The sequence below is a fragment of the Hyperolius riggenbachi genome, chromosome 1 (genome assembly GCF_040937935.1).
Source record: "Hyperolius riggenbachi isolate aHypRig1 chromosome 1, aHypRig1.pri, whole genome shotgun sequence".
NCBI lineage: Eukaryota > Metazoa > Chordata > Amphibia > Anura > Hyperoliidae > Hyperolius > Hyperolius riggenbachi.
The window spans coordinates 350106096-350349888 of NC_090646.1; the positions used below are offsets into that span (position 1 = coordinate 350106096).

The window sequence follows — 243793 nt, forward strand, 5'->3', positions numbered from 1 at the left end:
CTGCTGCTGGGTTAGCGTTTCCGGTCCCTGTTTATGGAACCTCTTATCTTTATTACATTTCTGACTGCATGGCGGCAAAAAGCATGCTATCCGCACGCTTCTTGTCCTCATGCAAGGCCTGGGTTGTTGTGTCTGAAAGCGTGGCCTTTTCCTCCTGCGCCTCCTCCTGTTCCATCACGTGTGCTGCTGCTGGGTTAGCGTTGCCGGTCCCTGTTTATGGAACCTCTTATCTTTATTACATTTATGACTGCATGGCGGCAAAATGCATGCTATCCGCACGCTTCTTGTCCTCATGCAAGGCCTGGGTTGTTGTGTCTGAAAACGTGGCCTTCTCCTCCTGCGCCTCCTCCTGTTCCATCACGTGCGCTGCTGCTGGGTTAGCGTTTCCGGTCCCTGTTTATGGAACCTCTTATCTTTATTACATTTATGACTCCATGGCGGCAACAAGCATGCTATCCGCACGCTTCTTGTCTTAATGCAAGGCCTGGGTTGTTGTGTCTCAAAGCGTGGCCTTCTGCTCCTGCGCCTCCTCCTGTTCCATCACGTGTGCTGCTGCTGGGTTAGCGTTTCCGGTCCCTGTTTATGGAACCTCTTATCTTTATTACATTTATGACTGCATGGTGGCAAAAAGCATGCTATCCGCACGCTTCTTGTCCTCATGCAAGGCATGGGTTGTTGTGTCTCAAAGCGTGGCCTTCTCCTCCTGCGCCTCCTCCTGTTCCATCACTTGTGCTGCTGCTGGGTTAGCGTTTCCGGTCCCTGTTTATGGAACCTCTTATCTTTATTACATTTATGACTGCATGGCGGCAAAAAGCATGCTATCCGCACGCTTCTTGTCCTCATGCAAGGCCTGGGTTGTTGTGTCTCAAAGCGTGGCCTTCTCCTCCTGCGCCTCCTCCTGTTCCATCACTTGTGCTGCTGCTGGGTTAGCGTTTCTGGTTCCTGTTTATGGAACCTCTTATCTTTATTACATTTATGACTGCATGGCGGCAAAAAGCATGCTATCCGCACGCTTCTTGACCTCATGCAAGGCCTGGGTTGTTGTGTCTGAAAGTGTGGCCTTCTCCTCCTGCGCCTCCTCCTGTTCCATCATGTGTGCTGCTGCTGGGTTAGCGTTGCCAGTCCCTGTTTATGGAACCTCTTATCTTTATTACATTTATGACTGCATGGCGGCAAAAAGCATGCTATCCGCACGCTTCTTGTCCTCATGCAAGGCCTGGGTTGTTGTGTCTCAAAGCGTGGCCTTCTCCTCCTGCGCCTCCTCCTGTTCCATCACGTGTGCTGCTGCTGGGTTAGCGTTTCCGGTCCCTGTTTATGGAACCTCTTATCTTTATTACATTTATGACTGCATGGCGGCAAAAAGCATGCTATCCGCACGCTTCTTGTCCTCATGCAAGGCCTGGGTTGTTGTGTCTGAAAGCGTGGCCTTTTCCTCCTGCGCCTCCTCCTGTTTCATCACTTGTGCTGCTGCTGGGTTAGCGTTTCCGGTCCCTGTTTATGGAACCTCTTATCTTTATTACATTTATGACTGCATGGCGGCAAAAAGCATGCTATCCGCACGCTTCTTGTCCTCATGCAAGGCCTGGGTTGTTGTGTCTCAAAGCGTGGCCTTCTCCTCCTGCGCCTCCTCCTGTTCCATCACGTGTGCTGCTGCTGGGTTAGCGTTTCCGGTCCCTGTTTATGGAACCTCTTATCTTTATTACATTTATGACTGCATGGCGGCAAAAAGCATGCTATCCGCACGCTTCTTGACCTCATGCAAGGCCTGGGTTGTTGTGTCTGAAAGTGTGGCCTTCTCCTCCTGCGCCTCCTCCTGTTCCATCATGTGTGCTGCTGCTGGGTTAGCGTTGCCGGTCCCTGTTTATGGAACCTCTTATCTTTATTACATTTATGACTGCATGGCGGCAAAAAGCATGCTATCCGCACGCTTCTTGTCCTCATGCAAGGCCTGGGTTGTTGTGTCTCAAAGCGTGGCCTTCTCCTCCTGCGCCTCCTCCTGTTCCATCACGTGTGCTGCTGCTGGGTTAGCGTTTCCGGTCCCTGTTTATGGAACCTCTTATCTTTATTACATTTATGACTGCATGGCGGCAAAAAGCATGCTATCCGCACGCTTCTTGACCTCATGCAAGGCCTGGGTTGTTGTGTCTGAAAGTGTGGCCTTCTCCTCCTGCGCCTCCTCCTGTTCCATCATGTGTGCTGCTGCTGGGTTAGCGTTGCCAGTCCCTGTTTATGGAACCTCTTATCTTTATTACATTTATGACTGCATGGCGGCAAAAAGCATGCTATCCGCACGCTTCTTGTCCTCATGCAAGGCCTGGGTTGTTGTGTCTCAAAGCGTGGCCTTCTCCTCCTGCGCCTCCTCCTGTTCCATCACGTGTGCTGCTGCTGGGTTAGCGTTTCCGGTCCCTGTTTATGGAACCTCTTATCTTTATTACATTTATGACTGCATGGCGGCAAAAAGCATGCTATCCGCACGCTTCTTGTCCTCATGCAAGGCCTGGGTTGTTGTGTCTGAAAGCGTGGCCTTTTCCTCCTGCGCCTCCTCCTGTTTCATCACTTGTGCTGCTGCTGGGTTAGCGTTTCCGGTCCCTGTTTATGGAACCTCTTATCTTTATTACATTTATGACTGCATGGCGGCAAAAAGCATGCTATCCGCACGCTTCTTGTCCTCATGCAAGGCCTGGGTTGTTGTGTCTCAAAGCGTGGCCTTCTCCTCCTGCGCCTCCTCCTGTTCCATCACGTGTGCTGCTGCTGGGTTAGCGTTTCCGGTCCCTGTTTATGGAACCTCTTATCTTTATTACATTTATGACTGCATGGCGGCAAAAAGCATGCTATCCGCACGCTTCTTGACCTCATGCAAGGCCTGGGTTGTTGTGTCTGAAAGTGTGGCCTTCTCCTCCTGCGCCTCCTCCTGTTCCATCATGTGTGCTGCTGCTGGGTTAGCGTTGCCGGTCCCTGTTTATGGAACCTCTTATCTTTATTACATTTATGACTGCATGGCGGCAAAAAGCATGCTATCCGCACGCTTCTTGTCCTCATGCAAGGCCTGGGTTGTTGTGTCTCAAAGCGTGGCCTTCTCCTCCTGCGCCTCCTCCTGTTCCATCACGTGTGCTGCTGCTGGGTTAGCGTTTCCGGTCCCTGTTTATGGAACCTCTTATCTTTATTACATTTCTGACTGCATGGCGGCAAAAAGCATGCTATCCGCACGCTTCTTGTCCTCATGCAAGGCCTGGGTTGTTGTGTCTGAAAGCGTGGCCTTTTCCTCCTGCGCCTCCTCCTGTTTCATCACTTGTGCTGCTGCTGGGTTAGCGTTTCCGGTCCCTGTTTATGGAACCTCTTATCTTTATTACATTTATGACTGCATGGCGGCAAAAAGCATGCTATCCGCACGCTTCTTGTCCTCATGCAAGGCCTGGGTTGTTGTGTCTCAAAGCGTGGCCTTCTCCTCCTGCGCCTCCTCCTGTTCCATCACGTGTGCTGCTGCTGGGTTAGCGTTGCCGGTCCCTGTTTATGGAACCTCTTATCTTTATTACATTTATGACTGCATGGCGGCAAAAAGCATGCTATCCGCACGCTTCTTGTCCTCATGCAAGGCCTGGGTTGTTGTGTCTCAAAGCGTGGTCTTCTCCTCCTGCGCCTCCTCCTGTTCCATCACGTGTGCTGCTGCTGGGTTCAGTGCTGGGCGTAATGGAAAAAGCTACGCTTACGGATCATTACGCGTAATTTTACGCTATTACGCATTACGGAATTACGCTTACGGCGTAGACATTGAATTACGGTACATGTCTGTAATTACGCATAGCCCTTACGCAATTACGCGTAAGAATACCGTAATTCAGGTTGTTACGTTATAGGCTTACGCGTAAAATCCTACTAGCAATTAATGCGTAAGGTCATGCTGCCAAGCGGAAAAGTTGACGCATGGATCAATGCTAGGTAGCCGCCGATTTTAAGTGTTAATAGCAAAGCCCCCTTAATTGCTAAGAGCCTCAAATTTGGAGAATACATTAAGGAGATCAGAAGGAATAAGAGGATAATTTTTTTTTTCAAAAAGACCTTATAGTTTTTGAGAAAATCGATGTTAAAGTTTCAAAGGAAAAATATATACATTTAAAAACCCGCCGACTTTAACGGTTTATAGCAAAGCCTGCTTAAAATTTAGGAACACCAAATTCACAGGATATATTAAGGGGATCAGTGGGAATAAGAGGAAAAAATTTTTTTTCAAAAAGACCTTATAGTTTTTGAGAAAATCGATTTTTAAGTTTCAAGGGCAAAAATGTCTTTTAAATGCGGAAAATGTCAGTTTTTTTTGCACAGGTAACAATAGTGTTTTATTTTCATAGATTCCCCCAAGTGGGAAGAGTTTTACTTACTTCGTTCTGAGTGTGGGAAATATTAAAAAAAAACGACGTGGGGTCCCCCCTCCCAGACCTCTTTAACCCCTTGTCCCCCATGCAGACTGGGATAGCCAGAATGCGGAGCACCGGCCGCGTGGGGCTCCGCACCCTGACTATACCAGCCCGCATGGTCCATGGATTGGGGGGTCTCGGAAGGGGAGGGGCAGCCAAGCTTTCCCCTCCCCCTCCGAGCCCTTGTCCAATCCAAGGACAAGGGGCTCTTCTCCACCTCCGATGGGCGGTGGAGGTGGAGGCCGCGATTTCCTGGGGGGGGGGTTCATGGTGGCATCTGGGAGTCCCCTTTAAAAAGGGGTCCCCCAGATGCCCACCCCCCCTCCCAGGAGAAATGAGTATAGAGGTACTTGTACCCCTTACCCATTTCCTTTAAGAGTTAAAAGTAAATAAACACACAAACACTTAGAAAAAGTATTTTAATTGAACAAAAAACATAACCATGAAAAAAGTCCTTTAATATTCTTAATTAACCATTAATACTTACCTGTCCCTTTAAATAAATCATCCCTCGAAATAGCCTCGGAAATGTTCTATCAGTTACAATGTAACAAAGTTATTACAATGTAACAACTTTGTTACATTGTAACTACGCCGCACCCGACGTCACTCGCCGCCGCCGCATACGCGTCTGCGCTGCACGGACCCGACAGAGCTCTGAGCTATATAGCTCAGAGCTCTCGAAAGCATCTTTGTATTTGGGCTCCAAGGAGCCCCATTGGTCCTTAGCAGACCAATGGGGTTCCTTCAAATCAGAAGGAACCCCATTGGTCTGCTAAGGACCAATGGGGCTCCTTGGAGCCCAAATACAAAGATGCTTTCGAGAGCTCTGAGCTATATAGCTCAGAGCTCTGTCGGGTTTAGGACGCTAAGTCCCCGCCGGCTCCGCTGCCCTCCCCGCCTCTCGCACATGTCACCTATATACATGCTGGCACCCATGGGTGCCAGTATGTATATGGGTGACAGGTGTGGACGGCGGGAGCCGGCGGGGACTTAGAGTGTATGCGGCGGTCGGCGGGTGAGCGGCGAGTGACGTCGGGTGCGGTGGTGTTACAAAGTAACAAAGTTGTTACATTGTAACAACTTTGTTACATTGTAACTGATTAGTATATTTCTGAGGATATTGCGTGGAAACTGGCTTTTAAAGGGACAGGTGAGTATTAATGGTTAATTAAGAATATTAAAGGACTTTTTTTCGTGGTTATGTTTTTTGTTCAATTAAAATACTTTTTCTAAGTGTTTGTGTGTTTATTTACTTTTAACTCTTAAAGGAGATGGGTAAGGGGTACAAGTACCTCTATACTCATTTCTCCTGGGAGGGGGGGTGGGCATCTGGGGGACCCCTTTTTAAAGGGGACTCCCAGATGCCACCATGAAACCCCCCCCCCCCCCAGGAAATCGCGGCCTCCACCTCCACCGCCCATCGGAGGTGGAGAAGAGCCCCTTGTCCTTGGATTGGACAAGGGCTCGGAGGGGGAGGGGAAAGCTTGGCTGCCTCTCCCCTTCCAAGACCCCCCAATCCATGGACCATGCGGGCTGGTATAGTCAGGGGGCGGAGCCCCACGCGGCCGGTGTTCCGCATTCTGGCTATCCCAGTCTGCATGGGGACAAGGGGTTAAAGAGGTCTGGGAGGGGGGACCCCACGTGGTTTTTTTTTTATATTTCCCACACTCAGAACGAAGTAAGTAAAACTTCTTCTTACTTGGGGGAATCTATGAAAATAAAACACTATTGTTACCTGTGCAAAAAAAACTGACATTTTCCGCATTTAAAAGACATTTTTGCCCTTGAAACTTAAAAATCGATTTTCTCAAAAACTATAAGGTCTTTTTGAAAAAAAAAAATGTTCCTCTTATTCCCACTGATCCCCTTAATATACCCTGTGAATTTGGTGTTCCTAAATTTTAAGCAGGCTTTGCTATTAACCGTTAAAGTCGGCGGGTTTTTAAATGTATATATTTTTCCTTTGAAACTTTAACATCGATTTTCTCAAAAACTATAAGGTCTTTTTGAAAAAAAAAATTTTCCCTCTTATTCCTTCTGATCTCCTTAATATATTCTCCAAATTTGAGGCTCTTAGCACTTAAGGGGGCTTTGCTATTAACCCTTAAAGTCGGCGGCTTTTTTATATTATACGGGAGCGTAATATTACGCGATTACGGCAGACTGTGTAATTTCAATGGGAGTTTACTGTCTTACGCGTAATTCGTTACGCGTAATAACGTAACCTACGGTCTACGCGTAATTAATTACGCGTAATACTGTAACCTTACACGTAACGCTTACGGTGCATTTGTAGTGAATTACGATGCGTAATTACGCTAATGCGTAATTTCGGCCAAGCACTGGCTGGGTTAGCGTTGCCGGTCCCTGTTTATGGAACCTCTTATCTTTATTACATTTATGACTGCATGGCGGCAAAATGCATGCTATCCGCACGCTTCTTGTCCTCATGCAAGGCCTGTGTTGTTGTGTCTGAAAACGTGGCCTTCTCCTCCTGCGCCTCCTCCTGTTCTATCACTTGTGCTGCTGCTGGGTTAGCGTTTCCGGTCCCTGTTTATGGAACCTCTTATCTTTATTACATTTATGACTGCATGGCGGCAAAATGCATGCTACCTGTGCAAAGAAAACAGACATTTCCCGCATTTTAAAGACAGTTTTCCCTTTGAAACTTTAAAATCGATTTTCTCAAAAACTATAAGCTCTTTTTGCTAAAAAATTTTCCCCTCTTGTACCCACTCCCAAGGTGCACATACCCTGTAAATTTGGGGTATGTAGCATGTAAGGAGGCTTTACAAAGCACGAAAGTTCGGGTCCCCATTGACTTCCATTATGTTCGGAGTTCGGCGCGAACACCCGAACATCGCGGCCATGTTCGGCGAACGTCCGCGAACCCGAACATCCAGGTGTTCGCCCAACACTACCCCTCACTGAGCCGCCCCTAAATTTCTGGTGCCCTAGGCCATGGCCTATTTGGCCTTGCCAGAAATCCAGCCCTGGACATAACTGGATAGCCTTCTCCTCCCACTCTGGCACTATGTGCGTTTTATGATTTTACAGGGAAAAAGAAGTATGCGCAGTGATTGATTTAATTGGTATTGATAGAGGTGGAGTAAACTTCCTGGACTGCGATCCCCTGAATTTGTGAGTCTGTTATTCCATTGGAGCGCAGTATTTCTCTTGAAGATTTAATAAATATACACTGAATGTTTTTGTTTTTTTTATCAAAGACATGTAGCACAATAAATTTGAACAAAAATGTATACAGAAATGTTACTTTATTTGACAAATTTTATCACAGAAAGTTAAAAAAAATCATTTTTTTGACAAAATTCATGTCTTTTTTAATGAATATAATAAAAACTAAAAATCACAGCAGCAATCAAATAGCACCAAAAGAAAGCTTTATTAGTGACAAGAAAAGGAGGGAAAATTCATTTAGATAGTAGGTTGTATGACCGAGCAATAAACCTGCAGTTAAAGCTGCAGTGGTCTTAATGGAAAAAAAGGCTCTGGCCCTTAAGGGGTAGAAAGACTGTGGTCCTCAAGTGGTTAAAGAGCATTTTAGTCTGGGGGAAATGTACTTCTTATAATATTGTGTTTGCATGTATTTTACATTTAAGTCTGTATTGGAGCATTTTATCATGTAAATATTCTTCCCAACCAATGATAGTGCCCTAATTGTGCAACCTAGCTTCCATTGTAAACAATGCATTTTCACTTCCACTTTAGAATTCGTAAGAAATGGATGACTGTTAAATACAGGGCAAAGATGGATTACGATGTAATGGGGCCCTAGGCAAGGTAGAAGATTTGGGGCCCCCTTGTGGTCCTTTTGGTTAGCTGAAGTGAAGAGAGGTCAAAGAAGGTGGCAGATGGGCCTCTAAACATTCATTAGGCCCCAAGCATCTGCCTGGTTTGGCTAGTGGATGATCTGCTCTGATGCAGAGTATAAAAGGACTTATCTGAAATCCCAAACTAGCCCAGGCTACTGGGTCTTTTGCCTGATAAACTAAAGCTTCCCACAAATGCTATACTGAACTCACCTTGGCCACTTTTCAGGGCTGTCTTGGCCAATAATTTAGAGTGTATAGGTTTGTCCCACAAGGTCAATTAAATATTCAGCACCACAGGTCTTTAAAGTAAGTCTGAAGCTAAAATAAAAAAAAAAACATACTCTACTAAGGAAAGGGAAGGCTCTTGGTCCTATAGAGCATGCCTTCCTTAGTTACGCGAGATACTTACATAGCAACACGTGTAACTTCAACTTTGTAAATTAACAGTAGCGGCCACTAGTGAAGTATCCCGGTAACGATACTTCACAGGACCACCTGCAGTTAAAGTTGTGTACGTTGCTATGTAAGTAATGCACGTAACTAAGGAAGGCATGCTCCTTGCATGGCAGCGAGCTATGCAAAGCTGCCATGTAAAGTGTGCATAGCGCCTGCTCTTCTGTTTAACGAGCGCTCCGTCACATTCAGCTGTGCTGCTTTATCAAGCCCTTAGAGTTTTATTACCTTGTTGTATGGTTTTACATATGTTCCACTATTTTCTTTTTAGCCAGACATTCCTATCTTATTGTCCAGAGCAATGCTGGGATGGCGAACATTGTATAAAATGAATGTTACCTTTCCTGTAAATTATCTACTTACGAATAAGGTTGCATAATGCCACCCATTTACTTTACTCAAAGATTATTTTATTTTTCCCTTTTTGTCCGTTAAAGTTTTCTTTTTATTTCTCGCACTGTTTATTACCCCAAATGTTTGTAATGGACAGTGTACTCACCCTCCTCACAGACAGAGGCCGTTGAAGTAGGTCAGCTGCCCAAGTGTTTAGTCACAGCTATAGAGGATAATGGCAAGACCACAGAACTAGTTTTTCTAAGGTGAATTGCAGCATTGGACAGAATTTTAATGGAAACCTGGGAGCTGGACATAATGGCAAGCACACACAACTCTATTGCTAATGGTGGGCAGGTCTATTGCAGCAGTGGACTGGACTAATACTGAAAGAAAGGTGCAGGACATGATGGTAAGTCTACTGAACTCTATTGCTAATGGGGATAGGTCTATTGCAGCATCGGACAGAAACTTAGGGGCTGCAGATAACGGCAAGCCAACAGAACTCCGTTACCAAGGGGAAGGTGAATTACGGCATTTGACTAGACTCTTATGCAAACTTGGGCGCTGGGCATACCAGCAAACCCACACAACTCTATTGCTATGGATGGGGAGGACAAGTGAATTGTGACATTTGACAGGACTCTTATGGAAACTTGAGTACTGGGCACAACGGCAAACCCACACCACTCTATTGCTATTGGGAAGGGGGGTGAATTGCAGCATTGGACAGGACTCTTTTATGGCAACATGGGCACTGGAAATAGCAGCAAGTCCACTAAACTCTATTGCTAATTTAGGACAGGTCTACTGTGGCATTGGATAGGACTCCTAGAGAAACAAGGACAGTGGACATATGTAATAATCGGTGTAACACAGAGAGGGTCTGATTATCGGTGAACTGCAGTATCACCGAAAATACAGAATATACCCGATTGTCGATTATCTGCAGTATCACCGATAATCAGATATATCTACTAACCTCTGGACACCTGAGATAACGAGTGAGTGTTAAAGAGACTCCGTAACAAAAATTGCATCCTGTTTTTTATCATCCTACAAGTTCCAAAAGCTATTCTAATGTGTTCTGGCTTACTGCAGCACTTTGTACTATCACAGTCTCTGTAATAAATCAATGTATCTTTCCCCTGTCAGACTTGTCGGCCTGTGTCTGGAAGGCTGCCAAGTTCTTCAGTGTTGTGGTTCTGCTATGAACTCCCCCTTCCAGGCCCCTCTATGCACACTGCCTGTGTGCTATTTAGATTATTTTACAAGCTGGATAAATCGTCCTCTGAGCTGGCTGGGCTTTCACATACTGAGGAGTTACAGACAAGGGCAAAGCTGTTTGCAGGAAGAAAAGAGCAGCCTGAAACTTCAGTGCATGAGAGATGCAGGAGGAAAGAAACACACAAATGATCTCTTGAGATTCAAAAGGAAGGTTGTATACAGCCTGCTTGTGTATGGATGTAATTTCTATGTGTGGACATACTGTACATCAACCTACTTCCTGTTTTGGTGGCCATTTTGTTTGTTTATAAACAAACTTTTTAAAACTGTTTTTAACCACTTTTAATGCGGCGAGGAGCGGCGAAATTGTGACAGAGGGTAATAGGAGATGTCCCCTAACGCACTGGTATGTTTACTTTTGTGCAATTTTAACAATACAGATTCTCTTTAAGTGCAACAGCAATACTTTGAGTACTGCACAGAAGTATGTTCCTTCCAAAGGTCTAGACTCTCCAGGGGGAGGAGCTAGACTAAGAGTAGGAAGGACAGAGTGTGAGTGACACCAGAGATGGTGTCACTAACAGGTCTGGGAACTGCCTCTAACAGTAGGGACAGTTCTCGAGGTCGGGCAAGCCAGGTCGTTAACACACAGACAGATAAGGTGCAAATTCAGGAGACTGATACGGAATCCAATGGACAGGCAGGGTTTGGCAACGGAGTATCAGAATAACGAGGTACAGAATCAGGAGGCAGGTACAGAGTCCAGGAATGAGCAGAGTTTGGTAACAGGATATCAGAAATAACAAGGTACAGAATCAGAGTTCAGAGGGATAGTCAGGCAGGCAGAAGGTCATAACAAATAATACAGTTCAATATTCCTGACGCTAAGGTGTGAGTTCCTTGATCGTCAACAGCTTTGGAAACTATGCTAGAACACAGATACAGACAAGGTCTGAGTGCTACCACGTAGTGATTGCAACGCCAGACACCAGAGAAATGACCAGCACCCAGTATATATACCACAGCGCTCTCCAGCGCCACCCCTAAGTGCTGGACCAATGGGGAATGGTGAAAATGTCAGCTGACCAGCTTGGTCAGCTGACTCTTCTCTGGCTGTCATATAAGCTCTGCCTCTTAGCGCTCGCGCGCGCGTCCTTCTGAACCTGTGTGGACTAGCAGTCCCAGCCACACCAGACATGTTTTGCAAAGTATCAGCTGATTCGGGCGCGGGAGCCGCCGCACCGCTTTCCAAGCAAGCGGCGGACTCCCCGCGTCCAACCACCATGTCAGGGGTATCGCTATGCGTACAAACCGCCGTGTCCAACGCGGACTCCATCGCTCTGCCTATGCGGTATGCGGCGGTTTCTTCGCGTTGTGCCACCATGTTGGACGCGGAAACAGCCACCTCACCCTGAACACTTGCGGCGGCTTTTCCGCGTTTCTTCACAGTACCCCCCCCCCCCCCTGAGGAGTGGACTCCGGACAGCTCCTACCAGGCTTCTCAGGATGCAACGTGTGGAACTCCCTTTTCAATTTATCCGCATGCATGCGACATTCAGGTACCCATGATCTCTCCTCAATACCATACCCCTTCCAATGAACCAGATACTGTACTGAGTTCTGAACTATACGTGAGTCTAAAATTTTCTCTACTTCGTACTCAGGTTGATCATCTATCATCACGGGAGGAGGAGGAGTGGGACCCACATGAACTGCTGGTTTAAGCAAGGACACGTGAAAGGATCTTACACCCCGCATGCTGGCAGGGAGATCAATGGCATAAGTAACATTGTTGATCTTTCTAGTTACTGGAAATGGACCCACAAATCTGGGACCCAACTTGGCTGAGGGCTGTTTCAAAGTCAAGTGACGTGTCGATACCCAGACTAAGTCTCCTGGTTGAAACCTCCACTCTAAGGAACGTCTTTTGTCAGCTTGACTTTTCTGACTTCTCCAAATTATTTCTCACGATCCACCACATGTCTTTAAATGACCTTTGCCAGGCCTCCAGAGCTGGAAATGGAGTGGAGGCGACTGGCAATGGGGAGAATTTGGGCAACTTCCCGGTCACTATCTGAAATGGACAAAATCCCGAGGAAGAACTTTTCAAATTATTGTGCGCGAAGGGTAAAAACTTGACCCAATCATTCTGTGCTTCTGCAACGTAACACCTCAAAAACTGCTCCAATGATTGATTGACCCTTTCGGTCTGACCATTGGTCTGTGGGTGGTAGCCTGACGAAAATGACAGTTCCATGCCCATTTGTTGACAAAATGCCCTCCAAAATCTCGAAACAAATTGGACTCCCCGATCTGACACTATGTTTTCCGGGATGCCATTTAATCGGAAAACATGGCTGATGAACAAATTGGCCAACTCCTGGGCCGAGGGGAGTCCTTTCAAGGGCACAAAATGGGCCATTTTACTAAAGCGGTCGACTACCACCCAAATGACCGACATGCCCTCAGACCTGGGAAGCTCACCCACGAAATCCATGGACAAGTGGGTCCACGGTTCACTCGGGGTGGGCAAGGGCTGCAACGTTCCCACAGGTGCCAGCCGGGAGGGCTTACTTTTCGCACACACGCCACATTCCCTAACATACTCCTTACAGTCTGTTGCCAGAGACGGCCACCAAGCACACCTGGCAACCAGATCCTGTGTTCTGGAGGCCCCAGGGTGTCCCGCGCTCTTGTGTGAGTGGAACATTTGCAATATCTGAAGACGGAATGGTAGTGGTATAAACATAACCCCCTCGGGCTTCCCCTCCGGGACGTCCTGCTGGAAAGGGCTTAAAGTCACTATCCAGTCTTCCCAAGTCTCAGTTGCTGCCAGTACCAGTTTCTGTGGGACAATGGTCTCTGGGGTGGAGGGCTGTGCTGTCTCCGGTTCAAAGCATCTGGACAGGGCATCTGCCTTAATGTTTTTGCTACCCGGAGTATACGTAATTACAAATCTGAACCTCGAGAAGAACAATGACCATCGAGCCTGACGGGGGCTTAATCTCTTGTATTCTAAACTTTTGTGATCAGTGTAAACTGTAATCGTGTGTTCTGCTCCTTCCAACCAATGACGCCATTCTTCAAAGGCCAATTTGATGGCCAGGAGCTCCCTGTTGCCTATATTGTAGTTCCTCTCTGCTGGAGAGAACCTACGAGAAAAATAGGCACATGGGTGCAATCTACCCTGCAACCCTGACCGCTGGGACAGCACAGCCCCTACCCCGACCTTCCGAGGTGTCCACCTCAACAATAAAGGGATAGGAGGTGTCAACGTGTCTTAAGATGGGTGCAGAGCAAAACAAGTCTTTCAAGGTGGAGAATGCATGCAGAGCTTCTGGAGACCAGTGGGTAGTATCTGCCCCTTTTTTAGTGAGACTGGTGAGGGGTGCAATGACAGTGGAGTACCCCTTTATGAACCTTCTATAGTAATTGGCAAAGCCTAAAAATCTCTGAAGATATTTTAACCCCACTGGTTGAGGCCATTCCAACACGGCCGAGACTTTGGCAGGATCCATAGACAGGCCTAAGGTGGAAATTATGTACCCTAAAAAGGCGACAGACGTTACCTCGAAGATGCACTTCTCCAATTTAGCGTAAAGCATGTTCTGCCTTAGTTTGTCCAATACAAATCTGACGTGTGTCCTGTGCTCAGAGAGGTTGTTTGAAAAAATAAGTATATCATCTAGGTATACTAACACGAATTTGCCCAACACCTCCCTGAATACCTCATTAATTAGTTCTTGGAAGACGGCCGGGGCATTACACAGCCCGAAGGGCATCACCAGGTACTCGTAATGCCCGTCGGGCGTGTTAAAGGCCGTCTTCCATTCATCGCCCTTTCTAATCCGCACCAGGTTGTATGCACCCCGTAAATCCAACTTTGAAAAGATCTTAGCGTCGGTAACCTGTGTAAACAAGTCATCTATCAGGGGCAAAGGGTAGCGACTCTTCACTGTGATTTTATTCAGGCCCCGGTAATCAATACATGGCCGCAGGCCTCCGTCTTTTTTCTTAACAAAAAAAAAAAACCTGCGCCAGCGGGCGACCGGGAAGGACGAATGAATCCCTTGGCTAAGTTTTCACAAATGTACTCCTGCATGGCCACTTTCTCTGGCCCAGATAAATTGTAGAGGTGACCCCTCGGGGGCATACAACCAGATTGGAGATCGATGGGGCAATCAAACGGGCGATGTGGAGGTCATTTTTCAGCAGCCTTGGGACAGAACACATCAGAATATTCTGCACATTGTACTGGTACCCCCTCCAAATGAATCTTGGCCTGGCCCAGTGTCACCCTCCCCAAACACTGCTGAAAACAATGATTTGACCAGCTAGTTAGCTGACCAGTAGCCCAATTGATCTGTGGGGAGTGAAGGTGCAACCATGGCATGCCAAGGATGACTGTGGAGGTGGTCATGTGTAACACAAAAACTGCAGTCTCTCTGTATGCAACACCCCTATAGTGACCTCTACCTCGGGTGTCTGAGACAGCGGATGATCACCTTGCAGGGGGGAGTCATCTACTGCCGTAACCTGAATGGGTGGTTTCACCGGGGTGAGCGGAATACCCAATCTCTTAGCAAATTCGAAATCCATAAAATTATCTGCAGAGCCTGAATCAACAAAAGCCTCAGAAACCTCAGTTCTATCTTCCCATGTAACTGTACAAGGAAGAAGTAATCGTTTATCTTTTAGGGGTAAAAGTCTCGTGCCTAGGGTGTTACCCCCTACAACTCCTAGGCGGTAGCGTTTCCCGACTTGTTAGGGCAATTACGTACTCTATGACCCCCCTCTGCGCAGTAAAGGCACAGCTGCTCAGACATCCTACGTCTTCGCTCCACTTGAGATAGTTTTGACCGACCAATTTGCATTGGTTCCGGTGGAGGCGAGACGGGAGGAGGTGGAGTTACTGGAGGCACAGCGTGGGACACCATTCTTACACGGTTACTACCTCGGGTCTGTTCCTGGTAACGCAGCCTGCGGTCGACTCGAATGACCGATGAAATGGCCTCATCGACTGTTTTAGGTTCAGACAGACCTAACATGAGATCTGAGACCTCATCTGACAACCCTGATAAGAAACAATCTAAGAGGGCATAGGTGTCCCACCTGGCTGAAACTGACCATCTCCTAAATTCGGCTGCGTAATCCTCGACCGGACCCTTGCCTTGACGCAAAAGCTTGAGCTTCCGCTCAGAAGTTGCAGCTTTAAAAAATTCATCCACTGATGTGAGGGCTAAGTCTCCGGTGGTCAAACTGTACGCCCACGTCTGAGAATCGCCTGATAACAAAGTCTTAATGAATGTGACCGGGGCCACAGTTCCCGAAGTTCGGGGTTTCAACTCAAAGTAAGATAACACTCTACTTCTAAAATTTCGGAAGTCTGATCTGTGACCAGAAAATTTCTCAGGTACAGGCAAACGCATGTCAGAGCTAGGAGGTGATCGCACCTCATCCACTGCTGTCTGGAGGGTTTGTAAAGAACCAGACAAGGCTTCAATCATAGTCTTGTGACTACCCAGCACTTGATTGATGTTGTCCACCGAAGTGGCAAGTGCGCCCAGACGGTCAGAGTGTGCGTCCATTTGTATTTTGGTCTGGCGTTCTGTAATAATCGGTGTAACAAAGAGAGGGTCTGATTATCGGTGAACTGCAGTATCACCAAAAATACAGAATATACCCGATTGTCGATGATCTGCAGTATCACCGATAATCAGATATATCTACTAACCTCTGGACACCTGAGATAACGAGTGAGTGTTAAGTGCAACAGCAATACTTTGAGTACTGCACAGAAGTAGAGTGACACCCGTGGGAGAGGGTGTCACTAACAGGTCTGTGAACTGCCTCTAACAGTAAGGCCAGTTCTCGAGGTCGGCAAGCCAGGTCGTTAACACACAGACAGATAAGGTACAGATTCAGGAGGCAGATACGGAATCCAATAAACAGACAGGGTTTGGCAACGGAGTATCAGAATAGCACAGTACAGAATCAGGAGGCAGACAGGCAGAAGGTCATAACAAATAATACAGTTCAATATTCCTAATGCTAAGGTGTGAGTTCCTTGATCGTCAACACCTTTGGAAACTATGCTAGAACACAGATACAGACAAGGTCTGAGTGCTACCACGTAGTGATCGCAACGGCAGACAACCAGAGAATGACCAGCACCCAGTATATATAGCAAAGCGCTCTCCAGCGCCTCCCCTAAGTGCTGGACCAATGGCAGGTGGGGAAAATATCAGCTGACCCGCCTCTTCAGCTGACCCTTTTCTGGCTGTCATATAAGCTCTGCCTCTCAGCGTGCGTGCGTCCTTCTGAACCTGTGTGGACTAGCAGTCCCAGCCACACCAGACATGTCTTGCAATGTGACCACTGATTCAGGCGCGGGGACCGCCGCCCCGCTCTCTAAGCGAGCGGCGGTTTCCCTGCGTCCAGCCGCAATGCCATCTGCTTTGCCATGCGTACAATCCGCCACATCCAACGCGGACTCCACCGCTCTGCCCATGCGGCATGCGGCAGTTTCTTCGCGTTGTGCCGCCATGTTAGACGCGGAAACAGCCGCCTCACTCTGAGCCCTTGCGGCGGCTTTTCCGCGTTTCCTCACAGGAACATACTTCTGTGCAGTACTCAAAGTATTGCTGTTGCACTTAACACTCACTCGTTATCTCAGGTGTCCAGAGGTTAGTAGATATATCTGATTATCGGTGATACTGCAGATCATCGACAATCGGGTATATTCTGTATTTTTGGTGATACTGCAGTTCACCGATAATCAGACCCTCTCTTTGTTACACCGATTATTACAGAACGCCAGACCAAAATACAAATGGACGCACACTCTGACCGTCTGGGCGCACTTGCCACTTCGGTGGACAACATCAATCAAGTGCTGGGTAGTCACAAGACTATGATTGAAGCCTTGTCTGGTTCTTTACAAACCCTCCAGACAGCAGTGGATGAGGTGCGATCCCCTCCTAGCTCTGACATGCGTTTGCCTGTACCTGAGAAATTTTCTGGTCACAGAGACAGACTTCCGAAATTTTAGAAGTAGAGTGTTATCTTACTTTGAGTTGAAACCCCGATCTTCAGGAACTGTGGCCCAAAGGGTTATCAGGCAATTCTCAGACGTGGGCGTACAGTTTGCCCACCGGGGATTTGGCCCTCTCTTCAGTGGATGAATTTTTTAAAGCCATGGCAGTAATTTACGACGACCCAGACCTTGCCGCGACCTCTGAGCGGAAGCTCAAGCCCTTGCGTCAAGGCAAGGGTCCGGTCGAAGATTACACAGCCGAATTTAGGAGATGGTCAGTTTCAGCCAGGTGGGACACCTATGCCCTATTAGATTGCTTCTTATCAGGGTTGTCGGATGAGGTTTCAGATCTCATGTTAAGTCTGCTTGAACCTAAGACAGTTGATGAGGCCATTTCATCGGCCATTCGAGTCGATCGCAGACTGCGCTATCAAAAACAGACCCGGGGTAGTAGTCATGTAAGAATGGTGTCCTACGCTGCACCTCCAGTAACTCCACCTCCTCCTGTCTTGCCTCCACCCGAACCAATACAAATTGGTCGGTCGAAGCTATCCCAAGTGGAGCGAAGACGCAGGATGTCTGAGCGGCTGTATCTTTACTGCGCAGAGGGGGGTCATAGAGTACTGTACGTAATTGTACTAACAAGTCGGGAAACGCTATCGCCTAGGAGTTGTAGGGGGTAGCACCCTAGGCACGCAGCTTTTACCCCTAGAAGATAAACGGTTACTTCTTCCCTGTACAGTCACATGGGAAGATAAAACTGAGGTTACTGAGGCTTTTGTTGATTCAGGCTCTGCAGCTAATTTTATGGATTTTGAATTTGCAAAGAAATTGGGTATTCCGTTCACCCCAGTAAAACCACCCATTCAGGTTACGGCAGTAGATGATTCCTCCCTGCAAAGTAATCATCCGCTGTCCCAGACACCAGAGGTGGAAGTCACTATAGGGGTGTTACATAAAGAGAGACTACAGTTTTTTGTGTTACACATGACCACCTCCACAGTCATCCTTGGCATGCCATTGCTGCACTTACACTCTCCACAGATTAATTGGGCCACCGGTCAGATAACTAGCTGGTCAACCCACTGTTTTCAGCAGTGTTTAGGGAGAGTGACACTGGGCGAGACCAGGATCCAGTTGGAGGGGGTACCAGTACAATATTCTGAGTATTCTGATGTGTTCTGTCCCAAGTCTGCAGACAAGTTACCTCCACATCGCCCCATTGATCTCCGATCAGGTTGTATGCCCCCTAGGGGCCATCTTTACAATTTGTCTGGTCCAGAGAAAGTAGCCATGCAGGAATACATTCGTGAAAATTTAGCCAAGGGGTTCATTCGCCCTTCCCGGTCACCTGCTGGAGCAGGTTTCTTTTTTGTTAAGAAAAAAGATGGAGGCCTGCGGCCTTGCATTGATTTCCGGGGCCTGAATAAAATCACAGTAAAGAATCACTACCCGTTGCCCTTGATAGATGACTTGTTTACACAGATAACCGACGCTAAGATCTTTTCAAAATTGGATTTACGGTGTGCATACAACCTGGAGCGGATCAGTAAGGGCGATGAATGGAAGACGGCCTTTAACACGCCCGACGGGCATTACGAGTACCTGGTGATGCCCTTCGGGCTGTGTAACGCCCCGGCCGTCTTTCAGGAACTGATTAATGAGGTATTCAGGGAGGTATTGGGCAGGTTCGTGTTGATTTACCTAGATGATATACTTATTTTTTCCAACAACCTCTCTGAGCACAGGACACATGTCAAGTTTGTATTGGATAAACTAAGACAACACATGCTTTACGCTAAATTGGAGAAATGCATCTTCGAGGTAACATCTGTCACCTTTTTAGGGTACATAATTTCCACCTCGGGCCTGTCTATGGATCCTGCCAAGGTCTCTGCTGTGTTGGAATGGCCTCAACCAGTGGGGTTAAAATCTCTTGTAACGATTGTGGAATTCTCTCCGTGATCAGCGCACAAGACGTGCGCTGACACTGCGGAAATCCTCCACAAGCGTATAATTTACGGGAACCCAGCAAAAGGTGCAATGCACCTTTAGAGGGAAAATTCCTGTCGACAGGGGGAGCTGTGGAGTGCAGAGGAACAGCTCCTCTGCCCTACCACACACGCCAGACAGGAATTGCACGAAGGGACGGAACGCAATTGCAAGAGAGGTGATTGAGAATGAACACAGAGACAGATTGTATGTGTGTGCACCAAACTAGTCGCCAACCCGCGACGGTGCACACACCACAGCAGATATGAAGTAGGAACGCGATCGTGAGAGGTACGATCGCCAGAAGTGACACAAGGTTACAGCAAGGCAGAGCACGAGAGTAGCAAAGGCACAGCAAATCATACAATGAAGAGATACGGAAAATAACAAACGCTAGCTAAACGCGAACACCGCACTCATTCGCAACAGTGCACGCGTTTATGCGTGGTCTCCACGTGATAAGCACAATAGAGATAAACACGCCGAACTAACCACCGACAGACAAACATGAAACAGAGAACGCGAGCGCTTGCTTAACGGTTACCTCACCGAGCCTCCAGCAAGCGTTCGTAGCAGACAAGACAGATACACGAAAGCAGGAATAAACAAGAGATAGGATCCACAGCACTAGCGCAAGGCGAGTGCGATCCAGGCAGACAGAACAGAAGGATCCACAGCACTAGCGCAAGATGCTAGTGCGATCCAGGCAGACAGAACAGAAGGATCCACAGCACTAGTGCAAGATGCTAGTGCGATCCAAGTACAGAGTAGCAGTCCAGAAGGATCCACAGCACTAGCGCAAGTGGCTAGTGTGATCCAGGAAGACAGAACAGAAGGATCCACAGCGCTAGCGCAAGATGCTAGTGCGATCCAAGTACAGAGTAGCAGAACAGAAGGATCCACAGCACTAGCGCAAGATGCTAGTGCGATCCAAGTACAGAGTAGCAGAACAGAAGGATCCACAGCACTAGCGCAAGATGCTAGTGCAATCCAAGGAAACAGATCAGAAGGGGCTACCAGTAACAACCGCTGTTCCGGTTAGCACCCAGACACACAGAACGATTTCCTGTCGACCACCGCTGGGACAGGACAATTGCAACAGACAAACAAAACAGATAAGCAATCCTAACTGCACTAGGGAAACCTGCCTAGTGCAGTCCCAGGAATTACTCTAGGCTAATCTTCAACAAAGAGCAAGGCTGACACTCCACGCGAGTGTTACACAGGATCTAACTCTTATGACCAGCCAAGGTCTGTGATATCACATGGTATATATAGAGCAGGCCTACAAGGGATGTGGCTAGGCAATTTGCATGACAAACGTATGCAAATTCTTCAGCAGCAGCAAGCTGAAAAACTGACAAAAGGTCTTTCTTCCAGAGACCTGCAGAATGCAGACCTGAACAATGGTCAAAAAGCTGCCTGCCTGCACAGGCAGCTGAGCAGATCATTACATCTCTTCAGAGATTTTTAGGCTTTGCCAATTACTATAGAAGGTTCATAAAGGGGTACTCCACTGTCATTGCACCCCTCACCAGTCTCAGGAAGAAAGGGGCAGATACTACCCACTGGTCTCCAGAAGCTCTGCATGCATTCTCCACTCTGAAAGAATTGTTTTGCTCTGCACCCATCCTGAGACATGTTGACACCTCCTATCCCTTTATTGTTGAGGTGGACGCCTCAGAGGTCGGGGTAGGGGCTGTGCTGTCCCAGCGGTCAGGGTTGCAGGGTAGATTGCACCCATGTGCTTATTTTTCTCGTAGGTTCTCTCCGGCAGAGAGAAACTACGATATAGGCAACAGAGAGCTCCTGGCCATCAAATTGGCCTTTGAAGAATGGCGTCATTGGTTGGAAGGAGCAGAACATACGATTACAGTTTACACTGACCACAAAAATTTAGAATATATCAAGGGAGCCAAGAGATTAAGCCCCCGGCAGGCTCGATTGTCATTGTTTTTCTCGAGATTCAGATTTATAATTACGTACACCCCAGGGAGCAAAAACATTAAGGCAGATGCCCTGTCTAGATGCTTTGAGCCAGAGACAGCACAGCCCTCCCTCCCAGAGACCATTGTCCCACAGAGACTGGTATTAGCTACAACTGAGACTTGGGAAGATTGGACAGAGACTTTAGGTCCTTTTCAGCAGGACATCCCGGAGGGGAAGCCCAAAGGGGTTATGTTTATTCCACTGCCATTTTGCCTTCAGATTTTGCAGATGTTCCATTCACACAGGAATGCGGGACACCCTGGGGCCTCCAAAACACAGGACCTTGTAGCCAGATGCGCTTGGTGGCCGTCTCTGGCAGCCGATTGTAAAGAGTTTGTTAGGGAGTGTGCGGTGTGTGCGAGGAGTAAGCCCTCCCGACTGGCACCTGTGGGAAGATTGCAGTCCTTGCCCACCCCGAGTGAACCATGGACCCACTTATCCATGGATTTTGTGGGTGAGCTCCCCAGGTCTGAGGGCATGTCGGTCATTTGGGTGGTAGTCGACCGCTTTAGTAAAATGGCCCATTTTGTGCCCTTGAAAGATCTCCCCTCGGCCCAGGAATTAGCCGATTTGTTCATCATCCACGTTTTCCGATTGCATGGCATTCCAGAAAACATCGTGTCAGATAGGGGAGTCCAATTTGTTTCCAGATTTTGGAGGGCATTCTGTCACCAAATGGGCATGGAACTGTCATTTTCGATCGGGCTACCACCCACAGACCAATGGCCAGACGGAAAGAGTCAACCGATCATTGGAACAGTTTTTGAGGTGTTACGTTGCAGAAGCGCAAAATGATTGGGTCAAGTTTTTACCCTTCGCAGAATTTGCGCACAATAATTTGAAAAGTTCCTCTTCTGGATTTTGTCCATTCCAGGTAGTGACCGGGAAGTTGCCTAAATTCTCCCCATTGCCAGTGGCCTCCACTCCGTTTCCAGCTCTGGAGGCCTGGCAAAGGTAATTTAAAGATATATGGTGGATTGTGAAAAATAATTTGGAGAAGGCGTTTCAAAGTCAAAAAGGTCAAGCTGACAAGAGACGTTCCTTAGAGTGGAGGTTTTTGCCAGGAGATTTAGTCTGGGTGTCCACATGTCACTTGACCTTGAAACAGCCCTCGGCTAAGTTGGGGCCCAGGTATGTGGGTCCATTCCCAGTGACCAGAAAGATCAACGATGTCACTTATGCCATTGACCTCCCTGCCAGTATGCGCGGCGTAAGATCCTTTCACGTGTCCCTGCTTAAGCCAGCAGTTCATGTAGTTCCCACTCCTCCTCCTCCTGTGATGATAGATGACCAACCTGAGTACGAAGTAGAGAAGATTTTAGACTCTCGCATAGTTCAGAACTCAGTACAATATCTGGTTCATTGGAAAGGGTATGGTGTTGAGGAGAGATCATGGGTACCTGAATGTCGTATGCATGCTGACAAATTAAGAAGGGAGTTCCACGCGTTGCATCCTGAGAAGCCTGGTAGGAGCTGTCCGGAGTCCACTCCTCAGGGGGGGGGATACCGTGAGGAAACGTGGAAAAGCCGCCGCAAGGGCTCAGAGCGGCATGGCGGCACAATGCGAAGAAACCGCCGCATGCCGCATGGGCAGAGCGGTGGAGTCCGCGTTGGATGCGGGGGATTGTACGCATGGCAAAGCAGATGGCATTGCGGCTGGACGCGGGGAAACCGCCGCTCGCTTAGAGAGCGGGGCGGCGGTCCCCGCACCTGAATCAGTGGTCACATTGCAAGACATGTCTGGTGTGGCTGGGACTGCTAGTCCACACAGGTTCAGAAGAGGCAGAGCTTATATGACAGCCAGAAAAGGGTCAACCAGGCGGATCAGCTGACATTTTCACCACCTGCCATTGGTCCAGCACTTAGGAGAGGCGCTGGAGAGCGCTTTGCTATATATACTGGGTGCTGGTCATTCTCTGGTTGTCTGCCATTGCGATCACTATGTGGTAGCACTCAGACCTTGTCTGTATCTGTGTTCTAGCATAGTTTCCAAAGGTGTTGACGATCAAGGAACTCACACCTTAGCATTAGGAATATTGAACTGTATTATTTGTTATGACCTTCTGCCTGTCTGACCATTCCTCTGAACTCTGATACTGTACCTCGCTATTTCTGTTACCCTGTTTCCAATCTCTGCTCGTTCCTGGACTCTGTATTGGCCTCCTGATTCTGTACTGTGTTATTCTGATACTCCGTTGCCAAACCCTGTTTGTTTATTGGATTCCGTATCTGCCTCCTGAATCTGTACCTTATCTGTCTGTGTGTTAACGACCTGGCTTGCCGACCCCGAGAACTGGCCTTACTGTTAGAGGCAGTTCACAGACCTGTTAGTGACACCCTCTCCCACGGGTGTCACTCTCGCTCTGTCCTTCCTCCCCTCAGCCTAGCTCCTCCCCCCTGGAGAGTCTAGGCCAGAGGAAGGAACATACTTCTGGAGAAGTACTCAAAGTATACTGTTGCATCTAAACACTCACTTGTTCTATCAGGTGTCCAGAGGTTAGTAGATATATCTGATTATCGGTGATACTGCAGTTCACCAATAATCGGGTATATTCTGTATTCTCGGTGATACTGCAGTTCACCGATAATCAGACCCTCTCTGTGTTACACCGATCGTTACAGTTCCTTCCAAAGGTCTAGACTCTCCAGGGGGAGGGGCTAGACTAAGAGTAGGAAGGACAGAGTGTGAGTGACACCAGAGATGGTGTCACTAACAGGTCTGGGAACTGCCTCTAACAGTAGGGACAGTTCTCGAGGTCGGGCAAGCCAGGTCGTTAACACACAGACAGATAAGGTACAAATTCAGGAAACTGATACGGAATCCAATGGACAGGCAGGGTTTGGCAACGGAGTATCAGAATAACGAGGTACAGAATCAGGAGGCAAGTACAGAGTCCAGGAACGAGCAGAGTTTGGTAACAGGATATCAGAAATATCAAGGTACAGAATCAGAGTTCAGAGGGATAGTCAGGCAGGCAGAAGGTCATAACAAATAATACAGTTCAATATTCCTGACGCTAAGGTGTGAGTTCCTTGATCGTCAACACCTTTGGAAACTATGCTAGAACACAGATACAGTCACGTATTTTGTAGTATATACAGGCGCTGATCCAAACTTTATCTCATGTGTATGTTCCACCAGCTGCTCAGGATAAACCACATCCACAATCGGTTCCAAGAAAAATGCATACAAATCCACGGCGCTTGGTACTCAAATCGGCATCTGCAGTAACCCCACAGTGCTCAAAAGCATACTTCCACAGTGACCATCACCAGAAATAAATTGAGAGAGGTCACTTCTCCATCCAAGAATCACATAAACATTTATTAGAAGCTGAATCTACATCACATATACATTGACTTACTTCCAGGGTCCTTTTGACAGGGACCCTTAGTAGTTAAAAGCTTATAGTGTAACCCAGTACACATTTAAAATCCAAAAAACGATCTCATATAAGTTGCATAAGAGCAGGGTTCCCTGATGACGGTGCAAGGCCGAAACAGGTAGGAACTGGAGGCAGGGCAACTTATATGAGATCGTTTTTTGGATTTTAAATGTGTATTGGGTTACACTATAAGCTTTTAAAGAGGAGCTGTTAGGTATAAGGTCTCAGAGAAAATAAACACATATATCAGTAGCTAAAGATTGGCTGTACTTACATTACATATGCATTTCACTGTCCACGTTTGGATTTCACAGAATTTGTATATAGTATATGCAGAGATAGATGCTCCTGACAGCTCATGGCAGGCTCCATGTTTTTCTGTCAAATGTGTCGTCATGTCCTGCCTGCTTCCTGATCACAGATAAGCTCCTACTTGAACAACACAGTGTGCAGTGAATATTAACGAGCCATGTGGCTAGGAACAATAGCTGACTCCTGCAGAGTACTCTGCCCCGAGATTTATCAGTGCTACACGCTGGACTGATTACAAGCTTCTGTAACGTCTCATTAGCAGCCGAGGGGAGGGCCCCAGAATGCTTTGCAGTTTAGTATGCGGCTTGCGTCCTTATGGGTCTATAACAGACTTGCTGATAAGCACACATCAAAGGTAACTGAGATTTTTATCTTCACTAATGGCTTTTGGGCTTCCTTCTAAACTGTTTAACACAGGAGAATAGAGGTTTAAATTAGCTTCTGCAGCCTGACAGTTACTCTTTAACTACTAAGGGTCCCTGTCAAAAGGACCCTGGAAGTAAGTCATTGTATATGTGATGTAGATTCAGCTTCTAATAAATGTTTATGTGATTCTTGGATGGAGAAGTGACCTTTCTCAATTTATTTCTGGTGATGGTCACTGTGGAAATATGCTTTTGAGCACTGTGGGGTTACTGCAGATGCCAATTTGAGTACCAAGCGCTGTGGTTTTGAATGCACAGAACACAGATACAGACAAGGTCTGAGTGCTACCACGTAGTGATTGCAACGCCAGACACCAGAGAAATGACCAGCACCCAGTATATATACCACAGCGCTCTCCAGCACCACCCCTAAGTGCTGAACCAATGGGGAATGGTGAAAATGTCAGCTGACCAGCTTGGTCAGCTGACTCTTCTCTGGCTGTCATATAAGCTCTGCCTCTCAGTGTGCGCGCGCGTCCTTCTGAACCTGTGTGGACTAGCAGTCCCAGCCACACCAGACATGTTTTGCAAAGTATCAGCTGATTCGGGCGTGGGAGCCGCCGCACCGCCTTCCAAGCAAGCGGCGGACTCCCCGCGTCCAACCACCATGTCAGGGGTATCGCTATGCGTACAAACCGCCGCGTCCAACGCGGACTCCTTCGCTCTGCCTATGCGGCATGTGGCGGTTTCTTCGCGTTGTGCCGCCATGTTGGACGCGGAAACAGCCACCTCACCCTGAACACTTGCGGCGGCTTTTCCGCGTTTATTCACAACATAATGCCAAGCCCACTGCACTCTATTGCTAATGGGGGACAGATCTATTGTGCCATTGGACAGGACTCATAGGGAAACGAGCAAGCTAGACATAATGGTAAGCCCCCTGAACTAACAATAGAGTTAGCTATTAAGTTTCCCTTAGAGTCCAGTTGAATGCTGCAATTCTCCTGTCCTGCATTAGCAATAGAGTTCTGTGCTCTAATGTGCAACACCTATGTTTCCATAAGATTCATGTCCAATGCCACAATAGACCAGTCCCCCCTTTTAATGCTTCCAGGTGAACCCATTGTAGCTGGATCCAGCCCTGCCCCCATTAGCAATAGAGGTGTGTGAGCTTGCCGTTATCTTCAGCTCCTAAGTTTTCCTAAGAATGCTGTCAAATGCCACAATTCACTCGCAAACAACCCCACCACTGTTTCCCATTAGCAATACAGATGTGTGGGCGTGCCGCTATGTTCAGCTGCTGCAATTCACCTGCCCCCATTAGCAATAGAGTTGTGTGGGCGTGTGGGGAAAAAATGGTTTTCACAGAGATTTAAAAAAATGCATTGCCGATAATAACATTGTGGGCACCCATATTTCCAAATGGATGTCTTTTTGAAGTAATTGACATTGAAAAGCAAAGAGGCACCCTTTTTAGGTAGCGTGTGCACCCAATGTACCTGCTTCAGACCACCTGTTCCCAGGTGGAAAACAAGATGGGTGGGCCTACCGGACATAGATCGGTATTATAGGGCAATTGCATTATCCCATATAGTAGATTGGTGCCATGGTAGCGAGGGGAAACATTGGGTAGAATTAGAATCGCAGATTATGGACTTAGATGTTAAAGCCCTGCCTTGGATCCCTGTGTGTTTTAGGAGGCCTCTAGGTTTTATTCCCTTATTGGTGAAAAATGTATTACAAAGCTGGGATGGCCTATTGACCGTTCAGGCTTCTCCACCCCTCTTATCATCTATACCAAGTCCTCTAACCCCAATTTTGATCATCTGGGATTTCTTCCCGCAGTTAGAGCCAGGACCTTTATGGGTCTTGATAGAAGGGACTGGCCGACATTGCAGACACTTTTGGTAAATGGGACTATCCCTGCCATTGGGGATGTGCTCCCTAAAAATAGCAGCAGCCCGAATTTGTTGGGGCAGTTTCAATATCAACAATTATGTAGCTATATTAAAATGCTTTTACCACTGGTCCAGATAAGGAGAAGCTGCACGGTGGCTTGGGAATCTATGCGCCAGTGAACACCGTCCAGAACATGTGTTATCAAAAATTTATAAAATTCTTCTGGATATCTCTCCCAGCCAGTTTAATCATATTCGAGCACAATGGGAAGGAGACTTGAGGAAACAGTTCTCATCTAGGGATTGGAAAAAGGCTCTGGCCCTGACGCATGGATTCTCTAGGTCATGTAAAGTGCAGGAAAGAAATTATAAACTTCTGACCCGATGGTTCCGTACCCCAGCTCAGATGTCCCGATGTCGGGAGGGGACATCAGATGTTTGCTGGAGATGTGGGAAAAAAACAGGGGATTATATACATATGTGGTGGAGTTGTGATAGTATATCTCACCTTTGGAGATTAGCATTTGGGTGTTAGAAAAAATGAATCCAGGTGAAATGCATTACTCCCCGGACATCGCGCTGCTTTCTATGTATCCTGGGACAATAAAACAAACAAAGGGGTCTATCCTGGGGCACTTAATGAGTTCAGTTAGGTATCTGATAGCCAAAAATTGGAAAATGGATGCCAAATTGGGTGCTATAGATCTAGTGGAAGCCCTCAATGATACAATGAGGATGGAGGAACTGGTTCTGTCGACACAGAGTCAAATGGCCAAGTTCCACAGCCAATGGGCAATATGGTTGGAATTTAGAGTGGGCCTTGGAACAGCAACCACTACTGGTGAATAGGTACAGATGTGGGGGGCCCTTTTCAGGAGTTAAAATATTTACTTGAGACAGCAATATTAATACGCATTTCCTTTTCCTTTTTCCTTCCTTTCCGTCCTTTTTTTTTTCCTTTCTTTTCTCTCCTCTATATGGGTCGGCAGTGGACCACTCCTCTATGTTAATATGTTCTTTAGGAGCGGGGGGATGGCTGGGTCAGTGGGGGTGGAGGAACCTTTGACTGTCCTGCTCATTTTCTATTTACTTGGTAATGGCATGGGGGAATGGGGGAGAGGATGTATTGTTGTACTTACAGTTTTAGTATACATGTGTATTGGTGACAGTCTTTTTGTTGTACTAGCATATTGTATTAATAAAAATTTTGATTACAAAAAAAAAAAGAAAACAAGATGTCCCTTGCTTCTTGACTTTTATGTTCTAATTTGTATGATGGTTATAAAGGTGCCTGCTAATGATACAATATTGATTGTACAATATTACCACTTCTATATAATATGAGGAGCTACCTAAAGTAGCTATTCAAAGTATATTTCCCAGTTTACTCTACCATCACATATACAGTGGCTTGCAAAAGTATTCGGCCCCCTTGAAGTTTTCCACATTTTGTCACATTACTGCCACAAACCTGAATCAATTTTATTGGAATTCCACGTTAAAGACCAATATAAAGTGGTGTACACGTGAGAAGTGGAACGAAAATCATACATCATTCCAAACATTTTTTATAAATCAATAACTGCAAAGTGGGGTTTGCGTAATTATTCAGCCCCATTTGGTCTGAGTGCAGTCAGTTGCCCATAGACATTGCCTGATGAGTGCTAATGACTAAATATAGTGCACCTGTGTGTAATCTAATGTCAGTACAAATACAGCTGCTCTGTGACAACCTCAGAGGTTGTCTAAGAGAATATTGGGAGCAACAACACCATGAAGTCCAAAGAACACACCAGACAGGTCAGGGATAAAGTTATTGAGAAATTTAAAGCAGGCTTAGGCTGCAAAAAGATTTCCAAAGCCTTGAACATCCCACGGAGCACTGTTCAAGCGATCATTCAGAAATGGAAGGAGTATGGCACAACTGTAAACCTACCAAGACAAGGCCGTGTACCTAAACTCACTTGCCGGACAAGGAGAGCGCTGATCAGAAATGCAGTCAAGAGGCCATTGGTGGCTCTGGACGAACTGCAGAGATCTACAGCTCAGGTGGGGGAATCTGTCCATAGGACAACTATTAGTCGTGCACTGCACGAAATTGGCCTTTATGCAAGAGTGGCAAGAAGAAAGCCATTGTTAACAGAAAAGCATAAGAAGTCCAGTTTGCAGTTTGCCACAAGCCATGTGGGGGACCCAGCAAACATGTGGAAAAAGGTGCTCTGGTCAGATGAGACCAAAACTGAACTTTTTAGCCAAAATGCAAAACGCTATATGTGGCGGAAAACTAACACTGCACATCACTCTGAACACACCATCCCCACTGTCAAATATGGTGGTGGCAGCATCATGCTCTGGGGGTGCTTCTCTTCAGCAGGGAGAGGGAAGCTGGTCAGAGTTGATGGGAAGGTGGATGGAGCCAAATACATGGCAATCTTGGAAGAAAACCTCTTGGAGTCTGCAAAAGACTTGAGACTGGGGCAGAGGTTCCCCTTCCAGCAGGACAACGACCCTAAACATAAAGCCAGGGCAACAATGGAATGGTTTAAAACAAAACATATCCATGTGTTAGAATAGCCCAGTTAAAGTCCAGATCTAAATCCAATCGAAAATCGGTGGCAAGATCTGAAAACTGCTGTTCACAAACGCTGTCCATCTAATCTGACTGAACTGGAGCTGTTTTGCAAAGAAGAATGGGCAAGGATTTCAGTCTCTAGATGTGCAAAGCTGGTAGAGACATACCCTAAAAGACTGGCAGCTGTAATTGCAGCAAAAGGTGGTTCTACAAAGTATTGACTCAGGGGGACTGAATAATTACGCACACCCCACTTTGCAGGTATTTATTTGTAAAAAATGTTTGGAATCATGTATGAGAATGTTGGAGAAATATTTGTATTCGGTCTAACGGAATAATCAAATGAAATTATCTACCGGTAATTGAAAAAAAAAAAAATAAGAAAAAAATGGTACCATGTACGGGTACCATAATTCACACCAGTTATGTCAGATGGGCATGAGAAGGAAGAGTGATTTCTGTGTCAGCTAAAGCCACGACTCCCTGGTGGCTCATGGCCCTATGGCTTGAGTCTGACTGGGAGTGGGGGAGGCAGCAGTGAGCAGGCAGCTGGAGGTTTCCAGAGAAGATATGAATTTATGCTGAATATTTCATTTTTACTTAGTAAAACTGGCAGTTTTTTTCCCTTTCTCATAAAAAAAACACACAAAACACCTTTTCATGCACACGTTTTCACAATTTATTAATATTCATATATTTTAAAAAAACTCAGTCTGAACTTGAGCTTAAAGGAAACCTGTAGGTAAAAAGTGCACAATTTGGGTACTTAACTCGGGACAGGGAAATCTCTGGATCCTCCAGAAGTTTCCCAGTCGTCCTCCACTGGCCTGTCCAGCACTGTCCCCATACACAAAACATAGACAAAGGCTTGTCGACGTCTCGTGCATGGGCAGTAGAGTTGGGCCGAACGGTTCGCCGGCGAACGTGGTTCGCGCGAACTTAGGTGGTTCGCGTGCGGGTACCGCACGCGAACGTTTTGCGGAAGAAGTTCGGTTCGCCCCATAATGCACCTGAGGGTCAACTTTGACCCTCTACATCACAGTCAGCAGGCCCAGTGTAGCCAATTAGGCTACACTAGCCCCTGGAGCCCCACCCCCCTTATATAAGGCAGGCAGCGGCGGCCATTACGGCCACTCGTGTGCCTGCATTAGTGAGAGTAGGGCGAGCTGCTGCAGTCTCTCATATAGGGAAAGATTAGTTAGGCTTAACTTCTTCCTGGCTGCATACCTGTTCTGTTCAGTGAGCCCTCAGCCCACTGCATACCTGTACTGTGATCCTGCCACTGCATACCTGTTCAGTGATCCTGCCACTGCATACCTGTTCTGTGAACCCACCCACCACCACTGCATACCTGTTCAGTGATCCTGCCACTGCATACCTGTTCTGTGAACCCACCCACCACTGCATACCTGTTCAGTGATCCTGCTGCCACTGCATACCTGTTCTGTGAACCCACCCACCACTGCATACCTGTTCAGTGATCCTGCCACTGCATACTTGTTCTGTGAACCCACCCACCACCACTGCATACCTGTTCAGTGATCCTGCCACTGCATACCTGTTCTGTGAACCCACCACTGCATACCTGTTCTGTGAACCCACCCACCACTGCATACCTGTTCAGTGATCCTGCTGCCACTGCATACCTGTTCTGTGAACCCACCCACCACTGCATACCTGTTCAGTGATCCTGCTGCCACTGCATATCTGTTCTGTGAACCCACCACTGCATACCTGTTCTGTGAACCCACCACTGCATACCTGTTCAGTGAACCCGCCACTGCATACCTGTTCTGTTCAGTGGAGTTTGGTGTGTCAGTGTGAAGCAGTACCTTAATTACACTACCTGATTGATGTATACACATGCAAGATGTTTTAAAGCACTTTAGGCCTGTCATTTAGCATTCAATGTGATTTCTGCCCTTAAAACGCTGCTTTTCGTCAAATCCAGATTTTTCCCGGGAACTTTTGGCGTGTATCCCACTCCGCCATGCCCCCCTCCAGGTGTTAGACCCCTTGAAACATCTTTTCCATCACTTTTGTGGCCAGCATAATTATTTTTTTTTTCAAAGTTCGCATCCCCATTGAAGTCTATTGCGGTTCGCGAACTTTAACGCGAACCGAACCTTCCGCGGAAGTTCGCGAACCCGGTTCGCGAACCTAAAATCGGAGGTTCGGCCCAACTCTAATGGGCAGTAGCGCTGACCCAATTGGGCTTCAGGAGAACAAGGCAATTATGAGTGGGTTCCTGTTACTGCACAGGTGTAGTGAGGTTGTCCTGAATGTCTCGTTGGAGGAAGACTGGTGAACCCTCTGGAGGAACCAAAGACTTCTCCCTCCCAAGGTATCAGTTTTTTCCCCTGCAAACCTTACAGGTTCGCTTTAAAGCAATGGCAGGGGTGTAGCTTCGGGTGAGCAAGGAACAGACCGAATCATAAGCCAAAATAGGGTGGCCTGGTGTGTGGGCCTCTTTGTTCTGTAATTGCAGACAGTCAATAACAAACTCTGCATGCATTTGTATTTTTAATTGTACCCACAGTATAAGCAAGGGCAATTTTATACCTGCCTATCTGACATTGAAAGATAATATATTGTATTAGAGTTCCGCAGACTTAAATACTGTCATATTCAGTATGCTTTCTAATCTTTGAGTCAAACTGTATCCTTTAGCCAAATCCTTTTTATATGCAGATATTGCCAGAATTCATATTGTTCTCAAATTGACTAGCCAGAATTCATATTGTTCTCAAATGGACAAAAAGTTTAACGCAGAGTAATTTAATTAAGAGTTAAATTATTCCACAAGATTTTCTATGTACACAAAATGTCACACCAACACAATAAGTTTGGTAATTTTCACTTTGGACCATGTGCATTGAACCCTGGAGAGTTTTAAGGCTTTCCACATGATGAGCATTTCATAGGGTACAAATCGATGGACTATAAGCATGTCACGGTAGTAACAAGGATCAAATGAATCCACTTGATTTGGCATTTGGATCCCATACGTTCGTATTCCATCATGGTTCTCTGGGCTGAGCCCAGCCAACGCAAGACACATCCCAAGGTAGACATCATCAATAGGAAAAAGAGGGATGTACTCAGATTCTCTATAGATAACATAGGCTGTGAAGCCAGACATGAGGATACCTACTCCACCACAGTACGGTGCAAAATATTCACCAGGAAAAAGTTCTACTGGGACATAGTACTTACCCTCTTCATGAATGGGAGGCATCCACGTGTTCAGAGCTCCGACAAAAAGGTGAGTTTTTCAATCCATTCTTTACTGTGCCACGTAAATATTTTACCACTTAAGGACCAGGGGTGTTTTGCAGGATCTGTGCTGCGTGGGCTCTCCAGCCAGCAGCACAGATCAGGATTTTTCCAGGGCGATCAGACTTACCCCCTTTTTTCCCCACTAGGGGGATGTCCTGCTGGGGGGGTCTGATCGCCGCCGGCTTGCTGCGCTTTGCGGGGGGGGGCTCTTCAAAGCCCCCCTCCGCAGCATTTTCCGAGCTCCCTCCTTCGCGTCCCTCCCTCTCCCTCCATGGGCTGCGCAGGACGGATATCCGTCCTGCGCATTGAAGGATAGGCTTCAGCCTATCATATGCCGGCGATCCCCGGCCAATCAAAGGAGCGCCGTATGATGTAAACAGCGAGGATTTCTTCCCCGCGTGTTTACATTTTGCCGGCGAGCCGCGATCGGCGGCTCTCCAGCTGTTCACGGAGACACCCTCCATGAACTGACATGTTTCCATGGGAAACCACTTAAGACCTGCCGATGCCTATGGGCGTTAGCTGGTCCTTAAGTAACGTTGACAGTGTTAACAAAGACATCATCATCACCATTCATAATAAACTGTGCCTCGGGACATCTAAGAACCTTCCACTTCAGGAAAAGGACCTGCTTTAAAGTTAGATTATACAAAGTATTTTGAAAGTCCCACTGCACAATGTCTGCATATGTTTGACTCTCTGCAGCGATCAGCTGTTGCATGCGTTTTGCTTCTTCTTCCGTCCTTGAGACTACACTAAGAAAAATTATTTTAACGTTGGCACCTCTGTAGCTTTTCTCTTTTCCCCATGTCTTCAGAATAGCCTCCCGACGTTCGTAATTTTCTGGGGTTGTTTTGATAGCTAGCAGCAAGAAAACGTTCCTGGAATTATTAGCACCGCCGCATTTCAGTGGAGAGTCATGCAAAAATGGAAAACGTCTACAGTGGCGGTAAGTCAAAAAATCTTTCATGTCCTTTGGTTGTTTTTCAAAATCTGGAAACTTGTGGGCAGTGGCATTTGCTACACACTTTATAAGCCGATTTTCATTTAAGTCTGGAGCAAGTTCACGGATAACCACTTCTTCTGGTGGACTGGATTCAGTTGGAATCTGTATGTTGTCTGGTAAGAAGAAACCACGAAATACGACCATGGTCACGATGAACATAAATGTCTGTAGGAAACAATTGCGTTTAAGGATCACTCTGTGGGAAAGTTTGTGCTGAAAGAGAAAGATAAAAATCATCAGTGTTAAAAGTGGCTGGTTTGATTTTAAAGGGACCCTGAATTCAAAAAATAAATGGAATCTGGACTTACTTTGGGCTTCCTCCAGCCCCCCATAGCCCGTGAGCTCCCTCTGAGTCCTCTGGGTCTTCTCTATGGTCCTGCTGGCAGCCCCGTTAACCCGGCTGAAGTCACGCATGCAAGGCCTGTCTGCGCACCTTGCACGTCATCAGTCTTTCGAGAACCTCACATGCACAGGATGCTTATGGCGATCGGCGGGATGATGTTCGGTGCAGTGCAGATGGGCTGCATATGCATGATTTCAGAAGTTGCCAGGTTAATGGGGCCGCCCGTGGGACCATAGAGGGTAGTCACACCGAGGGACCTCATGTGCTACAGGGGGCTGGAGGAAGCCCCAGGTAAGTCCAGATTCAGTTTATTTTTTTGTGTTCAGGGTTTCTTTAAAAAAAAGTTTCCAGTCACACATATCAGCAATACACAAGTCTCTCTGTGATTAAATATTATAATCCTGATAGTGTATAAAAAGTCATGGCTTTATTCAAGATGTGAAATGAAAATTTTGTAATGGAAATTTTTTGTTTAAAATAATTCGCTTTTGCCCTCTATGCTGGAGACCCTATCCCAACTTGGGTTGAACTTGAAAATGATATACTGCAACCCATGACCTGATGTGGTCTTCTGTGGTCTAGAAGCTGGAGAGTTGGACCCCTTAGAAACTCTAGGACCAACAGTATATCGTACGCCTGATATATGGAGGAGAATTAGATTCAAATGTAACCTCCAATCATGCCTCTCCCCCTTAATTATACTATTTGGGAACCCAGACTTCCAAGCTGGCCTAAACCACTTAGCATTTGTGCAGTGGAAAAATCTAAGTTTACTCACAGTACAGAATTACCTCCACAATAGCAAGCTACTATATCTCTCTTAACTCCGGGATCTGGGCCCTCACGAATCCTCAGAATTCTTCCGCACCTACCAAATTCCCCACATTTTTTTTACTCCATATCCCAACCTCCTGCCCAGGTGGCCTCTTCTGAATTTGAGAGAATATGTCTAATTGATCCCTTGAGAAAAGGGGTTTTATCCCTGCTGTTCTCTATATTTAATCAGCCTACACGAAACCTTCGACACAGGAGACCTGGGTTCGAATCTCGGCTCTGCCCGCTCAGTAAGCCAGCACCTATTCAGTAGGAGACCTTGGGCAACTCTCCCTAACACTGCTACTGCCTATAGAGCGTGTCCTAGTGGCTGCAGCTCTGGCACTTTGAGTCCGCCAGGAGAAAAGCATATATAAATGTTCTTAATATAAATGTTCTGTGTTTGTCTGTGTTTGACATAAGTATCAGACTGGGAAGACCTAACTCTTTAAATCATATTGACCTTCTCGACTCTCCCCCCCCCCCCCCCTTCCAGATACCCTAGCCATTGACACACTACAAGCTAGTTTTCTTGCTCTTTCAAAATGTATGGATTTGTGCACAGACACCCATGGCTGGTGTTCTTGAAACGCCACCACATATTTTTTGTTCAAAGCATTCTAGGTTAACCTGGTTGAGGGAGTCTAGTTGACTTCCTTTCCATAGATTAGTAGACTTGGAGTGGTCTTAGGCCTATTTGGGCGAGGCTTCAAAAATTCTGGGTCCCTGTTCAGTATATTGTTATGTATCTTTTGACTTATGACTATCCAATTTTTCTAGCATTGCATAGATGTTTTACATTTACTGACATTGTCTATTTTGATATCATATTTCTATATCATGTCATATGGCTGAGTGGCTGGATAGTGTAATAGTTAAGGGCTCTGCCTCTGACACAGGAGACCAGGGTTCGAATCTCGGCTCTGCCTGTTCAGTAAGCCAGCACCTATTCAGTTGGAGACCTTGGGCAAGTCTCCGCCAACACTGCTACTGCCTATAGAGCGTGTCCTAGTGGCTGCAGCTCTGGCGCTTTGAGTCCGCCAGGAGAAAAGAGCAATATAAATGTGTGTTTGTTTGTTTGTTTGTTATTTCTTTGTACTTTTCAATGCTAACCTCAATAAAAGCCTTTGAAACTAAAATGTTTAGCTTTTGAAAAATGAAAAAGGAAAATACTAGCTGCTTCAGATTATGGATACTCATCTCTTCCATAACAGCTGCCTGCTCACTCCCAGTCAGCCCAAGCCACTTCCAGTGCTGTGAGATAGGCATAAAGTGTAATGCTGGGCACACACGGTACGATTTTCCATGCAATAGATGGATCCGATTGATAAAAATCCCTCATGTCTGATCTTACTCCTTATCGATTCTGCGCTCAATTTCTCATAGAAGTAAATGGAAAACTATAAGAAAAACGAGCAAAGATAAAAAAATCGAGCGGAAAAAACTATTGGGTTGGAAAATCTTACTGTGTGTACCCTTCATAAGGGCTATGGCCCACTGCAGCGCTTTTAGCAGCACTTTAGGATTGCCGGTGATTTCAAAAACGCTAGGCTAATGAAAGTCAATGGAGGTGAGCCCACAGGAGTGACTGTGATTAGGGAAATTGCAGTTAATACGAATGCTGAAAAATCACTTTGCAATCACTGTGCAAAAACTATTTTGCAGTGATTTCACTACCCGAGCTAACTACCCCCTAATTTGTAAATTGTTTCTAAAAGTGTCAGAAATCTCTGTACAAAATGCTGACACAGTGGTGAGTAAATGGTGATTTACAAATGCACGTGGGTGCCTAGCTTAGGAGCAACACCTCTCTGATGGCACATTGTCCATCAGTAGGAATGGCTTGAGTCTGACTGGGAGTGTGGGAGTTAGCAGTTGGCCGGCACCTGGAAGTTTTCAGAGGAGATATGATTTATGCAGCAAGAGTAAATTAGTACAGAGGCGCCGGTAGGATAAAAATACACTAAAATGTTTAAAACTTCGGGAAGCGGTGGTGGACCAGCATATCCCAAAAAAGCAGACAATGGTACTGTCGATTCTGGTCAACAATAATTTAATCACATACTCCTAGTACAGGTTGCAACGCGTTTCGCGGGCAAATTCCCGCTTCATCAGGCAATAAATCACTGGAGCAAACAACTGAAAATGACAGAGATACAAAGCAGTAATCAGAACAACGTGTGTGGCAATAAATCCTTGTCAAGCACATGGTATTTTCAAATTAATCTTAAACTTATGTATAGACAGTGTCCTAATTATGATACACATGGTACAAATAAGGAATATCATGTTGTAATCAAATGGTACTTATTCTATAACAATATTAGTTTTATGTGGTCTCGTAGTGTTAAATCAGCGCAATTGGGTATTTTGGTGTGTGGGCAATGATAGGGGATGGTGTGTGGGCGATGATAAGGGATGGTGCTAATGCCATGTTAACCATGAGAACAGGTAGCCCCCCAGGTGAAACTCTGTAAGATTTGGAAGGAGTGGGGAAGGGGAAATAAAAGGGAAAGAGAGGTAGGGGTTAATGTGGCGAGGAATTGTTGTGGGTGTGCTGGATTTATGTTCAATGTGATGACTGAAGGGGGAGGCCCAGAGGTAGGGAGGGCGGCTGACACAAATTTGTATACAGGTGTGCGGGAGTAGGTATATGTTGTAGACAGTACCAGGTGCAGAGACGGGTGTGCGGGGCTATATACATACTGCAGTGGGAGCATGTGAGATAGATGTAAAAAGGTCACTTACCAGCACGGGGTCCAAACGGAGCTTGGCACCTCTGTATTGGTCCGTGGGAAGTGATGATTTATGCAGCATATTTCTTTGTTTGGCAAAACCGCCTGTTTTTCCCGTATCTTTGTAAAAAAATAAAAAAAAATAAAAAAAAAAACTTTTTTTCATGCACAATTAATTTAAACTATTATATGCATATATACAAATCTGAGTGTGAACATTTCTATCGAGTGTCGTTTATATACGGTGCTTGGCTCTCGGTTCTCTGCCATATATAAACGGCTCTCAGTAAATGCGTCTGCATGCCTTCCCTCTTCCCCCCTCGCCAGTAATATCTCACGGGACCAGGCACAATACTGCAGCCAGGTCCTGTTGACAGGCTTACACAGCACACCGCATCCTCTACAGCTTCCAGATGTCACACCATGTGATATGTCTGTCAGGTGTCAGTACACACGTGGACGTAAGGTGTGAGCAGGATGATGATGATGTACTACACGTTGTTAGTGCCTATTTGGAGGTTTCTGAGTGAAGCAGTTGATGATGATGACATGTCCATGAATGTCACGTGGGTGCCCGCAAGAGGACATGAAGAGCAGAGGGACAGTTCAGATGGGGAGACAGAATGGAGGAGGAGGAGGAGACGAGTTCTTGAAACTAGCAGGGGGAGCTCATCACAAGGAGCTAGTGGCACTGTCAGACAGCATGTATCAGCATCTGGGGTCAGCCAGCCAACACACGCTTCAACGCCTGCTGTTGCCACCACCGACATTCCAAAGATCACTGGTGTGGCATTTTTGTTTGTTTGTGTGCTTTGATACCAGCAATGCCATCTCATCTGCAACCTCTGCCAAAAGAAAGCTTTTACCATATAAGCTGGTGGAGTCTGAGGGCTTCAAGAAACTTGTTGTGATTGGAGCACCTCAGTGGAAGGTACTGGGCAGAAACTTATTTTTCAAAAAGGCAATCCCCAATCTGTACCGTCAAGTGGAAAAACAAGTCGTGGCATCTCTGGCACACAGTGTTGGGGGCAAGGGTCCATATGACCACTGATACTTGGTCTGCAAAACACAGTGAGGGCAGGTATATCATGTACACAGCACATTGGGTCAACCTGTTGACGACTGCCAAGCATGGAATATGTGGCTGTGTGGCGGAGTTGGTGACACCACCACGACTTGCGGGCAGCCCTACTGCCACCTCCTCTTCTCCTCCTACTCCTCCTCAATCCTCTTCGCTATCTGCCTCGGCTGAGTCCTCTTCTGCTGCTGCAGCTTTCTCGCAAACCACTGCACCCCCCAGGTCCCCAGGGCCTATTCCACCTCCCAGGTACGACGGTGTCACGCCGTCCTAGCCATGACTTGCCTGCAAGCTGAGAGTCACACTGGACCAGCACTCCTGGCCACTCTGAACAGACAGGTGGATCTTTGGCTGACCCCGCACCAACTGGAGATCGGCAAAGTTGTGTTTGGCAACGGAAGCAATCTGTTGGCGGCGTTGAGATTAGGCAAGTTAACACATGTGCCCTGCATGGCACATGTGTTGAATCTCATTATACAATGATTTGTTTGTAAGTACCCAGGCTTACAGGAGGTCCTCCAGCAGTCCAGGAAGGTATGTGGCCATTTCAGGCGTTCCTACACTGCCATAGAGCAATTTGCAGAGATTCAGCGGGAAAAGAACCTGCCAGGTTGTTTGCTTGGCACTATACATACACATGTCTATCTCATCATGTCACCTCGGTTATGATTAGCTCAACTAACATTGATTTTTTGGTATTGATGGTTTATTGGTGATTACCCTATATATTTATCATAAAGGTGTGACTGCTGATTATCATGTGTGACCCTCCTATTTTTGTGTGTTTTTTAAAAATTGTTTTTAATTGACATTTGACGTTTAAGAAAGATAGCATCTTTTGTATTTTGATTATATGAGTGGTGCGGTTTTCTGGAACTACTTTTTTTCTTTGGAAATGCGGACATACTTCCACATTCCATGTGACAGAGGTTCCTCTCTGTAAGGGCCTGTCTGAGGCTGCTTCCAATTTCTCAGGAAGTAGTGTGAGGCGCTGTTACAGAGAAGACCGGACCTCCGTTGAGTAGAACGCAGAAGAGGTATGTCCGCATTCACTGTTCCGTGCACGCTTGCTGCTGCTGATTAATGCTGACAGGGAGAGTGCTGAAGGGAGAACCCAAGGTGAGGGATGGGAGTGGGACCCCCTCCATGCCGCTCTGTGTGGCCATTACTCTCCCCTCATGCGCTGCGACCCTGGGCCTGGGGCACCTAACTGGCTACCTATACCTGGCTATACTGGGGACACACATGCCTGGCTATACTGAGGGCACCTATACCTGGCTATACTGGGGGCATCCATACCTGGCTATACTGGGGGCACCCATGCCTGGCTATACTGTGGGCACCCATACTTGTCTATACTGTGGGAACCTATACCTGGCTGTATTGAGGGCACCTATACCTCGCTATACTGGGGCACCTACACCTGGCTATACTGAGGGCACCTATACTTGGCTATACTGGGGCACCTATACCTGGCTATACTGAGGGCACCTATACCTGGCTATAGTGGGGACAGACACCTATACCTGGCTATACTGGGGGCACCTATACCTGGCTATCTGTACTGGGGCACCTATACCTGGGGTGGGAGGGCCAGGTATAGGTGCCCAATGGGGGGCCCAGTGATTTCTAGTTATGCTCCTGCCTTAACTTTTTACTGACCACCGCACACCAATTGGTGTGAGCGTGTCGGCAGCCCCAGGACCGTCTAACGCCAATTGGCGTCAAGTCCTGGGGCGGGGATTTGCAAGAGATTGCGCATGCCGATGCACGTGAATCTCTGCTTGAATGACAGAGCTCCACTCCGTCATCAGTTTCCTAGTGGCAATCGCTGCCATCTATTTACTGTGTACAGCGCTGCGATCTACGGCATCGCTGTACTGGGGACTGCCGTGTGACACTGTTATTTCCCTGCAGTGAAGTGATCCACTGTCATAGGCTTAAGCCTTGGTTGGCGGGGGGAGGGAGGGAGGGATACAAAAAATAGCTTTATTTATTATTAAAAAAAGAAATAAAGATTTGTAGAAAAAAAAATAAAAATTCTTGGGAGCGATTGTAGCCCACCAACAGAAAGCTCTGTTGGTGGGAAGAAGGGGGGGAACCACTTGTGTGCTGAGTTGAGCGGCCCTGCAGCAAGGCCTTAAAGCTGCAGTGGCCTAATTATTAAAAAATGGCCAGGTCACTAGGGGGTTTAACACTGCGGTCCTTAAGTGGTTAAGGCGTTAAAAGTCTACAAAGCTTGTTTATTTTTATATGGGAATAACCCGCCACATAATTAGCAAGGAAATTGACTAATTATTATAAGCCCCCTCGTGATTTTTGATTATAAAATAAGTTGGGCAAGCTGGATGTCTTCTTTCTAAGGTTGTTAAGTTATTTGAGGCCTATAACTCTAAACTCCTTGGCTGGACTCCTGACGTTGATGAGAGAACCTTGGAGGCCTGTCTCGTTGGTCTTAATTTGCCCACCTTAAATCTGAAGCAGTTGGAATCTTTGAATGCCCCATTACTGAGTTGGAGATACAGTCAGCTATCAAATCTTTAAAACTTTTCACAGCTCCTGGCCCAGATGGCTTCTTTTTCCAGTATTTCAAAAAGTTTACTGACTTCTTGGTTTCTCCTCTTACTTCCCTGTACAATTTGGTCCAACAGGGTGATTATCCTTTGGAAATGTTGTCAGCTAATCTCACTTTAATTCCTAAACCTGGTGCTGACCATTCCTCCTCTGAGGGGTTCCATCCTATATCTGTGCTCAATAATGATGTTAAGCTGTTTGCCAAAATCTTGGCCTCCATGCTGTCTCTGTTGGTCGAGGGTCTGTTTAAGGAAAATCAAACTGTGTTTATTACCAGGGATATGATCATGTCAGATTAGCAGTTAGCCTTTTACAAGATGCAGAATTGCACAAATCTGGCTTTCTTATGTTAGGCCTAGACATCAGCAAAGCCTTTGATTCTGTAAATTGGAATTACTTATTATTTTCCATGAAGAGTTTTAGTATAAGTGGTCCATTTGCTTTAGTGGTAGCTGCTCTAAATACAGACCCTACCACTACTATTAGGATTCTTGGAGAGGTTTCTGAACGTATTTTGCTTAAACAGGGCACTGAGACAGGGGTGCCCATTGTCGCTTCTGCTTTGAGCCTCTAGCTGCTGCTATTCGGGAGCATCCAGACTTTCATGGCCATGGCAATGATCACCATAAATTATTACTTTATGCTGATGAAGCCTTGTTATTTTTGACCAGATTGGTCATTACTTTGCCCAATTTATTCAGGCTGCTATCCGAGTTTGCAAGCCTCTCTGGTCTCTCTGTCAATTCTTCAAAATCGACTGCTATGTCTGTGAACCAACCCCCCCTCCCCTTATAGAAAATTATTTTGAGTTAGTCTTGCAAAAACAGAAATTTAAATATTTAGTGATCTTTTTGACTTCACTGTATCAGCAACTGTAGGAGGCTAACTTTCCCCCTCTGTTTCACTAAAATACTTCCATTCTTAAAAGTCGGGTCTCATTTAAAACTTCCTGGTTAGGCTGAGTAATAGCATGTAAAATGATACTATTGCCTAAACTGTTGTATGCGTTTAGATTGCTGCCAGTTTCGCTTACTACGTCTACTTCTTACTTCATGAGAGCTTGGAAGCAGGACCTCCAGACGCAGATTAGCTCTACACAATGGACCTCATGTTGAGCTAATGTGGTTACGGTCACTAGTTTAAACATGTTGAAAGATACTGCAGTAAAATTAATAATGAGGTGGTATTGCACACCAGTTCGCCATCATAGTTTTTTCCCAGATAGCTCCCCCAATTGTTTTAAGGGTTCTGGGGCCCTTTGTATGTTATTTCATGTTTTTTTGGGACCGCCCTGTCGCTGTGAGATTTTGGGATAAATGGCACCAATTATTCTGGTTGATGTTTTTACCATCCAGCTCACATTATCTTGGTTGCAAGGTCTACTATATGTTCATACTCCCTCTGTGCCTAAGGTGTTTTTGAGAATGTTGAGATGTTGGATATCATCATGTTGACAGATAAACAGAAAACAAGTTTAGCGGTCACTAATAAAATACACAGTTATTAATACAGTCTAGGCAGAGCAATCCCCCGCTAGTTGTTTCTGATCAAATCTAATCGGAGAGAGATCTGTTGGTTACCATAAACCGCATGCCGATTCCTAATTGATTTCAGCATGAAATCCTTTGAGAATTGGCCTCATGACGCTGCCTTGTCACCCTCGGCCACGACCCCCCAAATGTTAGATGTCCCCCTCGGTGCCCATGCATTTATACTTTATCTGACACACCGTGACCGAGTGTCTGTCACTGTGTCTGCACTGTACTTTCTCATTGGTTCCCTACGTGGTTTCTGGCATTATAGCACATGGGAAGCATGTGTGATGTCACACACGTGCCCAACGTGCAAAACGCCAATGAGGAAATACTGGGCAGACACAGCGATGGACAATTGGGGGGGTTATACATGACAGGTAATGTACAAATGCACAGGCACCGGGAAGGGGGAACATGTAACATTTTGGGGACACGACCGTGGGTTCCATTGCATTTGTCATTAACGCATGTCGTCACCACCGAGCACTGATCAAGCACTTGGCCCGAGATTTTCCAACATATCTGATCGGTGCAATCAAAGAGTTTTTCTTCTGATTTTTTTTCCAATTTGATAGTAATTATTGAATCGGATGGTCGATCGACCACCAAGTCGACAGATGTATGGCCACTTGAAGACACTGTTGGCTAGGAGGTCAGCCTCTTCTTCGAGAACAGAACTGATTAACAAATTACATTCAATATATATTATGGAAAAGATAACCTTGATTATTGAGCATACAATCTTGTTTGAAAAAATATGGGACCCCTGGTCTGCGTGAGCAGCACTCCGCCTTCCTTTAAAAACTTTCCACTTGGCTTATGGTACCGGCAGAGCTACTTTCTTTCGGCATCATTCTAATTGTATTGTTAGTTTATGTTGTTATCCACCATTGTACACATGTTAGTTTTCTTTTGTGATCTGTATTCACTTTGCAGATTTTTTGGGTAAAATTACTGTAAAAATCTTAATAAAAAGAAAGTTTTAAAAAGGTAGAGAAACACTATCTGTCCTGAAAAGAACAATACCAAGATTGTCTACATCGGGCAAACTATAACTGAACTATGAGCTGTGAAAGTGTCACACTCCCAAAAGCAAAAAAATGGTTAGGTACTGAGAGATGCTTTCACTGCCAGTAGCAAAGTGGTTAAAGCAATGACAGGCGTGTGGCTTCGGGTGGGCAAGGAGCAGACAGAACCAGAAGCTATAGTAGGATGGCCTGGTGTGTGGAACTCTTTGTTCTGTAATTCCAGACAGCCAATCACAAACTCTGCATACATTTGTATATTTGTTAATTGTACCCACAACGTTATCAAGGGCAATTTTATACCTGGCTACCGACATAGAAAGATAGTATGTTATACTTTTTACAGACAAAAATACTGCTATCTTTACTTCTTTATCTTTGACCCAGAGTGTATCACTCAGCCAAATCGTAAGCAGATATTGCTGTAACAACCCAGAATTCATACTATTCTCAAATTGTGAAAAGTCTTTGTTAAGAACACTTTTACACCTGTCCTGAACGATGAGATGGATGAAGATTGTGAAGATGTGAAGTCTGTATGGGTAAATATTCATGGTGGAAATAAAGGTTGCCAGTTGCTTATTGGGGTATGCTACAGGCCACCACATATTTATGAAGCTGCAGAACTGCAATTACTACAGCAGATTGAAAAAGCTGCAAGTATATATGAGGTCATAGTTATGACTGACTTCCACTTACCAGACATTGACTGGAGTATTGAGGCTACCCATTCTGGTAAAAGCAGCAGATTTCTGGCATCACTACAGGACAGTTACCTGACTCAAATGGTAACGGAACCAACTAGGGGGAATGCGGTACTGGATTTGATCCTTTCAAATAGACCAGATAATGTATCAAATGTGCAGGTTCAAGAACATTTGAGAAATAGTGATCACAACATGATAACGTTTGATCTGGGGACTGATAGGCCACAGGGCAGCGGGACCACTAAAACTAGGAATTTTAGGAAAGCAAAGTTCAATCAACTCAGGCAGACACTGAGGAACTGGGATAATGTACTACAAGGGGAGGACACTGAAGGGAAATGGCAAGCTTTTAAACTTATTCTCAATCAATATTGTAGTATGTATATCCCATATGGAAACAAAACGTCTATAAATAAAAAAAAAAGGCCTCTATGGATGAATAGAAAGGTTAGAGATAAAATGAAGTCTAAAACGAATGCCTATAAGGTCCTAAAACAGGAGGGGACCGAGGCTGCACTAAGCAATTATAAGGAGTGCAATAAAAATTGTAAAAAAGAAATTAGGCTGGCAAAGATCGAAGCTGAAAATCAAATCGCTAGGGATATCAAATCTAACCCAAAAAAGTTTTACAAGTACATCAACTCTAAAAAAAGAAAGGTTGAATGTGGAGGACCAAGGTAAGGCAGAGTTATTAAATGCTTTCTTTGCTTCTGTCTTCACAAGGGAAACATCACTGTTGCAAATTACAGATACAGAAGATGTGGAATTGGAGAAGAAAATGACAGTACCTGGTGTCACAGACCGCAAGGCTGGTCTGCGGGCGGGTCAATCGATCAGAGTCAGAAATCCTCTCACACTGTCATGTTGCCCATCATGAAGCGTAAACCTGACTTCGCAGTTTGATGAACTGACTAATGGAGGGAGCGTTCGGACGCCAAAGGATTCACCACAAACATACAATTCAAAGATCTGCTACCAAGCGGGTTACACAGCCCGCTACTGTAATTATGCTAATACTTTGCGAACGCTCTGTTAACCCTTTGCAGTATGCAGGAATCTGAACATCTGAACCGGATTCACGCATACGGGTTATAAATGTACACTTCTATTAAACACAGGGTAGCGGTTTCAGGAGAATGGGCACGATTGTGTATGTTCAGCAACAGGTCATAACCGCTAAACGATTTTTAAAACGTTTAATAGCAAAAATGCATTACATACAGTTATATACACCAATTAACATATACACACTAAGCTTAAAAATAAACAGGATAAAATTAGAAAGTTCTTACTTAGCTGAGCAGTCCTTTTGGAGAATGAGGAAACAGAGTCCGGTTTAAAAGTAGGCATTAATGTTAAGAGTCCTTGAACACAGCATGCGTCGGTTCTCCTTGAACGCATGCATGGACTTTCCTGGTCGATGGAATTTGGAGGACTGGGCCGGTTTGGTCCCGCCCCACTTTTATAGGACCTGAGTTTTGGGCTGTCACTACCTGGAAAGTAGGTGCGTTTAAGGCGGGGTTACCTCCTAATCAGCAGGTTGCCGCCCCCAGACTCAGAGCAAGAAAATGTAGCATTTATTAATTATCTGTGTGACTCCGCCCCAGATTGACGCATTACAAATGCAAGGCTATATTCATAAGCGGCCTGCGACCCTGTATCAAATGAGGCTACATATGCCTATTCTATCGCATTCGCTCTACGCAGGCTGAATAAAGCAGTTTCCCTACTGATTCCTGACAGTTATAAGATTGTAATTCAGGTGAATGATAGAACTGCTTTATGGGTATCAGAAAATGTATTTTTGTCTTTCTGTGACAAGCCTATTTTGAAACATAAATACCTTAAAATTTCCTTTGTTTGAGTCTACGAGTTTGGAGGGAATCTTTTATCTTACTGGTTGGATCTAGTTTCTGGGACATGAGCTGTGCAGCAAATGGCTCTGCCAGGGAGGTCGTGCTACGTGTGAAATTCCTTGCTGACCTCACAGGACATGGGGGAAGTTACTGTACTCTGCTTTTAAGAGAAGGGATGGAAAAGAAAGACAATTGTTTTAATCTACACAGGACTGACAGTAATGGTGCTGGACCATACGAAAATCGTTGATGATTACGCACGACTTTCCGTAATGTTCACCACATCTCCCCCTACCAGTCGGTCGCACAGAGGGGGTCTCCCAGACCTGCTCTACGCACCGCTTAGCTACTGAACGGGTTCTCGACTTCGTATCTGACTGTACTTTAGTCAACTCACCAGAGGCATAAGGCCTCATGGTCCGGTGTGTCCCAGTGTCCACTTTGGGGATGGCAAGGTACACACCCACAGGTTTACCTCTAAACGTCTGGCTGGGTTTGCCTAGCCCTTCCTGTAAGGGAGAGAGTCGTTGGCTGACATTCAGGTCACTTTCTGACTCTCGGGTGTCAGCCTGCGAATCTGGAAGCAGCGTGGCATACCCCCGCTTTAACTGACTACACCTTGGCAACACATTTTGGTCATCACAGCCTAGGTGAACATTAGAACACATTTCAAAAAATGAATTAGCCTTCACCTGGGTGGCGAGGCTTGCCCCTACTCCAGGAGGGATAGAGTGTGAATCTCTGGGCAGTTTTGCACTGGGTTGCTTCTGCAAGGGGAAGACATGCAAGGGTGAGACAGGAAGAAAGCCTGTCTTCACCAGCGGTTTACTAACAGGCAATGGTGAAGCACTCTGGTTGTCATAGCAGGAGGGGAGGTCTAGGCCCCCTGCTGCCTGCTCTGACACCTGGCCTGCTTCCGCTGCCCTGCAAGGATATGACCCAGGCAAAACAAGACTGTTAGCTCTTAGGTTAGAGGCAATCACACTTAAACATAAATCATTTTTAGCAGTAGGAGATTCAGCATGAAAACTATTGGCAACATCTGGTACAGCATTAACATCACAGTGACGTTCATTTTTCACATCAGGTACACAGGTATCTAGAACAATGACAGGTTTAGAATCAGACAAACAGTGATTAGACAGCTGACCGTTAGAAACAGGTACCTCTTCCTTGCCTCCTTCCCTAGGAGAGCTAGGTACCATTACCCCAACAGCCTCCCTCTGTCTCTCCCCAAGCTTGTACAGTACCTGGGTGGGTCCGGACGGGAGATCCGGGGTGTTAATCATAGGTTCATAAAAAGATTGTAGGGTTCCCAGATCGGTGCCCAACAGCACAGGCACTGGGATGTCATCTGTCACCCCCACAACTCTTGTCTGGCGCCCTCTTCCCCAATCGAGAACAACACGAGCTTTGGCGATGCGTGCGTGTATGCCACCAACTCCCACAAGTGTAACACGCTCATTAGGCAGGAAATTCCCCCTGGCAACAAGATGAGAGCGAACCAAGGTAAACTCTGTGCCTGTGTCGCGGAAACCGACAACGATCTGGTCGTTTACTTCCACGACTTGATGATTTCCGGAAAGTCAAGGATTTGCCGCTCCCATGACGAGGTAGGCGTGTGCAGTAGAGGATGCGCTAGCCGATTCTGCGCTAGGGTCTGGAGACGGCGTCCTCACCTCGGGGCAGGCGGACTTGAGGTGTCCTCGCTGTCCACAGTGGTAACACTTCGGAACATATGTGGCATCAGGCGAATGAGTAGCAGGTGCAGCTTCTGGCCTCTGTGGTTGTGGGACCCGATTCCCACAGTTAGCAGGGGGAGGAGAGCTAGGTTGCGCAGGTCTCCCCCCTTTCCAGCTCTGGGCTGGAGGTTTGAGGTTGTCTGGTACACGGGTGGCCACAAAAGTGTCTGCAAGTTCTGCGGCAGTCTTGGCGGATCCAGGCTTCCGCTCCAGGACAAACTTCTGGACATCTGGAGTGCAGCAGTTCAGCAACTGCTCCTGTATGATGAGGTCCTCCAGACCTTGGTGAGAGTCTTTGTTGAGGCCTCGTGACCACTGCCTGAGCACAGTGAGCAGGCGACCCTCCAGGTCTGCATAAGTGTCTGTGGGGCCTTTCTGCAGGGCCCTAAACTTTTTGCGATATACCTCTGGGGTCAGCTGGTACTTAGCGATAATTGCAGCTTTTATCGCATTATAGTCATTGTCCTTGTCATCGGGTAAGTCCACAAACACCTCAAGCGCTTTGTCCCGCAAGTTGGGTGTCATTAAATCTCGCCCACTGCTCCTGGGGCAGATGATGCTGACGACAAGTCTTTTCAAAGGATTGCAAGTAAGTGTCTGGGTCGGTTCCCTTCTCCATTTCAGGGAACTTAAATTTTGGAGTCCCAAACGGGCCTGCTGTGGGCTGGGGTTCCGGAGCACTTTGCGAGGGATTTTGGCCTTGCGCTCGCAGATTGGCCATTTCAAGGTCATGTCTGCGTGCAGCTGCTCTCTCCTCTCTTTCCGCTTCTTTCTCTGCAAGCCACCGGCGCTCTGAGGCTTCCCGTTCTGCCTGCTCCCGGCGTTCTGCCCGGTCAGCGTTTTCTCGGACAATCTGCAGGTACAACTCAGGGTTTGTATCCAACAGCCTTTGCAATCCAGGTTGCATTCCAGCATCAGGAACACAGGAACGGTTGGCATGGGCGGGCTCCTGCCGGCCACCACGCTCCTCAGCATTTAAAGCGATCGGTTCAGACGCGGTTCCGTTTTCCTCTGGGTCTGGAAGTGGGTTACTTTGCTCCAACCGCTCACTTCCCTCTGCCCCAGTTACAGCACCGTCTGAACCAGGAGTATGCTCTCCCAGCATCTGCTCCGGCTGGGTATTCAGTCGCAATAAGTCCTCGACCAATTGCTCTTTCTTTTTTCTATAAATCACAACGCCTTTTTCCTCACACAAGTTTACCAGATCTGGCACTGACATTTTCTTGAACCTTGCTGCAGCCATTTTTGCCAAATAAAAGATAGGATAGCAAAAGAGATTGGGGGGAGGGGGGGGGGGGAGGAACTCTGTGCTACCCATTTAGTCTATATAAATGGTTATCGACCACAGATTTTGATCTGTTCTGGCAGGTTAATCAAATAACATTGCCGTTGATGTTCTGAACATACACAAATCCCAATAAGCTGCCAACCAATGTCACAGACCGCAAGGCGGGTCAATCGATCAGAGTCAGAAATCCTCTCACACTGTCATGTTGCCCATCACGAAGCGTAAACCTGACTTCACAGTTTGATGAACTGACTAATGGAGGGAGCGTTCGGACGCCAAAGGATTCACCACAAACATACAATTCAAAGATCTGCCACCAAGCGGGTTACACAGCCCGCTACTGTAATTATGCTAATACTTTGAGAACGCTCTCTGATGAAGCAAGGTTAACCCTTGCGAAAGCTGTCAGACAACTTTCCTCCCCCCACTGCTGTAACTATTGTGTCAACCCGGTCACAATAAAGGGTATTTTATGCAGCGGTGCATATCTTTTTCTTCTTTTGACCTGAATTAACATATACACACAAAGCTTAAAAATAAACAGGATACAATTAGAAAGTTCTTACTTAGCTACAGCTGAGCAGTCCTTTTGGAGAATGAAGAAACAGAGTCTGGTTTAAAAGTAGGCATTAATGTTAAGAGTCCTTGAACACAGCATGTGTCGGTTCTCCTTGAACGCATACATGGACTTTCCTGGTCGATGGAATTTGGAGAACTGGGTGGGTTTGGTCCCACTCCACTTTTATAGGACCTGAGTTTTGGGCTGTCACTACCTGGAAAGTAGGTGTGTTTAAGGCAGGGTTACCTCCTAATCAGCAGGTTGCCGCCCCCAAACTCAGAGCAAGAAAATGTAGCATTTATTAATTCTCTGTGTGACTCCGCCCCAGATTGGTGCATCGCAAATCCGAGGCTATATTTATAAGCGGCCTGCGACCGTGTATCAAATGAGGCTACACATGCCAATTCTATCGCATTCGATCTACGCAGGCTGAATAAAGCAGTTCCCCTACTGATTCCTGACCGTTAGAAAATTGTAATTCAGGTGAATGATAGAACTGCTTTATGGGTATCAGAAAATGTATTTTTTGTCTTTCTGTGACAAGCCTATTTTTAAATATAAATACAGTAAAGTTTCCTTTGTTTGAGTCTACGAGTTTGGAGGGATTCTTTTATCTTACTGGTTGGATCTAGTTTCTGGGACATGAGCTGTGCAGCAAATGGCTCTCCCTGGGAGGTCGGGCTACGTGTGAAATTCCTTGCTGACCTCACAGGACATGGGGGAAGTTACTGTACTCTGCTTTTAAGAGAAGGGAGGGAAAAGAAAGACATTTGTTTTAATCTACACAGGACTGACAGTAATGGTGCTGGACCATACGAAAATTACGAACGACTATAAGTGCCTGATAGCTCTTTCGCTGGTTTAGACCAGCTTCATCAGAGGCAGAATGTACCTGCCTCTGAAGAAGCTGGTCTAAACCAGCGAAACAGCTGTCAGGCACTTTTTACCCCTACTGCTATGTACCTGCTATTTCCCCCACCGGAATAAAGGAATTTTAGAGAAGTGGTGCCCCGTCTGTCCTTCTACTCTACTGGACAGATACAGAAGAGTCTCAATCTTTCAATTGTAATATTAAATACTTAACGCAGGAAGAAGTGAAGGCAAGACTACATCAATAAAAAATAGACAAGGCACCTGGCCCGGATGGCATGCATCCTCGGGTCCTAAGGGAATTAAGTTCAGTTATAGATAAACCCCTTATCTCATCTTTTGTGACTCTCTTTCAACTGGCATAGTCCCAGTAGATTGGAGTACAGCCCATGTTTTCCGATTATTTAAGAAGGGCAAAAAATCAGATCTGGGAAATGATAGACCTGTAAGCTTAACATCAGTTGTATGCAAACTATTTGAGGGGTTACTAAGAGATACTATACATGACTTCATAGTAGAAAATAATCTTATTTATCAGCATCCGCATGGGTTTACTAAAGACAGGTCCTGTTTGACTAACATGTTCAGCTTTTATGAGGTAGTGAACGCTAATGTGAATATTGGGAATGCTGTAGATGTGATATACTTGGACTTTGCAAAGGCCTTCGACACTGTTCCCCACAAAAGTCTGGTGCAAAAGTTGAGGATGCAAGGACTGGGGAAGAATTTGTGTGCATGGATAGGGAACTGGCTAATGGACAGAAAGCAAAGAGTTGTGGTCAATGGATCATACTCAAAATGGGTGACTGTTAGCAGTGTGGTCCCACGGGGGTCTGTACTGGGTCCAGTGCTCTTCAATTTATTTATTAATCACCTAGTAGATGCAGTAGAAAGCAATGTTGCTATTTTTGCAGATGCAAAATTGTGCAGAATCATCAACTCTCAGGAAGATAGTGACATATTGCAGCAGGATCTGGATAGGATGAGTATATGGGAACATAAATGGCAGATGAAATTCAATGTTGAAAAATGTAAAGTCATGCATTTTGGTAGTTTAGCACCATACAAAAGAAATGGAATACAGTTGGGGACATCAAACTTGGAGAAGGACTTATGAGTACTCATCGACAACAAGTTAAATAATCATATTCAATGCCAAGCCGCTGCAGCTAAAGCTAATAACATTTTAGGATGCATTAAAATGGAAATAAAAACTTTAGACGCTAGCATAATATTGCCCCTGTTTAACTCTCTAGTAAGGCCACATCTGGAATATGGAATTCAGTTCTGGGCACCACATTACAGGGAAGATATTGCAGTTTTAGAGGAGGTGCAGAGACAAGCAACAAAATTGATACGAAGGATGGAAGGTCTCACTTACCAAGAAAGGTTAGATAAACTGGGCTTATTTAGTCTAGAGAAAAGACGCCTCAGAGGGGATCTAATTAACATGTATAAATACATCAGAGGGCAATATAAAAGCTTGGTGGATGATCTTTTTGTCCCTAGGCCTTCTCAAAGGACTAGAGGACATGATCTGCGCATGGAGGAAAAATGTTTTAGCCATATATTTAGGAAAGGGTTCTTTACAGTAAGAGTGATTAAGATGTGGAATGCATTGCCACAGGAAGTAGTTATGGCAAATTCTATACCTGCATTTAAAGGGGGCTTAGATGCTTTCCTTGCGTTGAAAGACATCCAGGCTACAATTACTACTGTAGGTAATGCCCAATGATGTTGATCCAGGGATTTTATCTGATTGGTATCTGGAGCCAGGAAGGATTTTTTTCCCTTTTGGGGCTATTTGGACCATGCCTTGTGGGGGTTTTTCACCTTCTTCTGGATCAACAGGGATATGTGAGGGAGCAGGTTGGTGTTGTACTTTGTTCTCTGGTTGAACTTGATGGACGTACAGTATGTCTTTTTTCAACCCAAATAACTATGTAACTATGTAAGTTTAACGCAGAGTAATGTAATTAAGAGTTAAAGTGCACCAGAGAAAAAAAAAAGTTTTATACATACCTGGGGGTTTCCTCCAGCCCCATGCACATGGATCACTCCCATGCTGCCATCCTCCGTTGCCTGCAGCTCCCGTACCTGGTCCCGTAACTTCCTTCAGTCGCGGCCAGTCTGCCGCAAAAGTGCACCCTCTACATATCTCTCTGGCGGCCGCTGGAGCGATACGTAGAGAGCACACTTCCTATTGTTTTACACTTTTTTTTGTCTCTGGTTTCCTTTAAAGCGAAACCGTAACCAAGAATTGTACTTCATCCCAATCAGTAGCTGATACCCCCTTTCCCATGAGAAATCTCTTCCTTTTCACAAACAGATCATCAGGGGGTACTGTATGGCTGATATTGTGGTGAAACCCCTCCCACAGTGTGATGTTAGGACTAAACACTGACTAAATCATTTATACATAATTATTGAAAAAATGAAGCATTTTTTTCTTACATTATTTTCACTGGAGTTTCTCTTTAAATTATTTCATTACATACTGTAACGATTGTGGAACTTTCTCCGTGATCAGCGCACAACGCGTGCGCTGACACGGCGGAAATCCTCCACAAGCGTATATTTGCAGGCACCCAGCAAAAGGTGCTACGCACCTGTAGAGGGAAATTCCTGTCGGCAGATGGCGCTGGGGAGTGCAGAGGAACCAATCCTCTGTACCTCCACAAGTGCCAGACAGGAATTGTACGAAGCGCAGAACGCAATCGCAAGAGAGGCGATTGCGAATGAGATTAAGCAAAGGGACAGGTTGTATGTGTGTACGCCAATCCAGTCGCCACCCCGCGACCGCGCACACACAACAGCAGATACGAAATAGGAACGCGATCGCGAGAGGTGCGATCGCCAGACGTGACACAAGGCAGATCAGAATAGAATACGAGGGTAGCAAAGGCACAGCAAATAATACAATAAGGAGATACGGAAAATAACAAACGCTAGCTAACCGCGAACACTGAACTCATTCGCAACAATGCACGCGGTTATGCGCGATCTCCACGTGATAAGCACAATAGAGACAAGCACGCCTAACTAACCATTAACAGACAGACATGAAACAGAGGACGCGAGCGCTTGCTTAACGGTTACCTCACCGAGCCACCAGCAAGCGTAGCGGACAAGACAGACACACGAAAACAGGGACAAACGAGAGATAGGATCCACAGCACTAGCGAAAAGTAGCTAGCGCGATCCCAGAAGACAGAACAGAAGGATCCCCAGCGCTAGCGAAAAGTAGCTAGCGCGATCCCAGAAGACAGAACAGAAGGATCCCCAGCGCTAGCGAAAATTAGCTAGCGCGATCCCAGGAGACAGAACAGAAGAGATAGCTGGTAGCAACCGCTGCACCAGCTATACTCCAAGAACAGAGATCAGAACCATTTCCTGTCGACCACCGTTGGGACAGGACAATGGCAACAGGCAAGACAAGACAGAACAGGCAATACAGATAATACAACCTGACTGGGCTAGAAGGGGAGCCTAAAGCAACCCCCAGGAATTAACTATACTAGATAGCAATGGCTGACACTCCAGCAGTGTCCATCAGGAACAGACCATGGAAAGGAAATGACCAGCAAAGCCTTCTGGGAAACATAAAGCTCTTATAGTGCCAGTCATCAAAGAAGGCAGGTAGGGGATTTGCATAACGAATGTATGCAAATTCCCCAGCAAGAGAACAGACCAGAAACTTGCAATGGAAAGACAGGTCTAGCCCACAGACTAGAGGAATGGACAAACAGCTGTCTGCCTGTGCAGCCAGCTGAGCGGATCATCACAGTACCCCCCCCCCCCCCTAGGGATGGATTCCAGACATCCCTCAAAACTGGTATCATCACAAAACTCTAACTGAAGACTCATGAAGGTCGGGACAGCCCGACAAGGCCCAATTCCAGAGTCAGTCAATCCGAAACCGACCTCATCGGAAGCAGAAGCCACCGAAACATGCCCATCAGCACTACAAGTCTCAGCGTAACACCCATCAGGACTGTGGACACCAGAGAAGAAGCCATCGACACCCTCCAGACAATACCCACCACCTTCCAAGGAGCGTCCAAGAATACCAAACCTGCCGCAATACCTGTTCGAAGTGTCCCTTACAACACCAAAGCCATTGCTGATCGTATTCAGGGCACCAAGCAAAACCTTTCCCGGAATCTCCCAGAACGCCTTGAAGCTCCGCAGAGATCCCAAGAAGCCAGAACGCTCACCAGGCTCACATGGAGAACCACCAAGAACCCCTATGGAACCTATGATCATTCCAGACTCAAAATTAGCAGGACACCCATCAAGATCAGGACTTTCAGGGACCACTTCTGGGCATGCAAGCAGGCAGGCTATATCAGAACATGTCTCCACTGAGGAAGCATCTGAGTACGCTGGTAACCGAGGCACACTTGGGCTTTCTGGGTCACAGTGCACATCGGGGTACACTAGTACAGGAGAAACCTCAGGACATGTCGGGGAACTGCCAACCTCAGAGTCCGACACGACAAGACCAAAACCAGTACCGGGCAGAAAATCATCACGAGTAAAGGTCACAGGTACTGGTCTTATAAAAGAAGACTCGGACTCAAATTCAGAATTTTCTGTAACTGCAATATCATCATTGACTACACATGAATGAAGCTCCACAAGAGCTGCAAAAGTAGTCAGCAAGGCAGCAATGCCTACTGAAGTGGGCAACACCTCAGAAGGACCTGGGGGGCAGGAGACATCTCCTACAAGTTCTGCACCCTTTGGGAGGAACTCGGAGACCTTCAGATCATCAAACAAGACCTCAGGAACATCATTTTTCAAGTTTTCTAAGAAGGATTCTGTACTATCCATGTTACAGGGCAAAACTGGAACTTTATTTTGAGAACAGGGCAGATGTCCCAGGGAAGGTTCCACCATAAACTGAGACTGAATTTCTTCATCATGAGTGGAACGTACAGGAATATTCACTGGACCACACACTGACTCCCTAACTTTAATTTCGCTGCACCCAGAATTCTGCGTAGTAGTCAAACTAGCTTGCAACTCCAAAACTGCAGAAAGACAGGTAAAAATAGCAGCAATACCTAGATGAGCCTCTAGGGGCAGGGCAGGAGATATTGTACAAGGCAATATTGACTCATCCAGAGTACAGGGTGGAGAGTCAGAACTTTCTTCAAAGCAAGAAAGGGACTCCCAAATGTCAGTGTGATTGGACATCGTTTTGTTATTCATGGTACAGGGCAGGCTCAGAGAAAGCGTCTCTGAATAAGGCAAAGAAGGTTCAGCATCAGATTCGCAAAACCGAAGCGCTGTCTCACTCTTAGATTCGGCTAACAATGTCGAATCCGAGGAATCAGAACGCAAAACCTGCGAATCAAAATTCACTTTAGGTTGTGAAACTGATGCTTCCATAGCGCAAACCTCCGCGATCTGCTGAGCAGACTGCAAGGCATCTAGGACCGAAACACTGGAGCAACTGTCTCCAGGCAACGGGCCCTTACAGGTGAGAACAGGGTGAGACAGGGAATCATTTGCAGAAGAAATAGCGACATCAACAGGATAAACTTTATTAGGCATATTAATTTTACTTTTGACGCTGCACAGTCGAGAAACTTTCCCCATAGCAGGGTCACAGATGGAAGATCTCAAAGATCTGTTTCTAAATGACAAAGGATCCCACACATCCTTGAGGAAACCGGCAGACTCATGCCGATCACAATCTGCAGGAACATCCGAGAAACAGGCATCAGATCGCACAGATTCAAACTGCACACTGTCAGGAGAGAATCCTTCAGGATTCGCACAGGAATCAACCACAGCGGCATACTCATTCATTTCAGATTGCACAAAGTCAAGACTCTCATGCTTTACCCCAGAAAGGCAGGAACAATCATCCGACAACGATGTCTCTTTATTGGAATCAATTGGTTGGTGTGTGTGCAACTCATCCAAAATCGTTTGCCATACATAGATCACCAGATCCACATCATCCTTGTCACATTCATCGGAATCAATCAGAAGGTACATAGAATCAAGACAAGCATTCAAGACATCTTCGCTTTTTGCGATGTAAAAATCGCAAAAGGCTTTCCAATCAAAATCGAATTCCTCCAGCAAGGCCCCAACATCCCAGGAAGCAAATGGGGGTTCAAACAGGCCAGTATCCAGATAATCTCCATAGGGGTGGAGTTCAGGAACAAGAACAGATTTTTTAACTGCTTTAATGTAGTGTGCGATCCTACCTATAGCAGGATCCACATAAGCTTTGGATTGGGGCAAAAAACCTGGAAACTGATCAGCAGATGCATTATAAACATCATTATCATACTGCATGGTTTTGCCCATTTCAGACTTGACAGAAATAACCTCTCTATCTGTGGTTGCCATGGGCAATGGATCTTTCCGCTGGGAAGCCTTCCTAGATCTTTTACGTTTAGACTTAGAGGCTTTGGATGGCTGCTTTATGGATGAAAGAGTAGATGGAACAGCTGATTGAGCTGCTGACAACAACTCATTAAGGGGGTATGGTAATTGAGGTAATCTCAGCCAATTGTGAATTAAAAAGGCCAAGAATTCCAGGGGTCTTTGACTCAGGGTGGTATGATCTAACACATCATAAGCCCACATTGACATTTCGCCCCCCAACAGAATGTAGACCATTTGGGGGGCCCAGGTAGACACTGGGGTGCATTGGAATTCAGGGTTCGCTAACAGTTTCGTACACTCAGACAAAAATTTGTCTGCTGATTCAGGTTCAAGTTTTTTAAATCTCTTAAAGGTACAAGAGCCATATTCGACAAAATCGTACAAATCGGAAATTCCGTCTACACTGGGGTTTTGGGTTTGGCTGGTCATTCTGTAACGATTGTGGAACTTTCTCCGTGATCAGCGCACAACGCGTGCGCTGACACGGCGGAAATCCTCCACAAGCGTATATTTGCAGGCACCAAGCAAAAGGTGCTACGCACCTGTAGAGGGAAATTCCTGTCAGCAGATGGCGCTGGGGAGTGCAGAGGAACCAATCCTCTGTACTTCCACAAGTGCCAGACAGGAATTGTACGAAGCGCAGAACGCAATCGCAAGAGAGGCGATTGCGAATGAGATCGCAAGAGAGGCGATTGCAAAGGGACAGGTTGTATGTGTGTGTGCCAATCCAGTCGCCACCCCGCGACCGCGCACACACAACAGCAGATACGAATAGGAACGCGATCGCGAGAGGTGCGATCACCAGACGTGACACAAGGCAGATCAGAATAGAATACGAGGGTAGCAAAGGCACAGCAAATAATACAATAAGGAGATACGGAAAATAACAAACGCTAGCTAACCGCGAACACTGAACTCATTCGCAACAGTGCACGCGGTTATGCGCGATCTCCACGTGATAAGCACAATAGAGACAAGCACGCCTAACTAACCATTAACAGACAAACATGAAACAGAGGACGCGAGCACTTGCTTAACGGTTACCTCACCGAGCCTCCAGCAAGCGTAGCGGACAAGACAGACACACGAAAACAGGGACAAACGAGAGATAGGATCCACAGCACTAGCGAAAAGTAGCTAGCGCGATCCCAGAAGACAGAACAGAAGGATCCCCAGCGCTAGCGAAAAGTAGCTAGCGCGATCCCAGAAGACAGAACAGAAGGATCCCCAGCGCTAGCGAAAATTAGCTAGCGCGATCCCAGGAGACAGAACAGAAGAGATAGCTGGTAGCAACCGCTGCACCAGCTATACTCCAAGAACAGAGATCAGAACCATTTCCTGTCGACCACCGTTGGGACAGGACAATGGCAACAGGCAAGACAAGACAGAACAGGCAATACAGATAATACAACCTGACTGGGCTAGAAGGGGAGCCTAAAGCAACCCCCAGGAATTAACTATACTAGATAGCAATGGCTGACACTCCAGCAGTGTCCATCAGGAACAGACCATGGAAAGGAAATGACCAGCAAAGCCTTCTGGGAAACATAAAGCTCTTATAGTGCCAGTCATCAAAGAAGGCATGTAGGGAATTTGCATAACGAATGTATGCAAATTCCCCAGCAAGAGAACAGACCAGAAACTTGCAATGGAAAGACAGGTCTCTGTTCCAGGGACCTGCAGACCACAGACTAGAGGAATGGACAAACAGCTGTCTGCCTGTGCAGCCAGCTGAGCGGATCATCACACATACACAAAATGTTACACCAACACAATATTTTTGTTCATTTATGTTTTGTATTTTTATGAATTTTCCCTTTGGACCATGTGCACTGAAGCCTGGAGAGTTTTCTGATTCCCTATAGATAACATAGAGCATGAAGCCAGACATGAGGATACCTCCTCTACCATGCTATGGGGCAAAATATTCACCAGGGGAGAGTTCTGCTGGGACATAGTACTTATTCTTTTCACGAGTTGAAGGCTCCAACAAAAAGGTGAGTTTTCAATCCATTCTTTGCTGGGCCACGTGAATATTTCATAACTTTGACAGTGTTAACTAAGACCAATGCACTACAAGCTATGCCTTAGGATACCTACAAATCTTGCACCTAAGGAAAAGGATCTGCTTCAAACTTAGATTGTAGAAGTATCTTGAAAGTCCCACTGCTCGATGTCTCTATACTGTATGTTTCACTTTCTGCAGTGATCAGCTGTAGCATGCGTTTTACTTCTTCTTCCATCCTTGAGACTCCACTAAGAAAAATTCTTTTAACTTTGGCACTGCTGTAGCTTTTCTCTTCTCCCCATGTCTTTCGTATAGCCTCCCGAGGTTCGTCATTTTTCTGGGGCTGTTTTGATAGCTAGCACATAGAAAATTTCCCTGAAACTATTTGGACCGCTGCATTTCATCGGAGAGTCATGCAACAATATAAAACTTCTATCTACAGTGGTGGTAATTCAAAAAATCTTTCATGTTCTGTGGTTGTTTTTTGGGAATGTGTGGTCAGTGGCATTTGCTACACACTTTATAGGCCACTCCTTAGTTACCGTAAGTCTGGAACAACTTCACAAATAGCGACTTCTGGTGGATTGGATTCAGTTGGAACCTGCATGTTATCTGATAAGAAGAAGGCACAAAATATGAACATGATCACGATGAATATAGATGTCACCAGGCAAAATTTCTTTTAAGGATTGCTCTGCGAGAAAGTATATGCTGCAAGAAAAAGAGAAAAATCATTTACGTTGGAGGTGACAGGATGATAGAAAAAAAAACACATCAGTGCTAAACAAGTCAATCTGTGATTAAATATTATACGCCCAATATATAGGAAATAAAAATATTGAACTGGAAATTATTTGTTTCAAATATTTAGCTTTTTTTGGGGGGGGAGGGGAAAAAAGGGGGGGTGGCACAGCTGGTGCACTAAGGAAATTACTGCTCTTTATTCTCACTCCGCAAGACCAAGCTGCTGGTAACGGCAATTCTTTTGGGTAACATGCACCTACACAGGTCAATCTCCCCCCACTGGTTTTTCTTCTTATTGTTATTATTGATTTACAAAGCATTAACACATTCCGTGGTGCTGTGCAAAGTAAGCAACAATCATAGGGTAAACAGACAATGGTGTACAACAAATATAGACACTGGTACAAAATACAGAATTGGTCATTACAGGAACAAATTTAACATGATGAATAAAATGTATAACAAATTGCAAGACATAAAATGAATAGTAATGTTCTTTTCAGGACATTAATTCTAGATTTATGTTCTATAATTCTTTCCTTAACAGGTTATCTATTGTTTGTCAAACCTATTATATATTGCTTTTGGACATTATATCATATTCCAAGTTGATTTATTCCCTTTTTCCTTTGCTGTTGTCATTCGGTTCAAAGGTGTGTCTGGTTGGAACAGATGACTTATATATTTTCTCTTAGCCTTGTTGTGTTTGAGGTTTGTACCTAACCATGGACCTTCATCTCTCATTCTATGCTAAACTGTAGGAGTATCTTTCACTGTTATCTTTTAGGCTCGATCCTCTCTCTTGTTTGGTCCTAATTCTTTCTAATCTAGGTATTGGGGTTATATCTTATCACTTTAGGGTTGACAGTACCCTCTCTACATCTGAATGATTGGGCAGATATCCACTGATCGTATTCCCTTTACAGATAGTGATTGGATATGGCCCATTTTTTGAACCTGTGATATATCCATTACTTATCTGCCTATTGCACTTTTCTGGTTTCTCCTTTTCTTTGGGCACAATTACTAATCTGTGTTTTTTGGAGTGTATTTTAATTACTCTGTTTGTTTGTTTTTAGATGTACTTATGCTTTGTTAAAGGCCTGATGAAGGGTTAATCTGACCCAAAACAGACTAGTGTCGTTGCCTGAAAACTTTACAAGCAAAGCACTATGGGCCTGATTCACAAAGCTTTTCTGTTAAATTATCTCACCTTATTTATTAATTCACAATTTATTTCTTCTTAAATACTTAGCTCATGATTTACCTCTCCTTATCTAACTTAACTCATGGTTTAGCTCTCCTTATCTAACTTAAATCATGGTTTAGCGCTCCTTATTTGACATAACTCATGGTTTATCTCTCTTTATTTGACATAACTCATGGTTTAGCTCTCCTTATCTAGTTATCTCATTAATTATCTCTCCTTATTTCTTTATCTCATGCATTAGCACTCCTTGCAGTTAGGTTGAAAAATAAGTAACCTTTGTGATTGAACCCCATTGTCTCTCCTGCTGGTATTGTCAAAATTGTGTGATCTTCTGTAATTCATGGATATTGCTTCCTTGGGAGACTCTACCCTGTTTTGACAAGGAAAGTTTTATCCAGATTTTTTGCAGTTTTTTAAAACAATAAATTGTGATACTGAATTTTCAACTGAACTGTATGTTATGTGGTTTCTCAAGGTGATTGATCCTCCTAAACACATATGTGAATACATTTTAGTGTGGTGGCCTGCTCGTGTGAGGATACCTATTACCAATTAGTTAGTAAAGGACTTGCTCCCAAACTATTATAAACACAACTTGAGGGGAACCAAGAGAAGATCCCCCTTTACCTTGGCACTGAAACCTCAGTGCTGGCGGCACTCTCCCGAAATGGCGTCCTTATGCTCCAAGGCCATGATTGCCTCACAGATTCGAGTCGACTCCCGAACCAGAAGCTCCAAGTCTTCCTTCTGGTAGAAAGCCACAGCTGATGCATTTCTGGAGTGGACTCCTAAAGACCTGCTAAAGATGAACACTTTTAAGATGCTCCTGCATTGTGAACTGGAGGCCGTAGCTAGCAAGCTTGCAGCGCAGTTTAAAAAATATACCAGAGATCTCTCTGCCCAGACCAGGGAGTTGGAGGACAGGGACACAGTAATCAAAGCCCATGGAAAAGACCTCAAGGAGGTGAAAGCAGAGCTGGTTGATGCTAAACTCCTCCTGAAGGACTCCAAAAACCCTTTGCATCATAGCAACCTCCATATTTGTGGGCTGCCAGATCTCACGTCTACAGCCAAAACCTTATTCCAGGAGCTGGTTCCTGCTCTCCCTCTCAAATCAGGATCTGCTGGGCCCTGGTGCCCAGGAATACAGATGGCCTTTCCCAGGATATTATAATCAAATGTACTTTTTACAGAAGAAAGGAGACCATCATGCAAGCAGCACGAGAAAAATAACCCCTGAGCTTTCAGGGAAATCAATAGCAGATCTTTGGTGATTTAGCTCCAATCACTATCACCAAGAGACGAGCTACGAAGCCCTATACATTAGCTTTGTTTTCCCCCCACATAAAGTATAAATGGTGCTTTCCTTTTAAGTTGCTCTTTTCCCTTTCTGGCAAACAGTATGCTGTTTCTACCCCAGAGGAAGCTCAGGAGCTCTTCAAGCTATTTCACCTGCTGTTCCCATCTGTAGGCATCCAGACCACTGCCAAGGAGCAATCTCAATGGCCCCTAACTCTTCAGTATTCCTGGTGGAAAATCCCCTCAGCACGGAATTTTCCTACAGCAAGCACCAGCGCCAAGGAAGGGGCTCCACCATAATTACTTTCTTGGCTACAAGTTTTGCTTTTCCAGCATCCCAGGCCTTCTTTCTTAGCCCTATTGGTTTGCCGGTTTGAATTGGAGCTATGGGCAGCAGGAATACTCCTTAATGTGGACTTGAACTCTTGCACAGGACAAGAGGAAAACATAGAGAAATGCACCCGGTATGTATTTAGAGAGTTTAGCCTTTCTAATTACCCGTCATCTGTGTCTAATCACAAGTTGTAGTTTGATCTCTTTCCTGTGTCAGCTAACTATCACGGCAGATAAGCTCATTTGAAAGCACAGGATGTTAACAAGATTTCTGCTTCCATGAAATCAGGAAGTAGAAACAGTGCATATTTATTGTAGGATTTGTATCATTTGTAACAAAGAAATGTTTATCTTTCAAGGTTATTATGCTTTTGCGCATCTTTTAGAGCAGAGAGGAAGTTCTGTGTTCTGGTTCACTTTAATTTGCACCAGACCTACGATTCTTAACTACAGTGAACAGTAAGGTACTGCATTATGTTTGTTGTTGATCCTAGTTCAAGCCGCGGTTTTAGCTCAACACCTATTACTTTTGTTCCTCAAGCTGGCATTATTTAGTTACTATGTAAGTTAGTGATTGAGCCCATTATACCGTGTTGCTTTTACCCCTGGCTCAGTGAATACCCTTCCCTCTTCTTGCAAGTATTCACATTGCGGGCTTAGGCCTAGGTCTGCTGACAACAGTTGTTCATTTCCTACTTTCTCCCGCTGCCACTTAACTGACCAGCGTCCTAACGCAGTATAAGCACACTCCTGCTAGACTTACTGCTTGACTGCATGGATGCTTTGACACAAGAATTACTCAGCAGAGGACTTCTTTTTGTTTAATAATCTGCCTAGCCGTAGCCTATGGATCTTCCAAATGCCATATAGAACGTCTTAATCATTGATAATATACATTTTTTAATAAATGCTCATACATTTTCTCAGATAAATGTCATGCTTATCTGCTATAAGTAGTAATCTGGATGAGCCACAATTCCAGGTCTGTTCCCTCGATAATGGAGCAACTATACTGCATGTTATAAGAACACTATATATATTTATTGACATCTGCTATTTATAGTTTATGTATAATCTACATTCGAGTGATAAATATTTTCAGTGCTCATACAGTGCCATGTAAATGCACATTTCCGCTCTTTAAGATCCTTAGATCCCGATTTACTTGAAAGAAGTCATTATTAGACTTTCCATGCATCTCTAAACACAGTATAGTAGCGGTTACAAGTGTATGGCTATTGCTCCCTTACACACATAGAAACCACAAGCTAAGTTACTGAGTCCCCTGTTACCATATAATTATTCCAATTTCAATATTCTGAAGGCCCTCCCAGGACCCCTCTGTACCCATCCTGTCTAGGCAGTTTCATGGCATAGCAATACAGTTCCTCTATAACCTTAAACTATTACCCCCTTAGACTTAGCGTTCCCTTCATTTGACCTACACAGGTTTTCACGAGATAGCACTTTTAGTCTTATGCCTGCATTGGCAGTTACAGTAATTACCCAAGCCGCAAACAGGCAAAATTGCACTGTTATTGCTCTTTCAATATATGCATTACCTGCACCTTCACCAACAACAAATTCACATAGCTACAGGGCTTCCCATGATGCGTACATCAAAAAAGGGCGTCGGGAAAAAAGGGCGCGTGGTGTAAACGATAAACAGTATTATCGTTTATTGAAATATTTTGTAGAATTTCGTTTAGAAATAGTGTTTTAAGAATTTATAAATCACTAAATAATGTGTGTGAGATCGGCAATTCTTAAAACGTTAATCTTCCGTATTTGTAAACTGAAACTTATATTTACGTTTGTTAAAACCCTCCCTGTACCTATCCCTAAACTCTAGACCCCCTGTTGGTGCCTAAACCTAAACCCCCCCTGTTGGTGCCTAAACCTAAGATCCCCCAGTTGGTGCCTAAACCTAAGACCCCCCTGTTGGTGCCTAAACCTAAGACCCCCCTGTTGGTGCCTAAACCTAAGACCCCCCAGTTGGTGCCTAAACCTAAGACCCCCCTGTTGGTGCCTAAACCTAAGACCCCCCTGTTGGTGCCTAAACCTGAGACCCCCCTGTTGGTGCCTAAACCTGAGACCCCCCTGTTGGTGCCTAAACCTAAGACCCCCCTGTTGGTGCCTAAACCTAAGACCCTTCTGTTGGTGCCTAAACCTAAGACCCCCCAGTTGGTGCCTAAACCTAAGACCCCCCTGTTGGTGCCTAAACCTAAGACCCCCCTGTTGGTGCCTAAACCTAAGACCCCCCTGTTGGTGCCTAAACCTAAGAACCCCTATGGATAATAATGTTTTACAGACATTAATAAAGAAAAAATGTAAATAAAAAAATGTAATTAATTTTTTGGGGCGAATAATAATGTTTTAGAAATGTTTTAGAAATAGTGATTTAGTATCTTTATAAACGTTATTCGTCACGGGCTCATTTTGTAAAGTTAAATCATAACAAACATAGTTATAAATCCTTAAAAATCTCCGGGCGCCAATTGTTAAAACGTTAATAATCTCCGGCGCCTTTTTTTCCATGTTCGGCGCCCGGTAAACGATATTTATAATAGGAGTGAATGGGGCGCCCTTTTTGTCCACTTGTCTCATGCGCCCAAATCTCCTGCTTCCTCCCATGATTGCCACTTGAATGACTATTTCATTTATTAATGCAGTTCTGACTTTGTGGCTTGGCACCCCAGGAATATTCAAATGTTTTAACTTTATATAATTGTTTTCCACTATTACCATGATGTCACTTTGCTCGAGGGGTATGACATGGCTGCCCTTTTTCCTCTTTGGAGCACATACATATTTTGAATCATCCCCTGGTACAGTTACAATTACCTTCCATTAGTTACAAGCTTAATTGCTCCCTTACAGTTGGTGTATAAGTGTTTATGAGCTTATCCAGGTTACCATTCAAATGATTACATTATTTATTAAGGCTGATTTGATGTCGAGGCTGGGTATATTAGGAGCAATATATTTGCACTTAGTTTTAAGTGTGAATGCATTTTGTTATTTTCTGTGGGCAATAAGGCATTTTGACATCTCTACTTTTGGCCCCATCTATGCTCTGCATTTATTGCCTTAATAACATTTATCAATTTAATGTCACTATCTCTTATTTGGAGGTGAAACTCTAACCGTGCATGACCCTACATTTCTTTCCAAGTTTCTCTTTGCCTCCTATTTGATTACTTCATTGCAATGTCCACTGCCCCCTGTTGGGAATGCATTAAGTACCTTGAATCCTGATGCTGTAAGGTCTTAAACTGCGCTAGTGTTGGCTTACCCTCTATATACCTATGCCTACAAAGCCTTTTGTCTGGCAACTTACTATCCCCTTTTATTATGGCACTCTCCCTTAATCCCTAAGGGGAATCCCCTGCAGTATTGTATGTCTATGCCAGCCAGGCAGTCGGTAGCTACATTCCCCCCATTCTTCCTGGAGACTACCTTTGAAATGGTCTCCAGGCCATAAGAGGTTTTCTTGATCCTCTTTACTCTAGTGTCTTTATTTGTCCTGTCACTCAAGTTGAATGCTTTTGGTACTCTTTCTTTGGATGCTTTTCTTTTTCTTCTTCTCTGGGGTTCTTGTCTCACAGTCTGGGGTATTTTACCTAATCCTTTCCCTCTACCCTCCATGGGTGCAAATACTCTTAAGATATTTTTGCAGAATGTCCATTGATTTGGTTCCCCCATAAAAGATCTGAAGCGTTTTACTATTACAAGGCCTGCCAGGCAGATGTGGTCTGTTTACAGGAAACTAGACTTCTCGTGTGACATGCCCTAAGAATCTTGTCCGTCACTTCCCAACAGAGTATTTTGTCTGTGCCCAGACTAAAGTGAAAGGGATTATAATAACATTTAAAAAGAATCTTCCTTTTGTGGGCCCTAAACAAATAGCTGACCCTACTGGAAGGTACAGTATCTCATTGTAAGAAGTACATTGTATGATAGAGTTTTCACCTTTACATCCTAATGAGCATCAATCAGGACTCTTCTTGCATCTACTAACGTAACATAGCTCCAGTCAGGTGATTTTACACTCCAATGTAACCTTAATTCCAAAATTAGATAGGCAAAAAGGTGTGAGTTATAACACAGATTCGGAGGTGATTGATGTTCAAGGGGCAAAAGTTCAAGTATTACTAAGTAAGAATGGTATGGTTTTATTGATGTCTGGTGAGAGCTTTATACCGTTATCAGGGATTATTTATTTAATTTTTACGCCCATAACAATTTTAGCTGTATAGATCACATTTTTACATAACAGGATAGCCTTCATCTCATCCCAGTAGCTAAGATCCATAGCACCTCTTGGTGTGATAACTTGCCGTTATCTGCACACTGCTCCTTTTTCCACAAAGTAGGGGATCTCTTTGCTAACCTTTTGTCTGGACTTTACGATAATTCATCCAGAGCCTCTTATACTGACATTAGAGATTTATTAGGTCAAATCATCTTACCCCGGCTAGACCATGCCACAGCAACCTCCCTAATTTCCCCCATTACAAGTGCTTAAGTCCAGGCTGCCCTTAAAATTCTGAAAGTCCATAAGGCACCAGGCCCATATGGGTTCACAGCTCAATATTACAGGAAGATGTCTGACTTGGTGACACCAAGCTTGGCCTTGTGCTTTAACCTCCCTGGCGGTATGATGATTTCCAGATTTTAGGGTCTTTTCCGAACGTTTCAGACCCTACAACCAGGAAAAAATCATGCCGCCAGAAAGCCAGCAGCAGCCCCTGCACTTACTCACCTCCCTGGAATCCAGCGCTGCAATCTTCCCTCCGTCCTCCGAGTGGCACTGTAACTCTGTAGTGAGATCAATGACAGCGATCTCACCAGAGTAATTCAGAGCCTCTGTGGAGAGGAAGAAGAATGGCTGCCTGCGTTTGGATCCCCTGGTAGATGAGTAAAATTGCAGCTGTGCGCCATTGCTCTGCAATGAGCCCCTGGCAGCTAGCCCAAGCATAGCTCGGGGTTACCGCCAGGAAAATTAATGAATTACGAGAAGGGAACCCCCCCTTCCCCCAGGAATATGCTTAAAGCTACTATTATTACTATGTTGCCTAAAGAGAAGCAAGACCGTCGCACATCAGTTTTGGTCCATCTTGATTAATGTGGATTTTAAACTGTCAGGAAAGATATTTGCTACTTGTTTAAATGGAGTACTCACAACCTTCATACACAAGGATCAGGTGGGGTTTGTTCCAGGGAGGCAAACAGAGGATGGCACCAGGAGAGCAGTGCTTCTGACACATTTGTTACACTTACACCGAATCCCAAGGGGAGCTCTGGCGCTCCACATCTTCCAAATTTTTGATACCCGCTTTAGGGACTACCTCACATTGGCTTTTGGTAAATATGAATTAGATCTACATTTCTTTTATTTACTTGACATATGAGGGCCGATGAGAGTATCAAGTGTGTAGAACAGGCTGTTTTTAACACAGTTATTGTTTGCAGACAACAAACTCCTTTCTTTAAGACAACTCCATATCTATTCGAAACGCTTTTAAGGCCTTTGAAAACTTTTCTAAATAATCAGGGCTAAGCATAAATTCTGCCAAATCAAAAGCATTGGGAATCTCACTGAATCTTGAGGACACACAGCTCTTGAAAGATTCCTGCCCTTTCCATTGGTTTAAAATCCTCCCCTACCTGGAGATTACATTACAATTATGCTTCCCTTTTTCAGTGAATTATCCTTCCCACCTGAAATCACTTTCTTCCATCAATAATAAATAGTTCTCTGCCCCTCTGTCCTGGATGGGTAAGATTAACTCTATTAAGATGTCAAAATAACCTACTGTAAACTCCTGTATTACTTCCAAACTATTCCAGTTAATGTGCCTATCCACTATCTCTGCACTTTCCAGAACAGAATTATGTCAATTATATGGGGCCGTAAACATCCTAGGGTTAAAAAAAGACCATGTTTGCTCATAAATATGACGGAGGCCTGGGAGGTCCAACAAATTTGTTGATACTATAAAGCAGCAACAATATCACAATTGACTTGACTTTTTCAAACAAAAGATGCTCCACTATGGGTTTTTCTAGAAATCCCTGAAAACTCATCCCTTGTTCCGAGTACTTTTCTTTGGCTACCTCAAAAGCTTAGACCAGTCACAATTAGTCCCTCCTAACAACACAGTCTTCAGTTTTCACATTCAATGTGTTATTCTGCCAAGCTGCTATCTGCTATCCTTCCCCTCCTACCAATCGTAAAATACCCGCTCTTCGCCCCTGGGCATCATAATTCAGAAGCCTTTATATGGATAATGGGTAATGCACCTACTGAGTTCCAGAGGCATTTTCACCTGGTGGGATCTACGAGATAAGTACCAAGCTTCTCAAAGTGAATTCCTTCACTATTTGCAAATAAGACACTGGATCCCAACTCTGATTAGGAATAAGGACATTTCTCTGAATGATACCTATTACAAGGACATCTGCCTTCCCCAACAATCTTAGCCTGGCCTCCATCATCATATACCTTTTTTTTCTTTCGTTGCTTTCTTTTTTTTTTTTTTTTACTCGCCTGGACAACTCATGCCCACATACCTAAATTTCAAAATTGGGAGACTGACCTGCCAGGTCCCAGAAGTAGGAATGGCTGGATATCTGGACTAGGGTTCCCAGATGTTCCAAAATCTGTATACCATACCGATGGCCTATAAGTTCCAAAATCAGTGGTACTTATTTCCAGCCAGACTAGCCAAAGTATTTCCCACTGCCAGCCACTACTGCTTCAGGAGCTGCAGGGTTAAAGGGCGATATGTTGTGCATCTGGTGGACCTATCCTCATCTCACTAGATTTTGGTGTCAGGTTTATAGGTTAGTGTCCTCTCTCTTTTGTGTAGCACTCACTAAAGAATGAGTCCTGCAGAATTATTGGAACAATTGCACTCCAATACAAAAGATATGAATACTGCAAAATCGCTGTTGCAAATTGCAATCACTCTGCAAATGCAAGCACTAAAAAAAATTGCTTTTAAAGGCGCTAGAAATCGCTCTGGAAATTGCTGTACAAAACAATAGCACAATACTGAGCGATTTACAAACACAAGTGGGTGTCCAGCAAAAGAGTGATTTCTTTGGGAATGGCTGGAGTCTGACTAGGAGTGTGGGAGTCAGCAGTGAGCAGGCAACTGGAGGTTTTCAGAGGAGATCTGATTTTATGCAGCATATTACTTTATTTGGCAAAATGTGCAGTTTTCCTCTATTTTTGTAAAAAAAAAAAAAAAAACCTTTTACATGCCCAATTAATTTAAACAATTATATGCATATATAAAAAAACTCAGTCTGAACTTGGGCTTAAAGCAATTACAGGTGTGTGGCTTCAGGCGAGCAAGGTACAGACAGAATCATAAGCCAAAGTATAAGCCACCTCATAAGCCAAAGGTATAAGCTGCCCGCCTGGTGTGCGGGCCTCTTTGTTCTGTAATTCCAGACAGCCAATTACAAACACTACATACATTTGTATATTTGTTAATTGTACCCACAATGTTAAGCTACAGTATGTACCCACAGCCAGATGGATCGGGGATCTCTGCCGCCAAATGTTTGTTCCCCGATCCATCTGGCCAAATCTGCAAGTATCATTGGTAACCGCAGAGATGATCGCTTACACAATCATGACAAATTACCCCGAAAGTCAATAGGGATCAGAAAGATCTTCTGCGATATGATCCAACATGGTGGTCATTTAAAAACTAACAATCACTGTGGGTGGTCTGCATTGTGAAACATTGTTTAGCAAATTTTCATTCCGGGATATCGCCAAAAAAAGAAAGTGAAAAAATAGTCACAAAATCGCATTGTGGGCATGGACCTTTTACAAGGGTAGTTTTATACCTGGCTACCTGATATTGAAAGATAATATATTATACAACAGTTTCACAGACTCAGATACTTTCACATATGCTTTCTGATCTTTGACCCAGACTGTATCATTTAACCTTTCATATGCAGATATTGCTGTAATTAATTTAAGAGTTCAATTATTTCACAACATTTCTTACATATCCAAAATACACAATATTTTTGTTCATTTAGGTTTGGTAGTTTTAGGGATTTTCACTTTAGACCATGTGCACTGAAGCCTGGTGAGTTTTAAGGCTTTCCACATGATGAGCATTTCATAGGGTACAAATCGATGGACTATAAGCATGTCACGGTAGTAACAAGGATCAAATGAGTCCACTTGATTCGGCATTTGGATCCCATAAGTTCGTACTCCATCATGGTTCGCTGGGCTGAGCCTTGCCAACTGAAGACACATCCCAAGGTAGGCATCATCTATAGGAAAAAGAGGGATATACTCAGATTCTCTATAGATAACATAGGCCGTTAATCCAGACATGAGGATACCTCCTCCACCACAGTATGGTGCAAAATATTCACCAGGAAAAAGTTCTGCTGGGACATAGTACTTATTCTTTTCACGAACAGGAGGCATCCACGTGTTCAGAGCTCCAACAAAAAGGTGATTTTTCAATCCATTCTTTACTGCGCCATGTAAATATTTAATAACATTGGCAGTGTTAACAAAGACATCATCATCACCATTAAAAACAAACTGTGCCTCAGGACACCTAAGAACCTTCCACTTAAAGAAAAGGACCTGCTTCAAAGTTAGATTGTAGAAAGTATCTTGAAAGTCCCACTGCACAATGTCTCCATATGTATGACTCTCTGCAGCGATCAACTGTAGCATGCGTTTTGCGTCTTGTTGTGTCCTTGAGACTCCACTAAGAAAAAGTCTTTTGACTTTGGCACCTCCGTAACTTTTCTCCTCTCCCCATGTCTTCCGTATAGCCTCCCGACGTTCATAATTTCCTGGGGCTGTTTTGATAGCTAGCAGCAAGAAAACGTCCCTGGAATTATTAGCACCACCGCATTTCATAGGAGAGTCATGCAACAATGGAAAACTTCTACAGTGGCGATAAGTCAAAAAATCTTTCATGTCCTGTGGTTGGTTTTCAAAATCTGGAAACTTGTGGGCAGTGGCATTTGCTACACACTTTATAGGCCGATCCTCAGTTAAGTCTGGAGCAAGTTCATTAATAACCACTTCTTCTAGTGGACTGGATTCTTCTGGTGGACTGGATTCTTCTGGTTGACTGAATTCAGTTGGAATCTCTATGATGTCTGATAAGAAGGCGGCACGAAACACGACCACGGTCACAATGAATATAAATGTCAGCAGTAAAAAATTGCTTTTAAAGATCGCTCTGCGGGAAAGTGTATGCTGTAAAAAAAAGAAAAAGCATTAGCATTATTAGTATTAGAAGTGACTGCTTTGATACATAAAAAAAGTTAAAAATATCAGTGTTGCACAAGTTATTTAGTGATTAAGCGTTATTAAAATTGTTTCTTTTTAATACCCAGAAACTAGTTTTGTTTTGTTTTTTTCTTCAAAAAAGTCAGTACTTTTTTGGTGCATATACTAATATACAGACTGCTCACTAACACACCCATGAGACATTTTGTTGGTAGAAACCTTTGGAATACCTGTACATGTCTCAGGAGATGACGCCAAGTTTTGGAATCTGATAGGATGTTTTCAAAATTCCATCTGATGCAAAAGTCTGAGTATATAGCTTCTTCCTCTTAACAAAGGGGCAAACTGGACAATTGCCCAGCGCCCCAGAGGAAAAGTAAACAGTGTTGCCAACAGCCCGTAAATTTGTATACAAATTAAGCTGCCCGTGAATTCCGTAAGGAATTCAGCAGCGTCCGTAAAAGGGCGGCCAATCGGCCGCCCGCTCTGTTGCAGGACAGCAGCGCAGTGGAGGAAGAGCTGTGGGCAGCGGTGGAGAAGGGGGGCAATCTCCCCCCCCTTCTCTCACCTTACTGCTCTCCCTCCCTCGCTGACTGTCCCCCTCCGACGAGTGACTGGCAGTGGCGCTTGGCAGCGGGCGGGACTTACCTTCCGTCTCGCTCCTGCGCCGGAAGTTCTGCTGCTCTGGTCTGGACCAGACCAGAGTAGCGGCAGATCATCCCGCGCCGGCGACGAGAGAAGACGCAGGTAAGTTCCGCTCGCTGCCGCCTGCCGCTGCCAGTCACTCGTCTACTGGGCACATATACATCTGGCTACATCTACTGGGCACATATAACCCTGGCTACATCTACTGGGGACATATACATCTGGCTACATCTACTGGGGACATATACATCTGGCTACATCTACTGGGGACATATACATCTGGCTACATCTACTGGGGACATATACATCTGGCTACATCTACTGGGCACATATATATCTGGCTACATCTACTGGGCACATATATACCTCTGGCTACATCTACTGGGCACATATACATCTGGCTACATCTACTGGGCACATATAACCCTGGCTATATCTACTGGGCACATATAACCCTGGCTGCCTACATCTACTGGGCACATATAACCCTGGCTACATCTACTAGGGACATATAACCCTGGCTACCCATGCCCAGTAGATGTAGCCAGGGTTATATGTGCCCAGTAGATGTAGCCAGAGGTATTCTGGCTACATCTACTGGGCACATATAACCCTGGCTACATCTACTGGGCACATATAATCCTGGCTACATCTACTGGGCACATATACCTCTGGCTACATCTACTGGGCACATATACATCTGGCTACATCTACTGGGCACATATAACCCTGGCTACATCTACTGGGGACATATAACCCTGGCTACATCTACTGGGGACATATACATTTGGCTACATCTACTGGGGACATATACATCTGGCTACATCTACTGGGCACATATACATCTGGCTACATCTACTGGGCACATATAACCCTGGCTACATCTACTGGGCACATATAACCCTGGCTACATCTACTGGGCACATATAATCCTGGCTACATCTACTGGGCACATATACCTCTGGCTACATCTACTGGGCACATATAACCCTGAATACATCTACTGGGCACATATACCCCCCGGCTACATCTACTGGGCACATATAACCCTGCCTACATATACTGGGGACATATACCTCTGGCTACATATACTGGGCACATATATCTGCTGGCTACATATACTGAGGACACTGGCTGTTTGCCATTATGTGCATTTACTGGTGAAAAGCTGTCTCTTATGTGCATTTACTGGTGAAAAGCTGTCTCTTATGTGCATTTACTGGTGAAAAGCTGTCTCTTATTATGTGCATTTACTGGTGAAAAGCTGTCTCTTATTATGTGCATTTACTGGTGAAATGCTGTCTCTTATTATGTGCATTTACTGGTGCAAAGCTGTATCTTATTATGTGCATTTACTGGTGCAAAGCTGTCTCTTATTATGTGCATTTACTGGTGAAAAGCTGTCTCTTATGTTCATTTACTGGGGAAAAGCTAGCTCTCATTACGTGCATTTACTGGTGAAAAGCTGTCTCTCATTACGTGCATTTACTGGTGAAAAGCTGTCTCTCATTACGTGCATTTACTGGTGAAAAGCTGTCTCTCATTACGTGCATTCACTGGTGAAAAGCTGTCTGTCATTATGTGCATTTACTGGTGAAAGGCAGTCTCTTATGTGCATTTACTGGTGAAAAGCTGTCTGTCATTACGTGCATTTACTGGTGAAAAGCTGTCTCTTATTATGTGCATTTACTGGTGAAATGCTGTCTCTTATTATGTGCATTTACTGGTAAAAGGCAGTCTCTTATGTGCATTTACTGGTGAAAAGCTGTCTGTCATTACGTGCATTTACTGGTGAAAAGCTGTCTCTTATTATGTGCATTTACTGGTGAAATGCTGTCTCTTATTATGTGCATTTACTGGTGCAAAGCTGTATCTTATTATGTGCATTTACTGGTGCAAAGCTGTCTCTTATTATGTGCATTTACTGGTGAAAAGCTGTCTCTTATGTTCATTTACTGGGGAAAAGCTAGCTCTCATTACGTGCATTTACTGGTGAAAAGCTGTCTCTCATTACGTGCATTTACTGGTGAAAAGCTGTCTCTCATTACGTGTATTTACTGGTGAAAAGCTGTCTCTCATTACGTGCATTCACTGGTGAAAAGCTGTCTGTCATTATGTGCATTTACTGGTGAAAGGCAGTCTCTTATGTGCATTTACTGGTGAAAAGCTGTCTGTCATTACGTGCATTTACTGGTGAAAGGCGGTCTCTTATGTGCATTTACTGGTGAAAAGCTGTCTGTCATTACGTGCATTTACTGGTGAAAGGCTGTCTGTTATGTGCATTTACTGGTAAAACGCTGTCTCTCATTATGTGCATTTACTTGCCATGCCCACTTTAGTCGCCGCAAATTTCCTCGAACATGTTGCCCCCTACTCATTTCACTGCCTCCTCATATGTGCCAGTCTAGAACCGGCCCTGTACCCCTGCCTACATATACTGGGCACATATACCCCTGGCTACCTGTTCTGGGGACATCTCTCCCCCTGGCTACCTGTTCTGGGGACATCTATACCCCTGGCCACCTATTCTTGGGACACCTATAGACCCGGGGCTACCTATTTTTGGGGAACCACTGCTGTCAGATTAAATGTATTTTGGAAGAACCTCTGCCAGATTACGTGGATTTTTGGTGAAATGCTGTAAGATTACATGTATTTTGGGGGAAGGGGGGAAACACTATGGCAGAGCTCAAACTTCCCTGGCAGACCTTTCACAGCAATATTAAAATCATGTATATTTGGCCCCACCATGACCACGCCCACATTCTGTTGTGTGGCCACGCCCATTTTTCGGCGGGTGTTTTGTCAGTAAAAAAATCTTTTGTCAGTAAATGTTTAGGTATTTGTCAGTAAAAAATAACGTGAAAGGTTGGCAACACTGAAAGGAAACCAGAGACGAGACAAAGTAAAAGTTTTATACATACCTGGGGCTTCCTCCAGCCCCATACGCACGGATCATTCCCACGCCGCCGTCCTCAGTCTTCTCCCTCTTCGTTACCGGGTCCCGTAACTTCGGCCAGTCAGAGCATGCTCAGTGCACTCCTCCGTCTCTTTTCATCTCTCCCCCCACAGGCGCAGAACGCTCCCAGCTGCCGGGGAGAGATGGAGGAGTGCACTGTGCATACTCAGACTGGCTGCGACTGGGTGAAGTTACGAGATCTGGTACCGAAGAGGAAGAAGACTGAGGATGGTGGCGTGGGAGCGATCCATGCGGTTGGGCCTGGAGGAAGCCCCAGGTATGTATAAAACGTGTACTTTGTCTAGTCTTTGGTACACTTTAAGTTAATGGTGGTCCCCCCCAGCCCTGATGTACTAAGAAACATGTGCAACAGCGTTTTCACAAGTGCACGCTCCTTTTCTTCAGTGTCTGTTCATCTTCATCCCTATGGAATCTCTGTTCCTGTTACCTGCTGGCATGCTATGTAAGTACATACATGCATGTGAGGAACAGAGAAGAGGGCATTGCTTCTTCTCTCAACAAAAATGTGGAATGTCACTTCAACAAATCTTTTCATTTCAGCTGAAATTTTGACATCTTAATAGAACCCTTTGAGGCAGTGAACCAGAGTTTATCTATTCCTTTCTGTGCTGCTGCTTATTCTTTCCAGTTTCTGTCATGGTCATGTTTTATCTTTTTGGCTTGTTCACACTTTAACGTGTGGAGAAGCATGTTGCCAAGCATGCTGTTATGCAATACAATCTAGGTTCCATCAACCACTAGACGGCCGCGTCACGCCGATGGGTGTGGACACGGAGCCAGCCCAGGACCGCCTAACGCCAATCGGCGTAAAGTCCTTGGGCTGTGGTTTGCAGGAGATCGCGCATCACTGCTTGGATCTTCAGTGTCCCACCGGCGATCGCACTGATTGGTTGGCGGGGGGAGAGGGCTACATAAAAAAAAAATACATTTTTATTATAAAAATAAAGAAACATTGGGGGTGCGATCAGACCCCACCAACAAAAAGCTCTGTTGGTGGGAAGCATCACTTGTGTGCTAACATGTACGGCCCTGCAGCGAGCCCTTAAAGCTGCAGTGGCCTATTTAGTGAAAAATAGCCTGGTCTTTAGGGGGGTTTAACACTGCAGTCCTCAAGAGGTTAAGATGAAAGTACTATTTTGCATTACATCTTTCAGAAATACAGCAGGCAGGATTTTTTTCCTCAACAGTCCATTTTAGCTCCTTGATTGGAATCCCCACAATTAAGATAAGAGCAAATCTTATCTCTTGCATTTTATGTGTGTTGCTGAAGAATAAGAACCGCTCAGAAGTTCCCTTGCTTTGGATAAAGTGCAAAGTAGTTAGAACCTCTTATGTAGTTTTATTGCTACCCAGTGTCCCCAAGCTGTGAAAAATCCTACCACCCCAGGAAGTGGGGAAATCCAACAGCAGGTGTATAAAGGCAAACCACAGAGCTCCTCAATGATTCTTACCTTTCCCCCAAGATAATCTCCAGAGATGAATAACAGGTAAGTGTATACATTATTATCATCCCCATAGCAATTACTAACCCTATTTCACCCATCGCAAGCTTTGTCACCAGCCCCATAAGAAGGACAGGTATATTAAATGTGACCACATTATCTCCCAAAGTATGTGTAGCCACCTTAAAGAGACTCCGTAACAAAAATTGCATTACGTTTTTTATCATCCTACAAGTTCAAAAAGCTATTCTAATGTGTTCTGGCTTACTGCAGCACTTATTACTATCACTGTCTCTGTAATAAATCAACTTATCTCTCTCTTGTCAGACTTGTCAGCCTGTGTCTGGAAGGCTGCCAAGTTCTTCAGTGTTGTGGTTCTGCTATGAACTCCCCCTTCCAGGCCCCTGTATGCACACTGCCTGTGTGTTATTTAGGATTAGAGCAGCTTCTCTCTTCTCTCTTATCTTTTACAAGCTGGATAAATCGTCCTCTGAGCTGGCTGGGCTTTCACATACTGAAGAATTACAGACAAGGGCAAAGCTGTTTGCAGGAAGAAACAAGCAGCCTGAAAGTTCAGTGCATGAGAACAGGGGGAAAGAAACACACAAATAATCTCTTGAGATTCAAAAGGAAGGCTGTATACAGCCTGCTTGTGTATGAATGTATTTTCTATGTGTGGACATACTGTACATCAACCTACTTCCTGTTTTGGTGGCCATTTTGTTTGTTTATAAACAAACTTTTTAAAACTGTTTTTAACCACTTTTAATGCGGTGGGGAGCGGCGAAATTGTGTCCGAGGGTAATAGGAGATGTCCCCTAACGCACTGGTATGTTTACTTTTGTGCGATTTTAACAATACAGATTCTCTTTAAGCTCCCCTACTTCCATAACATATGCTTCCCCCCTCACCCCCCCCCCCCAACACACCCCAAATAGCAAGGGCAGCCACTGTAAACTTCGTTCCCCACAGTGGAGCTGTGTAAATTACTCAATTCAGTACCACAGCATTAAGCTGCACTAAAGAGGAACAGATATGGCTCTGGAGCAGGTCATTTTCATTGCTCAGCTGCACTACATTGGATGGTGACCACTGAATGAGGAATGAGGGGGAGGTCCCTAAAGGGAAAGATGCTTTCTGCACTCCTATGGTCTGTTGTTCAATGCAATCTGCATAAAATCTTTCTAGTAATGGTATTGTCAGCTGCTATATTTTGCATTGCCATTATACTTAGATATCTCTGTACAATGGATCATTATTTAACTTCTGATTTCTGGACTACTGGTTCACATCTACTGTTTTTAATTTGGCACTCAAATATATTGCCATCTAGCTGCTTTCCTGTTTATCTGGTATCAGTCAGCCTCCTTTAAGAATCTGAGTGTAGGCTGACCTGAAGTCACTCCACAGGCAGCCATGCTAATCAGAAGGCTATCAGCCTTTAGTATATAACTGAGTTGTTTGGTCGATTAGACCTCGGTTGATTATGCATCAACCCTTTAAAGTACATTGTTTCCTCTACGTACAAAGGTTTCGACCAGAAAGGAACATAACCAACTGACACGAGACTCTACTTATCTGTCACATGGTTTAAATGCAACAATGTTTTTGCTGGTTTTTACTATTAGCCTGCATTCCTCAGCCATAGTCAAATTTTCTAAATATACTTCCTCCTGCTATCAGCAATATGCTAAACATTTCACCTCTCTCTTATCCACTCCACAGATTGCTTTTCACAAGATAGGGCTGGTTCAGACGGACGCTTGCGGAGCGTTTACCGCAAGCATTCGGAACGTCGTGGTAAACGTTCCCATTCAAGTGAATGGGAGCGTTTACACCGAGCTTTTGCGCGCTTTTACCCGAACGCGGCGTTCGGGTCCCGATTTTCGTTAGCGTTCGAGCTGCCCCTGGAAGCGACATGTTGCTTCCAGGGAGCGGCCAACCACGACAGCTAATGTTCCCCTAGGGGAAAAAAAACCGCGACCGCATCGGAACGCGACCGAAGGCTACTGAAAGCCTGACCGCGCAGCCGCCGCAACGCCCCCCAGACGCGACGCCACGCAGACGTCCGTCTGAACCAGCCCTTATTCTTATTGGTACAACCTAATTTTCTCACGCTGTCTCTAAACATAAATCTAAATCTCACCGTTTCCTTCAGTCTCCTTGCCGCCTCCTCCTCCTCTTTGCTGCAGTGGATATTTCACAAAACCCTGGACCCTCTCCACCTCCTCACTCCTCACTTGCCTACTAATGACACTAACAACTTAATCAACTTTTTTGGTTTTCAATACCACTTATACGCAGACAATACACAGCTGTACCTCTCGGCCCCACACCTTAGCTCCCTCCTCACACGTGTTCCTGACTACTTGTCTGCTATATCCTATTTCATGACCTCTTGCTTCTTAAAACTTAATATGAGCAAAACAGAACTAATCACTTTTCCACTGTCTCTGTCCACCCCTCTGCCTGTTATAACAATAAATATTAATAACACCCCTATAACTTCAGTTCCCAAAGCACAGTGCATAGGGGTAATATTTGACTTCTCTCTCTCTTTTATTCCTCACATTCACTCCCTAACCAGCTCCTGTCATCTCCAACTCATAAATATATCCTGCATCCAACTTTTTCTCACTCAGGACCTAACTAAAATGTGAGTACACGCTCTTATAATATCTCAGCTGGATTATTGTAGCATACTACTTTGTGGACTATCACGGACTGGCATTGCTCCAATCTGTACTGAACTTGGCTGCTCGACTCATCTTCATCTTTATTCTCACTCTTCCTCTGCTGCTCCTTTCTGTCAAGTTCTTCATTTGCTACCAATTAACCAGTTCAAACTCTTAACTCTAACCTACAAAGCTCTCCATAAACTCTCTCCCTTTCGTACTTCTCTCACTAGTTTCCAGATACCAACCCAACCGCATTATCAGATCTACACATGACCTTCTTGTGTCCCCCTCTAGAATCACCTCCTTGCATTCACATATACAAGATTTCTCACATGCTTCACTCATCCTCTGGAATCTTCTGTCACAGCACATCCGTCACTCTGCAACCTGCATAACATCTTTTAATGTGCCCTCACAACTCACTTTTTTTTCATACGCTTTACCTTAAGCTATTTCCCCTTTGACCTCTGGCCAAGTTGTACTCCTACTAGATAACCTAAAACACACTCGAGGTATGAATATAGTATACTACCCTACCTCTAGTCCCCACCTATTGATTTAAATTGTAAGCTCACGAGGGCAGGGCTCCCTTACCCTTTTGTGTCTTGGATTTTGTTAGATGTTTATTTATATTAATTTTGGCACTGATATTATCAATTCTGTATTTTGTACCAACTCTGTATTTTGTATATTGGTGTACACAATTGTTTGTATTATTTTGTACCCCATGCTTGTTTGTTTCTTACTGTGTACAGCGCCACGTAATATATTGGTGCTTTACAAATCAATAATAATAATACTATAATTATAACCATGCCTCCCAATTTCCCGTGGCTGTGATAGCTATTCCCCTGGTAGTTATGCCACAATAGAACAAGGTAGAGTTGGAATTCTTGTGTAGTTTTTTCTGGGAACTTTGAACCCACATTACCTAAAATAAGTCTAGTCTAAAATGTTTCATTTGAAGCTGCTGGTTTGAATTTTCTTTCTTTTTTTCTTTCTTACTTTTTTTTTTTTGGGGGGGGGGGGGGGATCTATGGTAGTGTATACGTAGAAGAATGAGGAACCCCTGTACATAAAACAACACAACTGAACATATCTACAGTGCTAAGATAACTTCAGACTTCCATGCCTCTACGTAATCCAAGCTCTACTGCAGATTTGAGCATCATCCCAAGTGGCCGGGGTCTCAGCACTCATGACTAAGGTGGCCTTCCCACCTTGCCCCAAGGACCGTGGCGCCCCAGCACCTGTTGCAGTGCAGGAGGAAGATGTACTTCGACTCCTCCACAAGCTCAACCCCAGGAAAGCCTCAGGCCCAGATGGCAGATTATCGATCTGCCTGAGAACCTGGGTGGACCAGTTAGCTCCCATCCTAACCTCCATTTACAATGGGTCCCTAATAGAAGGCAATGCCCCCTATGTTTTAGGAGGTCCACAATCATCCCAGTACCCAAAAAAATGTGAATCACAGATCTCAACAATTTTAGACTAGTAGCCCTAACACCAACCATCGTGAAGATTTTTGAGTGACTGGTTCTTGCCTTCCTTTCACCAAACACCCTCCTCAACCCACACCAATTCACATGTAGGGCAAATAAGTCCACAAAGGATGCCATTAACATTAGTCTAGCGTACATCACGGAACGCGTCAACAGACCTGACTCCTACTCCAGAATACTGTTTTTGGACTTTAGCTTTACCTTCAATACCATCTGCCTGGACATCTTGCTTGGCAATCTTGTGCAACTCAGAGTCAACCCCACCCTCTGCAGGTGAATCAGGGACTTCCTGTTGAACAGAACACAATGGGCCTGATTCACAAAGCGGTGCTAACTTTTAGCACGGGCGTTTTCGCGCGAATTTTTGCATTGCGCGCAAAAATTCACGTTTTAAGTTTGGTAACTACTCCTCTGGAAAGAGAACCACCAACATGGGCCCACTGCATGGGTGATTGTCCCTGCTCCTGTTCTCCCTGTATACCAACAACTGTACTTCAACCGCTGACTCCGTCAAAGTTATGAAATTTGCAGACAACACAACAATCAGCCTCATCAGCGGCAACAGAGAGCAGGCTAACCGCAGTGCGATTGAGAGGATCTGCAACTGGTACAAAGTCAATAATCTCATCCTCAATGCTGTGAAGACTGTCGAACTAATCGTAGACTTCAGAATACACACATCCACCCAGTCCTCATTGCGGAGACCAAAGTCTCCAGGGTACTGTGCGTTCGGTTTCTTGGCACAACCATAATCAAGGACTTAAGTTGGAGGCAGAACACTACTATAATCCAGAAGAAGGCACAGCAGAGACTATTCTTTTTGTGCCAACTGAAAAAAATGTGAAAACCCAAATGAGCCGCTCATCTGCTTTTATACCTCCACAGTGGAATCCATCCTGGGCTCCTCCCTTATCATCTGGTATTCAGAAGCAACCATTAGCAACAGGTACAAACCCCAAAGAGTAATTAGCATTGTGGAAAACATCATAGGAGCACCCCTGCCATCTTTAGACCTCCTCCACATGGTGATACTGAGGAGGAGGGCCTCCAGATTTCACTTTGTACCCCCTTCCAGGCAGATGCTTTTTCAAGCTCCTTCCATCAGACTGCCATTTCAGAGTCATCCCCTCCAGAACCACTATGCACAGGATCACCTTCTTCCCCCGTGCAGTCCTCCTATTGAACTCCAGTCCCCCCCTGCCAATTTGTCCTGACTACGGCACGCTAGTCTTGAACAGCATTATTTCCATGATGCCTCAATCTTCCACGAATGCTGTCAATACTATGCCTGTCCTAAGTACTACTGCCATTGCCAATTGTTACACACTCAATTCCACATATGTCATTCGGCGTACTTGGCAAATAAATTATTTCTGATCCTTCTGCCATCAGTAGTGCCTGAATCAACATGTGGCTAATCTAGTCAGACCTTAGTCAGAAACATCTGATCTGCATGCTTCAGGGTCTACGGCTTAAAGTACCCCTGAACTGAGAGGGGGTTTGATTAATAAAAGTGCTGTTGTGTGCAGAGCTGGGACAAGATCCTCCAGCACCCAAGGCTGAGACACCAAAGTGTGCCCCTCCATCCTGTCCACCCCAGCCGTCACACATTGATTGCTATTAGACTAAAAGGCATCCCAAGACCCCTAAACCCCCAAACACCTTAATCTCTGGTTATCTGGCTTGAAGTCACTGCCATGTATCCCTTCTCTTATTTCTCTCTGCTTCAAACACAATACGGGAATGATAGCTGAGTGAGTTCTCTGTCCCCTCCTACACTGCACCTGGAGGCTGGAGCCTCTCTCGCCTCTTCCTCAGCCCAGCCGTGGTTGTGTGAATGGTGCTGCAACATATGTCACAGCATCATTCACTTAGTTCAGTGCCCCCAGGGGTCCCCATTCTAGACAGATGAAATCTTCGACTGACTAGAATGTTGAATATGAATGGGTAGTAAATGGCTGTTATATTCCTCGATTACACCCCCTTGTGTCATTGTACTTTAAAGACCTGTAAAAAAAAAAAAAAAAAAGCACCACCCGCACAACTCAACAACTCATCTACTCCTGGATCTGATCGCTGCCTTTTGCACCTTGTCAGCTCTCCCGTTCTGCCGCCGTGTCCTCTAGTATCTGCCTTCATCTTCACTGCTATGATGCTGACCTGAAAATACTTCATTATACTGCTGAAGAGACAATCTGGTTTAAATTTGCAGGCTGTACTGTTGTTATCAGAGAGCTGTGTAGTCCCCATAAATCAGAATTAAATGGCCACTATGCCTTTCCAGATCAAAAAATTAAGTAGTCATGCATCCATTGAAACAAGAATGAAATGGCTATATAACCTAATATAAAAAAGCAGTTTTGTGCCTCCAGATAAAAGAATCAAGTAGTCATGTGCCTCCAGACAAATACATTGAGTAGAAATCGGCCTCCACATACAAGAATTCAGGTATATATGGAGTTTCGTCACCCCGTCACTTTGATGCAGGGTGAGCCGAATGATTGCTCACCCTGCTGCCGCTCAAATTCCGGGCAACGTTTGAGGGAGGGAGAAATATATTGGGGTCTGGCTATCACCGGCACCTGAATTACACTTTTGCGCGGCGCTTTCAGATGGCAGTTTTAGGTAACCCCGTAAATCCCCCTCCCCCATATAGCAATTTTAGGAAGCCATGCATGTTCCTCCCAGATTTTTATTATATTATATTATGACATTAGGCAACCAAGTTTAGGTAGCCAGATGTGCCCTCCAGTTACCAGTATTTGGATGAGCCCCCATAAGGTATTTAGTAGTCAGATGTGCCCCTCGATTAATGGTATTGATTATTCCTGTGAAACCCCCCTCCCATTAGCAGTTTTAGGTAGTTAGCTAGTTAGCTTTTATCTGGACAAATATCAATCAGAATGTCACCACTGCTCAATGCAGTCCATCCTAAATGTGCATAACTGACACTGAAAGCTAGATGGACATTATCACATATATTGTAAAATTGTCAAATAAGGGGCTATTACTGTCTATCTTTGCAATAAGGAGTTTTAGAGAATGTTTATAGGATGTTTGTAAGATCTAACCAAATCTCCGTCTTCAGAGTGAAGGTAATATGTGAATGTCCCACTAGTCATACATTAGAGAGCTTCTGAGCAAACATTGAAGAGGTATTATTTACATTTGTGTAAAAGTTTGAGTACCCACCTCAGGGTAAGGCTTTCTCTTCATGCCTGTTTGTTGATTCCAGCTGCTCTTGTCAAAATGTGCACGCATTGTGCGCTTTTGGAATTTCGGATTTATCATCTAATGTATTTCAATGGCATTACATTTCTGCTGAATTTTTCAATTTTGTTTTGCCCTGTGTGATTTCTCTACGCTTTAAGATTGTGTTGCAGTGTTTATTTTTGATGTGCGAATCACATTCAATGCAAACCAATGAGAATGTACAGAAAAAAAAAATCACATTTAATTTTGAAGTTAGTTAGATACATGTCATGTAAATTAACATGCAGAAAAAAAATGTAAACTGAAAATTCATGAGAGCATGCACAAAAATTGCAAAATAGCAGAGGAAAAATCACATAATTTGTGCATGCAAAAAAATGCAGTAAATTACATGTAGAATTTGTGAATTCTGCCTTACTTCATCCTCCACATCATCCCACAGATGGGATGATGTGAAGGTGAGCAAAAGGTGAGCAAATTCTTGTTTAAAGTGGTATGAAACTCAGCATTTTCTCTTTGTTCTAAAAGATGACTTACAGGCTTAAAGCTACCACCACAAAAAAAAAAAAAAAAAAAAAAAGCAGCAGAACAGCGTTCAAACAGTTAAACACAGTTTTTTTTCTTCAGTGGAAAGCTTGTAGCCGAATCCCAAAGAAGTGTTAACATTATGTTTTATTTAGATTCCTACAATTAGTAAACATTAACCGCAGTACTAAAAGTGAGCTGCACACATAGTAGAAGCAGAGAGAGCTGAGAAGTGATCACTAGACAGATTTTAGTATATAAAGACTGCAGCTATGCAATAAAATTCAATGGCAGCATTCAGAGCAGACAAAATAACAATTTGCACAAATGCAAATATGATAACTGTATGGGTAATATAAAGTAGGAAAACACATTTTTATGTTATGTCAGAGTTTTATCCCACTTTAAGAAGGTGTTGAAAATAAGGAGGCAATAGTTCCTGTTCAAGAGCAAAACCACATTCCAGTGCTGAAGGCCAGAATCAGAAGATCCTCCCGAGACAATATGGATTGACTTAACAGACCACAATTAGTGGCCGTAATATAAAGTATTGTGAAAAATCAACTCTCAAAAAAGATTGGGGAGATGGTTTATCTAAAAAGTGAGTTCCAAGCAAGAACTAGACTTGAAGGCCACCTTTTTTTCCTGTGTCAAGTATGTGTTTTTACATCATGTGATGGTAATATGTAAGGCATTTCTCTTCTGGTGTCAGAGGGAAATAACAGGGAAGGGGTCCCATGCAAAGAGAGAGGAAGGGGGGAAAAATGATAGAAAAACTTTTACCTGCCATCATGTTGCGAACATTCTAAGTAGTTAACCAAGAATTACAAAATAAACTCTACTGTTGCATTTTTATTCTCAGATAATGGCCTTTCAGCCGAGCCTTGTATTCCTATTACCCCTACTAGTTGCAATTTAGCTGTGCTCATTTAAAGAGAGAGGAAAATCCTGTTCCGCACACCACAATTTGTCAAAGCAACTTGCATATAATGTTATCTCAGATCACTGTTAACACTGCAGGAAGCATCCCTGGCTATAGAGCAGAGGTATACAGTGGTATATAATCTGTAGAAGAAGGCGTTGCCTAGAGCTTCACATCCAAGATACTACAGGCTGACACTGTACAGACCCATTGCTAGCTTCTGTTGCTATTTGGGGGGGATGGAGCGACATGGCGTTACCTAGTAGGCGGAGTGGAGAGAACAATTCCCTTGGTCATCTCTCTTGGTAGAGGTGGGTGAGTTCCTGTCACCAGCATAGATGCTGCTTGCTCATCACCGCTATTCAGCGGGCAGCAGGAGGGAGGAATAGATAGATGGAGTGAGGGAGGGAGGGAGAAAAAGAGGCACTTTGGGCGGCTAATGAGCCGTCTGCCTCTCCTTAATGGGCAGCCAGATTGGAGGGAGGGGAAGCTACCTGATGGGAACATCTGGCTACCTTTATGAAAGAGGGCTACCTAATAATGGGGCATATCTGGATATCTACATGGGGGGACTTACTAAAATTAAGGCACATGACACCTAGAGCTGGCCAACCTATACTGTGAAACCTATAGCTGGCTAACCAATACTGTGAAACCTATAGCTGGCTAACCTATTCTGGGGCACCTATACCTGGCTACCTATACTGTGGCACCTTTAGTTGGCTAACCTATACTGTGGCACCTATAGCTAGCTAACCTATACTGTGGCACCTATAACTGGCTAACCTATACTGTGACACCTATTTTTTTTTTTAAACAAAACAAGGCTTTATTTAATGTTTGTAAGGAGAGAATAAGTGTTACAATAAAATTGTTTGAGCAGATGGAAAACACACATATAAAGATGCATATGAGTTACAAGTTACATGCATTTGCGAGTATTCAAGAAGTGTACAAAATTGCCACATGGCGCATAGGTATATTTAAGGTTTTAGCTTAAAATACGGTGAATGCTAATATAGGTAGGTGCATGCCGTGTGGGCTGGGTGGACGACTATGTGGACATACAAGGTGCACATGTTTATATTGGCTAGGCTGTGGGGATTCATTAGGGCTTATTTGTTGTTTTGTCAATGACATAAATTATGGGTTTAGACATATCTACATCTTTGTACAGTATTTATGGAGGTGAAGCTATTTGTGTGTTTAGTTCTTCCATTTGTCCCATATAAGTTGGAATTTTGGGGCTTTGCCCCTATGGGTGTAGATGAGTTTTTTATAAGGTAGGAAGCTATTTACTCTGTTTATCCAGTTGGCGACCAGAGGGGGCGCGGGCGCAAGCCATCTGCACGCCACCTCCTGTCTAGCCATGAACAACGCTTCAGACATGAGGGTCTTTAAGGAAGAGTCTAGGCCCTCGTCTTGTATGACTCCCAATAAGCATAGTAGGGGATCTAACGGGACTGGACAACCCATCTTGTCATGTAGGAATTTGGTGACCTGGGACCAATAGGCTGTTAGGCGTGGGCACTCCCATATTAAATGCATAAAAGATGGGGAGGCAGATTGGCATTTAGGGCAGGTATTGGAAGAGGAAGAGTTAAACTTGAGCATCCTACCTGGAGTAAGGTATGATTGGTGTAGTATATAAATTTGAGTGATACGGTCTCTTAAACAGGGTGAGGATCTATTTATTGCCAGTAGCGCATCGTCCCAGTCATCGTCTGTTATTTCAATGCCAATTGCCTACCATTTTTGCCTAGAGGGGGTCGTACGTTCCAGGGCGTTATTGTTTATTAGTTCTTTGTAAATATTTCCTATAAGATGAGGGCAGGGCCCTTTGGAGATGATGTCCATTAGGGGCAGAGTGTAACTTGTAATGGGGAGGTGAGGGAATTGACGCGAGAAGGCATGCCGCACCTGTGTGTATCTGAAGTGTTGCCTATGGGGAATGTTGTATTTGCTTGCCATTGATTGAAAGGTGGTCAACTGACCATTAGTTAGGATTTGACCTAGGAATATAATTCCAACGTCGCTCCAAAATTTGGGATCAGGTATAGTATAAAATTCCGGTAGAGAGGGGTTATTCCACAATGGGGTGTAATGGTCATGGCCCTCTAGCTTATATTCTCTACGTACACATTTCCATATTCCAACAGCTTGGCTCAGTATAGTGTTACTCCGTCTTTCACTGGGTATGTGGGAGGAGAGGGTATCCAATACCAGGCTTCCCCTACGTGGGTCTATGTCATAGCTTAGTGTCTCTGCGTTAATTGGGTGTGGAACTACAAACCAGGCTGCAATATGCTGTAATTGAGATGCTATATAATATTTATGAAAGGATGGGAGAGATATACCGCCCAGGTCATTTGGGTTCTAGAGAGCAGCGTAATTTGGGTCTGCCTTTATTCCAAATGAAAGCAAGTATAGTCGCCCTAAGTCTTTTAAAAAATCTTTGAGGTATGTAAATGGGCGAGTGGTGCAGCATATATAGAATTTTTGGGAGCAACACCATCTTAATCAGGTTCGTGCGCCCAATCACAGAGAGGGGGAGTTTGGTCCAGGATTTGCATCTAGCCTGCACAAGTGGAATTAATCCATATATTTCGTTTGTCAAGTAATGTTGCGGATCTTTATTAATTTGTACCCCTAGGTATTTAAATGTTTGTACCGTTTGTAAAGGAGTAAGGGATAGGGGAGAGGAGTTATCCTGAGAATCTAGCTTGAGTATTACAGATTTGGACTTGTTAACACATAGGCCGGAGTAATAGCTGGATTCATCTATAATGTTCAGGGCCAGGGAGAGTGAGGGGCCGCTGTCCGCTAGGTACAAAATTGTGTCGTCAGCATACATGCTGATTTTTTCCTCCGTGTGTTGAGTTTTAAATCCTATTATGTTTGGGTGCATCCGTATTCTGTGAGCTAGGGGCTCTGCCACTAACACGTATAACAGGGGGGACAGGGGGCACCCCTGCCTCGTTCCGCGTTCAAGCGAGAATGCTTCTGAGATCCATGAGTTAGTGCATACGCGAGCGGTGGGGTTGGTATATAGTATCTTGACCCAGTTACAAAAGTTATCCCCAAAGCCAAACCTGGCAAGGACCGCCGACAGAAAAGACCACTCCACGGAGTCAAAGGCCTTAGCCATATCCAAGGAGGCAAGGACTCTCTGACTCGCGTTCGTGTGTTTACACTGTATATTAGAGAATAACCGTCTGATATTTATGGCGGTGTTTTTGCCTGGCATGAAACCTGTTTGGTCATCATGTATCAGTGATAAAATAACTGAGTTTAGCCGTGTTGCTAAAATTTTTGCTAGTATTTTGACGTCGGTGGTAAGTAAAGAGATTGGGCGATAAGAGTCGCATAGGAGGGGGTCCTTGCCAGGTTTGGGGAGCACGATTATAAGAGCCTCACGCATTGATTGCGGGAGTTCCTGCGTTTCAAATGCCTGCTGGAAGACCTCCAGTAGGGAGGGTGCCAGCTCATACGTGTATTTTTTGTACATTTCAGTGGGTAGGCCATCTAAGCCGGGGGCCTTTTTGTTTGGGAAGCTTCCTATGGCACAGTCTATTTCTTCAAGTGAGATGGGCAATTCTAGTTGTAGGCGCTGAATGTCTGACAGACGGGGGAGAGATAATTCAGAGAGATAAATTTCTGAGTCCGTTTGCGAGGCCTCTGTTTTGCTAGTGTATAGGTTGGAGTAGTAAGAATGGAATACGGCATTGATTTCTTGCGGTTTCGTAACTACCTGCCCTTGTGAGTTTAATATTTTCGTTATGGCTGGGGGGGGGGGGGTGTACGGTTTTGCTAGGTGAGCTAGTAAGGTGCCCGCTCTCTCTCCCTGCTCATACTGAAGCTGTTTATTAAAAAATAGTTTACTAAGGGTGATTTCATCGTGGAATTCTTGGTACTCATTTTGCGTTTTCTTCCAGGTCTGTTCTGAATCTGTATTTTGGCTATTTAACCACTTAAGCCCGAAGGGTGGAATTTTTTTTACATCCGAGCAACTTTCACCCCCCATTCATTTGCCAATAACTTTATCACTACTCATCACAATGAATTGATCTATATCTTGTTTTTTTCGCCACCAATTAGGCTTTCTGTGGGTGGTATATTTTGCTAAGAGCCACTTTACTGTAAATGCATTTTAACAGGAAGAATAAGAAAAAAATGGAAAAAATTCATTATTTCTCAGTTTTCAGCAATTATAGTTTTAAAATAATACATGCCTCCATAATTAAAACTCACGTATTGTATTTGCCCATATGCCCCGGGTATTTCACCGTTAAAATTATGTCCCTATCACAATGTATGGCGACAATATTTTATTTGGAAATAAAGGTGCATTTTTTCCGTTTTGCGTCCATCACTGTTTAGAAGCCCATAATTTATTAAATCATATTGATATACTCCTTTGACATGAATATTTAAAAAGTTCAGACCCTTAGGTAACTATTTATGTTTTTTTTTTTTTTTTATTATTGTAATTTTTTTTTTTTTTTATGTAAACTTGTATGTGGGTATTTTTTGGTGTGGGAGGTAATCAGGGTTTTTTTTTAATATATTTATATGTTTATTTGTAATTTTTTTTCTTTTTAGGTGCAATTTGCTATTTGGCCACAAGATGGCCAGAATCAAAAAGTCCTGGGAGCGATCGATCTCGCTCCCAGGCAGAAGAAAGGAGCCCAGAGCTCAGAAAAGCCGCAGCGTCTGAAGAGACGCTGTCCTGTCGGCTTTTCTCCGGGGGGGTCCGATCAGCGAAAGGGATTTATAATCCCTTTCACTGATCGGTGGGCTAACGGGCAGCAGCGGGGGCGCGCACGGGGGGGCCCGCGGGAGCGCGCGCGACCCGCGGGAGTGCGCGCAGCCCAACTGGACGAGAAATCTCGTCCAGTTGGGCTTAAGTGGTTAAATAGTTTATCTCGGCTATTTTGATCCTATCTGCAAGAGTTTTCTCCCTCATTTTAGTGTCCCCTTTGTGTTTGGCTACTGCTTGTATCAGGGCTCCACGGAAGTAGGCCTTGAAGGCATCCCAGACCAGTATCCTGTACTCCTCCTCTCTGTGATTGAAGAAAAATTCCTCTATACACCCAGGGAGCGTATCATTGGTTTTCATGAGCTCCAACCAAAAAGGGTTAAACTTCCAGAATTTGAAAGGGGGCCCAAGACCCCAGTTCATGGTTAATAGTATTGGGGAGTGATCTGATAGAAGTCTTGGGAGGATTGTATTGTCATCTATCCAGGTGAGAAGAGAGGGGGATATAAAAATGTAGTCTATGCGTGACAGTGTGTTATGTGTACTGGAGGCACACGTGAATGCCTGTGTGGTTGGGTATACATGCCTCCACGCGTCAATCAGTTGGAGATCTGACATCAGGTTTGAGAAAGTGGTGGGTTTGTTGGACTGCGGGGGGTGCCTGTCAAGAGATGGATTGCATACATTGTTGAAGTCGCCTAGCCAGACTGCCGGGGTGTTGGGGAAGCGCATCATAAAATTGATGCCCTCTTTCAGTGGAGCAGAGGAGTATGGGGGCGGTATATAATATATGAGTATTAGGAGAGGGTAGCCTGCGATTTCACAGTGGATAAATATGTACCTCCCCATAGTGTCTGCAATGACCAGTAGGGGATTAAATTGTACAGCTTTATTCACTAGTAAAGAAATTCCACGTGAGTACTGTGAGTAGGGGGCGTGATACATCCAACCTATCCAATTTCTTCGAAGAGCCAACAGTTTAGTTCCCGTCAGATGTGTCTCTGTTAAGGCGACTATATCAGGTTTGTACCCCTTTAAAAAGTTCAGAACTGTGGAGCGTTTCACTTTGTCATTTAAGCCTCTGACGTTCCAGCAGAGAAATTTAAGTTCAGCCGCCATGCATGTAACGAGCACTGCATATTATCTACATTAATGAAGCCTTTAACTTGAACTAGATAACACCCAAATCCCAACCCACCCGGTTCTGCTGCAGAACTGTGCAGAACTTTTACCCTTAACAAAACCAACATTTTGTAATAGACAGATGTTTACACGTAAGTGCAACTTACATCCGTACGGGGGAACCAGAGGTGTAACAGGTATCTAATACCAGGCAGATATTGCTGATATAGCTTTTATACGTGAGGAGAACTTAGAGCTTTGGTTATATGCTCAGACATATTGTGTGTAAGTACAGGGAAAGCACTTAAAAGGAGCTGACTGAGTCCCGAGGTCGGCGCCCAACTTCAGTGCGCCCCCGGGCAGCTAGACATGCTCAAACCCATACAGGTGCAAATTAATTGGTTATTTTGAGGCCTAGAGTACAGAGTACTATCAGGCGTATAGTTGTGCAGGTGCTTATGGCTAGCAAAAGATGAAATTGCAAATCTAAAGAGCATGCCCAGCTGTCCCAGCAGCACACCTCCAATTCCGGGTACCAAGTGCCATTGTCAGCGATCACCCCCTGTGGAGGGAAGGAGTGTTAATCAAAACAAGTATACATGCACAGGGTGTATGGCTTGGTCAAACTGGAGCAGCAGAAAGATTGTATAGGCCATGCGGCTGGGCGCAGCCTAAAAGGCCTGCGTGTGAAGAAGGCACATAACAGTTAATGTTCCATGGGAGCAAATTAAATACGATTAGTCCTTATTTGCTGGGTTGGATAGACTGAGTGGGGTCGTAGCTTGTGGTGTCTATTCCGCAAGTTGTTGTAGGGTCACAGGGAAGGTTCTTGTACACTGAGATAGTTTGTGCCAGTGGGTTTAGATCAGGGGTGGAAAGAGAGTGCGGCGGCATGTCCCACATATGTACATATCACTGTAGATTGTAGGAAAGGAACATGGCACAATAGAGTGTCAATCAGAGCTTTAGTTTGCGGGTAGGGGGTGGCCTTTGTAAGGCTAGTACAGTGCAACAAACACGTACCTGAAGCTCTGAAAGTGTATTTGAGAGTCAGAAAGTACAGTACCTTTAGCGTGGTGTATCCGTGTGGTTACGGAAAAGTGCAGCACATCAGGAATCATCACGGCTTGGGGAGTTGCGTCTGCTGGAGGAAGAGGGGTTTTCATCCAGCCATTTAGAGGCATCTGCAGGGGTGCTGAAGAAATGGATACGACCGTTGGAGGTGATCCGCAGTTTCGCAGGGTAAATCATGGCGTATTCAATTGCTGCGTCATGAAGACATTTCTTAACCCCTATGAAATGGGCCCTCTGTTTCTGGACTTCAAGCGAGTAGTCCGGGTAGAAGGAAAGTCGTGTACCTTGAAAGGAGATGTCGCCTTTAGCCCGGGCGGCTTGCAGTAGAGCATCGCGGTCTCGGTAGTTGAGGAACTTGAGAATAAAGGTGCGGGGTGAGGCCCCCGGAGGAGGTGTTTTGGCTGAGATGCGGTGCGCACATTCCACCACGAAAACGGTGGAGAAGGTTTCGCGCCCAAATATATCTGAGAGAAGGCCCTCGATAAATTCAACCGGGCGATTGCCCTCCGCTTTTTCCGGGAGGCCCACAATACGGATGTTTGACCGCCGATTGCGGTTTTCAAGGTCATCCTGGCGTTCCTTTATGGCTTTAACCTCCCTGGCGTTCTATTAAAATCGCCAGGGAGGCTGCGGGAGGGTTTTTTTTAAATTAAAAAAAAACTATTTCATGCAGCCAACTGAAAGTTGGCTGCATGAAAGCCCACTAGAGGGCGCTCCGGATCCGCACTTTCGATCGCCTCCGGCAATCAAAAGTAACAAGGAAGGCCGCAATGAGCGGCCTTCCTTGTTTCGCTTTCCTCGTCGCCATGGCGACGAGCGGAGTGACGTCATGGACGTCAGCCGACGTCCTGACGTCTGCCGCCTCCGATCCAGCACTTAGCGCTGGCCGGAACTGTTTGTTCCGGCTGCGCTGGGCTCGGGCGGCTGGGGGGACCCTCTTTCGCCGCTGCTCGCGGCGGATCGCCGCAGAGCGGCGACGATCAGGCAGCACACGCGGCTGGCAAAGTGCCGGCTGCGTGTGCTGCTTTTTATTTGATAGAAATCGGCCCAGCGGGGCCTGAGGAATCCTCCTGCGCAGGTTACCCCGAGCTGAGCTCGGGATAACCGGCAAGGGGGTTAATGTCCGCTTTAGCGGTAGCGATGGCCGGCTGCAAGGGCCTAGTGTCGTCTTCTAGTGTGCTAATGCGTGTCTCGGTCGCAGTGACCCTGGAGCGGAGATTTTGCATATCCTGCCGAAGTAGGGAGACGTCGGTTTTTACCTCCTCTATCTTTGAGGTTATGAGGGTCAGGCTGCCCTGGCAGCTAGTGATGGCCTCCATGATCTGGGCGAGAGTAGGAGACTGTACCTCTTCCTCCTGTGTCTCAGCGCCATTTTGTTCTTGCGCGTCCATGCGAAACTTCTGTAGTTTTGCCACAGCCTCTGATTGCCTTTTGGTCATGCTGCAGGTTTTAGCAAATTCTCAAGAGAGGCCACCAGCTCGGGGTGTAGTTTGGAGTAGTTATGCGGTTATATAAGTGCTTTTTGTCAGATAATGCTTATGTCTGAGCGGGAGCTCCTCCAACACACGTCTTCACTCCATGCGTCTCCGGCCACGCCCCCCATACTGTGACACCTATAGCTTGCTACCTATACTGTGGCACCTTTAGCTGGCTAACCTATACTGGGGCACCTATAGCTGGCTAACCTATACTGTGGCACCTATAACTGGCTAACCTATACTGTGACACCTATAGCTTGCTACCTATACTGTGGCACCTTTAGCTGGCTAACCTATACTGGGGCACCTATAGCTGGCTAACCTATACTGGGGCACCTATACCTGGCTACCTATACTGTGGCACCTTTAGCTGGCTAACCTATTCTGGGGCACCTATAGCTGGCTAACCTATACTGTGGCACCTATAACTGGCTAACCTATACTTTGACACCTATAGCTTGCTACCTATACTGTGGCACCTATAGCTGGTTAACCTATACTGTGATACTTATCGCTTGCTACCTATACTGTGGCATCTATACCTGGCTATCTATATTGGGCACATATAGCTGGCTAACCTATACTGGGGACAAATTGGATAGTAATCTGGTGCACAGGTCCTTAATTAATTAATTCACCCAATTAAGGGGAAGGCAGGTCACCAAACAATATTAGCAACAACAAAAAACGAGTGACCGCCACTCAAAGAATTATAAAAGTACAAAACTTTATTGGTCAATAACTCTTCCAAACCCCCAGCTGTTCCCCACAATTCAAACCTCCCCCCCCCATAAAAAACTGCATAGGTTATTCTTCTAGGAGCGCTCCCAACCTCACATCCATCATCAGTTACACCACACACACACAATCCAGATCGGCCGATCTTAAGACTGACATTCCGTGGAAACTGAGATTTTACAAAGGGTTGCCCACTTCCATTGGACTGAAACCATCAACTCATCTGGTACCTGGATCTTCAACAATTCACCCAAAACCCCCAGGTAAACTTTCGTAAGCATAACAAGGTCCTTCTCTCTACGTCGCCTTCATGGCCGGATTCCGCCTTACTGACAGCCTGCGGCTGTAAGATCAATTAGCAGCCAAGCCCAGTCAGCATGTAACAGTAACAGTCATTCAAAGCGGGGAGTCCTCTTCACCGCGGCCACCAAACGTCTAACAAAAGCTTTTACCTTGTTGCTTCAAAGTGAGGGAGTATTCATGGATGTGTTGCGGCGTCCCGCAGCACCAGGTACCTGGTTTGTGCAGCCCAGCGGACGGACATTAATCCTGCGGCATCCATGAGGTAAAGGAGCGTCCCATCAACCTCTTGCAGTTAGCCACGCCCACATACGCGTTACGCCCACATCACGTGGGCTTCTTCAGTGTGATGCTGCTGTGGATGAAAGGCAGTGGGCGTGCTCTCTCTTTTGAGCCGTAACTTTGAACCAAGCCTCGTTCTGACACACGGGACCGATACCACCACTTATGGTTCACACTGGCCCCAATTAAGAAGAGTATTACAGAAGCACTGGCATGTCCTGAGTTTGGATCCTGATATACTCAGGGCAGTGGGTCCATACCCACTTCTGACTCCCCGAAGGGCACCAAATTTAAAGGATACATTGGTTAGGGCCGAAGTGTACTCTAAAAGCACTAAGAAAAATGATGGACGGGGTTTCTTAGGTCCAATACCAAATGGAATGTTTCCCTGTGGCTCGTGTATACACTGTAAGCTAGTTGAGAGAACAAAAACTTTTAAGAATGCCAAAGAAACTAGAGAATATGAGATACGAAGTTTTATCAATTGTAAATCAGAGGGAGTAATTTACATGATTATGTGCCCATGTGGGCTTAAATACATAGGAAAAACTAAGAGAAAACTGAAAGAACGCATAGGGGAGCATGTTACCAACATCAAAGAAGCAGATGAAAAAAGTCCTCTGGGTGCACATTTTGCCTTGTTTCATGATAGAAATCCAGATTGTTTGCGGTTTAAGGGGATCTTAAAACCCAAAAGGAATAAACGAGGGGGTGATCACGAAAAATTACTATACCAGATCGAGAACAGGTGGATTTACAATTTGGGAACATTAATCCCAAATGGATTGAATTCAGATTTAAATCTAGTCCATTTTCTACCTGCATATAAGAAATAAATGAGTGGTAGGTGAGAAACTGAATGTGGATTGCTGTGAGATCTGGAGTGAAGTGTTCCCCTTTAAGGCAACATCAAAAGTCGTTTAGAATGTATGTCGGTTGCATGTAAGAATTTGTGGAAATTATTATGCAAAACGACATTATGGGACTATGGGGTCCTATGATTAAGGATCCCTAACTGCAAGAGGTTGATGGGACGCTCCTTTACCTCATGGATGCCGCAGGATTAATGTCCGTCCGCTGGGCTGCACAAACCAGGTACCTGGTGCTGCGGGACGCCGCAACACATCCATGAATACTCCCTCACTTTGAAGCAACAAGGTAAAAGCTTTTGTTAGACGTTTGGTGGCCGCGGTGAAGAGGACTCCCCGCTTTGAATGACTGTTACTGTTACATGCTGACTGGGCTTGGCTGCTAATTGATCTTACAGCCGCAGGCTGTCAGTAAGGCGGAATCCGGCCATGAAGGCGACGTAGAGAGAAGGACCTTGTTATGCTTACGAAAGTTTACCTGGGGGTTTTGGGTGAATTGTTGAAGATCCAGGTACCAGATGAGTTGATGGTTTCAGTCCAATGGAAGTGGGCAACCCTTTGTAAAATCTCAGTTTCCACGGAATGTCAGTCTTAAGATCGGCCGATCTGGATTGTGTGTGTGTGGTGTAACTGATGATGGATGTGAGGTTGGGAGCGCTCCTAGAAGAATAACCTATGCAGTTTTTTATGGGGGGGGGAGGTTTGAATTGTGGGGAACAGCTGGGGGTTTGGAAGAGTTATTGACCAATAAAGTTTTGTACTTTTATAATTCTTTGAGTGGCGGTCACTCGTTTTTTGTTGTTGCTATACTGGGGACACCTATGTCTGGCTAACTTCTACTGGGGCACCTATAGCTGTCTAACCTACACTAGGGACACCTATAGCTGGCTTACCTATACTTGTGCACCTATATCTGGAAACCTATACTGGGGCACCTATAGCTGTCTAACCTACACTAGGGGCACCTATAGCTGGCTTACCTATACTTGGGCACCTATATCTGGAAACCTATACTGGGGCACCTATAGCTGGCTAATCTATACTGGGGCACCTATAGCTGGCACGAGGGGGGAGGAAGCACTAAAGGAAGTGCTGAAGGAAGATCAGTGCTAAAGGAAGCACTGATCTGGCAGCCAGAGACTGACCTAAATTATTCTATTAGTTTAAAAAGTTCAGGGTTACTTATGTATAGCAGGACATCGTTGGATGCCTTTAAGGAACGCAGCCTGTTCAATCTGTCTAAGTAGGGGGTCCAAAGCAAGATTAAAAAGTAAGGGTCAGCAGGGCAACTTTGTCTTGTATCTCTCATCAATTGACTACGAAAGTAACTGACTGAGATAGTTGGTCATTAATGATTAAAAATGTGGTGGATCTTTTATATATCTTTTGAATGAGTCCCATAAAGATCTCTGCCATCTCTCTTCTGAACATGATAGCCGGGCCACTTTTCCGCATCTAGGCTCAGTAAGCCTCCATTAGAGTTTTTGGCTTTCGTGCTATCTGCTATGGCTTATACAAATTATGACATTATTGTACTTACCGTAAATTGTTTCAGAGCAATAACTTAACCCTGCTATTTTAAAAATTTACCACAAGAGGGCTGTATAGGGCTGTATATTTTCATCTCTCCCCAACCAAAACTGCAACGTGATACACACTGAAAAAAACATTTAGTCCACAGTACTATAAGCAGGGGCGTAGCAATAGGGGGTGCAGAGGTAGCAACCGCATCGGGGCCCTTGGGCCAGAGGGGCCCCGAAGGGCCCTCCCTCAACTACAGTATTCGCTCTCTATTGGTCCAGTGCACTTAATAATCACTTCTATAGATACTTTGAATAGTGGTAATCATTAACAAACTGTTCCTCATCCCCTTCTTGCACCTCTGACACTGTAGTTGCCATTGGCAGGTTTTGGTGCAACATATCAATTGTTATGTATAGAGTGCTTGGGGGGCCCCATTGTAAAATTTGCATCGGGGCCCACATCTCCTTAGCTATGCCACTGACTATAAGTAAAAGGGTGGAACATTTGCATACATTTTAGCATAGTGAAGTAATTCACAGTTACTTTGACGAAAGTCCATATCTAGTAATCTGCTAATTAAAGTGAACCTTAAGTGTAAAAAATAAATTGAGTTTTACTCACCTGGGGCTTACCTCAGCCCCCTGCAGCTGATCGGTGCCCACGACGAGTCGCTCTGATGCTCCGGTCCCGCTGGCGGCCACTTCCGGTTTCGCCGTCAGGACCCGTCAGGCTGGGGAACGCGGCTGATACTACGCGTTCCCAGTCAAAATAGCACCCCTATGCGGCCGCATAGGGGTGCTATTTTGGCTGGGAATGCGTAGAAACGGCCGCCTTCCCAGCCTGACGGGTCCTGACGGCAAAACTGGAAGTGGCCGCCAGCGGGACCGGAGCATCAGAGCGACTCGTCGTGGGCACCGATCAGCTGCAGGGGGCTGAGGTAAGCCCCAGGTGAGTAAAACTCAATTTATTTTTTACACTTAAGTGCCTCTTTAAAGCGCATGAAATAACGTCAGCATTTTGTTCTGCAATCCCTGTTCCAGAAGCAGGAGCAGCTGCAGGAAATATTATACTTTTAGCTTATTTGGACAAAACTAATTAGAGTGAGGCACTCAAAGAATTCCGGATTTCGCCTGAAGAATTTCCTATATATTTTGATATTTCTGCCCTTCACCCCTACTTATTTTTGTTGATGGGGTATAAAGCAAATACAAGTAGGCTAGGTTCACCGTGAACTGCAATGGAGACTGGAAATATACCGTATTTTAATACAAAGGGCCTGATTCACAAAGCGGTGCAAACTGTTTAGCATGGGTGTGCTAAACAGTTAGCATGTGAAGTGCATTTCGCGGACTTTTGCGCACGCAAAGTGCCGCGATTCACGCAATCGCGGACTTTTGCACGCGCAATTTGCGGCAAATTGCGCGCGTAAAAGTCCGCGATCGCGTGAATCGCGGCACTTTGCGCGCTCAAAAGTCTGTGAAATGCACTTCACGTGCTAACTGTTTAGCACACCCATGCTAAACAGTTTGCACCGCTTTGTAAATCAGGCCCAAAGCCTGCATGCAGCAAGTTAGAAAAAACATGATCAGATACAATGCAATATTGTGAACAGCTCCATAGACTTGTATGGGCAGTGAGCTGACATGCATAATTATTCTGAAACACAACTGAGTGAGTTTCTAGAGCAGTTTCTAGACTTCCGTAGCTTCCAGAGCGAGGTAGCCGGAGAGACCCCCCTGGTGGTGCCTAACCCTAAGAGCCCCCTGGTGGTGCCTAACCCTAAGACCCCCCCCCTGGTGGTGCCTAACCTTAAAACCCCCCTGGTGGTGCCTAATCCTAAGACCCCCCCTGGTGGTGCCTAACCCTAAGACCCCCCTGGTGGTGCCTAACCCTAAGACCCCCCTGGTGGTGCCTAACCCTAAGACCCCCCCTGGTGGTGCCTAACCCTAAGACTCCCCCTGGTGGTGCCTAACCCTAAGACCCCCCCTGGTGGTGCCTAACCCTAAGACCCCCTGGTGGTGCCCAAACCCTAAGACCCCGTAGTGGTGCCTAAAGCCCCATACACACGCTCAACAGCAGTATTTTATGCAGACAGAACAATTATCAAACAACTTTTGATGTGGAACAAGTTGAAACAACCCCAAAAAAGTTGCTTGCTATTGTTCACAGAACTGGTAAGACTGATAAGACGTCAATCCAACTGTTGGATTGACGTCTTATCAGAAGTTGTTTGATCATTGTTCTGTCTGCATAAAAGACTGCTGTTGAGTGTGTGTATGGGGCTTTACCCTAAAAAATCCACCTACTTCTCTGCAAATAACATGAATATAAATCATATTTCTAATTGTATGAAAAGCCCTACAATAACATACGCATTAAAAATCTTAAAAGAATGCTAATATATTAAAAAAAAAAATAAAAACGCTATACTGTATATTTCTGATAGAATAAATAGTGTAACAATAATGTACGCATTAAAAAAAACCTTAAAATAACGGTAAACAAGGTTAATTCAAAAAGCTATATATTTGTAAAATAAAAGATAAGCTTCAAAACAATAATTTACGCATTGTACTCCTAAAAATGAATTTTTAAACGCTAAAATAAGTTAAAACAATAGTCAAAATGAATTTCTAAACTGTATTTGTTACAAAACGTATTTTGTAAACGAAAAATTCTGATTACATGGTCCCGGCAACCGCTTTTTAAGAGACATCTGTGAGAAAACGCGGAAAAGCCGCTGCGTGTGCTGACAGCAAGGCGGCTAATTCCGCGTCCAGCACGGCGATTTGCACGCAGAAGCATGTGTCTGGTACTGTGAGAGAACGTGGAAAAGCCGCCGCGTGTACTGATAGCAAGGCAGCTGGTTCCGCGTCCAGTGCGGCGGTTTGTACGCAGCAGCATGCGTCTAGTGTGGCTGGGTCTGTTAGTTCACACAGATTCAGGAATACAGCTGAGAGGCAGAACTTTTATGACGGCCAAGGGGGGATCAGCTGACCAGGCTGGTCAGCTGACCTCAGAGCAAGTGGCTATTGGTCTATCACTTAGGGGTGGCGCCAGAGAGCGCTACTCTATATATAGTTACTGCTGGACAGTCACAAGTTGTCTGCCGTTGCGAACACTTACGTGGAAGCACTCAGACCGTAGTCAGATCCAACCGTGTGTTTGAACCAGGAGGACCTGGGAATTCACACTGAGCCAGATTACTACTGTGTTATTATTTGTGTTATACTTCAGACTAGTTCCAGGGTGTTGAGACCACAGACCTCACACCCAAGATTAGGGAACTTGTGTATCATTCTGTTATACTTCAGACTAGTTCCAGGGTGTAGAGACCATGGACCTCACTCCCAAGATTAGGGAACTTGTGTATCATTCTGTTATACATCAGACTAGTTCCAGGGTGTAGAGACCACGGACCTCACACCCAAGATTAGGGAACTTGTGTATCATTCTGTTATACATCAGATTAGTTCCAGGGTGTAGAGACCACGGACCTCACACCCAAGACTAGGCATTGTTTGATATCAGTTATGACATATTGCTTTCCTGACTACCTCTCCGCTCGCTGATTCGGTACCACGCATATCTGATCTTCCGTTGCCAACCCTGTCTGCCTTGGATACCGAATCAGTCTTCTGTCTTTGTACTTTGTCTGTCTGTGTGTTGCCGACCTGGCTTGCCCGACCTCGAGAGCTATCTCTCTCCCTTAGGAGATAGTCTCCAGATCACCTAGTGACATCCACCTTCAGGTGTCACTCACTCACTGGTCCTTCCTACCTTCAGCCTGAGACTCCACCCCTTGGAAGATCTCAGGCTGCTGGAAGGTTCTCGTGCTTCTCTAAACAGCAGTGTTGCCCACACTGCCAAGGATCTCAGGCTGCTGGAAGGTTCTCGTGCTTCTCTAAAGAGCAGTGTTGCCCACACTGCCAAGGATCACCTTTACCCCCACCTCATCAGGTGGATTACTCAAAGTAAATACTGTTGCACCAAACACTCACGATATATACAGGTGTCCAGAGGTTAGTACTATATCTGTATTCTTGGTGATACTGCAGATCACCAATAATCAGATTCTCTCTGTGTGCTGACACCGATCGTTACAACACCCTAATTTCTTCTTTGACATCCAAATTCTGATTAAATGGTCCCGGCAACCGCTATTTAACCACTTGAGGACCCACCCTTTACCCCCCCTTAAGGACCAGCGCTGGTTTGATTGATCTGTGCTGGGTGGGCTCTGCAGCCCCCAGCACAGATCAGGGTGCAGGCAGGGAGATCAGATTGCCCCCCTTTTTTCCCCCCTATGGGGATGATGTGCTGGGGGGGTCTGATCTCTGCTGCCTGCGAGTGGCTGGTGGGGGGGGCACCTCAAAGCCCCCCTCCGCGGCGAAATGCTCTCCCTCCCTCTCCTACCTGGCCCCCTTTGGTAAGCCGGGCTGCACAGGACGCTATCCGTCCTGTGCAGCCAGTGACAGGCTGTCTCCTGTCACATGGCGGCGATCCCCGGCCGCTGATTGGCCGGGGATCGCCGATCTGCCTTACGGCGCTGCTGCGCAGCAGCGCCGTACAAATGTAAACAAAGCGGATTATTTCCGCTTGTGTTTACATCTAGCCTGCGAGCCGCCATTGGCGGCCCGCAGGCTATTCACGGAGCCCCCCGCCGTGATTTGACAGGAAGCAGCCGCTCGTACGAGCGGCTGCTTCCTGATTAATTAGGCTGCAGCTGGCGACGCAGTACTGCGTCGCTGGTCCTGCAGCTGCCACTTTGCCGACGCACGTTATGAGTGTGCGGTCGGCAAGTGGTTAACGGGCGCTCTAATTTCTTCTTTGATCCCGCGGCGACTAGCCTAGTGAGAACGGACAGTGTTCATTCTCATAGGCTTTCATTGGACACGTTTTCCCATCCAATCCAGGAAAATGTGCCAGATCTGGATTCTGCGTACGATCTGTGTTTTTAACAAGTGGAAGCGGGTCCTATTTTTAACATAGGATCCACTTCCTGCATTTTCAATGAGCTTTACAACAACAACAACAAATAACATTTGTAAAGCGCTTTTCTCCCATGGGACTCAAAGCGCATAAGCATGGCTCCGACCATCGTGGTACAGAGGAAGAATTTTATAAGTCTGGAAATGCCAGGCTAAACAGGTGGCTTTTCAGTCTGGATTTGAATAGCTCCAGGCATGGTGCTGTCTTTATTGGGTGTGGCAGGGAGTTCCAAAGAGTAGGGGCAGCATGACAGAAGGCTCTATCTCCAGATTTTTTGAGGTGCACTCTGGGAGTGACCAAGTTTATAGAACTTGCTGATCTGAGGTTGTGAGAGGTGTGGTGCAGCTTCAGCAGGTCCTTCATGTATCCAGGGCCCAGATTGTGCAGGGATTTGAATGTCAGCAGTCCAATCTTGAAGAGTATTCTCCATTCTACTGGTAGCCAGTGCAGTGAGCGAAGGATCGGTGTAATGTGACAGTGGCGAGGCTGGTTTGTTAGCAATCTGGCAGCAGCATTCTGCACTAATTGCAGGCGACGCAGATCCTTTTTGGAGAGGCCAGCATAAAGGGCATTGCAGTAGTCCAGCCGTGATGTGATGAAGGCGTGGACTAGGGTTGGAAGATCCTCTGCGGGAATCAGATGTTTAATCTTTGCAATGTTCTTCAGATGAAAGAAGGAAGATTTAACTACAGATGAAATTTGGTTTCTGAAACTCAATTCCCCATTGATTAGTACGCCAAGGCTGCGCGCAAGGTTGGAGCTGTTTATGTCTGAATTCCCAATCCTGATTGGTGTTGCTTTAGGATAGAGCTGTTTTGATGGCGAGTGCTGGCTTTGGACAAACAGGGTCTCAGTTTTGTCAGCATTCAGTTTCAACCAGTTATCATTCATCCATGCCTGTAGCTCAGCTAAGCAAGAGTTTATTTTTGGGGTAGGGTCTGTTCCACCAGGTTTGAAGGACAGGTATAGCTGTGTGTCATCGGCGTAGCAGTGGTACGTCAGGCCATGACGTAGGATAAGTGTACTGAGTGGCAACATGTAGATTGCAAACAGCAGAGGGGATAGGATTGATCCTTGTGGCACTCCGAATTGTAGAGGTGCAGGTTTGGACATTATAGGACCTAGGGATACTCTCTGTGTTCTGTCAGTCAGGAATGATCTGAACCACTGGATGACTGATCCACTGATGCCACAGTACTCCTGCAGTCTGTTAAGCAGGATTTCATGGTCAATTGTATCAAAAGCCGCTGAGAGATCCAACAGGATTAGGATGGAGCATTCTCCTCTGTCCCTTGCCATGAGCAGATCGTTGCAGACTTGGATGAGGGCTGTTTCACAGCTGTGGTGTTTCTTAAAGCCAGATTGTAGAGGGTCCAGGATGTTGTTTACTGACAGCCTGGTTTCAAGTTGCAGATAGACAGCCTTTTCAATAACTTTACCTAAGAAGGGGAGGTTGGAGACAGGTCTGTAGCTGCTCATAGCATCTGGATCCATGGAAGGTTTTTTAAGAAGGGGCTTGATGATTCCTTCTTTTAGAGAGGTAGGAAACCTTCCTGCTTGCAGAGAGCAATTTACTATTTTGTGAAATGCTGGACCAAGCAGGTCAGGGCATTTCAGCATATGTTTAGTTGGTCCAGGGTAATGGTCGCAGGTTGTCTGGTCGGAGGCGACGGAGGATGTCTGAGATCTCTTCCTCACTATTACTTTTGAAGTCAGTCCAGGGTGTTAGGTTGTTTTTGCCACTATTTCCAGGAGTTGAATAAGTCTTAGGTGCTGTGGACTGAATAAGAGACCGAATAGAGGATACTTTGTCAGCAAAGTAGCAAGCAAATTTCTCGCATAGCTCCTTTGAGGGGGTTATAGTAGGTTTTAGACAGGATGGGTTACATAGTCTATCAACTGTCCGAAATAGTTGGGCTGGCCTGTTGGCGGCCTTTGCAATCTCCTGTGATAGGTAGGAGGATTTTTTCTTGGTGATCGCATTTTAGTAGCTTTCCAGGTGAGAGACAAGGGTGTGTTTATCTTTTGAATTCTGAGATTTTCGCCACTTCCTTTCTAGTCTGCGCACTTCTTTCTTTAGGTCCTTTAGTGAGCTGTCAGACCACCGTGCATGGTGAAGTGGTGTAGACCGTTTAATGCAAACTGGAGCAAGGGCGTCATAGGCAGATGACACTGCATGGTTGTACATCAGGACCATGGAGTCTGGGTCTGCGCAATGATTGATTAATGCGTCGAAGTTGAGGGTATTCTGAACGTGCTGGGGTGAGACATCTTTCAGAGAACGGTATTTTATGAGTTCTTTCCCTCTGTGTTTTATCGCTGGTGCTGTCAGAGAGAAGTAGATGGTGTGGTGGTCTGACCATACCACTGGGTTTATATCCATGTGTGATATTAAAAGTCCGGAATGAAATATAAGATCCAGGGTGTGCCCTTTCTTGTGGGTGGGGAGGTTGACAGCCTGAGAGAAACCCAGTTCACTCATTATGAGAAGTAGTTCACTTCCTAGGCGGGAGTCGTGATCATTCACCCATGCATTAAAGTCTCCCAGGATGATCCATCTAGGGTGTTCCACTGTTAGGCAGGATAAGAGTTCAGATATTTCCTTAAGAAAGGCTGGACCATTTTTTAGGGGGCGGTATATGAGCAATATGTTGATGTTTACTTCTGCTGACAGTTGGGCTGCAAGACATTCAAAGGTTTCAGTGGGGCCTATGGGCAGGGGCCTTATGTTCAAAGAGGATCTGAAGCATATGGCAACCCCCCCCCACCCTTGCGGACTTGTCTCTCACAGTGCAAGACTGGATAATTGGTCGGCACGGTTGCTTCAAGAGTTGGGCCTGCATGTTTCCCAAGCCAGGTCTCTGTCAAAAAGGTCAAATCAGAAAGCTCTATTAGGCCATGTATAGTTGCAGTCTTATTATTTATCGATCTGGCATTGTAGAGTGTAGCTGTGATTGAACTTTCCTGGGGACAACTATGTTTTTTATACTTGGAACCACTACCTCTCCTCCCCCTTCTGCTTTTCTTGAGTATCCCAAAGGATTTTAAGAGGAGAGCTAGTGAGGTGTTAATTTGTAATTGTTTCTTGGGAGGGCAGGCAGAGAAAAGATCCTTTGATGAGTATTTGTATGTTGACATTAGAGACAATAGACTTGTTTAGATAGCTTTTACTTCTGGAGTCCTGCTGAGATCAAAGGGGATCTAGATTTATTTTAAGTAAAGTTCCTTGTTTTAGAGTTAGATGATAAATGATAACATAAATGTGGAAAACAGTTACTTGGTGCATATGCCTTGGATAATGTATAAAGGATTACTCACAGGGTGGAGTGAGGGAAATCACAGGCAATCAAGTCTTCAGAGAGCTTTAAAAACATATCGTACAGATATGTTTTTAAAGTAAGTGTGAACCAACCCTACTAACAATATAAGAACAGAGGAGCAGCTTATAGGGCTAAAATCAGTAATGCATATGGGATATTTTTCAGGACCCATTTTAAGAAATTTTAGGTACATTTATCATAGCTCTCAACTGTCCTGCTTTTGGAGGGGCAGTCCCTCTTTGGGAATCCCTCTGTGCCTCTTTCTTACTCATGTACTCATGTGTAAATATATGTATTTTTCTAAGTTAAGGAAAGGTGGGAGGAAAGGCTGCGCATCCCTAAACACATGTTGCAATTGAATGGTTAATCGCACAGGCATACACCGCCTCTGCCAGACTGAAAAATGCATGCCCTGCATCCAAGACAAGTGCTAACATTTATTAAACTATTAACTTTGTAACTATGTAACTGTCAGGTTAGCTGCTCCCAGCCCCTCCTCCTGAGTTTCCTGTTTGCATGATAAGCATGATAAGTATTAGCAGATTTGCATATGATTTGCATCTGAATTGAATGCGAAGTGTGCAGAAAATCTATTTAGGTGCTACACACTGAGCTGCTGGTCATTTCAGATGCAGCCTTAGTGGTATGCGCTGGCGTTCTCCTCGCTGTTCTACCAAATGTAAGTTACACATTTTTTTGCATAGCTGCTCCCAAGGTTTTAAAGTTAGGTTAGGTCACTTGCCCGGAGGTCTGCCTCACCGTGGCGCAAGTGTCTAGTATAATATACTTTGCATGCAAACCATATTGGAAGCTAAAGTTCCTCCTAGTTTAATAAATTTGAGCACTTGTCTTGGATGCAGGGCATGCATTTTTCAGTCTGGCAGAGGCGGTGTATGCCTGTGCGATTAACCATTCAATTGCAACATGTGTTTAGGGATGCGCAGCCTTTCCCCCCACCTTTCCTTAACTTTGTAACTATGTAACTGTCAGGTTAGCTGCTCCCAGCCCCTCCTCCTGAGTTTCCTGTTTGCATGATAAGTAGTAGCAGATTTGCATATGATTTGCATCTGAATTGAATGCGAAGTGTGCAGAAAATCTATTTAGGTGCTACACACTGAGCTGGTGGTCATTTCAGATGCAGCCTTAGTGGTATGCGCTGGCGTTCTCCTCGCTGTTCTACCATATGTATTTTTCTATTGAAAATTTTGTATAGACTGTAAACTTTATTCCCATCAATTAAATGGATATATTTCTTATATTTAACCACTTGAGGACCCACCCTTTACCCCCCCTTAAGGACCAGCGCTGTTTGTTATGGGGATGATGTGCAGGGGGGGTCTGATCGTTCCTGCGTGCAGGCTAGTTGCGGGGGAGGGGGGGGGCACCTCAAAGACCCCCTCCACGGCGACATTCACCCCCCTCCCTCTCCTACCTCTCCCCCCGGTGATCCGGGCTGCACAGGACGCTATCCGTCCTGTGCAGCTAGTGACAGGACGTCCCCTGTCACATGGCGGCGATCCCCGGCCGCTGATTGGCCGGGGATCGCCGATCTGCCTTATGGCGCTGCTGCGCAGCAGCGCCGTACAATGTAAACAAAGCGGATTATTTCCGCTTGTATTTACATTTAGCCTGCGATCCGCCATCGGCGGCCCGCAGGCTATTCACGGAGCCCCCCGCCGTGAATTGACAGGAAGCAGCCGCTCGCGTGAGCGGCTGCTTCCTGATTAATCAGCCTGCAGCTGGCGACGCAGTACTGCGTCGCTGGTCCTGCAGCTGCCACTTTGCCGACGCACGGTATAAGCGTGCGGTCGGCAAGTGGTTAAATGTTAAAATGAAGAAAAACTAATGATGATAGAAAGGACCATTGTGGTCTGAATTACAAAACTAAATCTTTTGGTTCTGTATTCTTTGTGATATGCATAGTGAGGGGGTGTGGTGGGGGTGCGGCTAGAGGTGTGGCAGGGGGTGTGTCTTAATGTGTCCCTCTTTCTTATCTCAAAAAGTTGGGAGGTATGCATTTATGTGTAACCACAAAACAAAATTGTGTTTAAGTTTTATCACAGCGATGCGCTATAATGGTTGTTAACAGGACTGACATAATCAGAACGATCACAGCAGTCCAACCCCTGAGTCACCCCAAGTGACTTCATAATCAGTACCCTGTCACACAGAACAGCAGCCCTGGGCCATCTTGTGATTGATAAATAGGTTCTAGCAAATCAGCATTTCTAAATACAACAGAGCTTGACAACTGCAAGCATTTTTTTGCCTCTTAAGGGAAACATGGTACATCTTTGCCAGCCATTTAAAAAGTGGCCACAACTTGAGCAGTGTCCAATAACGCGTGCATTACTATGATGGAACGCAATGCACCTTGAAGTTTACGCAACAATGTGAATGAGCCGATTGTGGATTCATTGCAGTGCATTGCTGTGTGGTTCAACATTTTGTTATACCGCACACTGCATAATCTGGGTCCCGGATACATGAAAAAAGCAGCTGTGTAACAATTCCTGCAATCTCAGATCCACAGGTTCTAATAATCTAGTGATACCCACAGTCCACTTGAAAACTTTTGGTCACAGAGCCTTCTGTCATGCCTCTTCTACATTATGGAACTCCTAACCTCAGCAGCAGTGGCATAGCAATACAAGCTGCAAAGGTCTCAACAGCAACAGGGACCTTGGTCCAGAGGGGCCCCGTGTGGCCCTCCTTCAACTGCAGTATTAGCTTTTTATGGGTCCTGTGCTTGTAATGATCACTTCCATAGATGCTTTAAATGATAATCATTTGGAACAAGCTGTTCCCAATCGTCTTCTTGTTCTTCTGACACTGTGGTTGACCATTTATTTATGTAGATTAGGAGATCAAAAAACATATCCTCAATGGTGCGTCACTACACCAATTCTTCACCAATATAAATACAAGGATAGATGCATGAAAAATAATTTGAAGCGACCAACATTTTTTTTTAAAGATGAGCTTAAATATTTAATATATCAAAACGTGCAGAAAAATGTATTCACAAATCTTCGAGATTCTTCTTTAGAATCAACATCCTATAAAAAGGTGCACATAATCACAAGAGCAAAAGATGGAACAGCATCTGGACAATCACTAAACCAGGAGTCACTACCTGCACTGTATAAAGAACAACAAATGGAACAGCATCTGGGTGGATCTGGACGGACCAGGGGAAGATGTCCATCTTCCCCCATCCGCCCTGGTCTTTCCTACCTGTGTGCGGCGTTTGTCTATGTTGGTGTGGTGATTCCTGGTTTATTGTCCAGATGCTTTTTCCATCTTTTGCTCTCTATACGTGGCATATGTACACAGTTGTTTGCGAAGGCCTAAAGAAGGGTCTACCCAAAACAAGTCGACGTTGTCGCCTTATTAATCAATTGATCTGGTCATGTGATTACTTGCACACAGGTGATTCCACAGCGCTTGGTGATGAAACTTTAGGCACATAACAGATGCACTCCACCTCCAGAGATCCCTCTGGATGGCTGGCAGACCTGTAGGTGCAGGCTCAGTGCACAAAGGAATTAAAGAGGGATACTCTCAGTGGACTGAATCAAAGAGTTCACTTTATTGTAGATAAAAGCAACAGCCAGTGCTAAGCAAGTTACACTTACATCTAGAATGCCCTATGCCAGTTAGAACCCTCTCCGGTTAAAGAGAACCTGCACTGAAAATAAAAAGTCAAAATAAACATACACAGGTCATACTTACCTCCCATGTAGTCTACTCATCAATCTCCTCCTCTCCTGCATCCTGTTCATCCACTGTGATCGATGAAATTCTCTGTCCTCCATTTTGAAAATGGTCATTACCCCATAACAGCTTCCTGGTCAGCACACTGTTAAACTGTTATATCACCCACTTGAGCCATAGGGAAACATGGACATTATCTTGCACATTCAGTTGTAACTGACAGCAGCTGATTTATAACCGACAGCAACTGGTATATTTCAGTTCTGAAAAAATCTTGTCAGAACTGTAAGGGATCACTGTAAGAAGAAAATGGTGAGCTTCTGAAAGGAACTGACGGTGAGGTAAGTATGTAATAGTCATTTGCAGCTACATCATGTGTTTATTTTAAATAATTTGACTCAGTTCAGGTTCCCTTTAAAGCGCTTCCCACCCTTGTGGTACTCAATATAGAACTTCCGATCTCTGCACGGCTCTGCCCGCTCTCATCTCAACGGGAATGGGAAGCGCTTTAACCAGAGAGGGTCCTAACTGGCATAAGGCCCTCTAGATGTAAGTGTAATTTGTTGTTGTTATTGTTAAGACACATTGGGCTTGATTCACTATGCGGTGCTAACCTACTTAGCACGTCTAAAGTCTTTAGACGTGCTAACCAGGGTGCTAAGTAGGTTAGCACCGGATTTCTCAATCAGATCGCGCGCTAAGTACCGCGCGCAAATCTTTGCGCGTGCAAAGTCCTATGCGCGCACTAAGACCCATAGGCTTTAATGGGCACTTCGTGCGGAGCGCCCTGCGCTCTGTGCAGTGCGCGCGTAAAGCTTTACGCGCATAAAGTTTTGCGCGCAAAAAGCTTGTTTAGACTCGCTAAGGGGGTTTTCACAGGCGTGCTAACAGTTAGCACCGCTTTGTGAATCAAGCCCATTATGTGAATGTAGCCTTAGGTTATATAAATTTTGTTAGCGCCAACCACATCTTACCTTCTTTTTGTGACTGCACCAAATTGTCCTAATGCAAATCCTGGGAATAAATATGTTCTGTTTGTATTCCACTTTGTGGACTGTGAACCAAATCCGGGTTGAACATTTGTTGTTTGTATTCTACTTTATGATTTGTTAACCAGGAGCTATCCATACACTATAGACAATCGGTTCTCATGAAGGAACAGAGGTAATTTGTCTAGCCGGCAGATAGCACACATTTCTCTATGTAATGCAAACAAACTACGTATGGAACAGTTTTTGAGTATGTAAATATCAAATCCGTGTTTGTTAATGTCATTACTAAATAGATGAAAATTGTGTTTCATGTTTTAGATTCAGAGTCTAGTCTTTTTGTTAAACTGTATATAAACATATATTAAAAATATTTGAAATAAACCCATTGCTGTCAATTTCAGTACATTAAGATATAACCAGAAGTGATTGACTTGTTTGAACATATAGTTTATCGTTAAATCAGTGAAAATGACGGTTCCTCCCTCCACACTTTTACAGGACTGTGAGAACACTGATCTTATCAGATAAAGGAAGTGTACTTTGTGAATACTTTACAAAAATGTGTCAACAGAACATATAAAGAAAAGAGGAAGAGAAAATCTTTGGGAGGGTGTTACTCATCTTGTTTCAACAGACCTTTAAAACCCTAATACCCTACTGCATGCTTCTTTCAAAAGGCATACTTCCTAAGGAGATAGAGCAGGGATGAAGCAAAAAAAAAGAGGGTTTCAAACTCTGAAGGTAGCCATATACAGTGGTGTGAAAAACTATTTGCCCCCTTCCTGATTTCTTGCTCTTTTGCATGTTTGTCACACTTAAATGTTTCTGCTCATCAAAAACCGTTAACTATTAGTCAAAGATAACATAATTGAACACAAAATGCAGTTTTAAATTATAGTTTTTATTATTTAGTGAGAAAAAAAACCTCCAAATCTACATGGCCCTGTGTGAAAAAGTGATTGCCCCCCTTGTTAAAAAATAACTTAACTGTGGTTTATCACACCTGAGTTCAATTTCTGTAGTCACCCCCAGGCCTGATTACTGCCACACCTGTTTCAATCAAGAAATCACTTAAATAGGAGCTATCTGACACAGAGAAGTAGACCAAAAGCACCTCAAAAGCTAGACATCATGCCAAGATCCAAAGAAATTCAGGAACAAATGAGAACAAAGTACTGGAATTGAGATCTATCAGTCTGGTAAAGGTTATAAAGCCATTTCTAAAGCTTTGGGACTCCAGCGAACCACAGTGAGAGCCATTATCCACAAATGGCAAAAATATGGAACAGTGATGAACCTTCCCAGGAGTGGCTGGCCGACCAAAATGACCCCAAGAGTGCAGAGAAAACTCATCCGAGAGGCCACAAAAGACCCCAGGACAACATCTAAAGAACTGCAGGCCTCACTTGCCTCAATTAAGGTCATTGTTCACGACTCCACCATAAGAAAGAGACTGGGCAAAAACGGTCTGCATGGCAGATATCCAAGGTGCAAACCACTTTTAAGCAAAAAGAACATTAAGGCTCGTCTCAATTTTGCTAAAAAAACATCTCAATGATTGGCAAGACGTTTGGGAAAATACCTTGTGGACCGACGAGACAAAAGTTGAACTTTTTGGAAGGTGCGTGTCCCGTTACATCTGGCGTAGAAGTAACACAGCATTTCAGCAAAAGAACATCGTACCAACAGTAAAATATGGTGGTGGTAGTGTGATGGTCTGGGGTTGTTTTGCTGCTTCAGGACCTGGAAGGCTTGCTGTGATAGATGGAACCATGAATTCTACTGTCTACCAAAAAATCCTGAAGGAGAATGTCCGGCCATCTGTTCGTCAACTCAAGCTGAAGCGATCTTGGGTGCTGCAGCAGGACAATGACCCAAAACACACCAGCAAATCCACCTCTGAATGGCTGAAGAAAAACAAAATGAAGACTTTGGAGTGGCCTAGTCAAAGTCCTCACCTGAATCCTATTGAGATGTTGTGGCATGACCTTAAAAAGGCGGTTCATGCTAGAAAACCCTCAAATAAAGCTGAATTACAACAATTCTGCAAAGATGAGTGGGCCAAAATTCCTCCAGAGCGCTGTAAAAGACTCGTTGCAAGTTATCGCAAACGCTTTATTGACGTTATTGCTGCTAAGGGTGGCCCAACCAGTTATTAGGTTCAGGGGGCAATTTCTTTTTCACACAGGGCCATGTAGGTTTTGAGTTATTTTTCTCACTAAATAATAAAAACCATCATTTAAAACTGCATTTTGTGTTCAATTATGTTATCTTTGACTAATAGTTAACGGTTTTTGATGAGCAGAAACATTTAAGTGTGACAAACATGCAAAAGAATAAGAAATCAGGAAGGGGGCAAATAGTTTTTCACACCACTGTATCTAGCGATTTTGTGGCTCGATCGACCATCCAATTCAATAATTTTATTGAATCAGATAAATATTAGTGCTGCAACATGTCCGCCCAATTGATAATTCAATCAGGCTGAAATTGGTCGAATGCATCGATAAATCTTGCTGGAAAATCTCGGTCGAAAGTGTTTGATTGGGTGCATCGTGGTATCGGAATTCAATATTGTGAAAAGCAACTTACATGATGGACCCCCGGCCACTGTCTCCTCTCTCTACAGGTGCCCATCCATTGCTGTATGGGCACCTTTAGAGGGGAATTGTACACAAATTGGGAGGAAGTGCCGCAAAGGTTGTATGCAATTGATTTTGGTTGGATAATGAAATTGTCTTACCTCAGACTGAAGATATAGAAATGGATTGGAGCGCCTATGAGAGGAATTGCACACTGCATACACCCAGTTTTAAACATTAGGTAGTGTGTATGCGCTACGTATGTCCTCCCCTGTGTGAAATTATGACATCCTTTTTACATGACTGTGTGACAATGTATATGCATTTTCCAAATTATAGACTCTATAAGGATAGAACGTAATACTGCTGCTGCTTCACAATCAGTGATGCTCGGATACCCCCAATCACGGATTCGAGTAAATCCGGCCACGTCAGTATCAGGCCGTAATAGTGATCCAGATTTGAAACAGGATTCTGAATTCGATTCAGATTTTAGCCATGACTGCATGCAGAATCAGTGATCACAGATTAGACTTTAACGTTAATAACAAAGCCCCCATACATGCTACAATCACCAAAATTGCATGAATTATAAAGGTGAGATGTGGCTACAACTTAAAAAAAAATTCAAAAAGAACTTTTCGTATTTGAGAAAATCGATTTTAAAAATTCAAAGAAAAAAAGTATTTGTGGTTAAAAACCTGCCAAAACCTGCCGACTTTAGCAGTTAATAGTAAAGCCCCCTTACATGCTAGAAACATCAAATGTGCCAGATATGTTAAGAAGAACAGTGGGAACAAGAGGAATTTTTTTTTCAAAAAGACCTTATAGTTTTTGAGAAAATCGATTTTAAAGTTTCAAAGGAAAAAAGAATAGATTTAAATGTGGTAAATGACAGTTTATGTAGCAAACCTAACGGTAGTGTAATTTGACGTATATCACAAGAAAGAGCAATCCTGGAAACCCCTCCGGAGCCGCACGCTTTGTCCAGGGATTGCTATACAGCTGCAATATGGCTGTATAAAAATCCCCGGCATCTTTTCCTATTTTTTAAAACTTCATTTTTTTTTATGTTCAGAGGGTGGAAAATTAAAAAAAAAATGATGTGGGGTCCCCCCTCCCAAGGATCTTTAACCCCTTGTCCCTCATGCAGGCTGGGATAGCCAGAATGCAGAGCCCTGGCCGAGTTGGGCTTCACACCCTGACTATACCTGCCCGCATGGTCCATGGTATGGGGGGGTTCTGGGGGAGAGGGGCGGCCAAGCCTCCCCCCCCCCCCCCGGAGCCCTTGTCCAATCCAGTGTCCCAGGAGGAGGTGGGGACTGTTATAATTTAAGTAGGCCTCAGTTACTTGGCCTGAGTTTTAGTAAAAGGCTTGTCCGCAGTGTATGCCTTTAAAATAGATAGAGGCTTGATGAGCAGACCTGCCCTTTAAGGGGATTTTCTCTGAAGAGAGAAAATCTGCAGTTCTGTCAGCAGAACTAGAACATACCAAGAAGCTGTTCTGAACAAGGCCGCAGGTCTCCCTGACCTGGGCCTGGAACAATAAACATCAGTCATGTTTTGTAAATATTCACATTCCTGCATGTATGTCAAATGTCTCATTGATTATTAATCGAGTAGGCGGGTATGATGACGCCACGAGTGGGTCCACCAATAGACTGATATAGGGGGTGGCGAAGATGATGTCAGATTTAACTCTTTCCTAGTCGGTATTAAATCTGGAGCGAGCGATGGAGAGGGCACTTCTGCTTCTTCCTTCCTCACTAGCTCGCAATACTGACTGGAACCCAATTATTTCTCTAAGCATGTTCTTCCTTTATGTAAGCTGATATAATGTATGCTATGTACATAGGTAGTTTAGTGTAACGTAGGTAGGAAGAAGGTACCTGATAGACTCCGGCAGGGAGTCTAATCAAGAGCTTGTAATGCAACATGAAGATTTGCATAGCTAGGATATGATGACTGTATCTATCTGTCTTTCTGTGACTTGAATAAATAACGGAAACATTGGAGAAGCCTGAGAAAGTCTATTTCCTGTTTGCTGTGTGGAGAGTCAAGTGATCTCACAGTCTGTGAGACGATGGTGTCGAAGCAAGGTGATAAGAACAGTTTATAACAGTGGTGCCGAAATCCTTCCCTGCCTAACAATACAGGCAGACGGGGCCGAAGGAAAATGGTTTCAAGATATTCCACAGCAAAACAAGCGGAATAGACGGACACGGACTGTAAACCTTATCAAGCTGAGACTGATAAGCTGGTGTGAGTAGTGTGTGGGAGCCGAGCACACACGGGCTGCAATTCGAGAGAACCAGCGGCGACACTCGTGGATGTTAAACTTAGACTGAAAGTGCACATCAGTCCTAGCCTAAACCGGATCGCAGGTGTGTGGAAGCTCCGAGGCCGGCTGGCAGCTGCTGCTGGAGATTGATCCGCTGAGCCAGTGTGGGTACACAGAGCTGACGCTCAGTAGTTCCAGAGATCCACTCAGTGTCGTGGAAAGTTGCCAAAAGCTGGTCGAATTCGCAGGCTTACAAAGTCTTCTGCTCAGGCAAGTATGTTTTACGTTGTTGTGTTGCATTATCTTTATTGTAGGAGAGGAGGATAATGTGTTAATGTGTACATTCTGTGTTAATTGCAGCATGGTGGCTGCGGGCTTCTCTTCTCTCTCGCGCGTGGTGGGAGGGGGGAGGCTGCTTTCAGAGTTTAGGTGCTTGTTTTTTTTTCTTCGGATTCAAGCATGTATATTTACGTAGTGGTTATCTCTGCATTTGTCTCAGGCATGTTTTTGCTGGAAAGAAGTCGATTGGGTTTTTTTTTCTCTTCTCTTCTCTCCCCGTCTCTACAGAGGCTGGGAAAAAAGGGGGGGGTCCCCCGCAGCAGGAGATAAGCCAGCGGTGCTTCTGTTAGTACTGGATGGGAGGGAGAGGTGATAGAGAGGAGTGTAGTGAGAGGTGCAAGCTTATCTAGTTCCAGTCAGCGCCGCTAAAAGTTATATAGGTTTAATGTTGTAGTCATGTCAGACTGATAAATGTGCGTCTCAGAAGTACTAGCTGTTAATATGGTTTAGAGTTACGCTGCACGCTTGAATAGTTCTGTGTTATGCTGCAGATGATTTGTGAGGGGAGAGAGGTCTACGTCCCTGGGTGATGCTACGATGTAAAATATTTAGCATTGCAGCTGTGACGCGGTTTGTCTCACTTTTGGCAAGCATCCCAGAGAGTATAGGTAGCGGAAGGCTGACTCTCGGTAAAATGTATAGATGCTGTGTGTAACTATGCATAACAAATGTATGTTCTGTGTGAGTTTTGTTTTCTCTCCTAGGTCTATAGGAACGAGAGGCTGCTATGGGAGCAGCCATCTTGGCTGGCAGTCCAGGACTCAAAATGGCGGCAGTGGAGAGAGCCCGCCCCCGTGAGTCATGGCCCCCACACGTCATGGCAGGGGGGAGGAGGGGCTGGGGGATCCACGTCACGTCAGGCTGTGCTCGCGGCTCCGGGCAGAGCAGCTGAAAGGGAAGGGGGTAGAAATACAGAGACATTCTCCTGTGTGTCTCGGTTCTCAAAGTATTTCCCCAGAGATTTTCCCTGGGTCCATGGAAAGGAATGCCAGAATAGGAAGTGTTTCCCAGCTCGGTGCAGGGACACACGGAGCAGTACAGATCGGAAATGGGTCTGTACTGTGTTGCTTATGGGATTATTCCTGTAAGTGAGGCACCTTAATGGGTGGTGCAGCATGAGTTCCCAATAGAAGGAAAGGGGGACAGCGCATCAGGGGGGGTGCCGGAGTTGGAAGAAAAGGGAGTTGACCAATCCGGGTTTCCGGTTTTTGTCGTGGACAGGGCCAGAGCTGGACTGAGAGGTCTATGCTGGGCTGGGGCTGGTTTTTTTTTGTGCGTTTTTTTTTTTCGTCCACTGATTGGTCAAATATGTTTTTTCCAGCTCTTATCAATTGTAGCACAAAGAACAAGGACTGACAGCAGTTCATGGGGCAATTATACAGATGATAGAATTGCCGTTTACAGTGTGATAGTGTATCGGTACGGTGTTTGCCATGTGACTACCTACCAAGTGGGCATTCAGGGATCTGCATACAGGCATGTGACGCTGGTATGCTTAGCCCTGCACCCTGTGTAGTTTAAGTGCAAAGTGCTCCTTCCGACAGGGAGGCAGCAATTTTTTTGGTAGTTTAGGTGGTGGCACGGCAAACATTGATCAGAGGGTACAACACACAGAACTTCTAGCAGAGCTGGTATCGCAATGAAGTTCTAGATAAGTAAATGCAAAAATGAGTAAGTGCATTGCAGGCTCACCTGCAAAGCAGCAACAGGTGTGGCATCCGTAATCTGTGCATGCGACGGCCGCGCATGGACAGATAGGGGGGGATGTGGAGTGAGCTGCAATGGGGTGAGAGCTTCCAAAGGGGAAGCGAGCTTCCAAAGGTGAAGTCCGCGGGAGCATATGTTAAACAGGTAAGTACTGAGGATAGTACTGAGGTAGGGGGGTGAAGTTTAACTCCAATCTACCAATAAGAGTAAACAGAGTTCATGAGAACCATAAAGCAACGAGATCAATTACGATATATATTGATCAATTTAAAGTGTAAAGAGTACAAGCCGCAGGGCGAATCCCAAATCATTAATAAGAATTGATTTGTTTGTATTTCGATTTCAGGTGTTTGGCAATATGGATTTGAGACAGATGCCGGGCTGGCAGCAAAGCTGGAGATGTCAGTCGGATACGCGAAAGGTTCCAGATGCCAATCTAAGCTTGGAGAACAGCGAGATTCCTGAGATTGGAAAGAGACTAAAACACGAGATTCCTGAGATTGGAAAGAGACTAAAACACGAGATTCCTGAAATTGGAAAGAGACTAAAAACCGAGGTTCCTGAGATCGGAAAACGTCTAAAAAAACTGTCTGAGCAAAGCATAGTGCAAATTGCTAATGTTTTTCTTTCCCAAGGTGGTGCTTTTATAATGAGGAGTACCGTGCTGATGGTGATCCTAGGTTGCCATTTCGTCCTAGGAGAACGAAGAGAGGACATTCTCATGTATAATAAGGGGTTAATGAGAATGCAAGGCCCAAGCATGTTAATGTTGGGTGACAAAGGTACTGATCCTTTCACACCTCCCTCTGATTGGCACAGATGGACCAAGCAGGGATGGAGGGAAAGAGCACTTGTGCCAGGAGAAAACAAATTTCATGGCACAATGTGGGTGAAAGGTCTGAAGGGTCAGGTGTGCGGGCAGTGGGAATTTAATGGCAGTGTAAATCTGCTATTGAATGCCACACTCCCAGAATCGATGCACCGATCCAAAGGTTTGTTAAAAGGTACATTGCAGTACAATGGGTACATGCAAGAGGTGGAGTGTGTGATTCAGGGGTACCTTGTCTTGGTTATGCAGAGTGAGATGGTTCCAGATTGGAGAGGAACGAGCAGGAGGCGTCAATTCTCATACCAGAGAGACGCAGGGGACCACATCACACTCTGGAGCTACCAACAGAGAGTGCCTCTGAAACAACTATACACACGTAAAGGCTGGAAAGCCAAGGGTGGGTGGTTCTCGAAACAAGAAGTAAAAATCGAGATCAAGCCACATTTCCAGGTGACAAAGAGGGTGGGGAGAGAAGTCCCGGGGGAGGGAAAGCCCACACAGGGAACCCCATTCACACCACACGGGTCACAACAGGGGACGATATTGCACAGTCCATATGCAGCAGCTTATCCTCATGATAGTTGGGTAAGTGATGAGGTACTCTTAATCGAAAGATTGCAGAGAGTACAGTCTTCCCGACCTCAGGTACATATTGTGCCTCAGGACGTAAGGGGGGAAGAGGTCCAATCAGGACAGCTGGGGACATATTTTGTCAGCGAGAGATTGGACAAGGGGAGGTATATTAATTTTTCTGGAGAAGGATCTTTTGCATGGCAGCTTCGAGATGTTTGGGTGAACAAATGGAAACGGTGCAACATTACTTTAGGCACCGCTACTTCCTTAGTTCCCACCTCAACCCGTGTCTTACACCAGGACCTGAGAGGTCAACCTTTTTTGGTGCTAGACAGGGAGGTGAAACAAGTAGAGTTGTCCTCATGCGGGCAGTTCTTGCAGAAGTACCTGCGTTGGCCGGGGCAAGTCAAATTTAGGGAAGAAGCCTGCAGGCTCAATAACGCAGAATGCGAGGCTACCATTCAAAAGATCCACCCTGAAGCCCAACCGATAGTTCCGGTGGCTGAAGGAAAGGTTTGGTTTTTTAACATAAGGTCTAATGATACATTCAAGGTATATTCTCATAATTGTTCCGATAAGGGGGATTTTCCAAGGGGAACATATTGTGTGAGTGGAGATCCCATATGGATCCTGTCATCCAGGTTTGATGACGTTGTTTCTCAAATTGTTAAGAAAACTCTAAAGGTCAAAGTTTCACGGGTAGTTCCCGTCCTGAAAGAGAACACGACATGGGACAAAGGGGAACAGGGTTTGATCCAAGACGACCACATTTTGTTACAAAGGTTAAACAAACAGTACACTAAGTTAGAGGTAAGATTTCACCATGATACAGGTGATCTTAACGAGGTAGAACACAAAAATAAGCAGGTGAGTTCCAGTCTGCCCTGGTGGACAAAGGTTCCGGTGATGTTCCAGGGACACTCGGACGGGGCATCTGCAGTTCCAAAGTTCTTTCTACACCCACTGGTCGTCTGGATGGGCATGACAACTTTAGGCATCATTATCCAGGTGAGGTTGCGGGTTAAAATTACGTAAAATAAATTAACCTGGTCCAGAGATTGGTGCCTCATAAACAATCTACTGAACCAATAGTTTAAATTAAGGGATATACAGGGTTATGGGTATAGGTTTAGTAGTACCTGTGATGGAGCTGATTGTATAAAGGCGCTCTTTTAGAAGGCACCTGGCCCTGCTCCATCGAGTAACAAACAAACGAGTTTCACTTTTCTGTGGTCATGCAAGTTTGTGAGTGATACGCAAGTGACGCAAATGCTGAGCATGTGGTATTGAGGGACTTAGAAGTAGGGCCTCCCCAGAGAGCCTGGTTACAGGAAGACCAAGAGGTCTTGCTCTCTCTCTTCCAGGGGTAACCGCCTAGAGCAGAGACGTTGTGTGAGCACGAACATCGAAAAGTGAAACATACAAGAAAGAAACCAGGTACTGGGAGGTTCAGACGCTGGGATCTGCGGGTCAAGCCGTTTTAGGGGGGATTGTTATAATTTAAGTAGGCCTCAGTTACTTGGCCTGAGTTTTAGTAAAAGGCTTGTCCGCAGTGTATGCCTTTAAAATAGATAGAGGCTTGATGAGCAGACCTGCCCTTTACGGGGATTTTCTCTGAAGAGAGAAAATCTGCAGTTCTGTCAGCAGAACTAGAACATACCAAGAAGCTGTTCTGAACAAGGCCGCAGGTCTCCCTGACCTGGGCCTGGAACAATAAACATCAGTCATGTTTTGTAAATATTCACATTCCTGCATGTATGTCAAATGTCTCATTGATTATTAATCGAGTAGGCGGGTATGATGACGCCACGAGTGGGTCCACCAATAGACTGATATAGGGGGTGGCGAAGATGATGTCAGATTTAACTCTTTCCTAGTCGGTATTAAATCTGGAGCGAGCGATGGAGAGGGCACTTCTGCTTCTTCCTTCCTCACTAGCTCGCAATACTGACTGGAACCCAATTATTTCTCTAAGCATGTTCTTCCTTTATGTAAGCTGATCTAATGTATGCTATGTACATAGGTAGTTTAGTGTAACGTAGGTAGGAAGAAGGTACCTGATAGACTCCGGCAGGGAGTCTAATCAAGAGCTTGTAATGCAACATGAAGATTTGCATAGCTAGGATATGATGACTGTATCTATCTGTCTTTCTGTGACTTGAATAAATAACGGAAACATTGGAGAAGCCTGAGAAAGTCTATTTCCTGTTTGCTGTGTGGAGAGTCAAGTGATCTCACAGTCTGTGAGACGATGGTGTCGAAGCAAGGTGATAAGAACAGTTTATAACAGTGACGATGACTCCCTGCGTGGGTTCATGGTGGCATCTGAAAGACCCCTTTAAGAAGGGGACACCAGATGCCCACCCACCTTCCAGGATAAAAGAGTATAGGGGTACAAAGTACCCATTTCCACAAAGAGTTAAATGAAATAAAAACACAACCACGAGAAAAGTCATTTAACCACCCTGGCGTTCTATTAAGATCGCCAGGGTGGCTGCGGGAGGTTTTCTTTTTAATTAAAAAAAAACGATTTCATGCAGCCAACTGAAAGTTGGCTGCATGAAAGCCCACTAGAGGGTGCTCCCGACGCATTCTTCTGATTGCCTCCGGCAATCAGAAGTAACAAGGAAGGCTGCAATGAGCAGCCTTCCTTGTTTGGCTTTCCTCGTCGCCATGGCGACGAGCGGAGTGACGTCATGGACGTCAGCCGACGTCCTGACGTCAGCCGCCTCCGATCCAGCCATTAGCGCTGGCCGGAACTATTTGTTCCGGCTGCGCAGGGCTCCGGCGGCTGGGGGGACCCTCTGTACCTTTAAAAAAATGTTCCCATGCCAATATCCTCACAAAGGTCCCACGCCAATATCCTCTACTCTTGCGTTCTTCATTAAGTTGATTGAAGATCTCCACCAGCCGCCGCCACACACGCCGCACCTGCTGAACTGTTCTCAGCTATACTAAGTATAGCTGAGTGCCAAAGCATCTTTAAAATTCTCTCCAAGGCTCCCCATTGGTTCCTTAACAGACCATTGGGGATCAGTAGGATCCCCAGGAGGATCAGGAGGACTGGGGAAAAAAAAGGAAATATTTTCCTCTTGTTCTCACTGTTCTTCTTAACATATCTGGCAAATTTGGTGTTTCTAGCATGTAAGGGAGCTTTGCTATTAACCTCTAAAGTCGACGGGTTTTCAGGTAATAATCACAGCCGTGATCACTGCTAAATCTGTGATCACGAGCCAGATTTGGACCATGATCACGGGTGCATTCGGAACTGAATCCGTGATCGAGAGGCGATCACAAATTTGGAATCCGACCTCGTGATCAGGAAAAACAGCTCGTGATCAAGGGTCGTGATGAGCAACACTATATTAACGCTGAAGATATTTATCTCATGCTGACAATTTGCAACGCTGAAAGTATCTCATCTCCGCAAAGTGATGTGTAAAGGTAATAATAGTGAAAGGTTTAGTAAAAAACACTTGGAAGTTTATTAAGGGATAAATAAACATTTTTATGCATGCCCATTGGCTGATAGGAGTTCATTAGTAGTATTGTGGTCAAAAACTGTATATCTGACTGAGGTAATAAAACTATAAGAGGACGTAGTGTTATACAAGGGTTGTATATTGCAATGTGTATGCATGAATTTCTGTGTTTTTTCATCAGAGGAAATGTAATCCAACACATCTTGGTAATGACAAAGGGAAAAAGGGAACTGTTTTTGCGTGTTGCTTGTATGTCATTGTCACTAAAGATCTGGCATGCCAGATCTATAGGCGACATTGTTGGACAAATGCTAGATGCACGGTCCTGAACAACCACCTCGGCCGAGAGTCATCTAGCACTGGGAGAAAATGTTGGGTTTTTTTGTAGCAGCTTGTCTACCTAGCAGTAGAACTCCAACTTAAAGTATGGGCAGATTAGGTGCCCACAAAGTGAGCTCTATGAAAACTAAACATAAGATTAAGTTATAGAATTGAATGTTACAAATGTGATTCATGAACATCTGATGCTACTATTGAAGCAATTTCTTGTGTGCGTACTGTTTGTTGGGGTGCTGGCCATTAGCTAATGGTAGTACATAAGCAAGAAGGTCAAGGTTATGCATCAGGAAGGGGTTATCATTAGAGGTGAAGTTAGAGTTAGGCCTTAGAAATTAGTTAACATCAGTAGAGGGGGTTATGATTAGATGTCCGGTAGAAGTTAAGAATGGGGGAGGATGTTATGATTATGAATCCAAGAAGAAGCTAAGGGGGAGGTTCAGGCGCGGAGCTAGGGGGGGTCGGGGTAGGACAAGTGCCCCGGGGCGCCTGGTCCCCGAGGGCGCCCTCAGCCTGGCTGAGCTGCGGGTTTTGTTTTTTTTTTTGCGGCGGAGGGGAAGGGGGCCAGCGCAGAGAAGAGGGAGAGCTGTGCGGATGGTGTTAAAGGGGGGCCATCTCCCCCCTCCTTCCCTCACCTTAGGTGCTCTCCCTCCCTCGCTCTCCCCTCCAATGTCCGGGTGGTTATGATTAGATGTCCGGTAGAAGTTAAGAATGGGGGAGGATGTTATGATTATGAATCCAAGAAGAAGCTAAGGGGGAGGTTCAGGCGCGGAGCTAGGAGGGGTCGGGGTAGGACAAGTGCCCCGGGGCGCCTGGTCCCCGAGGGCGCCCTCAGCCTGGCTGAGCTGCGGGTTTTGGTTTTTTTTTTGCGGCGGAGGGGAAGGGGGCCAGCGCAGAGAAGAGGGAGAGCTGTGCGGATGGTGGGGAAGGGGGGCCATCTCCCCCCTCCTTCCCTCACCTTAGGTGCTCTCCCTCCCTCGCTCTTCCCTCCAATGTCCGGGTGGCTGGCCTGGCAGCGGCGGGCGGAACTCACCTCCGTCTCGCTCCAACACCGGCCGGAAGTTCGGGTGCGCAGCCGCTGCTCTGGTCTGGACCAGACCAGAGTAGCGGCAGATCCAGCCGGCGCTGCGAGAGACGGAGGTAAGTTCCGCCCGCCGCTGCCAGCCACCCGGACATTGGAGGGGAGAGCGAGGAAGGGAGAGCAGCTCTTCCTCTTCTCTGCGCTGCTCCCCTCCTGCTGGGGAGGGGGACACCTGACCTGGCTACCTACTCTGGGCACATATACCCCTGGCTACCTACTCTGGGCACATATACCCCTGCCTACATATATTGGGCACATATACCCCTGCCTACATATACTGGGCATATAACCCTGGCTACCTACTCTGGGCACATATACCCCTGGCTACCTACTCTGGGCACATATACCCCTGGCTACCTACTCTGGGCACATATACCCCTGCCTACATATACTGGGCATATACCCCTGGCTACCTACTCTGGGCACATATACCCCTGGCTACCTACTCTGGGCACATATACCCCTGCCTACATATACTGGGCATATACCCCTGGCTACCTACTCTGGGCACATATACCCCTGGCTACCTACTCTGGGCACATATACCCCTGCCTACATATACTGGGCATATACCCCTGGCTACCTACTCTGGGCACATATACCCCTGGCTACCTACTCTGGGCACATATACCCCTGCCTACATATACTGGGCATATACCCCTGGCTACCTACTCTGGGCACATATACCCCTGGCTACCTACTCTGGGCACATATACCCCTGGCTACCTACTCTGGGCACATATACCCCTGGCTACCTACTCTGGGCACATATACCCCTGGCTACCTACTCTGGGCACATATACCCCTGGCTACCTACTCTGGGCACATATACCCCTGCCTACATATATTGGGCACATATACCCCTAACTAAATATACTGGGCATATACCCCTGGCTACCTACTCTGGGCACATATACCCCTGGCTACCTACTCTGGGCACATATACCCCTGGCTACCTACTCTGGGCACATATACCCCTGCCTACATATATTGGGCACATATACTCCTAACTAAATATACTGGGCATATACCCCTGGCTACCTACTCTGGGCACATATACCCCTGGCTACCTACTCTGGGCACATATACCCCTGGCTACCTACTCTGGGCACATATACCCCTGGCTACCTACTCTGGGCACATATACCCCTGGCTACCTACTCTGGGCACATATACCCCTGGCTACCTACTCTGGGCACATATACCCCTGCCTACATATATTGGGCACATATACCCCTAACTAAATATACTGGGCATATACCCCTGGCTACCTACTCTGGGCACATATACCCCTGGCTACCTACTCTGGGCACATATACCCCTGGCTACCTACTCTGGGCACATATACCCCTGGCTACCTACTCTGGGCACATATACCCCTGGCTACCTACTCTGGGCACATATACCCCTAGCTACCTACTCTGGGCACATATACCCCTGCCTACATATATTGGGCACATATACCCATAACTACATATACTGGGCATATATACCCCTGGCTACCTACTCTGGGCACATATACCCCTGGCTACCTACTCTGGGCACATATACCCCTGCCTACATATACTGGGCACATATACTCCTAACTACATATACTGGGCATATACCCCTTGCTACCTACTCTGGGCACATATACCCCTGGCTACCTACTCTGGGCACATATACCCCTGCCTACATATACTGGGCACATATACCCCTAACTACATATACTGGGTACATATACCCCTGGCTACATATACTGGGCATTTATACCCCTGGCTACATATACTGGGCACATATACCTCTGGCTACATATACTGGGGACACATACCCCTGCCTACATATACTGGGCACATATACCCCTGGCTACCTGTTCTGTGGACATCTCTACCCCTGGCTACCTGTTCTGGGGACATCTATACTGCTGGCCACCTATTCTGGGGACACCTATAGACCTGGGGCTACCTATTTTTGGGCAAGCACTGCTGTCAGATTGAGTGTATTTTGGGGAACTGCTGCCAGGTGAGAGGTGTCTACCATATTAAGGGGACATTCTGCCTATTTATGTGAAATGCTGTCTATTTATGTGCCTCATGACTGCTGAATTTGTCTTGTTGGGGGCCTCATGGTTACTGAATTTGTCTTGTTGGGGGCCTCATGATTTGTTGGGGGCCTCAAGATCGCTGAATTTGTCTTGTTAGGGGCCTCATGATTGCTGAATTTGTCTTGTTAGGGGCCTCATGATTGCTGAATTTGTCTTGTTGGGGGCCTCAGGATTGCTAAATTTGTCTTGTTGGGGGCCTCATGTTTGCTCATGATTGCGGAATTTGTCTTGATGGGGGGGGGCTCATGATTGCTGAATTTGTCTTGGAACATGCTGGAAGGTACATACTGAGGGAGGGTGGGTGAGCGTGAGCCTGCTAACCTCCATGTACGTTTGAAGGGGCGTGACCAAATGTGGAGTACCCATAACCACGCCCACATTTGGTCACGACCCTTCACCTTAGGGGGCGCATTAATAGTCTTTGTCCCCGGGCGCTGAAAACCCTAGCTATGCCTCTGGGGAGGTTACAGTTAGGCCATAGAAAGGGGTTAACGTTGGGGAGGAAGATATTTTTAAATATTAGAAATCAGTTTCTATTGAGGGTGAGGAAAGAGTTAGAGCAACAGGAATTGGTAACGTTAGGGGAATGTTTATATATTTGCATATATGGGGTTGTAATTAGCAACAGATGCAAAACTGAAAAAATATTATACACAAAGAAACAGACTCCCCACATAATGTATAAACAGATTAATATCTGCAAACAATGTTTTTGTACCACAAACTCTGTTCTTTGATGGCTCTTGATCTTGATACCTTCATCAGGACCATTGTGGCATATTTACAAGGACGGTGTGGCAATTACTTTGTGTTATAATCACTTACCAGCTTTGAGGAGGCATGATGGCCCCGCCTTGTTTTTAGTTGTTTTTTTTTTTTGTTTCAATTGTTTTTATTAAATTGTAGAATAGAAATGAGTATATACATACATTGATGCATATATCTGTGGATATGTATACATAAGCTTATTTTATGCACCATAGCAAATTTGAAAAAGAAAATAAAAATAAAATAAAATAACAAGGAACATGAACAAGGTTAAAACAAAATTTAAATTTGAACAGAATGCTATAATTATAACATATACTGTACATTCACAATCACTTGGTGTAGGAAAACATCCTAGTAGTGCAAACTGCCTCACTTAAAGGCAAGGTCTATTGTAGGCTTGGGTTGGATTCAGCAGCACTAAGGCAACAGTTATCGGCGCCCTCAATGGAAGCCATGGGCTGAGCTTATAATGATTAAACTAAAGCAGGGTCCACCGAGCAAGGGGGTGGGCTATCTGAAATTTGAGTAGGCCGTGGGGACCAATGATGCTAGGTCTCAAATATTGGGAGGAGGTCAAGAAGTGATACTCCTTCCCTGTGGTTAGTCCAGGCAAGTGCCTGTGTCTAGCATAGGAGGTAGGGAGAGGGGTAGGAGAGGAAAAGAAGAGAAAGACCGATAAGGAAAGAAAGGAAAGAGAGAAAAGGGGAAAAACAGAAGAGAAAGAGAGCGGGAAGAACAGAGTGAGAGAGAAAGGTCTACCCTGGCACCGCCTGAGATCAAGAGTGTTTTTAGTTGTTTTTAACCACTTGAGGACCGCCCCCAGCCGATGGGCGGCGGCAAAGACCGGTCCCAAACGACCGCAATACGCCCATCGGCGGGGGGCGGCATCAGCGGCGGCTGTACGGCGATCGCGTCATCAATGACGCGATCGCCGCCGGCAATAGGCTCCGCCCACCCTACTCGGAAACCCGCCGGCCAATCAGCAGCGCCGGCGGGTTTCAAACCTCCGCGATCCGGCCAATCAGAGTGTATAATACACTTTGTTATGGTAACAAAGTGTATTATACTGGCTGCCTCCTCCGCTGATGGTCACTCGTCGTGCGACCATCAGAGAGGACGGCAGCCATTAGCTAAGTGCTAAAAAATCACACTTTGCCCCACACAGACCCCCCGATCGCCCACCCCAGCCCTCAGAACCCCCCCTGACCACCCCAGCACACCAGTATCTGCACCCCACCACCCACCTAAAAACCCATCAATCACTCCCTGTCACTATCTAGGGACGCTATCCTCTAGGTTAGGTCCCTAACTGCCCCCTAGGGTCCCCTGATCACCCCCCCTACCCTCAGATCCCCCCCAGACCCCCCTCCCAGACCACCCCCCTGTATGCTGTATACAGCTATATAGCTGCCTTACCCACTGATCACCTGTCTATCACCCATCTATCACCTGTCTATCACCCCTTGTCACCACCACCCATCAGCGCAGACCCTAAACTGTCCCTTGGGGGCACCTGATCACCCACCCAGACCCTCAGATTGCCCTCAGCCCCCCCCCCTGCTGATAACCTCCCCAGTGCATTGTTTACATCTATTCTCCCCTGTAATCCCTCACTGATCTCCTATCGTCACCCCCTGTGTCTGCCACCCACCAGATCAGGACCCAGTCTGCCCCGTGCGGACACCTAGTCAACCCCCCACACCCTCTGATCGCCCTCAGACCCCCCCCCCCTCCCCCCCCCCCCAATCACCTTCCCAGTGCATTGTATTTGATTGTGCTGTAATTGCATTTGATTGTGCTGACATTCAATTTCATTGTGCTGACATTCAATTTGATTGTGCTGTAATTGTATTTGATTGTCCCGTGATTGTCCCGTGATTGTCCCGTGATTGGCCTGTGATTGGCTTTGATTGTCCCGTGATTGCCTTTGATTGTCCCGTGAATTGAGTGCCCTGTGATTGGCCTGCGATTGCCTTTGATTGTCCTGTGATTGTTTCTGATTGCCTCTGATTCCCCACTCACCACCACCCCCCTGTCACTATCCTAGTGATCTAAAAACAGTGATCAGTGAAAACTGTCACTTTTTTAGTATCACTAGTGTTAGCAGTTAGGCCAGTTAGCTAGGCCCCTTTGTAAGTGTCAGTTAGTGCTCAGCCCACTGCACCACAGTCACTAATTAGCGTCATCACTGTCGCTAATCAACATTGGTACTATATAGTATCTGTAAGTGATCATTACTGATCGCAGTCAGATCTATTAGGGTCACTAGGATCCACAAAAAAAACGCAGTGTTTGCCCGATCAGGCCTGATCGTTCGCCTGCACTTGCGTTCAGCCCGCCCCACCGCAGTGACAGAATTTTTTTTCTGATCACTGCAAAAAACACTGTACAATAGCTGTGGCACTGTAAACCTCAGTTTTGATTTATTTTTTTATCAAAACTCAGTGACCACAGCTTTCTACCTCTCAAATACTCCCTTTTGCTAGGTAGGTGCTCTTTTTTTCTGGGTAGTCTCAGAGGAATACCCCCTAAATTTAGCAGCCCACCATGGCAAGAAAGGGGTATTCCGATGATGAGGTTCTCAGGTACATGGCCCAGTCGGATGAGGACGATTGGGACGCCTCATTTGATGAATCTTCCGGGTCAGAGTTTGAACCTGAATTGAGCAGTGGCTCACTGACCGATAGTGATGATGAGGTTGAGGTCCCGGCTAAAGCCAGGCGTACCACACCCCATGTTGTTGGACCGCAGGTGGCGCAGGATCAGCCTCAAGGGCAGCAGAGTGGTGTTCGTGCTGGTCTGAGATTTCATGGTGGGGCAGGCACCAGCAGCACAACATCTCCTGGACCTAGCACCAGTACTTCCGTAGACCCTGGTGAAGTGGCGAGCACCAGCATGGAAGTTGAAACTGGTTCGGTGGCACGTGCAGTAAGATCCCAGTCGCAGCCACCAAGAAGACGGGCCCGTACTACCCCTAATTTACCAGAGGTGCTGGCAAACCCAAATTGGCAATCCCCTGATTCCGCCGCACCCGTACTTCCCCCTTTCACCGCCCAGTCTGGAGTCCAGGTGGAGACAGATAATCTAGGATCGGCCCTAGACTTTTTCTATCTGTTCTTCACCCAGGATCTCTTGGACTTAATTGTGGCAGAGACCAACCGTAAGGCCACACAATATATAACCGCCAATCCGGAAAAGTTCCTTGCCCAGCCTTTTCGGTGGAAACCAGTCCAAGTTTCCGAAATGAAAATTTTTTTGGGCCTTCTCCTTCACACGGGACTAGTAAAGCAGAATGTGTTGCGGTCTTATTGGTCTACGGACCCAGCACATCATGTTCCCCTGTACTCTGCTGCCATGTCCAGGACACGATTTGAGAACATCCTGCGCTTCCTGCACTTCAATGACAACGAAACCTGTCATCGAAGTGACCACCCTGATTTTGACCGGCTCCACAAAATTCGACCCCTCATAGACCACCTGTCATCCAGATTTGCAGATGCTTATACCCCTGACCAGGACATCTGCGTAGACGAGTCCCTCATACGCTTTACCGGGCGCCTTCGCATCAAACAGTACATCCCAAACAAGCGCGCCCGGTATGGGGTGAAACTGTATAAGCTCTGTGAAAGGGCCACAGGCTATACATCTTATTTTAGGGTCTATGAGGGAAAAGACTCCAAATTGGAGCCGGTCGGATGCCCTGACTACCTGGGGAGCAGTGGAAAGGTTGTGTGGGACTTGGTGTCACCCTTGTTCCAGAAGGGGTACCATCTTTTTGTGGACAATTATTACACAAGTGTGGCCCTCTTTCAGCACTTAAAAATAGAAAAAATCCGATGCTGTGGCACCGTGCGGCCTAGTCGCCGGGGCTTCCCCCAACGGCTCATTACCACCAGACTTAAGCGGGGGCAGAGGGCCGCCTTGTGTGCTGACGACCTGCTCGCGGTGAAATGGAAGGACAAGAGGGAGGTTTACTTCCTGTCCACCATTCACGCAGACACGACAGTTGAAATTCAACGGCGAACTGAGGTCATTGAAAAACCCCTTGTCGTCCACGAGTATAATACTAACATGGGAGGGGTGGACTTCAATGACCAGAGGTTAGCGCCCTATTTAGTTTCCCGAAAAACAAGACGCTGGTATAAAAAAGTGTCTCTTTACCTCATTCAATTGGCAATTTACAACAGCTTTGTTCTCTACAGTAAGGCTGGGAGAACTGGATCGTTTATTCAATTTAATAAACAGATCATGATGGAACTCCTGTATCCAGGAGGTGCCGTGGCCCAACCCCAAGATGCAACTAGCCGGCTGCATGGAAGGCATTACGCCTATCCAATTCCGACTACCCCAGGTCAACGAATCCGAAGAAAACGCTGTCGTGTCTGCAGCAGGGCTGGAATAAGGCGTGACACCACCGTTTATTGTCCCACCTGTCCTGACCAGCCTGGCCTATGCCTAGGGGAGTGTTTTGAGAGGTACCACGAGCAGGTACACTATTAGAGAGTAGGGAACTCCACACACAGCGGTAGGCACACAAGGGTCTCTCAGTGCTATTTCACACTGCTGCGATGCGTTGGGGCAAAATGCCTAGCAAAAGTCACACTTTGCGGTCCCCCCCTACGCCGGAAGTGCTTGACTTAACGCTAGTGCATGCCTACGTTACTGCGTGGCTTCTGTGGCAATATCGATCGGCCCGGAAGTCATGTTAGTCTATGGCGACGCAGTCCATTACTAGGCCGAATGCTACTCTTGTGGTATTGTCTGAAGGTCTGTTTTGGACGATACGGTGCGGCGGGCTCGACCCACCGGATATGTCAATATGCAGTGTGAAACCAAACATCGGGTTTCCAGGGACCCTAATACACAGGGCTGCCAGAAACCTCTCCTTTCACTTGGGACAAATTGCGTAATGTATTTCGCCACAACTCTGTGCGATTTGCACTTCGCACATTGTTCCATGGGGGAGGAGAGGTTTGTCCTCGGGAGGTAAGTTAAAAAAAACAAAAAAAAACAAAAAACAGGTAAGCAAAGAAGTTAATGTTTGGTTTGCAATGTTAAGTTTTTAAGTAAAAAAGTTCAAAGGTTATTAATGTTAATGAAGTAATTGCTTTGCTGCTTGCTTGTTTTTTGGGTTTTTTTGTATTTTTTTTTCTCTTTTTCCATCCAATAACCTTCCAGGTGGACCGAGCGAACGACTAACCAGCTGCAGTACTGATGGTGCATCCTGACAGAACATTGCGCGTCTGTCAGCTTACACACAAGTCGGTGCATGCAGCGCTGCAGGACGAGATTTCTCCTCCGCAGTCAAAAAGATACGTTTGCCGAGGCATATGGGCCGAGGAGTGGTGTTGGGGATTCATATGCTTTGGCAAACACTTTGTATCAAAAAAGAACTCTGGCAATGATTTGTTCATCCACATCGGTCGGTGTGAATGGATAAATCAGGTTTGCCAGGGCATACGAGCTGGTGGGTTTGGATTTTTGGGGCGGCAGCTCCTATGTCCTGGCAGACGCCTTCCCCTCCTTTTTGTATTGTTTTGTCTTTTTTTCTTCTCTCTTTTTTTCTATCCAGACTGACCAATCAGCTGCAGCACTGATGGTGCATCCTGACAGAACATTGCGCGTCTGTCAGCTTACACACAAGTCGGTGCATGCAGCGCTGCAGGACGAGATTTCTCCTCCGCAGTCAAAAAGATACGTTTGCCGAGGCATATGGGCCGAGGAGTGGTGTTGGGGATTCATATGCTTTGGCAAACACTTTGTATCAAAAAAGAACTCTGGCAATGATTTGTTCATCCACATCGATCGGTGTGAATGGATAAATCAGGTTTGCCAGGGCATACGAGCTGGTGGGTTTGGATTTTTGGGGCGGCAGCTCCTATGTCCTGGCAGACGCCTTCCTCCTCTCTTTTTTTTTTTTTTTTTCAAATTTTTTGGCAGATATTTTTTCATCCACATTGATTGATTGTTTGACGTTCATTTTTCCTTTCAGCCCACAGTGCATTACCCTTATGCCCAATATAAGGAGTATAGCAGAAACTCCTAATACTGGCCATACATGTAATGATTGCAGAGACCCTAAAATGCCAGGACAGACCCCACGAATGATGCCATTTTGGAAAGAGGACACCCCAAAGTATTCCGTGAGGTGCATGGTGAGTTCATAGAATGTTTTATTTTTTGTCACAAGTTAGCAGAAATTGTGGTTTTTTGTTTTTTTTCACAAAATGTCATTTTCCGCTAACTTGTGACAAAAAATAAAATTTTCTATGAACTCACCATGGCCCTCATGGAATACCTTAGCGTGTATTCTTTCCAAAATGGGGTCATTTGTGGGGTTTGTTAACTGTCCTGGCAAGTGGGCGGGGTGCTAAATTTTGAGCACCCCTGTAAAGCCTAAAGGTACTCATTGGACTCTGGGCCCCTTAGCGCAGTTAGGGTGCAAAAAAGTGCCACACATGTGGTATCGCCGTACTCGGGAGAAGTAGTATAATGTGGTTTGGGGTGTATTTTTACACATACCCATGCTGGGTGGGAGAAATACCTCTGTAAATGACAATCTTTTGATTTTTTTACACACAATTGTCCATTTACAGAGCTATTTCTCCCACCCAGCATGGGTATGTGTAAAAATACACCCCAAAACACATTGTACTACTTTTCCCGAGTACGGCGATACCACATGTGTGGCACTTTTTTGCACCCTAACTGCGCTAAAGGGCCCAAAGTCCAATGAGTATCTTTAGGATTTCACAGGTCATTTTGCGGAATTTGATTTCCAGACTACTCCTTACGGTTTAGGGCCCCTAAAATGCCAGGGCAGTATAGGAACCCCACAAATGACCCCATTTTAGAAAGAAGACACCCCAAGGTATTCCGTTAGGAGTATGGTGAGTTCATAGAAGATTTTATTTTTTGTCAAAAGTTAGCGGAAAATTGATTTTTATTGTTTTTTTCACAAAGTGTCATTTTCCACTAACTTGTGACAAAAAATAAAATCTTCTATGAACTCACCATACTCCTAACGGAATACCTTGGGGTGTCTTCTTTCTAAAATGGGGTCATTTGTGGGGTTCCTATACTGCCCTGGCATTTTAGGGGCCCTAAACCGTGAGGAGTAGTCTGGAAATCAAATTCCGCAAAATGACCTGTGAAATCCTAAAGGTACTCATTGGACTTTGGGCCCTTTAGCGCAGTTAGGGTGCAAAAAAGTGCCACACATGTGGTATTGCCGAACTCGGGAGAAGTAGTATAATGTGTTTTGGGGTGTATTTTTACACATACCCATGCTGGGTGGGAGAAATACCTCTGTAAATGACAATCTTTTGATTTTTTTACACACAATTGTCCATTTACAGAGTTATTTCTCCCACCCAGCATGGGTATGTGTAAAAATACACCCCAAAACACATTGTACTACTTCTCCCGAGTACGGCGATACCACATGTGTGGCACTTTTTTGCACCCTAACTGCGCTAAAGGGCCCAAAGTCCAATGAGTATCTTTAGGATTTCACAGGTCATTTTGCGGAATTTGATTTCCAGACTACTCCTTACGGTTTAGGGCCCCTAAAATGCCAGGGCAGTATAGGAACCCCACAAATGACCCCATTTTAGAAAGAAGACACCCCAAGGTATTCCGTTAGGAGTATGGTAAGTTCACAGAAGATTTTATTTTTTGTCAAAAGTTAGCGGAAAATTGATTTTTATTGTTTTTTTCATAAAGTGTCATTTTCCACTAACTTGTGACAAAAAATAAAATCTTCTATGAACTCACCATACTCCTAACGGAATACCTTGGGGTGTCTTCTTTCTAAAATGGGGTCATTTGTGGGGTTCCTATACTGCCCTGGCATTTTAGGGGCCCTAAACCGTGAGGAGTAGTCTGGAAATCAAATTCCGCAAAATGACCTGTGAAATCCTAAAGGTACTCATTGGACTTTGGGCCCTTTAGCGCAGTTAGGGTGCAAAAAAGTGCCACACATGTGGTATTGCCGAACTCGGGAGAAGTAGTATAATGTGTTTTGGGGTGTATTTTTACACATACCCATGCTGGGTGGGAGAAATACCTCTGTAAATGACAATCTTTTGATTTTTTTACACACAATTGTCCATTTACAGAGTTATTTCTCCCACCCAGCATGGGTATGTGTAAAAATACACCCCAAAACACATTGTACTACTTCTCCCGAGTACGGCGATACCACATGTGTGGCACTTTTTTGCACCCTAACTGCGCTAAAGGGCCCAAAGTCCAATGAGTATCTTTAGGATTTCACAGGTCATTTTGCGGAATTTGATTTCCAGACTACTCCTTACGGTTTAGGGCCCCTAAAATGCCAGGGCAGTATAGGAACCCCACAAATGACCCCATTTTAGAAAGAAGACACCCCAAGGTATTCCGTTAGGAGTATGGTAAGTTCATAGAAGATTTTATTTTTTGTCAAAAGTTAGCGGAAAATTGATTTTTATTGTTTTTTTCCACAAAGTGTCATTTTCCACTAACTTGTGCCAAAAAATAAAATCTTCTATGAACTCACCATACTCCTAACGGAATACCTTGGGGTGTCTTCTTTCTAAAATGGGGTCATTTGTGGGGTTCCTATACTGCCCTGGCATTTTAGGGGCCCTAAACCGTGAGGAGTAGTCTGGAAATCAAATTCCGCAAAATGACCTGTGAAATCCTAAAGGTACTCATTGGACTTTGGGCCCTTTAGCGCAGTTAGGGTGCAAAAAAGTGCCACACATGTGGTATTGCCGTACTCGGGAGAAGTAGTATAATGTGTTTTGGGTTGTATTTTTACACATACCCATGCTGGGTGGGAGAAATACCTCTGTAAATGACAATCTTTAGATTTTTTTACACACAATTGTCCATTTACAGAGTTATTTCTCCCACCCAGCATGGGTATGTGTAAAAATACACCCCAAAACACATTGTACTACTTCTCCCGAGTACGGCGATACCACATGTGTGGCACTTTTTTGCACCCTAACTGCGCTAAAGGGCCCAAAGTCCAATGAGTATCTTTAGGATTTCACAGGTCATTTTGCGGAATTTGATTTCCAGACTACTCCTCACGGTTTAGGGCCCCTAAAATGCCAGGGCAGTATAGGAACCCCACAAATGACCCCATTTTAGAAAGAAGACACCCCAAGGTATTCCGTTAGGAGTATGGTAAGTTCATAGAAGATTTTATTTTTTGGCACAAGTTAGTGGAAAATGACACTTTGTGAAAAAAACAATAAAAATCAATTTTCCGCTAACTTTTGACAAAAAATAAAATCTTCTATGAACTCACCATACTCCTAACGGAATACCTTGGGGTGTCTTCTTTCTAAAATGGGGTCATTTGTGGGGTTCCTATACTGCCCTGGCATTTTAGGGGCCCTAAACCGTGAGGAGTAGTCTGGAAATCAAATTCCGCAAAATGACCTGTGAAATCCTAAAGGTACTCATTGGACTTTGGGCCCTTTAGCGCAGTTAGGGTGCAAAAAAGTGCCACACATGTGGTATCGCCGTACTCGGGAGAAGTAGTATAATGTGTTTTGGGGTGTATTTTTACACATACCTATGCTGGGTGGGAGAAATAACTCTGTAAATGGACAATTGTGTGTAAAAAAAGTGAAAACATTGTCATTTACAGAGATATTTCTCCCACCCAGCATGGGTATGTGTAAAAATACACCCCAAAACACATTATAGTACTTCTACTGAGTATGGCAATACCACATGTGTGGCACTTTTTTGCAGCCTAACTGCGCTAAGGGGTCCAAAGTCCAATGAGCACCTTTAGGCTTTACAGGGGTGCTTACAATTTAGCACCCCCCAAAATGTCAGGACAGTAAACACACCCCACAAATGACCCCATTTTGGAAAGTAGACACTTCAAGGTATTCAGAGAGGAGCATAGTGAGTCCGTGGCAGATTTCATTTTTTTTTGTCGCAAGTTAGCAGAAATGGAAACTTTTTTTTTTTTTTTTTTTTGTCACAAAGTGTCATTTTCCGCTTACTTGTGACAAAAAATAATATCTTCTATGAACTCACTATGCCTCTCAGTGAATACTTTGGGATGTCTTCTTTCCAAAATGGGGTCATTTGGGGGGTATTTATACTATCCTGGAATTCTAGCCCCTCATGAAACATGACAGGGGGTCAGAAAAGTCATAGATGCTTGAAAATGGGAAAATTCACTTTTTGCACCATAGTTTGTAAACGCTATAACTTTTACCCAAACCAATAAATATACACTGAATGTTTTTTTTTTTATCAAAAACATGTTTGTCCACATTTTTCGCGCTGCATGTATACAGAAATTTTACTTTATTTGAAAAATGTCAGCACAGAAAGTTAAAAAAATCATTTTTTTGCCAAAATTCATGTCTTTTTTGCTGAATATAATAAAAAGTAAAAATCGCAGGAGCAATCAAATCGCACCAAAAGAAAGCTTTATTAGTGACAAGAAAAGGAGCCAAAATTCATTTAGGTGGTAGGTTGTATGAGCGAGCAATAAACCGTGAAAGCTGCAGTGGTCTGAATGGAAAAAAAGTGGCCGGTCCTTAAGGGGCGAAAAGACTGTGGTCCTGAAGTGGTTAATCTGTTCTTCCAATAAAGATTATGTTTGTATAGTGAATTGGGCCAATGTTGCGATTTTTGCAGATATTAATCTGTTTATACATTATATGGAGAGTATGTTTCTTTGTGTATAATATACGTTGTATTTGAGTTGTGTGACTCACTTCCCCCACTAGGGGTCCCCAGTACAATACATTATTGGGGGACCCCTATTTTATACAATACAATACAATACAATAACATTTGTAAAGCGCTTTTCTCCCATAGGACTCACTCTTTTTCTGTTTGTTTCAAGCAAAATATTGTCACCATACATTGTACTAGGGCAGGAGTCCCCATACTTTTTTGGTCAAGGGCCGGGTCAACATACTTCAGACTGCTGGGGGGCCGGAGCATACATGAAATGATGTAGAAAAACATAACACAGCCATGGGCGTCCGCAGAAAATTTTCCAGGGGTTGCAAAAAGGAGGGGGGGGGAGTGAAAGATTGGGGGTATGTTGTGCAGTGCGCGTAGCACGGCGCACCGAAAAATGGGTGTGGTCATGGACCAGAATGTGGGTGTGGTCACAGGTGGAGACAAATTTACATGAACTTATTAATGGTGGGACATTAGACTAGGACGGTAGTGGCGAACCTTTTGGAGGCCGAGTGCCCAAACTGCAACCCAAAAGTCACTTATCTATCGCAAAGTGCCAACACGGCAATTTAAACTAAATACAAACATTTTAACTCATACATGAACATTATGGAAAATCCAAGTTGGAAATGAACTGTGAAGATAAACAATTTCATCCATCCTACTCTTGAAAAATGTATTCCTCTTTTTAGAACCTCCCAGTTGTAATTTTCTGTTTTAAAAAGCTAGAAAAGTAGGTTTAATGCTATTGTCTCATATGATGATGATTCAGCTTTTCCCATAGTCTCGCAGTTAGCAATCATGTGACCCCTAACAAGACAAATTCAGCAATCATGAGGCCCCCATCAAGACAAATTCAGCAATCATGAGGCCCCTAACAAGACAAATTCAGCAATCATGAGGCCCCCAACAAGACAAATTAAGCAATCATGAGGTCCCCAACAAAACAAATTAAGCAATCATGAGACCCCCAACAAATCATGAGGCCCCCAACAAGACAAATTCAGCAATCATGAGGCCCCCAACAAGACAAATTCAGCAATCATGAGGCTCACAACAAGACAAATTCAGTAACCACAAGGCCCCCAACAAGACAAATTCAGCAGTCCTTGAGGTACATAAATAGACAGCATTTCACATAAAAAGGCGGAATGCCCCCTTAATCTGGTAGACACCTCTCACCTTGCTTCTGAATTCTCCTCTACTGGCTGCTATGCTTGGCTGGCCTGGCAATGCTGTTTTTGGCTGGCTTGGGGTTGATGTGTGGGCCGAAAGGCCTGGCAGTGGTGTTGTGGCCTGGCTGGTGGTGATGCTGGGCTGGCCTGGCTGGCGGTGATGCTGGGCTGGCCTGGCTGGCGGTGATGCTCGGCTGGCCTGGCTGTAGGTGATGCTCGGCTGGCTGGCCTGGATAGTTTAGGTAGTGACAGGTGCCACCTAGTTTAGGTAGCGCCAGGAGCCCTCCAGTTTAGGTAGTGACAAGGCCCCCCCAGTTTAGGTAGTGACAGGGCCCCCAAGTTTAAGTGGTGACAGGTGCCTCCTGGTTTAGCAAGTGACAGGAGCCCCCGAGTTCAGGTAGTGACAGGGACCCCACAGTTTAGGTAGTGACAGGAGCCCCCAGTTCAGGTAGTGACAGAAGCCCCCCAGTTCAGGTAGTGACAGGGACCCCACAGTTTAGGTAGTGACAGAAGCTCCCCAGTTCAGGTAGTGACAGGGACCCCCCAGTTCAGGTAGTGGCAGGAGGCCCCCAGTTCAGGTAGTGACAGGAGCCCACCAGTTCAGGTAGTGACAGGGACCCCCCAGTTCAGGTAGTGATAGGAGCCCACCAGTTCAGGTAGTGACAGGGACCCCCTCAGTTCAGGTAGTGGCAGGGACCCCTGCCCCAGTTCAGGTAGTGACAGGGACCCCCCCCCCAGTTCAGGTAGTGACAGGGACCCCCTGCCCCAGTTCAGGTAGTGACAGGGACCCCCCAGTTCAGGTAGTGACAGGGACCCCCCAGTTTAGGTAGGCCAGTACGGACAGTGGTGGGGAAGGGGGGACGTCTCCCCCCCTTCCCTCACCTTGGGACTCACCCTTCCTCGGTCCCCCCTCCATAATGAAGCGGCTGGCAGCGGGCGGCAGTGGAGCGGAACACTTCCTCTATTCCCTGCGCAAGAGGAAGATTTGTGCGTCGCTGATCTGAAGTCACTGACTAGACCAGACCAGCTGTGCACATAATCTTCCTTGCGTGCAGGAAATAAAGGAGGTGTTGCGCTCTGCTGCCACCCGCCACTGCATTATGGAGGGGGAAGTGAGTAAGGAGGAGCCCCAAGGTGAGGGAAGGGGGGGTGACGTTCCCCCTTCTCCACCGCGGTGCCTGCTGCTCCCCCGTCACTGCGCTGATGAGTCGAGTGGGGGTTACCGAGGGTGAAGTGGTTAGAGTAGGTTCACAATTGTTTTAAAAATGTATCCGTGGCTCCGTTTTTTGGCCCAGATCAAAAACGGAGCCACGGATACCAATGTTAAAAATAGCGGCCGTCTTTACTCCATTTAAATACGGATCCGTGTGTGTTCCGGAGGATCCATGCTGAAAGACTGAACAGACAGTCCAGATTTGCAGGTTTTTCACGGACCCCAGATACACGGAGAGGTAGTGAAAACCTATGCAAAAACAGACCTCCCACTACACAGGCAGCTTTGGACACAGAAATGGATCCATTTCCTGTGTCCCAGCACTGTCTGTGGGTGGTGAGCGGGCCACCATGCTGGAGGGAGTAGCAGCCAGGAAGGGGGGCATTTGCACAGCGGTGGGGCGGACGCTATTTTTAACATTTTTTTAAAACACAAACAGATCTGAAATGTATGCTGCAAGGATCCGTTTGTGTTCCGGTTTTAGAAAACCAGAGCCTGGACCACGGATTGCATTCTGCAACCGCATCTAGTGTGGCCCTACCCTTAAAGGAAACCTTAACTCTGTAAAATAAACAAAGTTTCACTTTCCTGGGGCTTCCCGGAGCCCCCTGCAGCAGTCCTGTGCCCAGAGACCTAGCTAGGGCTTTCAGCGCCCGGGGACAAAGACTATTAATGCGCCCCCTAAGGTGAAGGGTCGTGACCAAATGTGGGCGTGGTTATGGGTACTCCACATTTGGTCACGCCCCTTCAAACGTACATGGAGGTTAGCAGGCTCACGCTCACCCACCCTCCCTCAGTATGTACCTTCCAGCATGTTCCAAGACAAATTCAGCAATCATGAGCCCCCCCCCCCCCATCAAGACAAATTCCGCAATCATGAGCAAACATGAGGCCCCCAACAAGACAAATTTAGCAATCCTGAGGCCCCCAACAAGACAAATTCAGCAATCATGAGGCCCCTAACAAGACAAATTCAGCAATCATGAGGCCCCTAACAAGACAAATTCAGCGATCTTGAGGCCCCCAACAAATCATGAGGCCCCCAACAAGACAAATTCAGTAACCATGAGGCCCCCAACAAGACAAATTCAGCAGTCATGAGGCACATAAATAGACAGCATTTCACATAAATAGGCAGAATGTCCCCTTAATATGGTAGACACCTCTCACCTGGCAGCAGTTCCCCAAAATACACTCAATCTGACAGCAGTGCTTGCCCAAAAATAGGTAGCCCCAGGTCTATAGGTGTCCCCAGAATAGGTGGCCAGCAGTATAGATGTCCCCAGAACAGGTAGCCAGGGGTAGAGATGTCCACAGAACAGGTAGCCAGGGGTATATGTGCCCAGTATATGTAGGCAGGGGTATGTGTCCCCAGTATATGTAGCCAGAGGTATATGTGCCCAGTATATGTAGCCAGGGGTATAAATGCCCAGTATATGTAGCCAGGGGTATATGTACCCAGTATATGTAGTTAGGGGTATATGTGCCCAGTATATGTAGGCAGGGGTATATGTGCCCAGAGTAGGTAGCCAGGGGTATATGTGCCCAGAGTAGGTAGCCAGGGGTATATGCCCAGTATATGTAGTTAGGAGTATATGTGCCCAGTATATGTAGGCAGGGGTATATGTGCCCAGAGTAGGTAGCCAGGGGTATATGTGCCCAGAGTAGGTAGCCAGGGGTATATATGCCCATTATATGTAGTTATGGGTATATGTGCCCAATATATGTAGGCAGGGGTATATGTGCCCAGAGTAGGTAGCCAGGGGTATATGTGCCCAGAGTAGGTAGCCAGGGGTATATGTGCCCAGAGTAGGTAGCCAGGGGTATATGTGCCCAGAGTAGGTAGCCAGGGGTATATGTGCCCAGAGTAGGTAGCCAGGGGTATATGTGCCCAGAGTAGGTAGCCAGGGGTATATGCCCAGTATATTTAGTTAGGGGTATATGTGCCCAATATATGTAGGCAGGGGTATATGTGCCCAGAGTAGGTAGCCAGGGGTATATGTGCCCAGAGTAGGTAGCCAGGGGTATATGCCCAGTATATTTAGTTAGGGGTATATGTGCCCAATATATGTAGGCAGGGGTATATGTGCCCAGAGTAGGTAGCCAGGGGTATATGTGCCCAGAGTAGGTAGCCAGGGGTATATGTGCCCAGAGTAGGTAGCCAGGGGTATATGCCCAGTATATTTAGTTAGGGGTATATGTGCCCAATATATGTAGGCAGGGGTATATGTGCCCAGAGTAGGTAGCCAGGGGTATATGTGCCCAGAGTAGGTAGCCAGGGGTATATGTGCCCAGAGTAGGTAGCCAGGGGTATATGTGCCCAGAGTAGGTAGCCAGGGGTATATGTGCCCAGAGTAGGTAGCCAGGGGTATATGTGCCCAGAGTAGGTAGCCAGGGGTATATGCCCAGTATATGTAGGCAGGGGTGTATGTGCCCAGAGTAGGTAGCCAGGGGTATATGTGCCCAGAGTAGGTAGCCAGGGGTATATGCCCAGTATATGTAGGCAGGGGTATATGTGCCCAGAGTAGGTAGCCAGGGGTATATGTGCCCAGAGTAGGTAGCCAGGGGTATATGCCCAGTATATGTAGGCAGGGGTATATGTGCCCAGAGTAGGTAGCCAGGGGTATATGTGCCCAGAGTAGGTAGCCAGGGGTATATGTGCCCAGAGTAGGTAGCCAGGGGTATATGTGCCCAGAGTAGGTAGCCAGGGGTATATGTGCCCAGAGTAGGTAGCCAGGGGTATATGTGCCCAGAGTAGGTAGCCAGGGGTATATGCCCAGTATATGTAGGCAGGGGTGTATGTGCCCAGAGTAGGTAGCCAGGGGTATATGTGCCCAGAGTAGGTAGCCAGGGGTATATGCCCAGTATATGTAGGCAGGGGTATATGTGCCCAGAGTAGGTAGCCAGGGGTATATGTGCCCAGAGTAGGTAGCCAGGGGTATATGCCCAGTATATGTAGGCAGGGGTATATGTGCCCAGAGTAGGTAGCCAGGGGTATATGTGCCCAGAGTAGGTAGCCAGGGATATATGCCCAGTATATGTAGGCAGGGGTATATGTGCCCAGAGTAGGTAGCCAGGGGTATGTGCCCAGAGTAGGTAGCCAGGGGTATATGTGCCCAGAGTAGGTAGCCAGGGGTATATGTGCCCAGAGTAGGTAGCCAGGGGTATATGCCCAGTATATGTAGGCAGGGGTATATGTGCCCAGAGTAGGTAGCCAGGGGTATATGTGCCCAGAGTAGGTAGCCAGGGGTATATGCCCAGTATATGTAGGCAGGGGTATATGTGCCCAGAGTAGGTAGCCAGGGGTATATGTGCCCAGAGTAGGTAGCCAGGGGTATATGTGCCCAGAGTAGGTAGCCAGGGGTATATGCCCAGTATATGTAGGCAGGGGTATATGTGCCCAATATATGTAGGCAGGGGTATATGTGCCCAGAGTAGGTAGCCAGGGGTATATGTGCCCAGAGTAGGTAGCCAGGTCAGGTGACCCCCTCCCCAGCAGGAGGGGAGCAGCGCAGAGAAGAGGAAGAGCTGCTCTCCCTTCCTCGCTCTCCCCTCCAATGTCCGGGTGGCTGGCAGCGGCAGGCGGAACTTACCTCCGTCTCTCGCAGCGCCGGCTGGATCTGCCGCTACTCTGGTCTCGTCCAGACCAGAGCAGCGGCTGCGCACCCGAACTTCCGGCCGGTGTTGGAGCGAGACGGAGGTGAGTTCCGCCCGCCGCTGCCAGGCCAGCCACCCGGACATTGGAGGGGAGAGCGAGGGAGGGAGAGCACCTAAGGTGAGGGAAGGAGGGGGGAGATGGCCCCCCTTCCCCACCGTCCGCACAGCTCTCCCTCTTCTCTGCGCTGGCCCCCTTCCCCTCCACCGCAAAAAAAAAAAAAAAAACCCGCAGCTCAGCCAGGCTGAGGGCGCCCTCGGGGACCAGGCGCCCCGGGGCACTTGTCCTACCCCGACCCCCCCTAGCTCCGCGCCTGCCTGTGCCAGGGAGAACAAAACTAACCGTGGCGAGGACCGGAGCACACTCGTAAACCAGCGATGGCACAGGATGGCTGCAGAGGGCTTGGGGAAGCCACAGGTAAGTAAAACTTTGTTTATTTTACAGGGTTAAGGTTCCCTTTAAGCAATGCATATTGCCTGGCTGTCCTGTGATGCTCACCTGTTGCATGGTCTGCATGGCCCTGTAAGGAAGGGGGGGGGGGAGACCTGGGGCATTACGTGGCTCCACAGATTTTCAGTAGAAAGTCTGTGTACAGTGTGTGGAAGCATTCTATCAGATAGCTCCGTCTCTTATCAGATTTATGATCTGACAGGGATTTATCTGTTGACCAGTGTATGGACATCTTAACTCCAGTTGCAGGAATGGGCTTTGAAATATAGTTTTCAGAATTCATATATCTTTATCCTGAAATTGATTGCTGCATGACTGCCCTCTGCTGTGTGACGCAGCTTAGACTGGAAAAAAAACTAAAGCAAGTCGAGGGTTTCATAGCGCGTAGTAACATGCAACTATTATAAAATTTAGCTTTTAATTGCAAACCACAATGATAGACTAATATGATGAACAAGTTAAAAGTCCATGCATCACGGGATATAAATGAACACAGCATACGCTTTATGATACTTGCATGTTACTACGAGCCCTTAAACCCTCAACTTGCCTTTATTTTTTCCAATGTATCCTGATTGCTCAAAGGTGAGGGTATTTTATTACTCCTAATTTATTCTAGCAGATTTCCGCTTCCATAGCCTTTGAATGAATCCGGTCCCAGCAGGGCACTATTATCAACTTTTATTGGAACAATATTCTGCTGCTCCTTATCTCTGGTGCCTGTAGTTAAATTCTTTATTTATGATCTGATCTATTTACCTTGTCCAGGAAGTATATATGCCAGGTTTAATGTAATACCAAGTATCTTGCAGCTTTAGAACTTATTCAAATCAGAAGAAAAAGATGTGTGCACTTCCCCATATACAGAGATAATAATACTGTCAGCAAAGAACCACTATGAAGGAAACAGCAATATTCACCATTGCGCTGTATCTGTACACATGTTGCTGGACGTGTGCCTCTGCATGACAGCACCAGAAGAAGCAAATCCATAACAGATGAATCGATAAAGAAAATATGCGCGCACCCTCCATCCTGTGGTGATCCAATTTATTGCAACCAGTAATAACAGATTCTTCAAATCAAGATATACCGTATATATGCGCATATAAGCTGTCTCGCATATAAGCCGACCCCCCCAACATTTACCACAGAATCCAGGAAAAAATTATTGACACGCATATTAGCCGAGGGCAGGAAATACAGCGGCTCCTGACAACACGAGGGTGGTTGATGTATTTCATATGGGGGTTATTGCAAAGTTCACCTATGTATGGAACAGATGCCAGCAAGCTACACAACAGTGTTGTCATTTGTTCTGTGCCTTATTATACTAGTCCCTCCCCCCCACCTGGTGCCCTGTTTTTTTTGCGCATGGCAGGCGCGATCAGATGCCCGGGAGAGAGTAGAGAAGGAGATATGGATGGCCATAATAACAGCTCTGCTCCTCCGTGCACATAATCTCACGCTTCCTGTGCAGAGACAGCAGGAAGCGCGAGATTATGGAGGACCAGAGCTGTGATTATGGCCTTCCATCTCTCCTGCTCTGCCATCTGATCAGTTGGCCCGCTTCCAGGATCAGCTAGGAAGCATGCTAAAGCCTGCTCATTATGACTATTGCACTCCGATCGTCTCTGCAGGTTAGTCTGCACACTCCCCACCACAGACACAGGCAGGTGACTCGCATAGAAGCCGAGGGGGTGACTTTTCACCACATTTTTTGTACTGAAAAATTCGGCTTCTATGCAAGTATATACAGTACTCACAACGTCATAAGTATGTGATGTACAAGCTGCTGGTGAAGGGGTGGGAGGTGAAGGACTGAGGTGGGCCTAGCGACGGCACTTTCGCGTCCTGCTGGACGCTTGTACACGCTGCGTTCCACTGAATGGCCACTGCTCTGACATCCAGGTTATGACGGGAAGTGGTCCTGTCCCTTCTGGGTGATGCCGGCGGCCGTGATTGGAGCCTTCCCAAAAGTGCCTACGCACAACCCGCCTAGCTGCTAAGACGGGATGGCATGGTGACCAAAAAGGATGCGGCCAGAAGGTCGCATCTACCCTGTGTATGCAATGCGGCCAGTAAGCCGCATTGCATGCAAATACCCCTAGGTTGTGCTTGGCTAAAGATAAAGCCAGGCTAATAATAGGTCGACATGTCACCCTCCAAACAGGGCATGGGAAGGGACATCAGAAAATTAAAGCTGCTCTTCCCCCCTTCACAGGGAGACACGTGACTGTCGGAGCGCACACTGAGACGCGTCCTCCGCCTGCCGCACTGCACGCATGTGAGTCAGCGGCAGGGATGGCAACAACTGTGAGTCAGCGGCAGGGCCAGTGGCGGCGGCCTGCTCACTCCTTACAGTACCCCTACCCCTAGGAGTGGACTCTGAACATTCCAATCCAACTTCATTAACTTGTTCTCCATCCTTTTTAAAGGGTGAAGGAGCAGTAAATTCCTGATAAGTCTGAGATACACTTTGTTCAATGAGTTTCGTACAACTTAACACAAACTTTTGCAAACTCTCATTCTTGCATTGAGCAGACCAACTAGACAGGTGACCAGTCTGCCAATCAATCACTGGGTTATGCCTTCTCAACCATGGCAACCCAAGAACTATAGGAAAAGAAGACAATTTTAAACAATAAAATGTCATGGTTTCCATAGGCAATTCCCCAACTTGTAGGGTAACTTCAGTTGTCAACTGATCCATTTAAGTGCAGAAGTTGCAACTTCTTTATCTTTATAGGGCACGTGACTGCAAAGTGCCCTGTACCCCCACAATACAAACACAAACCCCCAAGCCTTCTCCTGGTTTTCTCCACCACAGTTAACCTAGCACCACCAAACTGCATGGGTTCAGGATCATCAAACATAGGAGACTCTGCAACAGATTCCAGAGGATCATCAAACATAGGAGATTCTGAAGTAGATTCCAGAGGATCATCAGGGATCTGAGGAGCTGGCATATGAAACTTCCCTTTATGGCGTTGTCTGACACGCCTGTCAACACTGATTGCCAAAGTAATAGCATCTTCAAGAGAAGCAGGTACTGGATGACTGTCTAGAATATCATTAACGATATCTGAAAGTCCAAACAAACATTCATCCATGAGAGCACAGTCCTTCCATTTAGTCAAAACAGCCCAACGCCTAAATTCTGTGGCATACTCCTCTACCGTTCGGCGACCTTGTCGCAAGTTCCTTAACTTTTGAACTGCAGTAGAAGTGACATCAGGATCAGAGTACAAGACAGACATTGCTTTAAACAAGTTATCCACTGAAGTTAAGTCTTCGTGCTCAGAGGGGAGGCCATAAGCCCATGACTGTGGATCTTCTTGTAACAAGGATATAACAAATGACACTTTTTGAGATTCTGAACCAGAGGATTGAGAACGCACTTTGAAATATGTTAGGCAGTTATTCATGAAATTGCTGAATTGAGATCTGGCGCCAGAGAATTTTTCTGGAATAGGCATTTTGGGATCCTTAGTTTTCAGAGGAGTGAAAGGTAGTACAGAACGTCCACCAGGATGAACAGGAAGTCCAGCATGAGATTTGGCATTGGCCAATTGAGTCAGTTGAATTTGTTGTGCAGATACCTGTTCCAAGAGCAGATTCACAGTTCCTATGAGGAGCAGTATTTGTTGTCTTAGATCCTCCATAGTAGAGACCCCCCGTTAGCCTCCTTTGGTTTAGGGGATATCTGGCCCGTGATACTGTCAGGCTTGTCTGGCTACTTAGTATAGTTCAGACTGTATGCTCATATGACTGACCTATAAACCAGCCCTAACACCTGCGTACACTCCTGCCTAACAACAAACTACACAACCCTGCAGGTAGATGTAGCATACAACTTGGCACATAGAATTCACCAAACACAGCAAGGTAATGCAGACACTATACTTGAATAGTCACCTGAGGCCTATGGGCTGAGGCAATCCAAACAAAAGTGTAATCACAATACAGATGCGTAGTCAAAACAGGCCGGGATCAGGCCAGGCAGCGTTCATGCAAGGTCCTTTAACAATCTGAGGTTGGCAACAGGAAATCCAGTAAGATGCAAGGTCAGGTACAAGCCGGGTCAATATAACAGGTGATCAGACGTAGTCAAGTACAATGTGGACAGACAGAAATCTGCAGCAAGACAGGGCACTTGGTGTGAGCGCAATCTCAACTACAAGCCCAGCATAGGCTATCACGGGCACAGACAGAAGCGCTCACCAGATTCAAATACAAGGCATCCACCAATCGAAGTTCGGCGTGTCAGCTAATCAGCTGACATGCAGGATATACGCCCGATGAAGGCTGCAAGGCCGAAAGCTTGCTTATTTTTATTCATTTTTAGTTAGCCAATAAATGGTATCACCCTAATTTATAACTTCTTGCAGGGAGACACGTGACTACTGTCAGAGCCCGCACTGAGACGCATCCTCCGCCTGCCGCCCTGCACGCATGTGAGTCAGTGGCAGGGCCGGCGGCGGCGGCCTGCTGACTCCTTAAAATAATAATCACAATATCATCACTACACTTCAACGGTCAAGCATGCATGCTAGCTCTATTTTGTCATTGAGGCCTAAGGGTCCCATGGCCTCTGTCTGTAATATCAATTGTGTTTCTCTTCTCAATAACATTTTTTCCCTATCTCCTCCCCTTCTGCGGATCTCCACTCTTTCCAAAGCAGCAAACCTCAAACCTCCAATTTTTCCCCCATGCTCTTCCTTCATATGTGTCAGGAGACGAGTGTAGCCCTTTCCAGACTTAATCAAACCCACATGTTCACCTATTCTGGTTTTTACAGACCGGGTACTTTGTCCTATGTAGAACCGTTTACAGAGGCAGAAGAGAATATACATTACAAAGTCCGTTTGGCATGTAATGAAACTTTTCACTTGGAGGAGTTCTTTACCGACATGTACACATTTCTGTGTCAACATGTGGGAACAGTATTTACAACGTCCACATCGAAAATTACCTTTTGGTGTGGTTGGACCCTTAGGCCTCAAGGACAAAATAGAGCTAGCATGCATGCTTGACCCTTTAAGTGTAGTGATGGTATTGTGATTATTATTGTGTCTTTATTATCAATGTCCCACCCTGGCAATGGTTACTACATGTGCTATATGTACATGGGTTTTTTGAGTGGGGGCCCTATACTCGGCTTTCAATTTTTTCACTCTTGTTTATTCATTGCCCCGGGCTCTGGAATAGGATCAGCTATTTTGGTATGTCACTATAAGCTCCCATTTTTTATGCCACTATTTGTCACTGTCACCCCTATCCTGCTGCTTATGATGGGGGGAAGAGCCTCTTTAATTTTCTGATGTCCCTTCCCATTGCCCTGTTTGGAGGGTGACATGTCGACCTATTATTAGCCTGGCTTTATCTTTAGCCACACACACCCTAGAGGTATTCGCATGCAGTGTGGCTTACTGGCCGCATTGCATACACAGGGTAGATGGGACCTTCTGGCCGCATCCTTTTTGGTCACCATGCCGTCCTGTCTTAGTAGCTAGGCGGGTTGTGCGTAGGCACTTTTGGGAAGGCTCCAATCACGGCCGCCGGCGTCACCCGGAAGGGACGGTACTACTTCCCGTCTTAATCCGGATGTCAGCTCGGCGACTATTCAGTGGAACGCAGCGTGACCAAACATCCAGCAGGACACGAAACGGCCATCGCTAGGCCCACCTCAGTCCCTCACCTCCCACCTCTTCACCAGCGGCTTGTACATCACATACTTATGACATTGTGAGTATATCTTGATTTGAAGAATCTGTTATTACTGGTTGCAATAAATTGGATCACCACAGGACGGAGGGTGCACGCATCTTTTCTTTATCGATTCAGCTTTAGAACTTATGCCAGATTTGTCATGGAACACAAAGCACAATTTGCATCACACAGATGACTACAATGTGTTCAGATGCCTTTATGGGTTCATTGGTAATGTTAAGTGAGTCACCAGAGCTTCTTGTTCAAGCACAAAAGCAAATAATTGATTCTCGTAAAGATTTGGAAGAATGTGGGAGGTGGGGAAATAGTATGCTAAAGTAAACATGCAAACACTAGCAAAACCTTCTCCACAATTTGGGTTAAAGGGTGATGAAGACTGCTGAGGAGTAAATTACTAATATACTTATCCATGCCTCATAGGAACAGAACAGGCACGTACGTGTTTTGTGGCCACCGGTGAGCTGGGCGCAGGGTGAGTTAAATGACGGCTCTCCCTGCTGCCATTAACCTCCCCGGTGGCATTAAATACTATTCCCCCTGAGTTGTAGCAACTCGGAGGGAGATATAATTCGGGGTCTGGCAATCACCGGATCCCCAAATTACTCTTGTGCATTGCTGCTATGAAGCCACCCAGCTTCGGTGCTCACCGATCTGTTACCTGCTTCAGAACAGGCAGGCTGATTTAAAGGACAACTAAATTAAGAAAAATATGGGGGCAGACATATTTAATTTCTGTTAAACAATACCAGTTGCCTGGCAGCCCTGCTGATCTATTTGGCTTCAGTAGTGTCTGCATAACACCAGAAATAAACTTGCAGCTAATCTTCAGATGTGATAATATCAGAAACACCTGATCGCAAGCAAAGGGACATCAGCACCCATGGATTAACCTGGAGTGCCCAGACTCAGCTGTTTTCTTCAGAAAGTGGAACCCAAAAGCAATATATCTTTTGGAGTCCTTTTTGAACAACACACGGGAGCCATTGCATTTACAGGTCTCTCATTGACTTAAAGCCAGAGGAAGATAGGCCTGAAGCCTACAAGTATTCATTATCAGATTGGGTGTGCAACTCGGGTGATAATAGAAATGTTGTGCTGGACTTGTATGCCTGCTCTCAGATCCGATCACACACCTGACTATCACTTGGTATTTGATCTGGGGAGGAGGGAGGGGAGATGGAGGTGACAATTGTAGAAATCTTTATATCATGGGGACCCTTTAGGCCCATAAGGCTATTTTGTTATGTGAAGCTGCCTGCCTGTTTCTACCAATGTTGTTTGTATTATATGATTGCTTTGCTCTGGGAAAGCCAGGTTACAATTCTCAGTAGCTAAGGATGTGCTGTACTATAGATTTGGCATGGTTTAAGGAAACTAGAACCTGGAGTCTCCGGCCCGTTAAACAACACAGCAATAACAACATGGGAGATCTTTGGAAAATGCTCTTTAACCTTAAAGTGAACCAGAAACAAAGCACCCTCATGTATTTTACCATATATATCAGTGGGGACATTAGAGAAAACACCTACCCTGCTCTCTGTTTCATTCTTCACCGCTCAGCCTGCTTGTTATCAGCCCTGATAACATCCCCGGCTGAGCATTCAGTCTGGCTTTGCTCAGGAATCATTGTAACTGAGTCTGTCTTCTCTGATGTCTTTTCAAGCCCAAGCCTGCACCCTTCTGCCTCTGCTATAATGACTCAGCTATAATGATTCGTGAGCAAAGCCAGACTGAATGCTCAGTCTGGGATTTTATCAGGGCTGCTCACAAGCAGGCTGAGCAAAGAAGAATGAAACAGGTAGCAGAGTAGGTGTTTTCTCTAATGTTCCCACTGATATACAGTATATGGTAAAATACATGAGGGTGCTTTGTCTCTGGTTCACTTTAAGGAGTCTTAACACTTAACCTGTACACAATTAGAAAGGGTTTCCTTGTGACTGCAGCCAATGACTCGGGGGGCCACCCTGTCGCTACTTTAGACTTATGGCTCATGGTTTTAAGTTTGACACTGTTGGTACAACCACTTTATCCACATTATAGTTGTCATTATTTTAGACTCTTTTATAATTAACATTATTCTATGCAGAGACATGGGGGGGGGGGGGGGCAACCACTGTTCGCCCCCATATGTGCTCTAACCCAGGTTTCTAGATGGAGTTTAATTTGCTAATAGCCGAGTCTGTACGGAGATTATTGCTGCCTCCCGACAGGTATAAGAGTTAGTGGCATATTTCTAATACCCACCCGTATACTACATAAACACCACGGGAGCCACCTTCTCCCAAGATGTGTTTCACAGACCTATACTTTATATCTGCCAGGATTTGACAGAACACTGAATCACCCAGACTTCATGGTATTCCCTACTCAGGAAAGAACTAGGTCCAGCAACTCCTATTGTAAAATCCTCACATGAAAGACCACATTTCTGTTAATGCTGGTAGGTACATCATCCTGATTGGTTCTGTCTTGAACTCCCCATCTGATCAGAAAACCTCCCCAATACTGATCTAGAATGGACTGGTGATTTTAATTCGATTACTAATGATAATTTAGACAAGTCAACACAGGGGGATCCTATAATTTATGGGGTCTTTTACAATAACCACACTGTTTAGCCGTCTCTACCAGGGGCGTAACTAGAAATCACTGGGCCCCCCTGCGAATATTTGGATGGGGCCCCCCCCCATAGGTGCCAAATAATCGTAATGGGGCAGCGTTTCACTGTAAATTAATTGTAAAGTGGGCAGCACCAGTCACCAGAAAATAGTAACGTGAGCAGCAGTCACCAGAAAATTGTAACGTGGGCAGCATTCACCAGACAATCGTAATGTGAGCAGCGTTCACCAGAATATCGTAATGTGGGACAGAAAATCGTAATGTGGGCAGAGTTCACCAGAAAATTGTAACATGGACAGCATTCACCAGACAATCGTAACGTGGGCAGTGTTCACCAGAAAATCGTAATGTGGGCCAGAAAATCGCAATGTGGGCAGCAGTCACCAGAAAATCGCCATGTGGGCAGCAGTCACCAGAAAATTGCAATGTGGGCATCAGTCACCAGAATATCGTAATGTGGGCAGCAGTCACCAGAAAATCCTAATGTGGGCAGCAGTCAGTCACCAGAATGTCGTAATGTGGGCAGCAGACACCAGAAAATCCTAATGTGGGCAGCAGTCACCAGAAAATCGCAATGTGGGCAGCAGTCACCAGAAAATCGCAATGTGGGCAGCAGTCACCAGAAAATCGCAATGTGGGCAGCAGTCACCAGAAAATCCTAATGTGGGCAGCATACACCAGAAAATCGTAATGTGGGCAGCAGACACCAGAAAATCGCAATGTGGGCAGCAGACACCTGAAAATCGCAATGTGGGCAGCAGACACCTGAAAATCGTAATGTGGGCAGCAGACACCTGAAAATCGTAATGAGGGCAGCAGACACCTGAAAATTGCAATGTGGGCAGCAGTGACCAGAAAATCGCGATGTGGGCAGCAGTGACCAGAAAATCGTAATGTGGGCAGCAGACACCTGAAAATCGTAATGTGGGCAGCAGACACCAGAAAATCGCAATGTGGGCAGCAGACACCAGAAAATCGTAATGTGGGCAGCAGACACCTGAAAATCGTAATGTGGGCAGCAGACACCTGAAAATCGTAATGTGGGCAGCAGACACCTGAAAATCGTAATGTGGGCAGCAGACACCTGAAAATCGTAATGTGGGCAGCAGTGATCAGAAAATCGCAATGTGGGCAGCAGACACCTGAAAATCGTAATGTGGGCAGCAGACACCAGAAAATCATAATGTGGGCAGCAGACACCAGAAAATCATAATGTGGGCAGCAGACACCAGAAAATCGCAATGTGGGCAGCAGGCACCAGAAAATCGTAATGTGGGCAGCAGTGACCAGAAAATCGCAATGTGGGCAGCAGTGACCAGAAAATCGTAATGTGGGCAGCAGACACCAGAAAATCATAATGTGGGCAGCAGACACCTGAAAATCACAATGTGGGCAGCAGTGACCAGAAAATCACAATGTGGGCAGCAGTGACCAGAAAATCGCAATGTGGGCAGCAGACACCAGAAAATCGTAATGTGGGCAGCAGACACCTGAAAATCGTAATGTGGGCAGCAGACACCTGAAAATCGTAATGTGGGCAGCAGACACCTGAAAATCGTAATGTGGGCAGCAGACACCTGAAAATCGTAATGTGGGCAGCAGACACCTGAAAATCGTAATGTGGGCAGCAGTGATCAGAAAATCGCAATGTGGGCAGCAGACACCTGAAAATCGTAATGTGGGCAGCAGACACCAGAAAATCATAATGTGGGCAGCAGACACCAGAAAATCATAATGTGGGCAGCAGACACCAGAAAATCGCAATGTGGGCAGCAGGCACCAGAAAATCGCAATGTGGGCAGCAGTGACCAGAAAATCGCAATGTGGGCAGCAGTGACCAGAAAATCGTAATGTGGGCAGCAGACACCAGAAAATCATAATGTGGGCAGCAGACACCTGAAAATCACAATGTGGGCAGCAGACACCTGAAAATCGCAATGTGTGCAGCAGTCACATGAAAATCACAATGTGGGCAGCAGTGACCAGAAAATCACAATGTAGGCAGCAGACACTAGAAAAAAAAATGCACCTGTGAAAAAAACCAATTCACTTACCTGACAGAAGTCTTCTCCTCTCCCGGCATCTGGCTCGCAGCTCCCCGAGTCCTCCTGCAGCACATCTCCCGCGCTGACAGGCAGAGTGCAGGGCTACGGCAAGATGGCTGCCGAAGCCCTGTACTAGAGACACAAATAGTCTCCAGTGTAGGGCTTCTTCGGCGGCCATCTTGCCGTAGCCCTGCTCTGCCTGCCGGAGACTATGCAGGCTGCTGGAGCGGAGCTACGGGGAATGAACTGGCGCAGCGTCTATTAGACGCTGCGGCCAGTTGAGCACCTTGCTGGGGGGTCCAGAGCAGCGCTCCCCCCACGCACAGTGAGCGGGCCCCAGAGCAGCCCCGGGCGGCAGGGCCCCCCTGCGGCTGAGAGAGTCGCATCCCCGGTAGGTACGCCGGTGGTGACAGCCTTTCCTCCTCCGGGCCCCTGACTTGCTAGGGGCCCCCCTGCAACTGCAGGGGCTGCAGGGTCTATTCCTACGCCCCTGGTCTCTACCTACGCCCACATTTCATTTGAGACTTAAATTAACTAGTAACCCTTCCCATTTACCTCCTCTTGCCCATTTTACCATTCAGGTATTATTATTGAGAGATACAGAGGCCAGATTTGACAAAATTTGGAGTCCTTGGGAAATTTTATATGGAACGTAGAGTCTCTCCAGCGCCTTACTGTTATTATAATTGCCATTCCTATGGGGCCATTTTTTCTGATAATCTCTTGATCTTTCCCTATGTACTTAGAAATGGGATCCGACCTGACCCTACCTCTTTATGTTCTTTAATCTTTAGTTAAGGTTATTTTATTTTTTGTTTATTCTTGTTGAGCTTTGGGTTTGTTTGTTTGTTTGTGTTTGTATTATTGGTTAAAATGTTTTAAGCTAATCATATGCCTTTTTCCACTTCAGCATTGACACTGGATTCTGTGTTTGATCTCAACTGTATCTTTTTTTTTTTAATAAATATATATTTGTGGATTAATGCAGGATCATGACTCTTCAGCACATTATAGACTTTTCTGTGGCCTTTTTTGAAATATTTGCACTTTTTTACTCTGCCTTTTGTGTCTTCTACTGGTTCATTTTTGTAGACCGCCTTTCCTATTTATGCGATTGTATCATTCTGCCAACTGTTGCATGCATTAGTTTGACTACTGTTCATCTTTCTGTCTGTACTGATTTGGAAAAATATGTTAATAAAAAGTGTTACAAAAAATGTTATTATTGAGGACAAAGAAAAATGTACATATTTGTAACGATTGGTGTCAGTAACACAGATTTTTCTGATTATTGGTGATCTGCAGTATCACCAACAATACAGATGCTATACTTGATTATGTGGTGATCTGAGGATCACCAATAATACTAGTATAGCTAGACACAGGACACCCAATGTGGTATTGTGTTTGGTGCAACAGTAATCAGAGAAGTTATCTCCCGAGAAGTGGGAGACACAGACACTACTGCAGCCAAGGATTCCCTGAGGAGCAGGGACCACTGACTGGGCTGCAAATTAGATAACAGATGGATGAGAAATAATGATTGGACTGCAACCAAGGATTCCCTGAGGAGCAGGGAATCAGATTGTACTGCAGCCAGTGGACGCCTGAGGAGCAGGGACCACTGACTGGGCTGCAAATGAGATAACAGATGGATGAGAAATAATGATTGGACTGCAACCAAGGATTCCCTGAGGAGCAGGGAATCAGATTGTACTGCAGCCAAAGATTCCCTGAGGGGCAGGGAATCAGACTGTACTGCAGCCAGTGGACCCCTGAGGGGTAGGGACCAATGACTGTGCTGCAAGATGGTCTCCTGAGGAACAAGGGACCATAAGCCTGTGCTTGCAGCTAATGAACACCTAAAGAGCTAGTGTCACAGACAGTACACTAAGGCTGATCACCTAAAGGTTAGGTGACAGCCAGAAAGGTCAGACAAGCCAGGTCAGCAACATACGGACAGATAAAGTACAGAGACGGAAGACTGATTCAGTATCCGGGTACAGGCAAGGTCGGCAACAGTTTATCAGGTGAGCGGAAGTAGAGAATCAGTAAGCAGGCGAGTGGTCAGGAAAGCCAGAGATCATAACAGGTAAACAGAAATATATAAAAGTCCTAATCTAGGTGTGAAGTCCTTGGTTTCAACACCTGGGAACTGGTCTAACACATAAACAGGAGCAATGTAGCAATATCCTAGTCTTAGGTGTGAAGTCCTTGGTTTCAACACCTGGGAACTAGTCTAACACATAAACAGGAGCAATGTAGCAATATCCTAGTCTTAGGTGTGAAGTCCTTGGTTTCAACACCTGGGAACTAGTCTACAGAATGGTACAGAAGTCTCACAATACAATAGAGTAATAAGGCTATCAACGGAATCTGACTAAGTGTGAATTCCCAGCTCCGTCTGGTTCTAACACACTGTAAGATCTGACTATGGTCTGAGTGCTCACACGTAAGCTTTCGCAACAGCAGACAACTTGCAACTGACAAGCAAGTCCTATATATACCCAGAGCGCTCCACAGCGCTGTCTCAGTCACTCAGCCAATCCGGAGCATAGCTGGAGTCAGCTGATCGGCTCGATCAGCTGACTCCCCTTCTACTAGCATAAAGGTCCTGTCATCTGGCGCGCGCGCGTAGCTCTCAATCTGTGTGCACTAGAAGGACCAGGCGAACCAGCAGCATGTTGCTGCGCGGCAGAAGCCGCCGGCTGGAATGCGGAGATAGCCGCCATGCCACTTGCCCGTACGGCGGGATCTCCGCTATTACAATATTTTAGGAAAAAAAATACCTAAAACGAAAAAAAATATACTATCCAAAGAAATTCTAGCTTGTCTTAATATGGACAGATGATAACATGTCAACACTGTTTTGGGGCCATGAACAAGAATAGGGCCTCAGCTGGGCATTATTTTAAACCTCAGCTTAGGAGGAAACCATATACTGTCCATATAAATTCTAGTTGATAAAACGTCAAAACCATAGGATGAAAACAATCTCTAAATATTAGGTTGTTAAAGTAATTCACTTTGTGTCTGCATCATCCCATCCTGGGTCTTTCATTTCTCGTGGGTCTGTCAAAAAACGTTACCGTTAAATTTGTTAAAAAGTATACTACTCTTTCTGACCATCCCATTTTTGTCTTTGTCACTTGATTTTCTCAGGGACACCAAAAGGATGAGTCTAGTAAGCACAAGAAATGTTGGGGAGAAGAGAGGACCTAGATCTCACATGTGGAGGTGCAACCTCCCAGTAGTTTCTGCACCAGTAACAAGAAGGAGGATAAGGTAGATGTTAAGGTGTGCTACCCACTATAGGTGAAGGCACAGGTCAGCACAACATAAGGCCGGGAAAAGCAGAAGATGTTTGCACAGCTGCAACATCCTGAAGAAGGGACTAGGCTGTCCGAACACAATAGGGCTTCAGCTGTCAGGGCATCTGAGCATCTCACCTCAGCTTATGAGGAAAGCATGTTGTTTTGCAAGATTGGTCTGCAGAACAATATAGTGGTGTAGGAACCTTAAACAACTGGGCACTACTTACAAAATTAACTCACTTTGCCTAGAGGAAAAATTCAGCTTGCTTCTTACGCTCCATCACCTGCGTTTAAAGCTTTAGTTTCTTCCTCTACCTCCTATCACAAAGGAGAGCATTGGCTTACCAAAACAGAGGTTCCTCCTTATTGAGCTTACGGTGTACTTGGATTTGGTAATTATGAAGATCTGGACATGATTGTAATTATTGATGGTCATATTTAGGAGAACTCATGGAGAAGCATGTGATCAGCTTGATCAGGTGATAGATACGCAATTTGCTAGTCATGATCATATGCTAAAGCATGATGTGATTACAGCAAATCAGAGCTTTGCAAATCTACCAGCTTATCAAACAAATCACATGCTTCTGCATGAGTTCTCCTAGACATGACAATCGCTAGTGGTAATGTTTTATGATGATAATGTGCATGGCCAAACATTGGTTGTCAGAAGTCAATAGAGCAAGAGGGCAGTAGTAGTAAGTGTAGTGGTGGTAGGGGAAGTTGAAAATACCAACCAATTAAAAAGGACCAGAAAAAAAACATTAAAAGTTGCAACCTCCTTGTGTTTGCTGTGTCACTGAGTCCATTGAAGAGAAGAAAAAATAACTTAGATGGTGAGCTGCATGGAGGCATGGACCAGCACAGTGTCAGGCAGGATGGGGAAAATCATGCTAGGTGAAGGAATAGGGTTCCTCAAAAACTGGACCACTATATAGGTATTTTTTAAAATGTCAGCACTTGAAACATGAGTAGGGACATTAAACTCCATTTTTTACCACAGATATGGTATCATCCCTTTCTACTTCCCATAGCACAACATAGCCATTAGCCAACATTAGTTGAAGCCACAGACTAGCAGAAAATCAAGTAAGGGATAGATGAAGCCACAGTCATATGCAAGACCTGTGCTCTGTGCATGAAAAAAGGCAATAAAGTTAACAGACTGGGTACTACACTGGGTTTAACCATGTGAAATTCCACTATCCAACTAAGTAAAGAACTCACATGACCCACAGGCAGAAACCAGAACAGCAGGCTCCTCCAGCTTCCATCCCACCACTGCTTCCTTATCATCCACCTCTCTGTTGCTTTCACTCTAGTGCTCTCTAATACATCTACTCAGAGGAAGGCAAATTCTGGCTGGGCATGATGACTTTTGTTGCTCCTGCTCAGCCTCAGCAGATGACCAGCTTCAGCAGATGACTTCTGCTACAGCTCTCCAACTTCAACAGATGATTTCTGCTGAACCTACTACTTCTGCCTAAATTCACTGGATGACTTCTGGTCAGTCTTACCCAATTTTCATGCCCAGCATCATCAGATGCCTTCTGCTACTCTCACAGATTTTTACCAAATTTATAATATGACTTATAGTACTCCTGGTTAGCCCTGTCCGATGACTTCAACTACTCTTACCCAGCCTAACACGATGGCTTCTGCTGTTCCTGGCCAACCTGGGCAGATGGTCTCCATTGTTTGTGCTCACCTTCATCAGATGACTTCTTGACTCTTGCATACAAATCATTTGGCTTGCATGTTGCTTCACATTCATCCTTTGCCTCCTGAGCCTATTCCCCTACAGATCACTGCAATTCCTCCTGCTCTCCTACCAACCTCTGCTTATGACTCCCATCTCTCCCACCTAGTCTCAGCAATAGTTGTTCATACATGGCATTCTACAGTCCTTTCACCTATATCTGTTTTGGCCCTTTCAAAGTTCTTGCCATCCAGGGTGCCCTGTCTGAAGAGTTGCCAGAACTACAAGTTCTGCCCCAGATTCTTTTTGTTTGCTTGAAAGCTCTTTGAGGTGTCCACGAAACCTGTGGTTCTTGCTTCCTTAATGACCTCAATATTTCCTGGCCTCTAAGGGATTTTTCTCTTTCTTTTCCATAGAGTTGCTATGCTCTGGTAAGAACCCCAGTGTCATTGCTATTTCCTTTAAGTTGCCTGAGGATGACTGCGAGTATTCCTGAGGTAAAGGGACTATCTGCCTTTTTGGGGTTGTGACAATTTCATGTGAAATGCAGTCACTGATACTCATGTCTTCAAATTCTCATCTACAGCTACAGTGGATGGCTCAGGGAATCCAGGCTGTGGGATTTCCTGCTTGGGTTGAAGCTGCCCTGGCACAGGGTTCTCCCTTACTGGTCTTCTAATGCAAATGCTAATGATCAACAAGATGACGTAGGTTATAGAGACATAGACACAAGCATGTGAAACGCCCGATGAAAGATCGTTCCATGATCTGTCAATGAAGATATCCTTGCAATGTGATGTGAACGAAAGTGGAAGACTGCAAACAAAGTGCACAATCGGATCATTAAATGTTGCAGGAACTAGGAGAAGTGCCGTAGACTTTGCGGACACATTGTTTAATGATCATTCATAGTGTCGTACACACTGTGTAACGATCTGCTCAGCTGCCTGCACGGGCAGACAGCTGTTTGTCCATTCCTTAAGTCTGAGGGCTGCAGGTCTCTGGAAAAGAGACCTGCCTGTGCTTTGCAAGTTTCAGACCTGCTCTGCTGCTGAGCAATTTGCATACACTTGTCATGCAAACGGCCTAGCTGCCTCCTTTAAAGGCTTGCAGTATAAATACCATGTGATCCCAGAATCCTTTGCTGCTCATAGAGGTTTTTTCCTGCTGGACTCACCTGGAGTGTCAGCCACTGCCAGTGGCGTAGCTACAAACCTCTGGGCCCCGATGCGGAATCTGGATGTGCCCCCCCCCCCCCCACGGCAACAACAGCCCCCCCTCCCCCGGCAACACCCGACGCACACACATATCCGAATCCCTATAGCCAGCTATAGGTCCCCCCAGTATAGGTAGCCAGGCATAGGTACGCCAGTATAGTTGCCCCCAGTATAGGTTAGCCAGGTAGGTGCCTCCAGCATAGGTAGCCAGTATAGTTGCCCCCAGTATAGGTTAGATAGGCAGGCGCCGCCAGTACAGGTTAGCTAGGGGGGTGCCTCTAATATAGGTAGCCAGAATAGTTGCCCCCAGCATAGGTTAGATAGGTAGGTGCCCCCAGTATAGGTTAGTTAGGTAGGTGCCTCCAATATAGGTAGCCAGTATAGTTGCCACCTGTATAGGCTAGCTAGGTGCCCCGAATACAGGTTAGACAATTAAGTGCCCCCAGGTTAGATAGGTAGGTTCCCCCCAGTATAGGTTAGATTAGGTAGCTGCCCCCCAGTATAGGTTAGATGAGGTAGGTGCCCCCCAGGATAGGTTAGGTTAGGGAGCTGCCCCCCAAGATAGGTTAGAGTAGGTAGCTGCCCCCCAGGATAGGTTAGGTAGGTAGCTGGCCCCCCAGGGTAGGTTAGGTAGGTAGCTGGCCCCCCAGGATAGGTTAGGTAGGTAGCTGGCCCCCCAGGATAGGTTAGGTAGGTAGCTGGCCCCCCAGGATAGGTTAGGTAGGTAGCTGGCCCCCCAGGATAGGTTAGGTAGGTAGCTGGCCCCCCAGGATAGGTTAGGTAGGTAGCTGGCCCCCCAGGATAGGTTAGGTAGCTAGCTGCCCCCCAGGATAGGTTAGGTAGGTAGCTGGCCCCCCAGGGTAGGTTAGAGTAGGTAGCTGCCCCCCAGGATAGGTTAGGTAGGTAGCTGGCCCCCCAGGATAGGTTAGGTAGGTAGCTGGCCCCCCAGGATAGGTTAGGTAGGTAGCTGGCCCCCCAGGATAGGTTAGGTAGGTAGCTGGCCCCCCAGGATAGGTTAGTGTCACAGGAGCCCTCAGTGGCCGACCGCACTTAGCCTTCTAAACGGTGCCAGCGCACAGATCGTGCGAACTCTGGTCGCAGTCAATGCGCAGGAACCGTTAAGAATTAGCCGCAGACAACTCCGAAGGGAGCCTGTGAGACACGGGTAATTACAACGTCACCTACTGGTTCAGAGTAAACTGCCACCACCGCGGTTACTATGGGACCGTGGGGCCCACTAACTGACTGACTAATCCTGTGAATAAAACGGTTAAACACACGTTATTCTGTCTAGCCAACAACAAACAAACAGTAGCGTATCTTCAGAGACCCGGGATCATTTCTGTGTGTGCTGATAAGCAGGGTAGCGAAACAGTGAATGACTTGGAGGAAGTCTTTTATTCACAGCAATATAAATAATTAATATATACAGACAATTATTAAAAATCACAATTATTAAGACAGTAATAGCCAGTATGAAAAATAAAAGAAGGGAGAAAAATACTTATGGTTTGTGGAAATATGTCCTTTTGTGGGAAAATCGTCAAGTTCAAGCAAAACGGTTTCAAGTACTTAGAGTTCTTTGTTGCAGAGTAAAGTTCAGCAAGATTTAGAATCCAAACAAAATGGAGGATGTCCTTTGTTTTAGCTCTGGCAATATGGCCACCACTTGTTCCTCATAGTGGCCAGCTCCGTCTGGTTCTAACACACTGTAAGATCTGACTATGGTCTGAGTGCTCACACGTAAGCTTTCGCAACAGCAGACAACTTGCAACTGACAAGCAAGTCCTATATATACCCAGAGCGCTCCACAGCGCTGTCTCAGTCACTCAGCCAATCCGGAGCATAGCTGGAGTCAGCTGATCGGCTCGATCAGCTGACTCCCCTTCTACTAGCATAAAGGTCCTGTCATCTGGCGCGCGCGCGTAGCTCTCAATCTGTGTGCACTAGAAGGTCCAGGCGAACCAGCAGCATGTTGCTGCGCGGCAGAAGCCGCCGGCTGGAATGTGGAGATAGCCGCCATGCCACTTGCCCGTACGGCGGGATCTCCGCTATTACAATATTTTAGGAAAAAAAATACCTAAAACGAAAAAAAATATACTATCCAAAGAAATTCTAGCTTGTCTTAATATGGACAGATGATAACATGTCAACACTGTTTTGGGGCCATGAACAAGAATAGGGCCTCAGCTGGGCATTATTTTAAACCTCAGCTTAGGAGGAAACCATATACTGTCCATATAAATTCTAGTTGATAAAACGTCAAAACCATAGGATGAAAACAATCTCTAAATATTAGGTTGTTAAAGTAATTCACTTTGTGTCTGCATCATCCCATCCTGGGTCTTTCATTTCTCGTGGGTCTGTCAAAAAACGTTACCGTTAAATTTGTTAAAAAGTATACTACTCTTTCTGACCATCCCATTTTTGTCTTTGTCACTTGATTTTCTCAGGGACACCAAAAGGATGAGTCTAGTAAGCACAAGAAATGTTGGGGAGAAGAGAGGACCTAGATCTCACATGTGGAGGTGCAACCTCCCAGTAGTTTCTGCACCAGTAACAAGAAGGAGGATAAGGTAGATGTTAAGGTGTGCTACCCACTATAGGTGAAGGCACAGGTCAGCACAACATAAGGCCGGGAAAAGCAGAAGATGTTTGCACAGCTGCAACATCCTGAAGAAGGGACTAGGCTGTCCGAACACAATAGGGCTTCAGCTGTCAGGGCATCTGAGCATCTCACCTCAGCTTATGAGGAAAGCATGTTGTTTTGCAAGATTGGTCTGCAGAACAATATAGTGGTGTAGGAACCTTAAACAACTGGGCACTACTTACAAAATTAACTCACTTTGCCTAGAGGAAAAATTCAGCTTGCTTCTTACGCTCCATCACCTGCGTTTAAAGCTTTAGTTTCTTCCTCTACCTCCTATCACAAAGGAGAGCATTGGCTTACCAAAACAGAGGTTCCTCCTTATTGAGCTTACGGTGTACTTGGATTTGGTAATTATGAAGATCTGGACATGATTGTAATTATTGATGGTCATATTTAGGAGAACTCATGGAGAAGCATGTGATCAGCTTGATCAGGTGATAGATACGCAATTTGCTAGTCATGATCATATGCTAAAGCATGATGTGATTACAGCAAATCAGAGCTTTGCAAATCTACCAGCTTATCAAACAAATCACATGCTTCTGCATGAGTTCTCCTAGACATGACAATCGCTAGTGGTAATGTTTTATGATGATAATGTGCATGGCCAAACATTGGTTGTCAGAAGTCAATAGAGCAAGAGGGCAGTAGTAGTAAGTGTAGTGGTGGTAGGGGAAGTTGAAAATACCAACCAATTAAAAAGGACCAGAAAAAAAACATTAAAAGTTGCAACCTCCTTGTGTTTGCTGTGTCACTGAGTCCATTGAAGAGAAGAAAAAATAACTTAGATGGTGAGCTGCATGGAGGCATGGACCAGCACAGTGTCAGGCAGGATGGGGAAAATCATGCTAGGTGAAGGAATAGGGTTCCTCAAAAACTGGACCACTATATAGGTATTTTTTAAAATGTCAGCACTTGAAACATGAGTAGGGACATTAAACTCCATTTTTTACCACAGATATGGTATCATCCCTTTCTACTTCCCATAGCACAACATAGCCATTAGCCAACATTAGTTGAAGCCACAGACTAGCAGAAAATCAAGTAAGGGATAGATGAAGCCACAGTCATATGCAAGACCTGTGCTCTGTGCATGAAAAAAGGCAATAAAGTTAACAGACTGGGTACTACACTGGGTTTAACCATGTGAAATTCCACTATCCAACTAAGTAAAGAACTCACATGACCCACAGGCAGAAACCAGAACAGCAGGCTCCTCCAGCTTCCATCCCACCACTGCTTCCTTATCATCCACCTCTCTGTTGCTTTCACTCTAGTGCTCTCTAATACATCTACTCAGAGGAAGGCAAATTCTGGCTGGGCATGATGACTTTTGTTGCTCCTGCTCAGCCTCAGCAGATGACCAGCTTCAGCAGATGACTTCTGCTACAGCTCTCCAACTTCAACAGATGATTTCTGCTGAACCTACTACTTCTGCCTAAATTCACTGGATGACTTCTGGTCAGTCTTACCCAATTTTCATGCCCAGCATCATCAGATGCCTTCTGCTACTCTCACAGATTTTTACCAAATTTATAATATGACTTATAGTACTCCTGGTTAGCCCTGTCCGATGACTTCAACTACTCTTACCCAGCCTAACACGATGGCTTCTGCTGTTCCTGGCCAACCTGGGCAGATGGTCTCCATTGTTTGTGCTCACCTTCATCAGATGACTTCTTGACTCTTGCATACAAATCATTTGGCTTGCATGTTGCTTCACATTCATCCTTTGCCTCCTGAGCCTATTCCCCTACAGATCACTGCAATTCCTCCTGCTCTCCTACCAACCTCTGCTTATGACTCCCATCTCTCCCACCTAGTCTCAGCAATAGTTGTTCATACATGGCATTCTACAGTCCTTTCACCTATATCTGTTTTGGCCCTTTCAAAGTTCTTGCCATCCAGGGTGCCCTGTCTGAAGAGTTGCCAGAACTACAAGTTCTGCCCCAGATTCTTTTTGTTTGCTTGAAAGCTCTTTGAGGTGTCCACGAAACCTGTGGTTCTTGCTTCCTTAATGACCTCAATATTTCCTGGCCTCTAAGGGATTTTTCTCTTTCTTTTCCATAGAGTTGCTATGCTCTGGTAAGAACCCCAGTGTCATTGCTATTTCCTTTAAGTTGCCTGAGGATGACTGCGAGTATTCCTGAGGTAAAGGGACTATCTGCCTTTTTGGGGTTGTGACAATTTCATGTGAAATGCAGTCACTGATACTCATGTCTTCAAATTCTCATCTACAGCTACAGTGGATGGCTCAGGGAATCCAGGCTGTGGGATTTCCTGCTTGGGTTGAAGCTGCCCTGGCACAGGGTTCTCCCTTACTGGTCTTCTAATGCAAATGCTAATGATCAACAAGATGACGTAGGTTATAGAGACATAGACACAAGCATGTGAAACGCCCGATGAAAGATCGTTCCATGATCTGTCAATGAAGATATCCTTGCAATGTGATGTGAACGAAAGTGGAAGACTGCAAACAAAGTGCACAATCGGATCATTAAATGTTGCAGGAACTAGGAGAAGTGCCGTAGACTTTGCGGACACATTGTTTAATGATCATTCATAGTTTCGTACACACTATGTAACGATCTGCTCAGCTGCCTGCACGGGCAGACAGCTGTTTGTCCATTCCTTAAGTCTGAGGGCTGCAGGTCTCTGGAAAAGAGACCTGCCTGTGCTTTGCAAGTTTCAGACCTGCTCTGCTGCTGAGCAATTTGCATACACTTGTCATGCAAACGGCCTAGCTGCCTCCTTTGAAGGCTTGCAGTATAAATACCATGTGATCCCAGAATCCTTTGCTGCTCATAGAGGTTTGTTCCTGCTGGACTCACCTGGAGTGTCAGCCACTGCCAGTGGCGTAGCTACAAACCTCTGGGCCCCGATGCGGAATCTGGATGTGCCCCCCCCCCCCCACGGCAACAACAGCCCCCCCTCCCCCGGCAACACCCGACGCACACACATATCCGAATCCCTATAGCCAGCTATAGGTCCCCCCAGTATAGGTAGCCAGGCATAGGTACGCCAGTATAGTTGCCCCCAGTATAGGTTAGCCAGGTAGGTGCCTCCAGCATAGGTAGCCAGTATAGTTGCCCCCAGTATAGGTTAGATAGGCAGGCGCCGCCAGTACAGGTTAGCTAGGTGGGTGCCTCTAATATAGGTAGCCAGAATAGTTGCCCCCAGCATAGGTTAGATAGGTAGGTGCCCCCAGTATAGGTTAGTTAGGTAGGCGCCTCCAATATAGGTAGCCAGTATAGTTGCCACCTGTATAGGCTAGCTAGGTGCCCCGAATACAGGTTAGACAATTAAGTGCCCCCAGGTTAGATAGGTAGGTTCCCCCCAGTATAGGTTAGATTAGGTAGCTGCCCCCCAGTATAGGTTAGATGAGGTAGGTGCCCCCCAGGATAGGTTAGGTTAGGTAGCTGCCCCCCACGATAGGTTAGAGTAGGTAGCTGCCCCCCAGGATAGGTTAGGTAGGTAGCTGGCCCCCCAGGGTAGGTTAGGTAGGTAGCTGGCCCCCCAGGGTAGGTTAGGTAGGTAGCTGGCCCCCCAGGATAGGTTAGGTAGGTAGCTGGCCCCCCAGGATAGGTTAGGTAGGTAGCTGGCCCCCCAGGATAGGTTAGGTAGGTAGCTGGCCCCCCAGGATAGGTTAGGTAGGTAGCTGGCCCCCCAGGATAGGTTAGGTAGCTAGCTGCCCCCCAGGATAGGTTAGGTAGGTAGCTGGCCCCCCAGGGTAGGTTAGAGTAGGTAGCTGCCCCCCAGGATAGGTTAGGTAGGTAGCTGGCCCCCCAGGATAGGTTAGGTAGGTAGCTGGCCCCCCAGGATAGGTTAGGTAGGTAGCTGGCCCCCCAGGATAGGTTAGGTAGGTAGCTGGCCCCCCAGGATAGGTTAGTGTCACAGGAGCCCTCAGTGGCCGACCGCACTTAGCCTTCTAAACGGTGCCAGCGCACAGATCGTGCGAACTCTGGTCGCAGTCAATGCGCAGGAACCGTTAAGAATTAGCCGCAGACAACTCCGAAGGGAGCCTGTGAGACACGGGTAATTACAACGTCACCTACTGGTTCAGAGTAAACTGCCACCACCGCGGTTACTATGGGACCGTGGGGCCCACTAACTGACTGACTAATCCTGTGAATAAAACGGTTAAACACACGTTATTCTGTCTAGCCAACAACAAACAAACAGTAGCGTATCTTCAGAGACCCGGGATCATTTCTGTGTGTGCTGATAAGCAGGGTAGCGAAACAGTGAATGACTTGGAGGAAGTCTTTTATTCACAGCAATATAAATAATTAATATATACAGACAATTATTAAAAATCACAATTATTAAGACAGTAATAGCCAGTATGAAAAATAAAAGAAGGGAGAAAAATACTTATGGTTTGTGGAAATATGTCCTTTTGTGGGAAAATCGTCAAGTTCAAGCAAAACGGTTTCAAGTTCTTAGAGTTCTTTGTTGCAGAGTAAAGTTCAGCAAGATTTAGAATCCAAACAAAATGGAGGATGTCCTTTGTTTTAGCTCTGGCAATATGGCCACCACTTGTTCCTCATAGTGGCCGTGTGTCCTGAAGATGGTAAAGGGAGGAACTTCTTCCCAGGCAGCTCATTCACTTTTAATGGAGCTGAGCTCAGAGGCGGGCTTCCAGAGTCGGCCCCCCAGGCCGGACTATGGTAATCACATCTGGGCAGGGGCTTTAGCAAACTCATAATCCTGACAGGTTCCCTAGGCAGACCTGCGCGGCCGGCACACAGATAATAATTACATATTCTCGATCCCCAGAACCTACCGATTAATATGATATCAAACTTGGGCATGTTTGCATGCCCGGTTAAAAAACGGTGGAATTCCCAGCGTTCTGGTTAGGCTAGGGGCCCAAATTTAATATCAAAACACTCACAAGATCCGGACCAGCAGAATGATATAACTTCCACATTTCTCCGATGTATGGTACTTCTAAAACATGCATAAAGATCATAACTCTATGTTTCCCTATCCTGGCTGAATGGTTCCGCTAAGTCTGCCCCCTGCTGGGATTAGCTTCCTTGGCTCTGAAAAGACTCCTGGTTTGTTAATTAACATCTGAGTGTTACCCCTCTGGCTTCATTAGCAAGTCACAGGGCACAGGCTTCATGAAAAGAACTAGGCTAACTATTTCTCTGAAGACAGCAGAGACCCCCCAGGCTGGACTGCCTGGTGTCCACAGACATGAGATTCTGATTGGGGCAGCGCAACGACAACCGAGGCAGGAAGTCGGTTGCGGCTGCGTTTTCTGCGCACTGACGGCTCGCCCGTCACACCTCCCCTTTCTGATGCTGTGTAGGGGGTTGTCACCAAGACATCCTCCGTAGCAGCCATTGGCGCTGTTGGGTCTAGTTCCCCCTGACACCGGGACAGCCCATCAGCGTGTTGGTGTCGGCTGCCGGGACGGCGGGGAAACCCATTGGCGCCTGCGGCTCGGTTCACCTGGACAGGTCGCTGTCCGCTACCCTCAGGGTTAACCCGACATGGACCGTTCTGGACAGGGCGTTTGCGCCACTGCAGTCGGACGTGGTGTCTGCCGGGACTGCTGACAACGGGCAGTGGGTTGGTTAGGTCAACAGCCAGCCCACACAGGGTTCCCCTGCTAAGTGGCTGTGGACCTAAGGGAACCCCGCGGGAATCCCTGGACCTTCCCCGCTCCTGACAGACGGCACATGCCCTGCAGTAGTTTGCTACATCCCTGTTCATTCGGGGCCAATAAAACTGGTTCCGAATACCGGCAAGTGTCTTGCGGACACCCGAGTGCCCTGTCAGAGGATTACCATGTGCAGATTTCAGCACATGTCCCCTGAACGCACTCGGGACCACAAGCCATTTGGTATTCGCATGGGATCCACCTGTAGGGGGCTGCACAGACTCACTGTACAGTCTCCCACCTTCCCAGTACACCTTGAAAGCAGCCCCGTCTGCGAGGGGCTCAGCGGCTCGCTGCCTGAGCACCTCCAGGCTTGGGTCACTTTGTAGTGCGGCTGAGAATACGGCGCTGTCAGTTTCAGCCAACTGGCTCATGTCACAGGAGGCCAGCGGCTGAAAGGTCTCATCCCTGTGGTCAGAGGAGGGGGAGGAGGCCGGAACCCCCTCCACCTGTTCTGAGCCCGGGTTCTGAGCAGTGCAGCTGCGCGGTACTGCTAGCACAGGTACACTGTCAGAATGGCACAGACGGACATTACTCAAATCATCATTGCATGCAGTAATGACATTGACAGGTATAGACATTTTCTCATTACAGACAGGTTGTACAGTAAACTCAGGTACAGTTACAGCATCATCACAACAGACAGTCTGTACATCAAACTCAGGTGCCTTTGAAGCAGGCACTATTGAACCTGGTACCCTTGAACTGGGCACATTCAACCCGCCTCCCCCTGGTGCTCCCCCAAGTGTATAAAGTACCTGGTGGTGGGTGGAGAGTCCGTCTCCTTCCGTGAGCGACAAGGCGGTCGTGGCAGGTTCATAGTAGGACACAAGCTTGCCCAAATCAGTCCCCAGCAACACAGGGACTGGGAGATCCTTCATAACCCCAACAACCCTTTCTTGGATTCCTCCCACTCCCCAATCCAGCTTCACTGTCGCGTGGGCTATGTGAAAAAGGGTGCCCTCTACTCCAGTAAGGGCAAGGGATCGGCTGGAGCTGATGCTCTCCTTTGGCACAAGTTGTGAGTGAACTAACGTGATGTCAGCTCCGGTGTCTCGAAATCCGGTGACAACTTTGCCGTTCACTCTAACAAGTTGCTGCTGGTCGGTTCGGTCGCGGATTTCCTGTCCGCGTGCAAACAGGACAAAATCTGATGATCCAGGCTGTGGTTCGCTGGCGGGCTGCCTCTGCTGTGGGTGAGGTGCAGGTGATGCAGATGATCCAGGTGCTGGTGGTGTCTGTCTCCGCTCCGGACAGTCAAATTTCATGTGTCCGGGCTGGCGGCAGTAGTGACAGGTGACCTCTCCAGGCGCTGCAGGCCTGGGTGCAGCAGCTGCGCTGGGTGGCCTCTGTGGCGGACGGCTCACAGGGGCAAGAGGGTCTGCCGAGGTATTGGGCTGACCTCCTCTCCAGCTGGATGGGACAGTTCTGCGGGTATCAGCCACCCGGGTAGTTGCAAAAGTCTCAGCAAGGTCTGCAGCGACAGTGGCTGAAGCCGGCCTGCGTTCTAACACAAACTGTCGTACATCAGCAGGGCAAATGTTCAGAAATTGTTCGAGGACTATCAAGTCCTCCAGGACGCCATAAGACCCTTTGGTGAGGCCTAGCGTCCACTGGCGGAGTGTGGTGAGCAAGCTGCTGACCACATCTCGGTACGAATCAGAAGACTTTTTCTGCCAGGCCCTGAACTTTTTCCGATAGGCTTCTGGCGTCAGCTGGTACTTAGTAATGATAGCGTCTTTTATAGCAGCATAATCATTATCCTTTTCCGCAGGCAATTCTGCGAAAGCATCAAGCGCTTTGTAGCGCAGCAAAGGTGTCAGATGTCTGGCCCACTGGTCTTGGGACAGACGATACTGACGGCATGCTTTTTCGAAAGATCGCAAAAACAAGTCAATGTCTGTGTCTTTCTCGATATTAGCAAATTTAAATTTTGCACTTACGGGTGCTGCAGCTCCTTCAGCAGGGAGGCTGGGCGGTGAACTCCGGCTGGCCTGTTGAACTTTTGCCATGTTTAGCTCATGCTGTCGTTGGAGCTCCCGTTCCGTAGCAGCCGCTTGCCGCTCCCGTTCCTCCCGCATTTGGCGCTCTGTCCGCGCTTCTGCAGATTGGCGCTCCTCACGCATGTACTGCAGGTACTTGTCCAGGTCAGTGTCCATCAGCTTTTGTAATGCCTGCTGCATTAGCGGATCAGTACAAACGGACAGTCCAGTACTGGCCAGTTCCGGGCGAGTACTGTCAGAAACTCTGGGATTGGGGTCCACACTGACATTCTCCGGCGTAACTGGTGATGCAGGGCCCTCAGGATGCACAACCTCTGTACGGTCAGGAGTCTCAGTCTCTGGTTCCCCTCGATTGTCAGATGGGCTGGTATCCACTTCAGCGGACACTCCCGGCTCCCGCAGTTGCTGGGTATCCCATTGAAACAATTCCGTTACCAGGTCCTGTTGTTTCTTGCGGCCGACATCAATGCCTCTCTCTTGGCAAAGATTTTGCAGGTCCGCCAGGCCCATTTTCTTGTAGTTCCCGGACATTTCCATGCCAAATAAAATAAAACTTTTGGGGAGGGGTACTGGCTACACAGTCTCTCTGTATATATAAAAAATATATTGCCTTCCAGCTACACCAACGAATTAGTTCGTTTCTCGATAGCGCTAGCGCTATCGCAGATACTTTCAGCACAACACAGGTCCCAACCGCTGCCTAACACTGTCACAGGAGCCCTCAGTGGCCGACCGCACTTAGCCTTCTAAACGGTGCCAGCGCACAGATCGTGTCAACTCTGGTCGCAGTCAATGCGCAGGAACCGTTAAGAATTAGCCGCAGACAACTCCGAAGGGAGCCTGTGAGACACGGGTAATTACAACGTCACCTACTGGTTCAGAGTAAACTGCCACCACCGCGGTTACTATGGGACCGTGGGGCCCACTAACTGACTGACTAATCCTGCGAATAAAACGGTTAAACACACGTTATTCTGTCTAGCCAACAACAAACAAACAGTAGCGTATCTTCAGAGACCCGGGATCATTTCTGTGTGTGCTGATAAGCAGGGTAGCGAAACAGTGAATGACTTGGAGGAAGTCTTTTATTCACAGCAATATAAATAATTAATATATACAGACAATTATTAAAAATCACAATTATTAAGACAGTAATAGCCAGTATGAAAAATAAAAGAAGGGAGAAAAATACTTATGGTTTGTGGAAATATGTCCTTTTGTGGGAAAATCGTCAAGTTCAAGCAAAACGGTTTCAAGTTCTTAGAGTTCTTTGTTGCAGAGTAAAGTTCAGCAAGATTTAGAATCCAAACAAAATGGAGGATGTCCTTTGTTTTAGCTCTGGCAATATGGCCACCACTTGTTCCTCATAGTGGCCGTGTGTCCTGAAGATGGTAGAGGGAGGAACTTCTTCCCAGGCAGCTCATTCACTTTTAATGGAGCTGAGCTCAGAGGCGGGCTTCCAGAGTCGGCCCCCCAGGCCGGACTATGGTAATCACATCTGGGCAGGGGCTTTAGCAAACTCATAATCCTGACAGGTTCCCTAGGCAGACCTGCGCGGCCGGCACACAGATAATAATTACATATTCTCGATCCCCAGAACCTACCGATTAATATGATATCAAACTTGGGCATGTTTGCATGCCCGGTTAAAAAACGGTGGAATTCCCAGCGTTCTGGTTAGGCTAGGGGCCCAAATTTAATATCAAAACACTCACAAGATCCGGACCAGCAGAATGATATAACTTCCACATTTCTCCGATGTATGGTACTTCTAAAACATGCATAAAGATCATAACTCTATGTTTCCCTATCCTGGCTGAATGGTTCCGCTAAGTCTGCCCCCTGCTGGGATTAGCTTCCTTGGCTCTGAAAAGACTCCTGGTTTGTTAATTAACATCTGAGTGTTACCCCTCTGGCTTCATTAGCAAGTCACAGGGCACAGGCTTCATGAAAAGAACTAGGCTAACTATTTCTCTGAAGACAGCAGAGACCCCCCAGGCTGGACTGCCTGGTGTCCACAGACATGAGATTCTGATTGGGGCAGCGCAACGACAACCGAGGCAGGAAGTCGGTTGCGGCTGCGTTTTCTGCGCACTGACGGCTCGCCCGTCACAGTTAGGTAGGTAGCTGGCCCCCCAGGATAGGTTAGGTAGGTAGCTGGCCCCCCAGGATAGGTTAGGTAGGTAGCTGGCCCCCCAGGGTAGGTTAGGTAGGTAGCTGGCCCCCCAGGATAGGTTAGGTAGCTAGCTGCCCCTCCACCCCCACCTCTCCCTCCCTTCCTCTCCCCCTCAGATGCAGAGTGCGCGGCGCACGGAAGCGCTGTAGGCAGAACTCACCTCCCGTCCCTGCGCCGCTGGTCTCCTCCCGCTCTGTATAGATGTTGTTACACACTGCTTCCTGTTTAGCCGGAAGCAGTGTGTAACAACATCTATACAGCGAGAGGAGATCAGCGGCGCTTGGAACGCAGGCAGGTGAGTTCAGCCTACAGCGCTTCCGTGCGCCGCGCACTCTGCATCTGGGGGGGGGGGGGGGCCGGGGAGAGGAAGGGAGGGAGAGGTCGGGCTGCCCTCCCCACGGCTGCAGCTCCCCCCTCCCAATAACGCACGCAGCCACGCACGGATCTCCGAGAGAGTCCAAACGGACATGGGCCCCCCGGGCCCCTCCCCCGCCTCTTCAGGAGCCGGGCCCGGTCGCCGAGGCGACCGTTGCGACCACAGGCCCTACGCCCCTGGCCACTGCTATCTTAGTATAGTTAATTCTTGGGGAGTGCTCCTTGCATTCCTAGTTAGTGCAGTTGGTTTGTGTATAATTTGTACTACCTATTCTGTCCTGTCTTGTCTGTCGCGATTGCGCTGTCGCCAGCGGCGGTTGATAGCGAATCGCTCTGTCTTGTTTGGATCGCACTAGCCTCTAGCGGTAGCGGCTGTGGATCCTTCTGATCTGAGTTCCTGGAGTGTAAGCTGGAGCAGCGGTTGCTACTGGCTACCTCATCTGTCTGTCTTGTCTGTTTGTGCTCCTTGGTGTTACTTGTGGCTAGTTAGGGTGGCGTGCTTGTCTCTGTTGCGCTTTTTGTGCGGAAACCGCGCTGTAAACGCGTTCGCTGTTGCGAATGAGTGCGGTATTCGCGTTTACCTAGCGTTTATTATTTTCCTTATCTTTTATTGTTGTTTGCTGTGCCTTTGCTACTCTTGTGCTCTGTCCTGCTCAGTCTAGTGTCGCTATTTGGCAATCGCCATTTTTGCGATTGCGTTCCCACTTTGTTTCCGCAGTTGTGTGTTCACTGTCGCAGGGTGGCGACTAGTTTGGTGGACACACATTGATTCTGTCTCTATGCTCTCTCTCTTTGGGGGCTATCTTGCCTTGTGTTGCTTCTCTTCGTACAATTTCCATCTGGCATTTGTGGCAGCGCAGAGGGTTTATTCCTCTGCACTCCACAGCTCCATCTGCCGGTGGGAATTCCCCTCTACTGGTGCTTGCACCAAAAGCTGGGTTCTATTATTTTGACACACTTGTGGAGGACTTCCGCAGTGTCAGCGCACATCTTGTACGCTGACCACGGAGATATCCCACAATCGTTACACACTGCTGACTATGAACAATTACCTGCCAGTGATCCATCATGATGGTTTTTTGACATGCCTGAGCATTGTTATGGATGGTTCATTTAAGTCTTTGTGTTGTACATTTTTCAATGACATCCAAACAAGTTTTTGCCCTGTGTGTACGAAGCTTAAGAATTAACCATTTGTAAGGATCCCTCCTGTAGCGTATTCTGTCCGTTGCAGTGGAGGTGCAAACTGACAGTTCTGGCTTATCTGCTTGCATTCGGTTGTGCATTCGCAATAAGTCTCATTGTCATTTGCAATCGCTCTGCAGTTCTGGGCAGCTCAGGATGCTGTCATCATTCCACCAATTGCTTGTTGCAGCTGAGCTGCGGCCAGATAGCCCTGGATTTCCTGCATGCATGTTGTTACATAATACTGCATGTATTTCTTATGGGAGTCCTTTGCATTCACAGCCAGCTAGCAAATGGTAATCAAGCCAGCTCAGGATTGAATGATTACCATTCAGCTGTGTGGGAATTTGCATATCTGCATGCATTGGCTGATGCCAGCATAAAAGTCTGCCTCCCATTTCCTACCCCGCCCGTCATAGCGTTCAGCTCTCTGAGTTGTCGTTGGGTCTATGCTGTGAAAGTTGTTATTGTAAATGTATAATGCCTTGCTCTGTATTGTCATGTCTGCTGGATGTTTGCTAACCTGCGGGGGTCAGTGAAGTCCTTCTGATCCTGATAGTTAGATTCTGCCAGCACCACGTTGGTGACTCAGGGGCAAATCCAGGATTTTCAAGGGGGAATTCCTGAAAGCGGTGTGTGGGCATGGCAAAAACATGATGTGGGTGGAGCCAAATACTAGCAGTTTCTAGGCCAAATTGCACTCAGGGCGAGGGCGTAAAATGCGCCCCCACGTGGAGACAGGTATAGGTGCCCGCAGTATAGGTATCCAGCTACAGGCCCCCCCCCCCCCCAGTATAGGTAGCCCATATAGCTGCCCCCAGTATAGGTTAGATAGGTATATGTCTGCAGTATAGGTTAGATAGGTATATGTCCCAGTATAGATTAGATAGGTATATGCCATCAGTATAGGTTAGATAGGTATATATCCCCAGTATAGATTAGATAGGTATATGCCCCAGTATAGATTAGATAGGTATATGTCCCCCAGTATAGGTTAGATAGGTATATGCCCCAGTATAGATTAGATAGGTATATGCTCCAGTATAGATTAGATAGATATATGCCCCAGTATAGATTAGATAGGTCTATGCCCCAGTATAGGGTAGATAGATCTATGCCCCAGTATAGATTAGATAGGTCTATGCCCCAGTATAGGTTAGATAGGTAGGCGGGGGAGCGGGGAGAGGAGTTTTCACTTACCTGCCTTCATCCTGCACGCAGCTTCTATCTTCAGCCTCTCCCGGCGCGCGTCGCATCGGTAAGAGCTCCCTCTGTGATGACATGCGGTTACGTCATCACAGGGGACGCTGTTACCATAGCGACAGACGCCGTCTGGGACAGGAAGTACATAGAAGCAGCGCAGGATCCAGGCACCGTAAGTGCAAAGTCTTCTCTCCCCGCAGCTCTGCCTGGGCCTGTACCCCCTCCGCCCGCTGGCCCCCGCAGCGCTGCACACACATTCTTTTGGTGCAGGGGGGGTGTTCCAGACACCCGGAATACCCCCCTCCGTGCGCCATTGGTGACTGGTAGTATTCCTTCTAGCCTTGTTCTTGTGGACGAACTATAGCAGCGGTTGCCATTAGTTCGCTCCTACCTGTTAGTCTTGTCTATCTCAGTGTGAATGTCGCCGTCGCTGAAACAGCGACTAGATTGGCTGAGCATTCCCTCTGTCTGTCTGTTGTCTGTCTTGTTAATTATCATTACTTGTGGTTTAGCTAGTGAGTTATTTGAGAGCTACATTTCATATATTGCTCATCAGCAAGATCTATATGTACTCTAGTCAGTCAGTCTTGTACTTTGTAGTTATATTGTAATTGTAGTATATTGTAATTGTAATTTATTCATAATATTCTAGTAATATTATTGAAGTACATCTATTGTAATATTGTATTGTGTACAGACCTTTGCCTGCCTCTCGACTACGAATCTGCCTAATCCTTCCAACACGACACATCTGAATTAACGTGTATGACCCAAATCTGTTACCTACTATGTCTGTGTATTGTATCACATAGCATCTAGCCTGATAGGCGGCCCAGAGCTGCATTTTCTCTGGGCAATCTTGTTCCCTTGTTCATTACTCCTGTGTCCATCTGTGGAGCCTCTTCCATTATCCAGCTACTTAGTCGTGTTGCGCTGGGTGGTCAGAAAGTATGACCCCCCAGCATTACACCATTAAACTGAGCAGAATCTGCTTTGTAGGTGGAATTAATTAAACTGAGTAAGGAAAACCATGTATTACTAATAAGCTAATGCTAGGTACACACCATACAATTTTCTGGCAGATTTACCAGCCAGATCGATTATTTCCAACATTTTTGTGATCGATTTTCATAGAAATAAACAAAAATCAATTGAGAAAACGATCAAAAAAACGATTGGAAAATCAAAAAATCAATCAAAATTCTGATCAGACATGGTCTGAGGATCTCATCTCAGTACCTAATGGCAGTCAGGCTACCTCTGCCAAGCATTTTGAGGGCTGTGAGGCCCCCAAAAGAAATGTCCACACCATTGCTGACCCACTCACAAACTGGTCATGCTGGAGGTTATTGCAGGCAGCAGAACGTTCTCCATGGCATCTCCAGGCTCTGTCACATCTGTCACATTTCATCTATGAAGAGCACAGGGCACCAGTGGCAAATTTGCCAATCTTGGTGTTTTCTGGCAAATGTCATACGTCCTGCATGGTGTTGGGCTGTAAGCACAACCCCCACCTGTGAACGTCAGGTCCTCATACCCTCCTTATGGAGTATGTTTCAGACCATGTAACCACTTCACCCCAAAGGGGTTTTTATCCTAACGGACAAAAGCGATTTTCACCTGTCAGTGCTCCTCCCTTTTATTTGCCACTAACTTTATTACTACTTATCGCAACAAAATTATCTATACCCATACCTCCCAACATTTGAAGATGTGAAAGAGGGACACTTAAGCCACGCCCCCTGTGCAGCCTTAAGCCACACCCCTGCTTTTGCAAGAGGGTGACAATGGGAGGGAGTTTGCGGGGGAGAGTGCCAGTGGGTGGGAGATGGTGACACTGGGTGGAAAGGAGGGTGCCAGTGGGAAGGAGGAGGGTGTGAGTGGAGAGGAGGCGGGTGCGAGTGGGCAGAGAGGAGAGTGCAAGTGGGCAGAGAGGAGGGTGACACTCAGAGGCAGGGAGGTTGACGCTCAGGGGGCAGGGACTGGGTGCCTGGGACAGGGACTGGGTGCCTGGGACAGGGGGCAGGGTCTGGGTGCCTGGGGAAGGGTGCAGGGTGTCTGAAGCAGGGTGACTGGGACAGGGGGCTGGGTGTCTGGGGAAGGGTGCAGGGTGCCTAGGGCAGGGGCCAGGGGTAGGGTGCCTGGGGAAGGGTGCAGGGGCCAGGGGTAGGGTGCCTGGAGCAGGTTGCAGGGACTGGGTGCCTGGGACAGGAGGCAGGGACTGGGTGCCTGAGACAGGGACTGGGTGCCTGGGACAGGGACTGGGTGCCTGGGACAGGGACTGGGTGCCTGGGGAAGGGTGCAGAGGCCAGGGTGCCTGGGGAAGGGTGCAGGGTTCGTGGAGAAGGATACAGGGTGCCTGGTGCAGGGGCCAGGTGCCTGGGGAAGGGTGCAGGGTGACTGGTACAGGGGTCAGGGTGTCTTGTGAAGGGTGCAGGGTGCCTGGGGCAGGAGGTAGGGTGCCTGGGAAAGGGTGCAGGGTGCCTGGGGAAGGGTACAGGGTGCCAGGTGATGGGTGCAGGGTGCCTGGTGCAGAGACAGGGGGCAGGGACTGGGTGCCTGGGGAAGGGTACAGGGTGCCAGGTGCAGGGGCCAGGTGCCTGGGGATGGGTTCAGTTTTCCACCTCTTTTCTGCCCAGCCGGCCGGGATTCAAGAGGGGGGGCCCGGGACAGCGGGAGAGCCCCCCAAATCGGGAGAATCCCGACCAATCCGGGAAGGTTGGGGGCTATGTCTATACCTTGTTTTTTTTGCCACCAATTATGCTTTCTGTGGGTAGTACATTTTGCTAAGAATTATTTTTTTCTAAATGCATTTTAATGGGAAATATAAGAAAAAAAATGGGAAAAAAATCATTGTTTCTCAGTTTTCGGCCATTATAGTTTTAAAATAAAACATTCTTCTGTGGATAAAATCCACACATTTATCTGCCCTTTTGTCTCAGTTAATAAACCATTCAATTTATGTCCCTATCTCAATGTATGGTGACAATATATTATTTGGAAATATAGGTGTAATTGTTCTGTTTTTTTGTTTTTAGTCCAGTCCATAATTACAAGCCCTTATATAGTAAAATAATAGTAATATACCCTTGTAAAATACAGTCTTTGAAGTGGAAGGGATTCATTTAATTAATTTTTAATTGTAAGTGTATGTGTAAATGTGTAATGTGTATGTGTGTAATATTACCTTTTGGCCACTAGATGGCGCTGCAAACACTCCCCTGTTAAAAAAAAGTGTTTACTTTTTTTTTGTTTTACATTTTAATAGCTTCCAACTTCTCCTTGTTTTTTGAATGGACATGGCCCCTTAACGGGGTCATGCCTATTCATTCCAGGCATTGCGATTGAGTAGGGAAACTTTCTCCTTGCCCCATTTCGCAGATTGCCGTGTCCCGGCGGAAAACAGCGGCGGGGAAGGCATGCACATGTGCACATATGCATTAATGCGGCGGCGTGTTGGTAAGTGGTTAAACAGAGACATGTACATTTGTGGCCCGCTGGAGGTCACTTTTCAGGGCTCTGGCAGTGCTCCTCCTGTTCCACCTTGCACAAAGGCAGAGGTAGCGGTCTTGCTGCTGAGTTGTTGCCCTTCTACGGCCTTCTCCACATCTCCTGATGTACTGGCTTGTCTCCTGGTAGCGCCTCCATGCTCTGGACACTACATTGACAGACACAGCAAACCTTCTTGCCACAGCTCGCATTGATGTGCCATCCTGGGTGAGCTGCACTACCTGAGCCATTTGTGTGGGTTGTAGACTCCGTCTCATGCTACCATTAAAGTGAAAGCACCGCCAGCATTCAAAATGGACCAAAATATCAGCCAAAAAGTTTAGTCCCCCGTTATTATATAAAAACACCCAAGTTGTACCACCCTGGAGCAACAACATTATGTGAACTTCAATCTACGATACCATCCACAATAAGCTTATCTAGAACCTTCTTATTCACCCTTTATTTTAGGTTTCTTATCATCAATGTATTTCTTCCACTTAAAGTTAGTTGCAAAGAATGGTATATATCTTCATCCTGAGAGAGGCAACAAAATCTTATAAAATGGAATTTGAGAACTGAACTTTTCACAAATAGCCTCTGTGGTAACATCAACATGGATAGTTTGGCATATACACACCATTATGGTCCATTAGTAATTAGCTTTAGTACAAATTTTGCAAAGATGATTTATAAGTATACTAGTCTACCTAAGCCTGTTTAAAAATGGGCTCTAGGTAGAGATACCGCCGCCACCGCCACTCCATGTTAGTGCGCATGCACGCACCCGCACCTTACCACCTGCCGCGTGCTCACCCATCCGCCCGGCTCCCTGGCCCATCCTCCTGTCCCACCTGTTGAATGTACTGCGCACATGCGCAGTACAGAAAGCCACGGACACACAGACAGGGTAAGATGATTTTTTTTTCTACTGGTAAATGGACACTTTTACAAATGGACACACTTGACACATATTGGCCATATGCAATTACTGTATTTTTTGGACCATTAGACTCCCCCCCCCCGCAAAAAAAAAGTGTGTGTGGGGGGGGGGGGGGGGAAGTCACTGCGTCTTATAGTCCAAATGCAGGGAGTTCCTTGTGAATGCCTGCCAATACGAACCTCCAACCCGCTGCAATGTCTGGGATTCCCTGTACTGTGCCTATGAAGAGGGGGACACAATGGGACAAAAGAAGGACACAAAGAAGCACAGATGCAGACACATGGGGATACAGGAGGACACAAAGGAGCATAGAGGAGGACACAAGGGGGATACAAAAGAGGACAGAGGCAGACACATGTGGGACACAGGAGGACATAAGGGGGACATAGGAGGACACAGGGAGACAAAAGAGGTACAAGGGGGCATGAGGTACAAAGGGGGCATAATCCACAAGATGCCCCTTTACCATGGATGCACCAGATTTATTATATATATATATATTTTTTTTGTCCTCTAAACCTGGGTGCGTCTTATGGTCAGGGGTGTCTTATAGTCCGAAATATACAGTAATTTTTTCTCCTGAGCTTTCTCCTAGGTGACATTTTTAAACTTGCCAATGGAATGCCTTTTAAGCCAAAGAAAGTAAGAAAATACTTAAAATAATTGTCATAGTACTTTTTCACCTACTTTCAGTACCTTTTCAGTTGAAAAGTGCTGGAACGTTTTTATACAAAGAAGATTTAGAAAAAATATCCTAGGAGATAACTCAGGAGGAAAATGGAATTGCATATGGCCTCCTGAGTTTAACCCAATTCACATTTTCTCCTAAGTTTACTCCTAGGTGATATTTTCACATTAAAATAAAATGCCTTCTGCATCTGTGACCCTGTGTCCCTGGGATGGTGGACTGCACGTTTTATGCCATCTGGCATTCCATCTTTTAGATTTGGTCTCTTACCCTGGGTATCTTCCTGATTTTTATATGTTTGTGTGCCTCTGAGGAAGCGGCTTCTGGCCGTGAAACACGTGTCAGGCAACCTGGTTCTGTCATATGAAGCTTTGTATGATTTGTCTACATTTCACGACTGCAATCGAGAGGATACTATTGAAGAATAAGAATAAGAAGTTTTAAATAAGCTTAAATAAGTTTTAAATAATAAATGTATATTTAATTTTTCTTACAACATACATTAACTTTATATGTAGAACTTTGCAGAGGCCATTTCACTGTTTATATCAGTTTAGGGATGATCCCTGGTGGTTGAGCTTCCAACCGCCAAGATTTTGCAATGAGAGAGACCAGGAGCCCAGCGGTGCAGTATTGTTAAGGTATATTGTCAAGGATAGAGTAACAATTTATACTCATGAGGGTGGGTTGCACTCCTGCAACCACCGACAGAGCCTACAGGAAACTAACCATTTCTGTTTGGTATCCCAGGTCTGCTGCGCAGGTGCTGGTTGGTCACTCTCCTTGGGTTATGCCCTGTCATGATCAGGTTTGTGGCTTATCCTGCTGGCCGTGATGTTTCTGTGATCAAGCTGTTCTGCTCAGTTGTAATTCTATTTCTGCAAGTTGTATTTTGTTGCCCATGGATCTAAGCCCTAGTTCTGTCAGTCTGCCTGCAGCTCCTGATCAGTCTCATTACCATTCAGTTGTGCCAGGATTTGCATATCTCCCTTCAGTGAATGCTGCCAGGTTAAAAGTCTGCTTCCTGTTCACTTCATTGCTCTGCATAGCTACAGCTAAGGCTGGTGCTACGGACCCCTGTCCCAGTAAACGATATTCCCCGGTTGCCTTGATCGGTGGTTGTCGTAGTCTAGATTATTATTGGAGTGGTGTCTAGCGCGCTCCTTCTAGCATTGATCTGTATCATTTGTATCACCATGCCTTGTCTTGTCTTGTACCTCGCGATCGCACTGTATCCAGCGGTGGCTGATGGTGGGTCCTCCAGTCTTGTTCCTTGTGGATCGCATTCGCCCTAGCGGTAGCGGCAGTGGATCCTCCTTGCCTGTGTTCCTGGAGTGTAGACCATAGCCGCGGTGGCTACTGGCTGCACTCATCTGTCTGTCTTGTCCTGTGTTAACGCCTGCTGTTGCCTGGTGTGGCAACTGATTAGCAAGCGTTTACATTATCTATTTGTCTGTGTTGATTCTGTCTGTCTCTGTCTGTTTGTGTTCCTTTGTATTACTTGTTACTAGTTAGGGTGGCACGCTTGTCACGCGGTGATCGTGTCTTAAACGTGTTCTCTCTTGCGAATGAGTGCGGAGTTCGCTTTTAGCTAGCGTTTGTTATTTTCCTTACGTTGTTTATTTTACTGTGTGTTCCTTTATTCCTTTCCTGCTGTTTCGCCCTGTGCTGTTTATCTGTCTGCTATCGCGGTTCTTGCGATTAGCTCTCTCGTTCTATCTGTGCTGCTCTTGATTGTCCGCCGTCGCTGGGTGGCGACTAGATTGGCGGACATTCACCCAGTCTGTCTTTGCTCTTTTCTCAGTTGCGCAGGTTACGCGCTGCGCCGTGTTTGCACCGCACAGCCATTTGATCATTGGGATTTGTGGGTCGCACAAAGGCATGGTTGCTCTGTGCTCCACTGCTCCCTCTTGTGTCTGTTTCTGCTTCTCCACTATATTTGGGGAAATCCCTGTTTCTCGTAGAGCCCTTGTGCGCGATCTCCTCTACATCAGCGTACGCGTTGCACACTGACTGTGGAGATTATTCCGCAAGCCTCACACACGTAATGTCCAATACTTGACCCTGAAGGGCCCACACCCATGACTGCTGCAAAGTTATGCACTTGTTATTGACCTGAGGAAGCGGGGCCAGTACTCGTGAAATGCATAGTCTTATTGTCCTCATTAAAACGTTGTCTTATTGTGCATCATTAAAACCTTTATCTACCCATGTGGTTTGTTCTTTTATGGAGGTAAGATCAATCTACTCCTATACTTTATAATTTTGAGATTTGAATACTTTTGGGCACCACCTACAGTTCTCCTGTTTGTGTGTCTCACAAAGGATTTATAATTTACTGTCAATACTACATTCTATTCCAATCCCTGACAAAAAAAAAATATGAACCACTACTCTGGGAGGATGTTCAGAAAAATATATTTCAGAAATTACACATTTATCTACCAGCTGAACATTCTGGCTCTGTAAAACATGCTAAAAATATGTAAATAATAACTCATCTTTATGGAATCACTCTGTTTTGATGAAAAATTTATGGAAACAAGAACCAAAAAATAAAATCACGGATAGTACTTTGTTTCACCTCCTCTGGTTTTTAAAACAGCTTGAATTTTTTGAGGCATGGGCTTCTCTCAGGAAAGACAATATTCCCGACCAATCAGGTTCCAACATTCTCGTGGAGAAGTTGACAGAAAATGTGTGCAAAATGAAGCCTTGTCATGTGCTATTTCTTTTCAATTTCCACATACATTTTCAAAACGGATTGAGATCTAGATGGTATGCAGGGCACATCATTGAGCATTTCGAATAAATACTTTAATGCTATTAGCTCAGCGCATGATGCATTAACGCCGGAAAAATTATTTCATCCTCACCAAACCTACATTGATGTAGTGAGAAAAGTGTTTGAAATTTCAATGTCCACCTATGCCTTTACTGTAGAGGTAATGACTGCCAAGGACATACCATCAGCGACTGGAAATTTGCTTGTTTTCTTCTTTCTATGTTTCTTTGCAATGGCACCAAACAGCCATGTCCTTGGCCAAAACAGATTCAGTATTCATCACTGAAAACCACTTTCACCCAATCATTCATATTCCATGACTGCTTCTCTTTAGAGCTCTGTAACCTTTTTTTCGTCTGTTTAGGTGTTAAATTATGGTTCAGGTTTAATATTTCTGTACATAAATCCCATTTCTTTCAGACAATTTCTTACAGTTTGGTCATTTGTCTTTGATTTGTTTTGTTGTGGGTTTTGTATTTTCAAGACATATTGCTTTAAATATTTTATTCTGACGCCTTGATGTCTTCTTTGATTTACCTGTATGTTTCCCTATTACAAGCTTCCCATCACTGTCGTAACAATAGGGCCTGCAGCCCCTGCCCCCGTGGGGGGTCCCGAACCCCCCCTGCCCCCATGGGGGGCCCGGACCCCCCCTGGGGCCCACTTGGGGCCATTTTGGGGGGCTGGAGGGGTCGCAGCATAAGGGGAAAGCCATGCTGCACATTGGTGGGGAGGGAGGACGGTCCCCCCCTCCCTCACCTCAGGCTCTCCCTTCTGCGCTCCCCCCAAGCGTTGAATAGTTTGTGTATGTAGGCAGCGGGTAGCGGCAGATACATACCTTCCGTGTTCTCCAGCGCGGATGTTTCTCCCTCTAGTGTCTGACGCAACTTCCTGTATAAACAGGAAGTCGCGTCAGAAGCTAGAGAGAGGAACGTCCACGCTGGAGCGCACGGAAGGTATGTATCTGTCGCTGCCCGCCGCCTACATACACAAACTATTCAACCCTCAGAACGCTGCCTATGCTGCATACCAGCTGGGCCACTCACTGTACTGTGCCCTATTTGCTGCTCCAACCTGGTCTGTAGCCGGCAGTTGCCTACTATCTGCCCGCCTGCTACCTACCTGCCTGGCCATCAAGGTCACTGCAGGCCACCCCCGCTTCAGTCTCTGATTATGTGCTCTGACCCCTGCCAGTGTGTCCCCTGTACCATCTCAACTCGGTCAACGTTACCGCGGCACTCTTGCTATGGGTGTGGAATGGGCAACACACCTCCTCACCACCCTGTCTAGAGAAATGGGAACCCCCGGGTGGCCCCCAGCCGCTTGAGGGAACCCCTCTGTGGGACGCAGTCACAGCCCACAACCGACATCTGACCACCGAGCGAGCTCAGAGAAAACGCTGCCACAGAGGGAGAAGGGCGGGTTCCCAGGTGCGGCTCAAGAGAAAAAGCCTACGCTCTCCTGTCCCTGCCATCCTGCTAGCAAATGTTTGCTCACTCCCAAACAAAGTGGAGAAGCTGCTCCTATTACTCAGCAGCAAACCCTTGATTGGCAAGAACACCCCAGTTCTCTGCTTTACTGAGACCTGGCTGAGCGACAGCATCCCCGGCAACTCCTTGCAACTGTTCTTCATCATCCTGGGGGACTTCAACAGTGCAAGTCTACGCCAAGAGATGCCTCACTGCAAGCAACACATTAACGGCCCCACCAGGAATCGCAACATCCTGGACCACTGCTACACGGACGGTCCACAAGAACGCTTACAAGGCCATCCAGGGAGCTGCCCTGGTTCCGACCATAACACAATCCATCTGATCCCCACTTACAGGAGGCTTCTGGAGCCTGCGAATCCCACCATCAGAACTGTCAAAAATGGACTGTTGAAGCCAAAATGGAGCTCTAAGCTTGTTTTGATTCCACCGACTGGAGGATCCTGGAGGCACCCACTCTGGATGAATGGGGAGAGAATGTTACCTCCTACATCAGCTTCTGCGAAGAAGCGTGTATACCATCCAAAACCTTCAAGGTCTTCTCCAACAACAAGCCCTGGTTTAATGACAAACTGCGCCGGCTCCAGAAGAACAAGGAGGCGGCACACAAGTCTGGCTCCCCTGAGGAGTTAATAAAAGCAAGGAACGCCCTGAAATGTGAACTGCAAGCTGCCAAGAGGGCATACTCTGAAAGGGTGGGACTCTGACTCCAGTCCAACAATTCACGAGAAGTATGGAAAGGCCTTAGGGCTGCCACGAACTTCAAACCTCCCCTTCAGCCTGTGACCCCCAGCCTCCAGCTGGCCAAGGAGCTCAACGAATTCTACTGCAGATTCGAACTCCAGTCCAAGCAACTCAAGGCCCCTGCAACCACGGCTAAGGTGCAGGGGGAACTCTGTGCCTCGGCTCCAGTGGGCATCCAGGAAGCAGAAGTTCTCTGGCACCTCCGCAAGCTGAACCCGAGGAAGGCCTCGGGCCCGGATGGTATGTCATCGGTATGCCTAAGAACCTGCGCAGTCCAGTTATCTCCTGTGCTCACCCCCCTTTTCAAGCGGTCAATATCAGAAGGTACAGTCCCCTCCTGTTTCAAGAGGTCGACAATTATACCAGTCCCCAAAAAAACAGGCAGCATGGATCTTAACAACTTCAGACCTGTGGCCCTAACTTCCAACATTATGAAGATCCTAGAGAGACTGGTCCTTGCCCAGCTCAAGAGCTACACCAACACCCTCCTTGCATATAGGACAAACAGGTCTGAGGAGGATGCCATCAACGTCAGCCTGGCATACATCACAGAGCACCTGGACAGGCCTGACTCTTATGCTAGAATCCTGTTGCTGGATTTTAGCTCTGCATTCAATACGATCTGCCCAGACATCCTGCTTGCCAACCTGGTGCGGCTCAGCGTTGACCCCACTCTCTGTGCGTGGGTGAAAGACTTCCTGTCTGAGAGAACGCAACAGGTCAAGCTCGGCAACTGCTCCTCCAGCGTGAGAACTACCAACACTGGTGCTCCGCAAGGATGTGTACTGTGCCCACTCCTGTTCTCCTTGTACACCAACAACTGTACCTCAACCGTTGGCTCTGTGAAGGTCATCAAATTTGCAGATGACACCATCATCATCGGCCTAATTGGTAGCAACGGAGAGCACGAGTACCGCAGCGAAGTCAAAAGAATCTGTAATTGGTGCAAGGAAAACAATCTAGTACTCAACGCAGCAAAGACAGTTGAATTGATCGTTGATTTCAGGAGGCACCCTCTCCCCTCCCACCAGTCCGCATAGGTGATACCGAAGTCTCTAGGGTACCATTGGTGCGGTTCCTTGGAACAACCCTTACCAACGACCTGAAATGGGGAAAGAACACCACCACAATTCAGAAAAAATCTCAGCAGAGGCTGTTCTTCCTGCGCCAACTGAAAAAATTTGGCATGCCACGGAAACTGCTGACCAGGTTCTACACTGCAACCATTGAGTACATCCTTTGTTCCTCAGTCATTGTCTGGTATGCTAGTACGACGGCTAGTGACAGGTATAAGCTACAGAGAGTCATCACTGTGGCAGAGAGAATCACTGGATCACCACTGCCATCTCTTGATCTTCTCCACTCTGCCAGAATGAAGAAGAGGGCCACCAGGATCTCTTGCGACCCCTCCCACCCTGGCAGTCACCTCCCATCGGGTCGCCACTATAGAACTATCCCATCCAAAACCACCAGGCGCAGGAACTCCGTCTTCCTCCAAGCAGTTCTTCTGCTAAACTAGTGGCATGTACAGTAATTTCCTTGGCCAGGAAACCTCTCAGCTGATTTTGAGTCATTTTCACACACTTTGAGACTCTTTGAACTAAATGACTTTACGTAGGCCCCATGGGGCCGTTCTTATCTGTCAAACTCTGTGTTAATGTCTATGTAGCTTAAACATTTGTAGATGTCTGTTTTGTCTGCCTGCGCACCTATGTGCCTGTCTTTGTACCTGCATATGCCATGTGAACCACAAATAATTCCGAGTACGACTCTGGTCGCACTTGGCGAATAAAGCTGATTCTGATTCTGATGGAGTCACTGTGCATCGTTCGCACTTTATACAAGGAGATGCTGTATGCGAGAGTGATGCAGAGGAAGCCTTTTCTCCACCCACAGCACAAACAGAGCCGCTTGAGGTATGCTAAAGCACATTTTGACAAGCCAGCTTCATTTTGGAATAAGGTGAAACTGAAATTGAGTTATTTGGGCATAACAAGGGGCGTTATGCATGGAGGAAAAAGAACACAGCATTCCAAGAAAAACACCTGCTACCTACAATAAAATATGGTGGTGGTTCCATCATGCTGTGGGGCTGTGTGGCCAGTGCAGGGACTGGGAATCTTGTCAAAGTTGAGGGACACATGGATTCCACTCAATATTAGCAGATTCTGGAGACCAATATCCAGAAATCAGTGATAAATCTAAAGCTGTGCCAGGGCTGGATCTTTCAACAAGACAACAACCCTAAACATTGCTCAGAATCCACTAAGGCATTAATGCAGAGGAACAAGTACAACATTCTGGAATGGCCATCTCAGTCCCCAGACCTAAATAATAATAGAAAATCTGTGGTGTGAGTTAAAGAGAGCTGTCCATGTTTAGAAGCCATCAAACCTGAATGAACTAGAGATGTTTTGTGATGAAGAATGGTCCAAAATACCTTCAACCAGAATCCAGACTCTCATCAGAACCTACAGGAAGCGTTTAGAGGCTGTAATATGTGCAAAAGGAGGATCTACTAAATATTGATTTCATTTCTTTTTTGTGGTGCCCAAATTTATGCACCTGTATAATTTTGCCTAACAATTATTGCACACTTTCTGTAAATCCAATAAACTTCATTTCACTTCTCAAATGTCACTGTGTGTGTCTCCTATATGACATATTTAACCACTTGAGGACCCACCCTTTACCCCCCCTTAAGGACCAGCGTTGAATTCTGTGATCTGTGCTGGGTGGGCTCTACAGCCCCCAGCACAGATCAAACACCAGGCAGAGAGATCAGATCACCCCCCTTTTTTCCCCACTAGGGGGATGATGTGCTGGGGGGGTCCGATCTCTCCTGCCTGCGTGTGGCTGGCGGGGGGGGCACCTCAAAGCCCCCCTCCGCGGCGAAATTCCACTTCCCCCTCTCCTACCTGGCCCCCTAGTGATTGGGGCTGCACAGGACGCTATCCGTCCTGTGCAGCCTGTGACAGGACGTCCCCTGTCACATGGCAGCGATCCCCGGCCGCTGATTGGCCGGGGATCGCCGATCTGCCTTACGGCGCTGCTGCGCAGCAGTGTCGTACAATGTAAACAAAGCTGATTATTTCCGCTTGTGTTTACATTTAGCCTGCGAGCCGCGATCGGCGGCCCGCAGGCTATTCACGGAGCCCCCCGCCGTGAATTGACAGGAAGCAGCCGCTCGCGCGAGCGGCTGCTTCCTGATTAATTAGCCTGCAGCCGGCGACGGAGAACTGCGTCGCTGGTCCTGTAGCTGCCACTTTGCCGACGCACGGTATGAGTGCGCGGTCGGCAAGTGGTTAACTGACATTTTTTATCGTAACAACCAATTTATACAGGAAAATCATGACAATTAACAAGGTTGCCCAAACTTTCGCACCCTACTTTATATAAGGGCACTGCACATGTAATATGGCTGTTGTGTCAAAAACCTGAGCGGTTCTTGCCTTTTTCATGATTGCTAACTCAGTAAAGGACCAGCCCTTAAAGCGTTGCTATCATATAAATCCGGCATAGTGGGGTCTGAACCCTCTATAACAGTAATTATAGATTGACGGTATACCTTGAAATGAATCAGAGCACTCAGTATATGATTTTATATAAAAATTGTATTTGCTTATCATACAGCATATATACAAAATATGAACAGTTCCAAGTAGTGTTTCCTTCTAATGCTGAATACACACGGTGCGTTCGCGCACTCGATTTCCCGCTCGATTCCCGTCGATTTGTTTATTTCCAACATGTTCGATTTGGATTTCGATGGATCGTTAGGTCGATTCGGCATACTTTGCATGCGAATCGACCTAACGATCCATCGAAATCCAAATCGGACATGTTGGAAATAAACGAATCGACGGGAATTGACGGGAATCGAGTGGGAAATCGAGTGCGCGAACGCACCGTGTGTATCCAGCATAACAGTATTCCATCTTATCAAGGCTTTAGAGCCAAGCAATCATCAATCTTCTAAGTACATTCAAAAAAGAATATAACAGTTGTGTTCTGTAGAATAAGATCAAAAATAGCCTCATCTGTATCATTAGCTGTGTATATAATAGCTGTGCAAAACTTGTAGTAATCTTCTTAAAGAGACTCTGTAACCTCAAAAACATCCCCTGGGGGTACTCACCTCGGGTGGGGGAAGCCTCCGGATCCTAATGAGGCTTCCCACGCCGTCCTCTGTCCCACGGGGGTCTCGCTGCAGCCCTCCGAACAGCCGGCGACAGACCCGACTGTAAAATCAATATTTACCTTTGCTGGCTCCAGCGGGGGCGCTGTGGCTGCTTTCCGCTCCGAACTACATGGAAATACCCGATCTTAGTCGGGTCCGCTCTACTGCGCAGGCGCAAGAGCCGGGAAGGTAAATATTGATGTCATCTTTCACGGAGGGCTGCAGCGAGACCCCGTGGGACAGAGGACGGCGTGGGAAGCCTCATTAGGATCCGGAGGCTTCCCCCACCTGAGGTGAGTACCCCCCAGAGGATCTTTTGATGTTACAGATCATCTTTACAGAAATTGCATAAAAAATAGCTTCTAAAAAAAACTTCTTGCTAACATCTTAACAGAACTTAATGCTAAAAAGTAATAAAGTAAATCACCAGAATGTTAAGCATATTACCCCTTCTCTGTCATCTCTTCAGCATCTAGAACCATTTATGGGAAGGTAGCTTCTGCCTCATGTGTCTTCTCAGGAGATTGTTGGGCTTCTGCAAACTATGAGCTTTCAGCTCCTACTTTTATAGGGATAGGAAGCAATATGGCTGCCTAATCTGGAATGTCCCTAATTCCCAGGTTCTGATTGGCTAAAGCTTCCATGTGTCAATGCTTTATTATGTTTGGATACCTAAATCATAATATTATTGTTTATACATTCCTTAATTACCTTATCTTGTGTGAATTAACGTCATTTGGAGTGCTTGATATTTGATATAGGGTCATTTATGACGCAGTTAATTAAAAATGGACGTCACCAGCCATCTTGTCTGCTGGTTGACTTTTTTGCCCCAGACATTGAGAATAAACAATGTCATTCGTGACGCATTTCTGATAAAGTGTTCTCTGCTAATTAGGTTGGAATGTGTCTGTACTTTCCCAGACAAGAAATAGGGCATAAAGTGTAGAGAAACCAAGAGCCCAAGATAGTGTAGTATGTTAAGCATAAATAAAGTAAAGGTTATCGTGAGAAAATTATACTCACAAACATGGGTTACCACAAAGGCAACCACTGTATAGGCAGGTGAGGAGATTAGACCTGTCCTCACTCAGGGATAAGAAGTCGCTCTCTGTAGATGCGAAAGGGGGTAGATCACCCCTCCACCAGGGGTGGACAAGGTATAGCAGTAGGAGAACAGATGCGCCAGCAGGATAAAAGCGGATAAAAACTTTAAAATTTGCTGGGAGGAAGTGGTGGACTTACCTCCATAAAGCAGACACGAAAGACTGTCTGAATAGCAGCAATCACATTTATTAAATAGTACCCCAAAAAAGTGCAACGCGTTTCGCAGGCCCAGCCCGCTTCATCAGGCAATAAACATGGGGACAAAACTGTAGACAAGAGACAGTACATTATGCTATAGTAAATTCTGCAGTTACAAATTTGCATATCAATATATTGCATATCATAAAGCATACCATATGAAAAATTATACCATATTAAAAATTGCTTCGTGGAGATGGCATAAAAGAGTTGGGTGTACAAGTAAACAATAGGGGGTAGAGGCTATGGTGCTCGTGATAGTAATGGGCTATGGGGTGTTTTTTACACAGATTTGCAATGAGTGGTATTGGTAATGGAAAGGGGTATATGTCAGCAAGAGTAATGGGTAATAGAGCATTGAGAAGAGAACAGGGAGCCAGAAATACAGGGTAAAGTGTGCAAATAAAATAACATAAAGAACTCACCAGAATTCCGGCAATAGCAGGTGTAGCACCTCAGTGGAGTGGAGTGGTGAGGACGCTCAACTCCTTATATATACAGGTTCTTGCTAAAAGGGCCAATTAGATGTGTGGGCGGAGTTAGGGCGAGTGTGCGAGCAGCCAATGGGCTCTCGCCACCTGTGTTCAGTGAGTTGGGTTTTTGGGAAGGGTGGGCGGGATTAGGGCGGGCTTGTGAGTAGCCAAATAGGGCATGTTGACCCAAACAAACTGTGAATTACAGATATAGTAATGTAATGCTTATTGAAATACACAGGGCTTCTAATATACTCATTTAAATATAAAGCTTATTATATAATTATTCTTAAAACATTTAATCATATAAGAAATAATTGCATATTAAATCTTAATTATCCATTTCCGGACCGAGGTGATAGAGATCTACGCCATGTTTTGATGGGCTCCTGGCTGGCAGGGCGTAGATCTCTATCACCGGCGCCGCCGCTCCCCGCCGCGATCGCGCGCACCGAACCGGCTGCACTTAGCTGTCTTATGACAGCTAAGGCTTCCGGGTATCGGCAGGAGCCGTCACTGATTGGCTCCCTGCCGTGTGATCGCTGTGAGCCAATCACAGCGATCACCCTCCGAAAGGCAACATAGTTGCCGTTCCGCCTCCCTCTCCCTGTCACTGTGGATCTTGTGTGACAGGGAGAGACGCACAGCCTGCACCCGTGACAGGCTGTGCAATTTTAGTGTAAATAAACTTTTTTTATCCAGCTCTCCCCCCCCCCATGTATCCCTTGATCCCCTCCCAACCACCTATATATAGATATATATATATATATATATATATATATATATATAGATAGATATATATATAGATATATATATAGATATATATATAGATATATATAGATATATATATATAGATATAGATATAGATATAGATAGATATATATATATATATATATATATATATCTATATAGCTCTATATATCTATATATCTATATAGCTCTATATATCTATATCTATATAGCTCTATATATCTATATCTATATAGCTCTATATATCTATATCTATATATATCTATATCTATATATATATATCGATATATCGATATATCTATATATCTATATCTATATATATATCTATATATATAGATATATAGATATATATATATTTTACTGCATTGTGATTTTAACCACTTGCCGACTGCCCCTACCTAGGGGCGGTGGCAAAGTGGAGCCCGCAACGACCGCAATACGCCGATTGGCGGCGGCTCGTTGCGGACTAGCTGGCCGGGGATCGCACGCTGGATGTGCCCACCCGTGACGTCAACCCGCCAGCCAATTAGCAGCGGCGGCGGGTTGTTAACCCCCGATCTGCCGCATGTAAAGCGGATAATACGCTTTGTAATGTATACAAAGCGTATTATACAGGCTGCCTCCTGCCCTGGTGGTCCCAGTGATTGAGGGACCACCAGGGCAGGTTGCAGTCCTCCTAGTAAGTACCCAAGCACACTGATCCTGCCCCCTGATCGCCCACTGCACCCATCAGACCCCCCTGCCCACCTCTCAGACATCTGTTTGCACCCAATCACCCCCCTAATCACCAATTAATCACTCCCTGTCACTATCTCAACGCTATTTTTTAGATTAGGTCCTAAACTGCCCCCCTGGGGGCTCCTGAACACCCCCCCCACACCCTCATATCCTCCCTAGAACCTGTCACTGCTACCCATCAGATCAGGCCCTAATATGCCCCCTGCGGGCTTCTGATCACCCGGCCAAACCCTCACCCGCCCCACCGCAGTGACAGAAATTTTTTTTCTGATCACTACTGGTACGACTTAATTGCCATGTCCAGGTCACGATTTGAGAACATTCCTGCACTTCAGTGCCAATACAACCTGTCATCTAAGAAGCCACCCTGCTTATGACCGGTTCCACAAAATTCGGCCCCTCATAGACCACCTGTCATCAAAATTTGCAGATGCCTATACCCCTGAACAGTCATTTTGAGGCATTTGGTTTCCAGACTACTCCTCGTGGTTTTGGGCCCCTAAAATGCCAGGGCAGTATAGGAACTCCACAAGTGACTCCATTTTAGAAAGAAGACACCCCAAGGTATTCCGTTAGGTGTATGACGAGTTCATAGAAGATTTTATTTTTTGTCAAAAGTTAGCAGAAATTGATTTGTATTGTTTTTTTTCACAAAGTGTCATTTTCCACTAACTTGTGACAAAAAATAAAATCTTCTATGAACTCACCATACACCTAACGGAATACCTTGGGGTGTCTTCTTTCTAAAATGGGGTCACTTGTGGGGTTTCTATACTGCCCTGGCATTTTAGGGGCCCTAAACCGTGAGGAGTAGTCTAGAAACCAAATGCCTCAAAATGACCTGTGAATAGGACGTTGGGCCCCATAGCGCACCTAGGCTGCAAAAAAGTGTCACACATGTGATATCGCCGTACTCAGGAGAAGTAGTATAATGTGTTTTGTGGTGTATTTTTACACATACCCATGCTGGGTGGGAGAAATCTCTCTGTAAAGGGACAATTGTGTGTAAAAAAAAAATCAAAACTTTTTAATTTACAGAGATATTTCTCCCACCCAGCATGGGTATGTGTACAAATACACCCCAAAACACATTATACTACTTCTCCTGAGTACGGCGATACCACATGTGTGACACTTTTTTGCAACCTAGGTGCGCTAAGAGGCCCAACGTCCTATGAGTACCTTTAGAATTTCACAGGTCATTTTGAGGCATTTGGTTTCTAGACTACTCCTCACGGTTTAGGGCCCCTAAAATGCCAGGGCATTATAGGAACCCCACAAGTGACCCCATTTTAGAAAGAAGACACCCCAAGGTATTCAATTAGGTGTATGGGGAATTCATAGAAGATTTTATTTTTTGTCTCAAGTTAGTGGAAAAAGACACTTTGTGAAAAAAACAATAAAAATCAATTTCCGGTAACTTGTGAAAAAACAATGAAATCTTCTATGAACTCCCCATACTACTAACGGAATACCTTGGGGTGTCTTCTTTCTAAAATGGGGTCACTTGTAGGGTTCCTATACTGCCCTGGCATTTTAGGGGCCCTAAACCGCGAGGAGTAGTCTAGAAAATAAATGCCTCAAAATGACCTGTGAAATCCTAAAGGTACTCATAGGACTTTGGGCCCCTTAGCACAGTTAGGGTGCAAAAAAGTGTCACGCATGTGGTATCGCCGTACTCAGGAGAAGTAGTATAATGTGTTTTGGGGTGTATTTTTACACATACCCATGCTGGGTGGGAGAAATATCTCTGTAAATGGACAATTGTGTGTAAAAAAATCAAAAGAAATCTCATTTACAGAGATATTTCTCCCACCCATCATGGGTATGTGTAAAAATACACCCCAAAACACATTATACTATTTCTCCTGAGTAAGGCGATACCACATGTGTGACATTTCTTTTGCAGCCTAGTTGCGCTAAGGGGCTCAAAGTCCTATGAGCACCTTTAGGCTTTACAGGGGTGCTTACAATTTAGCACCCCCCAAAATGCCAGGACAGTAAACACACCCCACAAATGACCCCATTTTGGAAACTAGACACTTCAAGGTATTCAGAGAGGGGCATGGTGAGTCCGTGGCAGATTTCATTTTTTTTGTCACCAGTTAGCAGAAATGGAAACTTTTTTTTATTTATTTTTTTTTGTCACAAAGTGTCATTTTCCGCTAACTTGTGACAAAAGATAAAATCTTCTATGAACTCACCATGCCTCTTAGTGAATACTTTGGGGTGTCTTCTTTCCAAAATGGGGTCATTTGGGGGGTATTTATACTATCCTGGAATTCTAGCACCTCATGAAACCTGACAGGTGCTCAGAAATGAGAGAGATGCTTCAAAATGGGAAAATTCCATTTTTGCACCATAGTTTGTAAATGCTATAACTTTTACCCAAACCAATAAATATACACTGAATGGTTTTTTTTTAATCAAAAACATGTTTGTCCACATTTTCCGCGCTGCATGTATACAGAAATTTTACTTTATTTGAAAAATGTCAGCACAGAAAGTTAAAAAAATCATTTTTTTGCCAAAATTCATGTCTTTTTTGATGAATATAATAAAAAGTAAAAATCGCAGCAGCAATCAAATAGCACCAAAATAAAGCTGTATTAGTGACAAGAAAACGAGGTAAAATTCATTTAGATGGTAGCTTGTATGACTGAGCAATAAACCATTAAAGCTGCAGTGGTCTGAATGGAAAAAAGGCTCTGGTCCTTAAGGGGTGAAAAGACTGCGATCCTTAAGTGGTTAAATAAAATCTTGTTCTATATATTTGCCTTTCTTATGAATAAATATAATAACTTCAACCGGCAGAGGTCACCATTTCATAACAATCTATATTAATAATAATAATTTTATAAGACAATGAAACCGCCAGGTGGCATCATTGAATCATCTTTAACTAAATGGGAAAACCCCTTGTTTTATATTTTTTATGACGCCTGTTCCCAAAACATGTGTTATCAGCTTTCAGTGTTCAGCTAACTGAGACAGCCTTGTATCCAGAACACGTCAACAATTCTGCAGAACCAAAACAATCCCATGAGAATGTTTTAGGGCCCGTTTCCACTATCGTGAATCCGCATGCGTTGCCCGCATGCGGATTCGCACAGTCAGTACAAGTGGATGGGACTGTTTCCACTTGTGCGTTTCCCCGCACGTTTTTCTGTGCAGAAAAAATCTGCAGGGTAGGGCCCTCAGAATTCGCCTGCGTGTGGAATGCAGGCGAATCGCACGCAATGTATTTAATAGGGAAATCGCATGCGTTTTCCCCATGCGTTTTTTGCCGCGATTTCGCATGCGATTTCGCATAGGTATTAATGTTAATTTACACAGGCAGTGACATGGTTAAATTCGCATACAGCCTTACCTATGCGAAATCGCGGCAAAAAACGCATGCGGAATCGCACCCGCATGCGATTTGCCTGCGATGATTCGCCGGCGATTCCGCAACGCTATAGTGGAAACGGGCCCTTACTGTCTCAAATCATCACCAGCTTTTAAATATATTTCAGTATTAAATTATATTATATAGGGTTTAACAATAACCATTTCTTTCTTTAGAAGGTCTGTGTTGATTATTAATATTTAGATTAATAATATTTATGTGTAATAATTAAGAAATTGTACACGTATAATTACTGCAGTAATGTGAGTTTAACTTGTTCCCAGTCTTTAGACAGAAGCATCTTTCAAATGTCAAGGCCACAGACAAACACACTAACATAAGCAAAAATGTTCTGGCTTTTTGTAACTAGAATAATCCAATTATGAGTTTCACTGCTTGGAATATGCTGAGATGTCACAGAGCAATATTTAAAAAAAAGTACTCTAACTTTACAGTTTACAATGAAATTTTGCATAGAACATTAAAACTTAAAACATACACATATGACAGCTTTTCCTGCATAAATAAAACCGCTAGAATTCTGACAGTTGCACATTGAAATAAAAAAGTAAAACCACAACTGTTTTCTGACCATGTCTGCAGGCATGCATTGCTTCCTTTCCACTTTGCACTCAACTTCCTTCTGCACCCATCAGAGTTTCATTGCAAGCTGAATTTCATTACAAACTGGTTTTCTTTTCTGTCAGTAACAGATGACTACCATTCTTTACCATTCTTTTTTTTTTTTTTTTTTTTTCCACGATGGACAAATCTGTGATTAAAATGTGTTTGCCAAACAAAAAAAGAAAAAAAAGAAGGATCTCCTCAAGGATGTTTACATTGCTATATGTCTGGTCCAGATAGGGTACTGGTATCTGAGGCCTTGTTACTGCCAGCATCCAATTGAATTATATGTGTAACTATCAGCACCTGATTCCCCCCCCCTTCCCCCTTCCCCCTCTTCATGTCAAGGGCCATATGTGAATTGTACTATCGTTTTTTTTCTTTATAAACTTGTCTTTTGCTGTTCATAAAAAGATGTTTTAAAGAGGAGCTGTCAGCCATACTATCTCTGGAAAAAAAAAATATATATAAGTAGATAAATACTTGCTCTACTTACATAACACATGTATTGCACTGTCCACGTTATGATTCCTGTGAATTTTATAAAATGAAAAGTAGAGAATCCTATTCTAGACAGTTTCCATATTTACTGTGCCTATTTTGAAGCCAGTCGTGATGTAATAGCCGCCATTAGTCTCCGCTGCCTGATTTGCCCACCCTTCACTATAGAAAGTGCATTGTTTCAGCCTGAGAAATATTGGCCAATTAGAAAGGAACAGAGGTGTGGGAGGGGAAAACAGGAGGGAAAGAGGCTTCAGCCAATCAGGCTGCATTAGTTAAGTCTGAAGGGAAGTAGGGAAGCAATAAAGGACAACCCAGCATGCCCTGCAACTTATCTTTTGTGTATCAAATTTTCTGTGTACCAAATAAGAGTCATGTAAACTGGGGAATGATAATTTATCAACAAGAAAAGTAATAGTGATTTTAACTTTTGGATTGCCTGGTTAGCATCCTTATTACTGGTTCACCGGATAAAAATAAAGAATTTATTTTTTATTTTATGCCCGACAGTTACTCTTTAAGGGGTCTAACACCTGAAGGGGGGCATGGCGGAGTGGGATACATGCCAAAAAAATTACGGATTTGACGCAGAGCAGGGTCATAATCCCTAAAAGGCAGAAATCACATTGCATTCCTAAATTGGAGGCCTAAAGTGCTTAAAAACATCTTGTGTGTGTATACATGAATCAGGTAGTGTAAATAGTGTACTGCTTCACACTGACAGACCAAACTCACCATGTAACGCAACGCAAACTGATGGCCGTGCTGGTGCGCACATTGGCAAGACTGCAGGTGATGGCGGCTTTCCAGCCCATATTGTCGAGCTGAGGTAGCTCAATGACAGAACAACAGTGACTGAGTGTCCAGCTGATCGAATTTGGTCTGTCCACAATGAAGCAACGACCTTATCATGTTGGGTGTGCCCCCCAACACACTCATATAGGTCATTGCTTCATTGTGATACGCAAGCCCCTTCACCAGGGCAAGGTGACGATCATGAAGGGGAATTGACACATGTACATGCCTTTTGTTTTGTTGTTGCAGCCGCAGTGCAGTCAGAAAAATTAGGCAGGCATGTACATGCATCAGAAAAATTATTATAGCGGCTACTGCTAGTAGCGGCCTTAAAAATTCAGGAATCCACCTGGAGTCCTGGACCCTGTTGGTGGTGGCGGAGAAGGCAGTCAAGTGGCCTGCAGGCAGAAATGCTGTGTGGGGACTGACTTTTTCCTCGGGCAGGCCTGACCGTGCTTTGCAAACCAGGCATCCGTGGTCAGATGGACCCTTGACCTAATGCTGTGTGCCAAAGATGACACCACTTGCCTTTCAACATCACGGCACAGTTTGTGTATCGCCTTTTTTGAGAAATAATTGCGGCCTGGTATCTTCCACTGCGGTGTGTGGCTTTGCTTTTGTGTGCTGCTTTTCCTCAGGTGGTCATCCCATTGCAGTTTGTGCTTTTTCATCGTGTGCCTTCATAAGGTAGTTATCCCTATGTGGGTCTTGGTCTTTCCACGGCTCAATTTTCGGTGGCAGAGAGTACAGATGGCATTGCTCTCATCTGAGGCAGACACACAACAAAAATTCCACACCGCTAAGCCCTGGGATGATGGCACTTTGGTGATGGCTGCCGATGGAGTGTTAAGTGGGGTGCCAGAATCAGAGCAGGAGGAGGAAGATATGTCACGCTTCCGTGCGGAGGCTCAGGAAGTTGAGGTGATCTGTATTAAATAGTCAACTGCCTCCTGACAATATTGGGGGTTGATGGCACGTGCCTTCTTCTGAACACTTTACTTTGGTCGAGGGCCGCACGAAATCACGACAGCATGACCTCGAACGGACCTGCCAGGTGGCCTGCCTCTGCCTTTTGTTTTGTCCATATTGGGGGGGGGGGGGGGCGATGAAGTGAAAGGTATGCACTGACTTGACTAATACAATGTGCAGTCACACAGATGCAGTGAAAGTTATACACTGACTGCTGGTATATAAAACAACATTCGGTCACACAGATGCAGTGAAAGGTATGCAGTGACTGCTGGTATAACAGTGTGCAGTCACACAGGTGCAGCGAAAAAGTTGCAGTGACTGCTGATATAACAATGTGCAGTCACACAGGTGCAGTGAAAAGGTGCAGTGACTGCTGGTATAACAATGTGCAGTCACACAGATGCAGTGAAAGTTATACACTGACTGCTGGTATATAAAACAACATTCGGTCACACAGATGCAGTGAAAGGTATGCAGTGACTGCTGGTATAACAATGTGCAGTCACACAGGTGCTGTGAAAAAGTTGCAGTGACTGCTGATATAACAATGTGCAGTCACACAGGTGCAGTGAAAAGGTTGCAGTGACTGCTGGTATAACAATGTGCAGTCACACAGGTGCAGTGAAAATGGATGCACTGACTGCTGGTATAAAACAGCGTGCGGTCACACAGATGCAGTGAAATATATGCAGTGACTTCTATATAAAACAGCATGCGGTCACACAGGTGCAGTGAAAGGTATGCAGTGACTAGTATATAAAACAGTGTGCGGTCACAAAGATGCAGTGAAATGTATGCAGCGACTGCATTATAAAACAGCGTGCGGTCACACAGGGGCAGTGAAAATGGATGCACTGACTGCTGGTATATAAAAAAGCTTGCGGTTACACAGATGCAGTAAAATGTATGCAGTGACTGCTATATAAAACAGTGTGCGGTCACAATGGTGCAGTGAAAGGTATGCAGTGACTGGTATATAAAACAGCGAGCGGTCACCCAGATGCAGTGAAATGTATGCAGTGACTGCTATATAAAACAGCGTGCGGTCACACAGGTGCAGTGAAAATGGATGCACTGACTGCTGGTATATAAAACAGCGTGCGGTCACACAGATGCAGTGAAATGTATGCAGTGACTGCTATATAAAACAGCATGCGGTCACACAGGTGCAGTGAAAGGTATGAAGTGAATGGTATCATAATACAATGTGCAGCAGTCACACTAGGCACTGAATGTGCTGGGCCTGGCATAGTATAGCAATTAGCAAGGGCCAGCTGAGACAGACAGGACTGTATGCAGTGTCAGTGACAGTGGGCCACACAAAAAAAAAACACACATCACAAGAACATTAGCTCTCAAAAGAGCTGTTTTGGTGGTGCTTTTCCAGCAACAAATATCAGCAAGGACCAAGCTAACAGACCTCCTAACTATCGATTTGCCTATCTCTCCAATGTCTCTCCCTTCTCTCACTAATACAGCAGCACACAGAGTGAGAACATGGTCGACACTGCTGCATTATATAAGGGGGGAGGCCTCCAGGAGGGAGTGCAGCCTCATTGGCTGCCATGTGTCTGCTGACTGTGATGTAGAGGGTCAAAGTTTAGCCAATGATGTAGTATAGGGAGTGGGTCAAACCCGCATAAAGTTTGCGATCCAATGCGAACGTGAACTTGTGTTGTTTCGCATGAATAAGTTCGCATGCGAACCGTTTGGGACATCTCTACTCGTAAGTTGCACAGATTCATTAAATACAAATAGGATAGAAACAGTGCCTCATAAAAACATACAAGGTATACATCTAAAACAATTAGATAACATTGTCAATAAAAAAGCATGCACGTGCAATCATGCATCGCTCCCCACCAACAACCAAAGTGCACCTGTCTATGCGTGGATCCCCTATGGAGTCCACTAGGGAGCCAGCTTAATACACTGCAGGTGTGCATGTGCAAGTACTTCAATGAATAGAATAGCGCATATCAAAGTGGAGAAAAGAACATGCATTGTGTTTGCCACAGCCATGCATTATGCTTGTCAATGCATACAATTCAATTTCCACCAATGCATTGTATGTTCTACGTTGTAACAATGGAAGCAGTTGCATTGCAACTGATGTGATGCGAACTGCCCATAGACTTTGAATCACAACGAGTTGCAATACAACATTTCCCTGTGAAAGTAGCTTTAAGAATTTGGTTTTACAGTCAGTTGTGGACTTATCAGTCAGCTGCAATTTGAAGATAAAAATGATACATTTTTGTAACATTTAATTGCAAAAAATTGGGGCAGCACAGGCAAATGTTTGTAAAATGTTTGTGAAATTGGAATTTCACTTTAAGTAGTGGAAAGGCTTTGGTTACCAAGGCTCCCATTGTTCCAACACCTCACTTCAGGCTTGCTTTAAGGATCCATTCTGTCTCTTTCTTATAATCCCATACAGGTACCATTAATGGAAATCGTGAGGCATCCATGGATAAAATACATATTTTCATTGTTCAAATCACAATAATCTTTCCTATCCTCTCTACTCTATTAATTATCTAACCAGAACAAAAGTATGCCTTCTTAAAACAGAAGATATTTGCGATAATTCAAGTTGGAGTGAGCATTTGATGTCTCCCAGGATGCATCACTGCTGAATATGCAAATTATCCTTTGTTGTCTCTGTAAGCTAACCACACCTCCAGGACTGCTGGAATGCAAAGATGTGTCAGCTTGTTAATTGAACAGAGCCACATTTAGTAATAGGGCTTTTTGGTCCTTTGTAGCCTACTACACACTTATGGAGTTCTCATTCACCACGAGCTTGCTCAGTAGTCTGTAATTTTGGGTTTCGAGTCCTACTCTATAGATCCATATTAATCCATGCCATGCACTGATGAGGCTCACCCAATCTGAAACAGTCTGTATGCATGTTAGATTATTTTATGACTGCCAGCCAGCACTTGGTGCTAATTAGCAAAACGTTGGGAGATCTAGTAGATGTCTTGCTGAAATGCTTGTATATGCAACCCGGAGCCAGGAAGCTGGAGTTGCGTACTGGGAACATTAATCAGAATGGCGTGGTAATACCTCTCTGTATTAGACTGTATGCCATTAGAAATTATGGATCAAAGTAAAATGTCATTACGATCCGCATGAAAGCAAAGGTATGTACCAAGCCAGGAAGGCAGAAATCATTTTCGTTTTTTGTAAATGTACAAAACAGTTTGTTGTAAAAGTACTCTCTAAATGTGCATGTGCAGTAAAAACATCCTCAAAAAAAAAAACAACACCCTCAGTATAGGTAGGTGAGTAGTCAAGTATAGGTGCCCCCTGTATATTTAGCCAAGTATAGTTGCCCCCAGTATAGGTTAGCAAGGTATAGGTGCCCCAGGTATAGGTTAGCCAGGTTTAGTTGCCCCAGTATAGGTTAACCAGGTAGGTGCCTCAGTATAGGTTAGTCAGGTAGGTGCCCCAAGTATAGGTTATCCAGGTAGGTGCCCCCAGTATAGGTTAGCCAGGTAGGTTCCCCCAGTGCAGGTTAGCCAGGTATTTTTACCCAGTATAAGTTAGCCAAGTAGGTTCTCCCAGTATACATAGCCAGGAGGTTTCCACTGTATAGGTTAAGTAGGTAGGCTCCCCCAAATTAGGTTAGTCAGGTAGGTACTGTCACTCCTTCATCCTTCCTACAGTGCTGCATGATGGACAGGACTCTCACTTGACTTACCCCCCTCTTTCAGTCCTGGTGGACAATAGCTGAGCGGCTCATCATCACTGCAGATGCTGCCAGTTCGCTTTCTCATGGTGGTGTTTATGGGCAGAACGGGCGGGCGGCAGGCAGCATCACTCTTACTATGCTCTTATACCTGACATCCGGTTTCTGCCTCTGCCCGCTGTCCTCATCATGTGCAGCAGGATGGAAAGGGGCCAGGGGGCGTCTAGGCAAACAGCCAGGCGGCTGAAGCGGGTAGCGGCAGGCCAGGCACACTCTCTTTAACTTCCTGTTTCTGTCTGGCACCTCCCTCACTTGGCTTCATGGGTGGGCCAGACCTGTGCCCCGGGCTCCAGCCGCTTCACTGTGGAACATCAGAACGGACTTTATACTGTCGGCTCCCGCTGGCCGCATGGGATGCAGAAGACAAGTGGGAATGGAGCCTTATTACACTGTACAGTGGGATGTGAAAGTTTGGGCAACCTTGTTAAATGTCATAATTTTCCTGTAGAAATCGTTGGTTGTTGCGATAAAAAATGTCAGTTAAATATATCATATAGAAGACACACACAGTGATATTTGAGAAGTGAAACTAAGTTTATTGGATTTACAGAAAGTGTGCAATAATCGTTTAAATAAAATTAGGCAGGTGCATAAATTTGGGCACTGTTTTCATTTTATTGATTCCAAAACCTTTAGAACTAATTATTGGAACTCAAAGTGGCTTGGTAAGCTCAGCGACCCCTGACCTACATACACAGGTGAATCAAATGTCCAATGATGAAAAAGAGTATTTAAGGGGGTCAGTTGTAAGTTTCCTTCCTCTTTTAATTTCTCTGAAGAGTAGCAACATGGGGGTCTCAAAACAACTCTCAAATGACCTAAAGACAAAGATTGTTCACCATGATGGTTTAGGGGAACGATACAAAAAGCTGTCTCAGAGATTTCAGCTGTCTGTGTCCACAGTTAGGAACATATTGAGGAAATGGAAGACCACAGGCTCAGTTCAAGTTAAGGCTCGTAGTGGAAGACCAAAAAAAATCTCGGATAAACAGAAGCAACGAATGGTGAGAACAGTCAGTCAACCCACAGACCAGAACCTACAACAACATATTGCTGCAGATGGAGTCACTGAGCATCGTTCAACTATTCGGTGCACTTTACACAAAGAGGTGTTGTATGCGAGAGTGATGCAGAGGAAGCCTTTTCTCCGCCCACAGCACAAACAGAGCCGCTTGAGGTGTGCTAATGCACATTTGGACAAGCCAGCTTCATTTTGGAATAAGGTGCTGTAAACTAATGAAACTAAAATTGAGTTATTTGGGCATAACAAGGAGCGTTATGCATGGAGGCAAAACAACACAGCACTCCAAGAAAAACACCTGCTACCTACAGTAAAATATGGTTGTGGTTTCATCATGCTGTGGGGCTGTGTGGCCAGTACAGGGACTGGGAATCTTGTCAAAGTTGAGGGACGCATGGATTCCACTCAGTATAAGCAGATTCTGGAGACCAATGTCCAGGAATCAGTGACAAAGCTGAAGCTGTGCCGGGGCTGGATCTTTCAACAAGACAACGACCCTAAACACTGCTCAAAATCCACTAAGGTATTCATGCAGAGGAACAAGTACAACGTTCTGGAAAGGTGATCTCAGTCCCCAAACCTGAATATGATTGAAAATCTATGGTGTGAGTTAAAGAGAGCTGTCCATGCTCGGAAGCCATCAAACCTGAATGAACTAGAGAAGTTTTGTAAAGAGGAATGGTCCCAAATACCTTCAAGCAGAATCCAGACTCTCATTGGTACCTACAGGAAGTGTTTGGAGGCTGTAATTTCTGCAAAAGGAGGATTTACCTAAATATTGATTTCATTTCCTTTTTGTCGAGCCCAAATGCACCTGCCTAATTTTGTTTAAACAATTATTGCACACTTTCTGTAAATCCAATAAACTTCATTTCACTTCTCAAATATCACTGTGTGTGTCTCCTATATGATATATTTAATTGACATTTTTTATCGTAACAACCAACAATTTATACAGGAAAATCATGACGATTAACAAGGTTGCCCAAACTTTCGCATCCCACTGTACTTGTACTGACAGTACAGAAGCTATGAAACTATGTTCCACTGCTTCTATGGGGTTAAATTGTCTCTCTAACTCCATTAGCATATCTCTGCTGAAGAGTTGATAACATCTGCAAACAATTATTACAAGTTTACATGCTGCTCCTGACTCATATTTGAACTGTAAACATAGACAGAGATAAGCGGCAAGGGGAGATGAAGCATTCACTGAGGGGAGAGTATGAGGTGTAATTGAGAATAATGCCTGGTACACACCATTCAATTTCCCGTCAGATAGGCGTGTTGAATCGATTATTTCTGACAAGTCCGATCTGATTTCTGATTTTTTACCCCTATTTTTTCTGGTAGATTTTCTATAGAAGTGATGGGAAAATTGATCAGAAAAATGATTGGAAATCAGATTGGACCTGTCAGAAATAATTTGACCCATCTATCTGCCTGCATGTTGTGTACCAGGCATAAATATATGGTGTCAAAAAAAGAGAGATGTCAGAGAATGCCAAGGAGGGCAATGGGCAGGTAGGAAGGCAGGTATAAGAGCATAGTAATGAGATTATTCTGGGTAACCAACACCTGGGCCACCTTTCTCAGCTCTACTATGCTCCAGATCGAGAGGATCCATCAGAGAACTGCACACTTCATAGACAGCCTGGGACAATATTGCCTATTTCTATAAAGCTCTTGCATTTGCTACTGCAAGGCTTAAAGCAGATCTACTATTGATCCATGGTAAAAAATCTGGACTGTAGAAGCCGTCACTGCAAAGGACTCATACACCCTGCCTATTATTCTCTATAGGTTGATCTGTTCTCCAGAGGATAATCCTCCTCTAGGAGGACTTCTAGCTCATGACAGAGTGGTGAAAGGCATTTTGTACTACTTATTGTTGTTGCACCAATGCCTAAAGTCAAACATTGGTGCCAGACATTACTTATAGATTTGAACTGCCTTAGTCAGGAGAAAAAGTAAATTGCATATGGACCAACAGTCTTCTGGACTATAGCATATGGACCAATAGTCTTCTGGAAAAAAATACACTCCTAAACTTTGTAGAAAACCTTTCCAGAATACCTGAATCAGTTATACTGTAGCTTAAAGAGACTCTGTAACAAAATGTTCATCCTTATTTCTTCTATCCTATAAGTTCCTATACCTGTTCTAATGTGCTCTGTCTAACTGCAGCCTTTTTCGGTTGCATAGTGGCTCTAATACTTTGTTATATGATCTAATCTTCTCTCCTCTGTCGGCTCTGTCGGGTTCAGGCAGTCAGGCTGAAATGTGCTGTGCTGCTTGTGATTGGATAGAAGCTATACACACCCTCTCCAGACCCCCTGCACACTCTGTATGACTCACACACTGAGCTACTGTAACGATCGGTGTCAGCACACAGAGAGAATCTGATTATTGGTGATCTGCAGAATCACCAATAATACAGATATGACTAACCTCTGGACATCTATATAGTGTGAGTGTTTGGTGCAACAGTAATGACTTTGAGTAGGACCACCCGAGGAGCAGGCGGTCCTTGACAGTATGAGGAATACCTCCCTCTGGGAAGTATGAAGACCTTCCAGCAGCCTGAAACTTCCAAGGGGATGGAGCCACAGGCTGAATAGCAGGAAGGCTAATCTCTCCAGAGAGAGTGGTAGCTCGCAAGGTCGGGCAGGCTAGGTCGGCAACACACAGGCAGATAAGGTACAGAGACAGAAGGCTGATTCGGTAACCAGGGACAGGCAGGGTTGGCAACAGGTAATCAGATATGCGTAGGTACCGAATCAGAAAGCAGAAGGATAGTCAGGGATGCAATAGGTCATAACAGATATCAAACAATGCCTAGTCTTGGGTGTGAGGTCCGTGGTCTCAACCCCCTGGAACTAGTCTGAAGTATACACAGTATCCCTAGTCTTGGGTGTGAGGTCCGTGGTCTCAACACCCTGGAACTAGTCTGAAGTATAATACAATAGTAACACAGTATTCCTAGTCTTGGGTCTGAGGTCCGTGGTCTCAACACCCTGGAACTAGTCTGAAGTATAACACAATGGTGACACAGTATCCCTAGTCTTGGGTGTGAGGTCCGTGGTCTCAACACCCTGGAACTAGTCTGAAGTATAACACAATAGTAACACAGTATCCCTGGTCTTGGATGTTAGGTCCGTGGTCTCAACACCCTGGAACTAGTCTGAAGTATAACACAATAGTAACACAGAAGTAATCTGGCTCAGTGTGAATTCCCAGGTCCTCCTGGTTCTAACACACTGTGGGATCTGACTATGGTCTGAGTGCTTTCACTTAAGTGTTCGCAACAGCAGACAATATGAGACTGACCAGCAATAACTATATATAGAGCGGCGCTCCCTGGCGCGGCGGCTTTTCCGCAATCTATTACAGCTACTCTTTTGTTTGTAAACACTGCATAAAAATGGCAATTACAAGCCAGGATTGCAGCAGGGAGTGGCAGTTATTTAGTCAGTGTTTTCCCTTAAATCTTTTCTCACCCTGATTTACTGTACATTTTGAAATTTATCACAAGTGGTGACATCTTAGTGCTGCCAACCTGCATCGCTGAGGAATGGTTGTGTGTTGCGTGTTTTGGGCTGAATAGAAAAAAAAATCTAGTCTCCTTTTATTGAGAATCTACTGTACATTCATAAAAAGAACCGGAATCTACAAAAAACAACATAGCATAAACCTATCAGTTAACTGAACATAAACGGCAACAATGAGCAGGAAATTGCTATGAAAAGTCAATCAGAATTAGAACCAAAAGATCAAAAATAACCCAAGAACGAGTAAGATCTTATTAGTGACACCAAGTGCCAAAAGTTCAGCTGTACCTAATGCTAGTAAAGAATAAAAGGCCTACAACCAAGAAATGCAGCATAGGTGGAGGTTCTTGCATCTAAGCTGGCCTCACCACATGTAAGAACCAATCTAGTAGTAACCAGTTTCAAAGCTGGAGATTGCACTAAACATAAAGGTGATTCTCCTGTTAGAAGCAATTTGTTTACATAATGGTATGGCATTGTTACATAAAGCATATGGCATATACTGTATACAGTAGCATTAAAAAGTATGTGAATCCTTTGGAAATATATGGATTTCTGCACAAATCGGTCCTAAAATGGGATCTGATCTTCATCTAAGTCACAACAATAGACAATCACAGTCTGCTTAAACTAATACCACATGTCAGGAACCGGCCCGCGGCACGCCTGCGTATACGGTTCCCGACTGCGGGTTTGACCAGATCAAGCGGGGAGCAGCCTTATTCGAGCTAAAACAAGGCTGGGACCCCTCAGAACACCTCTCACTGCCACCACTAGCGATTCGCTAGACACTTCCACTCTGCTGTCGAGTCCTCAGCGCGCAATCCGCGTTTTTGTATTCGGGTCAGCTTTGCGCTTAGGCCGAATACGGGAACGCCACGCACCCACACACACACACAGTTGCAATCTTACACTGTAGTGAAGCAAAGCCACTAACAGTCGTTCTGAACGATACTGTTAGCTACTCAACTGTTGAGCTACTCGCACTGGCGTTTTCGTACGTTGGGTCAGCTGCGCGCTTTAGGCCAACGTATGACAAACGCCCCACACACAATGCAATTACAATCTTATACGGTAGTGTCGCTCAATCATACAATCAGGCACGGACTTATACACACTTCAATCTCTTCTAGGCTATGAGTGTTAGTTTAGTACAGCAGAAGTCAAGCTTATTAAATAATAATTTAATATTCCAGGGAAAAAAGTGGAACAATGCAGAACAGAATATATACAAAAGATTACAAAAACAAAGTAAAAAGTTACAAAGATAACAGTTACAAAAATACACACCAAGCAATTTGCTTACCAAAATACAGGGATCCAGATAGAAGAACCTTGGACTTCTGTGGACGGACACAGCTCTGGCTTGACCAGGAACCCCTTAGCTTGGGCCGGGAGACCAGCTGCAGCTACGGTCAGAAGAGGACTGATTTGAGGTATCTGTCCCCTGGTTTTTATAATGGAATATTTGCCTTGAGTCTGTAAGCCTATTTGGCTGGGGGAACTAGATTTAATTACATCCTCAGTCATAATTGGATTTCCAGAGATCTAACATCCACATGTGAAAAATGTACTATAGCCCACATACATGAAAAGACTTCCCTAGTCCAAGTTACAGGTGACAACCCCATTGTTGACAGTATTTCCTAGCTGATCAAAGATAAGGATATAGTTTGCACCTCCACCAATAATTTAATTTCCTCACAATGAAATTGTGTTTAACACACGTCAACTTTTGGTGAAGAGACTCTTCCTGACTAGTCTAGAGTTCTTCACAATGCTTTAACCGCCTTCCTCAACAGAAGTGTAAATGTTTCAAGTGCCAATGACTTCAACACTTCACTTCTGCCATTGTCTGATTACCCCAGCTCTATTCACTGAAGTCCCTTTAGATGCAACTGTAGTACAGCCAGATGACCATCGCTTCAAAGCAGAATACACATGTGAGATATAGCAGACAAAGTAGACAGAAAAATGACAGAAATATGATTGTGTATTCCCTAACATCATCAGCACCCCAATATATCACCACACCACACAAATAATTAAATGTTTCCATGTTTTTATTAAACACACCATGCAAACATTCACAGTACACACGGGTCCAGATTCTCTCTTAAAGCAATCCTTGAAGGGGCTCCACAACCCATCAGACTCACACAATGGGGATTCTAAACTTGCTGTCTTCTTAGTGGCCTCAGGGTTCACTCTTTAGCCCCAGCCCACCCCCTTGTGTCTAATCATGTGTGTAATACATAATAGTTTGGATGACATGCGACTTGACACGGTTGTAACTGACTGAGCAGTAACCCGCTTTTGTTATATTTAGCCATTTTAATTATTTGCGTATTGTAAGAGGGTTCATACTGGCTGAAGTAACGGGACCCGATACCGGAGCTGCAGGCAGCGGAGGACAGCAGCGTGGGAGCGATCCGTTCCCCTGGGGCTGGAGGAAGCTCAAGGTATAAAAAGGTAAGTATCGTTGGTCTCTGGTTTCCTTTAAGCCACACCTATAGGAGCGCTGGTATCCCAACCATGCTGCTCCCTGGTGCGCTTTCCAGTCCTCGTAAAGACTGGGAGACAGAACATCTCCCAGTGTAGGTGCTCCTTTGCCAACGAATCTACACTTCCTCCACCAAAGGCGCTATTTCGGGATCCGCATATAGAACAGGAAGATGAGTTTTAATAATATTGACCACAGAAGAATATTCGACACTAAAGGCTGTAGAGAAAGTAATAAAATCTCTACCCTCTCCCACCGCAACTGGCCTCTTATTGGGCAGCAGACCACTCCTACCCTTAGTCAAAACTTTATTTTTAGATTTCTCAACATATTGATGGGAATATCTCCATTGATATAGTCTTTCCTCCCTTTTGCTAATTTCATCAACCAAACGGTCAGGATTAGAACAATTCCTTACTATTCTCGTGACCTCTCCTGCGGGAACACCACGTATATTGTGGTTAGGGTGGCAGCTGCAGGCCAACAAGGTGGAGTTGCCACTGCAAGATTTACGGTAGGTAGTGGTGGCAATTAGGCCAGTACTTAATGATCCCTCTAACTGCAGATCCAGAAAACCTATAAAAGTGGGATGAATGGAGGAGGTAAAGTGGAGGTTAATATCATCAGCGTTCAGATAAGAAACAAACTGTTCGAACACCAAGGCAGGACCTCTCCATATCATCACTAAATCATTGCTATAGCGACCGTAACAAAATATATGTTCCAAAAAACATTTGCATCCGAAAAAAGTTTGGTTTCCTACCAAAACCCAAGATATAGATTGGTCAGGTAGGGTGAAAACCGGGCTCTCATCGAGGCCCCACGCTTTTGTAGGAAAAATTCCCCACCAAACAAAAAATAATTATAAGATAAAACAAAAGATACTGCCTCCACAATATAATATTTTAGATCCCGATCATAGTCGCTATAGCGAACAAGGTGATACTGTAATGCCTCCAAGGTCACTTCATGTAATAGGCTAGAATATAACGCCTGTATATCCAATGTAGCCCACATGAAATATCCACCCCATTTGAGTCCATCCAATTGTTGCAGCACATGTTTAGTGTCCCTATGGTCCAGGGGCTGTAAATATCTATTCAACCACTCCCCAAGGCATTCAATGAACAACCCTATGCCAACCACTATGGGTCAACCTTATGTACCTTGGGGAGATGGTGGAACACAGCAACCGTAGGCCTGGAGACCATCAGGGAATCAGCAACACTAACATCCAGTAAACCTCTAGAGACCTCATGTGCTATAAACCTATCATATTCTTCCTTAAATTTGGAAGTGGGGTCCTAGGCAACCTGTAGTAGGTATCCTCATCAGAAAGTTGGCGCATAGCCTCCCACCTGTAATCCTCAGAGTTGAGGACCACAGCCCCCTTCCCCCCCATTTCTGATGAAAATATCTTTAGGCGGCGACTGCAGCCCTCTCCCCCGAGGACACATTCTGGGACCTCCGTTTTCCACCCGTGTCCCTTAGATGTGTGAGATCTCTCTCCACCATCTCCTGAAAAATATCCACTGGGTGAGTTTATTTATTTGTTTATTTATATAGTGCCAACATATTACACAGAGCTGTACAGAGTATATTGTCTTGTCACTAATTGTCCCTCAGTGGGGCTCACAATCTACACCCTACCATAGTCATATGTCTATGTATGTATCATGTAGTGCATGTATCATAGACTAGGGCCAATTTTAAGCGGAAGCCAATTAACTTGGCGCGAGAGTGCTAACCACTACGCCACCATGCTGCCCACTTGTTTAACTTGTGTTTGAGACTGTACAGGATAAAGCACATGTTGGCATACCTAGGCAGGCACACATCTCCCCTCTGTATCTCACCTCCCGCCTCGGCCTCCAGTTGATTTAACTTTAACCCAATTTGCAAATCTTTAAATGAAAGAATGCCACCAGACACCTCGACCTCCCCTGGTGTACATGAACAGGCCCCAGAGCCTACACCATTGATCTTAGAAAAGTGCTTTTTGAGCATGACATTACGTGTATACCTGTTCACCAGAGCCGGATTAAGGCCAAAAGGGTACCCTAAGCAAAGGTGCCAATTTGGGCCCCCTCCCTCAACAACCCCTTAAAAATGTTACTAAAAATGTATTTTATTTAAAAAAGAGTGAGGTGAATTGGAGAGGAACGAAGGATGATGAAGGGAGGTGGGGTAAGACTCCCAATACACACATAAGGCGTCCAAGGGGAAGCCGGGGCTGGATTACCGTGCTAGTGGGGCAGTGGCGTATCTAGGGAAAAGGGAGCCTATGGCAAGCACTAAAGTTGTGACCCTTTTGGGAATGGAAGGTGAGGTGGTGCATGCCTACCTAATTTCAGCAAAAAGTAAAAAAAAAAACACCCAATCTCTTTAGAGACAGACACACCAAACACACAGCACTACAAGTGACAAACACACCACAGCACTACAAGTCACAGTGACAGACACCACACACAGCTCTACAAGCCACATAACCCCCCCTCCCCCCCCCCCCACACACACACACCACAGCACTACTAGTGACAGAAACACACCACACACAACACTACAAGCCACAGACTCCCCTACACACCACAGCACTACAAGTGACAGACACACACAGCACTACAAATGACAGACACACACAGCCCTACACACAGACTCCCCCACACACCACTACAAGTGACAGATACACACCACAGTAATACAAGTCACAGACTCTCCTACACACCACAGCACTACAAGTGACAGTCACACACAGCACTACAAGTGACAGACACACACCACACACAGCGCTACAAGTCACAGACTCACTACACACCACAGAAGTACAAGTGACAGACACACAACACAGCACTACAAATCACAGACTCCCCCACACACCACAGCACTACAAGTCACAGACACATCACCCACACAGCACTTCAAGTCACAGAACCCCCCACACACCACAGCATAGAAGTGACAGACACACACCACACACAGCACTACAAGTCACAGACTCCTCTACACACCACAGCACTACAAGTCACAGACACACACACTACACACAGCACTACACGTCACAGACTCCCCTACACACCACAGCACTACAAGTGACAGACACACAAACTACACACAGTACTACAAGTGACAGACACACATACACAGCCTTACAAGTCACAGACTCTCCCACACACCACTACAAGTGTGACATGCACACATCACAGCCCTACAAGTCACAGACACACACACTACACACAGCACTACAAGTGACAGACACACACCACAGCCCTACAAGTCACAGACTCCCCCACACACCACTACAAGTGACAGAAACACAGCACAACACTACAAGTCAAAGACTCCCCGACACACCACTACAAGTGACAGACACACACCACACACAGCACTACAAGTCACAGACTCCCCTACACACCACAGCCCTACAAGTCACAGACTCCCCCACACACCACTACAAGTGACAGACACACAGCACAGCAGTACAAGTCAAAGACTCCCCGACACACCACTACGAGTGACAGACACACACCACACACACCACTACAAATCACAGACTCCCCTACACAAGCTATGTAATTCTAAGCTTGTGTGGAGGAGTCTGTGAATAGTAATGCTGTGTGCCTGCATTCTCTCTACCTACACTGCTCCATTGCCATTTGCAAGCTTGTAATCTCACCTAGCCCAGGATCTGTGTCCTCGTGTGCTGTGCAGTGGGCGGGATCAAGGAGGTGGCTACAGCTGGGGCAGAGACAGAGGCACAGGCTTCTCACAGCTGACTGGGGAAGAGAAGGAGGATTCTGGGTGGGGCTGTTGCAGGAGAAAGACAAGTGGGCTGACTCTGCTTGTCTGTGTACTTCCTGGTGCGGATGGAGACAGAGAGGGGGCGGGGACCCAAGTGCAGATAACTTGCTAGTGACAGGCGCCTGTGATAGCCAAAAGTATGGACAGTCAGCACCCTAATAGCAGTGTGGAGAGTGAGGTGCCCGGGGCCCTTTAGACTGTGACTTGGGCCCCAACCAAGTGCTTCCAGTGCCTGGTTGAAAATCCGACCCTGCTGTTCACGTCCACTAAAGTACTAAAGAGGTCAAAGTGCCTGGTGGGAGCAAAGAACAGACCATGTGACAGGACCTATTTTCATGCTCAGTGAGGACATAAACAAATTCACAACTTTATTTATTTCCTCTTCCTGTCCCTCTGCGGTTATCGTCTTTGAGTCCTGCTTTCGTGCTCTCCTCCCCGCCCTTCTAGTCCTTCGTCGGATTCCACTGTTGATTTCTTTTTTTTTTTTTTTTCGGCTTCACCTTGTGTAGCCGATAATAAGAAACCCTGTTCCCAGCCATCCCTAAAAGGGCAACCTCGGCATCACCACTGCTAGAGGCCTCTTCTCCCGAGAAGACAGACGCAACTGACGTTCTACAGAAACTACAGGGACATCTGATGCAGCATCTGATGTCTCGGGAGAAGTAAAGGACACCTTTTTACCCCTATGGGATGGCGTGGATTTTTATGTTTAAATAATAATAATCATATATTTTCATTTCACAAACATTTTAGTGGCTGATTTTTTAAGTCCAATATAACACCTTTCCATCAATCAAATGGTATTTTATTGTTAGTGATTTAGGTGATTGAAAAAAACTGAATCAAAGTTTGTTTTATACTACTAAACCTAACTCTACTCTCACACAGAACCCTCCCTCTACCTGTCCTCAACCCTAAGACCCCCCCCCCCCAGCGGTGCATAAACCTAAGACCCCCCTGGTGGTGCCTAACTCTAAGACCCCCCCGGTAGTGCATAACCCTAAGACCCCCCCGGTAGTGCATAACCCTAAGACTCCCCTGGTGGTGCCTAACCTTAAGACCCCCCAGGTGGTGCCTAACTCTAAGACCCACAAATCTCAAAAAGAATGTAAAAATGATAAAAAAGTAAAATTACATGTCAAAAAGATATTTAACGTAATTATAATTCTAGAAACGAGTGTAAAATTGATAAGAGAAGAACAATATCAAAATATTAAAAAGTTAAAATGATAATTAAAAAAAATAATTTAGAAAACAAATATTATAAGGATACTTTCCATTTTAGTATTGTAAAAGCAATAAATAACAATAGGCACAAAACAATTTAACGGGTGCCCGTTTTCCGCACCCATTGCCGATATTTAACATTAGAGTCAATGGCCCCTGATTTGTCCACTTCTCATATGCGCCTGATTTTCCTGCTTCCCTCTTATGCTGATGCTCTGGAACTGAGAAGATCTGAATCCCAGAACCAGTACGCAGCTCAGGTGTTCTGACTCAGGTCTGATTCTTCAAATCACTCCTGGGGTCAATAAAAAATCTTTGTGCCACTATGCTGGATCTATTCCTACACCAGACAAAAAGAGGCATCCATGGAAAACCAATAGGGGGAACGAGAATGACCATGTGCCTTACAGCCTGAAGTTGAAGTAAAGCCAGAGTGTGCTCTCGATGCAGAGATTAGAGCTCTATGTTGTAGCCGAAGGTAGAATTCAGGTACCACTAAGCAGCTTAACCACAAATGTAATTTATTGTGTGCAGTCAAGACACTTATATTATGCACAGTTTAACTTAATGAGCAGCGGAGAGGCAGGCAAGAGGATCTCATGGGTGAATGGAACACTGGTAGTCACTGTGATCAAAAGCATCTGAGGATATGAAACAGCTGTTAGCTGTTCAAGTTCACTCTCTGGCACCTAGTGTTGGGCGAACAGTGTTCGCCACTGTTCGGGTTCTGCAGAACATCACCCTGTTCGGGTGATGTTCGAGTTCGGCCGAACACCTGATGGTGTTCGGCCAAACCGTTCGGCCACATGGCCGAACTAAGAGCGCATGGCCGAACGTTCCACGAACGTTCGGCTAGCGCTGTGATTGGCCGAACGGGTCACGTGGTTCGGACCCGAACGCGCTCTGATTGGCCGAACGGTCACGTGGTTCGGGTAAATAAATACCCGAACCACGTCATATCTCCGCCATTTGTCTGTGGGTTTAGCTTTGGGTAGGCAGGCAGGGTAGTTCGCTCTCCAGCCACGCTAGCCAGGGTCCCCCCCAGTCATTGTGTGTCGCTGCTGGGAACAGTAGTACACCGCTCGCTCAGCCACACTATATATAGCATTGGTTACTGCCACTGTGTACCTCGCTCAGCCACACTATATATAGCATTGTGTTTACTGCCACTCTGTGTACACGGCTCAGCCAGACTATATAGCATTGTGTGTACTGCCACTGTGTACCTCGCTCAGCCACGCTATATATAGCATTGTGTTTACTGCCACTCTGTGTACACCGCTCAGCCAGACTATATAGCATTGTGTGTACTGCCACTGTGTACCTCGCTCAGCCACGCTATATATAGCATTGTGTTTACTGCCATTCTGTGTACACCGCTCAGCCAGACTATATAGCATTGTGTGTACTGCCACTGTGTACCTCGCTCAGCCACGCTATATATAGCATTGTGTTTACTGCCACTCTGTGTACACCGCTCAGCCAGACTATATAGCATTGTGTGTACTGCCACTCTGTGTACACGGCTCAGCCAGACTATATAGCATTGTGTGTACTGCCACTCTGTGTACACCGCTCAGCCAGACTATATAGCATTGTTTACTACCAGTGCCACTCTGTGTACACCGCTCAGCCAGACTATATAGCATTGTTTACTGCCACTCTGTGTACACCGCTCAGCCAGACTATATAGCATTGTGTGTACTGCCACTCTGTGTACACCGCTCAGCCAGACTATATAGCATTGTTTACTGCCACTCTGTGTACAACGCTCAGCCACACTATATAGCATTGTTTACTGCCACTCTGTGTACAATGCTCAGCCAGACTATATAGCATTGTTTACTGCCACTCTGTGTACACCGCTCAGCCAGACTATATTGCATTGTTTACTGCCACTCTGTGTACACCGCTCAGCCAGACTATATAGCATTGTGTGTACTGCCACTCTGTGTACACCGCTCAGCCAGACTATATAGCATTGCGTACTCTGCCAGTCAGTGTGTATATTGCTGGGATCAGTAATACTCCACTCACCGCCAACCACTATATGAGCTCACCATGAGTTCCTCAGAGACCTCCGCTGTGAGCAGCACTCCCAACAACAGCAACAGCCAACGCCCCACGCAAGCTATAACATCCACCCCAGCAGCCAGTGGTCAGCAGCAGCCCTCCCCGGAGGAGAACGTTGTGTCCATCGGTCCGTCGCCAGAGCGATTAATGAGGGCTGCCATTGAGGAGATGATGGGGCCTGATGTGGAGGAGGAGGTCTGGCTCAGGCCAGCATCCCAAGTTAATGTTGAGGACGATGAGGGGTCTGTGTCTGGGGATGTTGGGGTGGCAGAGGTGGTGGGTGGGTCAGACTCAGGAGAAGAGTTGCATGATGAGGATGATGATCGGGACCATCTGTATGTGCCTCAGAGTCCGACCCCGGAAAACATGTTGTATCGTGTGTTTAGGTACTAAAATCTGCGTTCCCACTTCCCAGTACTGCCCGCAGTGCCCGGGTCCACGGATCCATATAATTTTTTGGGCAGCACTATCAAACTGTGGTACTATGAGTGAGTTGCCATGGTCCTTCTGTGCTGCTTGTCACACTCACCGTCTGTCTGCAGATGGATTGTTCAACATAGCTACGCCATCTGACATGTAGTCCTGGACCTTGACCATCTTCTCCAGGCGATTGGTGTTGGAGGACCTGGAACTGCCCGATTGCTGTTCTGTGGGCTGCTGCATGGGTGTCAGAAAATGTTCCCACTCCAAGGACACTGCCAATACCATTCCCTTTTCGGCACTAGCAGCAGCTTGTGTTCTTTGCTGCCCTCCTGGTCCTCCTGGGTTTGCTGAAGTCAGTCTGTCGGCGTACAACTGGCTAGAGAAGGAGGAGGATGTCAATCTCCTCTCTAAAGTCTCCATCCTCAAGGGCCTGCTGGAATTGTTCCATTTTTGACCTGTCTGACACTTTCTTCAATCAGTTTTTTAACATTGTGTTTGTATAAACTGGGTATAAACCCAGTAATTGGTGTTGTCCAGATTCCAGAATAATGAATAATAATGAATAGTGAATAATGCGCGGGCCGCGTTCAATGCAGTCTAGCATGAATTGAGCCATGTGTGCCAGAGAGTCCTGCCAGACTCCTCTGTCTTCATGTTCTAGTGAGCGTTGTGATTGTTGTGATGCACCATATTCGTCACCAGCATCACTTTCTTCCTCTTCTGCTGTCCATTCCCGCTAAATTGTGGAAGTCCAACGTGCACCGCTCTGTCCCTCGGCAGTGGGGGCATCCAATTCCTGCTCCAACTCCAGCTGTTCCTCGTCCTGTTCTTTGTCATAGCTGGGACCAGCTTTCCTGAGGCAGGTTGCCTGATGTTGGTATCATCACGCTGATCGTTTTCATCTTCAGAATCCCCCACTTGCATCATGCCAGCGGTTTTCCATCTTCAACATTGATTTCTTCAGTAAACACAGCAGTGGTATTGTAATGCTGACTGTAGAGTTGTCACTGCTCAGTCACGCAACGTGGATTGCTCAAAATTTTGGAGGACTTGGCAGAGATCCAACATGGTGGCCCAATCAGATCCACAGAAGCTTGGTAGCTAGCTGCTGGAATGCGCCTCGGCACTGCGCAAAAGCGTGCTAGCATGTGCAGCGTAGAATTCCAGCGCGTAGGGAGGGACATCACCCAGCGAGCGATGGTGCGCTAGATTGAAGCGCTCCTGCATCTCTTGGTGAGTCCTTCAGAAGCGGTACTGGACTTTTAACAATGTTTGTTTTTTTTTCCTTCAACAGAAGATCTGCCACGTTGGAGTGAGGAGGATGCCGCCGACCCTGACACCAAGCTGAACCCCGGCGAACTCCAAGCAGAGGATCTTCAGGAACCCTCAAGGCTTTGAGCAAGCTGAGGAGGATCAGCAGTCCCGACGAGACCTCTCCTCATATGCGACTGAGTGCAGTGGAGCTCCCCAGAACAACCTCTCAGTTGTCACTTTGTCACTGGTCACTTTGTCACTTTGTCACTTTGTCATTTTGTCACTTTGTCACTTTGTCACTTGTCACTTTGTCACTTGTCACTTTGTCACTTGTCACTTTGTCACTTGTCACTTTGTCACTTGTCACTTTGTCATTTTGTCACTTGTCACTTTGTCACTTTGTCACTTTGTCACTTTGTCACTTGTCACTTTGTCACTTGTCACTTTGTCACTTGTCACTTTGTCATTTTGTCACTTTGTCACTTGTCACTTGTCACTTTGTCACTTTGTCACTTGTCACTTTGTCATTTTGTCACTTTGTCACTTGTCACTTGTCACTTTGTCACTTGTCACTTTGTCACTTTGTCACTTTGTCACTGGTCACTTGGTCATTTTGTCACTTTGTCATTTTGTCACTTTGTCATTTTGTCACTTTGTCACTGGTCACTTAGTCACTTTTCACTTTGTCACTTGGTCACTTGGTCACTTGGTCACTTGGTCACTTGTCCAGATGATCTCGGTACACCTCCTGCGATTCAAATTCCTGCACACATTGCTCTGGGATTTGGGTGTGATGATGATGCATCTAACTGGCCACCGGAGGCAATTAAGGCCTTCAAAACATTGAAAGCAGCTTTCTGTTCCGCCCCCATTTTGCGTCATGTTGAGTTGTTGATGTCATGTTCATCCTCGGCCTCGCCTTGCATTTCAGTGCGAGGTGCATTTTCCACAGAAAAAGGTTGTGAATCCGGGCACAACATTTGTGGCTGTTCCATTGACCTTTCACAGGTAGAAGATTGTGGGGGTGGGAATAGCTCCTCCGAATAGCCCATTGTGTCCTGAAAACTACTCATTGCATTGCTTTGCACACACATTTTTTTGTCCTCATGCAAGGCCTGAGTTGCACCTAAAAGCGTGGCCTTCTCCTCCTGCGCCTCCTCCTTTTCCATCACGTCTGCTGCTGCTGGGTTAGCGTTGACCCCCGGTCCCTGTTTATTGAACCTCTTATCTTTATTACATTTATGACTGCATGGCGGTAAAAAGCATGCTATCCGCACTCTTCTTGTCCTCATGCAAGGCCTGGTTTGTTGTGTCTCAAAAAGCATGGCCTTCTCCTCCTGCGCCTGCTCCTGTTCCATCACGTGTGCTGCTGCTGCTGGGTTAGCGTTACCGGTACCTTTTCCTGGAACCTCTTCTCTGTATTACATTTATGACTGCATGGCGACAAAAAGCATGTTACCTGTGCAAAGAAACATGACATTTTCCACATTTAAAAGACAGTTTTTCCTTTGAAACTTTACAATCAATTTTCTCAAAAACTATAAGCTCTTTTTCAAATATTTTTTTCCTCTTGTACCCACTCCCAAGGTGCACATACCCTGCTAATTTGGGGTATGTAGCATGTAAGGAAGCTTTACAAAGCACGAAAGTTCGGGTCCCCATTGACTTCCATTATGTTCGGAGTTCGGCGCGAACACCCGAACATCGCGGCGATGTTCGGCGAACGTTCGCGAACCCGAACATCTAGGTGTTCGCCCAACACATGGCACCCACCTGCCTGCCTCTCCACTCCACATGATGTTGACTATGCATAATGTAAGTGTCTTGGCAGCACATATTAACCACTTCACCTCCAAAGGGTTTTCCCCTTAAAAAAACAGAGCAATTGTCATCTGTCAGCGCTCCTTCCATTCATTCGCCTATAACTTTATTACTACTTATCACAACGAACCAATCTATATCTTGTATTTTTTTTCCATCAATTAGGCTTTCTTTGGGGGGTACTTTTTTATTTTATTCTAACTGCTTTTTAACAGGAAAAATAAGGAAAAAATTGAAAAAATTCATTATGTCTCAGTTTTTGGCCATTATAGTTTTAAAATAGTACATGCTACCATAATTAAAACCCACACATTTTATTTGCCCATTTGTCTAGGTTATTGCAACATTTAAAATGTTTCCCTAGTACAATGTATGTTGCCAATATTTTATTTGGAAATAAAGGTGCATTTTTTCCGTTTTGCATCCATCACTATTTACAAGCCCATATTTTCAAAATTAACAGTAATATACCCTCTTGACATACATATTAAAAAAGTTTAGTCCCTAATGTAACTATTTAAGTATTTTTTTTATTGTATTTTTTTTTCAATACAAAATAAGAGGGTAATTATGGGATATTGTAGTAGGTAATGTATTAATTTAAAATGTATTTGTGGGTCTTTTTTAAATAAAATATGTGTATGTGTAATTTTACTATTTGGTCACAAGATGTCCTCGCGCATTATTTCCTATTGCGTCTCTATAGTATGCTAAATAGGAAGTAATGAGTGCATGGGTTCCATGGGAAATAAACAAATGATTGCGGCATCTTTTTGATACCTGCGACCATTCATATGGGGACAGAGATTAGTGAATGGGAACTGTGTCCATTCATTCATCTCCCGTTTAACGAGCATGGGAGCACGTGGAGGGAGGGGGGGTAGCGGGAGTGCGCAGCGGGAAGGGATGTAGCAGCTACGTCCCTCTAAGGGGAAGAGGGAATTTGCAGGGGCATAGCTACTTGTCCCGGGGGAGGGTAAGTGGTTAAATTACATTTGTGTTTTGTCATCTGAGTTTAGTGGCATCTGAGTTTAGCCACAAAGAAAATAATATCAATCTAAAAATGAACTTCAGAAATAAGATAAGGAAGGAGCCAAAACTTGATAAAAATACATAAAAACAACCAAAAGGAAACACTATCTTACAAGTACAAGACTTTGGCTTGAAAATTTGTTTATTTACAAGTTAGTTTGTTTAAAAATGTGAACACTTTTTTCTTTTTTGGTTCAGTCATGTATAAAGTACATAGAATGAAATGATAAGGTTTTAAAAGTGCAAACAGCATTAAGAGCATCTAGAATATGTAAAGTAAGCCATTTACTACATATTCTGCAACCTTTTATAGATATACTCTCTAAAGCACTTATCGAACTCTGGAATAGGTAGGAAAAAAGCAGGGGAACACAGGGAGCCCAACCTATTATTTAAACCAGGATTGGATTTACAACTCAGGAGCCTGTAGGCACATGAAATCTGTGGTCCTAAACTCTGCCCCTCTACACAGCCCACACTCTAAGTATCAGGTAACTAACTCCTGCAGCAGATGTGCTCCACACACCCCCCCCCCCCCCAGTACAGCAAGCCGGGGATGTGCCCCTAGTATTGGCTATACCCCTCTTCCCATAGATAGCCAGAGCTGCCCCCAGCTTGGTAATAAGTAAATCCCCCACCCTCCAAGCACAGGTGGAAAATGTGCTATCTCACACCCCCATCCTCCCCCGGCAGAAACGTGAAGGACCGGGGAGGTCTGCGACTTTCTGGACCGGGATAAAACACAATCTGGTGGCTCTTTCACAGCAGCCCCAGCCTGAATGTGTATCTATCTTGTGTGCAAATATATCAATAGTAATATAAATCAGCCCCTACCCCCAAACACACACAGTATTTTACCATGCCCCCAGCTGCTACACCCACACCCCTTACTCACAAACTGTGACTAATTGCCCGGTAAAGTAGCAGTGACTATCTTTGTGTTTCATTTGACATGTAAACCCACAATTGGTTGTGTGGGCAACCAATTCTCTAGTTTTGTTCTGGTGTCCTTTGCACAGGTTTTGATAAATCAGCACAAAAGATTTTTCGGATATTGGGTATGTGATAAGAAGGAATTTTCCATGTTTCCCTATCGGTCAGTTTAAGCCTGTGCATTATAACACTAATGTACACGCACCCATACGGGAACAAGGAAAATTGATACTTCTCAGTTCTCAGTTCACAGCAACGGATTCAGTGTAAACCCAGCCTAAAGCTGAATACACACAAAATATAAAAACCTTCAGAAAACAAACTATCAACGATTGATCTGTCGATAATTATTATAAAATGGTTTACAAAAGACCTCGAAAGATAACCAAATATATTTGTTTCTCAATCATTCAGTTCCATCCTGGTGTATATGGTCTGCTGACAATCATTTGTTAAACAAGGTGAGTACGAGAACTTTCTGATCTTCTCATTAAACATTGCACATGCTGGGTAATTTGAACCGTCTCAACTGGCTGCGCACACATACTCAAAGATAATATTAGTTGTTTTTGGCTTAAAAAAATAAATGTTTGCGCGTGTACACCATAATTTGAACGATCGGTCGTTCAAACCTTCCTGACAAAACCTATGATTTTGCAGATTGATTCTTCTGTTTGAAAAGAATTTTATCTGACATGTGTACCCAGTTTAATAATCAGTTCTTTTCTCGAAGCACAAAGATCTATCAAAGTATTTTTTAACCATTTCTGCCGCCCGGACGTGAAGCTCACGTCTGGGCGGCTGCCGTGCTGCGGTGCGCCCCCGTGGTGTCCCCCGGTAGCCCTGGGATCAGTGAACGGGAACATGGTTCCCGATCACCGATCCGTCTCCCCAGCAGAAAAACCGAAGTGCTCTAACTAGAGGCTTCAGTCTTTCTGCCTGGAAAAATTTCCGCATCCCCCTTGCGCTTCTGCTTAGCGAGAAGCACAAGGAAGGAGAAAAAAATTCAAGGTGTCCATCTGGTGGCCAAAGAGTAAAACTACATCTACATATTTTTTACATTACAATTTACACATATAATAATAACATTAAAAAGTAACTGTTTATTTCCCACACCAAAATATTACCCAAATAAAATTTTTAATGGAAAAAAAAATTACAAAAAAAAAAAAAAAAAGACATAAATAGTTACCTAAGGGTCTGAACTTTTTAAATATGCATTTGAAGGGGGTATACTACGAACATTGTTTAAATTATAAGCTTGTAAATAGTGATGGACACAAAACGGAAAAAAAGCACCTTTATTTCCAAATAAAATATTGGCGCCATACATTGTGATAGTGACAAAATCCAAATGGTGTCATAACCAAGACAAACGGGCAAATAAAATACATAGGTTTTAATTATGGTAGCGTGGATTATTTTAAAGCTATAATGAATTTTTCCATTTTTTTCTTATTAATCCTGTTATAATGCATTTATAAAAAAAAAAATTCTTAGCAAAATGTACCACCTAAAGAAAGCCTAATTAGTGGCAGAAAAAACAAGATATAGATCAATAAATTGTGATAAGTAGTGATAAAGTTATTAGTGAATGAATGGGAGGTGAAAATTGCTCTGATGCATAAGGTGAAAAATCCCAGCAGGCTGAAATGGTTAAAGAAGCCTCTGTTTTGCACAGTATATTTCTTACTATTCTATCTACATGACTTACCAATACCAAAAGTATAAGAGATAATTATAGAAGGTCTTGGCCATTTATGTCTGCATGATTTGTAGAACTGACACAATAATGTACTTTTAATAGCCTCCTTTTCCAGAAATATCTTTTCTATATACTGTCCGTAAAAAAAATTTAACTGTACAAATCATACCTGTCTGCTTATTTTACTAACTTATGAGAAATGACTGAGATGGTGTTAAAGTAATGCTTGCAACTGTACCATCCCCCCCCCCTCCCTATACACACACACACACACGCACGCACACACACACACACACTCACACATCACCACCAATGAATAAATGCATATTTACCGGTATGCAGAGTATTCCTGTGGATCTTGGTGCCATTGCCCTTCAAACAGCTGTTCTGAAATGATAATTCTTATTTTTACTTCCTCTGCTGCAGTTCCTCCAAGCATGCATCACAATGTTCTTCTTGCTTCAGTCAAACAACTGTATTAATTCATCAAGATCTATAAATGATTTGCAGTTCATCAAGATCTATAAATGATTTGTAGGAATGTCTGAGTGTTGCCTCTGTTGTTAGCTTATCTATTTGATACACAAACTTGTTCCCTTCCCTGTTCTTATGCTCTTTCCTCTTGCCTCCAGGATGTGCTGCTTCTTATCTTATTTTATGTAGCTTGTAGTTTGCGTTCGGGCACCATATGGTGACGTTACCCTTGCAAGTCAACAAGGTGTGTGTGTGTATTTTTATTGCTAAATGTGTGTTTTTCCTAAGTGATTCTCATAACTACCAAAGCATAAGTCTGAACTCAGTAACTCTATTCAAAGGAAAAACTATTTTAAGCTATAAGGAACCCCAAAACCTCTGTTGAAAAAGTACTGCAAAGTAAAATTCTGCATTCTTCAACTGTGTCCTGACCTCAGGCATTATCTTTAAGTGGTACTTTTTTCTGATATGGAGATGAAAACGGTAAAGCCTTCTGTCTGCTTTTGCAGCACTGGTTGGCAGGTATTATGCCAAAACTAATGATGCAGTGCCACTTTGGAACTTTGTGGGATGCAACTTGTCCTAAACTTCCAAACCTTCCCTCACAGTGCCGGACAGAAGGAGAAATGAGGTTGACTGAGCTATTGACAGACTGACATGCATATTTTAAAGCCGTATTATAATCTTCTATATACAGTATATCAAAGGCATGACTCATCATCACCCAAACACTTCAAAAATTAAAGAGTACCTGAGACAAGAAAAAAGGTTTTATACCTACCTGGGGCTTCCTCCAGCCCCTTTCCGGCTGCTCGGTCCCTCGCTGTCTTAACATGCCACCTGGATCCTCCGCTGGATGGCCCAGTAATCTTGCAAGTCTGCACCAGTCGGCGCAGGCCCAGTTCAGCCATACGCGCTTTCCCATCACTCTCCCACGGCCGGGAGAATTCTGCACCAGAACTCTCCAAGCAGCGGAAGCACGACGGGAGCGCGATGGGCGCAGTAGGCCCCGGCTTGCGAAGTTACCGGGCCACCTACCAGAGGATCCAAGTGGCGGAGGAGGATGGTGAGGGACTGATCAGCTGGAAGGGGGCTGGAGGAAGCTCCAGGTATGGATAAAACATTTTTTTACTCATCTCAGGTTTACTTTAAAATTTGGTATGTATATTCCTTACATGATGTAAGCCCCCACTAAGAAATTATTTTTGGAACTTCCCCCTTTAAAGCAAACGTGCCAGGTTTGCAAACCAAGAACTCTGATACTTACCTCAGGAGTGGGAAGCCTTTTTTGCCTCCAGAGGCTTCCCCCTGAGACAAAAACGCAAAAATCCCATCTTACTATGCCACAGTTGTCATACAGGTCTCATCCACTAGAGAATTCTGGAGGTGAATCCACTGTGAGCACAGTAAATATTTAACCTCTTGAGGACTGCTGTGTTAAACCCCCCTAAAGACCAGGCCTTTTTTTAATGAAATGGCCACTGCAGCTTTAAGGCCAAGCTGCAGGGCCGCACAACACAGCACACGAGAGACCCCCCCTTTCCCCCCACCAACAGAGCCCTCTGTTGGTGGAGTCTGATCGCCCCCCTGTGTTTATATTTTTTTAAATAAATATCTATGTTATTTTTTTTGTATTTTTTTTTATTTTTCACTATTTACTTTTTCTTTTTTTTAACTCCCTCCCTACCCCCAGCCGGCCAATCCTGGCGATCGGCTGTCATAGGCTTCTGCCTATGAGAGCCGATTGCTCTCATGTGCCCCAGGAGGACAGCTGTGTAACACAGCGGTCCCCAGTACAGCGCGGCTGCTGATCGCAGCGCTGTACTATATGTAAAGACGTCTAACAGTCTCCCGAGGGGCTCAGAGACTGAAGGTGGGGCAGAGCTCCGCCCCCCGAGCAGGAGATGCTGATCCTGGGGCTGCCTCCGCGGCCACGCCTATTGGCGTGGGGCGGTCGGCAGGTAGTTAAGATTGGTTGGTGTGCCTATAGATCAGGGGTCCCCAAACGTTTTTGGTCGAGGGCCAGTCAACATACTTCAGACTGCTGGGGGGGCCGGAGTATACATAAAATTATGTAGAAGTGTCAGAATCCACTCTGCTGGCCTTGATTCCTTGGACTGGGTTGTTTCCTATACAACTTGCATGGTGCAGTCCAGGGAAAAGAGGCCTTTCTGTCAGTTTGCAAGGCTGACTGATTTGCATTCACTTATCTTGCAGATCTGCTTGTCTGCTTCCTTTGGAGGTTTAGTATAAATGTCACTTCCTCCCAGAATTCCTTGCTCGACATAGTTTTCTGATTAGAGAAACTTTCCTTGGAGCCTCAGCCTCTTTTGTATCTTGTCGCGAATATTCTAGTGTAGTTATTATTGGAGAGTGCATTTTGCACTTCCTATAGTACAGTCAGGTTCTGTTTTATTTGTACTGTTTATTCCTGTCTGTAATGTCCTGTCCTTGCAATTGTACTGTCACCTGCGGTGGCTGACAGTGAATAGTTTGGTTTCGCTCCTAGATCGCATTCGCCCTAGTGGTAGAGGCAGTGGATCTCCCTTGTCTGACTCTTGGAGTATAACCTTAGCTGCAGTTGCTATTGGTTGCTCCTTCAGTCTGTCTTGTCTAGCACGAACGCTTGCTGTTGTCTGGGGTGAGGCAACCGATTAGCCAGGTATAGTTGCACTCAGTATAGATTCCCCAAGAATAGGCACCTCAGTATAGGTAGCCAGCTATAGGTCCCCCCAGTATAGGTAGCCAGGCATAGGTGAGCCAGTATAGTTGCCTCCAGTATAGGTTAGCCAGGTAGGTGCCTCCAGTATAGGTAGCCAGTATAGTTGCCCCCAGTATAGGTTAGATAGGCAGGCGTCCCTGGTATAAATTAGATAGGTAGTAGGTTCCCCCAGTACAGGTTAGCTAGGTAGGTGCCTCTAATATAGGTAGCCAGAATAGTTGCCCCCAGCATAGATTAGATAGGTAGATGCCCCCAGTATAGGTTAGTTAGGTAGGTGCCTTCAATATAGATAGCCAGTATAGTTGTCACCTGTATAGGCTAGCTAGGTAGGTAGGTGCCCCCAATACAGGTTAGATAAGTTAATGCTCCCACTATAGATTAGATAGGTAGCTGCCCCCCTGTATAGGTTAGATAGGTAGGTGCCCCCCTGTATAGGTTAGATTAGGTAGCTTCCCCCTCAGTATAGGTTAGATTAGGTAGCTGCCCCCCAGGTTATATAGGTAGCTGCCCCCAGTATAGGTTAGATAGGTAGGTGCCCCCCAGTATAGGTTAGATAGGTAGCTGCCCCCAGTATAGGTTTGATAGCTGCCCCTCAGTATAGGTTAGATTAGGTAGCTGCCCCCCAGTATAGGTTAGATTAGGTAGCTGCCCCCCAGTATAGGTTAGATTAGGTAGGTGCCCCCCAGTATAAGTTAGATTAGGTAGGTGCCCCCCAGTATAGGTTAGATTAGGTAGGTGCCCCCCAGTATAGGTTAGATTAGGTAGCTGCCCCTCAGTATAGGATAGATAGTTAGGTGCCTCCCAGGATAGGTTAGATAGGTAGGTGCCCCCCAGGATAGGTTAGATAGGTAGGTGTCCCCCAGGATAGGTTAGATAGGTAGGTGCCCCAGTATAGGTTAGATTAGGTATCTGCCCCCCCAGTATAGGTTAGATTAGGTAGGTGCCCCCCAGTATAGATTAGATTAGGTAGGTGCCCCCCAGGATAGGTTAGATAGGTATGTGCCCCCCCAGGATAGGTTAGATAGGTAGGTGCCCCCCAGGATAGGTTAGATAGGTAGCTGCCCCAGTATAGGTTAGATTAGGTAGCTGCCCCCCAGTATAGGTTAGATTAGGTAGGTGCCCCCCAGTATAGGTTAAATTAGGTAGGTGCCCCCCAGGATAGGTTAAATTAGGTAGGTGCCCCCCAGGATAGGTTAGATAGGTATGTGCCCCCCAGGATAGGTTAGATAGGTAGCTGCCCCAATATAGGTTAGATAGGTGCCCCCCATGATGGAGGGGGGAGCCGCAGCCGCGGGGAGGGCAGCGTCTATGCAGAGAGAGGAGACTGGCGGCGAGAGAGCAGCAATTGGAACCAGGGAGGTGAGTAGTTTTCTATAGCGCTTCCCTGCGGCATTACTCTGCAGTCTGAGGGGTGATCGCACGGAGGGCGGCCCGGGGAGTGGAAGGGAGGGAGAGGTCGGGCTGCCCTCCCAGCGGCTGCGGCTCCCCCCTCCATTACAGCGCCCACCTCCCAGCAGCGTTCAGGGCGCCCACACGGGCCGCACGGCCGTAGAGACGGCCCTGACAAGAAGTCTTTGTGGACTAGACAGTGAAGTCAGTCCAATTGGACAGCAGTGTCACCTGCTGTGGAGTTTGATTGGAAACCAGCAAATTACTGCTTTCTGGCTTCCATGCGGATGTGTGGTGCCAACACTGCTATTCTAGATGCGGAAAACCAATATTTAAATATGTAGCTGACCGCATCTATAAGTAATACATTTTGTGTCTGTGGGGACGGTAAAAAAGCCTCAAGGGGCCACATTCGGCCTGCGGGCCTTAGTTTGAGGACCACTGCTATAGATGATACAATCTCACTTGTATGTACAGTTGGTAAAATAAAGTACCGTATATACTAGCAAGCAAGCCGACCCGCATATAAGCCGACCCCCTCAACTTTTTCCTGAAAAACCAGGAAAAAAATGATTGACCCTCATATAAGCCGGGGGTAGGAAATGCTGGCCGCGTGATCCCCCCCAGTGTGTCTCAGTATAGTTAGTATAGTGGCCAGTATGGGTAGGTAGTGCCCAGTATAGCTAGTGTAGTGCCCAGTATAGCTAATATAGTGCCCAGTATAGTACCCCGTACAGCTAGTAAAGTGCCCAGTATAGCTAGTATAGTGCACAGTATAGGTAGTATAGTGCTCGGTATAGCTAGTATAGTGCCCCAGTATAGCTAGTATAGTGCTCGGTATAGCTAGTATAGTGCCCAAGTATAGCTAGTATAGTGCTCGGTATTGCTAGTATAGTGCTCGGTATAGCTAGTTTAGTGCCCGGTATAGTGCCCAAGTATAGCTAGTATAGTGCCCAGTATAGCTAGTATAGTGCCCAAGTATAGCTGGTATATTGCCCAGTATAGCTAGTATAGTGCCCAGTATAGCTAGTATAGTGCCCAGTATAGGTAGTATAGTGCTCGGTATAGCTAGTATAGTGCCCAAGTATAGCTAGTATAGTGCTCAGTATAGCTAGTATAGTGCTCAGTATAGGTAGTATAGTGCCAGGTATAGCTAGTATAGTGCCCAGTATAGCTAGTATAGTGCCCAGTATAGCTAGTATTGTGCTCAGTATAGCTAGTATAGTGCTCAGTATAGCTAGTATAGTGCTCAGTATAGTGCTCAGTATAGCTAGTATAGTGCCCAGTATAGCTAGTATAGTGCTCAGTATAGTGCTCAGTATAGTTAGTATAGTGCTCAGTATAGCTAGTATAGTGCTCAGTATAGCTAGTATAGTGCTCGGTATAGCTAGTTTAGTGCCCAAGTATAGCTAGTATAGTGCTCGGTATAGCTAGTTTAGTGCCCAAGTATAGCTAGTATAGTGCTCGGTATAGCTAGTATAGTGCCCCCCGCCTCACCCCCCCCCCCCCCCCCGGCCGCCGCTGCTATTAGCTAAGGCCCGGATTAGCGTTCCCTGTCCGGATTTTCCTGATCTGATCCGGACCGTATACTGTACAAACGGAACGTACGTTCCGCATAGCAATGCAAAGTCTATGCGGACGTTCACACATGTCCGTTACAGTACGGAGCCCCTCAGTATAAGTTAGATTAGGTAGGTGCCCCCCAGTATAGGTTAGATTAGGTAGGTGCCCCCCAGTATAGGTTAGATTAGGTAGCTGCCCCTCAGTATAGGATAGATAGTTAGGTGCCCCCCAGGATAGGTTAGATAGGTAGGTGCCCCCCAGGATAGGTTAGATAGGTAGGTGTCCCCCAGGATAGGTTAGATAGGTAGCTGCCCCAGTATAGGTTAGATTAGGTAGCTGCCCCCCCAGTATAGGTTAGATTAGGTAGGTGCCCCCCAGTATAGATTAGATTAGGTAGGTGCCCCCCAGGATAGGTTAGATAGGTATGTGCCCCCCCAGGATAGGTTAGATAGGTAGGTGCCCCCCAGGATAGGTTAGATAGGTAGCTGCCCCAGTATAGGTTAGATTAGGTAGGTGCCCCCCAGTATAGGTTAAATTAGGTAGGTGCCCCCCAGGATAGGTTAGATAGGTATGTGCCCCCCAGGATAGGTTAGATAGGTAGTTGCCCCAATATAGGTTAGATAGGTGCCCCCATGATGGAGGGGGGAGCCGCAGCCGCGGGGAGGGCAGCGTCTATGCAGAGAGAGGAGACTGGCGGCGAGAGAGCAGCAATTGGAACCAGGGAGGTGAGTAGTTTTCTATAGCGCTTCCCTGCGGCATTACTCTGCAGTCTGAGGGGTGATCGCACGGAGGGCGGCCCGGGGAGTGGAAGGGAGGGAGAGGTCGGGCTGCCCTCCCAGCGGCTGCGGCTCCCCCCTCCATTACAGCGCCCCCCTCCCAGCAGCGTTCAGGGCGCCCACACGGGCCGCACGGCCGTAGAGACGGCCCTGACAAGAAGTCTTTGTGGACTAGACAGTGAAGTCAGTCCAATTGGACAGCAGTGTCACCTGCTGTGGAGTTTGATTGGAAACCAGCAAATTACTGCTTTCTGGCTTCCATGTGGATGGGTGGTGCCAACACTGCTATTCTAGATGCGGAAAACCAATATTTAAATATGTAGCTGACCGCATCTATAAGTAATACATTTTGTGTGTGTGGGGGCGGTAAAAAAGCCTCAAGGGGCCACATTCGGCCTGCGGGCCTTAGTTTGAGGACCACTGCTATAGATGATACAATCTCACTTGTATGTACAGTTGGTAAAATAAAGTACCGTATATACTAGCAAGCAAGCCGACCCGCATATAAGCCGACCCCCTCAACTTTTTCCTGAAAAACCAGGAAAAAAATGATTGACCCTCATATAAGCCGGGGGTAGGAAATGCTGGCCGCGTGATCCCCCCCAGTGTGTCTCAGTATAGTTAGTATAGTGGCCAGTATGGGTAGGTAGTGCCCAGTATAGCTAGTGAAGTGCCCAGTATAGCTAATATAGTGCCCAGTATAGTACCCCGTACAGCTAGTAAAGTGCCCAGTATAGCTAGTATAGTGCACAGTATAGCTAGTATAGTGCTCGGTATAGCTAGTATAGTGCCCAAGTATAGCTAGTATAGTGCTCGGTATTGCTAGTATAGTGCTCGGTATAGCTAGTTTAGTGCCCGGTATAGTGCCCAGGTATAGCTAGTATAGTGCCCAGTATAGCTAGTATAGTGCCCAAGTATAGCTGGTATATTGCCCAGTATAGCTAGTATAGTGCCCAGTATAGCTAGTATAGTGCCCAGTATAGGTAGTATAGTGCTCGGTATAGCTAGTATAGTGCCCAAGTATAGCTAGTATAGTGCTCAGTATAGCTAGTATAGTGCTCAGTATAGGTAGTATAGTGCCAGGTATAGCTAGTATAGTGCCCAGTATAGCTAGTATAGTGCCCAGTATAGCTAGTATAGTGCTCAGTATAGCTAGTATAGTGCTCAGTATAGCTAGTATAGTGCTCAGTATAGCTAGTATAGTGCCCAGTATAGCTAGTATAGTGCTCAGTATAGTGCTCAGTATAGTTAGTATAGTGCTCAGTATAGCTAGTATAGTGCTCAGTATAGCTAGTATAGTGCTCGGTATAGCTAGTATAGTGCCCCCCGCCTCACCCAACCACCCCCCCCCCCCCCCCCGGCCGCCGTATACTGTACAAACGGAACGTACGTTCCGCATAGCAATGCAAAGTCTATGCGGACGTTCACACATGTCCGTTACAGTACGGAGCCGGACCGGATCCGGACTCCGGACACTTTTCCAACATGCGATATTTTTTGGGTCCGGATCTCCGGCCCACGCACCCGGACCGGAGCCGGACCTGAGCCTGACAGCACCATCCGGAACACAGAAACCAATGGGGAACGGAAGGCACAGAACACACTGCCTACAAAAACCTGACGTTCTACCCCACTTCCTATGCGTATCCAAGCGGCCATTTCGGATGGGGACACATGGGCCAAGCATGTCTGGAGTGGAGCAGCAGTGACAAACGTGCTGGAGCTGTTTGGCAGAATGTCGGAGGTGGAGGTGAGGCCTACAGCGGAGGAACCTGATTCTACAGGTGCACCAGGTGCACCTTCTGCTGACCCCAACATTTTTTTATTTAAATTTCACTATTTTTTGCCCACGGATCCGGATGGAAGCCTGATGCATGCCTGATACAAACGGACCGGATCGGATCCGGATCGGAACCGTACGGTTCTGATCAGGATCAGGTCCTGATCCGATCAGGATCCGATCAGGATCCGGTCCGTTTACTTGCCAAAACGCAAGTGTGAACGGGGCCTTACTGTGCGGCTTCCTCTATTCCCCTCTCCGTCTCTGTCTCCCGGGCATGTAAATAGTTCACAGCAGCTCGCTCCACGGCGGCTGCTGTGTGATGACAGGAAGCTGTAGGCAGAGCGGTTTCCTGTAACAGCGGTGTATCACCGTTACTATGGAACCCGCTCTGTCCCCAGCTTCCTGTCATCACACAGCAGCCACCTGTAACGATTGTGGGATATCTCCGTGTTCAGCGCACAAAGATGTGCGCTGACACTGCGGAGGTCCTCCACAAGCGTGTCAAGATACTAGAACCCAGCTTTTGGTGCAAGCACCAGTAGAGGGAAAATTCCTGTCGGCAGATGGCGCTGGGGAGTGCAGAGGAACCAATCCTCTGTACCTCCACAAACGCCAGACAGGAATTTGTACGAAGCGCAGAACGCAATCGCAAGAGAGGCGATTGCGAATGAGATTGAGCAAAGGGATAGGTTGTATGTGTGTGCGCCAATCTAGTCGCCACCCTGCGACCGCGCACACACAACAGCAGATACGAAATAGGAACGTGATCGCGAGAGGTGCGATCGCCAGACGAGACACAAGGCAGAACAGAACAGAATACGAGGTTAGCAAAGGCACAGCAAATAATACAATGAGGAGATACGGAAAATAATAAACGCTAGCTAACCGCGAACACCGCACTCATTCGCAACAGTGCACGCGGTTTATGCGCGGTCTCCACGTGATAAGCACAACAGAGACAAGCACGCCTAACTAACCATAGACAGACAAACATGAAACAGAGGACGCGACGCTTGCTTAACGGTTACCTCACCGAGCCTTCAGCAAGCGGTCGCAACAGACAAGACAGACACACTAAAACAGAAACTAGGCAGAGAGGATCCACCGCTCTTCCGCCAGAGCAAGTGTGATCCGAGCAGGAACACAGATCAGAAGGATCCACAGCCGCTACCGCTAGAGGCCAGTGCGATCCAAACAAGACAGAACGATTCGCTATCAACCGCCGCTGGTGACAGCGCAATCGCGACAGACAAGACAGAACAGAAGGATCCCCGGCGCTAGCAAAAAGTAGCTAGCGCGATCCCAGGAGACAGAACAGAAGGATCCCCGGCACTAGCAAAAAGTAGCTAGCGCGATCCCAGGAGACAGAACAGAAGAGATAGCTGATAGCAACCGCTGCACCAGCTATACTCCAAGAACGGAGATCAGAACCATTTCCTGTCCACCACCATAGGGACAGGACAATGGCAAACAAGCAAGACAAGACAGAACAGGCAATACAGATAATACAACCTGACTGAGCTAGAAGGGGAGCCTAAAGCAACCCCCAGGAATTAACTATACTAAGATAGCAGTGGCTGACACTCCAGGTGAGTCCAGCAGGAACAAACCTCTATGAGCAGCGAAGCATTGTGGGACACACATAGTACTTATAGTACACGCCTCCAATGAATGTGGCCAGGCAATTTGCATGACAACGTATGCAAATTCCTCAGCAAGCACAAGCTGCAAAACTGACAGAAGGACTTCTTTCCAGAGTCCTGCAGCATGCAGACCTGAATAATGATCAAAAGGCTGCCTGCCTGCGCAGGCAGCTGAGCGGATCGTTACAGTACCCCCCCCTCTAGGGACGAATTCCAGACGTCTTTCAAAACTGGCGTTACCAAAAAACTCTAACTGAAGACTCATGAAGGTCGGGGCAGCCCGACAAGGTCCAATTCCAGAGTCAGTCCACCCGAAACCGACCTCATCGGAAACAGAAGCCACCGAAACATGCCCATCAGTACTACCAGTCTTAGCGTAACACCCATCAAGACTGTGAATACCAGAGAAAAAGCCATAGACACCCTCCAGACAATACCCACCACCTTCCAACGAGCGTCCGAAAATACCAAACCTGCCACAATACCTGTTCGAAGTGTCCCTTACAACACAAAAGCCACCGTTGATCTTATCCAGGGGACCAAGCAAAATCTCTCCCGGAATCTCCCAGAACCTTTTGAAGCTCCACAGAGATCCCAAGAGGGCAGAACAATCACCAGGCTCACATGGAGAATTACCAAGAACCCCCATGGAACCAATGACAATTCCGGATTCAGAATTACGAGGACACCCATCAAGATCAAGACTTTCAGGGACCACTTCTGGGCATGCAAGCAGGCAGGCTAAATCAGAGCATGTCTCCACCGAGGAAGCATCTGAGTACGCTGGTAACCGAGGCACACTTGGGCTTTCTGGGTCACAGAGCACACTGGGGTACACCAGCACAGGAGAAACCTCAGTACATGCCGGGGAACTGCCAACCTCAGAGTCCGGCACGACAAGACCAAAACCAGTACCGGACAGAGAATCATCATGAGTGGAGGTCACAGGCACTGTACTTTCACAAGAAGACTCGGATACAAATTCAGAAATTTCTGTGACAACAATATCATCATTGACTACATATGAGTGAATCTCCATCAGAGCTGAAAAGGTAGCCAGCAAGGCAGCAATGCCTACGGAAGAGGGTAACACCTCAGAAGGACTTGGGGGGCAGGAGACATCTCCTACAAGTTCTGCACCCTTTGGGAGGAACTCTGAGACCTCCAGAACATCAAACAAGACCTCAGGAACATCATTTTTCAAGTTTTCTCGGAAGGATTCTGAACTATCCATGTTACAGGGCAAAACTGGAAGTTTATTTTGTGGACAGGGCAGATGTCCCAGGAATGGTTCCACCATAACCTGAGACTGGATCTCATCATCATGAGGGGAATGTACAGGTATATTTACTGGAACACACACTGACTCCCTAACTTCATTCTCACTGTACCCAGAATTCTGTGTGGCAGTCAAACTAGCTTGTAACTCCAAAACTGCAGAAAAACAGGTGAGTATAGTGGCAATACCTAGACGAGCCTCTAGGGACACTGCAGGAGACTCTAAACAAGGCCATCTTAACTCATCCAGAGTACAGGGTGCAGAATCAGCACTTTCTTCAGAACAAGAAAGGGACTCACAAATGTCAGTGTGATTGGACATCATATTGTTATTCATGGTACAGGGCAGGCTCAGAGAAACTTTCTCTGGACCCAGCAAAGATGTTTCAGAGTCAGATTCGCAAAACCGAAGCGCTGTCTCACTCTTAGATTCGGCTAACAATGTCAAATCCGAGGAGCCAGAACGCAAAACCTGCGAATCCAAGATCACTTTAGGTTGTGAAACTGACGCTTCCATAGCGCAAATCTCCGCGATCTGCGGAGCAGACTGCAAGGCATCTAGGGTCGAAACACTGGAGCAATTGTCCCCAGGCAACGGGCCCTTACAGGTGTGAACAGGGTGAGACAGAGACTCATCTGCAGAAGAAATAGCGACATCAACAGAATAAACTTTATTAGGCATATTAATTTCACTTTTGATGCTGCATAGTTTAGGAATTTTTCCCATAGCAGGATCATAGATGGAAGATCTTAAAGATCTGTTCTTAGATGACAAGGGATCCCACATATCTTTGAGAAAACTGGCACATTCATGTTGATCACAATCTGCAGGAACATCTGAGAAACAGGCATTACATCGCATAGATTCAAACTTCACGCAATCAGGAGAGAATCTTTCAAGATTCGCACAAGAATCAACCACAGTAGTGCACCCATTCATGTCAGGTCGCACAATATCTAGACTCACATGCTTTACCCCAGAAAGGCAGGAACAATCATCCGATAACGATGTCTCTTTATTGAAGTCAATTGATTGGTGTGTGTGCAATTCATCCAAAATCGTCTGCCACACATAAGTCACCGGATTCACAAAACATTCGTCACACTCATCAGAGTCAATCAAAGCGTACACCGAATCAAGACAAGCATAAAGAATCTCTGCGCTTTTTGCGATGTAGAAATCGCAAAACGCCTTCCAATCAATCTCAAACTCCTCAATTAATGCTCCAATATCCCATGGAGCAAATGGGGGTTCAAACAACTCGGTTTCCAAGAAACCCTCATAAGGGTTGGGGTCAGGAACATGCAAAGACTTTCTCACTCCTTTAATATAGAAAATAATTCTGCCTATCAAAGGATCCACAAATGCCCTTTCTTGGGGTAATGAAACCTGAGACTGAGAAATTTCAGACTTTACAGAAACAATTTTTTTATTTGTAATTGCTATGGGCAACGGTTTTTTCAGCTGAGAAGTCTTCCTTTTTTTCCTGCTTTTAGTCCTTGCTGCTTTAGGTGGCTGCTGTTTAGACACAGGGGAATAGTTACTGCATTCATTTTCAAACTGAATGGTTTTGCATGAAGTAGGTAGAGCAGCTGACTCATTAGCAACTACACACTCATACAGGGCAGGTGGCAAGCAAGGCAACTCAAACCAGTAGGAGAATGTAAATGTAAGAAACTGATATAGATTATCATTCCAAGAATTGTCTTGCAAGATTTCATGAGCCCATACAAACAGATCATCTTTCAAAAGCACATAAGCTAATTGGAGAGCAGACGTGGACGGATCAGTAATTTGAAAAGTAGGATTCAGACAAAATTTTACGCATTCAGAGAGAAAATCCTCTTTCGTCTCTGAATTTAATATTTTGAAACTCTTAAAGACACAGGAACCATACTCAGCAAAATCGTACAAATCAGAAATTCCCTCTACACTGGGGTTTTGGGTTGGGCTGCTCATAATGTAACGATTGTGGGATATCTCCGTGTTCAGCGCACAAAGATGTGCGCTGACACTGCGGAGGTCCTCCACAAGCGTGTCAAGATACTAGAACCCAGCTTTTGGTGCAAGCACCAGTAGAGGGAAAATTCCTGTCGGCAGATGGCGCTGGGGAGTGCAGAGGAACCAATCCTCTGTACCTCCACAAACGCCAGACAGGAATTTGTACGAAGCGCAGAACGCAATCGCAAGAGAGGCGATTGCGAATGAGATTGAGCAAAGGGATAGGTTGTATGTGTGTGCGCCAATCTAGTCGCCACCCTGCGACCGCGCACACACAACAGCAGATACGAAATAGGAACGTGATCGCGAGAGGTGCGATCGCCAGACGAGACACAAGGCAGAACAGAACAGAATACGAGGTTAGCAAAGGCACAGCAAATAATACAATGAGGAGATACGGAAAATAATAAACGCTAGCTAACCGCGAACACCGCACTCATTCGCAACAGTGCACGCGGTTTATGCGCGGTCTCCACGTGATAAGCACAACAGAGACAAGCACGCCTAACTAACCATAGACAGACAAACATGAAACAGAGGACGCGACGCTTGCTTAACGGTTACCTCACCGAGCCTTCAGCAAGCGGTCGCAACAGACAAGACAGACACACGAAAACAGAAACTAGGCAGAGAGGATCCACCGCTCTTCCGCCAGAGCAAGTGTGATCCGAGCAGGAACACAGATCAGAAGGATCCACAGCCGCTACCGCTAGAGGCCAGTGCGATCCAAACAAGACAGAACGATTCGCTATCAACCGCCGCTGGTGACAGCGCAATCGCGACAGACAAGACAGAACAGAAGGATCCCCGGCGCTAGCAAAAAGTAGCTAGCGCGATCCCAGGAGACAGAACAGAAGGATCCCCGGCACTAGCAAAAAGTAGCTAGCGCGATCCCAGGAGACAGAACAGAAGAGATAGCTGATAGCAACCGCTGCACCAGCTATACTCCAAGAACGGAGATCAGAACCATTTCCTGTCCACCACCATAGGGACAGGACAATGGCAAACAAGCAAGACAAGACAGAACAGGCAATACAGATAATACAACCTGACTGAGCTAGAAGGGGAGCCTAAAGCAACCCCCAGGAATTAACTATACTAAGATAGCAGTGGCTGACACTCCAGGTGAGTCCAGCAGGAACAAACCTCTATGAGCAGCGAAGCATTGTGGGACACACATAGTACTTATAGTACACGCCTCCAATGAATGTGGCCAGGCAATTTGCATGACAACGTATGCAAATTCCTCAGCAAGCACAAGCTGCAAAACTGACAGAAGGACTTCTTTCCAGAGTCCTGCAGCATGCAGACCTGAATAATGATCAAAAGGCTGCCTGCCTGCGCAGGCAGCTGAGCGGATCGTTACACCACCGTGGAGCGAGCTGCTGTGAACTATTTACATGCCCGGGAGACAGAGACGGAGAGGGGAATAGAGGAAGCCGCACAGTAAGCTAATAGCAGCGGCGGACGCGGGGCGGGGGGGGGGGGGCGGCCTTCCACCAACGAGACTCGCAAGCAACCCGCCCCCCCTCAACTTTTTCCTCAAAGGAAAAGCGGTTATGTGCAACCTAATTAACAAATTGACAATTTATAAAAATAAGACAATGCAAAGTGTGTCTCTTTTTGAGGGCAGAGTTTTAGCATAAATAATCGGGTGAAAGGAGCAAAACTAGAATGATTAAATTGTTAGTTTATTATAAAAAACTTTTCAAACAAATATACATTGAAGCTGGCAAACAAATATATTTGGCAGCTGAACAGATTGGTTGGATAGTTATAAGTAAGAGATGAGAAATGAGGTAGAAAGTCTGAAAGTTCAAAATACCATGTTGCAGTCCAGTAAGCGATTAAAGGGGCATTATGGCGAAAGATTTAAAGAGACTCTGAAGCGAGAATAAATCTCGCTTCAGAGCTCATGGTTAGCAGGGGCACGTGTGCCCCTGCTAAACCGCCGCTATAGCGCCGCTAAGCGGGGGTCCCTTCACCCCCAAACCCCCCACTGCGACACTTGGCTGCAGCCCTGCCTCCAGTCGCGTCTGTCAGCGGCGCATCGCCGCCTCTCCCCCGCCCCTTTCAGTGAAGGAAGACTAAGAGGGGCGGGGGAGAGGCGGAGATACGCGCTGACAGACGCGCGTGGGGCAGGGCTGCGGCGGTTAGCCCTGCCCCAACCAGGAAGCACTCCCCCGCATTACGGAGGGGATTTGGGGGATCAGGGACCCCCGTTAAGCCGCGGGATAGCGGCGGTTTAGCAGGGGCACGCGTGCCCCTGCTATTTATGAGGTCTGAAGCGAGATTTATTCTCGCTTCAGACTCTCTTTAAACATTTGAAAAATGTGCAAACAGACAAATAAGAAGTACGTTTTTTTCCAGAGTAAAATGAGCCCTAAATTGCTTCTCCTATGTTGCTGTCACTTACAATAGGTAATGTCTGTAATGTCAGATTTCTACTACCTGCTGTAAGTGACAGCAACATAGGAGAAAAGTAATTTATGGCTCATTTTACTCCAGAAGAAATGTACTTCTTATTTGTATGTGTTGTAAATTTTAAGATTTTCGCGACTGTTCCTCTTTAATGACTCATTTAAGGCCTCTTTCACAGTGCGACATTAAAGTCGCACGTTAGACAATGTTTTAACGTGAACTAACGCACAGCAATACAAAGTCTGTGCAACATTCACAGTGCACATGTCGCGTTTGTGTGTAACGTGTAGCATTATTAGAAAGTGCTGCATGCTGTGCGTTATGTACGTTATTAACTTTGTTGGACTGTTTGCACATGCTCAGTAATGACCTGGAAGCATACTTTTCATTGCCTGTATGCCTACTGTATGCGAGGATAACAGGGCATAGAGTTGCGTTGTGACATTTTTGGGACGTTGCGTTGTTAGTTTGCGTTGCGACTTTAACGTCACATCAAAACGCAACATCCCACTGTGAAAGTAGCATTACTCTGTTAAAAACGTACTTCTTATTAGTATATATTTGCACATATTCAAAATTTTAAAATTTTTCGCCATAGTGCCCCTTTAAGTCTTTGTATTGAATAATTTAAATTTAATTTTGTGCCCTGGCGGCGTATATATCGGTAGATGCAATTCAACAAAAGAACAAAGGACCAGGGAGAGGCAATGACAAAGTCCAACGCTGTGGTAATAGGAGCTGGGGCAACCCCCCATCCTTTCAGGGAGAGCTATCTTGGCAGGATTCCTGTAAAGATGATCTCTCCGTGCCCATAAGTCGTATCAAGAAATTGATTGCATATTTGCATTCAGTAAGGCGTCACAAATTCACAGATATATTTATGCCCCTCCGCAGTGGATTTTAAAATATACAGTAGCTTGCAAAAGTATTCGTCCCCCTTGAAGTTTTCCACATTTTGTCACATTACTGCCACAAACATGAATCAATTTTATTGGAATTCCATGTGAAAGACCAATACAAAGTGGTGTACACGTGAGAAGTGGAACGAAAATCATACATGATTCAAAACATTTTTTACAGATCAATAACTGCAAAATGGGGTGTGCGTAATTATTCAGCCCCTTTGGTCGGAGTGCAGTCAGTTGCCCATAGACATTGCCTGATGAGTGCTAATGACTAAATAGAGTGCACCTGTGTGTAATCTAATGTCAGTATTGAATGAGAGATGACCGTCACCATCCGTAGTTATAATGCTCTTTTATTTGATCAGAGGTCTTGTATAGCCATCAAGCGACGTTTCTGAGTTGTCCTCCTTTATCAAGCAAGGCTAAACACAGACTAACATTATGACATGCTTCTCAACATTTTTATACACCCATGTATGCTAGACAGCCAATTGCAGACAGTGAAACTGCTGTCCAATCACACAGGCCTATCTTACTCACCGACCTGATAAGAGATGACTTGCTGTACTAGCATTGGTCGCTACTTCTCTTCACCCTCCACTCCACGTCATAGTGTGCGCGTCGTTCACGCCGCTCGGTGCCTGCGCACTGCCCAACTCCCGCAGCGCACCCCAGCACCGCCCCCGGCGGACCTGATGGGGAACTGCGGCGAGTGATGTGGAGCGCTCCCACCTCCACTCGCTGTGCAGCCAATGGGGGCGAGCATGGAACACCGAGCGCCGCCCTAAGGCCGCACGCAGAGTCCAACTCCTCCCACATTTTGTTACCTAGGCGACGAGCAGCGCAAACCACCGCACACACAAGAGGCGACCTCCAGCACTCTCAATACAATCTATTAATAAATGGAGCACATACCTCCTAATCTTGCACAATGTATCAATGAGTTTGAACCAGTTAAATAGCGAGGAGATTCCAGGGGAATGTCTCACCTATACCAAAATAAAATAAGGATATAAAATAAAAATAAAAAGGCATGACAATATAGGGCGAAGTTGAACACAGACATCAAGTCAAATAAGCGGAATCAAATCTAATTCCCTATTCAAGCCTCCA

The 243793-nt window shown here is 45.8% G+C and overlaps 1 protein-coding gene across 1 annotated transcript; it reads right to left on the reverse strand.

Moving 5' to 3' along the window:
* Positions 1 to 70414: 70414 nt before the first annotated feature.
* Positions 70415 to 226371, reverse strand: LOC137550252 (acetylgalactosaminyl-O-glycosyl-glycoprotein beta-1,3-N-acetylglucosaminyltransferase-like). The gene is made up of 2 exons (XM_068271262.1): positions 226057 to 226371; positions 70415 to 72491 (listed from the first exon to the last, which is right to left on the reverse strand). The coding sequence occupies exons 1-2, from the start codon at positions 226090 to 226092 to the stop codon at positions 71289 to 71291; spliced, it is 1239 nt and encodes a 412-aa protein (XP_068127363.1). The 5' UTR covers positions 226093 to 226371; the 3' UTR covers positions 70415 to 71288.
* Between the last annotated feature and the right edge of the window lie 17422 nt (positions 226372 to 243793).

Coding starts and splice junctions, on each gene's coding strand:
- LOC137550252 (XM_068271262.1), bottom strand. CDS start 226,092: ATGGCACCAAGATCCACAGGAATACTCTGCATACCG. Junction 72,492..226,056: donor CAGGAATACTCTGCATACCG/GTAAATATGCAT, acceptor TTTTTTTTACAG/CATACACTTTCCCGCAGAGC.